Raw genomic sequence first — 223838 nt, forward strand, 5'->3', positions numbered from 1 at the left:
TACAGTAACACATTGCTTAAGCTGAAGATTACAATCATGACACCTTCAAAGCGACATAGGATTGAGCAAGAACGTAATGACTTCTATTTCACTGTTCCACCAAACAGGAAGTAATACTCTATAGACTATAACACTCTCATGAAAAAAGTTCCATGGCAATATTATCTACCTATTTACAAACGCCATTGTCATGATTGATATGGACTATATAAAACTGCTGTTTGGTGTGAACCAAGCTTTGCGTTGAAGACCAAACTACAACCTTGAATAGTTTACTTTTATAAATTGTGACTTGGATAGACAGTTGTCTTGAGTACTTACATGTATATGAGATCCAGTAATATCTATCTACAAGATTGAGAACACATTTTTTTGTAATAAATTTAAAACATATTTAATTCTGTAATATCTGATAATATGTATCAGTTATTTGTGATTTTTCATTTGATGTGTACTCTCTGGTAATGTCAGTATCAGCATGATCAGTTGATTGGTTGTGATAAGAAAAATGGGGCAGTTTGCAATTGTCATGTGAGGTACACCACATGTGATGCTATTTTTCATAGAAAATCAAGTGGATTTTGTGCAAATATAGAGGACAAGCTACTAAAAAACAATATTAAGTTTTGTTTGAGTGTACAGGTTTAAATTATTAATATAGAGGACAAGCTACTAAAAAGCAATATAAAGTTTTATTTGAGTGTACAAGTTTAAATTATTAATAATTCACCAGATGGAAAATACGACGATACTGGTCCACATTTCAATAGTAAAGTGAGTACCTTTTTACAATCTGTTGCTAGTGAAATACCTCACGAGTTGAATAAAGGATTCAAAAAAAAGTATTCATTTCTTTCGAATGGGTTCTCAGAAGCTTTCAGACATACCTTCAGACAAGATAAAATGAACAAACATTTTGGTCATTGCAGTTCCCCTGTCAATTGCCTTCAAACGGAATTCCTAGACTAATTTTGGTGCTATAAGGCCACTTGCTATATTGACCAACCCACGAGGATGTTGTTAAATATATAATGGGTTCACTATTGACTCCTGCAAATGACTGATTAAGTTGTTGACATGATGTTCATCCCGATTGATAGTTGCAGGTCTACTTTCATCATGTGTGTTTTTATCAACAGTAACCAAGCTTCATCTCTTTTGCATTGCTGCACTGAACTGGCCTACTGTGTGTCTGATTTTTGGCGTTAATTAGACAACTGACCAGAGCAGACGCGTCCTCTGTCACTGGAAGGGAACGTACTTGGCTACGTATGATCTTCATATTATTCAATATGCTTCATTGCAATTGGTAGGAGACAAAGACTGAACCTGAAACACCGCCATAGCCATTACATGGAACGTATCTTTACCATCTGGAGACAGTTTCACAAAAAATACTTAAGACTAATATTGATCGTAAGTCATGAACAATTCAGTATACTTATGATCAATCTTAATCGTAAGTTTTTTTGTGAAATCGACTCCTGTTGTTTCCGTATGAATTTAAACATTGCCTGCTCTGCCTTGAATGAGGCTAACTTCCCCAGGACACGAGATAATACATTGAGGAACATATGTTCCATCTTGTCAATATCATGAGCTGCTACGCTAGTAAGAAATCATCTCAGCTCGTTGTTAGTAACATAGAGCTCATGACAATCAACCGAATCATGTAAAGCTAACATATTGTTATTGTTGGCATTTGTTTATGTATAGACCAATGCATGTAGGTTCTAAATACTAAGTATTAAAGACTTGGACTCTTTGAAAGGCCACTAGTCTTATTACCACATGTTAAGATAGTCGGAAATATAAATTCGTTACATAGTGTGCTACTGACCTAATACAATCTACATGGGGTCATTCAATTCCATATGGGGATTCTAGCTTCGTTATCACTCCATATTGAATTAACTGACCCCATATATATATCGTATTAAATCACAAGCATACTATGTAACTAAAAGTATGACGAGATCGCCAGTTTAATTATGTAAAATACCGACAGCTTTATGTAGTACGAGATCTTCATCACAATCAGGTGTTGACACAGTGCTCAGATCACCAGTTCTGACATGTTTTATCATTTGGATCCTATCAATTGATGCTTCCTCGATCTTTTTATATATTCATGAATACGCCTTATATAAACTTCATTCTTTCGCTGAGTCAAAGTTCAAAGAGAAGTTGCTTTTCCCTTTACAGCTTTAAAACTTAACCGCTCTTCTATAAATACTTGATAAACGATATAACGTTAGAGTTTCTGTCCTTTTAAGTGGCAGGGGTGGGAGAGGGTAGTTTGACAGAACAATATATCCAGTTAGACTTTGTCCGGAAAAATCCTTGAGTCATTCCCGTAAAGATTTTTGTATCTATGGATCCCATTTATTTTTCAAAATAATACTTCTTAAAATATCATTATAAAATGCTATATTTTTTATTGAATGCAATTAGTAAGGCAATATCAATCTTCGAAACAATTTTAGCGAAAGTATAGTTCAACTGTGCATGTGAATCATGCATATTTATGATAAATTGACATTATCATAAACAGGTAAAGAAGTGATTACAGCGAAAATGAATTCCGTAATTGCGTTGGAATATTCATGAGTGCGTAAAAATGCAAAAAATCCAGAATAATTCAGTAATAACAATATGTTTTTATTGCGTTATGAACTTGAAAAAACTAGATATGATTTTGATTTGAAAAAACCATCAAATCAGATACTCAAAAACATCTAACAGATGTTGCAAAAAATGGGTCATGTTTTGAAGTAAGGATAAAACTGTTACAAAAATGTTGTTTTCTCTATAAAAAAAAAAAAAAAAAAAACACACAATATTACTCGTCAGAATTGAAAATATTTCTTAACTCTGATATAATTTTTAAAAAAATTGCCCCGCACGATATTTTCACGACCGGGCAAAAAATGAAGTTCAGATATTCAACTATCGCTTGTAAAATAGTCAGCTGTGTGAAAGGTGGTTGCATTACAACGAAATGTTTTCTGAAAATGTAAGAAATAGTTATTTACGCAAAAATAAATAGATCAAAGAGGTATGGTCTGTATTTGTTTTGAACAAATAATCAGATTTATAAAGTTGTCAAATCCTGTTTGAAAATGAGTATTGAAAAGTATATATCATACGATTAAAATATGGTTTGAAAAATTTACACGTATCCAGTGCTACATATTAATGTGGAAGGCATCTGGATACACATTTGTAAATCACACATGTTTTTGTCAAATTTTACATCAATGGACGTTTCTAACTTTCCAAAAGAATTTTGGTTCGGTAAACGATGTCTTTCTCATACATTTTGGGTGAGATATAAATAGATTTCCCAAACCTGGCCAAAATAGAGCTCTATTTAGGCGTTTACTGTGGGAAAACTGATGACGCAAGAGCAATTGAAAAGTATCACAAAAAATACTTAAGACTAAGATTGATCGTAAGTCATGAACAATTCAGTATACTTATGATCAATCTTAATCGTAAGTTTTTTTGTGAAATCGACTCCTGTTGTTTCCGTATGAATTTAAACATTGCCTGCTCTGCCTTGAATGAGGCTAACTTCCCCAGGACACGAGATAATACATTGAGGAACATATGTTCCATCTTGTCAATATCATGAGCTGCTACGCTAGTAAGAAATCATCTCAGCTCGTTGTTAGTAACATAGAGCTCATGACAATCAACCGAATCATGTAAAGCTAACATATTGTTATTGTTGGCATTTGTTTATGTATAGACCAATGCATGTAGGTTCTAAATACTAAGTATTAAAGACTTGGACTCTTTGAAAGGCCACTAGTCTTATTACCACATGTTAAGATAGTCGGAAATATAAATTCGTTACATAGTGTGCTACTGACCTAATACAATCTACATGGGGTCATTCAATTCCATATGGGGATTCTAGCTTCGTTATCACTCCATATTGAATTAACTGACCCCATATATATATCGTATTAAATCACAAGCATACTATGTAACTAAAAGTATGACGAGATCGCCAGTTTAATTATGTAAAATACCGACAGCTTTATGTAGTACGAGATCTTCATCACAATCAGGTGTTGACACAGTGCTCAGATCACCAGTTCTGACATGTTTTATCATTTGGATCCTATCAATTGATGCTTCCTCGATCTTTTTATATATTCATGAATACGCCTTATATAAACTTCATTCTTTCGCTGAGTCAAAGTTCAAAGAGAAGTTGCTTTTCCCTTTACAGCTTTAAAACTTAACCGCTCTTCTATAAATACTTGATAAACGATATAACGTTAGAGTTTCTGTCCTTTTAAGTGGCAGGGGTGGGAGAGGGTAGTTTGACAGAACAATATATCCAGTTAGACTTTGTCCGGAAAAATCCTTGAGTCATTCCCGTAAAGATTTTTGTATCTATGGATCCCATTTATTTTTCAAAATAATACTTCTTAAAATATCATTATAAAATGCTATATTTTTTATTGAATGCAATTAGTAAGGCAATATCAATCTTCGAAACAATTTTAGCGAAAGTATAGTTCAACTGTGCATGTGAATCATGCATATTTATGATAAATTGACATTATCATAAACAGGTAAAGAAGTGATTACAGCGAAAATGAATTCCGTAATTGCGTTGGAATATTCATGAGTGCGTAAAAATGCAAAAAATCCAGAATAATTCAGTAATAACAATATGTTTTTATTGCGTTATGAACTTGAAAAAACTAGATATGATTTTGATTTGAAAAAACCATCAAATCAGATACTCAAAAACATCTAACAGATGTTGCAAAAAATGGGTCATGTTTTGAAGTAAGGATAAAACTGTTACAAAAATGTTGTTTTCTCTATAAAAAAAAAAAAAAAAAAACACACACAATATTACTCGTCAGAATTGAAAATATTTCTTAACTCTGATATAATTTTTAAAAAAATTGCCCCGCACGATATTTTTACGACCGGGCAAAAAATGAAGTTCAGATATTCAACTATCGCTTGTAAAATAGTCAGCTGTGTGAAAGGTGGTTGCATTACAACGAAATGTTTTCTGAAAATGTAAGAAATAGTTATTTACGCAAAAATAAATAGATCAAAGAGGTATGGTCTGTATTTGTTTTGAACAAATAATCAGATTTATAAAGTTGTCAAATCCTGTTTGAAAATGAGTATTGAAAAGTATATATCATACGATTAAAATATGGTTTGAAAAATTTACACGTATCCAGTGCTACATATTAATGTGGAAGGCATCTGGATACACATTTGTAAATCACACATGTTTTGTCAAATTTTACATCAATGGACGTTTCTAACTTTCCAAAAGAATTTTGGTTCGGTAAACGATGTCTTTCTCATACATTTTGGGTGAGATATAAATAGATTTCCCAAACCTGGCCAAAATAGAGCTCTATTTAGGCGTTTACTGTGGGAAAACTGATGACGCAAGAGCAATTGAAAAGTATCTACACTTCTAAAATAACGAGGCCCAATTTGTTAGCCGGTATAACGTTAAAACGACGAATCAAATAATTCAACTTTATATATAACTTATATAGGACAATGGTGTTGTTAAAAATTACACCATTCCAGGCCTTTTTGTTTTCTACATAATCAATTATACCAATAATTAACAAGTTCCGGGTCGAATCCGATACCGATACCATTAGTATATGTCGCATGTAGTTTCCGTTACCTGTTGTCTTCTGTAAACCCTTTCTATCAGCTGGAGAACCTGGAATTCTTCTAGCAGTTGTTTGAATTTATATTATTAAACTCTAGGACACTATTTAATAAGTCTGTTTTCTTCCACCTTTATCAGATGACAATACTAAAAATCAAGGCCAAAAATAAGGCATGGGTACTTTAATTCAGTCAGGGACCCGCGGGTGTGTTCTATAGTCTCTTATAAAAAAAAGTTGACATAAGCAATAGCACAACAATGCCGATGACCATACTGCTTAAAAGTTATTTCTAAACAACAATCGTACGTATACATTTTAAAGAAAGTATTTGTTAAACTGTGATATTTGAAATATACAAACAAATGCACAATGTTTTAATTTCATTATTTATCTTGATATATGCATTAGAAGCTTGTTTTTTTTAACTGTTAACCTTTGCAGCATATTAATAAAAAAAAAATGGAAAAAAATCATGTACTTACAAAATCTAAAGCTCTTTCAAGTCAACAATTTTCGGAGTGTTCCACATAATCTTTAGCATGTAACAATTTCCAAAAATATACCCATTTTACACATCTACGTTTTAGAATACGCCAATCCGCTCATTGTTACCGCGTGAACTGCAATATAGTAATATTGTCTTTTCGTAAATACAAGATTTAAAAATGTGTCTGTGCAGATTAACATAAAAAAAGAAAATATCTTTACAAAATAGGTTATCTGTGTAATCTTACTTCATTTGACAATATTGAGAATAAGTGATCTCGTTTTTTTACATGTATTTCACAGTAGGTTTAGTCTCCATTTGGGGTGGTTTTTATTTTCAGTCATTTTCTCTTTTTTTCGAGTGAGTATGATCAAAAATGTAAACAAACAGACTTCCTTTCTTGTAAAACGTTAAAAAGATGTTAGAAATAAAGGCAACAGTAGTATACCGCTGTTCAAAACTCATAAATCCATGGACAAAAAACAAAATCGGGGTAACAAACTAAAAACTGATGGAAACGCATTAAATATAAGAGGAGAACAACGACACAAAATTAGAACCTTATATACATGAGCATAGAAGATAACATTGTATTTGTGATAAAAATATATTATCAACCCTCAATTATTTTATTTTATAAACGTTTAATTTAGTCTTGTGTGCTTTATTCCAAAATATAGGTTACAGCCATTTTTACTCACATACCAATGCAAATGTCAACGGAAATGCTTACACTGAATCTTTACATACTAAGATTACAGACACTTTACAAAAATATCTTGTTTTTTTTCATAGAAAAAGACATTTTGCATAGTAAATTCATTTTTATATGTCCGTGTTTTTTCTAGTGCGTCCGTGTTTTATCGAGTGAAAAACAAAATTCCTATGGCTTAAACTTTAATATATCACTGCATTCACGTTTAAAAAACAATGAAAAAGGTTAAAATAAAGTTCTTTGCAAAGCACAAAAAATTCATTAAATCAGTTTGATAATGCTATATTAACACGTTCATTTCGTTAAAAGGCATCGTTTATTTGTATTCAGAGATCTTCATGTTAGCGTACAGATATGGATTCATACAGTAAATATTTCGTGATGTAAAACAAACACTTCAATTCTCGATTTTAAACTTTGTGCGAGTTCAGACATGTTGGATTGAGACGTACGTACACATATTGTGTAACGCGGGTAAATGTGTGTTTTTTAACAGAAAGTACATCATAAGTGTTTCATTTACTATTTATCTTGATGGTAACATGTTTAATCGTTCTAGAAATTGAAATCTAGAATAATGTTCAAATGCTCCTACGCGAAGAGGTCACACAGAAATAAAGCACCACCGTACTTCATTTTCATAATAAACACAAAGAATAAAATTTACAATGTATATTTCATGTATTTAATAGGTGTACTCATATTATATACACATTTTATTTTTTTATCATTTCTAAAAGATAGTTTTAAAGCTTACAGATTGTATATTTCGTTGTTTTTTTTTAAATACATTGGATAAGTCCCCGCGTTTAACATCAGCTCAGTAGTCAGTAATTTAGTGCTGGCATGATTTATAAAAAACCTTTTCAAAATTGTTTACCTCCAATGGGGACTGGGGAATAGAAATATGGTCATTTAGGTCCTCTTCCGACCGGTAGTAAAACTCTTGCTTCAAGTACGCAGCCACCTCTGATCAGAATGGGGCGTGTAGATAGAATGTCACGCTCACTACACCACTACACGTTAAAAACCATTGCAACAGTACTTTGAGGGTTCCGTAAGGGGGCCTGTTGCAAGGCAACATTTCTGTCAATATCCAATATACCCTCGTTTTCAGTGACAGTCTAAATTTCCCAACCTTCATCCCGAACGTCCTCTGTTACGGGACCTACCCATTGGATTTATTGTTGATTTGTTCTCGTCATGAAAATGCATGAAATATTTTTCACTGCACGAAACCAACAATCAATAATTCGACATTGTCGGTTTACAAATTTAAAAATTATAAAGAGCCTAAGGTTTCAAGAAAAGTTGAACTTAGATTAATTTGGCTATTTATTAGGTGCTTTTGGTCATATGTCTGCAAATATTTCGGTTCTTACACATCCTTGGTTTTCAAATATTTGACTTTGAGCGTTACGTGTGAAGGTAATCCAGAAAAGCGCTTCGGACGAATGAAGTGTTGCTTTCATTTTTCATTAAATATTCCATTCAATTCAAATAATATTCTTTTATTTTTCAATTTATTATTTTGTTTGGGAAAGGGGGTGCTCTTTTAATAGAATATTTGGGTTAACATTTAGTTTTTGAAAATATTTACTGTTTTTTCTTAGTTTTCTTGCTCCTATGTCACGGTCATATATATCATTCATAAAATATTCTTGACTGTAAAAACAAAGGTAGCATGAAATGAAGTGGAAAAGATTATGAGTCCCTGTACTCGGTTCTATAGACCGTTTTAAAAAGGACACAGTGATTTCTTATATATCTTAAAACTGCAAGGTTAATATGGCAAAATGTTTTCAGAATAGTTAAGAATAGTGATTATCATTAAATTGAAATGAGTAAAATTTGATCAACAAAGTAATATGCTTTTGTAACTTATTAAGAATATATAACGTTGTCCTTTGCAATTTTATATACATTTACAAACTCTAGAATAAGTAGTTTTTTAAGCCCAAGAATGTCTTTTTTCTTATCACATTTTCATTAAAAAAAAAAGAAACCGGAGCATTTGTTGAAAAACCCGGATATTATAAACATGTTAAATAAATGTTGCTCTCGAAAAAAAAAACCACGGAAAATATAAAACACTGAATTGTAAGTAAACTACATGGAAATTGTGCGTCGTTCGTGCTCAAAACATATATAGCATTCAGCCAGTAAAAAAATTAATTTAGGTTGATACGCGAGCAATTTATTCGCATATCAATATTAAAATCAAATTCACATAAAAGTTCTATAGTCTGCTTTTCTCATTGACGAGATCCAGTTTTCAGTTTTCAAGGGAGGTAATGTTTTGTCACTAGATTACCCACTGAAAAAATAATAAGCAAGACAACATGTACAAATAAGTATTCTTTAGCTTTGTAAAAAAAAAACATACTCTATTATCCAATACAATTAGTTTTCACAAGCGTATATTGACTACGGCAGAACAATGAATTTTATTAAATTGGTATGCATTTAATGTATTTCAGTCTTTCATCAACTTTACAGGGTGTAGCTACCGCAAGTATAGTCCAAATAATTATGACGTCTGGCAAGGCTATTTTATTTTTTTTCTGGGACGCCACAAGGCTATTTTAATTTTTTTCTGGAACTCAACAATGCTATTTTATTTTTTTTCTGGGACGCCGTCTTAGGAAGGCGTCCCAGAAAAAAAATTAAGATAGCCTTGCCAGACGTCGTAAGTATAAATGAATCTCTGTCAAAGGGCCCCTCCTGCCAAGTCTCGAATGTCAGCACAACTTTATCAAGGAATCCTCTATCAGATATGAACATATTTACCAATGCTACCATAACCGGCGGAACATTTACGATTAATTTAGGAACTATAGACCTACCGATTCTCCTTGTGCGTCCACCGCTATTGACAACTGACTTGAAAATGTGCGTGTCAGAAATTGACTTCAAACGAAAGACAGTTGAATTATAACTTTTCTGTTATATTGTGACACAAATATCGTTTTAGTTAATAAATTTGTTAATTTCTGTTTCAATTATGAATTTTAGAAAAACAACTATGCGAAATTAAACTGGTTTGAACTAGTTGGATACAAATCGACAGGGAGGTTGATGGAAGAGCCTACACAAATACTGTACACTTATACACAGCGAACATAGAAATTACCGTAAATGACCTAATCATAATCGAAATAATTGATTATCACTCTGGCAAAAATAATCACGAATATAATGCCTACCCATGTTAAAACTACAATAAAGTATAGCTGGCATCAATTATTTCTTAAATAAAGTACAATTCTTAAATAGGTACTGGAGTTTGAATTACGATTTTTACCCATGTCTGTGTTGTTGGGGTAAAAAGCATGATAAAAAGAGAAACTATCAACAATAACAAAAGAAAAAAAAGGGAAACAAAATCAGCAGCAGTAAAAGATCAATCAACTGAAATTCTAGTCATGAATATATTCTAGCGTAATACATTGGAGCTTGGCTTTCTAATTTCCATAAAAACATACTGCATTCTATTTCAAAAATGAAATGCCGACTAGCGGTATTTTTAAAATACATTGTACTTATTCAAGACGAGAAAAAAAATGAATAAATAATAATACAATGTATAATAGTGCACAAATATAACATTCATTTCCTTTTCCTGTTCTGCTACTTCAAGATATATTTGGTTGAAATGCACTAGAAATTACCAATTGAGGGTAACTAACTCCGTAATTTGCTATCATTCTAACCAAAAGTTATCTGGAGATTACTCGAATTACCAGACACACAGAAACGAAAAAGCTACCATTCCTACCTTAAGATGAACGTTACTTCAAATTGGATGATTAAGTTGGTTTGGTTTTTTTCGGTCAAATTTGAAATTCTTCTAAATTGCCTGACGTTTACAAAGAATTAAATATATATAACACAGTTCACACAGATTATAAAGATGAATAAAACAAATTTTCATTTTTGGAAAACTGCATGGAATTTTTCAATTTCAAACAATATTCTCAAGCTTAAACTTATTAAAAATTTTCGTTTTGCCTTATTCTACATGTGTAACTTCCAAAATTATTTTTCGAATAAAAAGAAGCAATACACTATTCAAATTCAACATGCGTCGGTGTAAGTTATCACATCGGTGAAATATAATTGTATTTAGTACAATTAAAACATGTGTTACGTAGCCAAAACAAGGAGATGCAATATTCGGAAATAATGATAATTTCAGATATATGAGAAGGTATATTAGACATGTAATTACAATGTTTAAAGGACAATAGTATCATTTTAATATAGATAGCCTAGCTATAACCTATTAGAAGATACAATCAACAACTCATGTTACTTCATTTAATTTACTGATGATTATGTATAACATATCAAAAAAATATACATACAAGTTTTTTTATTTTTTTTTATTTTGATACAATCATCAATCTTTAAGTGTAATTATTGTAAATTTTTTAATATATCTTGGTGCGTAAACAACACAACCTGTTTCGCCAATTCTTTTAAAACCTTTTTTTCAAATTGGAAGAATAATATTAAATTTACTTCGATTGACAAATACGTACCCGAATTCGTCAATATATCTGATCAATACGTGGGTTTATGATGCACGACTGGGAGTTTTCATTTTCTTGCTTGTGACAGTCCTACAGACAGTAGTTGGTAAGTTGAAATTTTAAAGATGTTATGTAAATATTATCTGTATGTAGATATCCGAAAGGTTTGTTAGTTTTTCTTCCTTTTTAAAATTAAATACTTTTGAAAATTTGTGCCTTTGCACTCAATGATCATATAATTATAAAATCAAAATTATTGTTAAAATAAAGGTCAAATTAGAATAGAGGAGGTATAAAATTTAAACATCGGTTATGTACTATTCCATAGATCGATTTTTGCTGAGTTCTAATTATTATTTGTTTTTATTCTTCACTTTGATTGTTTTATAGTTTTATTTTTGTTGGGAAAAGGGGTTAGTGTTGGGGTCGTTGTTCCAAGTAAAAAAATATTGGTTTACAGACTAGCAGAATATGTTTCATACAAAAAATAATACATAATTTACGCAGGGTTTTTAGAGAAATATGATAAATATTAAAGTCCAGCTCTCAGCTTACAGAGGATATAATGTTATGTGCAAAACAAAGTGTATCATGTTGCTATTACAAACAAAACTCTAACTTTCTATTCATATTTTTCTTTTCCTACTGACTGTATATTTTTGTCAAAATATATTAAAATTGTTCACAATTATCATTTTATTTTCGGAAATCAATTTTCTTTTATCTTTTACATATCAACACACACTACTTAAAACTTTTTAAGGGGTTACATGGAATAATATATGTGTTGTTAATCAATGTGTCGGATGTTTTTCAAAACAAAATGGCATATAGACAAAGCAAACAATCATATATGATTCCATACATGCGCATTGCTTTCGGTTTTATATTTATTAAATGCTTTTTGCGAGTTTAAGGTTCATTATAACAAATGGACAAAAATTGCTGTGTTTAGAGTACAAAAAACTACTCCGAGTACGGACTACATTCATCTTTCTTTGATGGTACATGCATACTCTATTAATAAAAAATATACCGAACATTTATCTCATTTACGGATTAGTATTAAAAGTATTGCATTTCATTGAAGAAAACAAATAACAATAACTTCTACTTTTTTCCGCCCTACAGACTTGACGAAGTCTAATGGCAATTGGTCACGAAGTCTTGTGGCAAGTGGTCACTTTGTCTAATGGCAAATGGTCAGTGGATCTAATTGCAAATGGTCACAAAGTCTAATTGCAAATGACCAGTGAATGTAAGTAGACATGGTAACCATTTGCCATTAGATTCACTGGCAATTCGCCATTAGACATAGTGATCATTTTCCATTAGATTTACTGACCAATTGCCATTATACATGGTGACTATTTGCCATTCTAACATGACGTCCTCCAAACGCTTTGAGTACACACCCGTGGTAAAATATGAATATATTGCCAGTGCTGTTCCGATTGTACTCCCACGTTATATGCTTTTTTATGAATGAGATACCCGACGTCATAGAACAATGACGTTAGAATGTAAGCATTTTACGGGAAAATACACGCTTGTGAATCCGAAAATCATCACAAGGAAACATACACAAATGATGCTAAAATGTGGCAAAAGCCCTTTATTGTACATCATACAAGACATATAAATAAATTATCATTCAAATTCATCCAAAACTGTCTAATACATTATTTTAAATAGTTTAAGCATGTCACTAATGCAGTTTGCTCCGTTCTTTTACGCTAGTTTATTAGTGCGTTTATTTATGGGAACGGCAAATATTTGCCTACACCTAGAGCGCTTCGATCCAAAAGACATACACGATATACATGGTGACTATTTGCCATTAGATTCACTGACCATTAGACATAGTGACCATTTGCCATCAGATTCACGGGCCATTTGCCATTGGACATAGGGACCATTTGCCATTAGCGACATAGTGACCATTTGCCATTAGACATAGTGACCATTCGCCATTAGATTCACTGGTCAAAAAAGCAAAAGTGTCGGACAAAAAGCAAAATAATCGGACAAAAAGCAAAACGGACAAAAAGCAACGGACAAAAAGCAAAAGTGTCGGACAAAAAAGCAAAATAATCGGACAAAAAGCAAAACGGACAAAAAGCAACGGACAAAAAGAAAAGGTTTCGGACAAAAAGCAAAATAATCGGACAAAAAGCAAAAACGGACAAAAAGCGAATTGCGGACAAAAAGCACCGTTGACGGGCCATAATATCAAGTTGGCATTGGATAAGAGGGAGTATTTCCATTCCATATAGCAATATGCGGGGAATAACATAGCTCTGATATATCTTGTATGATGTCTGTGGGTTTAGTCCATTTGTTCCATGTAAACCAGTATTCATCAGAGAGTAAAGAGTTCTTCTCGCAATGCTGATGCGTGCATCAATATTTAGATTGTTTTCCTTCAATTCTGCTACTGTATATAATTTGTACATTTATAACCAGTTTCCGATTTTGATTCAATAAGAATATAGTACGTAAATACTGTCTTCAGTATAAATTTAAATAGAAATGTGTAAACTTATTAGTTTGCAATGGAGAGTTGTCTCATTAGCAATCTTCTTATTTTTATATAAATAAAGGCAACAGTAGTATACCGCTGTTCAAAACTCATAAATCCATGGACAAAAAACAAAATCGGGATAACAAACTAAAACCGAGGGAAACGCATTAAATATAAGAGGAGAACAACGACATAACACTAAAATGTAACACACATAGACAAAATCCCACGAGAATAACAAATATAACATATATATATAACATTAAAACCAAATCCATGAATTTGGGATAGACAAGTACCGTGACACGTCTTATCGCAATGTGAATTTACACTCAAAAATAAGAGAAAACAAACGACACAACGTTATCATGTAATACACACAGAAACGAACTATAATATAACAATGACCATATTCCTGACTTGGTACAGGGCATTTTTAAAGGAAAAAATGGTGGGTTGAACCTGGTTTTGTGGCATGCCAAACCTCGCACTTTTATGGCCATATGAAATATAACATCAAAATGACAACACAGGACTACAATATAAATAAACCGGAGAACACAATTGACAAAGAATCACACGAACAACAGCCAACAAAAGGCAACAAGTTCAAAATTTTTATACGCCAGAAGTGTATTTTGTCCACACAAGACCTATGTGTGACGCACAGATACAAAAGTTTGAAAGCCGAAACGAGTACAAAGTTGAACAGCATCGAGGACCAAAAGATCAAAAAGGTTGTGCCAAAAACGGCAAGGGTTTTCTGTTAAGTTACCAGAAAATCCCTATAATTTAGAGTAATTTATACTTTTGCAAACAGTAAATTTAATAAAATGAATATACAAAAGATGTACATGATAAAGCTGAAGTATTAACTAATTACAGGAAACAACTAAAATACATTTACATAACCAGACATTTGAAACACAAAAGTAGACACATCCGAATACGTTTAAACCTCTACGCCAAGTGACGTCCTATTTGAAACTGAAAAATGACGAAAAAATGACGTCATTTGAATTAGTAAAACAGAGCATCAAAAAATGAAAAATGACGTCACATAAGAATGAATAAGATAGAATTAGGATTAATTTAAGATTATATATTTGAACTAAATACTGATATTGCATTAAATAACAAAGCACATTTTAATTCTTATTAATATAAAACTGAGGTAGCAATTAACTATATTATAAAACTATGTCAGGTTTGTTATGAATCTAACTTCAAACGTAAAATATCGTACTGATTACTTTGAACGAAATCAAATCTGATAAATGAAGGCGGTGATTAATTTTCTTTACCATAACACATAAATATAATAGAAAAGACGTCAACACATTTGACAAAATCCGATGAGAATTACAAATATAACATTAAACATTTAAAGTAAATACATGAATTTGGGATGGATAAGTACCGTACCACGTCTTATAGTAATGCGAGTTCACACTCGGCAAAACAGTATAAAAGCGTCCCCAATAAAAAAAAAAATGGGACAAAGGTCGGTATTCTATATATATATAAGATTGATTTTATAATATTTCTGTATTATAGAATGATCTATACTTTCGTTTTCTATTTGATCTTCTATATAAAGTAAACGGACAAATGTTAACATTTATATAAAATATAAGATGTGTAATCGATTGATTCACTGTGTATATATATAGCCTTTATCATGTTTATTGCTTGAAGCAAACAAAAATAAGAAAAATTAATATCGGGACAAAAATCAGTCTCCTTACTAGGCTAAAACATATTTTGATACACTTTTTTTTGGGGGGGGGGGGGGGGGATGTGATCTCTCCTGGATCGCTTTTTAAAAACCAGAGGCATCATTGGTTCCAGGCAATGGCGCTTCCGTGTGGGGTGTAGATGTCGTACATCGTCCCCGGTTTATATCCAAAAATATTTAATATACATAAATATCATCCCACATCTTCGAACATCTAGTAACACATGTTACAGTAAAGGACTGAACTTTCTGAAAGTAAAATGCAGGTGTTTCTGGAATATTAAGACACATTAAATGACGTAACAAGAAATGTGCATGCGTAAACCCTTCCGTGCGTCTTAGTTCAACCTAGTCTTTGCTCGAGTTCAAATTCTTTTTTTTATTTGTGTTTTGTTTGTATAGTTTTTGTCAGTTTCAACGTAATTTTCTTTTGGTATTGTGTTGTCTTTTCCTACTACAAATCATTTTTATGTCAACTTCGGTGACATATAGCTATAAACTACTTTGTTATCTTGGGTTTCTTAGGGTGGTTGTCTCATTGGCAACCATAATACATTTTTTTTAATTTTTATATCAGCCTCTGTGGTGGTCCTGTATATATCTATTGCATAATATTCTGGATTTTGCATTATTTACTTAAATTTAACACATACAAGTTAACAAAATCCATATAGTTATTTGTGTTTATAAATATTAAAACAAATCTGTCCCTATTTATTAACTGAAGTATGATATTCTATGTTTTGAAATATGGATCCAACCTCATTTACAAGGAGCTTTTCCTCATCCCTGTGTGACAGTATCGAAAGCTCTGAAAATAAACACTACATAAATTTTATTGAAGGGTGGTATCTATATATTTCAGATAATGATGGAAGGCTCACGACCTCAAGTGTACATCAGTCGTACAGAATCGTTCAGCGCGTGTCACAGACTTCACAGTAACTTACTTAGTGATGAGGAAAATAAGAAACTATTCACGAAGTGTAATAATCCGAATGGACACGGACACAACTACAAGGTCCAGGTCACAGTTCGAGGTGGCGTCGACCCAGTCAGTGGTATGGTCATGCATCTCGACACTTTGAAAGACTACATAGATCAACGTATAAGGAAGCTGGTAGACCATAAAAATTTAGACAAGGATGTTTTATATTTCAAAGACATTCTTAGTACCGCAGAAAATTTTGTAGTGTTTATATGGAAACAGTTAGAAGAAGTAATACCTAAAGATTTGTTGTATGAAGTTAAGTTACATGAAACGGATAAAAACGTGGTCTATTACAGAGGAGAAATGTTTAAACAGGACGGTTCTACCTAAATTGAAGATTTTAAAATATAATAAAGCATGCTTGCATCCAATTTGATTGTTATATTTTTCAATTATGAGACTGACTTTATACACCATTGAGACGAAAATTCAGTACCGTCAATAAAAAATATCAATAAACTTAAATGAGACCATCGAACACCTGCCGCCATTGTATAAACTCTTTCAATAGGGTCTGATATTTTACATGAAATACTTCATACACACAACCAGAAATATACACATATGTCTCTGGCAAAACTATCACTTTGACTTTGTTATCAATAAATATTGGCGTTAATTTTGTAGCAAGCTTCAGGGCTAAGGATCACTGTAGAACCTTTGTGGAAAGTTTTTTTTGAGTAATAAAAAATACACATGAAACTGAAATAGAAAGGCATATTGCCTGTTGCTGAGATCAGAAGTTTGTACTAATAAACCTCTAAAAGCGAATGCGATCTGAAATGGAAGCTAAAATGTTCAGCATATTATAATTGGTCAAAAAGGTAAAGCTTTGATTCTTCTGTAACAATATATGATACAATGTTAAGTCAGCAGCTTCGTCAATCGGAACTACTCGGAATTTCTGGTTGCACGAAGAAATAACTGCGAGAATGGCCGAGTAGTTACGATTGCAGCTTCGTAAGTCTTTACCAACATTGACGTTTTCTTGACTTCCCTTAAAAATACTTGTTGACCATATTAACCATTGCTCTATTGCTTTTTATATTAAATTCTGCAGTGCAATTTCGTTCATTCAAAAACAAAATACGTGGAATTATTGCCAATGAGGCGACTCTGCACCATACCAAATGACATAGAAATAACTACTACAGGTCACCGTACGGCATTCAACACTGAGTAAAACCAATAGCTATTAAAGGCAACGAAATGACAAAATTACGAAGCTCCTGGCTTTGTATAGACACAAGTACTTATAGCGGTATAAAACTGTTTGTTAGAGATAAATCCTCACAATATCCAAATGTATATAGAAGAATTTGCACAAAAATTCAATACAGAAATAAACCTTCACTGAAGACATAATACTATAATAATGGACTTTGTGTGTGGGTAACTTGTAACATATCCGAATATAAAAAAGAAGATGTGGTATGATTGCCAATGAGACAAATCTCCACAAGAGACCAAATGACCAAAATTAACAACTATAGGTCACCGTACGGCCTTCAACAATGTCAAAGCCCATACCGCATAGTTAAAACATATTTATTTATAGTGGGCTTTGCAACTTATTGATCTTTGTGGGTGCGACTGCTGCCTTGTAGCGGAATAGGCCTGCTCTTTTTCGAAATCTACAAGGGTGTCTTTTACGTGTAAGATATATGGCTCTCTTTTGACACGGGTCAGCCATTTATCGTCCCCTTCCGACGCAAATAGTGTCAAGAGAAAGCCGAAAAGTCAGTCCCGGAAATTTTCATCCCGGAGCGGGAATCGAACCAGGAACCTTTGTGTTATAATTAGTACTCCGATGCACTAACCCCTACACATGTTCTCGTTTTTTTTACTTCGGAAAAGATAAGCGAAAGATACTCTAGGAATATTTAAAGTCATTAATTCAAGCATACAAACTTTCATACAATAAATGTTTTACATTTACCTCTGCCTGTTTTCTTAAAGAAAGAAAAAAAACGTCTTTCAACATTAAAAGTACTGAGCACGTCAATGTGCGTAACCGCAGTACCGTGGCCGTAATCAGTTTATTGATTAAGCAATTAATGATTAATTAATAGGAATTGTTTAAGATGCTGTTTCGGATAATATTGGGTTTTGTTATTAGATCATGTGCCAATCTGACACAGACTGAATAAACTGAAACTGGTGGATAATCTGAAGAATGCTATAGCTAGCAACAATCGCCAGCTAATTCGGAAAATCTCCACACGATGTTGCTAGTTTTTTAAGTTTAACGCATCAGTTTGGAAACATTTTCAAGGCCGAGGAAGCCAGCAGTTTTTCTTTTGATTAATTGCTGCAAGTTTTGATTCCAGATGATGTAGATATAAACCTGATAGCATTCAAAACAATTGGAAATAGTAATATTATTGTTTGCCCAATGCCATATTCTTAGGTTTGCAGGTAAGCGATATATGTAATGATTTCACTCGTTGTTTTTTTTTTTAAAATAAAACCTCCACAAGTCAAGTTCAAATTCAGTTGATTGATTGTGTCATGATTTTCTTAACGTACAGTTGCAAATATTTCAAACATAATGTCAATTGAAATCGGAGGTGAGGTTTTTTTTTTATAATATAAGATACCATATTGCAAAAGGGGATATCCCCTTTCTCGGGACTCCGGTATTGTTCATTAAAAGTCGGGATTGGTTATGTTCGGGACTTCGTAAGACCTCTAAGGCTTCATACCCCTTTCTGCACTGTGCCTTTCTTTGAGTGCCCTTCCGTAACATAAACCCCGAAAACATAAATCACCATTATTTCACATATCTATACTTAACCGGGAGGCGGTTTTCGTTAGACCACCGATGTACTCTTTCCATTGTTTATTACAATAATTTAGAAAAGCTGTAGGAATTGTGTAGAATTTATGTAGAAAGTGCATTGTATTTTTAAAAAAGAATCGCGATCAAGGGAGAAAAGACAAACCAGAGAACAAATAAGACACACAAGGACAAACAACACCATTCAACATTGAAAACTAAAATCAAATTAAAAACACGGACCCCTAAAAAAAAACTGGTGCGAATTAAGGTGCTCCAGTAGCGTAAGCAGGTCCTTCTTGCAAGACAACCGTTTACAAAACTAAACCAAACTTGGCCACAATCATCATTGGGGTATCTAGTTTAAAAAATGTGTCCGGTGACCCGGCCAACCATCCAAGATGGCCGCCATGGCTAAAAATAGAACATAGGGGTAAAATGCAGTTTTTGGCTTATAACTCAAAAACCAAAGCATTTAAAGCAAATCTGACATGGTGTATAATTGTTAAACAGGTGAAGATCTATCTGCCCTGAAATTTTCAGATGAATCGGATAACCCGTAGTTGGGTTGCTGCCCCTGAATTAGTAATTTTAAGGAAATTTTACTGTTTTTGGTTATTATCTTGAATATTATTATAGATTGAGATAAACAGTAAACAGCAATAATGTTCACTAAAGTAAGATTTACAAATAAGTCAAATGACTGAAATGGTCAGTTGACACCTTTAATAGTTATTGCCCTTTATAGTCAATTTTTAACCATTTTTCGTAAATCTTAGTAATATTTTACAAAAATCTTCTTCTCTGAAACTACTGAGCCAAATTAATCCAAACTTGGCCACAATCATCTTTTGGGTTAGTAATTTAAAAAATGTGTCCGGTGACCCGGCCATCAAACCAAGATGGCCGCCATGGCTAAAAATAGAACATGGGGTAAAATGCAGTATTTGGCTTATAACTCAAAACCCAAAGCATTTAGAGCAAATCTGACATGGGGTAAAATTGTTTATCAGTTCAAGATCTATATGCCCTGACATTTTCAGATGAATCGGACAACCCGTTGTTGGGTTGCTGGCCCTGAATTAGTAATTTTAAGGAAATTTTGCTCTTTTTGGTTATTATCTTGAATATTATTATAGATAGAGATTAACTTCACCAAAGTAAGATTTACAAATAAGTCAACATGACTGAAATGATCAGTTGACCCCTTTAGGAGTTATCGCCCTTTATAGTCAATTTTTAACAATTTTTCGTAAATCTTAGTAATCTTTTACAAAAATCTTCTCCTCTGAAACTACTGGGCCAAATCAAATTAAACTTGGCCACAATCATCATTTGGGTATCTAGTTTTAAAAATGTGTGGCGTGACCCGGTCAACCAACCAAGATGGCCGCCACGGCTAAAAATAGAACATAGGGGTAAAATGCAGTTTTTGGCTTATAACTCAAAAACCAAAGCATTTAGAGCAAATCTGACACGGTGTATAATTGTTAAACAGGTGAAGATCTATCTGCCCTGAAATTTTCAGATGAATCGGATAACCCGTAGTTGGGTTGCTGCCCCTGAATTAGTAATTTTAAGGAAATTTTACTGTTTTTGGTTATTATCTTGAATATTATTATAGATTGAGATAAACAGTAAACAGCAATAAAAAGTAAAAACACAAAAATACTGAACTCCGAGGAAAATTCAAAAAGGAAAATCAAAAATCAAAAGGCAAAATCAAAAGTCCAAACACATCAAACGAATGGATAACAACTGTCATATTCCTGACTTGGTACAGGCATTTTCTAATGTAGAAAATGGTGGATTGAACCTGGTTTTATAGCTAGCTAAACCTCTCACTTGTATGACAGTCGCATCAAATTCCATTACATTGTCAACGATGCATGAACAAAACAAACATACTCAAAGAGTAAAAATGTCAAAAATAGGGGTACAACAGTCAATATTGTGTTATCATCTTAATATCACTACATAAACAACAAATGTAACAAAGTAGCACAAAAAGGCATACATCAAATTTAACATTCTCATTTTGCTTTTCTTATACGGCTGAATTTATCTATGTAAAGTCTACCCATAAATGAAAGAAGGTTTTCATTACTGGTGTAAAATTGCGCGTTTGAAATTCGCACAGGTAGACATAAAAATAATTTTGTCGTATGACGGCATACATAAATGCAGACTCACGTAAAGTAGATATAACAAAAAACAGACTTACAGTAAAAATAATAAATAAAATAATGGTGTGGTTCAAAGTATGACGGGACACATAATAAGTACAGTTTCACGTCAAATACGGCTGAATTTATCTATGTAAAGTCTACCCATAAATGATAGAAGGTTTAATGTTCACTAAATAGTTATCAAAGGTACCAGGATTATATTTTAGTACGCCAGACGCGCGTTTCGTCTACATAAGACTCATCAGTGACGCTCATATCAAAATATTTATAAAGCCAAACTAAAGTAAGATTTACAAATAAGTCAAAATGACTGAAATGGTCAGTTGACACCTTTAATAGTTATTGCCCTTTATAGTCAATTTTTAACCATTTTTTTATCTTGAATATTATTATAGATAGAGATAAACTATAAACAGCAATAATGTTCACCAAAGTAAGATTTACAAATAAGTCAACATGACTGAAATGATCAGTTGACCCCTTTAGGAGTTATCGCCCTTTATAGTCAATTTTTAACAATTTTTCGTAAATCTTAGTAATCTTTTACAAAAATTTTCTCCTCTGAAACTACTTGGCCAAATTAATCCAAACTTGGCCACAATCATATTTTGGGTTAGTAGTTTGAAAAATGTGTCCGGTGACCAGGCCATCAAACCAAGATGGCCGCCATGGCTAAAAATAGAACATGGGGTAAAATGCAGTTTTTGGCTTATAACTCAAAACCCAAAGCATTTAGAGCAAATCTGACATGGGGTAAAATTGTTTATCAGGTCAACATTTATCTGCTCTGAAATTTTTAGATGAATCGGACAACCCGTTGTTGGGTTGCTGACCCTGAATTTTTAGTTTTAAGGAAATTTTGCTGTTTTTGGTCATTATCTTGAATATTATTATTGATAGAGATAAACTGTAAACAACAATAATGTTCAGCCAAGTAAGATTTACAAATAAGTCAACATGACCGAAATGGTCAATTGACCCCCTTAGGAGTTATTGTTCTTTATAGTCAATTTTTAACAATTTTCATAAAATTTGTAAATTTTTACTAACATTTTCCACTGAAACTAATGGGCCAAGTTCATTATAGTTAGAGATAATTTTAAGCAGCAAGAATGTTCAGTAAAGTAAGATGTACAAACACATCACCATCACCAAAACACAATTTTGTCATGAATCCATCTGCTTCCTTTAATATTCACATAGACCAAGGTGAGCGACACAGGCTCTTTAGAGCCTCTAGTTTCTTTATATCATAGCGTCCTGTACCCATGCATTTTTTTCATTTTTTTTCTCTCTTTATCATAATTGAACATATAATTGTTTGCCCATTGTAACATATTCTGTAAAATCCATTGAAAGCCTTATTAAATAATATCAATTTAGTATTCCGGGACTATATGTTTTTATAACCTCATTCATTTTCACCTGACAATTGAATCTTGTGCTTATGAAGTGTCTGTGTGGCTATGTGAGATGCGTGTATAGATTGCATGTCCAGTGACAAATATTTCGATCATATTCATGATTGGAGATATATTAGAACCCTGAATATAAGTCATCAAAAGTTGGTGATATTTGACTAGATTAATTGCGTCACTCATTGTGCATGCTTTCCAATTCCAATAAATATACTAAATTTATTTATCCAGTGTCCATGGTGTCTTCTGTCCAATTTCAGGGTTTATGATTAAGGGGACACAACTGCAACATTCATGACATTTAAAATCGTATGTTCTTGTTCCGGTTATTGATTGTTCGGCTTACGACGATATGACAATTAATGAAATTGCTGCTTGAACTACACACACACACACACACGTAAGTGTTACAGGTTCCTTAATGTGTATTCATTGGTTTATTTATATAAGTAATAACTATGTGCAACAAACATTCACATATCAAGTTTATATTTAACCTACTTGACCTGCTATTGTATATAATTTGTACATTTATAACCAGTTTCCGATTTTGATTCAATAAGAATGTAGTACGTAAATACTGTCTTCAGTATAAATTTAAATAGAAATGTGTAAACTTGTTGGTTTCAATTTGCAATGGAGAGTTGTCTCATTAGCAATCTTCTTATTTTTATATAAAAGTGTCCCCAATAAAAAAAAAAAAAAACGGGACAAAGGTCGGTATTCTATATATATAAGATTGATTTAATTTTTCTGTAATATAGAATGATCTTTACTTTCGTTTTCTATTTGATTTTCTCGGAAAAATGTTAACATTTAATATATAAAATATCAAATATAAAATGTGTAATCGATTGATTCACTGTGTAATTAGCCTTATTGCTTGAAGCAAACAAAAATAAGAAAATTTAATATCGTGACAAAAATCAGTCTCCTTACTAGGCTAATTCATATTTTGATACATTTTTTTTGGGGGGAGGGGGGGGGGAGTTGATGTGATCTCTCCTGAATCGCTTTTTAAAACCCAGAGGCATCATTGGTTCCAGGCAATGGCGCTTCTGTATGCATGGTATGGGGTGTAGATGTCGTACATCGTCCCCGGTTTATATCCAAAAATATTTAATATACATAAATATCATCCCACATCTTCGAACATCTAGTAACACATGTTACAGTAAAGGACTGAAGTTCCTGAAAGTAAAATGCAGGTGTTTCTGGAATATTAAGACACATTAAATGACGTAACAAGAAATGTGCATGCTTACCCTTTCGTGCGCCTTAGTTCAACCTAGTCTTTGCTTGAGTTCAAATTATTTTTTTTTTTGTGTTTTGTTTGTTTAGGTTTGTTTTTGTCAGTTTCAACGTTTTTCTTTTGGTATTGTGTTGTCTTTTCTTCCTACAAATAATTTGTATGTCAACTTCGGTGACCTTTCGTTATAAACTACTTTGTTACCTTGGTTTCTTAGGGTGGTTGTCATTGGCAACCATACCACATTTTTTTTATTTTTATATCAGCCTCTGTTGTGGGCCTGTATATATCTATTGTGTAATATTCTGGATTTTTCATTATTTACTTAAATTTAACACACACAAGTTAACAAAATCCATATAGTTATTTGTGTTTATAATATAACTATTAAAACAAATTAGGACTAACATTATCACCCTTTCGACCCCCCAAGTAGATTATTTTTTTTAGAAATCTGTCCCTATTTAATCGATTTAACTGAAGTTTGATATTCTATGTTTTGAAATATGGATCCAACCTCATTTACAAGGAGCTTTTTCTCATCCCTGTGTGACAGTATCGAAAGCTCTGAAAATAAACACTGCATAAATTTTATTGAAGGGTGGTATCTATATATTTCAGACAATGATTTAAAACTACAATGGAAGGCTCACGACCTCAAGTGTACATCAGTCGTACAGAATCGTTCAGCGCGTGTCACAGACTACACAGTAAGGTACTTAGTGATGAGGAAAATAAGAAACTATTCGGGAAGTGTAATAATCCGAATGGACACGGACACAACTACAAGGTCGAGGTCACTGTCCGAGGTGGCGTCGACCCAGTCAATGGTATGGTCATGAATCTTGTCACTTTGAAAGACTACATAGATCAACGTATAATGAAGGTGCTAGACCATAAAAATATAGACAAAGATGTTTTATATTTCAAAGACATTGTTAGTACGGCAGAAAATATTGTAGTGTTTATATGGAAACAGTTAGAGGAAGTAATACCTAAAGATTTGTTGTATGAAGTTAAGTTACATGAAACGGATAAAAACGTGGTCTATTACAGAGGAGAAATGTTTAAACAGGACGGTTCTACCTAAATTGAAGATTTTAAAATATAATAAAGCATGCTTGCAGCCAATTTGATTGTTATATTTTTCAATTATGAGACTGACTTTATACACCATTGAGACGAACATTCAGTACCGTCAAGAAAAAATATTAAAAACTTAAATGAGACCATCAAACTTCTGACTCTATTGTGTAAACTCTTTCAATCGGTCTGATAAAAAAAAGACCATACAAGAAAGTACATATTTTACATGAAATCCTTCATACTTACAACCAGAAATATACACATATGTCTCTGGCAAAACTGTTACTTTGACTTTGTTATCAATAAATATTGGCGTTAATTTTGTAGCAAGCTTCAGGGCTAAGGATCACTGTAGAACCCTTGTGGAAAGTTTTTTTTTAGTAATAAAAAATACACATGAAACTGAAATAGAAATTAGGGCATATGCATACCTGCCAACTTTTCAAAATGCCCATGGGGGTTTTGCGTGCAAGATGGCTGCCATAGTCCTTAAAAACCTTCAAGGGGGCCTTCAAATACATTTTTATGTTGTTTTTTGGCTTCTTCATAGTTTTTCAAGCCTAGAGTCTTTGTAAAATTAATTGTTTTGTTTAAAATTATGGACAAAATTGCTCTTTCAAAATTTCAATTTTGGAGCCTCCATGGGGGAAATCCCCCGCAAATAGTGACAGTTGGCAGGTATGCATATTGCCTGTTGCTGAGATCAGAAGTTTGTACTAACAAACCTCTAAAAGCGAATGCGATCTGATATGGAAGTTAAAATGTTCAGCACAATTATAATTGGTCAAAAAGGTAAAGCTTTGATTCTTCTGTAACAACGGGACAAGGAAATTAGACTTCTTCAGATATTGTCTCATATCTATACTTAACCGGGAGGCGGTTTTCGTGAGACCGCCGATTTACTCTTTCCATTGATTTATTACAATAATTTAGAAAAACTGTAGGAATTGTGTAGAATTTGTGTAGAAAGTGCATTGTATTTTTAAAAAAGAATCGCCATCAAGGACAAAAGACAAACAAGAGAACAAATAAGACACACAAGGTCAAACAACACCATTCAACATTGAAAACTAAAATCAAATTAGAAACACGGAACCTAAAAAAACTGGTGCGACTAAAGGTGCTCCAGAAGCGTAAGCAGGTCCTTCTTGCAAGACAACAGTTGTCCAAAAAAATCACGGTAATTGCTACAGGCTCTCTAGTAAATGTGCATATGACAAAATCGTACAAAATACATATAAACAAGATACAAGTTATCAAGAACACAGTGGTTTATTTCAGTTCTTCATCTTGACAGTCGCTGCATGATCATTTCAAATATTTATATCCTACCAGGTCAAGATGACCCCCTATTGTCGACTTTTAAGCGATTGTCTTGAACGTTCACCTTGAAACATTTAACATGTTAACCCTGTCGCAATTTTGCGCCTGTCCCAAGTCAGGAACCTCTGGCCTTTGTTTTTTCTTGTATTGTTTTCAATTTTAGTTCTTCTGTGTTGTTGGGTCTAGAAAGGTGTGCATTCGCAAAAACACGTTGTTTCTGGGCCGGCAGTCTTATAATAAAAGACTTCTGAGGTTCATATCATTTACACTCAACGTTTTTTTTTTCATGTATTTTTTTACTATCAATGTATAACCCGAGTTGGGGTGCAACATTGATAATAAAAAAAAATCCGATACTATCCGAATTCGGGTTCAACATTGATAGTAAAAAACATATCCGGTAAAAAAACGTTGAGTGTAAATTATATTTTTACACATTCCCGATCCTCGTTCATTTTTCTATTCACTTTAAATCAATAGTTGCTAGCCGCACTTTGATTTAAAAAATAATGATATTAAGATCTTATAATAAATAAACTGACAGAAATCACTTGTAAATCATGAAATTTGCGCAATGATTTGTCTTGAGGTATACTAGTAGTATGACAGTATTGTTCTCATTCACCAATTTTGCTATGTAAATGCCACAAAAATAGAAAACAAACTACAAAACCTGCAAGACACAGAAATGCTGCTGTTCAAAAACATTTTTTAGTGCCAGGAAACACTCAGATTTTAACTCTATAAACCCCAGAGCTTTTGGGGGCGTTGGGTGGCCCCCATACCCCCTGCCGTGTTCCATGTCTAATTTGCCGAAACCGTACCATTATTTTTTGGCATGCTACGCCTATTATAATGGTTTGTCTGTTTTTCCAACTTCAGATACTTCATTTCACTAATAGTTGTTAACAAAGCCCCTGAATGTTACAACAATGGCACTAAGGTAATAATGGTATAATGGTTTGTCAACAGTGTCGTTAATTTCTGGTTAGCAAGTTTATATTGTAGTATGTTGGTCCTGGGTGTACAAGTACAAAGCCACATCTTGTCTAACAAATGTCGTCGAATATAATTTCTATGAGGTGACTTAATCTTTAAAAAAAATATTTTCCCCTCGTGTCTTAGTAAATGTAGTAGTTATGTCTTATCCTTGCTATAGTTATTTAGTTTGAATACAGTGATATTTTACTATATGTCCTATATAGTATATCACTTTATATTACGGTAAGCTGCTTTTTGTTATTAGTTAATTGGTCTACATCCTACAACTGGTGAGCATCACTGTCGTTAATCTGTATTATGTATGAGTCTTGACAATTATCCTGTTTTATGAAGACAATCGAAATATCTATATAAATAAGGCAGTATTTATCTATGTTCCAGCAGAATCTCAAGGTCAGATCACAGAAACTATCGTTAACTGTTGATATGATCAATGTTTTCGTTTTCGTTTTCGTGAGGGTGATAGTGGTAAAGGATGCTGAAGTTGGACAGAAACTAAAAATTGAAAGTTTGTTGGATAGAGACAGAAATTGTGCCTTCCAATAAACACCTAGACACGTACCCATCAGACAATTGTTGCAAGGGTTTAAAATAGTAAAAAGAAATATGACCTCTTAAACTACACTAAAAACGTTACTTATTTAATATTGATTATTCTGAAAAGGAAAGAACGATTAATCAACAGACTCTATCACGTGACATACTCTTGTACATCCAAGACCAGGGGCGGATCCAGGACAAAAGGGGGGGGGGGGGGGTTCCAACTATATGTCCCCATTCAAATGCATTGATCGGCCAAAAAAAGGGGGGTTCCAACCCCGGAACCCCCTTCCCCCCACTGGATCCGCTAATGCAACTTATTCAAGATTCCATAACAAAATATCTATGAACAAATAAAATAACCTGCAATCTACATTAAATAAAGCCGTCAAGAAATTTATCAGGAGGACCTATTGAAATATCAAATGTAATATTAAAAGAAAGTAGTGTAATTATAACGTAAATGATCACTGGTCGAAAGTAGTACTGGTCAAACTGACTTAACAAAAACCTATAAAAAGAGGATGTGGTATTCCCTATTTCTGATTTTATCCCTATAAATCAACCTTTGTCAATGCAGCTAGATAGTAATCTGCCTTCTTTCTCCACACAGTAGATGTACTGTATACCAATGTTCGTGGCAAATTCTACAAAATATCACCACTCCGGGATCTATGATATCATTATCAATATATTTAAATGGATAAAGATTCTCTGGTTCTTATAGTGTCTCTATCTTTCTTCTCAATTCAATATGAGATGAATAAAGATTCTCTGGTTCTTACGGTGTCTCTCTCTTTCTTCTCAATTCAATATGAGATAGATAAACAGTATTTGGTTTTACTGGTGTCTCTATCTACCTTCTCAATATGTGATGGATAAAGATTCTCTGGTTCTTTTGGTGTGTCTCTCTCTCTGATCTTTCTGGTTTTAATGGTGTCTCCATGAGATTCTGAGATGGATAAAGACTCTTACATGACTTACATGGATCATTACACATCACATGAAAACCAATAGTTTAAAGTTTAGATACTGAGAATGAGTCAAAATGGTTAATATTCGGATAATGGGTAGGCTAAAACAAACCCCCTATTATTTAAATAGTGCCCCCCCCCCTTTTCCGGAGATCTGATGAGTGAGGGTTTGGATGGGGTTAGATGATTAAAGAATAACGCCGTTAAAAAATGAAGATTAGAGAAAAAAGGGGTTAATTTTTTGAAGATTAGAGAAAAAGGGGTGAAAATTAAATGTTTACAGAAAAACAGACCCCCCCCCCCCCCCCCCCTTATTCATAATCAGGAGATAGGACTCCGTGCAAAAATTAAATTTTGAGAAGAGTCTTTTTCATTTTTGGGCGTAAAATGATATAAAATAGATGATCATGGATGAGGTCATGGATTTGACAAAGTTGATTTAGACAAAGTCGTTTCGCCGACTACGAGGTCTTTTTTATTAGACCGATATGCAAACGTGGGGAATCAGAAATGAAACTTGAACGTTGAAATTAGCACACGATATTTCTTCAAGACTTCCACAACTTTTTCTAAGGTCTCCCGACTAAGGGAGATAACTTGAGATTACGTGCACCGGAAAACGTTCTTGACGTCATCTCCTCTGAATAGCACTTCCGGTTTCCAGCGTAACGTCATTTTTAACAAACCATAATCCTAAAATGAATCTTTGATGTTTTTTAGAGAATAGAAAATGAAGCAATGCATTTCCTCATTGTTGCTTCAAGATTATTTGTCCTGTTATTGCTAAGTCAAGAGGGAGCGTTGTTTTCCGATATAACGAAAAAGAAAAATACAATATGTAAGCTTTCTGCTGTGTTTATGTAAGGTCTGCGTATATTCAGATTCATATAAATTTCAGATACTGTACGTATACTATTTAAATTGCAGTAACAAATCCATCGTTACTGTCCCCCCGATGACAGAGTTCCTAAACATAGGCATAGGCATAGACCGCTTGCAAACTGTTGGGTAATCAAATCAAATATGAAATTGTATTGTTGTAAAATCCAAATATTTAAAAGATTTAAGCAACATATTCTGTAGCTTAGCACACGATGCAATAATTAATCTGTGGGTCACTGATGTGGCTCTTGACATTATATTATATTTGAGAATAAATACATATATAATGTAATTTTATTATTCTTTTATTCACAAGATATATATGTGTTTTTTTAGCTTGAATTATGACCAATGCTTATATTCCAAATATATATATGTATATAATACTATATGCCTCCATTATTATTGTTGTTGTTACCAATTATGTAAATCAATTGTATCTGATTTTTATGCCCTTTATGGGCCCTGTTAATTTGGGAAATAAAAATATTCTATTGTATTTATAGAATGTTTCCTATCATTTTTAAAAATGCCAAACCATTAAGCCACGTAAAATCTAAATACACAAATGCAAACTGACAAAAAATTAAAAGGAAATAGATAAAATATATCAAAATATCATGCATAAAAAGATAGTGGAGAATTCTTGAAGAACACACTTTGGTTAAGATTTAAAAACTCATTAAATAATAGGGAGTTCACAATGAGTAAGGGAGCTACCATTTGATTTTTATGGGGGGGGGGGGGGGGGGGGGGGGGGTAAAAATCAAATGATAGCTCCCTTACTCATTGTGAACATATATCATAGAAAAGGTAAGAAAATGATGAAAAACAGCAAAAATTGATTTTGACATATGAAAAAGTACAAGAAATAAACTGTAATATCACAGATCCAGTCTGAGAGATAAATGTCTCATTTTTTTGAAATTTCAAAAATTCAAATGTTGAAATTAAAATAGCAACACTTTAACATGTAATTAAGTTTTACAAATGTTTAAAGTCAATGAACCATGACTGAAGGTACATGGCTAAATAATCTCCATGGAAATGAAATGTGCCATGCTAATACAACTGCATACCAATTTTTCCAATAACATTGACTTATTATACGTAGTTCCTCAAATTAAACAAACCTAAATACTTAATGAATGGTTATTATTTATTTTGAATTTATTGAACCATAAAATTAATTTTTGACTCGTCACATTAAATAATCCGCGAAGCGGATTATGTAAAATGTAAAGAGTCAAAAATTAATTTTATGGGTCAATAAATTCAAAATAAATTATTGCCATTCATTATAAATAAATTTCTATCAAAATAAGGCTCAAAGAACTTTTTATATTATTTATATTAACAATAACAACGTACACACATGTTGGCGTATGAATACACAGGGTCAAAGTGGGCGTGTCGCCATAAAAATTGACAACATTGAAAATAAAACTAATACTTTTAACCAATCAGAAGACAGTAAATACACCAAATTTATTTATAAACTAATACGTGTAAACTATAAAGTCAATAAATCTCCTGAAGGGGGCAGGTCAAATTATCTCCATGGTAATGAGTTGTGCCAATGCTAACACAACTGCATACCTAATATCATTGACTTACCACTAGTGGTTCAGTGGCGGATCTAGAAATATTCATAAGTGGGGGCCCACTGGCTGCCTAAGAGTGGGGCCCGCTCCTGTCACGCTTCAGTGAATTCCTATATTAACAACCAATTTTTTTTTTTTAAAGGGGGGGTCCAGGCCCCCTGCCCCCCCCCCCCCCCCCCTAAATGATAAATCTGCCTCTGTGGTTCTCCATAAACCTATCTAATCACAAACTAATACTCAAACTAAGCAAAAGTTTCAAAATCAATAGACCATGACTGAGGGGCGGGACCAAATATTCTCCATGGAAACGAGATGTGCTAATGCTTATACAACTGTATACCATATATCATTAACTTACCACTAGCGGTTCCCTATAAACTGACCTAATCAGAAACTAATACATGAAAACTATTCAAAAATTTTAAAGGCAATAGACCATGGAAGGAGATCTCCCAATGCTTATACAACTGAATACCCATTATCATTAACTTACCACTAGTGGTTACCCATAATCTGACCTAATCATAAACTTCTACATGAAAACTAAGCAAAAGTTTCAAAGTCATTAGAACATACATGACATAACTGAGGGGGAGGGGCCAAATAATCTCCATGGTAATGAGATGTGCCAATACTTATACAACTGTATACCAAATATCTTTGACTTACCACTAGTGTTTCACCATTAACTAGACCTAATCCCAAACTTATACATTGCTGCCGCTGCCACTGACGGAAGCTGCATACCTATGTCTCGCTTTTTGACTCCATCAAGTGAGACAAAAATATCAAAAGTACAAATTGAAAGGCAAAGGGAAAATAGACCAACTCAAAAAATTAAAACATGAAATACAAAAAGTTAAACAACAAAGAACATCTTATTTGAATTATATTAAAAATATGATATGTGGTTGATGACAACCCTACAACTATATCTGTTTAAAATCTAGACTTCAAGAGGACTGGAAAAACAGGAAATTTGTTTTGATAGGCATGAAAATTTAGGGTAGATCAGAAGGTATGAAAAAGATGTATAGAACAGAACAGAATATTTTCATTTACCAAATTAGGGGCTGTGGAGGGCATATAGCATACAAACAATATTATCCTGATTATTATAAACAATAACATATGCAATACTCAGACAATAGACATGTAATAAAAAAAGAACAACAGGAATCAAACATACTTCATGCATTTTAAGCCTTTTTAGTTTTTAGATAAGCTATATAAAATGTATATGGAAAGTGCAAAAAAGTTTTTGTCTTTTTAATTAAATATATTATCATGATTATATAATCCATATTTGGACTTCATTTTAGTGATTGATAAAACACAATTTATAACTGTGTTAATTAATAATAATATGAATAATCAATTGTGCAAAAAAGCTGTGCTTCCATTTCCATCCTTTGCTTAAAATTGTACATTCATCAATTTTGAACATAACTCCTTTGAATTCCACATGCAGTGAAGGTATATAAATAGTCACCAACTTCTATTTTTTAGGAAGTTATAAAAGTTCAGTATCTCTATCAACATACTCGATATGTTACTAAATTTTATACTTTGTTAACTTCCCCAAATATAAATCTTGAAATTAAAAATTCTGGTATTATAATGTTGTAACACATACAACTCAGGTTTGAATGATACATAGAATGTTAACCCTCCTGTTAACAGACAGTAATTTCCGCTGACAGTTATCTCCTCTTACAGTCTCCCCTGACAGTAACCTCTCCTGACACTGTTATCTCATTTTAAAAGAATTGTTTTATTTTCAGGTAATCAACACGTAGGCTGCTTTACAGTAACAGTAAAAAGTCCAGCATGTCACTCTGGTAAACTTGCTCAGAGAGGGAACTATTATGTACTTGCTCTAGGGGTAACAGATTGTGATGGACAGGATTATGACCCGGGAACTATTCACTGGCAGTTTGTTAAGCCACATAATCTTACACTTCCACACTGCAGGTAACCTTCTAGCACTAACATTGACTCATGTAATATTATAAATCAGTTTCAAATCTATTTATAATTCTTGTCTTGATTATAATTATAAACATATGTTTATAGATACCATGCTTAAACTCGCTTGTTCTAATATAGCCTCTTGTTGCTGATGCAGTGTAAAACAACTTCCCCTATCAATCTTAAATTCTTATACGTATACATTTCAAAGGTAAAAATTCATCCATCAATCTCCATAATATTTTTGCTGAAGGGAATCTGACATATTCTGTTTTTATAAAAAAAAAAATGCACCAGAATGGCAATTAGATGCCTCAATACTTTCACTACATCAGTAAATTAATTTGCATTCTATAAGTTCAAGTTTTACTTTCTTTTCAGTTTTTCTATATTTTCTGATTTATTGTTCGAGAATAAGGACCAATAATTTTAAATGGTCACAATATTTCTATTTATAGAACTACATAGATATTAGATTTCGAAGATGTGGTATTATTCAGTGCCAATGAGACAACTCTCTATCCAAAAAAAAGTAAAATCTCAAAATTACTGAACTCCGAGGAAAATTCAAATTTTAAAGTCTAATCAAATGGCAAAATCAAAAGCACAAACACATCAAACAAATGGACCACAACTGTCATATTCCTGACTTGATACAGGTATTTTCTAATGTAGAAAATGGTGGATTGAACCTGGTTTTATAGCGCTCAACCTCTCACTTGTATGACAGTTTATATATTCATTATTAAATGTTTGTTTTTCTTTTCCAGTAATAAAAAGAAATGTGTAGTGAACAGGAACAAGTTGAAATTAGGTGAGACCTACCATGTACAGGTGGCAGTATGGATTGGCAGAATTCAGGAAAAACTTAAACTAACCATTGTATTATCTTCAGGTATAATTCAGGAAAAACTTAAATTGACCATTGTATATAATCTTCAGGTATAATTCAGGAAAAACTCAAACTGACCATTGTATTATATTCAGGTATAATCAGGAAAAACTTAAACTGACCATTTTATTTTCTTCAGGGAAAGCTGCAGGATTGTGAAATAAATATCTGTGTCAGGAAATATAAAAAAGTGTGGTATGATTGCCAATGAGACATCTTTCCACAAGAGACCAAATGACACAGAAATTAACAGCTATAGGTCACCATATAGCCTTAAACAATGATCAATACCCATACAGCATAGTCAGCTATAAACGGCCATGAGATGAGAAAACTAACTAATTTATGTACAAAAAAATGAATTAAAAACAAATATGTAACACAACAACAATCGACAAACACTGAATTACAGCTGGCTCCTGACTTGAGACAAGCACATACATACAGAATGTGGCTGGTTTAAACATTTTTGAGGGATGCTAACCCTCCCCTAACCTGGGACAGTGGTGTAACAGTACATCATAAGAATGAACTATAAAAATCAGTTGAAAAAAGCTTAACACATCAGATGAATACAAATAGAATACAAATAGCAAAAACACAGAGTGGAATGTTGTCGGGTACTTGTATGTTTCCCAACAACAAAAAGACACTGAGTACAGATCTGATAGTAAATGTACTTGCAATTACTGACTGCTAGTTTGAAGCCACTAACAACTAAAAAAAGTCATGCATCCAAGACCAACCTATCAATAAGGATACATCCAATGGATTTAGTGTAAAGATGTCATAAACAGTAAGAGAAAAACATGAACTTGTGCAATGCCAAGATATAGATATGGAGAGGTTGCAGATCCATATTTTGCTATTAATTTACTAATAACAAAATCAATATTAATACCAATAAAACAATATTCAATGATCTACACAGTTAGATTAGTAACCTTTTAACATGTATATCGCTTTGTAATTGGTCATTCATTGGTCTGTTCCAAAACATGTTCTATGCCACCTCCTATTTATTGCCTTGTTATATAGCTGTTCTATATAAGGTTCCTTGGGGCTGTTCCAAAAGATGCTATGTCCCGCCCAGGGATGGCAACAAAAGAAATCTAAAAAAATTAGAACATTACTCCCTTTGCTTTTTGGTTTTTCAAATACAACCAGTCACACATATGATGATGAATTTAGCAAGTAGAAAAAAAATGTCAATAAAATTTGCTGAAAATTAGAAGTCAAACTCAAATTTTCTTTTATATGAATACATGACAAGGAAAAAAAGTTTACTAATTTATATAACAGCATCAAAATGATCAATATCTATGAATAAGATTCTTGAAGATAAAAAATAGAAACATTTTGCTTTCTTAAACTTGTGTTATATTTAAGTGTTCAACCCTACCCTTGTATCTAAATAATTTTTTTTTAAGCAGAACAGTATTTTCATTCAAAATAATTACCTAATATTGTCAGATAAAACAATCGTGAATGTCCCACAAAACAAGTTTAGACCCTCCACATCTTAGCTCCTGTCCGGTACCTTTATATTGCTAGCCTTTCTTGGTCTGGTTATTATTTTTTATTTTGGTTCATTTGTATGTTTTTGGAGTTTAATGTGGCTTTCATTTGTTTGAAATAGTATACATTATTCAATTATTGTGTATTCTAATGCAACAACGTTTGTTACGTTCATTTTGATTGGATAACATCACTTATTTACATGGCATCAATTGACAATTGATGCTATGGGACATACGCGCAAGCGTAGACGGCATATAACAGATTTTAAAGCCATTTTAAATACCTGTTTACTGTCTCTGCTAACGCATCGCCAGTAGACTTAATTTGCGACCATCAAATCCCCAATTGATGCCATTGGAGCTTAAAATACAATACAGTATCTACTAAGTGGCAAGCTTAAGCACACATCTCCTTGACTGCAGACCAATTGGTGACCTTTGGTTGTTTTTGGTCTTTCCAGAAGTTTTACTTAAAATTATTTTTCTTTAAAAAAAAAACCCAACAGTTGTCTTGTATGACACATTTCAAATGTATGTTACATAAAGCACTCTCTTTGCCATATTTGTCAGGGGTTCACAACAGGATAACCTTTATTTAGTTATATCTAAACCTCTTTTTTCTAAATGACATATAATTATTTTAAATGTTTTGTTTTGCATTATTTTTTTCTGGGATGTGATATATATTGTAAAATATATTCCATTAAGTGGTTGTATAATTAAATTCTTCCAAAATAATGTATTATAAAATGTTATTAAAATTCAAAATTGTTTAAAAATCAGGAAATTAATCTTTAAAACTATTTTTGGGGTGATTTTAGGGAGAAGCAGTCATTCCCATGGAAGCATTGTGGCTAGAAAGGGTGTTGATGAAGGCTTTGTTGGACATGTCCAGAAGTCAGAGAAGCTTGTCAATTATCACAAAACCATCAGAACAAAGAACAACAACACGGTTATATCAATAGTTCATCAACGAGAAGCTCTAGAAACATTGACAGAAAATAGACGACACAGAAGACATCCTAGAGACATAGATCAGACATCCCCATATCATTATGGTTATGTACAACGAGATTCTCAACATAACACTCAAAACACTCAATCTATTAACCATCAGTCTGAATATCAACAAAGACCAAAATTAAGGCAACATGAAACTAGCTCGAGGATAGAAGCTCATAAGGTTCCAATTAATCATAATTCTGAATATCTCCATAGACAACATACAAGTAGCAAGCAGAATGTAGGTCACAGTGGTCCAATTAAACATAATACTGAGTACCAACAGAGGCCACATTTAAGACAACATACAAGTAACAGGCAGAATGTAGGTCATGGTGGTCCAATTAAACATAATACTGAGTACCAACAGAGGCCACATTTAAGACAACATACAAGTAACAGGCAGAATATAGGTCACGGTGGTCCAATTAAACATAATACTGAGTACAGACAGAGGCCACATTTAAGACAACATACAAGTAACAGGCAGAATGTAGGTCACGGTGGTCCAATTGAACATAATACTGTGTACCAACAGAGGCCACATTTAAGACAACATACAAGTAACAGGCAGAATGTAGGTCATGGTGATCCAATTGAACGCAAAACTGAGTACCAACAGAGGCCACATTTAAGACAACGTACAAGTAGCTTGCAGAATTTAGGTCACAGTGCTCCAATTGATCATAATTCTGAGAACCAACAGAGACCAAAATTGAGAAAGATATCTAATGATATATATGAGCATATGTCTGATGGCACTGATGAACATATGTCTGAAGGCACTGGTGGACATATGTTTGATGGCACAGATGAACATTTGCCTGATGGCACAGATGGACATATGTTTGATGGCATAGATGAAAATTTGCCTGATGACTCAGATGAACATATATCTGATGGCACAAATGAACATATGCTTAATGGGATAGATGGCACAGATGAACATATGCTTAATGGGATAGATGAAAATTTGCCTGATGACTCAGATGAACATATATCTGGTGGCATGGATGAACATATGCTTAATGGCTCAGATGAACATATGTTTGAGAACATGGGTGAATATATGTCCATTGACAAATATAAGAACATGAAGAGTCCTGAACATAAATTCATTGAAAAGTTCTTGGCATCACCTAGAAATAAAACCAGTCAAGTTTTGATTCAACTGGGCAATAAGATGGAAAACTATACAAGGAATTTAACCAACTCTAAGGAATATATAATGGTCATGTTGAGAAAAGATGTAGTGAAGTTATTGAGTTTGTTTAATCTGTCCAAATCTGAAATTCAGAATTTAGAGAATATGGTAAAAGCAAGAGCTGAATTAATAAAAAGTAAAAATACTGGTTCAGAAAATGTAAATGTTCAAACTGGACATGCCATGGCGAATGTCTTTCAGAAATTTTATAATCTATCTTATCATGCTTCAAGAGCTGCCATACTCGAAGAATTAAAAGTCATCAAGCAGCACTTTGATAGTATAGATGCCTGGGGACCATGGTCAGAGTGGACAGCGTGTCCTAAGTCTTGTAAAGGTCAAAGTTTTAGAATGAAGGAGAGGAAATGTCTGCATGGTAAATCCTGTATTGGTAAAAGTATGGAATTTGCTCCTTGTCCAGCTGATTGCTCTTGTAAGTTTTGGCTCATATTTTATTTAAGAAATAATTCTATCATGCCATGCTCTATGCACATTTTAACATCATGAACATGGGTAGGCATTATATTTGTCAATATATTAAAACCAAGCGTCAGTGAGGTATTAAATATTGACAAATATAATGCCTACCCATGTTACAATGAGCATAGAGCATGGCATGATAGAATTGATTTTATTCTAAGAGGATTATTTTGAAATTTTGTTCATTGAAACGGACCTTTAATACATGCTCGAAATGTAAAAATCGACAGTTTAACAATAAAAAAAGGACAGACACATCTAATCTTACTTTTCTAATGTTTTTATTTAATCTCTAGAGAGCAACACCAACAAAATGTCCATGTAGATCTACGGCGTTTTTAAAATTCATCTGACTTTGCAATATCAATTGTGAGGTCAATCACATGTTTTATTGGAACTGGAACAGGGCTTTGTATCCAAAGCTAAAGAGGAATGTCATTTTAGAATGTCAAATAATTAAATTATTGATCATGTAATGAAAATTGGAAACAGCTTACCACTTAAAAGATAAATTAGAATTAGATATAATAAAACTGATCACACATGTACATATGTACATGTATGCAAACAAAAAGTTTTGGGTATGTGTCTAAAAAGTGATCAAGCTATACCAGTATGAAGAACATTACATATCACTAATCTAAAAATAGAAAACCTACAGGGAAAAGGCCAAACAAATAAAGAATACATTTACATAAATATTTAAAGTGCCTAGAAAATCAACCTAACAATGTAAGGGTAAATCTGCTTCGTAACTTCCTCCTCGAGCCAGAATGGAACCTGTACATAAATATATATAGAAAATTCATACACATATATATAGCTTTGTCCTGAACCTGCATGAAATATTTGCCACTGGACATGAAGCAACTAACCAACCAACAATTAATCAATCATAGTCTTTACATTTTACATGAACATGAAGAAAATGAGATTTTTCTTTGAAATAAAAGTGGAATGTTTATAATTGCTGTTAGGACATATTTATGGTTATTATTTTCACAGCATAAAATGTCTATCATATTAAAAGCTACTAATCTATGTTATTATTTTCACAGCATATCAGCGATGGACTTCTTGGTCTGGATGGAGTAAGTGTAGTGTGTCATGTGGAACAGGTATATCTATAAGGAGAAGAGACTGTAAAATGGCTGACGAAGGATGTGAAGGTCAGGACTCACAATTGGATTCTTGTGGAAGGTCACCCTGTCCAATCCCAGTCACAACCTCAACCATGACCTCAACCACAACCTCAACTACAACCTCAACTACCACATCAACCACCACTACCCATGCTCCAATAATCATTGAATCACAATGGGGTCAGTGGTCTGAATGCTCTGTCACCTGTGGTATGGGAGTTATATTTAGACAGAAGTTCTGTCATGATCAAGGATGGAAGCACTGTAAAGGGCCAGTAACACGGGAGAATAAACGATGCATAACAGATTCTTGTAACCAGCTAGGTAATCAAAACTTTTATTCATTGTCCCTTTAAGTTTGTCTTCACACCGCATTTTTAAATGAAAAAATGTTGTTTGGTCTGTGTGTCTGTTCCTTCATCCATCCGTCCTTTTGTCTGTCTGTCTGTCTGTCTGTCTGCTTCAGGTTAAAGTTTTTGGTCAAGGTAGATTTTGATGAAGTTGAAATTTAACCAACTTGAAACTTAGTACACATGTTCTCAATCATGCTATGATCTTTCTAACTGTAATGCCAAATTCAAGTTTTGACCACAATTTCATGGTCCACTGAACATAGAAATTGATAGAGTGACTTTGACATCAAGTTAATTGTACTGTGGACACATTCTTGGTGAAAATTAATTTAATTTCTTTCTTGCCCTTTAAAGTTGTTGAAAATGCATTTAGAGAACTAAGGACCTAGACTATTTATCAGGTTGAGATTTGCATTGTTCACATAATATTATTAATTTCATTGCATGGTGACTGAATTTCTCGAACACATTTACTTTTTTTTTAGTGGAACGACAACAGATGCAGATTTTAGAAGGTAATGATGCTGTTTTACAATGTGGAATACATGGAATAAAAAAGAATCAACAGAATAATGTATACTGGATTACACCTAAAGGAAAGAAAATAGATCAACACACTGTCATTAAAAGGTTTGAAGGTTTTACTATATGTTTAAAGGTTAAAGATTTTACTGTAAACTTATAATATATGTTCAAAGGTTAAAATTTTTACTGTAAACTTATAATAATAATAATAATAATAATGATTTATTTTATTATAGTGTCACATATTTGATCAGACATATATATACACAATATCATAAACAACACAAAATAAAAAGATCAAATACCCAGCCTTATGTAGACTTACGAGACACTTATGTACAAACATTTCTAAAATCAAAAAGTTAAAAGGTTTCATTAAACAAGTCATTGTAGTCTAAATGTTCAAAAATTCAAATTCTAAAAATTTTAAAAAGATTTAAAAAGATAAACTTATCTTCATACTGAGCTTTAAAAATAAGAAATAACAATAGAAAAATATTAATTATCACAGATAAACTTACAAAAAAGTAAAAGTTTTTCCAAAATGACTAAATAATTTGAGTTAAAATCACTGTTTATAAATATAAATAGAAAAACATTAAATATTTTTGCTTGATAAATTCTCATGTGCTAAATAGTTTTCGTCTCTGAAAAGATTTAAAAATTGCATATGACAAAGAAGTTTGTATATCTTCACAAGACATTATTTCGATAAATTTACTGTCCATATCCAAAGTATCGAAGCTATCAATTAAAGTTCTAGCTTTAGCAAACAATTCAAATCTAATATCGTCATATAATGGGCAAAACAACAAAAAATGTTTTTCACTTTCAACATCGTTGCTATTACATAGTCGGCATAGTCTTTCATCTACTGGTGTTCGCGGTCGGGCAAAGGTTAAAGATTTTACTGTAAACTTATAATATATGTTTAAAGGTTAAAGATTTTACTGTAAACTTATAATATATGTTTAAAGGTTAAAGATTTTACTGTAAACTTATGTGTTCAAAGGTTCTTGATTTTACTAAAATGTAAATGCACACATAGTTAATTCAGAGCTAATAAGCGTTTCAATCTTTAAAATGATAAGTCTAGATTTTGTAAAATTCAAATTTATCATATGATGTGACAGAATTAAACAGTCTCAATTTAGCTTTTTCAACTTTAACGAAATATTAAGCAAATAATGCATTATATATAACTTTGTTTTTTCTTAAAATTATTCAACAAGTACCATACTTAATTGGTAAAAACCCTTCCTTAGTCATCATTATTTTATTTTATTTGATATTTGGTTGATATAAATATAAATTATCATTAAAAAAAATTGATGTAAAATAATCAAATGCACCTTTACACATGGGAAAATTGGTGAAACATGTTAATCTGTCCTCTAACTTAGGCTGCCTCAAACAAATGTTAGAAAACTTATACACAATAGTTATTACCAGATTAAATACAAATGTTTGTAGCGTCACTTTTACCTTTATTCAGTTATGTCCCTTTATATGATATGCAAGCAGGAGCATGATCTGTGTCCCATGGACACATTCCCCATTTATTGAAAGTTGAAGTTTCATATGACTTTAATAAAAAAAATAAAAAAATTCCAGTATGATTATCACTACTTAAGTTTATGGAAAAATTGTGAACATCACTACTCCATGACCCTTATATATATAATTGATGTTTTCATCTGTGATCATAACTAATCCATGACCTGCAAATGATGAACCATTAGTTTTTTTTTGAAGAAAAAATAAGCCACTAAAACAGACTACTTATATAACCCACAAAATGAATAATAAAGTAATCATCAATGAAAATGGTCCAAAGTAGCTTATCACATCTCCTCTATTTTAAAGTTAAACATAACAATTTTCGATTTCACTTTTTGTACCAATGTTTTTCAGAGTTTTTGTTGTTGATGATAAATTACTACTTAGAGAAACACAAAGAGGAGAACATGGAGTTTACCATTGTGTGTCATCTGATGGACGAACGTCTGATGTAGAAATAGGTATGATTTACAGATAATTGGTTGTCAATCAAAAAAGCTTTAAAAAAAATCCACATTTAATTTAAATTGGAAATAATTTTACACAACCCAGTGAGGAAATTCAAATACAACTACACTGTTATTAACTTATGGTATAACGCCTTCTTGGATTGTACCATGGCAGTACACAATTGATCTTGTTCTTTGACTAAATCTGCACACTTGGAGACAGTGTTGCAACTTATTCCTTAGACTGTTTGTTTGTGTACAGAAAAATAAGTGATTTATTGCATTATCATATATTTGTGTTTTTTTTGCCCATCCGTAGTGCCATAATTGGTTTCTGGTCTTGAACTTCTTTTGCCTCAACCAAATATTATGAAACTTATACATGATGCTTATTACCACAAAACAGTACAGATCAAGATAGAATTTTTGTTAATCGTTCTAGAGTTATGTCCCATTTATTTTAATCTGGTTTTCAACTCAGCAATTTAAGGGAATATAACTCTAAAAGTATAAAGATTATACTGGAATTATAGGGAAATTTCAATGTTTTACTTGTAGCAAGAAAACAAGTTTGATGACACCATTTATAGCTCACTAAGTGAGCCATCTTTCATCATCTGACGTCCGTCATTTACTTTTACAAAAATCTTTTCTTCTGAAACTACTGGGCTAGATTAAACCAAACTATTAAAATCACAATCATCATTAAGATATTCAGTTTTTAAAAAAAGTGTTTGATACTCAACATGTTGAACATTAACTAACCTATTTGAATGAAACTTTGGTGAATTGTTTATAACTATTAGTGTGAGCTCCCTCTTGTTTTTATACGCCTGTCAAAATTTTGACGGGACGTATTATGGTATACAAATGTCCGGTGTCCGTCTGGCGTAAACATGTCGCACTGTAACTTGAGAACGACTTATCCAAATTTCATGAAACTTAATATAGTTGTTTCTTATGATGGTCAACTGATCTGTATACTTTTTGGTGAAAATAAGATTTAAACTTTTTGAGTTATGGCACTTTGTAACTAAAACAGGGGTGTGTTTTTTCTTCTTAGTTATATTAATCTTAATATCTGTATACTTTTTGGTGATGATTCAAAATTTCATTTTTGAGTATTTTGTAAAAAAGGGGGATGTTTTTTTTACATGTCGCTCTGTATCTCAAAAACGATTTATGATTATTGCTTAAAACTTTACACACTTTTTTGTTATATTAATCTAAAGATCTGTATACTTTTTGGTGATGATTCAAAATTTCATTTTTGAGTTATTGAGTATTTTGTAAAAAAGGGGGAGGGTTTTTTTACATGTCGTGCCGTATCTCAAAAACGATTTATGATTATTGCTTAAAGGGGCACTAGCTACGATATATATAAAAAAATAAAGTATGATTTTTTTTAGATCAATCATTAATCAAATTGGAATAATGAAATAATAATTTGCTTTTAGCAATCTATTTCCTTTAATTTTGTTGAAATAAGCGATTAAACATAATTTTTGACTGATTCACTTGCAAGTGAAAACGTCATCATCATTCTAACCGGTATTCATGTGAACTTCAAGTTAACCCCTAGCTAGAGATTGACAACGCATGCATTGTACGTGTACTGGTTATTTAAAGAAAAAGAATGTCAACAATGAAAGTGAAACAACGGTAAATCATTTGATTACTAATTCGATGCACATAAAATCATTCTTATATGATTAAAAACAATGAGAAACATCTATTTTTAATCTATAAAATAAAATCAAACAGACCTATAAAAATGCAATTGCACGTGTTGGTTTAATCTATTCGTATCTTTATTTTTGTTTACATTGCTTATATGGTCATCTGAGGTCAAATCGATAGTTAATTAGATGGCGTCTGGACTAAAATACACACGAAACGAACCTATATATTATCTACCCCATGCTCTGTAAACTGTTTATTTTAGACTTTTGATAGTTTGGATAAATGTTTTACATTGTTATAAACCAAATATGAGAATTTGAGTCAAATCGGTTACAATGAATTTGATAGCTAGTGCCCCTTTAAAACTTTACACACTTTTTTTTGTAATTTATTTTTATTTCATCTGAATATACACCAAGTATATATTGTGATACAAATGATATTAAATTTTTCAATAACAGTCTAAAATTAAAAAGTTAGTTATGCTAATTGTTCTAAATTTTCTACTGGATCATACACATCCTTTATCACTCTGGATTAGAATACCTGAATATGCTGATAAGGTTAATGATTGCATCAGCCTTCTCCTATAGCCACATGCATCACTGCCTATACAGTGATGTAAAACATGAGAGGTACCAGGAGAGGCCACCAGAGATCATTAACAGATAACATGTTGGACAACATGTTGGACAGAGTCACATAATAAATGTCAACCTAAGTCAAGGGGAGATAATTCAAATACGATCAAACAAAAACTAGTATATCAATATATATATATAACAATAGCAATAAACATAGATAGTACTTTTAAGATGCACACAAATCACTGTCCAGTTGTGATGTGCATCAACATATTATTAATTCTACATGAACTAATATAAAGCCTTAAGTAAGTACATAAATAGAAAGATCTCTCCTCACATGTGAACTAAGTTTTTAATTAATTCCCATTTACTATCAAATTTCTCTCTTGCTCTAGGGGATCTGTAAAAGGATGTAGATATTTTTTCTATTTGGTAGGAATTTTTAATCATAGCTATGACACCTTTAAGAGTCGGTAATGAAGTATTAAAGCGACATGTATAAATATAATATTTAACCAGAATAGTGAATAAGTTTAGGGAAATATCCCAAGATTCTGACCCAAGAACAATATTTTCCACATTAAGAATTAAAGTTAAATTATTTTCAACTAGAAAAAGTGCTGCAATTTCTAACCACAAATTTCTAACTAGCATGCATTCCCAGAAAAGGTGACTTATAGTTTCTTTAGTTTCATTACAGAAACTACATAAGTTAGTTTCTTTTAACCCGTATTTCTGCAATAATGCATTTGTAGCGAGAGTTCTATGTAAAATCTTAAACTGGAACATACTAAATTTGTTGTTTTTAGAGCAACAAAAGGGTAAACTATAAATGAAATCCCAATTTTCTATATGAGTGCCTAGTTCCTTACACATTTTGTCTTCTTGTTTTGTAGGACGTTCTGTGTACATTGACAAGAATTTTTTATAAAAGAACTGACATGACTTTTTATTGTTTTTTATAAATTCAAATTTATCGTTAGATATGTGAGTAATTTTCTCTGAAGTAGTGATTAAATTTTTCCAGTCTTTTGGTATCATATGCAGCAAAGAATGGTATTCCAAGAAATTAATATTAAGATTATATTTTTCGCAGAATTCTTTTAAGGTAAAAAAATTACTGTTTTCATCAAGTAAATCAACTATAAAGAAAACTCTTGATTCAACCCACCTCTGGTAAAAGACAGTTTTATTATTAATTTTCAAACTCTTGTTTAGCCATATGGATTGTTTCATGATCCCTTCAGCAGTGCAATTAGTGACAGTGTTTAGGATATTCCAGTTTAGTAAAATATCTTTCCAGAAATTATTAAAATTTGAAGAAATCTTTTGGATACCATCAGGGGTCATCAACCATATTTTGTCTGCTCCTAATCTGTTGTATTGATCTATTAACAATGTTTTCCATGGGGATATATTCAAGGGGTCTAAAAGTTTTTAAAACTTTACACACTTCTTTGTTATATTAATCTAAAGATCTGTATACTTTTTGGTGATGACTCAAAATTTTATTTTTGAGTTATTGAGTATTTTGTAAAAAAGGGGAGGTTTTTTTTTTACATGTCACGCCATATCTCAAAAACAATTTATGATTATTGCTTGAAACTGTACACACTTCTTTGTTATACTAATTTAAAGATCTGTATACTTTTTGGTTTGATTCAAAATTTTATTTTAGTGATATTTGTAAAAAAAAACCAGGGTGGGGGGGTTTCACATGTCCCGCAGTGTCTCAAAAACAAGAAGGTTATTGCTTAAAACTTCCTCAGAAACTATTTATGATTATTGCATGAAACTTCCACACAAGACGTCGGGCGTATCATGCGCTCATGGCGCAGCTGTTTATTTATAAATTTTAGATTTTACATTTCCTAGTTTTATACAAAAAGGGTGATTTTCCAGGTTTAAACAATAACTCAAAAAGCCTTTCAACAATTTTCAAGAAACTTTGGTGAACTATTTATGTATTTTAGATTTTACGTTTTCATGTAATGGGGTTTGATTTATTACAAAAAGGAGGATTTTCCAGTTTTCAGACAAAAACTAAAAATTGCTTTGAAAAGTTTGCCTGAAATTTTGGTGAATTGTTTATTTATATTGATGTAAGTTACCTTTCCATATTTATGAGGTTCAGATTTTAAGTTTACTGGTTATGGGGTTTAATTCATTTAAAAAAATACTTCATAGTTTTCATGAAACTTTGGTAAATTGTTAGTATCTATTGTTGTAAGCTACAATTTGATTTTTATAAATTTTATATTGTTTTTTCCGAGTTATTGAATTTTATTCATAAAAAGGGGTGATTTTCAAGTTTTGGGTCGAAATCCTTATTAAAGTGCTTTTTGAGCTGTTTTCATTAGACTTTGGTGACTGATTTATATCTTTTAAGATAACCTCCCATTAATTTTTACAAATTTCTGATATAACATTGAGAAGTAATTGATCTTTTTCTTTGAAAATATGACAGATGTATCTGTAACAGTTGTATCTTTGTTTCCGCCAGGGTACGATCTTTATCCAGAGGATAAAAATCCCTATTGTAAATCTTTTAAAAAATAACATTCCAAAAAATAAGTTATAAGTAAAATTTTATAATCTTAAACTCTGGATTGGATAGATTCCATTAGAACATGGCATGATAAATGTCAATACATGTATAAATGATTGATTATATGTTTATGATGAAATTAATTATTATTGTAAACTATTAAACTCCTTTTGAAAATATGCAGATAGATAACATTTATTGTCATAGTTTCTTTTGAGATTTAATGAGAATACCATCATGTTAAAATTTGTTAGTTTAAAAGCCACTGAGATCAGTACTAGTTTCTTATTATAGATTTTTACCTGTAAGCTATAAATAGAACAAACTAGTGATAACGACCTACCTATGTTTATAACAAGCTAAGGACGACAACTATTATCTACTTTTCACCAAAGTGCTCTCTTTTATTTGCAATATTGATTGAACAAGGCCAGTAAATAAAACTTCATTAATACCAAAAAAGAAAAAGAATGTAATGTTATGAATTTAGAAATATAAAGATGGCTATTCCTTCATACAAGATAATAATTTTGCATCGAAAGCATGTCGACATATTTTACATTCAATACCTCTCCTTATGAAAATATTTATTTGATTGAGGTCCCAGAGAATTTGTGAAACTGGTATCGCTTCTCGGCCTTTTGGCTAAGATCAAAGTGTAGTATCTGTTCTTATCAGCTTAATATCTGATACGTACCCCATGTGGGTACTTCGATATTAAACTGATTTTTGGTACTCGATGAGATGTCAGGGGCTTGCTCCGCTCTCGTCACGGGTTGGCCTGGTATTGCAGTACCTCCAGGATCGGCCCACTCCCCCCAGGGGGAGAACAAATAAAGTAATAAAAGTTCCCTGAATTAATATCTGGCCTAAATGTTCGATTTTTGTATTCTATTATGACTTAAAACATCATAAAAAAGATCTCTATGATATATATAGTTCTTTTTAGTAAGAATATTAAAATAACCAAAGACATTTTGTTACAGATGTTCTATGGTGTGGATTAGAATTGTGCCAGCATGGAGCCAGTTGTGTGAGGACACCAGCAAGACTAGAACATGGTCACAAAAGATTTAAGTGTGTGTGTCCATCAGGATATATGGGCATGTTCTGTGAGCAAAGTAAGTCACCATTAACAAATGTGTGTGTCCATCTGGGTATATGGGCATGTTCTGTGAGCAAAGTAAGTCACCATTAACAAATGTGTGTGTCCATCAGGGTATATGGGCATGTTCTGTGAGCAAAGTTAGTCACCATTAGTATATTACAAAGGCATCTTCTTCAATATTAGTTCTACTTTCTGGAAAAGCAACATCCAATTGATGTCACAGCAGAATCTATATGAATCAGTAAAAGTCAGGTGAAGGGTGTAGATATGTTACTCAGAGACAGCACTGTACTTGGAAAATAAAATAATCATTAGATATAAAAGGGGGAATGGAATAACAATATGCAATGTTTAGAATATAAAATTATAAACCATTACATGTACCAACATTATTATAACAAATACTGGTAGGTCAAATTTGCAATTTTTATGAGGTGTCAAAAAATGAGGGACAATAAATATGCAAAATTGAAAGAAACCAAAAGGTTTGCCTAAAAAGTACCAATTTAATCACTTGTGTTTATATTTTATGTTACAGAAATGCCACTGCCCTATTATCTGATTCTAGTGATTATCCTGATGTCTAGCCTGGTTTTTGTCATCATTCTAGCCATGTAATCACTTGTGTTTATATTTTATGTTACAGAAATGCCACTGCCCTATTATCTGATTCTAGTGATTATCCTGATGTCTAGCCTGGTTTTTGTCATCATTCTAGCCATGTAATCACTTGTGTTATATTTTATGTTACAGAGATGCCACTGCCCTATTATCTGATTCTAGTGATTATCCTGATGTCTAGCCTGGTTTTTGTCATCATTCTAGCCATGTAATCACTTGTGTTTATATTTTATGTTACAGAAATGCCACTGCCCTATTATCTGATTCTAGTGATTATCCTGATGTCTAGCCTGGTTTTTGTCATCATTCTAGCCATGTAATCACTTGTGTTATATTTTATGTTACAGAGATGCCACTGCCCTATTATCTGATTCTAGTGATTATCCTGATGTCTAGCCTGGTTTTTGTCATCATTCTAGCCATGTAATCACTTGTGTTTATATTTTATGTTACAGAGATGCCACTGCCCTATTATCTGATTCTAGTGATTATCCTGATGTCTAGCCTGGTTTTTGTCATCATTCTAGCCATGTAATCACTTGTGTTTATATTTTATGTTACAGAAATGCCACTGCCCTATTATCTGATTCTAGTGATTATCCTGATGTCTAGCCTGGTTTTTGTCATCATTCTAGCCATGTAATCACTTGTGTTATATTTTATGTTACAGAGATGCCACTGCCCTATTATCTGATTCTAGTGATTATCCTGATGTCTAGCCTGGTTTTTGTCATCATTCTAGCCATGTAATCACTTGTGTTTATATTTTATGTTACAGAAATGCCACTGCCCTATTATCTGATTCTAGTGATTATCCTGATGTCTAGCCTGGTTTTTGTCATCATTCTAGCCATGTAATCACTTGTGTTATATTTTATGTTACAGAGATGCCACTGCCCTATTATCTGATTCTAGTGATTATCCTGATGTCTAGCCTGGTTTTTGTCATCATTCTAGCCATGTAATCACTTGTGTTTATATTTTATGTTACAGAGATGCCACTTCCCTATTATCTGATTCTAGTGATTATCCTGATGTCTAGCCTGGTTTTTGTCATCATTCTAGCCATGTAATCACTTGTGTTATATTTTATGTTACAGAGATGCCACTGCCCTATTATCTGATTCTAGTGATTATCCTGATGTCTAGCCTGGTTTTTGTCATCATTCTAGCCATGTAATCACTTGTGTTTATATTTTATGTTACAGAGATGCCACTGCCCTATTATCTGATTCTAGTGATTATCCTGATGAGTGGCCTGCTTTTTGTCATCATTCTAGCCATGCAATCACTTGTGTTTATATTTTATGTTACAGAAATGCCACTGCCCTATTATCTGATTCTAGTGATTATCCTGATGTCTAGCCTGGTTTTTGTCATCATTCTAGCCATGTAATCACTTGTGTTTATATTTTATGTTACAGAGATGCCACTGCCCTATTATCTGATTCTAGTGATTATCCTGATGTCTAGCCTGGTTTTTTGTCATCATTCTAGCCATGTAATCACTTGTGTTTATATTTTATGTTACAGAGATGCCACTGCCCTATTATCTGATTCTAGTTATTATCCTGATGAGTGGCCTGCTTTTTGTCATCATTCTAGCCATGTAATCACTTGTGTTTATATTTTATGTTACAGAGATGCCACTGCCCTATTATCTGATTCTAGTTATTATCCTGATGAGTGGCCTGGTTTTTGTCATCATTCTAGCCATGTAATCACTTGTGTTTATATTTTATGTTACAGAAATGCCACTTCCCTATTATCTGATTCTAGTGATTATCCTGATGTCTAGCCTGGTTTTTGTCATCATTCTAGCCATGTAATCACTTGTGTTTATATTTTATGTTACAGAGATGCCACTGCCCTATTATCTGATTCTAGTGATTATCCTGATGAGTGGCCTGCTTTTTGTCATCATTCTGGCCATGTAATCACTTGTGTTATATTTTATGTTACAGAGATGCCACTTCCCTATTATCTGATTCTAGTGATTATCCTGATGTCTAGCCTGGTTTTTGTCATCATTCTAGCCATGTAATCACTTGTGTTTATATTTTATGTTACAGAAATGCCACTGCCCTATTATCTGATTCTAGTGATTATCCTGATGTCTAGCCTGGTTTTTGTCATCATTCTAGCCATGTAATCACTTGTGTTTATATTTTATGTTACAGAGATGCCACTTCCCTATTATCTGATTCTAGTGATTATCCTGATGTCTAGCCTGGTTTTTGTCATCATTCTAGCCATGTAATCACTTGTGTTATATTTTATGTTACAGAGATGCCACTTCCCTATTATCTGATTCTAGTGATTATCCTGATGTCTAGCCTGGTTTTTGTCATCATTCTGGCCATGTAATCACTTGTGTTTATATTTTATGTTACAGAGATGCCACTGCCCTATTATCTGATTCTAGTGATTATCCTGATGTCTAGCCTGGTTTTTGTCATCATTCTGGCCATGTAATCACTTGTGTTTATATTTTATGTTACAGAAATGCCACTGCCCTATTATCTGATTCTAGTGATTATCCTGATGAGTGGCCTGGTTTTTGTCATCATTCTAGCCATGTAATCACTTGTTTTTATATTTTATGTTACAGAAATGCCACTGCCCTATTATCTGATTCTAGTGATTATCCTGATGTCTAGCCTGGTTTTTGTCATCATTCTAGCCATGTAATCACTTGTGTTATATTTTATGTTACAGAAATGCCACTTCCCTATTATCTGATTCTAGTGATTATCCTGATGTCTAGCCTGGTTTTTGTCATCATTCTAGCCATGTAATCACTTGTGTTTATATTTTATGTTACAGAAATGCCACTGCCCTATTATCTGATTCTAGTGATTATCCTGATGTCTAGCCTGGTTTTTGTCATTATTCTAGCCATGTAATCACTTGTGTTTATATTTTATGTTACAGAGATGCCACTTCCCTATTATCTGATTCTAGTGATTATCCTGATGTCTAGCCTGGTTTTTGTCATCATTCTAGCCATGCAATCACTTGTGTTTATATTTTATGTTACAGAGATGCCACTTCCCTATTATCTGATTCTAGTGATTATCCTGATGTCTAGCCTGGTTTTTGTCATCATTCTAGCCATGTAATCACTTGTGTTATATTTTATGTTACAGAGATGCCACTTCCCTATTATCTGATTCTAGTGATTATCCTGATGTCTAGCCTGGTTTTTGTCATCATTCTAGCCATGTAATCACTTGTGTTTATATTTTATGTTACAGAAATGCCACTGCCCTATTATCTGATTCTAGTGATTATCCTGATGTCTAGCCTGGTTTTTGTCATCATTCTAGCCATGTAATCACTTGTGTTTATATTTTATGTTACAGAGATGCCACTGCCCTATTATCTGATTCTAGTGATTATCCTGATGTCTAGCCTGGTTTTTGTCATCATTCTAGCCATGTAATCACTTGTGTTTATATTTTATGTTACAGAAATGCCACTGCCCTATTATCTGATTCTAGTGATTATCCTGATGAGTGGCCTGCTTTTTGTCATCATTCTGGCCATGTAATCACTTGTGTTTATATTTTATGTTACAGAAATGCCACTTCCCTATTATCTGATTCTAGTGATTATCCTGATGTCTAGCCTGGTTTTTGTCATCATTCTAGCCATGTAATCACTTGTGTTTATATTTTATGTTACAGAAATGCCACTGCCCTATTATCTGATTCTAGTGATTATCCTGATGTCTAGCCTGGTTTTTGTCATCATTCTAGCCATGTAATCACTTGTGTTTATATTTTATGTTACAGAAATGCCACTGCCCTATTATCTGATTCTAGTGATTATCCTGATGTCTAGCCTGGTTTTTGTCATCATTCTAGCCATGTAATCACTTGTGTTTATATTTTATGTTACAGAAATGCCACTGCCCTATTATCTGATTCTAGTGATTATCCTGATGTCTAGCCTGGTTTTTGTCATCATTCTAGCCATGTAATCACTTGTGTTTATATTTTATGTTACAGAGATGCCACTTCCCTATTATCTGATTCTAGTGATTATCCTGATGTCTAGCCTGGTTTTTATCATCATTCTAGCCATGTAATCACTTGTGTTATATTTTATGTTACAGAGATGCCACTTCCCTATTATCTGATTCTAGTGATTATCCTGATGTCTAGCCTGGTTTTTGTCATCATTCTAGCCATGTAATCACTTGTGTTTATATTTTATGTTACAGAAATGCCACTGCCCTATTATCTGATTCTAGTGATTATCCTGATGTCTAGCCTGGTTTTTGTCATCATTCTAGCCATGTAATCACTTGTGTTTATATTTTATGTTACAGAGATGCCACTTCCCTATTATCTGATTCTAGTGATTATCCTGATGTCTAGCCTGGTTTTTGTCATCATTCTAGCCATGTAATCACTTGTGTTATATTTTATGTTACAGAGATGCCACTTCCCTATTATCTGATTCTAGTGATTATCCTGATGTCTAGCCTGGTTTTTGTCATCATTCTAGCCATGTAATCACTTGTGTTTATATTTTATGTTACAGAGATGCCACTGCCCTATTATCTGATTCTAGTGATTATCCTGATGTCTAGCCTGGTTTTTGTCATCATTCTGGCCATGTAATCACTTGTGTTTATATTTTATGTTACAGAAATGCCACTGCCCTATTATCTGATTCTAGTGATTATCCTGATGAGAGGCCTGGTTTTTGTCATCATTCTAGCCATGTAATCACTTGTGTTTATATTTTATGTTACAGAAATGCCACTGCCCTATTATCTGATTCTAGTGATTATCCTGATGTCTAGCCTGGTTTTTGTCATCATTCTAGCCATGTAATCACTTGTGTTATATTTTATGTTACAGAGATGCCACTTCCCTATTATCTGATTCTAGTGATTATCCTGATGTCTAGCCTGGTTTTTGTCATCATTCTAGCCATGTAATCACTTGTGTTTATATTTTATGTTACAGAGATGCCACTGCCCTATTATCTGATTCTAGTGATTATCCTGATGTCTAGCCTGGTTTTTGTCATCATTCTAGCCATGTAATCACTTGTGTTTATATTTTATGTTACAGAGATGCCACTGCCCTATTATCTGATTCTAGTTATTATCCTGATGAGTGGCCTGGTTTTTGTCATTATTCTGGCCATGTAATCACTTGTGTTTATATTTTATGTTACAGAAATGCCACTGCCCTATTATCTGATTCTAGTGATTATCCTGATGTCTAGCCTGGTTTTTGTCATCATTCTAGCCATGTAATCACTTGTGTTTATATTTTATGTTACAGAGATGCCACTTCCCTATTATCTGATTCTAGTGATTATCCTGATGTCTAGCCTGGTTTTTGTCATCATTCTAGCCATGCAATCACTTGTGTTTATATTTTATGTAACAGAGATGCCACTTCCCTATTATCTGATTCTAGTGATTATCCTGATGTCTAGCCTGGTTTTTGTCATCATTCTAGCCATGTAATCACTTGTGTTATATTTTATGTTACAGAGATGCCACTTCCCTATTATCTGATTCTAGTGATTATCCTGATGTCTAGCCTGGTTTTTGTCATCATTCTAGCCATGTAATCACTTGTGTTTATATTTTATGTTACAGAAATGCCACTGCCCTATTATCTGATTCTAGTGATTATCCTGATGTCTAGCCTGGTTTTTGTCATCATTCTAGCCATGTAATCGCTTGTGTTTATATTTTATGTTACAGAGATGCCACTGCCCTATTATCTGATTCTAGTGATTATCCTGATGAGTGGCCTGGTTTTTGTCATCATTCTAGCCATGTAATCACTTGTGTTTATATTTTATGTTACAGAAATGCCACTGCCCTATTATCTGATTCTAGTGATTATCCTGATGTCTAGCCTGGTTTTTGTCATCATTCTAGCCATGTAATCACTTGTGTTTATATTTTATGTTACAGAGATGCCACTGCCCTATTATCTGATTCTAGTGATTATCCTGATGTCTAGCCTGGTTTTTGTCATCATTCTAGCCATGTAATCACTTGTGTTTATATTTTATGTTACAGAAATGCCACTGCCCTATTATCTGATTCTAGTGATTATCCTGATGTCTAGCCTGGTTTTTGTCATCATTCTAGCCATGTAATCACTTGTGTTATATTTTATGTTACAGAGATGCCACTTCCCTATTATCTGATTCTAGTGATTATCCTGATGTCTAGCCTGGTTTTTGTCATCATTCTAGCCATGTAATCACTTGTGTTATATTTTATGTTACAGAGATGCCACTCCCAATATTATCTGATTCTAGTGATTATCCTGATGTCTAGCCTGGTTTTTGTCATCATTCTAGCCATGTAATCACTTGTGTTTATATTTTATGTTACAGAAATGCCACTGCCCTATTATCTGATTCTAGTGATTATCCTGATGTCTAGCCTGGTTTTTGTCATCATTCTGGTGTTAGTTATAACCTGCATCTGTCACAGGTAACACGTCAACAAATATCCTTACTTTCAGTCAAATATAACCTAGGAAACATAAGACCATAGTTTTCAACAAACAAGATATATAAGTCAGACATAGCAATTGTTATTACAAACATGTTACAAGATCTAATTTTGTAAACCAATGTGCTATATGTATTGGATTCCAGAAAGCCAATGTAAATTGGCCTGTTTTGGGGAATAAAGTGGCAAGTTGAAACTGATGATCATCACAAAAACAAATCTGAGATGGAGATGGAAATTTTCAAAACTAGAAAAAAATATTTGTATGGGTACCAATGAAAAAGTTGCACATTAATGAAGTCGTTACCCTTGAATTTTACTTTATAAAAATAATAGAAATGGGTTTATCATGCTCTTATTGCATAGTTACTAGTCCAGTCAATCTAGCATAATTAATTTGACCCTTACCTTGAATTAATTGCAACAGAAGAATTTTAAAATTAATCTTTACCATTATACCCCAAATATACACAAAAAGAAGTCCTATAAAATCTAACTTGAGGAAAACTAAAAAAATCATGATTTTAAAATTCTGATGGAGATTTGCATTGATATGGGAGATAACTCTGCAAAAAAGGCAGAAATATTAATAAAAATTAATACAAAATTATAAATTTACCACTTCTATTCAACAGAATGTATTAATTCTTGATATTTTAGCTGTCTTTAGAGTATGACACTAAACTTTAAAGGTGTTTTCATACCTTTTATCAAGCTACAACCTAGATTTCATAATTCATTAGTTGACCATTTATTAGATTTTTCAGCACGTCAAGGTAAAGAATCTGAAATTGAATAAAACAAATTAAGCATATATATTCTTCTTTTTGTGGTTTAAAGTTTTTTTAAACAAGGTAGATGCTGAACAAATATAATTTACCGATATAAACAATACCAAATATTCACATTATTTTTTATAAATGGTCAAAAAGCCATAAATTTGCAATTTCTTTCAATAAAAAATTCCCATAGCACTTTGGTTTTTATACATTTCATGAGCAGAAGATTATATTATAAAGTTAAATACGAACTTATAACTCCATCAAAGTCTCATATTTTACATGAATTTTAAGATAATCAACCAAAAACTGACAAAAAAAGACTCATTGTTGCAGAGTTGTCTCCAATGTTAATTTCCATAAGAAAATAAAAATGCCAAATTTGAGTTTTCCTCAAGAGAGATTTTATTGGACTTTTTTCTGTAAATATTTTGGGCTTATTGATTACATAGATTACTTTAAAACGAAAACATTTTATGTTGCAATTATTTTCAAGTTCAAACTTAATTTAAAAAAGAAGATGTGGTATGATTGCCAATGAGACAACTATCCACAAAAGACCAAAATGACACAGACATTAACAACTATAGGTCACCGTACGGCCTTCAACAATGAGCAAAGCCCATACTGCATAGTCAGCTATAAAAGGCCCTGATAAGACAATGTAAAACAACTCAAACGAGAAAACTAACAGCCTTATATATGTAAAAAAATGAACAAAAAACAAATATGTAACACATAGACAAACGACAACCACTGAATTGCAGGCTCCTGACTTGGGACAGGCACATACATAATGTGGCGGGGTTAAACATGTTAGCGGGATCCCAACCCTTTGACTGGGCTATAGCTGTTTTCATACTATAGCTTATTTTATATTTTATTTAAATGTGTGGTATTATGCACAATAATGTACTCTATGTGTGCCATAGTCCTAATATTGATTTTCTATTAAATTGATTTCAGGAACAAGAAAAAGCTGTTAATAACAGATGAAAAAGGTATTTTTATGCCCCTGGTGTAGCGGTGGGGGCATTAAGTTTTACCCTTATCCTTCTGTCTGTCCTTCTGTCCTTACATCCCAAAGTTGATTTCTGTTCTCTAACTTTAATAAAATTGAGAACGGAAATGGGGAATGTGTCAAAGAGACAACAACCCGACCAAATAAAAAACAACAGCAGAGGGTCACCAACAGGTCTTCAATGTAGCGAGAGATTCCCGCACCCGGAGGCGTCCTTCAGCTGGCCCCTAAACAAATATATACTAGTCCAGTGATAATGAACGCCATACTAATTTCCAAATTGTACACAAGAAACTAAAATTAAAATAATACAAGACTAACAAAGGCCAGAGGCTCCTGACTTGGAACAGGCGCAAAAATGCGGCGGGGTTAAACAGTTAGTTTGACTCAACCAAATGTTATGAAACTTATACGCCATGCTTACTACTATAAAAATTACAGATAAAGTTAAATTTTGATGGCGTTTCTTATACTGTTCTAAAGTTATGCCCCTTTACAAATAGAAAAATTGCTGAATTTAAAACGTGTACACAAGACTTATTACAACAAAACTCAGAACAAGTACACATTCGTATAGCTTCACTTTAACAGTTCTACAGTTATGTCCCTTATATGAGCAGGGGGCACCATCTGTGTCTTATGGACACATTTCTCATTTACTGTCTTCAAATCTTTTATTTAAGGAATGACTGTAATTTTTTTTCTGTCTCTGAAGAAATTACATAAAAAAAATTGGTGCACACTGAATAACGCGCATAGCGGGTTATTTCACAGTGTGCACCACATTTTTTATGTTATTTCGAGTAGACAGAAAAAATACAGTCATTTATTATAATTTAATTCTAAATTCCGTTATAAACCGTAGAAAACCATGAAAAAACGTTGATGACGTCACGGTCACATGACTAAATTATGTCTATGGGCTCATAACAAAATAACGTCAGCCAATCAGAAGACGTGTTACATCCAAAATTAAATTATAAAATAATAACTAAACTTGGTAAATTGTGATGTGAGCTTCATCAAATATGTTTTATAATTAATGATTGATAGGTGTTTAACACCACTGTCAGCACTATTGTTCTATTTTGTGGTGGTCGGTTTTTATTGGTGTAGAAAGCCTGGTTGGGTGGAGAGACCCAACAACCTTTAGTAGGGTTAGAAATAATGGTTGTAGCTGCCACATCATACATTGGTCAAAATTTAATACAGTGGTCCTGTTATGTCAACTCAATTGTTAATTTTAAATAAAAAAAACATTTTGTCCATCTGATCCATAGACCAATTCATGATTGATATCTAACTAAACATGATTTACATTCTGAAATGAAATTTATTTAAAGAGGAGAAAAAAATTGTGTTACCTTAATTTTATAAAACATGATTTTGTAAGTTATAGTGAACATGTAATTACCTCCCTTGTATGAATTATTTGCAGTTTATAGAATGCCTTATTTATAAAGATTGGTGTTTGAGATTCTGCAACAATAAATATCTTCCTTTCTTTTAAGTGGAGATTTTTTATTCTGTCAATGTAGGAAGATAATTGATATATGAGTTTTCATCAATTTTATTTTACTAATAAATTCAAAAATATTTTTTTTTGAAAGTTATTTTGAATGAAAGCTTTATCAACTAATTTAAGAAAAAATGTAGCTATGATTAGCATCAATTAATAAATCTGTATTGTCTATGGTAGCTTAGAACTGGCTGTCACAATTTTTCATACAAAATTTCATCTGGAGTGATGGAAATATCTGTTGAAACACAGATGAGGCCACAACACAAGCAGAAACTGCTTTTTCAAAATTATGAAGAGTTGTGAATCTTTAAATTACATTCATGTTTTTAATTTATTTGCATTTTGCTACTAATGTGTGTGTCTCATAATTTCATTTTATTTTTTTGTAAATGTTAAAAATGTTTGTGTCTTGTAAAAAAAGTTTTTTTTGTAAATGAAACATTCACTAGTTTATTTTGTTTAATTTCATACATATTTCTATTTTAGGAGGTGGTGATGATAAAGATGGATATGAAATAGTTGCCACTGGAGAGAATGATGACACAGTAGAATCCACCAATGAAGAGACAGATACTCATAACCTTAGTGTGGTCAGTAACGATAACGAACTCATGGAAATTAGAGAGAATGATTTCAAAGATTTTAAAAAACAGAATTCCTTTAACATGTTTAGGTCAGCCTCTAGTCAAGAATTAATAAAGAAGAACTTAGAATCGGGAAGTAAACAAGGATCCAGGACAAATTTACGTCATGCTCGTAGAATGTCAGAACCATCTATGTCCATAGATCTTCAGGAAGAAATGGTCCAACCTCCTTCAGCTAAATATGAAGAGAATTACCCTGATACTGAATTGTATTATGTCGAGGACAGATCTAATTTTACTTTCCCCGATCCTCCAGATGAATCGGAACTTCATAAGATCTTCAATTCAGTTGAGAAGGAGGAACGATTTTATGCACGCTATATGAGAAATAATACAGGCAAAGCTGCCACAGTGGATGGTATGTGGCAAGAGGATAGTCCAGAGCCACAGCATGAGGACATGGTGATAACTGAACGTAACAATAACAAGATTGACTTTAACATCAGTTTTGAAAATGTTCAACAACAGAGCAATCGTAGGTTACCATCAGTGGACGACTCATCTAAACATGCAGTCGAACTGTCAGAAAGTTATCACAGACCTGGACATGAAATGACAAAAACATATGAACTCAAGAACTTCCTTGACAAGTTCAGCCCTCAACCCAGCAAAGAGAATTTACAGTCTCGATCACAAAACAAACAACCATACCATTGGAGTGAATCACAGGAGGACCAGTCTAGAAGTCATGACAATTTACACAATGTTTCCAGAAGGTTATCTTTTGAGGGAAATGTCAAGCAGAATGAAAGTGAGGCTGAGGAACGTAATACACCACAACCTCAATTCATTAGAGGCAGCAGAGAGAATAGATCCAGCGATGGTCAGACAGATGAAATAAAACCTCAGGATATTAAACCTAGTGAGAATGTAGTATCACAGCAAAGAATAGAGGAACCAAACCCACATTATGATGAAGATGATGATGGTCAAATACGTATGGTTCATCGAAAAACTTTCTTGTCTCCACAAAAAAGATTATTACGTGGTTCACCAGGTGGAATGTCTAACCAAAGTGGTGGTACACCAGGAAACATATCAATCCAAAGTCCTCAGACCCCAGGTAACATATCCAGCCAAAGTCATGGTACACCAGGTCATATGTCCAGCCAGAGTCCCCAGAAATCAGGTCACATATACAGCCAAAGTCATGATACATCAGATTACATGTCTAGTCAAAGTCCTCAGAAACAGGCTTACATATCTAGTCAAAACATTGGTACACAACCTAATATGTCTAGCCAAAGTCCTCAGACATCAAACATGTCTAGCCAAAGTCATGGGACACCAGGTTACCTATCTAATGAAAGCCATGTTACCCCTTCTAATGTGTCTAGCCAAGGTTTCATATCGAACCAAAGCCGTGATACACCAGATCAAATATCGAACCAAAGCAGTATTACACGAGATCAAATATTTAACCAAAGTCGTGGTACACCAGATGAAATACCTGCCCAAAGTCGTGGTACACCAGATGAAATATTCAACCAAAGTCCTCACAAAACAAGTTACATGAACAACCAATATCGTAGTGTACCATTTAACATCACAACTCAAACTCCTGCAATATCAGGTTACACTTCTATTGAAAGTCATAGTACACCTGATAACATGTCTAGCCAACCTCCTGCATCACCTGATTACATGCCTGGTAAAAGACCTGCTACACTAGGTCAGATAATCGGCCAAAGTTCTGCCACACTAGGTCGCATGTTTGGCCAAAGTCCTGAGACACAAGTTCCAGTATCTAGATACAGTAATAGCACATACAGTAATAGCACACTTGATGACATCAATCAAAGTCATGAAACACTAGGTCGCATGTTTGGCACACTTGATGACATCAATAATGAAAAAACCTGGATGACTGAAAGTGCACAACGTCATCTGAATAATCAAAGTCAAAGTGAACCTAATCAAATGATTGACCAAAGCCATGGTTTAACAAGTTTGAGATCAATCCAAAACCGTGGTTCACTAGGCACCAGTAGAAACAAAGGGACGACAGATACGTATCAGTTTGGAGAATATTCTGATGACATGGTTTATAGGTCCCCAAACAAAATAAGACAACGTCCAGGACAAGAGTTAGAACCTATAGAGATAGAAGTTGAGATAAAACGGAACTATACAAACAATGTTGGCGACACACCAGGATTACCACCAATGTACTTAACATCAACACCAAACAAAACAGAGAATTATGAACATGTGGTGACTGAGGAGGAAGAGGGTGTTTTCCATCAAAGAGAGACGTATGATACAGATAACAAGTCAAACAATGAAAGAAATGAGTTCTTGAAGGAGATTCATGATGATATATTTCAGTGTATCATTCAGACAAATGATTCTGGTAAATTGGACATCAATGCTGGGCGAGTGGAGGATGATGATAATTGTCAACCCGGGCACCAGTTGTCACCTATCAGTGAAGAAAGTATGGAACAAAGAAGCTCAGGAGGTTAGAAATTAACAATAACCATAGTAACATTTACAATTCTTTTCAGAATTTATATGAATTTTACTTCAAACTCAAAGGTGTCACTGTCTCAGACAATTTTGAAAAACATTGCCAGTCAAATAATTTTAAGTAGTAATGCCCCCTGGAATATGAATAATATGGAAAATACCGTTGTAAGCTCTGTCTATCTAGATTTCTTCTGGGATTTTTATAAAACCAAATCTACTGATTATATCAGCAAATGTTCAAGACAAGTTCAAATCAGTGCTGATCAATCAGTTTTACCTTCATTTTGAAATTATAAGAACATTGCACTGTAAGCAGTCTCACACCTACATAGAAGTTTTGTTCTTTGAAAGAGAAATTTTACTAAAATTTACATTGTAAGCTCTCACATGCACGCTTTCATTTCTTGTATGATTTTTCTGTAAAAGTTTGAAAGAACAAAATGATATATATTGAAGTTATTGCCCTTCCACACATATTATTGAGCTGAGATCTAAATTAATAATGATATTTTTTTTTAAATAATTTGCCAAAATGTTGTTTATGTCATGCTTTTTCAAAAATAAAAGTAAAAGTTACGGGTGAGGGAGCTTTTTATTCAAGCAACATGTTGTGCAAAATTATCAGATTTTGTATATCTAAGCTCATACATTGTATAGAAAAACTAATTTTATGAGATAGAAAGTAAATGATAGAACTTTAAGATAAAATATAAGAAGATAATTCTTATAATGTGCTTTTAGAATATAAATATAAAATAAGAAACATTGGATCACATGACTTGTTTCTTTCTTTCAAAACAGTATAAGTGAATTCCAGACCTGTTCCTTTTTAAAAGTATTGTTACCTCCCCTTATAATTTTGGCAAATTTGAAGAAAGAAAAAAATGATACAAAAAAGTGCGTTATTGTTTTAATGCAGTGAATAAAATACTACAAAACACACACTTTTCTTCATTTAGCTTCCATAACCAATGAATTAGAATCTTCTCTCAAAATTTGTATATTTTATTAAAGTCCTAAACAGATTGTGGTATAAAAGATGTCCCAGTAGACAGCTGATCTTAACATTAAATAAAATACAATATTATGTCCTGGTGGAAGTGACAACTGTCACAAAAATTAAGTTACTGTCCTAAAACATTCAAAAGTAAATTTTTAAATACATATTCCTCAGAAAATATCTGATTAACAATGTCAACTGCTCTTTTATTTCAGAATTTGCACAGACATTATCTAGGCAGTCTTCAGAAGAAATTATAGTCCCAAGACTTGTACTAGACGACGAAGAGAATGAGATAAGTCTTGACCAGTTGTCAATCCAGGGCAATGACCAGGACTCAACAATCCAATACAATAGCAGTAGATCTATATCATCTCAAGCCTCTGCATCAGATAGTGCCTCATCTTCAGTGGCAGAAGACATAGACTCATCGCACTCATATTTCCAAACTCCAGAACAATGACTGAATTTGGGTTACAAATGATTTCTTAAACTTAAAAAGTTAAACACCATCAGCATCTATGTCACAATGTACAAATAATTTCTCCTCAAAAGAAGAGAGCATGACATTAAAAATTAATATATTGTAGTATAAACATTACCTTTAAGTGCTCTAGGATTTACTTTAGTCCTCACAAGTCATAGAAAATTGACTTTTAGTTCAAACTTAAATTATGAGTCAACAAATTAGAGTTCATTGTATATATATATTTATGTCTATCAATAGTATCACCATGGTATTAGTTTTTGTTATATTTGTGCTCCATATGATCCTACATTGTTCCTGTCAGTGATCCTTACATTTCCACCCATATTGACAAGATATCAAAGATGTATTTACATAAAACAAAACGTTTATATTCAACTGCAAATGAATGGAACAAATTTTGTTTTTCTCTGAAATAAAAGATTTAGATTTTGTGGAATGATCAGTTGACAGTCTGTCAGGATTGGATTGACCCCCATACATCTGAAAAATTATATTTTTTTTTGAAAAATGAAAAGTTTTATTGTTAATTTTGAGGGCCTCAAAAGAAGAAGGAATCTTCATGATGATAAAGATTTTTATAGTTCAGTTTTGGGGGATTCCTAATTGACATATCAAGGTCACATACTTTTTAAGTAAGAATTCAAGGAAAATTTAAAATTCAATTATAAAAAAGAAAAGCTGATTACTCATATTTTAATGTATAAATGCCAATTACTTATAATTTGACGTAATTTTTTAAATATCTTATATATATATATTTGTTGTAACTGTAAAATATATTATGTTTGTTAGTTTTATTTATGAAATATGTTAATAAATTTTAATTGATCTCCTCTTGATATTTGCTCACTTTTTCTCCCAACAACGATTGCTTTAAATGATTGAACCATCTTTGAACAATAGCAGTTCAATCTATCTTTTATCAAATTTAACAAGAATAAGAGAAAAGATTTGCTTCACAATATAAAATATCGTCCTTCTATCCAAACAGAATTATCAAAAGATGAGTTCTGCCACGTGTATCTCTTCTAAATAAGGAACAAAGAATAAGAGTAGCACATGCAGACACAAGCTTCTTTACAAGAATAAGCCATGCCTAAATTATATGTAAACTAACAATAGCTGACCAATTGCTTATGGTAATTGAAAAACAGACCAAAATACAAAATAAGGTCAAGGTCAGATGAACTGGACAGACTGATATGTACCGGTTAATATCATTCCATACACCACATACAATCGACTTCTGAAATTGAGATGTTGCAATGAGGCCATCAGAGTATATTCATTTCAAATATGTGAGCTTCACTTTGTAAAACTACTCTGCACAGCACATCTCATGAAATATGAACATAATTAATTGTATCTAGTGACTCATTTGTCATTCAAGATGGCTGCCAGAACCACAAATTTTTCACATATCAGACAATTATGTTTGTAAACAAGTGTAAGTCATTATGTGTTTCTTTATTCTACATTGGCTAGAGGTATAGTGGAAGGGTTGACATCTCAAAAACATATTTTACCCTGCTGCACTTTTGGGCCTGTCCCAAGTCAGGAGCCTCTGGCCTTTGTTAGTCTTGTATGTTTTTAATTTTAGTTCATTTATGTTTTGGAGTTTAGTGTGATGTCCATTTTCACTGAACTAGTACACAATTTTATTTAGACCAGCTGAGGACCACCTCTGGGTGCATGATTTTCTCACTGCTTTTAAGACCCATTGGTGGCATTCAGCTGTTTATCTTCTCTATGGTCAGATTGTTGTCTCTTTGACATATTCCCCATTTCAATTCTCAATTTTATTAGCCTTTCAGGAGATGTGTATTTATTTCTGATGAATACTCATAAAATATGTTCACCTCCTCAGAAATGATTGATGAACATCTTTAAGTCTAACTTTCTCAAAATATTTATGTCAACCAATAAAATGAAAGTGGTCTTTCTTATTCAGTCGTTGAACCATGAAAGTCATGAGTCTGTCTTCCAGTGGTTGTTTGTTGTTGTATATCATGGTTTTCATGTGTTGTTTTGTGCATCATTCAGGTTTGTTGTTTTGTTATGTCCGAACCTTTTGAGCTTGCTGTAGGATGATGGTTTTGTTCATTGTTGAAGGTCGATGCCACTACTGGTGGACATTTTGTCCCCGAGGATGTCACCAGCCCAGTAGTCAATGAATATAAATAATGTGGTCATTTTTACAAATTTCCTGTTACAAAACTTTGAATTTAAAAAAAAACTAAGGTCTCTGTTGGTTATTTGTTTCAATAGTATTCATCTTCATATTTAACAAGGATGACACAAGAAATTTATTATGCCCCACCTACGATAGTAGAGGGGCATTATGTTTTCTGGTCTGTGTGTCCGTTCGTCCGTCCTTTCGTCCGTTCGTTCGTCCGTCTGTCCCGCTTCAGGTTAAAGTTTTTGGTCAAGGTAGTTTTTGATTAAGTTGAAGTCCAATCAACTTGAAACTTAGTACACATGTTCCTTATGATATGATCTTTCTAATTTTAAAGCCAAATTAAACTTTTGACCCCAATTTCACGGTCCACTGAACATAGAAAATGAAAGTGCATGTTTCAGGTTAAAGTTTTTGGTCAAGGTAGTTTTTGATGAAGTTGAAGTCAAATCAACTTGAAACTTAGTACAAATGTTCCCTATGATATTATCTTTCTAATTTTAATGCCTAATTATATTTTTTATCCAATTTCGTGGTCCATTGAACATGGAAAATGATAGTGTGAGTGGGGCATCCGTGTACTTTGGACACATTCTTGTTTTTAAAGTTACTTTGAAAAAATTTTGAATGGTGAAAAAGCAATTATTCAAGGTAAAATATTTGGGTAAATAAGATAAATGAAATTTTTTGGCAAATTTGAAGTAACATTCAAACAAATTTTATATCATGTTTAATAATTCACTTTAAATCTAGTACACAAAATATAAAAATAACTATTCTGACATATAAAAATGCATGTGTATAAAAGTGAACACAACTTTAGCACAGAAATATTCAATAGTCAAAACTAAGACTGCAATTTATTCATTTTATCTAACTAAAGGATTTAAAAATAAAATGACATCCAAAAGTTTGGTAAAAGGTGAGAATTATAAATGATGCATTACAGTTATGTTTTTATCATATTAAGTTATCTCCCCTTAATTTTGGATAGGACTTGAATTTTTTTGTACTTGTATGAAAACTGCAGTCTAAGTTTTGTCTGTTGAGGAATGTTATCACAGATATAAGTATTCACTACCATGTATATCCAATATTTAACACACAAAATACACACATATTGCATTCTAATGCATATTTCATTCTAATGAAAATAGTAACTAAATAAATACTGGCTTGTAAGGTCATCTTCTATATTAATATCCTACTTAAAAAGTTTATGTCATTCTCTTAGTAATAATATTTGTGAAATTAAAATGATCTCCTGGTAGATCAATATGTTCTGATACCTTACGGCTTGCTTTTGAGAGAATTTCAGTTAAATTTGTATCTGAAACTAGATTAGGACTTACAAAGTATGAGTTTTAAAGATTGTATTAAAATTAAATAATTTTTTTTATTCCAAAAATAGTTTTAAAACAGCCATGGAACTAGTGATTTCCATTTTAAGGAAAGAAGAACTGATGCATAAAAGTATGTATGCAAAATTGAAACATATTTTCATCTGAAGGATATATGCTGTCTAACAATCTAAAATAAATTGACTGCAAAATTTAAGATTCTTTTTATAAAATGCTTCTTGAAAAAAATAATTCCGTCTTATCAAAATTGATCACTACAAGCATACATATCACTCACATAACAGTTTAATATCAGACTTATGTTTTTGATTCAAAACAATTTCAAGTTTAATAATCCTTCAACAATGAAATCATCAACCAGTTATACAAATTAGCAACCAATACCAGTAAAAAAAAAATAGGCACATATGGTATTCATGTTGAAATGTGATATTTCTCAAGACAATAAAATTCATTCAATAAATCTATGGATAGTATCTAGCGTATGAAGGAATACATGATCACAGGCCAATCTTGGAGGTATATAGATCTCTGATCATTCACTGTCTTGTCAGAAATCTTAGACATGTGTCATTTCTTCTAATGAGGTCTGGGGATCTATATAATATACAGGACTACATTTAGGTGAGTTTTATACACTCTTCATTAAGATAAATATAAAATGATCAGTATAATAATTGTCTGGCAGGTGCATCTTATGGCAGCTGTTTTATAAACCAAATTGATTCAATGATACTAACATTCATTAAATTCTGAAACAGATTCCTTTAAAAGTCAAAATGTTTGCAGTAAAAATAAATCCTGTTCATTTATTTGAATTCTCAAAGTAATACAAATCCCTTAAGTTTTCATTATATAAATCTCTGTTATGATGATAATGTACACAATTATTAACTGAGGTCAAAGTTCATCAATCAACCTGATTTTCAACCAATAGTATTAAAGCACTATGTTAGTAGTCCAGTAGAATGCATTGATTCTGAATATCACTGATTAAATTCTTTAAGTAAACATTCCATTTGGCGAACACTGGCTTCCTGAAAATGACAAAAAGAAATTTACGCATTAGCAGTCCAGTAGAATGCATGCATTCACAATATCACTGATTAAATTCTTTGAGTTGATATTCATTTTGTTGAACTTTTGATTCTCGAAAAAGAAAAAGAATGAAAAAAGGTGAAGAATATATCCGGCATAGATGAAGATTTAAGAACAGTTGAACTCTTTGACTATGTAAATTTTTAGATTTCCTGTTTGCTACATGAACCATGAATATTTATTAGTTAAAAAGAAAACTAACTACTTTTAAAAAAAATCGTTTTTTCTGTAATATTTATGCAACTTGTTCTCGTGAGATTATTGGTTACAGGTATTTGATATGTTATTGTAGTTTCTGGACCTTTAACTTATATTCAGCCTTTATCCTTCTCTCTTTGTAATTGTTGTAGTTCCTTGACCTTTGACTTATGTTCAGCACATGTTTTAAAAGATACTTACTTTATAAGCTCCATGTTTCATCTCTAGATATTTATTATGGTCCTTCTCTTTCTGTAATTGTTGTTGTAGTTTCTGCAGCTGGTGTTTGGTCTCATTGTCGGCCACATTAGCATAGTCAGCAAGACGACTTATACTCTCTCGACTATTCTGTTACAAATAAAATTCAAAATTTTCATCACAAATTAGTTTTCTTCTAAGTCAATAAATGTAATCCTTTAAATTTTGATTATTTAATAATGATATTAGTATAATTCCATAGGCCTTAGTGGCTGTGTGGTCTAAGTCCAACTTATGTATCATTAGACTGTCAACAAGGAGAGTGTGAGTTATCCTACACATGGTAGGTGCGTTCAACTCCATTCTTTTCTGACATAGGTTGTGGTTCTCTCTAGGCTATCTTGCCTTCACAACAAATAAATAAGACTAACGAAATAGGGCAATAGTGCTAAAAGTGTTAAACACCAATCAATAGCATGATTTGGATATTGATGTATGTACTTTCCCTAATTTATTGAAATTGTTGCACCCGTCCCAAGTCAGGAACCTCTGGCCTTTGTTAGTTTTGTATGTTTTTGTTAAGTCTAACTCATTTATATGTTTTGGAGTTAAGTGTGACTTTCATTTTTGCTGGATTGATGTACATTTTTATTTAGGGGCCAGCTGAGGCCCACCTACGGGTCAGGGATTTTCTCGCTGCGTTGAAGACCCTTTGGCTGTTAACTGCCCTTTGATCGGGTTGTTGTCTCCTCAACATATTCCCCATTTCCATTCTAAATTGTATGCAGGTACTAAAATGATGCAGAATAGAAAGAACAATAAAAGAAATATCATACATAGAATTTATGATGAAAAATTACATCAGAGTGAAACATAATAGTAATATATTCTCTACAAAAATACAGTTCCTAGAGACAAAACTAAAAAAACAACTAAACTACATCTTGTACAGTAACTAAATAACTCTACTGGTGGGGTTTCTACTGTTCTAGTAATCATACCAGAATCAAGGATTTTTGAAGAAAAATTAAATTCGCTTTTTTGAAATTACAACTGAATCTACTAGCATGAAGCCTCGTCATTACTATGCAATAATATATTCACAACACAGATAAATATAGAGAGAAATAAGCAACATCTTGTCGTTATTGTTATATAACTTTTTGGTATAATGTATGGTCTTATGACCATTTTAATGTATAGATCATATGAAGTTGTTTTTATCTTTACATCTACTGAACAAATGTATCACAACAACAAACACACCGTAAAATACAACACACTACCTTAAAATACAACACACTACTGCAAAAGAACCACCACAGAACTGTTTCAGAAAAATCTGTGACAGAGATTTAAGATATTTAAAAACAAGAATGTGTCCACAGAACACGGATGCCCCACTCAAACTATCATTTTCTATGTTTAGTGGACCGTGAAATTGAAATAAATTCTCTAATTTGGCATTAAAATTAGAATGATCTTATCAAAGGGAACATGTATACTAAGTTTCAAGTTGATTGGACTTCTACTTTATCAAAAACTACCTTGACCAAAAACTTTAACCTGAAATTTGCACAATCATTTTCTATGTTCAGTGAACCGTAAAATTGGGGTCAAAACTATAATTTGGCATTTAAATTAGAAAGATCATATCATAGGGCACATGTATACTAAGTTTCAAGTTGATTGGACTTCAACTTCATCAAAAACTACCTTGACCAAAAACTTTAACCTGAAATTTGCACTATCATTTTCTATGTTCAGTGAACCGTAAAATTGGGGTCAAAACTATAATTTGGCATTTAAATTAGAAAGATCATATCATAGGGCACATGTATACTAAGTTTCAAGTTGATTGGACTTCAACTTCATCAAAAACTACCTTGACCAAAAACTTTAACCTGAAGCGGGACAGACGGACGAACGAACAGACGGACGAACGGACGCACAGACCAGAAAACATAATGCCCCTCTACTATCGTAGGTGGGGCATAAAAATATTCTTCATAATTAAACTCAATTATCTCAGAAACACTGAACACCAAGATCACTATCAATTGGGATTGTTAACCATATTATTCGAATAGGATCAGTAATTAATGTTTCCCTAAAGTTTGGTAAAATTTTCCTCCTTAACAGAATTTCTTCAGCATTATTTAATTCACTATTGAGATTGTCTATTCTAGCAGAGATGCCTGCCATATTTGATAGCAGTTAGTGTTTCAAAGTTATTTCTATGTGTTTTTAATATGAGTGAACCAGACCACATTTGACAATTTTTATTTTTTTTCATAATTTTTTAAAGTTAAAAGTGCAATGTTGTGCAAACAAAAAGGTATAAGCGCATAAAGGGAGGTAATAGATTGTGAAAAAAAATGGTACAAAAAATTATAAAAATACAGCAAACAGGCAACAAGAATGTAAAGAGAAGTGAGTTATGAAAATTGACATGATGAATTAACCGGAACTCCTGTATAATAATAATCATGTGACTTCAATCCATTGATTGTGAAATAAACTAAATTCTTTGCAAGTTACATCAAAACACTAAGCCTATCATCTTGCAACTAATCCTTTAATATGTAGCACAATAGAGAACTATGTGAACTAGCTGACAATTAAAGCTATTTACATGAACATTGATTTGTGATGACAACTAAGAATGGTGCTAGGTTAGTACAGTGCAGTGTAGATAGGAAAATATAAAAATATACCATATTATTTCTCCTTTTGTCAACCTCCTTCAAAACAAATATTTTGGATTTAAGTTGATACATAAAATACTAAAGTATTGTTTAAATTATCCAAAAATGAATTGGTGTGTACAATAAAAGACTCATCTTTACATAGTTTAACTATAAATTGTATATCTTTAGGAAAATTAAACTTAAGTGATTCATCAATATATCTGAATTAATATGTCGTCAAATTCTATGATTCTATTGAATGCTTCCTTGTATTGCCATTTTCTATTTATTTTATACATATAAAAACATTGTTCAATAGAAAACTGAATTTGATTACACTACTCAGGAAGTAAACCCAGTTATCATATAATGAGTACCTCTAATTCTTGTATAACGATTATATCGAATTATCTTATAATCATGATAATAAATACATCTTATCATTGTAGGAGTAGTTATCAAATAACTAGTAAACCTAATTATCATAAAATGAGTACATCTTAATATCGTATAATGAGTAAATATAATTATTGTACAAAGAGTACATCCATTTATCGTTTGGTGAGTATATCTTATTATCCTAATACAAGTACATTCATTTATCATATGGTGAGTACATCTAATTATGGTATAATAAGTACTTCCATTTATCGTATGGTGAGTACATCTAATTATGGTATAATGAGTACTTCTTTATATCGATTAATGAGTACATCAATTTAAAGTATAATGAGCAAAATCCCAATATTGTAAAACGATTTAATATCATTTTGTAAGTTTTTATTACTAAGACATCAGCCTCACCCTGATCATTGCTTTAGCCTTTTCTACAGCAGCATGAGCCTTTAACTTCTCTTCGTCTGCTTTTCTTTTCTGGTCTTCTGTATCTTGTACTAAATCTTCCTGCTTTCTTCTGTTCAATTAACATAGTTTTCAAAAATTCAATTTTTAAGACATTGAAATCATAAATAGTTTTTAATCATTTTCATATTTTGTATGTGTATGATGCTTTGTTTTTTTTTTTTTTTTTTTTTTATTTATATCCATTCTTAGATTCGTGAAAATCTTATCAGAGCTGATGTTTAGATATTTATACCATGTTGAATTCAAAATTCAAATAAAATTTTCTATCTAGATATCAACAGTTTAAAGGTAGAAAAAACAAATGAATCTCTTTTCTGATGAACAGTTAACAAAATAAGCATATATGAAAAATTTGGAAGTATTATGATTTGCTGCATTTTTACAGAATGTTAACTCTGTGTACTATCATATTTTTTTGCCACAATATCATTAAAAAAATAATTTCAAAAAGAAATAATTCTGATTTATTTTGATAAACCAACTCCCTGTTGAAGACGTTATGTTGACCTATAATGGTTTACTTTAATATTTTGTGACTTGGATATAGAGTTGTCTCATTGGCACTCATGCCACATCTTCCTATATCTATGTGACTTCAAAACAATTGTGTTTTCGAAAAAAAGTCATTTTTATATAAAATATATATAACATAATATGAATTGTTCTCTTTGTTTTTTGCTAGAATAGTCAATGTCTGGTTTCAAATCGTCCCTCTTATTGAACAACAAAGAATATTTGTACATACTTAGAAGTGACCAACTCATTCTGTAGTTTTTCAAACTTGTTTCTAAACCAGTCGTGGGCATCTTGTAAATGTACAGAGATCTAAAAACAAAAACATATGTATAACAAGCAATAAAGTCATTGTCTTTTTTTTATCGTACTATTTTTTCAATTTATCAACCATGCAAAAAAAAAAGAACTGACTTTTACTCCTAATTGAGTGAAGAAGATGATTTTAAAGTCTGTGTCGAACGGGAAATAAATATTTATGAGCCTGTCGTTAGATAGGACAGGGTTTTAGTTGGAAATCCCTTTGAAAACAAATAAACATTATTTATGCAGACTTGTATGACTTTTAAAGTTGCTATCTTGTTTGTCAGAGTCGATGTAACCCGGCCTGCATATGTACTCTTAATAGCAATATATTCATTTAGATTCATAAAATTAACTTTTGTAAGTAGTAATTTAACATGAATATATTCTGTTTTAAAATATGTAAACTTTCATCTCCCTTTACATAATTTCATCAGGAAAATTAAACATTAAGTAAAAAAATAATTTGCATAGTTTGCTGAAAGGACTACTAAAAATATAGTATCCATGAAAATAAAACAATTATGATTTTCTCATTCCCTAAGTTACCTCTGACGATTACGATTTTCTCATTCCCTAAGTTACCTCTGACGATTACGATTTTCTCATTCCCTAAGTTACCTCTGACGATTACGATTTTCTCATTCCCTAAGTTACCTCTGACGATTACGATTTTCTCATTCCCTAAGTTACCTCTAACGATTACGATTTTCTCATTCCCTAAGTTACCTCTGACGATTACGATTTTCTCATTCCCTAAGTTACCTCTGACGATTACGATTTTCTCATTCCCTAAGTTACCTCTGACGATTACGATTTTCTCATTCCCTAAGTTACCTCTGACGATTCTCTCATTCCCTAAGTTACCTCTGACGATTCTCTCATTCCCTAAGTTACCTCTGACGATTCTCTCATTCCCTAAGTTACCTCTGACGATTCTCTCATTCCCTAAGTTACCTCTGACGATTCTCTCATTCCCTAAGTTACCTCTGACGATTTTCTCATTCCCTAAGTTACCTCTGACGATTACGATTTTCTAATTCCCTAAGTTACCTCTGACGATTACGATTTTCTAATTCCCTAAGTTACCTCTGACGATTCATCCTGAGCTTCCTTTAATCTATTTTCTGTCTCTCGCCTCATTCTGTCGATATCGTCTTTCTGTTTTACTGTATGCTGTAATATAAAGAAAATCTTAAATAATCTAAAGCAGTTTGTTCAGTTTTCTATGTTGTGTTTCGGTGTACTGTTTGTCTGTCAGTCTTCTTCCTTTTATGACGGATGTTGTCAGTTTATTTTTAACTTATGAGTTTGAATGTTCCTTTGGTATCTGGCGCCTCATTTTTCTGGATCAATTTAAACTATATCTTACATAATTATTATACGGTGCAATGGTGCAAATACGTTTTTATGGACGTGATGTTATAAATGAAGAACAGTTAATATATTGAGCAGGCTTGTCAAAACATGGAATATAATACTTAGTTAGTAAAAAGTTAAATACATGATAAACTCTCCATGTTTGGAGAAACTCTCACACCTTTTTAAATTTCCTTCTTACGTGTAGATTTTGCATTTTAATCAAATAACCAGAAGCAGCACTTCTAAGTCTCACATCAATATGTCAAAGCTGTTTTAACTATACATGTATATGAAAGAAAAATTCCATGTTATGTGAAAATTATCATGTAAAAAAACCAAAAAACTGCGCCCATTTGGAAATGGGGGATAGGTTGATTTTGTGAAAATATCAGTTTAATAGCCCTTAGACTACATGTCTTAATAGAGATTCAGTAAAATCAAGTATCCCATCAAATGTCAACAGGAGTCTAGATTTTTTTCTCTGACCAGTGAATCTTGCCAGAATTTTTATGAAACCAATATAAAATAATTATATATTTTTCATAAATTGATTTTTAAAAGTTATCTCAAAGCATTTTTCATGCATTCTATATAAAAGCCTACATACTGGCATTTCAGACATTTTATGATAAGAGCTTTAACTCAAAATAAATAAATTTGGTGTATTTACTGTCTTCTGATTGGTTAAAAGTATTACTTTTATTTTCAATGTTGTCAATTTTTATGGAGACACGCCGACTCTGACGTTGTGTATTCATACACCAAGTCACCAACATGTGTTTACGTTGTTATTGTTAATAGAAATAATATGAAAAGTTCTTTTAGCTGTATTTTTTATAGAAATTTATTTATAATGATTGGCAATAATTTATTTTGAATTTATTGAACCATAAAATTTATTTTTCACTCTTTACATTTTACAGAATCTGCTTCACGGGTTATTCAATGTTAAGAGTCAAAAATTAGTTTTATGGTTCAATAAATTCAAAATAAATAATAACTATTCATTAAATGATTTCAAAGCAAACATTTTTCAAACCTTTTAAATCTTTTAAGATTCATAAATTCCATTTCAGTTGTATTTTAAATGTGTTAATGAATTTCACATATATAAGAAGATGTGGTATGAGTGCCAATGAGACAACTCTCCATCCAAATCACAATTTATAAAAGTAAACCATTATAGGTCAAATTCTCCTACTTCATATTTGCGTTTATTTTCGTGAGATACTGTCCGTTCTTTCTCCAGTTCCACCTCTCGTTGTTGAATCAATAAATTAGTCTCGGCCTGATTTTGTGCCAGTTGTCTAAGTTCCACCTGAAGAGAGGCAATCTGGTTCATAAAAGTGTTTATCATTTCACCCTGAAAAGCAATGAAATGGGTGTTAGTAAAAACAGCAAGCAAACCAAGATTATTGATTTTGAATATATTGAAAACAAACCAAAAAAACAACAAGTAATACAAAATATGTCTATATATTTGTGGGGAAATAAAACCTGTATATTTAGTGAGCATCACTCTATTAGTAAATTTAAAAGACTTTCAAAAATATGTAAATATGTATTTAAATAATGACAATACTAAACACATTTATTCTAAAAACAGTTGTTGGCATGACACGGGTTATGTTCTTCTCATATATGTTATGATGGTATGATACTAAACCCCTAACGGGAAGGATTGTGCCTGATGTTCATATGATGAAATCATAATCTTTCAGTCAGTTTAGTTGAAGTCTGGAGCTGGCATGTCAGTTAACTGCTAGTAGTCTGTTGTTATTTATGTATTATTGTCATTTTGTTTATTTTCTTTGGTTACATCTTCTGACATTAGACTCGGATTTCTCTTGAACTGAATTTTAATGTGCGTATTGTTATGCGTTTACTTTACTACATTGGTTAGAGGTATAGGGGGAGGGTTGAGATCTCACAAACATGTTTAACCCCGCCGCATTTTTGCGCCTGTCCCAAGTCAGGAGCCTCTGGCCTTTGTTAGTCTTGTATTATTTTAATTTTAGTTTCTTGTGTACAATTTGGAAATAAGTATGGCGTTCATTATCACTGGACTAGTATATATTTGTATTTGTTTAGGGGCCAGCTGAAGGACGCCTCCGGGTGCGGGAGTTTCTCGCTACATTGAAGACCTGTTGGTGACCCTCTGCTGTTGTTTTTTATTTGGGCGGGTTGTTGTCTCTTTGACACATTCCCCATTTCCATTCTCAATTTTTTGTAAATACTATAGGGTTAAAGGTGAGTTTTTGACAATCCAGGAAATATTGTGTTTTAACAGAGTTCAGGACCAGAATTATACAAGCTGCTGTCCCAAAAAGTTCTGCAATTTGCCAATGAGCAAAGGGGCAATGTCTCACTTTATTTTTTTACTAATTGTGGCGCTATTTCAATCAAAGTTGACATCTACCACAACTAATATATTAGTGATAAGTTTTTGAAGAAATCATCATAAAAATGACAAACAATCAAAACCAGTTTAGGTCAGAATATCCTTTATTTATTTTACCTGATAAGACACAAATTAAAAAGAGTTACATTTCTTTTTTTTTTTACAATTTTCTAATATAAATCACAAAGAAAAAATATCTATTTTAAAATCATTTCCCGCCAAAAAAAAACCAAACAAACCTGATCAGTATTTCTTTTAACATATTCATCTCTAAGGTTTTCTAAGTCCTCTATTTCACATTTTAATTCCTGAAATGTAGATGAAACTTATTTTATTTTTTGATAAACTGTCATTCTTTGGTATACAAAATATCAATGATCTATCACAAGTTGTTCTTATAAAACTTTTTGAAAAGCAATCCCTATGTCTCATTTTCTGCTACTTTCATCACAAAGGCGAGACAAAAATATCTCATTATTTAAATCTAAATCAGTATGCAGAATTAAAACGGGATATTTAATTCACCACTATTATATAAAGCCTCACAAACAGGGTTTTGCCCTTAAAATAAGGACCTTTTAATTCTGTTAAAATTAGCCAATTCTACAGTATTATTTTACACTATTTTAACACTAGTCTAGCTTTACTGTTTTTACCCGGACTTTATCAGAATTTTCTTCCAAGTCCTTTTTTGATTTGTGTAGATATTCCAGCCTTTTTTTCTGGTCCCTGATTTTGTCTTTGAGGTCCTTAGTCTGACTCTCGTTCTCTGTCATCTTATGTCGTAGTTCTGTGTTAGCTTTTACTAGTTCCATATTCCGTGTAGATAAATTATCATTCTGTTTCCGTACCTGTAAAAAAATATCGGTATATTTCTTAAACATACTCTGATGAAATTATTCAAGTAGCCAAAGTCTCTTTTATTTCTTTATAAGAGAAGTTTTCATATGTTTTAATTCTATTTTACATTCCTTTACCAAATACATGTATATCAAGCTTTGTTTTACACTTAAAATAAAATAGCATGCAAGCCAAGAGTTTAAATGCCTTGCTTGCAAATTTTGTTTGATCAGACATTGTAATTAAGATTGACACCTGGATTCAATGGGTGGGCAGAGTAACAGTCTACAAATAATTGGCCTACCTGTTGAATTTAGGTGTCAATCTTAATTACAATGTCTGATCAAATAACCAAACCAAGTTGGCAAGCAAGGCATATGAATTCTTGTTGTACATGCTTTATTATTTTAACTGTAAAGAGTTTACCATTTATTCCTTATTTAAATATGTCTAATTTGAACAATAAATTCAGTTTTAAATAAGTTCAATCAGATTTCTACCTCAGCAATATCTCGACTGTTTTTCTTCAATGATTTATCCCGTTCTTTTTTCAGTTCGCCCCTTAAATTCTCCATTCTCTCCTCAAACTGCTTCATTTCAAACTTCCATTCCTGTTGAGCTGAAGATTTCTGATTTTTAATGGCAGTGATAGTCGAATCTTTTTTGCCGAGTTCCGTCTGTAGTTCTTCTACAACCGTTTGTAAATGTGAATGCGATGACATCACAGCTTCTAGTGTAGAGGCTATTTCTTTGTTCACAGCTTTAGCATCTTCTAAATTTCTTTGCAAACCATTGATCTATAAAGTTTGAAATATCAACTCATAACAAAACTGATCAAACGACAGTCTTAAAAAAAAAGATAAATAAATTAAATCAAATAAAGCAAACTTATTTTGGTAATTTTATATGACAAAATATATCTAAAAATTGATAAAACTTGTATTTATTTACGATTAGAGTTATGTAGTTTATTTGTTGAGCAGTTCTGATAGTTTTTCAGTCAGACGCTACCAAAATCTGTAAATCTCAGAAAGTCTCGGGGAGTCCAAGATTTGATCAATTTTAAACTGAAAAGCGTATCAGATTAATTTCTCGTTAGATATACTGTTCCCAGTTTGACCCTTGGGGCCGGGTGAGCTAAAAATCCAACTGAAAAGGAAAAAACTCGAAACAAAATTATTTCATTTGCAGTTTTGATGAAGCTATTTTGTATTATGGCATATTTTTTTTCAAATACAGCATTAGTGATATAACAAGCATATGACTCCCTAAATTTTTTTTACAGGGATCTATTCTGTGTAATAGGGATCCAAAACAAATTTTTAACAAGAATGTGTCCTCAGTACACGAATGCCCCACTCGCACTATCATTTTCTATGTTCATTGGACCGTGAAATTGGAGTAAAATCTCTAATTTGGCATTAAAATTAGAAAGATCATATCACAGGGAACATGTGTACCAAGTTTGAAGTCGATTGGACTTCAAATTCATCAAAAACTACCTTGACCAAAAACTTTAACCTGAGGCGGGACAGACGGATGGACGAACGAACGGACGCACAGACCAGAAAACATAATGCCCCTCTACTATCGTAGGTGGGGCATAAAAAGTTTTCTTTCAGTTCCTTCTTCATCTTTTTGTACTGCAATTAAGTTAATAATTGGGAATTCAATAGTCATTGACAGTAATAAATCAGTTTATCTTGGAAAATTTCTCTCACTGACTAAAATAGAAAAATCTTTAGTGTTTTATAAAGCTCTGTGGAGGTTTAAATTAACTATGGGACATCTTGGAAATCAAAATGGTTGGTATAGATTTTTTTTTTAATATAAAAGCTAATTACAGTTAACAAAAGCAATCCATTGCCAAAAAATCCTTTTGTTAAATAAGGCATACCAATTAATCCTCTATGGACAAAGACAGTGTTTTGTTCATTAAAATTTTTAATCACTTCATTATTGTCAGATATATTCTATGTTAAGAAAACAATCATTCAAGATAACAAATTGTATTAGGCACAACAACTTCTCACTTAAATATTAGTATGTTTTTATCTGCGTTTAAATCAATTTTAACATTAGATTTCCCGATCCACCAGCACTTACTTTGGACATATCAAGCCATTCCATTACATATTCCTAAAATCATAACATTAACTTAAGTCATTTCCATCTTAAAACTATTATCATATATAACTCTAGAGATGACAATTTGAAAAGTCCTTGCTAGGATATATATTTATACTATAATTACACCTTATGTAAGAATCCTGGATTTTGATTGGTCGATAGCCAGTGTATTTTCACCAATTTACTGTTATCAAATGAATATCGTTCATTTTTTAACGCCACCAGGGTATTTGCCAAAAGGATATGCCTTTTTTACCCTCTCTGCCGTGGTATTTGCCAAAAAATACTCTATCCGACTGGACGCTTGTAATGTCACCAATGCGTTTTTGAACGTTAACATTCGGTGTAATTAAACAGATATATCATGTTCTTGAGGGGTATTTGCGAAAAGTACCAGTCTTGAGAATGAATTTCACTTGCCTTACGGATTGCAAAATTTAACATTCTCTCGACTGGTATTTTTCGCAAATACCCCTCCTTAACATGATATATCTGTTTAATAACACATATTACTTTGTTTAATCATATGGAAAAAAAAAAATTTCAACTTTTCATTTCCTGGCATTATCAAATTATACATGCATACAAAACAGCTTTGCCTTGGACATTTTAACATCTGAATTAATACCTCACAAGTTTAACTTCACCCTTATCCATTAAAATAATCTTTAATTCAAATTCAGATTCAACAAGTAATGAAACAATCTATGATACTGTATTTAAAAATATTCAGTTTTAAATAAAGGAAAAAAAAATTACGTGTTTTCATTTCTTAATCTGTTAACCCTTTCCTCCATAATGACGCCTTTTGAAGGCTGTGTAGTACTGTATTGATAAGTCTCACCTATGAAAAAACTTTATCAGACTTAGTAAAATTTGTATCTAATATAAAAAGGATATTCATGAGAATATCTGACATGAATTTCATTGATTAAATATTGGTTTTCGCAATGCATTAATACTTTAAACCTGATGATTTTTTTTTTATTGAAAATATCCTATGCGAATTCAGTATTTAAAAAAAAAGTATCCATGGAGGAAAGATACACATTGTATAAAAATGTTACATAATTTAACAAATCAAGGGAGATTACTTAACAAATGTCAAAAATCAAATTTCTTGTTTACCCTGGTTAATCCTGATTTATTACATGTATTACACTGTGGTAAATGTCATTGTGATCAGCCTGCATGCAAAAAAAATTCAGTTAATTAAAAATGTGATTTTAAGACCATTTACATTAAACAACCAATACCTTGGAGTGATCTTTATCCTCCATATCTTGTATCTGTAGTATTAAAGTATCTCTCTCCTTTACAGCCTCGTCTCTCTGTTTCTGTAACTCATTATAATCCTTTTCTTTGGTCTCGTAACTTCCATGTTTCTGTCGTAACTGACTATCGAGTCGCTGAACCTTTATTTTTAAATCACTCATCTCTTTTTGTGTCTAAAATACAAGTTTTTCTACATGTTAATAATCTTTGAGAGTAGAATGGAAGAAATTCTATTCCACTAAAGCAATTTTTTTTTTAATCATTTGTAAAAAAAAATATATCTCAAACCAAAGTATATGTAAATTAACAATCAATTTCTCATGATCATTTGGGAAGTTTTTTCTTTGATAGATTATCTAAGATAAGTAACTAAAAGGCCAAAAAGGCTGCTTGCTGGCTTCCTTCTTATGAGATCATAATTTTAAAGGTAAAATCATGGAAAATTGTTGAGGTCAGCTTCACATGCTGAAGGTGTAAACCTAGCCTAGACACTGAAATACCAAATTCCCAGTAATATTTTCTAATTTAATTCCAAACCAAGATCTCATTAATTGGTACATGTCAATACAATATGACTCCTACTATTAATACAATTCTAATGATATAACTATCCTACTCTGTTCTTACTTTTCCAACTAACAACAATTTTTGTTAATTTTTTTCATGACGAGTTACGAATGAACGAATTCACTCTAATTAGCAAAAAAGTCATAATTACAATTCTGTCAACTAATTATACTCATGCTCATGAGAATTTCCTACTAATTAGATAAAATAAACTCAACTTGAGCTTGTAATTTGATAATTTGATAAAAAAAACTGCAAATAATTATGGAAAAGAATAACTTGTTAACAATGTATTAACTTCTTCACAGAAAAAGTTTGGCATTTTTCCTCCAAGGATTTTTACACATACCTTATCATATCTATTCTGTAGACCATCATTGATATGTTTAAGTTTTGTTGCCTCATTCTGAGCATTTTTAAGTTTATCAACCTCTGCTGTGAGATGTGTGACCTGCGTCTGTAAACTCCCATTGTCGTAGGCTAATTTGTTCTTCTGGTCCATCATTTCCATCATCGTCTTCTCTACTTTACTCTGGGTTTCCTACGAAGATAACATTGATTGATTAGTTTTTCGGTGTTTAATGCTCTTTTGGCTATTTCATGACTGCAAGTTTTCAATTGTTGAGGAAGAGCCTAGATAGAACCAGAACTTTTTACTGAAATACTGACAATCCTAGTCTGACAATTAAGATTAGAGTTGAACACACCTGCAACGTAATTAAGATGAAAGTCTTGAAATGGATTCATAAAAATTGGAAAAAGACCAATTTCATTATGACCCGAAATTATTAATTGGTTGAATTTGAAGCAGTTGCAGAAGAAAAGAATTTATGTACTTTAAAAAAAATTCAACATTTTTTAAAAGTTCAAAAAATGAGCAATGTGTATTTTTCAATCTTGATGTCTTCTTCACAATCCTTATCCAAATAATATCTTTCCATTGGTGAACCCATTTGTTGACCTCTAGATGTTATTGGGCTATTTTTTAATGGTTGCTGTACATGACTCATATAAATTTAGCAATAAATAGCTTGAGTGTTTGACATTTTGTATGAATACCTTCCTATTGATGATAGACATGTAGACATTACAAGGATCCCATATACCAAACATAAGTATCCTAATATTTTAGTAAGTGGTAAATTCACATTACAAAAACATTTTTTTTAAATATTCACTGAACCAATAAACAAATATAACAAATGGAAACTTTGTAACAAATGTCATCTACATACAAGTGATGAAGCATGCATGTCTTCCACCTTCTGAAATATAAAGCTTTACACACATAGTGGATGCTACTACCACTGCCCCCTAAATTAGCATCCCTCTGTCTAGAATTAAGTGCCAATCCATTAGTGAGTATTTACCTGTTGACCTTCAAACCCTGATACCCTTTCCATGAGTGTGGCATTTTCATGTTCCAGAGACTTCCTTAGTTTTTTCTGTGAGTCTAGTTCTATTTTTAGTTGTTGTGCTTCCCCCTGAAGTTTTGACCGTTCTTCTATCATAGAATCTACAGTCTGGTTCACCTATATAAATATAAATAATATGGTCATTAAAAAAATCAAAATTCTTTTCCCTGGGGATCAATCCTATAATATCATTCAAAAAGTTTAAGTATCCTACAAATAAATCAAACAATATCATCAAATAGTTCACAGGTCTTTTTTCTAAAGATAAATCATATTTTATTTTATCATTTTAAAAAGTCACAGTTCTTTTTCCCAAGTTCGATTGATGGTCTGCTAACATCAAGTGACTTATAAATTTGTATTTTCAGTTTGACCAAATATTCATGTTGCACAGTGTGGATGAATCCTGTTTTGTACCAAAGCAGGCATTGCAATCATAAATATTTTGTATATGATTGTTGTTTTTGTGTGTCATGATCAATGACTTGTGATTTTTGTTTGTCTTTCTAATTTTGGCAATAATTTTTTTCTGAAATATCTTTCTAATTTTGGCAATAGTTTTTTTCTGAAATATCTTCTAATTTCAGCCATAGTTTTCACTGTCTTTCTAATATTGGCCATTGTGTTTCCTGTCCTTCTAATTTTTGCTATAGTTTTTTTTCTGTCTTTCTAATTTTGGTCATAGTAATTTCTGTTTTAATTTTGGCCAGGTGTTTTTTTCTGTCTTTTAAAATTTGGCCATAGTTTTTTGTATTTCTAATTTTGGCCATATTTTTCTCTTTCTAATTTTGGCTATGTTTTTCCTGTCCTCATTTTGGTCATGTTTTTTTTTCTGTCTTTTTAATTTTGGCCAAAGTTTACTGTCTTTCTTAATTTGGCCATACTTTTTCCTCTTAATTTTGATATTAGTTTTTGTCTATCTAAATTTGACCAAAGTTTTTTCTGTCAATCTATTTTTGGTTATACTTTTTCTGTCTTTTTAATTTTGGTTATACTTTAACCTCCTAATTTTGATCTTATTTTTATCTGTTTGTTTAGAATTGCTCTCTTTGTATTATCTAATACTCTAAACAAAACAACCATCACAGGAAATTAAATATTTGCCCCATATATATACCTCATCTAATAAGTGATCTTTATCTTTAACAGCCCTCTCTTTCTCTTTCTTTACGACCTGTAGCTGATGTCTGAGTGAGTTCAACTCTTTTTCTAGTCCTGAAGCAGCTTGACAATACTCGTCGTCCTTGGCAACAAACTTTTTATTTAGACTTGTATACTCCTGCTCAACATGTCGTCTGTAACAGAATTTGTATTATTCAATCTAGGGATAACAAATAATCAAGACAATGTTTTTTATACATGTATATAAGAATATGTGGTATGAGTGGCAATGAGATAACTCTCCATTCAAGTCACAATTTATAAAAGTAAACCATTATAAGTCAAAGTATGGTCTTCAACACAGAGCTTTAGCTCACACCAAACAGCAAGCTATATAGGGACCTGAAAATGACTAGTGTAAAACCATTGTTTTTTTATGGAATTGCACAAATCTTAATCATTCAAACCAGTGTCATGCATGTTGTTCTGGTGTGTTCATGAAATCATCACTCTTTATGTCAGTGCTCTATTTTTTAACAGACATGTACATATATATATAGGTGTATTATCACAACTGTTCCAAAGTTAAAAATATTGGAGACAATTTTTTATACCTTAATCATCCAAAATATGAAATTTACATTTTACATAAATCCTTACAAAATTCAATGGAATATACAACCATTACCTCCCATCCAAATCTTCAATTAAAAATAAAAATCAACATGGATGGAGAGTTGTCTCATTGGCACTCATATCACATCTTCTTATATCTATCTATATAAGGCAAATTAAATTCAATACATCTGACAAATGTTGGTTGCCATTTTCTGGTTGAAAAATCTCTATGCAAAATCTGTAACTGTTTGAAAAATAAGTTCATATAAGAATCCCTACAATACAGACCAAAAATTGATTGATTTCTTATTTCAATGTTCCAAAATCAATCAAAGTCTTCCACATGTACATAAAATTGAGAATGAAAATGAGGAATGTGTCAAAGAGATGTTTACATTTGCACTTGCGACTTTATCCAACAGCTCTTATATCTTATGATAAAAATCATATTTAATTGGATTTTTTTTGTTGGTCAGCATTAATAATTTCCAAAGCAGTTTTCCACTTATAATCATGCTTACAATCTTTTTTCCAATGATTCCCGTTCAGATGTTAGTTCCTTTGTTTTGATCTTATATTGCAATGCCTCTTCTTCAATTCTTTCTTTCTCTCCAACTCTGCTTCTCTCTGCCTATTAAAGAAAAACGATGCAAGTGACATTATTATATACAAAATACATAAATATAAGACAACATATTCTTTGAAGTAAGGAAATACATATTAGTAAAATTATCCTTTTTCTTAATTACATGTTTTACTGTACAGTTAGAAATCTTTGTGTAGGGGTAAACTTCTCTTATTTCGCCATAAAATTACAATATCAAATTGTCAATGTTTTTGGACAATAAAATATGTTTAAACTATAAATTATACTGCATTTTGGTAAAACAAGATTTCAAACAATGTAGTCTATATTTTCTTTTGACTTGAATGCAGAATTTGGTAAAGCCAAGATAACTAATATCCACGAAAAATAACTAGCATGTATAAATTGACAATAGACATGTGGAGGTTGAAATTTTGATTTAATTGGCAAATTTAATGACCACTCTCCAAGCCAACTTACCTTTGTTCTTACTACCAAATACTGCATATGTGATAAATAAGTTATCCTACTTTCCCTTAACTTATATTGATAAGCCTGCATGTTTAGTGAGCATTGGATTACCCATAATGACCACCCCTGTGATTAGTTGACAAACTTCTACAACCCCTGTGTGGCAGCTCATATATTATGTATTATAGATTCTACTGTAAAAGGTCATTAATCTTCATCAAAAATGTTTTTTGTTAATCTTGTCTGCACTTTTTCTTGTTAATCTTTAAGAATTACAAAAAATATGTTCAGTGTGAAGTTGGATCAGCATCCTTAAGGGTGCAATGTTCACTTTTTAAACCGGGGATTTTCTTGAATTAAAAATAAATGTACTACATAGACTATTGCATACCTCTAGTTCTTTTTTATGTAATGATTTAATGTGTTCTGTTTCACTCTGAACACACGTCGTAAGCTTGGTTAGATGTTCATTCTGTTCCTTTAAGTCTTTGTTAGTTGTCTGGTAAATAAGATGTTAAATCACATACATGTACATACAATGTTAGGTAGACAATTATAGTACTATCACACATTTTATCAAATCATTCATTAATATTAAATTTGATTTTATCATATAAAATCCATGAACCAGTTAGTTAGACTTCATGCCAAAATTAATAGTTAATGGTCAGTTGTACATGCAATATCAAAAAAACGTAACAACAAATCGTTCATTAAATGTGTGTCAGTTAGTCTCTTGGTGGATACATTGGCAATCATACCACATCTCCTTATGTTTTATCACTTTGGATTCATTCATTTTCATGGGTACCAATTTTTGGTAGATTTAGAAAAACCTTCAAATTCCTGGATATTTTATTTCGTGGATTTAGCAAAGTCTGCAAACATTCCTCCTTTACCTCCTTTAGAAAATTTTTGTTGAACATTTAAATTCCTGGTTTTAGCAAAGTCTGAATTCAATTCTTTCGAAAATGTGTCCTTGGTTGAACATTTAATGTCATGGTTTCCTTGTACACACAAAAATTAGTATCCAGTGAATATTTATGAATCCACAGTAATTTAATAACTGATCTGTTTGTATCTATTTTTGTTTATGGTTAATGAAATCAATTTATACTGCAACTAGCAGTCTTTATTTCCTAAATATAGTAACATAGCTATATTTTGTATAATGTCAATTTCATCATGGAACGCTTTCTCCACAATCAGGGGTCCATTAAGGGATGAAAATAAGTTTGACATTTGTGTTACAAATGTATAATTCAAAAAGCTATCAATGTATTAATTTTAGTTGCAGTATAAATACAATATAAGGTGAATGTCATAAAAATGTAACTTTCTTTTTTGCACTCAGCGCAAACTGGGTGAGGGCTCAATAGAACCTCGCCTTTCCCCCTTTTCTCAGCCTCATACAAAAAAGTTTATATTTTCCTGATAGTGACCTAATATTGTATATTTTTTATGCATGCTATCGACCTTCTTACAATCCTGTTTTAGAAGCATTCAAATATTAAAAGCAAAAACTAATGGACATACACCATTTCCCTTATAACCAATCATACCTTCAATTCATTATTCTGATTGGCTAATGTGACTTTGTCAATCAACAACATTTCCTGTTAAAATGTAAGAGTCAAAACCTCTTTCTTTTTAAAAACAAATACGTAATACAAATATGTTGGCATATACAGTCTGTACTATTTCCCAATAACTTTTAAATATTTTAAATTAAAAAAAGTCAATCCATCTGATCAGAAATTCATGGTTGATTTCAATTCATGCCATTTTATTTTGTTTTAACTTACAGCAGGAAAAATATATAGTGGTTTATTTATTAATAACTCTTTTTGATGTTGAATCAATCACAGTAATTCAGGGAGATTGTGTGTAATTTCGATTCATAATACTTTTTACAACCCTACCATATAACATCTATTTAAAATATGGAGATGTTTCATAGTAAATAACTACTGTAAATTCAGAAACTATCATCAGGTTTTATTCATGCAAATAATTTGTGACTATGTGAGTATCGCAATATAATAAGAACTCTTGTTTTGATAAATGCAACATAGATCTGAATGAAGATTGTTCTGAAATCCATTTTTGAAAGATCGCAATTGTAAATGCACGCAATATTTCTTAAATTACAGTATGAACAAGAATGTGTCCCTAGTACACAGATACCCAATCTGCAATATCATTTTCTATGTTCAGTGGACCATGAAAATAGAGTAAAAACGCTTAATTGGCATTAAAATTAGAAAGATCCTATTATAGGGAATATGTGTACTAAGTTTCAAGTTGATTGGACTTCAACTTCATCAAAAACTACCTCAACCAAAAACATTGACCTGAAGTGGGCAGGACGGATGAATGAACGAATCACCACCAAGAATGATTCTCAACTGAACCACTACCTCTCTACAGTACTACAATCCTCCTTACCTTCTGCTGGTCTACAATAACTTGAGTTTGTTCTAGTTGTTTAATGAGGTCATCATACTGTTTCCGTAATCTATCCAGTTCTTTCATTAAAACTTGTCGATCGGAATCCATTGTCTCAAAATTTCTTTTCATTCTCTCTAAAAAATAAATGTGTGTAATATTATGTATAATATAAGAACTATAATAGATGAATTTTACAAATTATGTAAGGTCATGTTTATACAGACTTTCAGACCACATATATGCCGTTTGTTTTGTAGAAGAATCTAGTGTTGTTGGTAGGTGTCTTTATATTTATTTCCTATTATCCTTTTTATGTTTAACACCAAGCATTTTCATTTATGTATATTTTCAGTTGTAATCTGACTGTATGATTGTCAGGATACAATACTAAATAACTACTTTTTCTGTTGAAGTCTGTACAAATCAGTAATCTGAAAATGACAGATCCACAATATACATGAAGGCCTGTATTTTAAAAGAACCATCTATACCTTTGAATTTCAAAAACTTTGTATAGTCCAATTGCAAGCTTGGTTATTTCAAGTATGAAAATTTCTATTACCCATTTCTTCATAAGATTCATTATAATCTCTTTCTATAGAATCTCTTTGAGCCTGGGTCAGTTTTAGCTCCTCTCTTACATTCAATGCATCGTTACGTAAACTTTGGCAGTCCATGGATAAAGATTTAACCTAAAACAATCAAGAGAAAAACTGAATGTTTGATCAATGTAACCTGACAATAAATTATTTTTATTTTAGTGCCAAATTCCAACCAGTTAGATTGTCCTACAAAAAACTTTTTTCTTTTTAATTTTTTTTGAAAAATTACGGGTAAATCAAATCTTACTGTACATACCTGTAAACCATGTACAACAAATTTTACCAAAAACATGTTTAAATATTGGTTGGTTTTCTAAGCATAACAGATTTCAAATCGTACATCAAATTCAATTGAAAAAATCTATTAGTCAATAAAAGTTTTTAATTCAAAGTCAGAGATATTCAGATGAAACGTATAAGTATATGAGAGTATAAGTATATATGACAGATCTGAGTAACAATGAACCAAATCTTCATCAAACTTAGAACAAATCGAGATATTTAGCCAAGGAGTCTGGACTAATAGGTATATATGACAGATCTGAGTAACAATGAACCAAATCTTCATCAAACTTAGAACAAATCTAGATATTTAGCCAAGGAGTCTGGACTAACGCTTGAAGATTTATAAAATCAACAGGTAATAATTATAATACTCTTAGGCAAAGTCAATTAAAAGATTTTTTTGTCTCTACAAATAAAACAATTTGTAAACAAAATAAAACAATTTGTAAACAATTAAGCCTGTTCAAAATTTTAAGAAATCTCAACCAAGTAAAATTTTAAAAGTTCAAGAAAACTTGAAATGTTTATTTGAAACTGTCTCTTAGTCTATACTATATATGCAATGCAGGGTTTAACCATTCCACAAACCAGGCCATTGATTTATTTGTGACGTATAATATTGCCATCATATCTATGGTTTAATCCAAACTGTTAATAATATAATTATCACACCCTTAAATAGAGAACTTATTTGAGAGGTATTCCATAATTCAATGGAAAATTATTTAATGCCGTAATGGTATGCTGCAAAGACCACCAAGCTTATCAATGGTGCACCCATTTAATTCTCATTATAATCTGAAGTTAAATGTCTATCTAAAAAACATATCAACCAAAATTACAGGTGGCATGCATATTCTGCATAGAGCTCAAAGCTTATCAATGGTGCACCCATTTAATTTGTATCATAATCTGTAGATAAATACATATAACTCAATGAAAATCACTGTAGGATTGTATGGTCTGGGAATTATCATAAATCTATGACATATACACAGAACTAACTATTTGTACAGGTATCCATCTTATAAAACTACTGTATTTATTCTATTTAAAGCCCCCTTCTAATAAACGCCCCCCTACAGAAAATCGTGTGTTCAGAACTTTTGACTTCTAATAAACGCCCCCATTTTGTAGTTAAAAAAAATAAAATTGAAACTTAACCATTACAATATTGCAAAGACATCGACCCGGTCACTCAGAAACATGAAACGAAAAATCAATAATGCCGATGTTTTAATCCACTTTGATATTCCAACAGGGTGTGTACAAGTTCCAAAAATAGATCTGTCAGTTACACAGTACGCTGTTGAAATTCTGTTCCATCGATGTGCATGCTTGTTCATTCGAAAATTTTAACAAATTATTTGATGAGGTCACATTACCGATAAACGCTATTTATAGATTATGGAGACAATAAGAAACATGTGTATGTTACTATAGTCTGTTTCAACAAAATTCAGGTAAAGGTCAATGAAGTAAGGTACAAAATTCGTTTCTCTAATTGACGCCCCCCTTTCGGAAATTGTCTTCGCCCCCGGGGCGTTTATTAGAATAAATACGGTAGTTTAACCTTGCCACATGCTGAATTGCACAATTGCCTGTCTGAAATCAAGTACCTTGTCAGTCAGTGATTGTATTTTTATGATAGCTTAACTCATCAGCCTTATTAGTTTCAAGTACAGCATTAAAATTTTTTCTCTATTCTAAAAATAAACTTAGTTTTCCCCACCTCCTTTCTTTCTGACTCGACTAGAGTCTCCATGTCTCTAACTCGTTCCATTAATGTATTATGTGACTCCTCTAGACTTTTCCTGAGGCTCTTTTCTCTGTCACACTCCTCTTTTAATTCATTTATCCTCCTCTGCATTTTCTGTTTGGTTAAAGACAATTCATCTGCTGTAACAGTCGCTTCTGCCTATAACAAAATATAATCAAGAAAGATAACTCCCCTGTCTATAGGTTAAACAAAATATAATCAAGAAAGATAACTCCCCTGTCTATAGGTTAAACAAAATATAATCAAGAAAGATAACTCCTATATAATATTGTAACAGTTGCTTCTGCCTAAAACAAAACATAATCAAGAAAGCTTACTCCCCTGTCTATAGGTGTAACAAAATATATTCAAGAAAGATAACTCATATGTAATATTGTAACAGTTAATGATGCTTAAATCAAAATAAATTAGCCCTAATGCTAATATATTCTGCCTGCTAAATTGAATATTATTGAATTTGTTTTGATTTTTTTTGTAGATCCATGTCTTACTGATAACCTCACCACTGTGTAGGGAGTAAAAAACTTATAATCTAGACTATAGTGATTCATACATGTCACCCAATGAACTATGTGAGAAGCCAAACTAACAAGTGTAGTGCAAATCAAAGAGTAAATATGGTCATACATGTACATGATATATTACATTGCGTTCATTTCAACATGTATCTGTGCATGTAATGGCTTTTCTTTCTTTTGTTTGCCAGATTCTGGTTGTTTTATCAATCAAAATAATGAACTAGATAATCTTGCAATTACACATTTCAATGAATATCTTTTTTTCAAAGGAGATACTACAGAAAAATGTACCTATCTTATCAAAACATGGTGAGAAGTTCCAACTGGGAACAATCTTACCAAAGTAAGCATGCTAATTTGATATTGACCATGTAACATTGTTAAGGAGGCTCGAGGGTATAAAAATTTCAGAAAAAAATTAAACATTTGTTTTTCATTACAAATTTTATTTATTACCTTTTGTAGTTGTTACTTTATCATATGGTACAAAAAACATTCAAAACAATAAATTCGTGTTGGCCCCAGATGACTTTTAAAATGTAAACATCATTGAAAAAGTTCCAAATTATCTCCCTTTGGTGGAAAAATGCCATTTTTTGGCTTTAACATTAAAATATCTCTTTTAACTCATCGGTGACCTATATTTTTTTAATATAATTTTGATATATGCTGTACTTAAACTAAATTATTGTAAAATTTGAGCGATTTCTGTAATAAATTTCTTTTTTATTTCGATATCACCTTTATTTCTCCTAATAGTTCAACAGAAAAAAAAACTTTTATGCTTCTTTCGAAGGCAGATTGTGAGCGCAAATGAACGGTGACCCCATTTTTTTATTTTATTTTTCTAATAACTATAAAATAAAGTTCATTTATAGAAAAATATAGAGAAATCCTATATAAATGATTTAGACCCGTGAACCCCCTTAAGTCAAAAGTAAATGATTGATAAGTTGAGATAATGATAGTAAATTGGATTATATTTACAGAATTATCTCCCCTGTGATTATAAGAATTCCATATAGTTTATATATATATCTCCTGATAAAAATATGAAAGAAAATTAACATTGTTTTATTTAACATTTTAGTAATTTATATTCACATAGAACATATTCTTTTGATTTGTTTCAATTGTGTTTTTACTACTACCAGCCAATGCTTCTCTTTTACAAACTGCATTTAAAGTACACAAATAATGTAACAATTGAAAAAATTATATTTATATCCAACATGTCCAATTGCATTTGATTTATGAAAAACGAAAAACATATATATACTCACCATTTTTTTCTGTTTAAATATATCCCAAAAATAAGAGGATAATATTTTTATATAATAATCGGTATTGCTCTCACTTCCTATGTATTAACTTTCCTTCAATAGTCAAATTTCACCTGATGTTTCAGCTTTATTTAAAATTCAATTTTGAAACATAAATTTCTGTTTGTCACTAACTAGAGCCAGGAAAACACTGTTTTTTGAAATGATGAATGCACTTTTTGCTACTTTCCCTGCCTTGTCTTATTATATACAAAATATATATAATTAAGACTATTTGTTAACATGCACATAAGCATGTCATGTCTTAGAAAAGAAATTCAGTACTGCAACATGTGCATGTTGCAATGAATTTAATGAGTGTGCCTTTCCTAATCTTGATGAAATTGTATAGCAACATTATATTTATTAAGAGGAAACTTCAGGTGTTATTGATCCAGCCAATTTATTTTATCATTTATTTCAAACTTTTAATAACATACGGCTTACAAAGTAAAACAAGACTAAATTCACAGCTAAACAAAGGGATTAAATTATCAAAAGAAAATAAATGACTCTGTTAGTTACTGCAAAATTTCATTAAAATCAGATGTGATATTTTAAGAAAATGAAAACATAGGCACAATGTAGAGTGGTATGTTGAAGTTTACTAACTTTTAGCATGTTTAGCAAACATTGTAAATTGCTTTTTGAAGAAACACTCTAAACCATTTCAGATGTCTTACGACAACTTAAATTTCCAGTTTACACAGCAGCGTGATCAGAATGTGATAAATCGTAGTATTGATTTTTCTCTAGTGTTAATTTTAAGTAAATGAAGTACAAATGTATGCTACAATGTATAATGATGATTAGCAAAGCCTATCCCAAATATTAAGTTAATATTCACATGAAGCTGAAAGGACAAAATCTGTTCTACTATATTTAGTACATGTATATAATATATCGTGATTTGTCATAAAAAAATCCATTTACTTACTAAAATGTATGTTTTAGTACATGTATACACATACATGTAGTACATGTACATGTTAAATTAAGTATGTTGTTTAAGCATTTGCAATAACAATAAACATGATTTAGTTTCAATTAACATGATTAAGCTCCAAATTTTGAAAACCTGTATTTTTTGTAGGTAAGAACTAATTTCACAAGTCTTTAATTTTACATTGTACTGATTTCAGAATTAATTTGAGTTATAAAAAATTATTTTATTACTTTTAAACAATTCTATAGACAATTTCATTTATGAAAACAATGAAATTTTGGATACCGGTACGGTAAATATGGATAATCAATTAAACTGTGTGGTCTGTTAGATACATTTGTATATAAACTATAGTAAGAAAGTTAAGTATAATATATAATGTATACTTTAAACTTTTATTGGTAAATTTCAAACTCATACATATTCGTCTTGCTTCACTTTTGAAATGATTTGGTTTCTTAATGTTCAGTGTCTTCACTTTTGGACAGACATGACAGACAACATTAATAGTTTAAGTTGTAATAATGAAAATGTAACTCATGATATATATCAATGTCCATGTAGTACTACTTGGTACTAACATGACTAAGGTTGTTAGACCTACCCTTGTCGTTGAAGAATCTTCTAAAGCTGACTTTAGATCTTTAATATTGCTTTTTAATTTATTTTTCTCCTCATTTTCCTGTAATAAATCTTCCTTCATTTGCTCCATTTCTCTTTTGTATTTTGAAATTGTCTGTTCGTAAGTTTGTTTTAAGACATTCATTCTATATTCAAATTCATCATTCGACTTTCCTTTTAAATGATTTTCCCCCTGAATGTTTAGCAAGTTTAACTTCATAGTCTGCACTGTACTTTCCATTTTACACACCCTAGACACCAGTGCTTCATAATTATCTTTCAGAACATCATTACTGGCCATCCTGACCTTGTAAGGGGACACAGGAACTTTCATATTTGATGAATTAATATCTGCTGAAGTTTTACTAAATCCAAGTCCATTTAATTGTTCAAGTAAAATACTGGTTTCATCCTCAGCGGCAGTGAGTCGATTTTCTAATACCTCAGCAGTTTGCTGGGGTGCCGTCCCCGTGGGGTGACCCGCTGGTGGTAAAACTTGTCGTGACATTGAAAATATTTCCTGTACTCCTGTTGAACTCTATTTCAGAATCATTTCACTAAATTAAGATACTCATCACCTATGTACAATGATGTACATGTACAAATCTTGTAAATGAAATATGACCATTTGATCTCATATTAATCTCCACTAGTTTTGGGTGATTTGGCAGTTTTTATGATCTGAAATGAATAAACAACATCTTAACACTTGGATACTCCAAAACTGATTCTTTGTTTAAGTGACGACAATCGGATCGTAATTTGATAAGTCAACAAGATAAGTCCTTCCTAAGCAAACTGCTTACAGTATGTGTATACTAATATTGGTTTGATGTTGATAAAAGAATTGTAACTGTCAAATATTTCTTGAGTGTTAACAAAATAAATTATTTAAATAACTTATCATGCTGACATTGTGTGGACAAATATAAAGGTATTCAATATTAAATTACAAAACTGTTTGATGGGAATCTTGTAACCCTAATTGTTTACCACTATCATGCATATGTATTTTAATGTTACATCTCTAAAACCGTGAATAAACAAAGATTATTTCACTCAATGGGCTCAATATATTTCTTTTGAATCTTTTGAAACATTATCAGGTTGGTCATACCTCAGCATTTAACACTTGTATCAATATCCATAATCACAAAATTTAGCTAAATAGCATGCATTTGAGGATTTTAATATATAAAAGGTAATTTAAATTTCTCTACAAGCTTGTTTGGACATGAAATGGTATACTACTTCAATATTAAATCTCTGATCGTACATATAATATAGGAGATTGGTTTAAGTGTTTACTTTTCTGTATCAATGACATTTTTGTGGTTCTATAAATCTAAGAGAAGAGAAACCATTACCTGTTACTCATAACATTGCAGCATATGGCATGACATTTTCAAAAGTAAACATTATAAAAAAAAAGTAATTTCTCTTCAAATGTTAACATCTGCAAACGCATTTATAATTTTATATAATGCAATTTCCAACCATGCATGTTTATAGTTGCTTTAAATACTTTAAAAGAAGATTCAGTCTGTTTGCCTTTGCAAAACAATTTTGAATTATTCATGATTGTTCAAAATCACATTTTGTTTCGAGGACGCCATTTTTGTAAACATTCCGAGAAGTTCCGAAAATATAACTAGAGTGGACCGAAAAGTATAAAAAGCGGGAATTTCAAAAAAAGTGTCTCTACGTTCAAAAATATAGACTTTTTGATTTAAACGGATTTTTTTTAACCACACGTCTCACAGTGACTTCTTCAAATACAGTTCATTTGAATCCTTAACTCTTACGGTTTCTCTCTTATTTTTTTTACAAAAATTACAGTGGCAAGAGGCGTCCAGTGACAAATATTTCATGCATGTTCTGCCAACACTAGATTGATGATTGATAGTTGTTTGCTTACCGTCCAGTGACAATGATGATTGATTGTTGATTGCTTACCGTCCAGTGACAAATATTTCATCCATGTTCTGGACAACACTAGATTGATGCTTGATTGTTTGTTGGTTACATTTCATTGGCAATCGCGATTGATTTTTGGTTGCTTACGGTTCAGTGACAATGATGATTGATTGTTGATTGCTTACCGTCCAAATGACAAATAGTTCATGCATGTTCAAGATAACACTTGATTTTTATTTGATCATTGGTTGCTTACCGCCCAGTGGCAATGGTGATCGATTGTTTTTGGTTACATTTCAGTGGAAAGGTGATTGCTCATCGTCCATTGACAAATAGTTCACGCATGTTCAGGACGACATTTGTTTGTTGATTGATTGTTGGTTGCTTACCGTCGAGTGGCAATGATGATTGATTGTAGATTTCTTGTTGCCAGTGACAAATAGTTCATGCATGTTCAGGACGGCAGTAAATTGTAATCAGGGGTGTAGCTTACGTTGAGGCTCGGTAAAAAATAATATTTTCCTTCACTGTATTTTCTTTTAAATGATTATTGCAGCAAACTGGCTTCTAAAAAATAATTTAGCAACTTTTTATATCTTGTTGGCGCGGTTATTGATTCATACCCTTTACGAATTATCCAAGACTTAAATGGGAACATTTTAATTAATTTTCCCTCCTCTACTTGGAAATAGCCTTTACGGTAGTTTTCTGTAATTCAAGTTTGTCAGAGTAAAAGGAAATCGACAACAGATTTATTTTGTCCTACCCCATTGCAAGCGAACACAGTGAGTAGGATAGATGAGGATGCAACTCACGAGTCACCCGATCAAATCACTTTACCATTGAATTAGGTCAATTAGTTAATTGTGTGTCAGAATAATTTCTAGTAGCCTATATGAGGGCCTGGGTGAGGTTTTAAGAAAACAGAAAAATCGGCCCTGAAATTAATTTAAATTTAAAAGAATATGGATTTAAAATGGTGCTAAATTATAAAATAAAGGAAAATCATATTATGGGTGACAATGATTAAGAAATAAATATTTGATAATCCCATTCTAAGCATTCAAACCCTCATTTATAAGCGTTGACATGTTCCCCTACGACTATGTTCATTGACTTTGGTACTAAACAAAACAAAATATGCATATATATATATATATTATAGTGCACAGAAAATAATTTATATGTTGGGGTTCTCGAGTTTTATTCTCGCTCTTTTAAATTCATAATACGTTTTCACAAGCAGGGAATTTAAAATATTTAAAGGAATCACTACTGATTCTAGAGAACTTGATATGTCTGTTAGTTAATACATAATGTCAGCTTATATATATATAAGAAAAATCAACCAAATACTGTTCATTTATAATGAAGACTTAAGAATAAAATAAAAGTAAATGTTAGTTATTCGCCGGTTGTCATGTTCATCGTGAATGAAAAAAAGTTAAAAATCATTCAATATGTAATTTCAAGACCTTCGAAGGAATACACCACTAAAACATGTGCCGTGCTACACTTTACATGTAGCATATGTTTTTCTCCTAGTTTATCCTGAAATTCGTTTGTTCAATCCAGCTGTCATTATGTGGTGATTATCTATAATTCGTCGATTCGTGACCTACGACCAAATAAATGATCATCACAAAACTTATTACAAATAAACCTTAATATTTGAGATTGTTTTTTCTTTTCTGTATTGAACATTTTGTACAGGTTTCTTCCATCCACCGAGCAAGTTCGTGATTTCTTGTGATGTGACGTGTGAGGTACAGCCAACTATATTAGAGTGTACCACGGCCTGGAAATATATATTGGGAGCCATTAGGCATTTGAGCTGGCTTTCTGCTGGGAACAGTATGTCAATATATATACTATGTTCCTGCTTTCTGTAACTGCTAGCAAGTCAGGAAACCGACTTTTCATTGGTTGTCTTATATGATACCTTCACGTATTTTGTTATTTTTTTTTTATAGCTTTGAGTATAGATAGTAAGGCATATAATTAACATTATTATGATGAAATAACATTGAACAGCAACTATTCTTAACGATTTTTTCTTGTTCAAATTATATATAAAAACCTCTATAGCTTCAGGGGGCTGCGCGTCCCCCAGACCCCATGACTCGGTATAAATAGAAGGTAAACTACGCCACTGTTGTTGATTGATTGTTGGTTGCTGACCGGCCAGTGGCATTGGTGATTGGATACAAACCGTCCAGTGACAAATAGTTCATGAATGTTTAGAGCGACATTAGATTGTTGATGGACTGTTGGTTGCTTATCGTCGAGTGGCGAATAAGGATTGATTGTTGGTTGCTTACCGTTCAGTGGCAAATATTTCATGTATGTTCAGGACGACACTAGATTGTTGTTTGGTTGTTGGATGCTTACCGTCCAGTAGGAATGGTAATTGATTGTTGTTTGCTCACCGTTCAGTAGCTCTGATGAATGAGTGTTGGTTGTTTATTCTTCAGTGACAAATAGTTCATACATGGTCAGGACATTAGATTCATAATTAATTGTTGTTTGTTAACTGCCCAGTGGTAATGGTGATTGATTGTTGGCTGTTTATCTCAAATGACAATGACTATGGATGATTGGTTGCTTACCTTCCTGTGTCAAAATTTCAAACATGTTCAGGACGACAATAGATTGATGATTAATTGTTGGTTGTTTACCGTCCAGTGGCATTGGTGATTGATTAAATTGTTGGTTGTTATTCGTTCAGTGGCAATGTTGGTGGATGATTGGTTGCAGACCGTCCAGTATTAAATATTTCATGTACGGTCAGGACGACACTATATTTATGTTTTATTGTTGGGTCTAATCTTCAAGTTGGTAATGATGATTAATTAAAATGGTTGCTTACCGTACAGTGGCAAACATCATAATGTTCAGGACAACACTAGATTGGTGATTGGTTGTTGTTTGCCTACCTTCCAGTGGTATCGATGATTGATTGTTAATATTCTTATCCATAACTACAACCGTAATCATAACCGTAATCATAACCGTAATTATAACCGTAATCATAACCGTAATCACAACCGTAATCATAAACGTAATCATAACCGTAATCACGACCGTAATCATAACCGTAATCATAACCATCACGATAGCCGAATCAATAACCAAAGCAATAGCCATATCCATAATCATAACTATTGCGATAACCATACCCATTATGACCATAACCAAAGCCATGGTAATAGTCAAAATCATAACCATAACCGTAACCCTATCAATAACCATAACCTTAACCGTAACCCTATCAATAACCATAACTATATTAACAACCTTAGCCATAGCCCTCACCATACTCATAACAAAACAATATTCATAACCATAGCCATAACAATATCAAAAGCCATAACAATATCAATAGCCTTAGTCATAGTCATAGCCATAGCAATCTATAAATATATATATATATATATATCGTTAACCGTAGTCATAACCAAAGCCATAATCATAACCAAAGCCATTACTGTACCATATCCATAGCCATATCAAATACCCATAACAATAGCCTTTATCATATATCAATATATTTAGCAATAACCATAATCAAAACCAAACGTAACAATAACCATTAACATAGCCATATAGAACCATAACCATTCACATAAACATAAACATAACAATAACCATGTAAGTTCATAACCATAGCTATTATCGTTAAATATCAATAACCTTATCCATATCAAAAGTCATATTTATAACCATACTTATAACCCTATCCATAGCAGTTTCGATATCCATATTCATACATAGGCATAACCCTATCCATAACCATATATCGTATCCATAAACCATATCCACATCAAAACCTAAAAAAATCACTATAACCATAACCATTATCATATCCATAACCAAAGCCAAATCCATATCCATAGCCATAGCCATAACCATAGCCATAACCATTGTCATAGTCATAACCATATCCATATCCATTACATTATCCATATTCATTACCATAACCATGACCATAACCATTAGATAGGCATAGTCATAACAATAACCATAACCATAACTATATCCATATCATAACCATAAGCATAACCATTGTCTTATCCATAGCCATAACAATAACCTCAACCATAAAAATAACCATATGCATTACCATAACCATAACCATAACCATGACCATGACCATGACCATAACCATAACCATAACCATAACCATAACCATAACCATGACCATGACCATAGCCATGACCATAACCATAACCATAACCATAACCATGACCATGACCATGACCATGACCATAACCATAAACATAACCATAACCATAATCATAACCATAACCATCTCACCATAACCATTGTCATAACCATAACCATAACCATAACCATAACCATAATCATAACCATAACCATCTCACCATAACCATTGTCATAACCATAATCATGACCATAACCATATCCATAACCATAACCATATCCATAACCATTACCATAACCATAACCATAATCATAATCATTACCATAAAATCAATCAATCATGAATTCGACAGTGAGGGTTGGTTTCACTGCTAATAGATATTTACCCTGTTTACTTTGTTGTAAAAAACAGGAATGATGATACCAAAGGGATATTATAAAAAAAACCAAAAAAACTGACAAAGCTATCACACGAACAAACAGACAAACAGACAAACAACAGTATAATTTAATATATAGTGAACACAAAACCTGGGACTATGTTACTAACAGCATAAAAGTCCTAGACAAAACACAAAATGGTCAGTCAAACTGAGTCAATACTTAAATTTTATAGTTTTATGTAGACGAAACGTGCTTCTGGCGTACTGAGGGAGCTACCATTTGATTTTTATGGGGGGGGGGGGGGGGGGGGGGGGGCTAGGATGAAAAATGTTGTCCTGCATTTTTTTTTAGTTGTAATTTCTGTCCTGCCTTTTTATTTTTCACTCTATTCGGTCCTGCCTTTTTTTTTTTATTAGTTTGTCCTGACTTTTTTTCATAAATTGTCATCCTGACTTTTTTTTTGCAAAGTGTCTCATCCTGCCTTTTTTTTTACTCAGAACTCCTGTCCTGCCTATTTTTTTCAAATTTCATCGTAGAGTGTAGGTTTTTAAGTATTTATTGTTTTTCTAAAATAGTGTTAAATAGTGTTTATACATGTAATATCATATGGTCATGAAATTCTACTTCTGACACTTCTACTATTCAGTTTTGAGTTTTTTTCCGGATAAAATACGGATCTATCTCCACGTGTAAATTTGGTTCTTTAATTATATAACCGGAAATCGTTGTACTTACTCAAGTTATAGGTACGTTTTCAGTTAGGAACTGGCATTATTTTTAAATTGCTAAGCTTGGTAACAACACTGATTATGACAGCAACCGAATCCGCAATCTGACGGATTATTCTCGCACTCACAATATGTAGTATTTCAGTAGAAATACTTTAAGGTATCGAATTTGTCAGGTATTCCACTAGCCAAACTATTCAACTTATTTTCGAACGGGTATTTAAAACCGTAAATCAATAACTAAATCATGAAATAAAAGTCTGATAGAATCATGGTAAAAAAAAGTGAAGTGATAAACATGACACTGTCAACAAGAAAGATATATCCATTTACCAAAAAAAACCCTGATCATTAAACTAAAGTTCAATGGGGTCCAGTATTACTCCTAATGTGTCACATTAAAAAAATTCTGAGATCCTAAGGTGAGGGGGGATAGGACCTTTATCGGGACTCCGGGATCAGGTGTTTTTAAGCTCGGGATTTCGGGATTGACCCTTTATTGCTTTATTTAAATTCGGGACCTCAGGATTTCGTTTTTTCAAGTCCGGGATTTCGGGATCAAGACCCCTCCTGTCCCCCCTCTAAGGTCACTACGACACTACACACTAGCAAACTATACAATTCTAACTGATCTTGTTCTTTGAAATTGAAAGGTCAAAGGAGTTGTCAGGCCGCATGTTGGATTTAACAATGTTTGGACACAGTTGGTGATAAATGCTCAAAAAAAAGAGAAAAGGAATTGGTTTTATTTTCAAGCATTGATTGCCAAACCTTTTTCTGGTAATTAGACACTTTGGCGCTAAGACATTCCGTCAATATTTGAAAAAAACAATTCAGCACAGCTATTATATAATTAAAATGTACTGTGAAATATGCAAATAACTACTAGCATCGTAGATCAGAGATACAAAACTAAGTTTATTGTTGGGTGGTAGCTATAGGTTACAAGAGCGCAATTATTCGTAATGCATTATCCATAGGGTACCACTAGTGTTCCGTATTTTTTTTCTCAAAGACTACACAAACTAGGTAAAAATGGGTAGCAGTTCCTGTTACTAGAAATGCCAGTGTTGCATTACAACCCAAAAAATATATAGGGTCATGCGGCTCAAATTGACTTAAAATGCAGTTGAAAAAGATAGTCTACTTTTTTCGCTTAATGAAAAAGGTAGATTTTTATTGGCCCCGACGTGCAGAAATAGAAGATATTTTCTATAATTCGTAAAATGTGAATATGATTTTCGGCAATTTTTAAACCTAATTGGATAAGCTTTCAATTAAATGTAAGTCCAATCCTATATCATCCAATCAGAAGCCGTATAGGATTCTATTCTGAGTACCATCTTGGGGTAAAAAACTTGCCAGTAAAATGTAAACAAATAATTGCGCTCTTGTAACCTTTATCATGTTTATACTGGCTGCGTAGAAATCAGTTAAAATCAAAAGAGATGAGTCCCCTTAGTATGGAAAGTCCCTGGCACAGCTGTAAGCAATGGGTGCATATAAAGCATGTTTAATGATACCCTTGACCATCTATCTTTCTGTATTTCTAATGGTCCTGATGGTATGTCCCATTTTTGTTTCCGCACTCTTAACCCTTTCGCCGATGAGTCCCGGTTTACCGGGATTCACGCTTCAGACAGCTGACGATGAGTCCCGTTTTACCGGGATCAGAATACATCTTTTATATTTCCCGCTCAAAACAGTGCAAACATGAGTTATCTTTCTTTGATGAATACCCGGATGAAAGTGTAAACATGGCGCTTCCGTTTGTTGAAAACCTTGTCAAAATCGAAGGAAATTTACGGAATTTACGAGAATTTGAAATGAGGGAACATTTTTTTTGAAAGAATATGGAAGAATTGAAGCGAAACTAGTATACTTTTTTACATAAAATGTCGTTTTATGTACAAAACACTTGGAATGGACATTGTTCAGTGTGAGGAATTTGTACAGCCTCTTAAATTTTTCAAAATTTTGCCGTTTTGGGTTAAAAAATTACGATTTGGGGTCAAAAAGCAGAATTTTGAGAATTTCACATAAATAATGCCGAAAATTTGAAAATTTGAATATTTTATGAAGAAAAAATTATCAAAACATAAACAAAACTGTGAACATTGTGTTAGTGAATGAAATAAATGCACAAATAACTACAAACAAGTTTTTATTGACATTTATTATGAAGATCTCCCACTTGAGTAAAAGTAGCCAGGGAAGCTATCGTCTCAGAGTAGCTTCTCTCTGGGCAGCAATCGGTGAAAGGGTTAAGGTAGCACTCCACAGTTAGAAAATCAAATTAAAAATGAGCCACAAAATGTTTTATCATCTCCTATTCCTGGATTTCTAATACATTAACCTAACTGTTTGAGTTGTACATGTGCATATGTATGTAATCAGTATATTCCATAGATTTGATTTTCAAAAGTTAAAAGAGTGAAAATTAATTCCTTTTATGTGTATCCATGGCAACATTCTGCATTTATTTACCATAAAATATTGCAAAAAGGGGGGTGGACATGTCACATATCCCCCAAAAATTTTGATCAAACTAGAATTTCAATGCCTTTGAGTGATACCTTTTTAGAAACTGTTTTCATAAATCTTCCTAATGATCAAATAAAAAATGGGTGTCTTTCGCCTCATTTTTTGTAAAATCCAATCACAAAGTTCGTGCGATAAAAAGTTGGAAAAAAACATTGCAATAATTGCCGGACCAATGTATGGTAGGGAGTCTGGGACATGCAAATACTGACTGTCATACAGAAAACAGCCTATATTACATACATTACATAATCTTGATGTTCATATAAACCCAATACAAAGGCTATTTTAATACTCAGCTATCAAAAAATGAATTTTATTGCACACTAGCTCTCATATTTGAAAAATCCACAGGGGCCAAAATGCGAAACTACACACCTAACTGTGGAGTGCTACCTTAAGGTGAAATTTTCCCCTTCCTGCCTCAATTTTTATTATATTTTCTGTGTTCTACTAGCTGTTACGATGAAAATGGTACCTTAGGTTTTAAAATTGGTTCAGTAATAAAGATTTTATGAAGGTTAGCAGTTGATGTTGAAACGCGACAAAAAGTGATTTAATAATAAATGCTGGATCATAGTGAAAAACTTCAAGTCTGTCTCATTTTTGGGGTAAATTTCTAAAACTTTTCCCATTATCTTATTTAAAATCATAAAATTACCTTCAAAGAGGACAAATTGTACAATTTTTAGGTTTTTGAAAGCACTTATAGGTCAATTTTGCTGTAAATAGCATACCTAACCTTGGTTTAGAAGCTCTCAAGCAGGGTATAAATTTCTAGCAGTACTGGCATCATTAAATTTAATTAATGCCAAAATATTATATAAAATCCTGCTAAAAATGTTTATTTGACTTATTCGCATTCAAAATTATAAAGCGATACATTCTGAGGATATCATACATGTCATATAAAGCGCAATCTTTGGTTACAATGGTGAAGCTAATTGAGTACAAATTTAAGACCGCAACATGTCTAAGTGTCAAAATGTGTAAATTTGGTTGCTAAGGACAGTAAACAATAAAATAAACGTAAATTGCATTCCTAGCAGATTTTTTACCTTCAGAACTAAAACAAGAACATAAAACACTTAAGATTTGTGGTAAATTTTATCTTAAAAAGTGCATTTCTGTGCTTTCTGATGTGCCATAAGGTAGCACTCCACAGTTAGAAAATAAAATCAAAAATGAGCCACAAAATGTTTTATCATCTCCTATTCCTGGATTTCTAATACATTAACCTAACTGTTTGTGTTGTACATGTGCATATGTATGTAATCAGTATATTCCATAGATTTGATTTTCAAAAGTAAAAAGAGTGAAAATTAATTCGTTTTATGTGTATCCATGGCAACATTCTGCATTTATTTACCATAAAATATTGCAAAAAGGGGGGTGGACATGTCACATATCCCCCCAAAATTTTGATCAAACTAGAATTTCAATGCCTTTGAGTGATACCTTTTTAGAAACTGTTTTCATAAATCTTCCTAATGATCAAATAAAAAATGGGTGTCTTTCGCCTCATTTTTTCGTAAAATCCAATCACAAAGTTCGTGCGATAAAAAGTTGGAAAAAAAACATTGCAATAATTGCCGGACCAATGTATGGTAGGGACATGCAAATACGGACTGTCATACAGAAAACAGCCTATATTACATACATTACATAATCTTGATGTTCATATAAACCCAATACAAAGGCTATTTTAATACTCAGCTATCCAAAAATGAATTTTATTGCACACTAGCTCTCATATTTGAAAAATCCACAGGGGCCAAAATGATGCGAAACTACACACCTAACTGTGGAGTGCTACCTAATAAAGTTTTCAAATTGCACCATTCATATATTTGATTTTACCTTTTTTGGTTGCTCGTAATTGACCAAGTACCAGGATGTCCTACCACAGAGTAGGTATCCTGTTGAATAATTGTAGAACCTTGAGTTAAAAGTTGATAATATGAAAGTGGTCAATTGTACCACGAATTTGCAGGCTTCTTCTAGCTAGTGATCATGGTGATCTACAATGTACAATATAAGACAACCTCTTAGGGTTCTGACTTGGGACAGGCATGCACCTATATAATTGAACTACTTTACCAATTGACAGAATGTGTTTTTCACTAGGGAACAACAAAGTAAAAAAAATAAAGTGTTTTTATTTTTTTTTCAGTTACACAAAAATTGAAGGCAGCTTTATCATATGAGGTAAATGTGGAGATGAAATATGAGTGAAATCAAACTTATTAAAGATGCAGAGTCCTTGCCCACATCCACTGATTTGAATATGTATTTAGAGAACTCAATGGATGCAGTACGAACGAACATTGGGACCAAACACATTGTCAAAAAACAGGACGATGATGAGAAGTTAGGCCTGTTAAATGTGCGGGCATTCTTCTTCCTTATTCTCTGGTATATATTCAGTGCCTTCACATTGTTCTTAAACAAGTATATTCTAACATCACTGAAAGGAGATCCAGCAGTCCTAGGTATGAATATTATAATTTAAGTCCCCCCCCCCCTCAAAAAAAGAAAAAGTAAACAAGGGACATAACTCTTCAAAATCAAAGGAATGCTAGTGATTTTCATAGTTGTATTTTTGACAGATAATCATGAAAGTAATTTGTCTAATATGAATATTTTAAAAGCATATATGTATGAAACATGTGAGACTTGTCCTGAAATATCTTCCACTGGATTTTAAACAAGCAAATGTCAATATTGTAGAGATACAAATTTTATACATTTGTGAGTTATTACCTCCCTTGACATTATTTGTAGAGGCTACTAATATTTAGTGCATAGATTTGACAGAGACTAAACATATTCAGAGATGATTCTTTTTAGTCTTTGAGTAATTTATAATCTATTAGAAATCTATTAAAATAAAAATTAAGGTGATGAGGTATGATTGCTAAACAGATTTATTAAATGACAGAGATTAAAGCCATAAGAAATTGTCGAAATTAGAATTTTAATATTTATATTAATATGCCATACTGATAAATGATTTGACAATTTAGGTGCCATGCAGATGGTGATGACCACAATATTTGGGTTTCTACAGATGTATTTACCATTGGGGTTTTATAAACCTGTCGTGAGAGAGGGGAAACCTTCTAATTTCTGGAAAAACATGATATTAGTTGGTTGTATGAGGTAACTAATATAGAAAATTGTAAAGAGAAAAAGTTTGTTATTTATATACATTTTATAAGTTTTATTTAAGATAGGAACAGATTCAGATCACATTTTCAAGAAATGTATAGTATAATATAAAAAAGAAGATATGGTATGATTGCCAATGAGCCAACTCTCCACAAGAGACCAAAATAACAAAGAAATTAACAACTATAGGTCACTGTACAGCCTTCAGCAATGAGCAAAGCCCATACCGCATAGTCAGCTATAAAAGGCCCCAAAATGACAATGTAAAACAGTTCAAACGAGAAAACTAGCGGCCTAATCTAAGTATAAAAAATAATCCACTGGACAGCATGGAATAAGAACAAATATACAAAGAGTCTATGAAACTACCATGAGCCAAAGACTTAAGTCTAAGTATGAAACATATCCAGGTCACCATATGGTCTTTAAAATGAGCAAAAGCCATACCGAACACAATATATTGAGCTACATGTATATCAGGCCCCTGGATAACAAAACGTAAAACAAGTCAAAAGAGAATACCAATAGCAAATTTACATTCAAGAAAAACAATTTTAGCAGATAGCAAAAAATAAAACACAAGCTCATACAGTTTACATTCTCCTGGCTTTGGACATACACTTGACAAATTTGGTAGGATTAAAAATTCTTTACCTCCAACAGTTGTGTAACAGCACAAAATTACAACGAACTGTGAAAATCATTTGAATAGGGCTTGAGTTTTGGATCAGCACAAATTAGTTGACTTGTATTTATATTTCAGATTTTCAACAGTAGTTCTAGGGCTGATAGCATTAAAGTTTGTAGCAGTATCATTTACAGAGACAGTCAAGAGTTCAGCGCCATTATTTACGTGTTTTATTTCCTATGCTTTGATTGGAGAGTACACAGGAATGTACACGTTTATGTCGCTGATTCCAATAATGAGTGGATTGGCCCTGTGTTCTGCATATGAACTTAGTTTTAATATTAAAGGCTTTATTGCAGCCTTAGCTACCAATTTAACTGAATGGTATGTATATACAGTCTTCATAATTAAACTTTTGAACACAATGGCAAGAACATATAAGATTAGTTATATTAGTATTTTATTTCATTGGAAAGTAAAGAAATAACTGTTGCAACATATTTTCTATGTGATTGGCATGCAGATCACTGGTAAAGTGGATATAACTAGGAAATATCAAGATAAAAAAGTAGAAAATTTTCTTGTGAAAAAATAGTTAAAAAAAATTGTGTGCTGCATTCTTTTCTTGATTTACTTAAACTTATTAACTGAATATATGAGGAAATTTAAAAATTTGAATATAATTGCCAACTTTACAACTGCTATTATTTTTTATGAACATACATGGAAATGTGTATCATTTGTAACTTGAATTCATAAGTCGTCTCCTCTTGTTTTAGAACCATTTTGTTAATTGTAATACATTGGTATATATTACTTGCACTCAAATCAGATTTATCTAATTATTATAAAAAAGAAGATGTGGTACGATTGTCAATGTGATATCTCTCCACAAGAGACCAAAACTACACAGAAATTAACAAATTAACATGCATGCTGCTTTCTCACTCAAAATTTATAATACTAGTAATATTCTAGGTTCTTGAAATGTTTATCAATTTTTTTTCCAGTTTACAGAATGTTTATTCTAAAGTGCTAATTAGTGGTGATAAATATAGATATACGTAAGTAGAATTAATTTCCATTTAACAAAGAAACATTGTTGAGCCCATTATTTTGTATACAGTACACCAAAGTGCTTCATCAGAATCTGAAGAACTAAGAGTAATTTAATTGCTTGTTTCTCAAAATGAAAAAATCAGGCTTTTAGTAAATTTTCCATGTTATTAGCATTTTAACCAATCAGAATGTTTAATTGTGTGTTAAAAAAATACCTACAATTTCTCAAATTCTGAAATGAAAATCTTCAATAAACAAGTTTACCAAGAGGAGATAATTAACATTAAAAGAAAAATCCAGGCGAGACAACAAAATTAATCTATTTTTATCACAAACAGTTAATGCATTTATCACAGCCTTTGACATTGTGTCTTCTGAATTTTCCGCCTATTTAAGAGGGTAGACCTTGATTCAGGGAGACAACTCTTTAACCCTTTCACCGATTGCTGCCCAGACAGAAGCTACTCTGAGACGATGGCTTCCCTGGCTACTATTACTCAAGTGGGAGATCTTCATAATAAATGTCAATAAAAACTTGTTTGTAGTTATTTGTGTATTTATTTCATTCACTAACACCATGTTCACAGTTTTGTTCATGTTTTGATAATTTTTTCCTCATATTATATTCGAATTTTCAAATTTTCGGCATTATCTTGGTGAAATTCTCAAAATTCTGCTCTTAGACCCCAAATTGTAATTTTTTAACCCAAAACGGCACGAGGCTGTACAAATTCCTCACACTGAACGATGTCCATTCCAAGTGTTTTGTACATAAAACGACATTTTATGTCAAAAAAGTATACCAGTTTCGCTTCAATTCTTCCATATTCTTTCAAAAAAAATGTTCCCTCATTTCAAATTCTCGTAAATTTCGTAAATTTCGTCTGATTTTGACACGGTTTTCAACAAACGGAAGCACCATGTTTACACTTTCATCCGGGTATTCATCAAAGAAAGATAACTCATGTTTGCACTGTTTTGAGCGGGAAATATAAAAGAGGTATTTCGATCCTGGTAAAACGGGACTCATCGTCAGCTGTCTGAAGCGTGAATCCCGGTAAACCGGGACTCATCGGCGAAAGGGTTAATTCAGTGATGCGTTTGTAAAAGTCAAGATTCATCAATGTATTTTAAGCATTTACCTGAAACAGATCGGAAATAGTCTATGTATCCTAGAAGCTTAGAACATATTTATGAAAATGGCTGACACAAACGTACTGATGATTTTAAGAGTTATTTCCCTTAACCTAGGTCTACCTCCTTAAGACCAGCAGAACTACAATTTACACAAGTTTATCATGGATAGTGATACAATTTTCAGCATCATGTAAAATTCTCTATTTTCAGACCGGCAGAATTACAATTTTACACCAGTTTATCATCAATAGCAGTACAAATTCCAGCGTGTTACTTCATGATAGATATGGGTTCTGCTAGTAAAACATTTGATATTACTATGATCTCAGCGTACATTATTAATGGAATTTGTTTTCACTTTCAAAGTATATCAGCTTATGTTTTAATGAGCTACATATCTCCTGTAACACACAGGTAAGAAAGAGTAAATTTTATTTTTTATTAAAATTCTCCATTTAATGTTATATTCATGTTCTAATGCCTGTTTTTATGGCCAATTTATGGGCATTATGTTTTCTGGTCTGTGTGTCCGTTCCTTTGTTTGTTTGTTAATCCCTTCATTCGTCCGTCCGTTTGTCCATCTGTCCTGCTTCAATTTAAAGTTTTTGGTCGAGGTAGTTTTTGATGAAATTGAAGTCCAATCAACTTGATACTTAAATATGTTCCCTATGATATGATCTTTCTAATTTTAATGCCAAATTAGAGATTTATCCCATTTTCACGGTCAACTGAACATAGAAAATGATAGTGCGGATGGGGAATTAGTACGGATGGGGAATCCGTGTACTTGGGACACATTCTTGTTTGATGCTGTGGTAAGGGCTGTTCAATTTAAACATACATGGTACCCAGGGACGGCACTTTTGAAATAGGGGGTAACCACCAATAGAGGTAAATTTAGAATTTAATGTACTATTTCTCCATATTTGTCACACACCCATATTTGCATTAAGAAACTAATAGAGTTTGTATCTAGAGATTTATAAAGTCAGGAGACACACAATCAAAACCCACTCCTATATAGAGTGCATATATTTATCTATGTATCATTGGTGCATCATGTCTGTAATCCTACAATTTTCCTGCCAAAAGTTGGTTGTCCTCTCAGGGCACTCTGTTCCTCCACCATATAGAAACTGGCCACCACCAAAATAGCCAAGAGTGATGAAATTGGTGAACACTTCAACTATAAAAAAACAACTAATTTATTTCAACATATAAGGTACTAGCCTACTAGGCAGTGAATATGAAAAAAATGGGCTATACATTCAAAACTTAAAAAAAACAATTCTCAAGTCTTAACTTTAAAGCTCTCTTATTTTCCTTGTAATTACTGTAATAGAAAAACAAAGGATGTGGAATATATCCATGACACAAAATAAGTACATGCACAACAACAACAAACACACACAAAAAGTAATAGCACTTTTATTGCTGATCTTCATCGCTGAGTCACAGTGAGGCCTCATACTGAGTAGAAAAACTCTCACCTCACTGCAAGTTTGAGACAGCCTCTAGCACTGGCATGAGCAAAATTCTTTGCAAAAATAATTTAGATAGACTGTATATATAAAGAATATTTTCCTCTCTGTTTCAGTGTTGCTAACACAGTTAAACGAGCATTCCTTATTTGGATATCAGTAATATTATTTGGTAATCCGGTAACATTCTTAAGTGGATTAGGGACTGTAATTGTTACCATTGGTGTTCTGTTGTATACCAAGGCTAAGGAGGTGGACCACAATAGGAGGGAACTTATACAGAGTTATCCAAGGCTGGGAGAAACTAAAGATGTTTGATTGTAAATTTTACTTAGTAGTTATTTTTCAAATGAAGACATTTATTCCTTGTACTAATTTTTACTGATGTATACAAAATGAATGTAAAAACTTTGGCAAACTTTGTATGATTTTTTGACAAAAAAATTGCTCTGACATTGGTCATTGAAAGAATTGCTTAAATTTTACTTGGAATAATCCCAAGAACACATGGACACATTCATATCTATATCTTTTCTGACAATTACCAAACATATTAAATTTGTCAAAAAAATTGTTGGAAATAAAAAAAAAGAGGCAAGATTAAAGCAATTTAACTTTTGATTATGTTCTTGCTCAGCTTGCTTCAGTTCTGTGCATCACTAAAATTTGATCACATGACTACTTCCTCTTCTGGTCCTGGTAACAGGGAGCACAGATTGGACTAGGATCTCAACCTTGAATTAAACTGACAAGAAAATTTGTACAAGGAATGGTCTTAAAAATACATTACATATTGTTGAAATAATTGAGTTGTATGATTGAGGGTAGAAATTTAATTAAATTAACATTTTTTAGTCTGCTTCAAAAAAATTGTATCAAATAGGGAGATGTGAATTATTACTTACTAATTTCATTAACTTGCATAGAATTATTTCATAATGATCATATTTTATATACATTTTATGTTTAATAGAGGCATTTAATTAAGCAATGCAACGTGGCAACTAACAGACGACTAATAATATGTATTTATAAATGACGATTTTTATAACAGCCATGTAATGTTGAATTTATGACGTGTTTTGTTTGAAATATTTTGACTCCTTGTTCCACGAAAAGGTTTTATTTATAGGATCATGTCACTAAAAAGGAAAACTGAATGCTGACAGACAATATCTGCATTTGGTTGTGTAGTCAAAGATTTTCATTGATTATTAGGAAGGATGTAATGTAGTATTAAGTGACTGCCTTGGGACCCTCATCTTCAGGGGATAAAACATCCTTATAATTCTAGTGAAAATATTTTATCATTTGAATTTTACTCTATATCTACTGATTATAGAAATGATTTAAAGTTATACCACAAAAAAAAACCAAACACATCACGAAACAAATGGTCCAATATAAATGTCTGAATTGATTTAAGGCTACAGCAATTGATACATACACATTTGACTTTAGCCCAAAAGAAGAAATATGGGCATTGTAATTTTCTGAAAGAGAGGCATGAGAAATTTAAAAAAAATACTTGTGAAATTTGTGCATCAGATGATAAAATGAATGTTTTTTAACGTCCAGTGGTGTGTACTGTAAACAAGTATACCAAAGGTCAATGTTTGTGCAAGTAACCTGAAATTTTTCATAGAATCTGAAAAGATACCACAACCTGCTAACCAGGATCAGAAATTGTCAACATTGATTCAAAAAATTTATTTTTACTTGATATTAAGCTACATCATGCATAGATTCTGAAATAAAATAAGAGAAGATACATGTATCTCTCAAAAAATAAAATATAATGCCAAAATTTTCAAATTTAAACAAAAAGCCAAACAATTAAATATTTTTTCATGGTTTACTTATTACTATTTTATATTGTTCAGTTGCTGCCCAGAATGACAAGATATTTCCATATCTATACATCTTCAAACAACCTTTTTTGTTGACGAGGGAAGTTTTTACAACCTTTACTACCCATGAGGGTCTTGAATGATCAGTTTGCTTTTTTGTAATAGCTTGTGGTTGTATTTTTACCATTCTAATGAAACAATTGTTTGTTACATTCATTGTGATTGGGTAATGCAGCATTGTGTGTAATGTTCATTGTTATTGGATAATGTTTCAAATTGTTTTTAACATTCATTTTGATTGGATAATGTCACAATTTTTTGATAGATTCATGAATTTATACCTCTGATCACACTATATTTGGTTGTACTAACTCAGTAAAATATATTTGCATTCCAATTTACAATACATTTATCTATATTAGGCTAACAATCAAATATTAAATGTTATAGTTTCTCATGACTTTGTTTATTTCATATGATTTTATATTGTTTGTTTGTAAGTTATATATTTTTGATTTACTGTAAATTTAAAATTATTGCAATGTTTTTATTTATGCGAAAAATGCAACTGGGTTATAATGGCAATAACTTAAAGTCGCATTTTGAAATTATTATATGAATTAAACAGATATTTGGCAATCTCAAAACAAAATTAAATTTTCTTTTAGTCTTAAATGATAAAATAGCAATAATTAATGCATGTCATAATTTCATAATTTACAGTACTTCAGGATGCAATGCCATTAACTTCATTGAGGTCCAATGCAAATCATAGTCCCTTGCAGCAACTTGGTGAAGGTTATAGATATACCCAGTCTCCTTCCATCTATCAGTTTGACATGTCTTCTAAGAGATCTCACACAAATGATTCCTGCTAGAGTTTTATGAAATTTATACCAAAGGTTTATATTGGCAATGTCTTGCACAAAATTTCAAATGCAGAATTGATAAATTATTGTTGCTTTAAATATATCCCTAATGCATTTTGATTGCTCCCAAGTCTACATTCTTGCTAGATTTTTATGGAGCCTTCGACTTTTGTCGAAAAAGCGAGACCTAGCGATCCTACATTCCGGCAGCAGCACCGTTCACAAATATTCAATCGATGGTTAAAGTTTTTGAAATTTTGATAACTTTCTAAAACTATCCTAGATTTCTACTAAACTTGGACAGAAGCTTGCTTATGATCATAAGATAGTATCCAGAAGTAAATTTTGTTAAAAAGAATCCTATTTTTCCATATTTTATTTTATTTATAAATGGACTTATCTCTGTGGTTAAAAGTTTTTAAAACATTTATTAAATTTATAAACTATCCAGGATTTTTACCAAACTTGGACAGAAGCTTCTTACAATCAAAAGATAGTATCTAGATGAACATTTCATCCTCATTTTTGTTGAGCCTGCGACTAACAGCAGAAGTAGTCAAGACACTGGGTTCCGCTGAACCCTTACAAATTTTTATGAAATTGACACAGAAACTTTATATCAGTTATGTCTTTAATGAGATGAAAATCTTTGCTGATCAACTTTTTTTACAGGAATTATGTCACTTTGAATTTTATTGTATATATAAATCCTAACAATGATTTTGAATTAACAGTAATTGAGTCCCTGTGAAGTAGTATTGGATAGTTGTGGTGGTTGTTAACTTTTCAAGTATATTTGATACAATTATTGTCTTCATGACATGGAAATCATTTATACTGTTATAATCCTGGGAGTGATTGTATACAGAGTAATTCTAATAGGAAAATCATGGTCATTTAATTTGTTATACTTTTCGGTGTGATGTAATAATGTAAAATGAGTAATTGATATTACACCTCAAAGGTGATGTAACATTGATAATAGGAAACTCATTGAGTGTGTCAGTGACATTGTCATAGTATTATATGTGTTATATCATTGACATTGTCATAGTATTATATGTGTTTTATCATTGACATTGTCATGGTGTGTCAGTGACATTGTCATAGTATTATATGTGTTATATCATTGACATTGTCATGGTGTGATGTGACATTGTAATATTAATGACATTGTTATACTTATGGGTGTGATTGTCATAGAATAAGAATTTTATTAGTATAAAATCCAAACAATAGGATTGTTACTAAAATACAAAAAAATGTGACATTGTAATATTAATAATTGTGTTTGTTAGTATAAATACAGTAATTATTGTATTTAACCTTTGACATTGTAGGTTACATGTATGAATGTGATAGAAATGACAATGTTATTGTTATGAATGAGTGTAGGGCAACAGATATTTTTTGTTGGAAGCATATTTTGTTGGCGTAAGCAATCATTTTTTTTATGGTATCTTGTTATGAATGATTTGGTGTGATTGTTATGATATTCTGTGATAGATCTATGAACTTTAGGGGCAGAATATTAAATGTGGGATCCTTCTGACGTAATTAAATATTTGTCTGACTTAATAAAAATATTTATTTATATAAAGATGTGTCTATTTCAGTTCCTTCAGAATTATTAAGTGACGGTATGGTAGTCATTTTCAGTATTATTAATTGACGGTATGGTAGTCATTTTCAGTATTATTAATTGACGGTATGGTAGTCATTTTCAGTATTATTAATTGACGGTATGGTAGTCATTTTCAGTTTTATTAATTGACGGTATGGTAGTCATTTTCAGTATTATTAATTGACGGTATGGTAGTCATTTTCAGTATTATTAATTGACGGTATGGTAGTCATTTTCAGTATTATTAATTGATTTCAGTATTATTAATTGACGGTATGGTAGTCATTTTCAGTATTATAAATTGACAGTATGGATGTCAGTTTCAGTATTATTAATTGACGGTATGGTAGTCATTTTCAGTATTATTAATTGACGGTATGGTAGTCATTTTCAGTATTATTAATTGACGGTATGGTAGTCATTTTCAGTATTATTAATTGACGGTATGGTAGTCATTTTCAGTATTATAAAGTGACGGTATGGTAGTCATTTTCAGTATTATTAATTGATGGTATGGTAGTCATTTTCAGTATTATTAAGTGACGGTATGGTTGTCATTTTCAGTATTATTAATTGACGGTATGGTAGTCATTTTCAGTATTATTAATTGACGGTATGGTAGTCATTTTCAGTATTAATAATGGACGTTATGGTAGTCATTTTCAGTATTAATAATGGACGGTATGATAGTCACTTTTAGTATTAATAATTGACGGTATGGTAGTCAATTTCAGTATTATTAATTGACGGTATGGTAGTCATTTTCAGTATTATTAATTGACGGTATGGTAGTCATTTTCAGTATTAATAATTGACGGTATGGTAGTCATTTTCAGTATTATTAATTGACGGTATGGTAGTCATTTTCAGTATTATTAATTGACGGTATGGTAGTCATTTTCAGTATTATTAATTGACGGTATGGTAGTCATTTTCAGTATTATTAATTGACGGTATGGATGTCATTTTTAGTATTAATAATTGACGGTATGGTAGTCATTTTCAGTATTATTAATTGACGGTTTGGTAGTCAGTTTCAGTATTATTTATTTACGGTATGGATGTCAGTTTCAGTATTATTAGTTGATAGTATTGGCCTTCTAAAGTTCCATGTCAAATATCACAGTCCTGAATAACTGGGTATAGATTATGACAACAGTACTTACTTGAAATGTTTTGCCTCCTTTTCTGATCATGATTTAATTTATGTTTAAAGACTCAAACAGATTGGGTTTATGTAAATGACAAGGTAAGATCAGATGAAACCCTGCCAGACATGTGAACAATTCAATCATTTCATGGGACCTCAGTGGTCAAGTGGTCTAAATTGTTACCACAGTAATCACTAGCCAGTCAACTCTAATGTGAGTTTGAACCTTGCTCGTGCAGGTGGACTTGACTCCAATCTTAATTGACAAGAATTGCAGTTTTCCTATCCAAAGTCTGTGGATTTCTATGCTTCATCCACCAATAAAAACTGACCACCACCAAATAGCCCAAAAGAAATGTGTTAAAACACCAAAATCAATATCAATCAATCATTTCATACATTAAATAAAGTCAGCCTAGGTATATTAGTTATATGTAGTATCTAAAAAAACAGACAACCAGAAAAAACTTATCATTGATCTATCATGGGTGATGAAAATTAGAAATATGTCAGATGAACCCTGCCGAACAGCTTTTATACCATGCAATAAAAAAATAGCTGACGTACTGCATAAACTATCTAATATTCAAAACACAATAAAAGAGGGACGAAAGATACCAGAGAGACATTCAAACCCATAAATCAAAATTATACTTCACAATTCCATGGCTAAAAAGAAAAAGATATACAGACAAACACAATGGTACATAAAACACACAACATAGAAAATTAAAGACTTAAGCAACATGAACCCCACCAAAAACTGATGTAATCTCAGGTGTTCTGGAAGGGTAACAGTATTTACTTTTCGGTTTTGTTGATCACAAATTGTACAGCACCTGCACTTGATGACACAGCATCAGCGTGATGCTATTTTTCCGTTGCTGATTAACGAAAGAAGAAGCAGATCCTGCTCCACATGTGTCGCCCATTGTGTCGTTCATGTTAGTACAAACCCTGTAACAAGTCCTACTTGTTAGGAAAATTTTGTGAAAAAGGGAAAAGATTGTAGTTACGACATATGGGACACATCTGCAATCATACATCTGTGAAACTTATATTCCATAAAGGTCAACCAACTCCTGATGGCATCCGTAAATTTAAGAATGGAATGATTTCGTCTTAAAGTAAAATAGTAAAAAAAAATTGAATGTGCATATTTTGGTTGTTACTATTCATTGTGTTCAAATGAAGTAAATAGCACCCATCATCATAATTATTGTCTGATTTAACGGTCGTAATAGTCAAAGCTTATTATAGTCCGATTGTATGGGTTGGGCCGAATTTGTTATAGGCCGAGTTTGTTATGGCCCGAGATAGCAGAAATATTAAGTTATCTCCCCTTAGTATACAATGGCTGGAGAAGTTGTTGTCGATGCCTTACCTTATTTTGACCAAGGATATGACGAACCAGGTGTTCGAGAAGCCGTAAGTTTAATCAAAGATAATACAAATTAAATACAAATTACTGTTTATTCATTCATGACCCACTTATAATGGCCTCTCAAGTTAAAACTTCATACACGTGAGAAGTCGCAATTATTTATGCAGTAAAAAAAATATATATATAATTATATAAATATATTTTGCTAAGGAAGTAATTTAATTCTATAGCTTACTCGGTATATGCTCTGCCTGGAACTGATACAGTTGAACTGCCTTGTATTTGTAACACAGATGTCCCAGTGGGAGTCGAGACGAGCAATTTTGTAATGAATTGTATACTCTCTAGATCTGCACACAGGCACTCGTCTCAGAAATTTTTTTTCGGAGATGAGTGCCTGTGTCTCTGCAGACCGAGTTACATTAGCGCCCAACTAAAAAAACCCACAGTGGTAAGAGAAGAATTCTATCTAGGGTACATTTGTATATGTGTTAGAGTTATAATGGTATTATGACTAGACTTTCTGGAGGTGGGGGAAGGGTGATATGGTAGATCCTTAGTCAGCCGTAAGCAGTTGAACTAAGAAAGTACTTCATTAGCTCAGTCAATATACATGCTGTCTGGTAACATAAAGTGTGACATGTGAAAGTCAAATTATTGTGCTTTGAAAACGGGAAATGAATTCTAGTGGGTCACAGGAAATAACCAAAAAATAAGAATTGCTTACGTACATAGTGTATTAAAGCGGGATACGGGAATCTGACTAATACAGCCCCCGTTAAAGGCTACTTTCTTTATTTTGTTTTGACGCCTTTTTATATTTGATGATTTGATACTTAAAATCGATAAAGGAATAATTTAAAAGATAACAGAAAAACAAACTTCCTTGATTAGAATCCTTGGACATTTCAATATAAAAATCACAATTTTTCTTAAGGAATTAAGTCTAGGCTTAAATTTTGTGCCTCATTTTTATGTGTTGTATAATTTAATTTTAGGCTCTTGCTTTGGTTGATGAAGAAACCAGAAGATACAGACCTACAAAGAATTATCTAGAATACTTACCTGCTCCTAACTATCTACAGTTCGAGGTAATTACAAAAATATATTTAGAAATTTTACCTGCTCTAAAAATGTATTTAGTTTGAGGTATGAATTGGGGGGGGGGGGGGGGGGAGTAAATAATATAATTTAAATCCTGACATCCTGAAACACCCGATCCCGGAGTCCCGATTAAGGTCCTATCCCCCTTCATGAATGAATACATTATTTGCATTAAATATTCATGCTGTGGCAAATAATGATGTATACAGTAGACATGGTAGATTAAACTTAAATTTTTTTATTTGGTAATTTTTCATTTAAAGCTACATGACTGAAAAAAAATTTGAAGTTGAGTAGAATGAAAACCCTCTGGTACCATAAGCATGTGTCAATGACATTGCCTATGAAAATACAGATTATCAGATTTATAGCTTACAACGCAGTATTTGCTTTACTCATTGTTGAAGTCCGTAAGCTGACCCATAGTTGTAAATTTCTGTGTCATTTAGTCTTTTGTGGAGAGTTGTCTCATTGGCAATCATAGTCATACCACATCTTTTTTTATATCTATATAGCTATGGTCCTCCAACTCAAAGGAAGTCTTTTTAGCCATTCTTTGAGATTGTAGCCGAGAAGCATCCTATTTATTTTTAAAATTTAGATAATCTATTGTAAAGTCTAAAGAACATTGCAAACAAACATATACAAAAATGAACAGAAGTAATATGTTATACAATACTATTTCAAGAATATATATGATACAATTTTCTAAGCGGCTTTTAAATAAATACATAGTTTTACTGTCAGATTAACAATGCGAGTGGCTCAGTGCAATGAATCAACATAATTTTACTTTGGCCATGAATAGTAATATTTAGGTAAATTTTTTATTAGAAAAGATCTATTTCATTGTATTTGGTGGACAAGGTAAAACACGATGATATTCATCTCCAACATTCATATTGCAATAAATGTTCAAAGAAATAAAAGCCACTCTTACAGCCTACATGAGTGCAGTATTTGTGAAAGGAACATGACATAGAGATACAATGGTTATTTTTGATAGGCAGTTACGTTGTAAATCATTCATGTTTTTTCAAGCGAAAATTTTGTTTTCAGTCACTTTATAAAAATGCTTTATTTGTTGTTTTTTCAGACAGAGATAATGAAAACAGAGTATGAAAGAATGCAGTCACGGTTACCTATGGATATGTTGAACATGAAAAGGTTTACATTTTGTTTTAATCAAAATTACATTTAATGTATATTAAAAAAGAAATATTTAGAATATCCACAAGAAATGTTGATGTCTTTCAGACTTTGTAAATGTTATGAGTTAAATTGACACTAGCGGTTCAATACACACACTACAGACTCAAATGATTAGGTTTAAACCAACATCTTCATGCAGTATTCTTTTAAACCCCTTTTATATTTTGACAGGTTCAGTTCAGTTTCTTGTATATTCCTCCATTAATTGTGGAGCACTACCCAAAGGGTATAGTTTTAGCAACTACATTGTATGTACACCTTAAAACATAAGGAAACAATTAATTATATACAGATGACTGAATTTGGTTATAATAATCACTAAATGATAAATATCATAATTAATTCATAGGATTGTCATCATAAAGTTTTAAAAGATATATAAGATATATAATAATTCAAATGTGCTGGGTTGTAAGAAAATATTAAGAAACAACTGCATATATTTACAAATAAAAATTAAAATGGTCTCAAATTAAAATTACTTATAATTATTAGTTGAAAGTGCTATACATACATCGGGAACTATAATGAAAATTTTATTTTATAAGACTTATGTAAAATGGTTGGGGTTTGGAAAAAATTAAGCTATAATATATACATAACTTTTCTTCACAGTTTAATTTACTATACATCTATATGGAGATCTTGTCATTATTCTTTAAATTATAACTGATATCTTACAATTTTAAAAAGAGAAGATTTATTTTTGAATACTTATAAGTCATAAAATAATACTTATAAGTCATAAAATAGTAAGATGATATACTATTAGTAATGAACTATTGACAGGTGACAATTCAGGCTCTTTGTTTTATTTTTTTCCACATTATTCTTTGTTGATTAAACCCAATCTAAAGCCTCATATATTAGCTTATAAATGCAAAGCAATTATAGTAGCACTGGATTTATTTTCAATAGACAAAACTTATAAACCAGATAATTATTTGTTCTCAGATATGAACTACCTCCACCTCCTGCAGGAAAGATGACAGATATATCTGCCTGGAATGAGGCTGTAGAGAACTCACAAGCACAGTTAGAACACCAATCTCTCAGGTATAACAAAGAACTGACTAAATACCAGACGTAAAACAAGGCACTTACATGATATAATTCTTATTAGTACTCTCTATTTAACATCTGAATAATGAAATAGAAGTACACTATTCAAGTCAATAGAATTCTCTGTGTATAATACAAAAATAACTGTTGTAAATTTTGACAATGTTAAAAGGTGCATGCAGGCTTTTAAAGAGATGTTATTTTTATTGAGATTTTGGAGTGTTTTCAAGGTGTGTTTTTCGTCTTTCTGTTTGGTATATGCTTCTGTCATAAGCCACTGCAATGTCTTATTTTACAGTTGAACTGTTTTTTTGGTGGGTTCTTATTTTACAGTTGAATTGTGTGGGTTTTTTTTTTGGGGGGGGGGGGGGGGGGGGCTTTGAACTGTCAACCAGTTTGATAAAAGTTGAAACATCAAAATTTGTATTCTATAAATCACAAATATGTAATTTGACATCAAAGATTTATAACAACTTTCTGACCTTGGGATTGAAGGTCATTTAGGGAAGTGTAAGAATAATTTCACAATTAATATCCATTTAATAAATATGTCTGGTAAAAGTAATCTGATCAATATTTGAAAATACATTTGTAGAATTCTTGAAACTTCACAAGTATGATTAATTGTTATTGTATCAATTATTTTGATTTTCAGAATATTGAATTTAGAACTACTGTCAGAATATGGTTCGAATGCTTGGAAATCTTACAATACAGTGTTATCCCAGATGGTGGAACAAGCAACGAAGCAGTTACAAGAACTCAGGTTTGTATAAACGTATTTACACTTGTCAGCCATTATGTAAGATTACACAAGTTACTGTAAACTTTGACATCACAATTTAAAAAAATTGATGTCACAATTAAAAGTGATTGTTGCTTGATGTCAGAAAATTATTTGGAGTAGGTCTAAGGTCATTTGGAGACAAAATTAAGCTAATTACCAACAGTGTAAAACATAAGGTGATGTGGTATGATTGCCATTGAGTCATCTATCCACCAAAGTTCAAATGATGTTATCAATTATTGGCAACTGTACAGTCTTCAACTATGAGAAAAAAACTATACAGTATATTCTACTATAAAAGGCCCTGACATGAAAAGTATGAAAAAATTCACAATTCAATTGAGAAAACTAATGGCCTAATTCATTACAAAACAGTTGAATTTATGAAAAACAAATATAATGGACAAGAACCAACAACAACGACTGAGCTACAGACCCCTGACCTTGGACAGATACATATAGAATTTGGCAGGATAAACAAGTAAATTAGCCCATGACCCTCCCCTAACATTGAACAATTATGTTTGGTTGACATCAATATAGAAAGGTTTGTGTAAAAAACAGAAAGAATTTACAAATGGGACAATAAAAAAAAAACAATATGTTAAAAACAGACTTAATCAATGTGAAAGAAAAAAGATGAAAATACAGGAATGAGTAAAAATATCCTTTTCAAAGTTACCTAACCTGTAAGGGGAACAACCCAGGAGATGTGTGAGTAAGTATATTTCAAGAGTTATCTTCCCATAGAATGATAAGTATCATATGTTTTTAAATGGGATAAATATTCTTTTTTGTATAATACAGGAAGAAGATACAGGAAATTAATTGGCAGAGAAAGAATGAACAAACTCAAGCTGGTGGGAAATTGAAAGAACTAGAAGAAAGGTACTTTAACTAACAAATATTTACATTGCAATAGATAAGTAATAAAATCCGTTTGTAGAAGCTTTGAAAACAGGAAGAAAAAAGCTGGTGGTTTTCAAGGTAAAATGTATTGTCAAGATGAAAAACATCAGGGGAAAGTAGTATATTTTGTAGATGTAGTTTTACATGAGCATTTCCTTTTACAAATTTTGCTCATATGATTTCAAATATTCTGCTTGATGAAAGATCAATACCAGAAAAAGTCAAACTTTGTAGTAGTAGGTCTTTAAAGTTCTTTACTCTGGACTCAACATGCAGTTATTCCATGAAAAACTGTTTTAAAGACGATTGAATAGTTAATGAATAACAATGAATGAAAATCAATTAGATGAGATGTTAACACATAAAGTATCAATTGTTCTGTTTCAGTTGGGTAGGACTTGTCAGTAAAAATTATGAGATAGAAAGAGCCTGTGTAGAAATTGAAAGAGAGATAGAAGAAATGGAACAGAAAAGAGCAAAAAAGGTGAGAAAAAAATAAAAGCAACTCGCATTCTGGAAGATGATTCCAAAACTGTCTTAATCTTAATTTGAGTTAAAATTAGAATATATTTTATAGACATGTTCTTGATGTTACTTTACTTGTCAGTATCCTTGGTATCAGAATTTTTAAATAATGAAAGCAAGAATTTATTTTTATCTTTTTAATAGAAATACAATTCCCTAAATAGTAAAGCATATCATTTTACTTATGTTTTATTATGAAAATACACCAGATAACTAGACAAATAAAATGTGCAATTCAGGGGAGATAATTTGACTAACTATTGTAGGAAATCTAAAACAAAGTTTTTCTGTAACCAGTGATATCTTTAGCTACTACCCTTGCATGAACATTAATCTTTTACTTCTGTGAAACAATGCAATGTGAAATACTAGATATGGTTCTGATTTATTGTTATCTTGTCTTGAAATTTTAACAGAAACAAACATAACCTATATGCATGTTTCTAATCACATTCAGTTTTAAGGTGGAGAACCTCTCTTTTAAAGACTGTGTTCCTGAAAATGTTTTATAATTTTTAACCAGATTTTTGTGAGACAAAAATGTCGGTTATTGATTTGGGGATGTACGGCGAGCAGTCATGCGGGCGGCAACCAAATGTTGTCCGTGCATTTTCTCATGAACCGTGCATCCAAAGCTTTTAAAATTTTAATATGTTGATACTGACAACAAAATGAAGGTCAAGTTCAAGAATGACGATTTTGACTTTTACCGTTCAGGAGTTATGGTTCTTGAAAGATTGAAAAATGGCGTTTCCAGTCTTGTCCATGCATTTACGCATGAACTGTTCAACCAAAGCTTCCAAAATTTTCATATGTTGTTACTGATGAAAAAATGGAGGTCATGTTAAAGAATGACGATTTTGACTTTTACCGTTCAGGAGTTATGGTTCTTGAAAGATTGAAAAATGGCGTTTCCAGTCGTGTCCGTGCATTTACTCATGAACTGTTCAACCAAAGCTTTTCAAATTTTAATATGTTGTTACTGATGACAAAATGGAGGTCAAGTTCAATAATGTCATTTTGATTTTTACCGTTCAGGAGTTATGGTTCTTGAAAAATCAAAAAATGGCGTTTCCATTCATGTTGTTGCATTTACTCATGAACCATTCAACCTAAGCTCTTTCAAATTTTAATATGTTGATACTGATGACAAAATGCAGGTCAAATTTGATATTGACGATTTTCACTTTCACCGTTCATCAGTTATGGTTCTTGTGATATTGCCAGGACACAAATAAATGTTAATAAATCTGGTTTGCTGTCGTTGTGACAGCCTCTTGTTTAGAATAAAATTCATGTATTCGTTCCTATTGTTATTTCAGGCAAAAAGATAGAGAAAAGCTAGAAAATGGAGTGACGTCCTATGGAAAACAGATTTGATTATTGTATCTCAGTAAATCATGACATTTACTGCTTAGCAGTGAAAACTTCTGAAAAGTTACACAGACATTTTGTGAAAATACCATGGTTTTTAAATATGCAGAAATTTGAGATGATTGTTGAACTGGAAGTTCAATGAAGAGTTGTAATACTATTGTAGAAACATGAACATGAATATACAATTTACATGATCAGAATAAATGGACATGATAAAACTGGACATGATAAAACTGGACATCTAATGTCAGTAAATGATAGTGATGTGAATGTGTATATAAGATAACGTATGTGAACATGGAAGTTGAGTAAATGAAATTTTTTCATTCAGAAGTATTTTGTGATTGTCATTCATCATATCATACATTTCCATTAATAAATTGTACATGAGAATATCTTACATTTATAGTTATAAATTGATTTGTGTCAAAGTTGCTATATAATTACTATATCTACATATAAACAGTCATTCCATATTTCAAACAATGGACTATAACTTCATTTGCTCTCATATTCAAACACATTGTTTTCCAATGCCATATCTATAAATAGTCCTAGATAATACATATACCTTAATCTGGTCGTATATTCAAACAGGTAGTTTACAAAGAACATTTCTATAGTGGGCTCAAGGTAATACTTATACCTGAATCTGCACTCATATTCAAACACAGTTTTTTTTTTTATGCCATATGTAAATATTCCTATTTCAACCTATTATGGTTTAGTTTTACAAATTATGTCTTGAATGGAGATTTGTCTCATTTGCACTCATACACCATTTTCTTATACCTATCTACATGTAGATAATACATATAACTTAATAGGTTCTTATATTCAAACGGATAGTTTACAGAAGACAATATATAGTGAGCTCAAGAAAGTACTTATACCTGAATGTGCTGTCATATTCAAACGCAGATAGTTTTTCAATGCCATATCTACAAATTACACTAGATAATGAGTATACTGGTTTTATATTCAAACAGATAGTCTTCAGAGGACTCATTCATAATGAGTTCTAGACAATACTATACTTGAATGTTCTCTCATATTTAAACACTGATAATTTTCTGATTTTATATCTATAAATAGTCCTAGATAAAGAATAAACCTTAACATGGTCTTTTATTCAAACAGATTATAGTTTACTGAGATCTAGACACTAATTATACCTATCGGTGGTCCCATACCCAAACTCAAGATAGTTTAATTATGACTTATCTTCTAAAAGGTAAAATGCTAACAAAAATATCCAACTCCCGAGGAAAATTCTAAACGAAAAAAAAAAAGCAAATATTAAAATCAAAAGCTAAAATGCATCAAACGAATGGGTTACACCTGTCATACTCCTGACTTGGTACAGGTATTTTCTTAGGTAAAAAAGGGTGGATTGAACCTTGTATTATAGCTATCTAAACCTCTCACTGGTAGGACAGTCTCATAAAATTCCATTATATTGACAAGGATGTGTGACCAAAACAAACAGACATAATAGGTTAAAAGGATACAGCTTTCGACATTGTGTTATATTCTTAATCACTATAAAAGCAAACAATTATTATACCCCCGCTTTAAAAAAGGGGGGGTATACTGTTTTACCTCTGTCTGTCAGTCCGTCAGTCCGTCCGTCAGTCCGTCCATCAGTCCGTCCGTCAGTCAGTCCGTCCGTCCCATGAAACTTTCGTCACATTTTTCTCAGGAACTACACATCCACCCTTTCTGTAATTTGGTATCAACATTTATATATGTCAGCCATACCGTGTGATGCGTTTTCAGATTCATCACTTGACAACTTCCTGTTTACCGAACACTTGTTTGATTTTACACATGATAGCCAAGTTGAAAATTTTCGTCACATTTTTCTCAGGAACTACAATACAAGGATTTCTGAAATTTGGTTTCAGGATTTATATAAGTCAGCTATACCGTGTGATGCGTTTTCAGATTCATCACTCGACAACTTCCTGTTTACCGAACACTTGCATATTTTTACACTATTAATATTATCCACTTGTGGCGGGGGTATCATCAGTGAGCAGTAGCTCGCAGTTTCACTTGTTTCAACAAAGAAAATCAAAAAGGACATACTTTGGATCAGTTCTAAAACTATCATAAAGTGGGTGATAGAAATAAAAGACGTCTTGACTATTTGATAGATGTATTAGAAAAGCATAGTAACACATCAAGGTGACGTGACGTTACATAAAGCGCGGTACATAGTAAACGTCCAGTGTGCGGTATTTACGATATACTGGGGGCCGCACAAAAGTGAAATTAGCAAAAAAATACTAAATTACATTGAATTTAGCCATTAAGAAAATAAAATAACTGAAAACTTTAAGCATTTCTCAAATGAATTAATGTCCATGAAAAACTAAATTGAATCTCGCTATTAACACATTTAAAGTCTTTGTATAATTCACTTAGTCCATTTCTTTATCTTCTCCATGGCCACCATTTTAGCTTTGCAACATGTTTTAGTTGCACAGTCTGTATTGTCATCATCGCTATTCAAACTTCAAGTGGCTACAGTTTTGTGCGCGATGTTAGTCCATTTTTGGTCCGTATGACGGCAGATCTTGCTAGTCCGTCTCCTCCTACATTGAGTTTTTCGACAATGGCTAGTGTCCATTTTATCCTCGGCGAATCTTCATAGATTTGTACCACGTCTCCAATGCTGATCAGCTGTTTATTGTTCCCTGTATTGCGATGATATTCTCGTAGAGCTGTTAAATACTCATGTTTCCATTTATACCAAAAACTTTGAATAATCTGTGATTTCATCTTAAACAGTTTATTTGTAGATTCATGTGTCATATCATTTTGTGAATGTTCCAATTCCTGATTCGTAGGGTAAGGTAGTGATGTTATTCTACGTCCGTAAAGTAAGTGGGACGGGGTGAGCGGTTCATCTAATGGGGTCGGATGATACGTATGTTAAAGGTCTGACGTTGAGTATAGCTTCAAATTCCGTAACAATGGTTCTTAATAGTTCAATCTGAATCAATGAACGCACTAATATCTTTTTGATAGAGTCCTTCGTTAGTCCTATAAGCCTCTCCCAAAAGCCACCATACCACGGTGCTCTTTTTGGTATAAACTTCCATGTAGTGCCGAAGTTGTTCAGTTTTTCTATAACGGATGATGATCTTGTTAATTGCTTGGCGGCTGCAATGAATGTTGTACCGTTGTCTGAAATCTTAATTTTTGGTAATGATTTTCTACTGGCAAATCTTCGAAACGCTAATATGAATGTCTCTTCAGATAAATTCATCACTACTTCCAAATGTACAGCACGAGTGTTTGCGCAAGTAAATAGACAAATGTATACTTTACTGGTAAGTCCATCTATGGTTTTAACATTCAAGGCGCCTGTAAAATCTACCCCGGTTACTGTAAAAGGGGGTGCTTCTGTTAGTCGGTCTTTAGGTAAAGGAGGTGAATCTGGAGCGGAATACGGTCGACCAGCAACTTTCTTGCAGATCACGCATTTATGTATAATGCTCTTGATAACTTGTCATATCGATGGTATCCAATAGGTTTGGCGTAGTAATGTTACGGTACTCGATAATCCTGAATAAAAATGAGTTGCATGTGCGTCCATTATGATAAGTTGTGTCAATTTGTCCTTTGCGGGTAGCAATATCGGGAATTCTGTACATTCTTCAAGAGGTGCATTATGAATGCGTCCGTCGCAGCGAATTAATTTGTCTTTAGCTATGTATAATTTGAGTTGTTTGACAAGGTTGTATTTTTTCCCCTCTCCTGTTTGCAAATCTTGAATGATTTCTGAATAATGCTTTTTCTGTGTGTATTGTATCCACGTTATAGATGCGTTTTGTATTTCGATCGTGTTTAACATACCTATTTTTATAGCTCGTGTTCTACAGTTTGTAATAAATCTTCTCAAGTAAGCGGTAATTCGAAGAAGTTTCTTGAATGAGTTGAATCTATTCAAATCGATGACATTTCCGATCCCTTGTATCATGTGTATAGAAAATTTGTTCTGTGTAGCTTGTACGGTATCTACTACGACTTCTTGCTGTGCAATAGTGGATAAAATTATTGCTTCATCTGTGTGCCATTCTGGCTAATTATCTTCTACTGTGAGCCAATCTGGGCCATGCATCCAAAGTCGGTTGTCTTTGAATTTGTCTATGGTTATCCCTCTTGACAGTAAATCAGCCGGATTTGACTCACTTGGACAGTATCGCCAAGTCAACTCTTCTGTTAGCTCTGTAATTTCTTTAACGCGGTTTGAAATAAATGGTTTTAAAGTTTTCTTTGAACTTAACCAGGTCAAAACTATCTGGCTATCACTCCATAAAACTGCACGGGTTATCTGCAAAGTGTTCCTAATGTGTGCTAAAAGTCTGCTTCCAATTACGGCAGCCATCAATTCTAATCTGGGTATTGTCAGTTGTTTCAGAGGTGCTACTCTGTTCTTTGCCATTATTAAAGAACTTTTTCCGTTTGCGACAATGTACGCGCATGCGCCGTAGGCTTTCATACTAGAGTCCGTGAATACATGTATAATGTTGTCGTTGTTTTTGTCTGAACTTTCATCAAAGTAAGGGAGCTACCATTTGATTTTTATGGGGGGGGGGGGGGGGGGGGGGGGGGCGTGGATGAAATTTGAAAAAAATAGGCAGGACAGGAGTTTTGAGTAAAAAAAAGGCAGGATGAGACACTTTGCAAAAAAAAAAGGCAGGATGACAATTTAGGTAAAAAAAAGGCAGGACCGAATAGAGTGAAAAATAAAAAGGCAGGACAGAGATTACAACTAAAAAAAAATGCAGGACAAAATTTTTCATCCTAGCCCCCCCATAAAAATCAAATGGTAGCTCCCTAATGTCGGGGTATAACTGTCTTTGTGGCTTCCTGTATATCCTTTCTGATATTCACCCATTCTGTGATCGTTGAGTCAGGTAGTAATTCGTCCCAGTTGAAGTTTTTCTCCCATATGTTTTGCATTAACATTTTACTGCGGACGGTTATAGGGCTTAATATTCCTAGCGGGTCATAAATCCTTGATGATTGTCTTAGTACTTCGCGTTTTGTTATTAATTCTGATATATCCAGATTAGGCGTAACGAATCCTAATGTGTCACTGGTTGTATCCCATCGTAATCCTAAGATTTTAATTAGTTGATCTTTGTCCATAACGTTTTGGGTTCTTGCTAATACTTGTAATAGTTGACTGTTCGAGGCCCATGGGCGCAAATTAAATCCTCCATCTGCAAATGAACTACGAACGAGTTTAAAGTATTTCAACAGTTCTTCTTCTGATTCAAAGCTTGATACAATGTTATCTACATATAAATCTTTGGTAAGTTTTTCCGTGAAATCAAATGGATGGTTATTCAAGTGCTTTGATAATACGGCGTTTAATATAAATGGTGAGCATGTAGCACCAAATAGTACGGACTTGAATCTGTATGTTGTTAAATCGCTGTTTGGGTCTGTTGGTTTACTCAACCAGAAAAACCTAGTTACGTCCCGGTCCTCAATGTCCAGTCCAACATTTAGAAACGCCTTTTCGATGTCTGTAGATACTGCATACTTATTCAAGCGGAATCTGAGTAGTATGGCGGTGACTTCATTTAATTTAGGCGGTACATTCAGTAAGCAGTCATTCAAGCTAGTACTATCTGGTGTCTGTTTGCAACTACAATCATATACGATCCTGATTGGCGTCGTGACTGAATCCTTCTTTACTGGGTGATGTGGTATGTAATGCAGCTTGATATTTTGTTTGATTTCTTCGTTATCAACTCTCTCAATGAACCCTCGCTTTTCCTGCTTTCTCCGTATTTTAAAAATAATTTTGGTTCCTTCCGTAAACGTTTAATTACACTCTCAGTCCTTCTGAAAGCAACAGCTTTGTTTGTTGGTAGCGGTGGATGTTCTGCTTTCCACGGAAGTTTGGCTATATACCTGTTGTTATTGTAAGATATTGCTGTTTCTTCGTACATTTTCTGAAATTCGTCGTTTTCAGTATTTGCGGTCTTATCTTCAACTCCAAGCAATTCAATCTCCCAGAATTTCTCTAGGTTTAATTCCTCCGTCTTGTGTGATACGATAACATTAAGAATAGAGCTCCTACTTGTGGTACATGTACTTGTCATTGTGGGTCCCGAAACCGGAAAGGTGCACTACTTCGTTTCCGCTTGAAACTAAATCCAACTTCTCTGCAAGTGTCTCTGTTATGAAGGACCTCTGCGCACCTTCATCTTACAAAATATTGGCTTCTGTACTTTGTTTTCTCGAGCTAACAGTAGCGACGGCTGTCTTTAACAGTACATTTGTAGTTCTTTGTGTTAGGGACGAATGTAATACCGTATTTTCGGTTTCATTGGCTGGCGGATTGCTCGATTCCTCAGATTTCTCATCTTTACTACATATGTTAGTGTGATGACGTTTGTTACAATTTCGACAGTTACATTTTGATTTTCAATCAGCTAGTTTGTGGTGACCTAGGCAGTTGAAACACAGTCGTTCACTCTTGACTATATTCATCCGCGCGTTAGCGGTTGTGACTTTAGTGCAGTTGACGGGTGTGTGTCCAATTTCGTGACAAAATGCGCATTGCTTTGTGTTTATCTTTTTATCCGAATACGACCTTTCGTTCTTGTTGAATGATGATTTTGTACGTGATTTTGCGTTGGTCAAGAATGTAGCGGTAGCGAGTGGGCTTTCTACTTTTTCCGGTAATTTTCCGGCTTCCATAATATTAAGTTCTTCGAGAAGCGCTTTGCGTAAATCATGTAGGGTCCAGTTTGTGGATCTGTGTTCTCGTGCTAAATGTTGACGTATCTCTGCGGGTAATTTATTTAGAATTACAGGGACTAGTAGTGATCCATACGTATCGTCTGTCTGTCCGAGTGACTCGAGACCTCTTACATACGTTTCTGTCTTATCATAGTAGTTACGGAGACTAGTAATTGTATTAATTGGAGCCTGTAAATCAAGTAAGGCCTGCATGTAGGTTTGGACGATTTTATGAGTTTGTCCGTATCTTTCCTGGAGTAATGAAATTGCTTTGTCGTAATTTGTGTTCGTCATGGAAAAACCTGCTATAGTTTGTAACGCTTCGCTTTGTAGAAGGGACTTTAGGTAGTTGAATTTTTGTGCATCACTCAGTGTAGGATTAGTGTGGATCGCGGTTTCATAGGAGTCCCAAAACGATTGCCAGTCTAGTATATCTCCGGTAAATATAGGTAAGTTTAACTTTGGTAGCGTGTGATACTCGCTGTTTGCGCTAGACGATGAGCGTGAATTTGAGCTATGCGTATATTGTTGGTTTGTTGATGTTGAAGGTTGACTAATAAATGTAGATGGAACTGATTGTATAAAACTATCGGCATGAGGGTTCAAATTCAATGAAATTGGTTCATTTGTGGTTAAACTCTGATTTTGAACTGACTTTGACAATTTTGTAATTTGCCGTAATTTATATTCTAAATTGAACATGTACTCATCTGATTCCTGTATTTCCACTGCTACATCTTCATCCGAAGTTTGCTCCAAGATCTTCTCGTTGATGTTCTCCAAAGTTCTTTTCTTCTGAGTGACTACTTCTAATAATGTTGAAATTTCCTCGTAATCCGCTTCGGAACTTTGTTGAATTTCTTCAAATTTCTTCAGGAGTTTCGTTACTGCACCTTTGTGTCCCGCTCGTACGGCTTTCATCTTCGTATCCATTTTCCCTTTTGGTCACGGCACCATAATATCATAAAGTGGGTGATAGAAATAAAAGACGTCTTGACTATTTGATAGATGTATTAGAAAAGCATAGTAACACGTCAAGGTGACGTGACGTTACATAAAGCGCGGTACATAGTAAACGTCCAGTGTGCGGTATTTACGATAAAAACATACTTATTCTTGTATGTGATCTAATATTTCAACACCCATATCTATAATAAGTCCTAAACAATCACTTTACCTGAAAGCATATTTATACACCAACACATATAGTTTAAAGATGACATCATAGACAATATGCTGTTTTACTCAATTACAAATAACTTCAAATGCATTGTTTTAAAAAGTGTTTATTTGTATGAAAAAAAACTGAATATATATATAAAATTATTATTCATTTTTACGTAATTGGCACAGGCAAAGATTTGAATTAAACAATTGATATTTTAAGAATATATAGAGTAAACAACAGTGTAATGCTATGCTTCAGATTTATCGAATCCGATGTTAAAGTCCGTTTACAGTGGTTTTTATTTTGTCCCACACAAGAGGCATATGCCATAACATGAGGGATATAACTCTGCTCGTGTGTACCAGTCAACAAGTGAGCCATTGGACCCCTGGCATAAACTGGAATGTCCTCTCCGGCATGGGTCTCTGAAGACATATACACAGCACTCGTCTGTTTGTAGTTGTAATGTGCTGTAATTGATAATTATAATTATTGGTAAACAGTATCTAATTATACAAATTACAAAGAGTGTCAATAACTTTCCACAATCTTTATTCAAAGATTCATTAAATTCGACAAATATTTCTATTTCATTAATGCAGTCAAAATACAGAACTCTTGTTTTTTTTTTCTCTCGGAAAGTTTCAATATTCCTATTACACAAACGAGGTATGGGGTATATGTCTCCCAGTTGATACGGTATTCCCGTGCTTGCATTTCCTATCATGATTTTCTTGCTAGAGGGTTGCTGCTCACAAAGAAGCTATTTAACCAAGAGTTCCAAATGGTGAAGTTGAAATCATCCCTTCGTAAATTTTACGGACGCCATCACGAGTTGGTTGACCGTTATGGAATAACCGTTTCACAAATGATATCGGATATGTTCCTTACGTCGTAACTACAATCCCCTTCCTTTTCATGAATGTGACCTACCGAATTAGACTATTTACAGGATTTGTTATCACATAAGCAACACGACGGGTGCCACATGTGCAGCCGGATCTGCTTACCCTTCCGGAGCACCTGAGATCACCCCTAGTTTTTTTGGTGGGGTTCGTGTTGTTTATTCTTTAGTTTTCTATGTTGTGTCATGTGTGCTGTTGTTTGTTTGTCTTTTTAATTTTTAACCATGGCGTTGTCAGTCTGTTTTAGATTTATGAGTTTGACTGTCCCTTTGGTATCTTTCGTCCCTCTTTGATATATATAAAGTATATGAAAAATTCTGTGTGGCATATCATGGAAATATTTATTCCCCCTTTAAATTGTTACAAACATATATTTAATCAATTGTTTTTGTCAATCTAAATTGTAGTGAGGGTAGAGTTAATGGGATTAAATGGGAAGCAATCTAAAGACCCGTATTATTGGCTACTGCTCGAAACACGTCCGTCAACCGTTTCCTTCTTGACATTAATGAACAACTCATGATTCTTCAGATTGTTTTGTTTTAATGAGTAAAATTGAGTTTGACTGTCCGTTTGGTATCTTTCGCCCCTCCTTTAGTTTAAACAATCATCCCTCCAGTTTCTTATCAAAATCCTCATTGTTTGATATCTACCTTTTTATAAACAGTTATTTTACCAAATGTAACCAATTCACTTTGTCTTATTAAACTTACTTGTATTCACTCCTGTGAGATTTTCCCTCTGAACCTGCCCATTTCCATAAACAAGAGATGTATAAGGCATGCCATCATCTGCTATGTCGTTTTCCACCAGACCTGTGAACATTAATTAAAAATGACCAAGAAAATCTTTTTACTACACAATTCAATAGAGGATGGTATTCCACAACAATAATACAAAGTAATACAAAACCATTCAACACATGATTGAAATCAAAAAAGCAAAAACCCTCAAAAACTATATACTGTGGATTCATTTCTTTTCGTGGGTATCAATTTTCGTCGATTACTGAAAACTTGTATTTTCGTTGATATTTGATTTCGTGGTTTTGTCAATCTCTGTTTAAAAAAACCTATTGAAAATATGTTATTCTTTGAACATTTGAATTCGTGGTTCACCTGTATTCACGGAACACACGAAAACTGGTATCCAATCAATAATAATGAATCCACAGTAGACCATTTTTGTCTCCCTCGGAACTTATACTTTCATCAGAGTTTTAAGTAAATCAATGTTAGCACAAATTAAGTCCTATGTTTCCTGACACTCTTGCACATATATAAAAAAATGTTTAAAATCTCTTTGGTTTGAAAAAATATGTTATTTTGAAGCGCAATTCTTTAGATTTGAAACTGCTTTACATTACAATAGTAAAATGTGTTGGTCAGTCTTTTCAACTCCCAATTTTCTCTTAAATTGTCCTGCACCAGGTCAGCAATATGGAAGTTGTTATCAAATAGTTTGTTTCCATGTATTTTGGCGTTTGTTTTTGTTGCACTTCAGTGTTCCTGTTGTTTCTTAGTTATCTTATAACTGATGTGTTTCCCTCGGTTTTAGTTTGTAACCGAGATTTGTTTTCTCGAGCTGAATCAATTTCTGACTTTTGTATTATTATTAATTTTACTGTTATACTGTTTTTGATCATATCCATTTGACGTGACACTGTACTGGTACATCCCGACATTGTGTGATTGTGCTATAATAATATTTTTGTATTCTTGTCTTTCATTTTTCTTTTGTTTTGTCTGTATTCTTTTTTGTGTTTCTTTGTTACCTATTTGTCTTTTTTTTTATATTGATTTAGATTTTAAATCAATGTCGACTGTTGTACCCCTTTTTAAACATTTTTTACCTATTATGTCGGTTTGTTCTATTCACACATGGTTGTCATTATAATGGAAATTAATGCCATTTTTATACAAGTGAGATATTTAGCTAGTATAAAACCAGGTTTAATCCTCCATTCTTTACATGTGAAAGTGCCGGTACCAATTAGAGAATATGCCAATTGTTATCCATACGTTTGGTGTGTTTGAGCTTTTGCTTTTACCGTTTTATTACGGACTTTCTGTCTTGAATTTTCCTTGGCGGTTTTTTGTGTTTTTTTTTACTTCTGGAACTGTTGCCTTTATCAAGCTTACACAAAGGAAGCTATTCTAAAACCCTCACATCAGAAGTATAGTTTTTGAATATACTGGTAAAATGGAAATATACAACAAAAACATTAAAATGCAGATGATCTCCAACCTGATACCGGATAAGTAATTTTTTTAAGAAAATGAGACAGAAATGTGTAACGAACAGTTGAATGAAGACAAGACGGACATATGTGAAAAAATGTAACGATCGATTGAACCACAAACGTCAAAATCATTCAATCGCGTAGTGGAATTAACTATTTTTGGATTCTTATAAATTCTATATATAACTTTTGGACTAGTTTAAATCTCGGTCTATTTCTTAAATTTATTCTTACATACTTTTGATTTTTTAACCCTGTATGTTAACATTCCCATGAAAATTTTAAAATTGTTTGTACGTACATTGAACGACAAATTTATGTGACGTATAAAATTTTCTGACGTCAGACACTCAAATCAATAAATGTGTTCGTAGATAGTAGATGTTTTTGTGTTCTGTTAAATTGTCCCTTTTAAAATTGTTAAACGATGATGACTGATGTACCCATATTTTGACTATTATATTTATTGTGTCTGTTTATTTAACTCATCAATGTAAAAATATCGGAAATTGATGAGACTGTCATTAAAGTGAGAGGGTTAGGGACGACATCAAAAGATCGATGTAGGATAAAAAACTTAAATCAAATAGTTTGGGGGTGGGGGGGTCAACATTGCTGCAAGTCTTGTTAATAAAAAATCGATTTTACTTATATCCATATAGGTAAATCAATTTTTCTCAAATTAAGTTAAGATGGGGGGTGGGGGGGTCAGTGAAAAAACTATGTGAATTAAGTTTTTTATCCTACATTGAACTTTTGATGTCGTCCCTTAGCGCTATAGAACCAGGTTTAATCCACCATTTTCTACATTTGAAAATGCCTGTACCAAGTCAGGAATATGACAGTTTTTGTCCATTCGTTTTTGATGCGTTTTGTTATTTGATTTTGCCATGTGATTATGGACTTTCCCAATTGATCTTCCTCTAAGTTCAGTATTTTTGTGATTTTACTTTTTGAATCAAGAAATGACGGACACAGGCAAAGTATAACGATCAGTTGATACAAGACAAGACGTTTATCAAGACGGACACACGTAAACCAGTGTATCCTCTCCTTTGGAAGAAAAAAAATCACTCATAAATTAAACCAAGAGGGATAACTCTAATCGAGTTGATGTACACTTTATCGTGATTTTATACCTAGTATATCATTTCCTCTAGCTGGATAACCTCCCATGGCAAATACATGCGAATGGTCAGCAGTCACTACTATTAATGTTTCCCGTTCTGCCGTCATATCAATAGCCGATGAAACAGCCTTATCAAACATAACAGTTTCTTCCAAAGCCCGTCGACCATATGTACCGTGATGGCCATGGTCTATTCTCCCACCTGTAAACAAACAATTCATAGGAACTTAATGCTTTTCTTGCAGAACCCTCTGCAGGTTTGCACGTGACTTAACGTTAAAATGTTTGAAGTGACTAACATATAAAAGTGCTTTTGACAAATCAACCAAATATGTATTCAAATTTTACAATACAGATGCAGTGATATAATCCTTGAATATTAAAACTATTCTTGTTACGTAACATGTTGTAACTTTGTGTACCTGTATAAAGAAATATAGCCCTGTATTTATTTCACTAGGTAGATTAAAAAAAATGTTATTACTGATTATAAACAGTCTTACTTATTTATGCTCTGACTGTATCATAACATATATTTCAGAACAGTGAATTTGATTGTAAATGTATAAAGCTGCATAGAATATGTTATGTTATGTTTAAAATGTAGAGGAAAACATTGCATATTTAAGTTAAAAAAAAATTTCTTCTGAAGTTATCTTTGAATTAGAAGCATTGTATCAAACTATAAATCTGTTTTGATAAATATAAATAAAAAACAACAACATATGACTGTACGGGTTGTTAAAAGTTGTGAAAGTTATACTCATAAGAATTCAAACGATTGTCTATTTTAAAACTTTCATTTTAACTTTCTATACAGTTAATTGTTGTAAAACGTTGTAAAATCCTAACCGTATATATTTCTTAAATATCTAAAATTCTGTAGAATTCACAAAATGTCGATAGTCTTTGAAAGTAAAGACTAGTAAATACGAGGGGAAATTATTAAGTCTTTACAACTTACCTTCAACTAGTAGAAAATATCCATAATTTGTGTTTCTCCTAAGAATCTCTATAGCTTTTATTGTCATGTCTTGTAAAGATGGTTCTCCATTGGAAGTTTGATCACGTGCATACTCATACTGCATATGGGATGATTCAAACAGACCTATACAATATAACATACGCAAAATATTTATATTTATGGTACTAATTTTCCTGTAAAATTGTCATTGTCGAATTATCAATCTTATTTTATAAGGTTATTTTCGTAAAATTTTTGTATCTCTACATAATTATACATTATATATTAGTTGCTGTGCGTATACCAATTTAATTTGGGTTGTTGATAAAAAATAAAGATAATTTATAATTGCATACATGGAAACAAAAAAAAAGAAGAAAAATGTCTACTTTATCAAAACGATAAGAGATCATAAGATAGAAAGAAATGACAATGAGAAATCTTTCTATCCAAGTCCACTGTGTCTAAACCACACCGGCAAAATTTGTTCGGACTCGATGGTATCTAACATCGGGCACAATGACGGAACATCACTAGACAGAAGAAAGATAGATTTCTCCTTATTTTCTTATTTTTTTCATGATATCAAAGAATATAATATACATATACAACTATTTTCTATTGTGATATGCAATATTTTCTACAACTGTTCTATATTAACGGAGAAATGAGTAAAAATGCATGTCAAAATGACGAATTGAGTGAACCTTGCCTCGAAATTGTTTAATTTCTCGTTAAATTGTTCACATTGTTCGAAAAGAAAGGTACGGGAAGATAGATACTGACACGAAGATTACAAATTTGTTTATTATGAGCATCTCAATACTTGTATTTCTGTGTATGGAACGAAAGAAAAGGGTCATGTCAAATTAAAATAAACCGGTTTCGTCAATGTTGTTTTACTACACAATCACCCGGTTTCGTCTACAGATATCACCCGTTTTTTTTGTTTTTTTTTTAAACAAACAAATTAATAAAAAGCAACGTTGACACGGATCTGAAGATTGGCTTTCGAGAATTTAAATATATATTTATTGTAAAGTAAACTTGGCGTGTTAAAATCTAAGACTATTTTAAACGGGCACGTCTGGACATAGGTAATTATGGTAACACACATTTTCCTAATGAAAGGTGTATCCCTTATTTCATTTAACTTCAAACTAATTTTAAATTTGTCAAAGAGGGGAATTTTGTACAATAATTGGCAATAAACAGCTGCGCCATGACCGCATGATACGCCCGTCGTCTTGTGAGTGAAGTTGTATGCAATAACCAGGAATAGTTTCTGAGATAGGGCGCACCATGTGAAAACCTCTATTCTTTTTTATAAAAAACTCAATAACTCTAAAATAAAAGTTTGAATCATCACCTAAAAGTATAGGGATCTTAAGATTAATATTAATAAGAAGTGAGTAAAATTTAAAGAATAATCATAAATAGGTTTTGAGATACATCGCATTAAGTGACCCCCCCCCTTTTTGTTTTACCAAAAAAAAAATCAATCACTCTAAACCAAAATTTTAAACATCACCAAAAAGTAAACAGAAGTTTAAAGGATTTAAATACCTAAGAAGTATGTAAAGTTTGATGCAGTTATAATACTTCGTTTTTGAGATATGGCGCGACATGTTAAAAAAAACCATTCCTGTTTCACTTACATTTCCTGTAACTCAAAAAGATTTAATTTGATTTTCACTAAAAGGTTTACAGATCGTTTGACCATTGTAAGAAATAACTATGTTAAATTTTAAGATATAGATCAGCTGTCCTCAAGTTATGGTGCGACATGTTTATGCTGGACAGACGGATAGACGGATAGATAGACGGACAGACGGACCGAATGACTGATAGATGGAGGAACGGACGGATGAAAGGACGGACGGACGGACAGGTGGGCGGACAGACGGACAGACGGATGTATACAATTATACGTCCTGTCAAAATTGTGACGCGCGTGTAAAAACGCAAAGAAATGAAAACAAAACTCGTAATTAAAGGTCAATAAGTTTTATTAGGATGTCGGCCAAGTCGACTTATTTGTATATTTTGTCTTCCTTATCATTTTTGCTATATAACTTTTATATATATTTGAAAAAAATGCATAGAAATCGATAAAAAGAACTTGAAATTCGTCACTTATCTTTTAAAGTGTATACCGAATTAAAATATTGTAAGAAATAAGAAAACAGGGACATCCGAAAAATCGGATTATGTGAGTTGGATTATGTTTATTATAAACAAGAAAGAAATCGTTAGATCTGTGTACCATACATGTATATGTTCCAGTCAAACCTGCTAACTTTTGACATATGCAGCTTTATACAATAGTTCAAAACGCTATGAATTCGAATCACTATGTCTCGCTTGTTTAAAAATATCAAAGAGAATGTTTATAATAAACATAATCCAACTCACATAATCCGATTTCCCGGGTGTCCCTGTTTTCTCATTTCTTACAATATTTTAATTCGGTATACACTTTATATGATAAGTGGCGAATCTGGAAGACGTATAGGTTGCACGCCCCCGACCCCACCTTTGGTTGCCAAAACTATATTGATTCATGTATTTAACGATTTTGTAAAGCAAAAAATAATCAAAATATTGTTCAACTCGGCGGTATGTATCTGAGACTCATATAAATAATAAGCCGCTGTCCGGTGAAAGAAGTTGTTTTCCAACGACCCACAAAACTCATTTTCAACGCTGAAGTTAAATAATCAATTATAATGTAATGCGATTATGATTTTTTTTTATTTGACCAAACCGGGTTATGCATTGTGAAATCTATGACGAAACCGGGTGGTAAACATTGACGAAACCGGCCAGTTCCATTTTGACATGAACCATTTCTTTCGTTCCATACACAGAGATACAAGTATTGAGATGCTCATAATGACTAGTTTTGCAATCTCCGTGTCAGTATCTATCTTCCCGTACTTTTCTTTTCGTACAATGTGAACAATTTAACGAGAAATTAAACAATTTCGAGGCAAGGTTCACTCAATTCGTCATTTTGACATGCATTTTTACTTATTTCTCTGTTAATATAGAACAGTTGTAGAAAATATTGCATATCTCAAAAGAAAATAGTTGTATATGTATATATATTCTTTGATATCATGAAAAAAATAAGAAAATAAGGAGAAATCTATCTTTCTTCTGTCTAGTGATGTTCCGTCATTGTTCCCGATGTTAGATACCATCGAGTCCGAACAAATTTTGCCGGTGTGTTTTAGACACAGTGAAGTCACAATATGTAAAAGGTAAACAATTATTGGTTTACTGCCTTCAACACGGAGCATTTGTTCACATTGAACAGCAAGTTATAAAGGACACCAGAATGAATAGTGTGAAATAAATCAAACAGAACATAAACGGTATAATTCGCATAAAAAACGAGAAACGAGGACACATATGACATCATCAAACGACAACTTCTGAACAACAGATTCCCGACTAAGAATTTGTGCAAACAAATAATGTATGTTTAAACGTTTCAACAGGCACCAACCTTCGCCCTAACAGGACACAGTAGTGCAACAGATGCATGTTAACCTATAAAGATAAGAATGACAAATCAATCATGCCTTTATGTATTCTGACGATTATGTTAAATGTAAAATTGTAAAATATTGGTAATGAAATAAACTATACCAGAGGTGAACCCAGGACATATACATTTTCACTTATCTATTGTATAGTGTCCTTATTTCTATACTATAGCTGTCAACATCTTTTTCCTTTGATCTTTGAATAATTACATTAGATGTATGTTTCATTATAATATTTTATTCTGATTGGCTAACTGCACATCACGTGTTATTCCGTAAGCAGTTGCATTGCTCAATACAACTTTTCATTCATGATAACACGTGCTCCAACAATAAAGTGCACAGGTGAATTAAATAATAAAATATATAAAATTCGTGTTTTCATGATCATAGCTAAAAAAATGTAATTATAAGTATTGAATGCTTCTTTTTGTAACTTTATAGGGTTGTAAAAGCGTTGACCGTGCGTACATTTTTAGAATGAAGCGCTTCCGCGCTTCATACAAAATGTACTTCGGTCAACGCTTTTACACCCCAATAAATTTACAAAAAGAAGCATTCAATTCTTAAATGATATCTGTCTCATAGAACAAAGGTAAAATAGACAATGAAAACAAACTTATAAGTACGACCAATAAATAATATCAATAGTGGCAATGGGACAGCAATCCAAATACAGTATCACACAAAGACATCACAATGCCAACCTCTTTTTATTGGTCAAATTCAGAGTTTACACACCAAAAAATACCTTTGAGACAACCTTAATTGATATCATGAAACATACCCAAGACAAAGTCTGTATTATCTGGGTTAATAGCATCAAATTCCTTTTTTCTCCAAGCGTAGGCATGGGTCTTATTTCTGTATTGTTTATCTTGTATCCATTCCTGAAAATGACACTATGTATTACTTGATTTATTTTACTTGACTGGGCAGGGTTTAACCGGTTTGCTTTAATATTAAAGACCAGTCCATCTATGGACAGGAGTTTTGGAATAAACTCATCAATGAAGTGTTCATGTATTCGTCCCAAATCGTACACTCAGTTCTTTCGTATATCCGTTCGGTGACACTCATAGGTGATTTAAATCAATCATTATTATAACGGCAATCATCCTTATCACACACATCTTCAAATAGACTGTCCTTTTGCAAATTAAAACGTAAGCTCCGCCCGATCAGTTGAAATGATATTGGTAATATCTCTACTAAACAAATACTTATGTAAGAACTTGATACAAAGTCAACGCATTTCAATCGCTGCACCGATAATCAAACAAGACACACCTTCTTGATTGTTATTACCCTGAGAATGATGGACATTTTTTGCCTCTGATTACGGTTACCTTAGCCATATACTTTATATCCTGTAATTTCATAGATTTTAAAAACAAATTAATATTTAGAGTTGACAAAGCTGACGAGCAGGGATTTACTTTCTGGGGTTGAAGTCATAAAACTTTGCTCAGTGCTCGAAGCACAAAAATCATGCTCGAAACACAAAATCCAGTATTTTGATTGGTTGATTGTTGAGTCTGAGTACAAAAATCGTGCTCGAAAGTTTTATGACCGCAAGGCCTGATATGAGGCAAACGATAACGTTACTTAAGGATGTCTGCTGGTCATGTTTTTGAATTCTTGTCATATTTTCGATTTTCTCAGGTTTTATCCATCCAAATGTATTAAATTTTTTTTTCCACGACACCCCACTTTTGTCTTCATAAATCTGTTCAATAGATCATTTAAGATTTAGTGATCCGGCGGCATGAAATCCTTGTTATTTTTTCTTGGTTTAAAGGGTAAAAAACAAATTCCAATGTTAACAAATAGTAAAGTCTGAAGAAAACCCTTTTCCCGCCATTTTCTAAATGTCTCTTATTTTGAAAACTACACACGAGACTAATGATTTTATTACTTTATTTTGTTTAAGTATCAAAGTTGTTTTCATTTTAAGCAACCACATGAAATCCTTGTTATTTTAAGTTAGAGCAGCAGACATCCTTAAATTAACCTAACCTACAATGAATATATTTTTGGAGTTTGATGCTTTAACTATTAGCGACATATGCGTACATTGAGTAATAATATTATCACGTAATACCTTTATGTTTACCCCCACCAACAAAAAAGTTCTGTTCACATCCTTTAAATAATGAACCGTTTTTACTTTTTATTGAAAAAAAACTGAGTTCTTGTATGCATAGCATGACGATTATACTAAAACAAAAGATACAATCGAAAAACATATAGAAGAACGGCACTTTTAATGATGTTAACACAATGAAGTGTAGTGAAAATAAAAGTAAAATCTAACGCAAGCAAATGTCTCTAGAAAAATACCTTTCTATACATAAATATAATACGTGTAATTTTTTTTCAGGAACAAGTGCTTGTGGAATTTGCCCTGTTAGAAATAAAAGTTTATCAATGAAGATACATATATTATTTTTTTTTATATGTTTCTTGTGATCACATTTATTAAACGGAAAATGAACTACTTTTGTTCTTGCTAAATGTTTTTCATATAATTTGAAAGTTCTAGTCATTGGAAATTGAAATTAGCGATTATACTAGATAAGTGAGGTCATAAAGATTGGTATTCACACTTAAAAAATTGCGAATATCGAGTGGAAGAATATGTCTTTGTTCCAAAACCACAATAAAGTATATGAATAACCGTACCATTATATTCAAATTAAAAAAAAATAAAATAAAAATCACTTTTTACCTGCACAAGGCTGGTATCCCATCTTTGGTAGCTAGAGACATCTCCTCTTTCGGGGTCTGTTTCATTTTTTGATAGAAAGAAGCGCCTTCCACCACCTAATATTACCTAAAATGGCGATAACAGTGCGATTAAGGTTGCACAGGTTTGTCTGTATTCAGAGTAAATTTTAAGGTGAAAATACGGCCATTTTAGGCATAGGGTCCACATGAACCTTAAATCGTGGAAGCTTTGGTACAGCATCGTGAGTGAAGCTTACCCTTCCGGAGCACCTGAGATCACTCCAAGTTTTTTGGTGGGGTTCGTGTTGTTTATTCTTTAGTTTTGTATGTTGTGTCATGTGTGCTGTTGTTTGTCTTTTTCATTTTTAGCCATGGCGTTGCCAGTTTGTTTTAGATTTATGAGTTTGACTGACCCTTCGGTATCTTTCGTCCCTCTTTTACAATCGATTTAATGAATTATACATTAAATTTACCAAAAAAACTGTCTGTCAAAATGGTTTATCATTATTATCAGTATCCGGGAAAAATCAAGATTTAAGAGTACACCGTTTTTACAAAACAACAAAAGACAGATGCCTCCTCGACATTTCAATTGAATATGTAAACACACAAGATTTGTTTAATAATTGGAATGATTTATTTATATAAAAATGTCATTCCATTTTAATGATTCAAATGGGTCTTAAAGTTAACGTATGCTAGCATAATCAGATATTTTGCAAAAATTTAAATAAGGGGAATGTAGTTTCCAATTTTAAATCCACTTATATATTACATAGATTTGTGTTGCGCCTTCTGTGTTTCTCATAAAGTACTGCATATTTTCTTAAAAGTATTATTGAGTTGAAAGACATACTTTTTTTCCCGAATATGTTCGACGTTCTGAATAAACTCATCATAGACACAAGGACTAAATTTTGTATATACGCCATACGCGCGATTCGTCAACAAAAGACTCATCAGTGAAAAGCACAGGATATTTTTCACAGATTTTGAAGAAAATTACAATTAATTACATTAACGATCCGGTCGAAATGCCGTTAGGTATCCATTTACGATTATTTTTCTCGACAAACCGAATAACAGACGTTTTGTTATCAATATGACCTTTAGGAATGAATGTTCAAAAGTGTCACAGGAAGCAGAAAGAACATTTCATGTTTAATTTTGCAGGGGTGGTGATTGATAAAAGTATGAAGAAGAAGATGTTTTAAATGTGAATGACTTGTAACATGTTTAAATATCTTTTAATTGCACTTTGAAAATTAAGATGAATAACATTTATATAAAGATGAATAGCAGACTGAGATTTGAGGTATAAGTCAATTAGACAGCAATCAAATGACATTTACAATTGTTATTTAATGAAATAAAAAACAATAAAAGATATGATAACAAGACTTAATTCGCCGAATAATCAAATACATAACAATGGCAACTGAAGCTCATGTAATATTACCAACACGCGACAACGTGTAAATCGATCTTATGATTGTCTTTGGTAACATGCTGCTTTTCATAACTTTTCTGAAGTGTCAGTGTAGACCCCCAAAAAATAGCATTTGAAAAGAACTACTCGATTGTCTTATAAAAGACATAACTATACTCAGATAACAGTCTTTTCGTTATTTATTTTTTAATTTCACAATGGAATTTTCGAACCTTTTTCATAAACTATTTTATCATCTTACAGTTTTGCCTACTATATCATGAATATTCATTGATACATATGGAACGAAGTCTAATAAATCTTATTTTCAAAAACAACGATAAATGAATATCTATTTTATACAATAAAATTTAAAAATTTAAAACCTGAATATCTGGATTGTCTTTTATCAACTGATAAGCAATATCACTGCAACCTTTTTGGGAACTATCTAGGTTGGTATCCCCTTCCCAGGAACGCCTTGGTGCGTGTGCATATGCAGCTGCAGGAGTCGCATGGGTAACTCTTGTTGTAGTTACTAATCCAACTGATTTCCCTTCAGCCAGAGACCAGTCTAAGATCGACGTCACTTCCGCTCCTTGAACTGTCGAACAGTTTGAATATTGAACTTTATCGTCTACTCCTACTGTACCAGCCTTTGATTTAACACCACAGAGGAATGCAGTTGCAGTTCCAGCAGAATCTGGTACCTGTTGGTCTGTATTGTACGTCTGTACAAACCAAGAATACAACAACATTGTAACATGTATTAGTTTTAACAGATGATAAACATCGATAAACTATATAAATTTATATTTGTAACATTTTTTGACTGTTGATATTCATTCGTTTGATGTTTTTACGCATTTGATTTGACATTTAATTAAAGACTTTTCGTTTTGATTTTACCTCGGAGTTCGGTATTTTTGAGATTTTTACTTTTTACAGATAGTCAACTGCTCTGTAATTTTCCCGATTGTGCCCTATTCAGGACACAAAATGATTCCGTATTGTCATATTTTGATTGAGTGAAAGGGAGCAACTATTTAACTGCAAAATGGGTGGTATGGTTTTTTTTGTCTGAGTCAGATTTTTGTTTGTTTTTCGACACCATCAATCAAAATTACTTTTTTTGTCATCTGCTTGACCGCAATATTTTTCTTCTCCATCCAACTGGCGACGAGAATACTTTTCAGGGAGAAAAAAACACATTCCCCCTTGGAGTTTAATGGTCGTTCCCTAATGGGATATACTTGCCCTGTCGATGTATTAGTGTTCGCTCCTTTTTGGGTTCATGCGCTTCCCTTAATTTTGCTTGTTGCTCTTCATGTTTCTTTTGAATCGATTTACGAGTTTTGAACATTGATAAAAGAGGGACAAAAAATACCAGAGGGGACAGACAAACTCATAAATCGAAAATAAACTGACAACGCCATGGCTAAAAATGAAAAGACAAACAGACAAACAATAGTACACAAGATAAAACATAGAAAATTAAAGAATAAGCAACACGAACCCCACCAAAAACTAGGGGTGATCTCAGGTGCTCCGAAAGGGTAAGCAGATCCTGCTCCACATGTGGCACCCGTCGTGTTGCTTAGGTAGCACTCCACAGTTAGAAAATAAAATGAAAAATGAGCCACAAAATGTTTTATCATCTCCTATTCCTGGATTTCTAATACATTAACCTAACTGTTTGTGTTGTACTATAAGTTATATGGTTCGCTACTGACCCCGTACGGATCCATAGAGGGTTAGTGAAATCCATAGGGGGTGAGGCCGGAGGCCGAGTCCCTTATGAATTTTATTCACCCTCTATGGATCCGTAGGGGGTCAGTAGTTAACCGTATAACGAATTTATCGGACGCTGGACTTTTTTTGCGGCGTTTTGTTGAAAAATAATCAATGAAACACAACAAAAGTAGCACTCCACAGTTAGAAAATAAAATTAAAAATGAGCCACAAAATGTTTTATCATCTCCTATTCCTGGATTTCTAATACATTAACCTGACTGTTTGTGTTGTACATGTGCATATGTATGTAATCAGTATATTCCATAGATTTGATTTTCAAAAGTTAAAAGAGTGAAAATTAATTCCTTTTATGTGTATCCATGGCAACATTCTGCATTTATTTACCATAAAATATTGCAAAAAGGGGGGTGGACATGTCACATATCCCCCCAAAATTTTGATCAAACTAGAATTTCAATGCCTTTGAGTGATACCTTTTTAGAAACTGTTTTCATAAATCTTCCTAATGATCAAATAAAAAATGGGTGTCTTTCGCCTCATTTTTTCGTAAAATCCAATCACAAAGTTCGTGCGATAAAAAGTTGGGAAAAAACATTGCAATAATTGCCGGACCAATGTATGGTAGGGACATGCAAATACGGACTGTCATACAGAAAACAGCCTATATTACATACATTACATAATCTTGATGTTCATATAAACCCAATACAAAGGCTATTTTAATACTCAGCTATCCAAAAATGAATTTTATTGCACACTAGCTCTCATATTTGAAAAATCCACAGGGGCCAAAAATGCGAAACTTCACACCTAACTGTGGAGTGCTACCTTAATAGATGACGTCGCCATTAACGCGTCATGAACCCCATATGAAACTTACTAACCCCATACGGTCTCATAGGGGGTCACCACGTGACGGCATTTAACCAATCACAACGTGATAATTCATCTGTGGTCCGATAAATGTGCATATGTATGTAATCAGTATATTATATAGATTTGATTTTCAAAAGTTAAAAGAGTGAAAAGCAATTCCTTTTATGTGTATTCATGGTAACATTCTGCATTTATTTACCATAAAATATTGCAAAAAGGGGATGGACATGTCACATATCCCCCCAAAATTTGGATCAAACTAGAATTTCAATGTCGTTGAGTGATACCTTTTTAGAAAATGTTTTCATCAATCTTCCTAATGATCAAATAAAAAATGGGTGTCTTTCGCCTCATTTTTTCGTAAAATCCAATCACAAAGTTCGTGCGATAAAAAGTTGGAAAAAAACATTACAATAATTGCCGGACCAATGTATGGGAGTGACATGCAAATACGGACTGTCATACAGAAAACAGCCTATATTACATACATTACATAATCTTGATGTTCATATAAACTCAATGCAAAGGCTATTTTAATACTCAGCTATTTAAAAATGAATTTTATTGTACACTAGCTCTCATATTTGAAAAATCCACAAGGGGCAAAACGCGAAACTACACACCTAACTGTGGAGTGCTACCTTATGAGATAACAAATCCGGTAAATAGTATAATTCGGTAGTTCACATACATGAAAGGGAAGGTGATTGTAGTTACGACGTAAGGAAGATATCCAATATCATTTGTAAAACCGTTATTCCATAACGGTCAACCAACTCGTGATGGCGTCCGTAAAATTTACGAAGGGATGATTTCAATTTCACCATTTGGAACTCTTGTTTTAATAACTTCCTTGTGTGCAGCAACCCTCTATCAAGAAAATCATGATAGGAATGGCAAGCACGGGATATCGTATCAATTGGGAGATATATACTCCGTATGCAGGCGCTGCTGGAACTACTGTCTTTATTTACATGTAACTTCATTGATTTTAGAATACATTTTTGAATTGAGATCACGTGAGATAGGATGAGATGTTAAAAGAAATGGTTCCTACCTTTATGAACCCTGTGTATGGGAATTTTTCAAACGTCATTTCCGCTTCCTCTCCTGTCTGTCCATTCAACTGTCCTTTGTAAATCCGCGCAGCCGTAACAGTAGATATTCCCATACCATCTCCCAAGAACATTATCACATTTTTGGCAGCGTTTGTGTTCCGTAGATAAGAAAGTCGTTGATTTAAATCATCTTGAGCTTGATTTCTCCAATAATTCGCATCTTTACAGTAAAAAATAAGGATAATGTTTCTTTAAAAATTCCATATAAATAAGTGGGTATTTTTTTTATCTTCGACTGAGAATGACATACGCATGGCGGGTGGTGTGTAGGGAGCAGGAGACATTGCCCTGTCAAAGCATCCGGTCTGCCTCCATTTTGATGCTCATATTATTGTTTGTTTTTCTTTTTAATTGTATAATCTAGAAGGACCTGAGAGATTTAAACATCAATAAACTATTTTGCTTCTGATTCATTCACAATTATCGTGAAGCATTAATTTTTGAATACTGTTGGTTTGTTTGACTGAAGAAATTGTATAACTAAAACTTCATCAGACATAACTTTGCTAGAGAATGGATTTACCAAACGCGTTTTCTCTGCAGTAACGTCATACTACACGTTTGTGAATTATTTTTTCACAAATTGCGTTTGCGGTAAAAAAGTTAAATCAAATAAATATGAATATATTGATAGAAAAATATTGTACTGTATTGGGACCTGATTTAGATATTAACATACCTTCAACTGTTTTTGTTACGGGATTTCCGAAAGTTACAGACAACAGTGAAATCTACAATTATGAAACAGAAACCTATTAAATAATTCTAGTGCGCTTTGTGCGCTTTTCCTCTAAAAGTCTTTTCAGTGGCGCTAGAATCAAAGCAGTCATTTAAATTGCTATGTTAACCGAAGTCGTACAGCTCCTAAGGTATGCATACATCTTTAGAGGTTTTTGATTTGATTGTACCTATACATAAGGTAAATCCAGAAAAGTGCATCGGACGCAATAAATTTATAATATACTAATAAAGGCAACGGTAGTATACCGCTGTTCGAAAGTCATAAATTGATTCTTTTTAAGAGCATTCAAGTAAATGAAATTTCCAAATATAGTGGTACACAACTCTGCTTGAGGTTTCCTAGACCATTAGGTAATTATTAATCACACAAAAATTTCACAGCTAAGGTATGATTGAAAGAAAAAAACTAACAATGATAAAAAGACAAAACTAACCAGATAAAGGTACAGTCGATCATATCTGACACCGCATGCCATATCATATGTGAACCTATTAACAAATTCTAAATCATGTTCATGTTTCTTCTCTATACATGTAACACAGGTTTAATGTCAAGTACAAGGTATTTTCAAATCTTTTTGTGTTAACTTGAAAATCTACATATATTTTACTATGTATTGAATATTAAAGAACATTTTATCTATTACGCATTTACTGTTTTGGTTTGAAAATAAATTAATTCGTGTATTTAAAGTGTAGTCCACACATTAAAGTGTGATACTATTTACATTCATAAATTTGAGATTTATTGTCAGTTCATAAACGTCTTGAATAAATATTGGTTCGTTGATGGTTTATTTGTAAGATGCATTTATTATTGAATACAGTATAGAACAAAACGCCTGGAATTTGTATGACGTAACCATTTGTATAGTTTGGGAACAACAAATGTACCTTTAAAACTTAGAGTCTATTTAAAAAATGCATTTGTATAAGTTCGGTTATTCTGACATCAGTGATCAGTTTCATTGTGAATTTGCTAAATAATTTCTTTTATAAAGCAAATGTGTTTTTGCGCGTTCAAAAATGAAAAAGGAGAGAATCTGGGTATTGCGACGAAAGACCTAGACAATCTTCATTGTTTATTGATTGGACAAGAACATTGTGTTATATATAACATTTATAAAGGCAACAGTAGTATTTCGTGATCAAAAATCATAAATCCATTGAGAATAAAACAAATCAAAGTTACAAACCGAAACCGATAAGTTTATCTATGACTCATCTGCACATAACTCTTATCTATTTTTTTAGAGCTTTAATTAAACTATTAGTACTCTAATGTATCGGTAATATATGTCTAATTTTTCTTGTGAGTTGGTTTTATGCTAGGTACCAATATGATGGTTCGAACAAGCCATTTTTAATTGATGTATGTAGTTTATTAACTCGTTAATGGTTTCGTTGTAAAAAGATGCGAATAATATCAAGGGGACAAGTACAGTGTGCTATATATAAAGGCAATAATAGTGTACCGGTGATCGAAAGTCTTAAATCCTTTGAGAGAAAACAAATCCGGGCTACAAACAAAAAACGATAATTTAACCTATGACTTATCTGCACAAAATCTTAGTTTTTTTTTGTTTTTTTTTGAAAGAGCCGTAATTAAACTGTGAGTACTCTTATATCGTTACTACATGTCTAATTTCTGTCTTTGTGTTTTGGTACCGAACTGATGGTTTGAACAAACTATTTTCAATTGATTTAGGCACTTTATTACTTCGTTGTTTGGTTTCGTTGTAAAAAGATGCGGATAATATCAAGGGGTCAATGTCACATTCAAGACTCGTAAGTCTATAAGATAAGGATCAACTTAAGAAATAAACTTAAATCTAAGTTATTCACATTAAAACAAAAGTCCTTTCAAAAACTATTTGATTAAACTTTGTCACGGAGAAACTTTTATTTCAGAAAAATACAAATATCATGTTCCCCATTTTAATAAATAATTAAGAATATTTGAAAATCCCGATATTATCAATACTTACAAGCAAAAACGGGAACATTGTACTGTGTGAGAAATCGTCCAAAGTATTGATAAACTATTGTTGGGGGTATTTATTACTATAAGATTTGATTTATTGCACATTATTATATTCACAATATAGGTCGGTAACACTTCAGTATTAGTCGGTTACAAATGTATCTTGTATTTATACGTTGTTTGAAATACGTACACCACAAGTCAAGGACAACACACAGAATACCACATGATCTTAAGATTCAAATAATAGCTTCACTGATGACAATCATTAGGGGGAGGGTTGAGATCTCACAAACATGTTTAACCCCGCCGCATTTTTGCGCCTGTCCCAAGTCAGGAGCCTCTGGCCTTTGTTAGTCTTGTATTATTTTAATTTTAGTTTCTTGTGTACAATTTGGAAATTAGTATGGCGTTCATTATCACTGAACTAGTATATATTTGTTTAGGGGACAGTTGAAGGACGCCTCCGGATGCGGGAATTTCTCGCTACATTGAAGACCTGTTGGTGACCTTCTGCTGTTGTTTTTTTCTATGGTCGGGTTGTTGTCTCTTTGGCACATTCCCCATTTCCATTCTCAATTTTATTAATCTTAAAATATGACAAATCATACCAAAATAGGAACAAACATACTTCTTCAATCTTGACGTCAAATGATTGATTCAAATACTTATTGAAATGAAATAAATTGTCTTCAATTTTAAACATTTTACCGTATGTTATAATTAAACGTTATCATAGTGACCATCTTGCAGCATGCTTTGCAAATTAACATAGAATTATAAGACATATATAACAAATGTGTCATTTGAATCAATATTTCCCTCTGCAACAGATGATGTTGATCTGCATTATTATATAACAGTTGCCTATACCAGGATCACAGTCGCCGATATTAGAACGTATGATCACAGTCGCAGATATTTGACCGTAAGATCACAATCATCGATATAAGACCATAAGGATCACAGTCGCCGATAAAAGAATGCAGGATCACAGTCGCATATGATCATAGTCGGATAAATGTCGTCAATTTTAGAGTACAGGAACACAGTCGTTGGTACATGAACGTTGAATAAAGTCACCGACTTTAGAATGTAGAATCAGAGTCACATATATTAGAACGTAGGATATCAGTCGTCGGTTTTCGACTACAGGAACACTGTCATTGATATCAGAATGTAGTTTCATAGTTGTTGTCGTTATTAGAATGTAGGATCAGAGTCGCCTATTTAAGACTGCATGAACATAGTAGATGATATACGAACGTAGGATAACAGTCGCCGATATAAGAATGTAGAATCACAGTTGCCTATGATAAAACGTAGAACAACAGCCGCCGATATATGAACGTAGAGGACAACATTCGCCGATATTAAAACATAGGATCACAGTCACAGATATTTGACCGTATGAACACAATCACCGATAAAAGACTCATACCACATCTTCCTATATCTATAAGGATCACAGTCGCCGATAAAACAATGTAGAATCACAGTCTCCTATAATCATGATAATTAGATAGGATGACCATACTTCAATGTCGCAGTTAACCAGTTGGGTACATTAGGGAATTCAAATGAGTACGTTTATCATCATACATTCTTTAAGAAAAGGAGTAGGTCTGGTAAGGACCGATTTTGTCCTCAAATTTCAAGTTCATCTGACAAAAGATTTTGGACACTTTTTAAACACTTGGGTGTCTATTTCAGTTGATTCAATTAGTCTAGATGTGAAAAATTTAACTGATTTAGTCATTAAAAAAGGTCCTAATCAAGCTTAAATATGAAAAATCGATAAAAAAATGACAAAAACTGTAACTTTTTAGATAGTTTCTGTCAAAAATGAAAGTGGCCGCATCCGTGTTCATCCTCAAACTTTATATATGTTATGTATTATCATCAAATACAACTTACGTTTAAATATTAAGAATGCACACAAATGCGGCCACTTTCATTTAAGGTGGACACCGTCTGAAATTTAACTAAAATGCTAAAATTGTGAAGATTTCAGTAATTTACAAAATTAACAAATTTTAAATTTTTTGAAATAAGAAGGCTTTTCTACCTCAGGCATATATTACCTTAGCTGTATTTGGCAACACTTTTAGAAATTTTGGATCTCAATGCTCTTCAACTTTGTACTTTATTTGGCTTTTTTAACTCTTTTGGATTCAAATTTAGTCCTGGTATCTAGCCGTCCTGGTATTTAGCCTAGTAGTCAACACTTCGGTGTTGACATGAATATCAATAATGTGGTCATTTTTATAAATTTCCTGTTTACAAAACTTTTGAATTTTTCGAAAAACTAAGGATTTTTTTTTAGCCATATTTGGCACAACTTTTCGGAATTTTGGGTTCTCAATGTTCTTCAACTTTGTACTTGTTTGGCTTTATAAATATTTTGACATGAGCGTCACTGATGAGTCTTGTGTAGACGAAACGCGCGTCTGGCGTACTAAATTATAATCCTGGTACCTTTGATAACTATTTACACCACTGGGTCGACGCCACTGCTGGTGGACGTTTCGTCCCCGAGGGTATCACCAGCCCAGTAGTCAACACTTCGGTGTTGACATGAATATCAATAATGTGGTCATTTTTATAAATTTCCTGTTTACAAAACTTTTGAATTTTCGGAAAACTAAGAATTTTCTTATCCCAGGCATAGATTACCTTAGCCATATTTGGCACAACTTTTTGGAATTTTGGACCCTCAATGCTCTTCAACTTTGTACTTGTTTGGCTTTATAAATATTTTGACATGAGCGTCACTGATGAGTCTTATGTAGACGAAACGCGCGTCTGGCGTACTAAATTATAATCCTGGTACCTTTGATAACTATCTATGATGACTTTATTTAGCATGACTTAATGTTGCTAGTACCCGATATATGTGCATTGTATTGTCAAAAACAGCCTATATTTATTTAGCAGAAGTCTTCTACTTTCCAATAAATAACTAAAAGTTTATATTTTATCAATTTTGTAAAACAGCTATATTTTGGCAAAAAATGGCTTTGAGACCTCTATAATCAAAGAAATTTAACTGCAATAATTATAATCTACGATGCGAAGTCTATAAGTCCTTGTAAAAAACGACTTGTTACTTATTTAATCAAATCCAACACATTGATTTAAACATTTCTAACTGACCCATTGATATGTTTGTGCAAAACTAACGTGAGCACTTCCAAGAAACTTTTTTGGATATTGATTAAAAAAAAAACACGATGGTTAATATTCAAAGTTTTCGAAACGGTTACGGAATTTGATGCAACTGTCATACAACTGGCTATAAAACCAGGTTAAATTCACAATTTTCCACATAAGAAAATGCCTGTACCAAGTTAGGAATATGACAATTGTTATTCATTCGTTGGGTGAGTTTGAGCTTTTGATTTTTCCAATTGATTGGGGACTTTTCTTTTTCAATGTTCTACGAGTTCAGTATTTTTGTGATTTAAATTTTCGTCATAAAAGCGATAAAAGGACGATCCCAAAGAATACATAACTTTTTTATGGTATTTAATAACGCGGCACGTATGAAAAGATTATCAGATATCAACGATGAACAAAATGACAGCTCTACATAAACAATCGAAAAAAATAAGACATTATAAAATATCTAATATTCTTAGCTTTAATATTTTTATAATCTCTTGGTACTTGGTAAAAGAAGATAAAAAAAATGTTGACTCCGAGAAAATTTAAAACGTAAATTCCCCAATGGAATGGCAGAATCAAAAGCTCAAACGGATCAAACGTATGTTTAACAACTGTCATAATCCTGAATTGGTACAGACATTTTCTTAGAAAAAGAAATCTTCATATTAATGACTAGACATCTAAAACATTACAAGGAGCTTCATTGTTGTGTCCTTTTTTTTTAATTGAGCTCTTTAGATAATTAATGAAAAATATTCATGAGTCTATTCAAATTTTAAGATCAACTGGTTTAAGATTGTAGTTATGTCTTTGAATAATGCCTTTATAAGTATAAAAAAATGGAAACAACACGTTATAAATTTCCATGAGTCTTAATGTCTTTTCTGAAATTATATAGGACTTCGTAGTCCTTAGTCCTGGTATCTATGATGAGTTTATTTACAACAACTGGGTCGATGCCACTTCTGGTGGAGATTTACTTCCCCGAGGGTATCACCAGCACAGTAGTCAGCACTTTTTGTGCTGACATGAATTATCATTGATATGGTTATAATAAAAAATAAACTGTTTACAAAAATTTGAAATTTTGAAATACTAAGGCTTTTCTACCTTAGGCGTAGCTTGCCTGAGCTGTATTTGGCAAAACTTTTAGTTATTTTGGTCCTCAATGCTCTTCAACTTCGTAGTTTATTTGGTCTTTTTAACATTTGGGATTCGAGCGTCACTGATGAGTCTTTTGTAGACGAAACGCGCGTCTGGCGTATATACAAAATTTAGTCCTGGTATCTATGATGAGTTGATTTACAACCACTGGGTCGATGCCACTGCTGGTGGAGATTTATTTCCCCGAGGGTATCACCAGCACAGTAGTCAGCACTTTTTGTGCTGACATGAATTATCATTGATATGGTTATAATTAAAAATAAACTGTTTACAAAAATTTGAAATTTTGAAATACTAAGGCTTCTCTACCTTAGGCATAGCTTGCCTGAGCTGTATTTGGCAAAACATTTAGTTATTTTGGTCCTCAATGCTCTTCAACTTCGTAGTTTATTTGGTCTTTTTAACATTTGGGATTCGAGCGTCACTGATGAGTCTTTTGTAGACGAAACGCGCATCTGGCGTATATACAAAATTTAGTCCTGGTATCTATGATGAGTTTATTTACAACCACTGGGTCGATGCCACTGCTGGTGGAGATTTTTTTCCCCGAGGGTATCACCAGCACAGTAGTCAGCACTTTTTCTGCTTACATGAATTATCATTGATATGGTTATAATTATAAATAAACTGTTTACAAAATTTAGAATTTTTGAAATACTAAGGCTTTTCTACCTCAGGCATAGCTTACCTTAGCTGTATTTGGCAAAACTTTTAGTTATTTTGGTCCTCAATGCTCTTCAACTTCGTAGTTTATTTGGGCTTTTAAATAACTTTTTGGATTCGAGCGTCACTGATGAGTCTTTTGTAGACGAAACGCGCGTCTGGCGTATATACAAAATTTAGTCCTGGTATCTATGATGAGTTTATTATAGACATTTTTATTTCTGATCATATGGTATGGATTCCGTCCATTGTTGAAAGTAGTTCCATACGTCATTTTCTTTAGGTGCTTGGTGAATAGATGTCTCATGGGCAATAATATCGCATCTCATAATTCTCATAAAAGAAAACGTTTATAAATCAAAATATTATAGATAATTTAAAGTGATAAGTTACAACTTTATCCAATTTAAACTAAAATTCATTTAATTTGCAGAAATACGTGTATATGCCCTCATTCTAATATATCTAATATTAGACATTGATTTTGATATCTAAAAATATATTTCAAAGGTTACAAGTCTACAGTCTTGAAATGACAGTTAATAAAAATAAATCGGCCATATAATTTGATGATTATAGTTATAGCAATTTGATATAAACATGATCATAAATATAATATAGTGAAATATATAGTGTGATCAACTACTTGACAATGTATAATGAGAGACGGTTGGTGTCATAACACATTTTAACCAAATACCAATAAAACTAAAAATGGAAACGGGAAATATATCGATGATTCAACAACCCGACCAAAGAGTAGAAAATTGCGACAAGTTTATATAATCGCAATAATTTAAACTCGCATTTTGAAATTTGTTATATGAATTCACCAGGATTATTCTAAGTATTGCAAAAAAATAAATTGCAATAACAATAAATGCACGCAATAATTAACAGTATTGTTTTAAGTTAAATTCTTATGCTTTGCTTTTAATACACTACCAAATGCCAAGAGAGGGACAGACGCCCTCACTCATATTTAACCTTGCCATTATGTATGTGTCTGTCCCAACCGATGAAGCCTGCCATTTTGAGGGTGTCGTTTTACAGATAAACGCATATCATTCTTATTAAAAAACATGTAAAATTTCAGATTTAATGTCAAAATATGTTTAAAAGAAAACACATTGCGTCGTAAGTTCATAGAATTATATGAAAATGTCTCTGAAGTACACGATAACGACTCGTCAATATTCAAATTCATGTAGACATCTTTAGGAATTAGCCCATGTTATTGAAATTGTGGCTTCAGTTACGATATTCGCCTCGGTTTTGATTTTGATTTCGGCTAATGATGAAGATATCTGTTGTGAAGATCATAATGTCAAATATTGTTGTGAAATATCGATGTAAGCTAGCTTGTGGTTTTCGTCTTTAGTCTAGATTGTGGATTATTTCCCATTTTTAAATATTGTGCTTGGCAAATCAAGCTTTCAACAGTTATTCTATCCTATCTCGATTTGTTTTATATATTATACAATTCCCGCATTTCGTGTAATAAAATTGATTAACTAAGACCTTGGTATTTATACATCCCCCGGATTTCAAATTTTGGCTTTAAGCGTTCCAGATGAAGGTAAATTCAGAAAAACGCTTCGGACGCATGAAATTATTAAACGTGTTGTTTTCAATTTTTACTGCTTGCACTTAGTTCAAAGTTACTTGTATGTAGCAAGTAATAATTAAGTCGATAATTTAATGATGAAGAATGCACCAGTCTTGATAGGACGTCTATAGTACTTGTTTTACTTCTATTTATCTTGCTGTCTATTCCGTGGTCTATTCATAAATAACATTCTAATAACTAATTTAATTTTCTTGCACTTATAAAATCAGCAAGATTTAATCGTACATCATTGGCCAATTTACAAAATTATTGAATCTAATCTGCTGATTATTTCAGTTTTTGGATTATTTTCAAAATGTTTATCAAAGAATAAAGATAAATTCAATATCTTCGACATGTCATGACCATTTATTTGATTATATTTACCATGTTAACGGTACCACTTTTACCATACCTGACATTTCCACAATAAATATCTCTCTATATAACGGAACAAGGAAACACTAATTGAATAAGAAAGTATTACGCAAGTCTATATAATTTCACTAACTTTACACAAAGCTTTGCGATTATAAGAAGATTTATAAATAAAAAACAATTAAGTTAAAGCTTTGGATATATAATGCAAACTTATCGATTGACACGTCATCATACCGTATATTTTCGGGTTATTTTCGCAGGGTACACATTTTCGTTTATTTTCGCGGAAAGAACAAAATCGTCAAAATAAATTCCGCCAATTTAAAACGGCACATGCAAAGGTATTGATAAAATTTTTGAATCCGTTAAAATAATAACCGCCAAAATATTTCGTATTCCTTATTCAATGAAAATTGCAAAATTTTACACCCGCAAGAATATCCCTCAATACGGTATCATTGTATTTGTATTTTTCATCAGCAGCAAGTTACACAGGATTTGCCCACCCTTGTGAAAAAAATTTGATGGTACTCCAAGTGCTCAGCCTGTAGTATTCTATTTTGTATATTGCTGACTTGGTGGTCTTTCGTCCGTTTTCATCTTATGTCTTTCATTGTCAGTTTCTCTTCGACTTATGGGTTTTTAGGTGTCACTTGTTATCATTCATATCTTCTTTTAATCTTTTGCGTATTAAGCTAAATGTACACAAAACAAAACTTAGAACACTAAATTGTTATCAAAGGTATCAGCATTATAATTTAGTACGTCACACGTGCGTTTCGTCTACATATAATGCATCAGTGACGCTCTGAATCAAAATAGTTATAAAAACAAACAAGTACAAAGTTGTAGAGCATTGAGGACCAAAAATTCCAAAAAGTTGTGCCAAATACGGCTAAGGTTATGGCTACGGCTAGAATAAGAAAATCTTTAGAGACTTACTAACACAAACCCCACAAATAACTAGGGGAGATCTCAGGTTTTCCAGAATGGTAAGCATATCCTGCATCACATGTGGCACCCGTGGTGTTGCCCGTGTTATGACTAAGCAAGGAATACGTCAAAAGGGAACGACATTGCGGTTACGACATAAGGAACTATCATCTGTGAAATGAATATTTCATAACTCGTGATTGCGTCTTTAACTATTAGTGGTACTTTTGCTTTGCTCCCTCTAAATAAAATATTATTAGAAACATCTATTCGTTTGTGTCATGACTTGCATATTTGTATTAGGGGACACACTTGGATTAAAACAAGAGGTGAAGGATGGCAAAGTGACATGCAATGGTCATTCAAAGGGAAATTCAGAAGGATTGTCGTTTCAAATATAGGTATCAAAAACAAATAGACTAACAATAATATAATGTAGTAGTGGTCGCCTACTAACATTGTACGACACACTCATAAACGACTCAGGTCTACAAACTAGGTTAGATATCTTTTAGTAATTAGTTAAATCACTCCATAGAACTGGTAGAAGAATATGTCGTTCTCAATAAATCAAGAACGTTTTTGAATGTTTATTTCCTAGATATAATTCAAATGGTTCCTACCATAACACAGATTTAGGATATAAATTTTCTTGGGTATAACTGTCAAGTTCAGTTATGGTTTTAATCTGTACCAAACTGTTTGATAAAATTTTCTGGAGAAATGGAATTGTATATTGAAAACATTTATCATTATTTTACAACAAAAACAGGAAAAGTGTTATTCGATTGAAAATTAGAAAACTGGGTTATATGAGAGAAGAACAATTGGAGGCAACAATTGTTTACCGATGTTAGCTATATCATATTATTCATTATTCAAATAACTCAGATGACTCTAAATATATATATATATATATAACGTTCAATCCACCATTTTCTACATAAGGAAATGCCTGTAACAAGTCAGGAATATGACAGTTGTTATTCATTCCTTTGATGTATTTGACATCAAACATGTCAAAGGAACTTTCATCTTTAATTTTCCTCGGAGATCAATATTTTTGTGAATTTACTTTTTAACGAATAAAATGCGAATACAATTTGTATTGTGACAACAGTAACTGATTACTACGACCCCAATTTTGAAATTATTCAAATTTCAGAAACCAAATTCAAAGAAAAATAAAACGTTTCTATTCTAAGTGAAATCACAAAAATACTGAACTCCGAGGAAAAGTCCATATCAAATGGCAAAATCAAATGATAACGCGCATCAAACGAATGGACAACGGTAAGCATATTCCTGACTTGATACAGGCATTTTCAATTGCAGAAATTGGTGGATTGAACCTTGTTTTATAGCGCTAAACCTTTCACTTGTATTACAGTCGCATGAAATTCCTGTCGTTTACTTGACTATTTTAACAAGAGTGCATTCCTTCATGTGGTATCATTACATTATACTGACAGACAGCTAATCGTTTCAGAATATTTTCAAAAGTGTTCGCCAAAGTATCCTTATTGGTAATAAACACCATAAACAATTGAAATTCTACCCATGACATATAAACTTTAGATAACTTTACTGTTGATACAATTTTGAATAATTGAATTATTTAAAAGATTTCTACCCTAGGCATAGAATTCTTCTGTCATCTTTAACGAAATTTTTTCGGAAGTTTTGGTTTGTAATATTCTTGAGTATTGTTTTTTAGGTTTGACTTCCAACTGTTTTAATTTGAGTACCATTGACGAGTCTCATGTAAACGGGACGTGCATCTGGTGTTCCATCACGGTCAATTAAATGTGATTTAGAAGAAGGATATGATCGCAATCTTATCAAAAAAATTTAAGAAAATTATTTCAAAGATACACGCCTTTTTCCCAATGTTTTTTGTATTTTTCATAAATTAAGCTGTCATGGAAAATGAAATCAACCGTGAAATATTGGATTTTGACTTATGAAGACGTTCACCTTTTAATCATCTCCCGATCCACCACAAACATTTTATTATTGTACAGTTTAATTATTTGAATTATGGACGTTTTATTAATAAGCAAAGGATTCCTCTTAGGATTAATATGCTATTCGTATGGTATGAGATTTATTCATAAATATTTTTATTTTTTGTTTATGGGAAGGGTAAGGTAATACTGTTATATTCCAAAATTGTAAAGGCAATGTCTTCTATAAGATTTATATAACATTTGTTAATAGAAATAGTATAATGTTGTTAATGACTGTAGTTTTTTAAATCTTTTTTTAGAAATATCCGCCAAACTTTTGAGGGGGCCATTTAGTCCTTCTGTCATGCATTTTGCCTATATTCTAAACAAAATAAAAAGGAATAGTGTGTAAAATAAATAATTGATCAGTAAAGGTACTTTTTGCAAAATGAATTGAAATAGGTTTTCATGTCTATACAATTCACTCATGATAAAAAAAAACTTCGAAAAGCACACAGAACAAGTACTAAAAATACGTCCTTAAACTGGTGTGGCTTTGTTTGATATTCACAAAGCATGTCAGCATAATCAATCATTATCAAGCATTTTATAGCATTTCAAAGCATGGTCAAGCCGTTTCATTTTTAGATGATGAATTGTAGTGAACTCGATTTTGCCTTAAGTGTATTATATTCCTAGTCACTTGGGGTAACCGTCGTATTGTAGAAAGCAATTGGTCATAAGTGTAATTCAGTAATGGTAAAAAAACTCTGAACCATGAAAACGTTTTAAGATACATGGTGTGCATTTTCTTCATCTGGGATTAGAGGTCAAAATCGAAAGTTGATGAAGATTCTTGTTTTGTACTCAAAATTTCGAGTTTTTTTAGTTTCGTTGAGTATATTGTTATTCAGTTCTAAGCTATCATCTCTCTATATATATCAATGAAATACTACAATTTACAAAAAGAAATTGATAGGACAGAAACAAATTGCCATGAAACATAAATGTATTGAAATCTTCCTGAATTTTTGTAATAAACATTACTTTGCAAAACTCTATGTTACCTATCTTTCAGTAGTAAGTAACAAAATCACAGAAGTGTGGCGAAATGTGGCCGTTTATGACGATCAAGATTTTACAGTTTATACTCTGAGGACATTCCCAGGGGAAAGTGCTGCAGTATGTGGAAATATGTGCACAAAGGATAGCAGGTGTCTCTCATTTACTTGGAATAAATTGAAATTGATGTGTAAAATGTTCTCTAAAATATTTTATACTATTGCGCAATCCAAATCAATTGGTAACAGGTATTTCAAACGGAAAGGTAAATATGCTTTTTTTCTGCAAGTTTGATACCAAATATGTCCTTTGATGATGTAAAACGAGTGTATTCATATGTATTTTAGAAAGATTTTTAATTATGTTCGTTCTTCTGTTTAAAAATAAAAAGATGAACCGCAAATATGTGTTCTTTTCAGCAAAAATCAATTCGTTTTAATACATAGATTGAACAAATTGTCAAAAAGACAAACTAGATAATGGACCATTACGGCTCTTAATTATATATTTTTTAATTAAACAAATTAATACGTTCGATTAAGAGCAAGACATATGGTATGCTCAATATTTATCACTGGGTATGCTTGATTTCTTTATTCATACTTTTTGGTTGTTTTGTTAAAGTAAAATAACAAAGAAAAATGAAATCCGAGGAAAATTCTTAACACAAAGTCTCTAGGCAAATGTCAAAATCAAAAGATCATACACATCAAACGAATGAATATTCCAGATATTTTTTCATTTAGAAAATGGTGGATTAAAGCTAGTTTTATAGCTAGCTATTAATGATATATAATTAATTGCAATATTTCTGTTTTAATTTGATACACACAGACAAAAAGTCTGTGTATTTTCTGTTTTCTGTACAATTTCAGAGACATAAGAAACTGAGTGTACCAAGTCAGGAATATGACAGTTGTTGTCCATTTGTTGATGTGTTTGGACTTTTGACTTTGCCTTTTGATTAGGGACTTTCCGTTTTGAATTTTCCTTGGAGTTCAGTATTTTTGTGATTTTACTTTTTTTTGTCATGTGAACTGAACTTAGTATCTTATAATGTTCGTTACAGTTGTTGCTGTATCATTAGACTTGTAGTTAGTATTTTAGCACTGAGAAGAAATACAAATATTTCCTTCATTGTTCTATCATATATTGAAGTTATTTATTTCAGAGCTTGACTATACTTTTAGTTCTTTTGGGGTTTGTTTAGCCGTTTATATAATATGTTATGAGCTCGGTTGTGTAAGGTTTTGTCTTACTAGCTCGTTTGTATAACATACTGTCGGCATTCCAATGGGAACCAATTGTGCCCCTCTTCTTGCCGACTTGTTTCTTTATTATTATAGGGCTGACTTCAAACAGGAACTTCTTAGGAAGAAAGATAAGAAGTTAGCAATATCCTGTATCTCTTCTTTCCGCTACATAGATGATTTTCTCTCACTAAATAATTCAAAATGTTGTGACTATGTGAACGCATCTATCCCGTCGAACAAGAGATACAGGATACAACAGATACAGTCGGCCTCATATCTTGACGGACATCTAGAAATTGACAATACAGGCAAGTGTGAAAACAAAATTTTACGACAAAAGAGTTGATTCCAGCTTCCCAACTGTGAACTGTCTATTTCTAAGTAGCAACATTCCAGCAGCGCCTGTATACAAAGTATATATCTCCCAATTGGTACGATATTCTCGTGCTTATATTTCCTATCAGAATTTCCTTGAAAGAGTGTTGCTGCTCACAAGGAAGCTATTAACCTATTATTCGTATTTCTTTATTCAAATTTGCACTCTTCATAATTTCTTTGTACATTGTAGATTACTGCATATCTAACGGATATATCCAAACACCAACGTTACCGGTATTTCCCGTTTGCTTCCAGTTTTTTCAATCAACACCTTTGGATTCGATCTCCGCATCTAGTGAATGTGAGAAATCTAAAGCAACCTTGTTACGGATTATAAATGTTGACACAATCTTGTATATCGCAGCATACCTAAGGAGTATAAACGGTAAGTTTGTGTTTTATTGTATTATGTTCAATTTATACAATTTTAAACTGTTTTCTTCAAACAGATGCAAATGAACATATGTATTAAGTAGAAATTATTACTGTACGAACACACAACCATTTTGTTCTGTTATTTTGTCATCTTTTCATGTGATGATACATTCTGGCTTTACTCCATCATAAAATTTACAAAAATAAAAGATTTGATAATAGTTACAAAAGAGGGTCGAAAGATACCAGAGTATAGTCAAACTTATAGATAAAAAACAAACTGACATTTGAACGCCATGGCTAAAAGACAAACAGACAAATAAAATGTAAAATCACAAAAATATTGAACTTAGAGGAAAATCAATTCGGAAAGTCCATAATCACATGGCAAAATCAAATAACAAAACGCATCAAAAACGAATGGACAAGAACTGTCATATTCCTGACTTGGTACAGGCATTTTCAAATGTAGAAAATGGTGGATTAAACCTGGTTTTATAGCGCTAACCCTCTCACTTTCATGACAGTCTCATCAAATTTCGTTATATTTACATTGATGCGTTAACTAAACAGACACAATAAATAAAATAGTGAAAATATGGGTACATCAGTCTTCATCGTATAACAATTTAAAAAGGAACAATTTAACAGAACACAAAATACATCATTCATTGATTTGTGTGTCTGACGTCAGAAAATTTTATCCGTCACATAGATTTGTCGTTAAATGTGCATACAAACAATTTTAAAATTTACATAGGCAATGTTAGCATATAGGGTTAAAAAATAATAGAACACACTTCACAACATAGAAAATCTAAAGACTAAGTAACACGAACCCCATCAAAAACTTACTGTTAAATGTTTTTTGGGAATTTGATGCTCAAATAAAATTAATATTATGTAAATTCACAACACTTTCTACAATAAAATAACTTTATCTTATTTATCTTCTCTACTTTCTGAGTTATCTCCCCTTATTTGGCAAAGTTGAAAAATTTAGTCAATCACAAATATGTTTGTTTTTATAGAAGACTATAGACTATCTTAAATATTATCGAACACATAATTTTCTATATTTACATTTAAAGTCTTACACACGAATAAAGACAGACGTAGTATACCTCTGTTCAAAAGTGATAAATCGATTGAGAGAAAAAAAATCCGCGTTACATACTACGCTCAAAATTGGAGATGGAGGAAAACACCCGAGCCACCTTAATGACCTTATGTTGTACCATTCCTACAACATCGTGAGTCAACAAAAATCTACTCCTTTTGGATAATGATTCAGATGTCAAGACGAAAACATATGATATAAAAGGGAAATTTAAAACTTATAAGTCGAAGATCAACCAATGACATAAAGTCAAATAACAAAAATACCAAAGCACTCAGCTATTGATTTTCAAATTGCCGCTTGTGTAAATACATATGGCGATAGTTAAACAGGAACTCACACTTGCGCTCTCTGTTTCAATCTTGGAATCTGTGATGAATTTATCTCTATGTTATGTTTAGTGTTCTATTGTTTGTCTATTGTTCTTTTTCTTTTTTATCCATGGGATTGTCTGTTTATTTTTGTATTTGAATTTGTATATTATTTAATATTTATACAATTAGTAAATATATGCTTGATAGCTATACTTGAACATTTAACTATAAATGGACGATTTCCACAAAATTTTGCTTTCTTTGGAAGTTTGTGTTAATATAACAATTCTATCCTTCGTATCCTGGGTTATACTGTTTTTATTGGTTTGATTCGATAGGATAGTTTGATATCTTTCACCTGTAATTCACCGTTTCAAAATAACAAAAAATTTAAAAAAAAAAAATACTGAACTCCGAGAAAAATTCAAGATGTTCTCTAATCAAATGGCAAAATCAAATGATAAAACACATCAATGGAATGGAAACAACTGTCATATTCCTGAATTAGTACAGGCATTTTCAAATGTAGACAAAGCATTATGTTGAATTGAACCTGTTTCAAATTGTTGTTATTGATTTGATTTGTTTAGACAGTTTGATATCTTTCACCTGTAATTCGCCGTTTCAGAATCAAAATAATCGTGGGTATTTTTTTTTTTTTATCTAAAACTTAAATGAAAATAACAAAATGTGGTTCAATTTCATCTCTTCAAAACGTTCTTATCAAATCAAAACGTTTTTGTGTATGCTTTTGAAAATATTATCAAGAATGCATTAAATTCTGAAACGACGAGGACAGCGACAGTGATCATCTATTGTTAACGGATAGTTTTAACTTTCAGTTGGTACGGATGTTTTCATTGATGGAAATGACACGGCTGTAGAGTTCACATGGAAATACTCAGATGGATCGGATGTTAATTATTTAAAATGGGCGCCATATGAGCCATCATCCTTCATCTGTAATTATTGTGTTGAGCGCTGCCTTACACTACAGGATTATCCAGGTGTTGACTTTGAAGGAATGAATAACATGAAATGTGGTGACCGAAGACCTTATATTTGTCAATTACATATCTTTGCTTGAATTACTTATATGTTATATTTATTGTGGATTCATCTAATGTGGTGACCCAAGGTCTTATATATGCCAGTTATATGTCTTTGCCTGAAATACTAATATGTAATATTTATTGTGAATTCATCTAATGTGATGACCCAAGACCTTATATTTGTAGGTTTCATATCTTTGCCTGAATTACTTTTATGTTAGATTAATTTACTTTCGTGGGGATCAATATTCGTAAATTGGATAAAAAAAAGTATTTCGTGGATATTTTTTATCGTTGTTTTGCAAAAAGCTGCATACAAGCCAATAGAGAATTAATTTTGTGTTGCACATATAACGTTTGTTGTTTATCAAAACCCACCACGAAATCAACGAAATTCAGTATCCCACGAATATTAATTAATCCACAGCTGTAAAATTTTCAATACTGTTAAATACTTACATCTTTAAAAACCTGTATGTCAATAGACTATTTTCATATTACCGACTTTTTACTCCGGATTATATAATTTGTCGACTGGTTACCTTGTACATCATGGTACTCGGTCAAGTAAGAGCAACCAAAATATGTAAAATTAAACATGTAATCGGTGTATTTTGAGGGAAAAGTTTACTGTTTTCCGATGATTTTATAGTGAAAAACAAAATGTAAAGCAGAAAATTTCCCCCAAAAATGGTACCGATTGAAAGCTTGGTTTTACTTCTTTAGATTGCTCTTACCTGACTTGGTACCATGATGTCAAAGGTAACCAGTCGACAAATTATATAATCCAGAGTCAAAAGTCGAAAATAGACTAATGCGGTATGACATTTATACTATGTATACTTCATAAGAATGTATACATGTGCAGACAATTGGTACCGTTAATTTTATTAATAACGGCGGTTCAATATACCTCCTCTGTCTGACTGCTACTTTCAGAGGCTATAATAAATAGTTATCAAAGATACCAGGATCTTAATTTAGCACGCCAGACGCGTGTTTCGTCTACATAAGACTCATCAGTGACGCTCATATCAAAATATTATAAAGCCAAACAAGTACAAAGTTGACGAGCATTGAGGATCCAAAATTCCAAAAGGTTGTGCCAAATACGGCTCAGGTAATCTATACCTGGGATAAGAAACCCCTTAGTATTTCGAAAAATACAAAGTTTTGTAAACAGGAAATTTATAAAATTGACCACATTATTGATACTCATGTCAACACCGAATGAATTACTGGGCTGGTGATACCCTCGGGGATGAAACGTCCACCAGCAGTGGCATCTACCCAGTGGTGTAAATAGTTATCAAAGGTACCAGGGACCTGGGAGTCCGGTATTTGGTATTTGAAGGGAAATACGGTTAGTAAACAAAGTTTTATGTAAACAAAAATAGTTTTGTTTTCTCAATTCATCTTCATGTATTGTTTCATCGACCTTCACTGAAAAGACTTTTATTGTCGAGAAGGCAATCTTGGGTAGAAAATAAACTCATTCAGTATTCAAGATATTGCAGCTGCTACTCACAAAAAAATAAGACGTCGCTAGTGTCTGATCAGAAATTAGATGAACCTTGGTTATATAAAAAAAAAAGTCTTATCATTTCAAAACAAGAGTGCACAGGCTGAAATGTCTCGCCTTCGTTAATAACAATTGATATTATGTTAATAACTACAACTATCGCATGAACTTAACATAATCCCCAAAAAGTATGCATTGACCAATGAACCATTAACCATGGAATTAAGGTCAAGGTCAGATGCCAAACAGACATGAACAGCTATTACCAATGTTATTTCAACTGATCGGGCGGAGCTTACGTTTTAATTTGCATAAGGACAGTCTACTTGAAGATGTGTGTGATTAGGATGATTGCCGTTATAATTATTACTGATTTCTAATCACCTATCAGTGTCATCAAAGAAATTTACAAAAGAATTACTGGACACTTCATAGATGAGTGTATCCTAAAACACCTATCTATAGATGGACTGGTTTATTATGAGCGAACCGGTTAAACTCCGCTCAGTCAAGTGAAATAAATCGAGTAATAACAATCCTTCCATACAAAAAATATAATTGACCTATTGCTTCAAGTTTAAGAAAAACAGACCAAAACACCAAAAATTAACACTGTGCAATGAACCGTGAAAATGAGGTAAAGGCCAAATAAAACCTGCGAGACTAACATGTAAATAATAAAATATTTCAAAACACCAAATATAGTTAACCTATTGCATATAGTATTAGAAAAAAAACCTCGAAAACTTAACTTTGACCCCTGATCCATGAAAATGAGGTCAATGTCACATGACATATGTCAATTAGACATGTACACCTTACCATCATTCCGTACACCAAATACAGTAGACCTATTGCATAAAGAATAATAAAATCAGACCAAAACACATAACTTAACTATTACCACTGAACCATGAAGATGAGATTAAGGTCAGATGACACATGCCAGTTGGACATGTACACCTTACAATCCTTTCATACACCAAATATACTAGACCTATTGCTTATAGTATCTGAGATATGGACTTGACACCAAAATGTAAGCTTATTCACTGATCCATAAAATGATTTCGAGGTCAAGTGAAAACTGTCTTAGGGGCATGCAGACCTTGGAAGGTATGGACATACAAAATATAGTTATCATTTTACTCCGAATAACAGAGAAATTAACATTACAAAAAATCATGGTCATGTGACAGACGGAAACTTCGAAACATAAGATAAAAGCACAATGTTATACACGAATTTATACAAATACAGGTTACAAATTAAAACTGAGGGAAACACAACAATTATCAGAGGAAAACAACGGAACAACAGAAACACTGAACTGCAACACAAAGTAAAATCACAATTATACTGAACTCTATGGAAAATTCAAAACGGAAAGTTCCTAATGAAATGTCAAAATCTAAAGCTCAAACACATCAAACGAATTGACAACAACTGTCATATTCCTGATTTGGCACAGGCATTTTCTCACGTAGAAAATGGTGGATTAAACCTGGTCAATAGAGACAATGTAGTATACTGCTATTCGAAAGTCATAAATCGATTGAGAGAAAACGAGCCGGGTAAGAAACTAAAACCGCGGGAAACATATCATTGAGGAAAACAACAAAGCAACACAAACACTAAAGTGCAATAAGAAACTAAACGACGCTGTAACACACATAGAAACGACATATCAGAGAAAAAAATGCCATTTTCCGGACTTGGTACATGACATTTTAAGAAAAAATAGTGGGTAGAACCTTGATTTGTGGATAGCCAAACCTCGCGCTTTTATGGTATTGTTAAATGTTTCACTAAAATGACAACATTACATGACAGTACAAATAAATGCAAGAACATTCCGGACAGAGATATACACAAATAAACATTACAGTAATACATTTCGACATTTCGACATGCTTATTGTTATTGGTACCAGGCCAGACGCGCGTGTCATCTACATAAGACTAATCAGTGACGCTCAGATCAAAATAGCAAGAAAGCCAAACAGGTATAAAGATGTCATATCCTATGATAATGTTTGTATTCCTGTCTTTCATTTTTGCAATGGGATTTGTCTTAATGCCTTTTTGTACTCTTTGTAAAACCGGGTTCAATTTTCTATATTTGAAGATGCCTGTACCAGTCAAAAACATGGCAGTTGTTGCCCATTCGTTTGATGTGTTTTATCATTTGACTTTGTCATTTGATTAGGGACTTTCCGTTTTGAATTTGACTCGGAGACCAGTATTTTTGTGATTTTAATTTTTGATACAATAACATTAAAAATATATAATACTACAAGATGAACTTTATGGGGTAAGTGAAATACCCTTTTAATGAGTGTGTGCGTTATCTATATAAAAAAGAAGATGTGGTATGATTGCCAATGAGACAACTATCCACAAGAGACCAAAATGACACAGACATTAACAACTATAGGTCACCGTACGGCCTTCAACAATGAGCAAAGCCCATACCGCATAGTCAGCTATAAAAGGCCCCGGTAAGACAATGTAAAACAATCAAACGAGAAAACTAACGGCCTTATTTATATAAAAAAATGATTACTAGGATATGTTCCTTACGTCGTAACTACAATACCCTTCCCTTTCATGAATGTGACCTACCGAATTAGACTATTTACCGAATTTGTTATCACATTAGCAACACGACGGGTGCCACATGTGGAGCAGGATCTGCTTACCCTTCCGGAGCACCTGAGATCACCCCTAGTTTTTGGTGAGGTTTGTGTTGTTTATTTTTTAGTTTGCTATGTTGTGTCATGTGTACTATTGTTTGTCTGTTTGTCTTTTTCATTTTTAGCCATGGCGTTGTCAGTTTATTTTAGATTTATGAGTTTTACTGTCCCTGTGGTATCTTTCGTCCCTCTTTTACTTGGTCTACTTTTTTTATTCTGCCCTTCATTGAAATATTTAACTGATTAGTTTGAATATATTTGACCTTGAAAATCACCCTTGACAATCGATAGTTTTGATTGATCAAATGCATAAAAGTACATTAAATGATGCTCAATAGCTAGTAGAATCTTTGTCTTTTAAAATAAAACTGGCATATAAGGATCATAATAATACTATGTAGATAAATTTATTGGTTTTCAAGACCTAAATTGACAGCGCGTCATCCTCACAATGGCTTCAATTTTTACGGTTATAGACATTAGTTGGCGTAATGGGGAGATAAGTTTGACTAAGTAGAATCCTGACTGATTTAACTTCATCAGGAATACTCAAAACCCAATTAATGACAAAAATGTGAAGGTTGAGCAATATGACTAGAGGAAATTACAAAATGAATCCAAATTCATTTAAAATTAACATTCCCTGACTGAAATGTATTATTTAAAACTTTACTTTCGTTAAACATACGATGTCCTCTCCCATAATTGCAGCTTTCCAATTGTGAACTTTCAATTTAAGTTCAACTCATTAAGTTTTGTGTTTTCACTTTGTTCTTCACTTTAAACCAATCCAATATACTAGGAAGTTTGATATAACTAAAATTGAAATCATTGGAATTCAGAATATTCCAAATCATACAGTGTGGTCTTTCACTTTGTTTTTCACTATGAACAGATCCAAAACTTAGATAATCCATTATGACCGCAAGGAATATCACTAGAATCCAGAATATTTCAACTCATAAAGTTTTGCCTTTGCAGTGTCTGGACTTCTGTCTGCACTAACACATCCTACATAGATAGTTCCTGATGTAGACAGAGCAAGGGCGTGTGGACCTAAGATCCCTATGTCATGGAGATTGTAGTAGGTAATAACTTGTCCTTGGTCACTCAGTATATGTAATAAATGATTGTCCACATCAGTAACAACGATATTATCTGATGGTGTTGTTCGTATTCCTACAGGTTTAAATGGTTTCTTCTCAGTGTTGACATCAGGGTGACCAATGTAAATCCCTAAAATGTCTCCTCCTGGTGATAACACTATCACTCTACCTCTGTGATCAATATCTAAATGATCTACTACACAGATATTACCATTACTGGTAATTGATATACATCTAGGGTAGGTGAATAGCCGTTTGTTATGTTTGTCATTTTCATATTCCTGTAGTTGTTTTCCTTCCTGATCCATTACCACCACTACACGTCTTCCTGAGGCAGGAAATGTCTTACCGCCAGACCAGGCTCCTATGAAGACTCTGTGATCACTGGTCACATAGATACTGATTGGTTTCAAAGGGTTTATATCATTAATGGAATCTGTTATTTCCCCTGTCATGGCGTTAACTAGTTTTAATTTAGTCTCACCTTTTGTTTTAACAAGAATGTTATTTGAATGAGTTGCTATTCCATAAATCTTAGTGTTTAAACTTGTTATTATTTCAGTTCTACTCTTCTGAAGTTCGACATGTTGTAACTTTGATCTTGCATTATCCCCCATCCATTTAGAACCATCAGAACATACTGCTATGAGGTGAATTTGTTTAAGATATTTTGTCTAACTTTTGAATATTTCTATCTTTACACTTTTCTGTTTTGGCTTCAACTCTACTTTGTCTTTATTAAAGTCTTCTTCTTCAATTAACTCATGTCCATTATGAACTTTAATGATACACATTGGACAGATAAGCTGATTACAAGTTTTACAAAATAGACAGCAAGCCTGTTCTAAATGTTTGTTACACTTGAAATAACTAAATATAATTGTTTCCGCCTGTTTTCCTATGTCCTTTATTATATGGTCTTTAGCAATCCACATATGTACTCCATCCTTACACTTGTCACACATGAGCGATTCACATGTAATACATTTCCAATGAATCTTATTTCCATCTTCACATAACTGACACCCAACTGGAATCTGTCCTTTTTGTATTGAACTTGCAAACGCCATTTTAAAATTTAAAGATGTCTGACTTTATTACTTCCTTGCCCGAAAGTTGTATCTACATAAAAATCTTCCGCTTTTTAAAAATACTGTATTGACATGCTTAAGTTGACCTCATTACCGGTACTTAAATTTTATCTACTTAGGGTAAATACACGCTTTCAGATCTTTTTAAGCTTGAATTGAATTATTTCCTTTACCGATTTATAAATCAATGAAAAATAGTTCCTCATGCAAACATATATGGTGTAATGAATCAAAAGCAATTGCTGTCTAGTTCATATTTTTATGACTGTTTTTAACAATATGTATAAGAATTAAACCTTACTGGAGTTGTTATTGTCTGTTAGAAGTTACATTATATCAATAAAAGACTTAACAATTGTTAATGTCTGTGTCATTTGGTCTTTTATGGAAAGTTGTCTCATTGGCAATCATACCCCATCTTCTTTTTTATAATCATCACTATTTTTTACAATTTTTTACATTTTCCAAGGGGGGACAATACGTTTACCCAGCTCACGTTGAAGGTAAATATATGTGTGGAAACTCCCGAAGCAATAGACCACTATCGAGTACATCCGTCACCGGAAAAAAACTCGTCTATCAGGCGAGCCTTTGTGACGTCATTTACTAGATAGAGGGGTTCACCTGTATCCCTGCACTATTTAAGTTCATCAAGCGTCTTAGCGATCGTCATTGTGGAGGATAAACTAGAAATAGTTTTTGTTTTGTAAGTTCTTAATCACAATTCCCTAATGACAGCAATGCCGATTGTCAATTGTGAGAATTTGGTTTGCCGAATAAATTGTACAGTATTATTTTCCAACCACTCGCTCAACATTAGAATGGAAGTGCCGATGCCCCTAACGTTCAAGAAACATGGTCAATCCTGCACTAGAAAGACGAGGTTGTCGGTTTTATCATTTGTGATACATTTCCCGTTTTTATATGCAAATAAACGAGCTTTTTTAATCTATGAAAGAAGAAAATTCACAATTTTGTATCAATATCTTTTACTCTTAACATGGCGTCTTTTACGTTTGGACAGATCCATTTCATCTCAAAAATGATAAATGATAAGAGACTTTCCGTTTTAAATTTCCCTTAGAGTTTGGATTTTTGTTATTTTACTTCTTGTAAAGGATGTTACTGTTGTAATATTACGAGGATATCGGTTTCATCATTTGTCATACATTTCCTTTTTTATAGGAAAAAGCATTTTTTCAATCAATGAAACAAGAGTATTTCAAATTTTTTATCAATATGGCTTACTCTTAACTCGGCGTCTTTCACGTCTGGACGGATACATTTCGTCTAAAAAAATAATAAATCAAAAAGGACCTTCTGTTTTGAATTTTCCCTGGATCTTGGATTTTTGTTATTTCACTTTTGGTAAAGGACGTAACTGTTGTAATATATCTTGGTTTTGACTGATTAAGAAGCCTTTACATTTTATAAAACAGTCAATACCGAGTGACATTCAAGTGTCCTCGCATTGTTGTAAATAAAACGGAATGTGATGCAACTGTCATACAAGTGAGAGGTTTAGCGCTTTAAAACCATGTTCAATCCACCATTTTCTACTTTTAAAAATGCCTGTACCAAGTCATAAATATGACAGTTGTTGTCTATTCGTTTGGTGTGTTTTATCATTTGATTCTGGCATTTGATTAGGGAAATAAACTCATTATAGATACATGGATTCAAATTTTATATATACGCCAGACGCGAGTTTCGTCTACAAAAGACTCATCAGTGACGCTCGAATCAAAAATGTTTAAAAGGCAGTAAAGTACGAAGTTGAAGGGCATTGAGGACCGAAAATTCCTAAAAGTTTTGCCAAATACAGCTAAGGTAATCTAATCCTGAGGTAGGACTTTTCGTTTTTAATTTTCCTCGGAGTTCAATATTTTTGTGATTTTACTTTTTAAACAGTAAAGTCCTTTAAAAAACAATCAAAACAACTTCTAAAAGGGGATGTTCATACCCATTTGCAACTTGATTAATTTGTTGGATTTTTTTTCTTTTTTCTTATCTTAAATATATTTTTTTTATGCTTAATTAGGATTGTTTTGCATTAATAAAGATAATAACTGTATTTTTCTTTGCTTATTATTGACAGCCGCATGGTGCATGGTCAAATCCTTTTGTGTTTTTGTGGATAGCTGTTTCAAAAATAATTGTAGATTATCGGTGATCATCTCAACGAGATTGATTTTCTCGCTTGAGCCGGGACGGCAAATGCGAGAAATGCAATCAAGCTGAGATGAACAATGATAATCTTTTTATCGCTATTTTACCTATGACGACGTTGTCAATTTCTTGTTAAATTCATGAAAATTTCGTTAGCAACGCCACGTGCATGCTTAGGTTCTAGCGATAATTTTCCACCTCAAGCGAGTAGCATGATATGATAATTATCACCAAAAAAGATCAAAGGAAAAATGCACAAAATAGCGATAATATCAGATTATTACATGGCATTTTTCATATTGCATGTATTATCAGCCCTAGGTTCAATATCAGCCCAAGAGCCGCATGGCTCGAGGGCTGATATTGACAGAGGGCTGATAATACATGCGATATGAAAAATGACATGTTATGATCTTTTTATCATATACTTCAACAATGGAGAAAAATAACAGATTTATATATTGATCACGGACGTAGGACCCCAAACTTAGTACATTCGAGATGAAATCTTTCTATCACATGCCTCAACAGAGAAGAAACATATTTTAATATGGAAGAATCGAAAAAAAACGTACATGAACACTGTTTGGAAAAGTCAACTCTTTTAAAGTAACTGTCTAAATTATGTTTGAAACTTTTAAAAATGCATTTATTTAATAATTTGTTTGTTATTTTTTTTTGTTTTTTTGTTTTTTTTTATTATTTTACACAATATACTTTCCAGTATCCAAATAATTGTTTTGTACACTACTTTGTAACGTTTTTCATAGAAAACGTAGCATTGAGGTGTATTTTCCGGAATTTGCCGAGCATCACCGGAATGCCATGCGATAACGTTACGGAAAGGAATGTGATAACAATCGAAGCATGTGATAAACTTTTCATATCAGCCCGCTAAGCACCAATTCGAAAAAATATGGAATTTACATTAATTTAATGCTATTATCATACAGTAAAAATCATATGTTATTTAGTCTAAGTATATGATAATCAATAATATCATATCTACATGTAGAGTGGTACCCGAGCGTTATTTGACTGGTTCAACATTTGCATATTACGTTGGCATACTGAATATGTTACGGAAGGAATCAACTTATCTACTCGTTACAATACTTTTTAACACCAGTGTGCAAACCAAGTAGAGTCAACGTACAATGTGATAAATGGGAGAAAAAACTCAAAATCTTCTTCGATGAAAAGAGACAACATAATGGCCAAGATAATTGCGACGTAAATCCTGATATCATTCATAAAACTCTGCACACGAAAACAATATTTATCAATAAAAACTACACCAAAACACGAGACGAACTTAGGTGTTGTGCAAGCGTCAGCAACTCCTATCCCCTTAATTACACCATCGTCCTACTTTTGTTATTGTTCATTGAGAAGTCATATTCAGTGATAAGGTGCCAGCTGAAGGGTGCCTCCGGTGCGGGAGTTTCTAGCTGCATTGAAGACCTTTTGGTTACCTTCTGCTGTTGTCTGTTCTATGGTCGGGTTATTGTCTCTTTGACACATTCCCCATTTTCATTCTCAATTTTATAAGACATCTTAAAATAATGGACGGATAAATTATAAATCTTAGAAAACTAAAGATTGAGCATCTTGAACCCCACCAAATACCGCTGGAGATAAAAAGTTTTTCTGATGGGTAAACAGATCCAGTCACACATGTGACATCTGTCGTGAAGGCGATGTAATTGATAAAGTCAACAGTACTGTAGCATACCACTGATCGAAAGTCATCGACTGAGAGAAAACAAATCTGGATTTCAAACTAAAACTGAGGGAAACACATCAAATATCAGGGGATAACAACGAAAGAACAGATACACAAAAGTACCAAAAAAAATCAACAATGCAACACACAGAAACGAACTATAAGATAACAATTGCCATTTTCCCGTGATGGCCTCTGTAAAATTTGACTTCAACGCTAGAAATATTGGTTTTAACGCTTTCTTGTAAGATGCAACCCTCTTTCAAGGAAATTATTTCCGGAAATGTAAAATCTGCAATTATCATGGACATTGCTAACCATAGACTATTCAAACCCGTATCGACTACACCCGTAGTTTATGCTTGTCTAATATTTTCATGCGTGTTGAACAAGATGCCATCTCCATAGATTATTTTTGAATCATTGAGATGATCACCAATAGTTATATGCTTATTTGCAGTTATTTGACTTTTCTATTTTATCATTCCCGCATGACCTTTGAGATATTATCACTACTAGCTTAAACTTTTGGAAAATATTTTTATTTAGCGGATTTCTTAGAAATTTACAATCCAAAACTTTTTTCAGATGAATGTCCTTGATCATATGTTGTATTATAAACAATCATTCGTTCCGACGTTTGTTTGTTTTTTGTTTTTGTTTTTTAACTAACGTTAAGAACACAGAGAACTCAATGTAGGCAGATCAGTTAAACATCTATGGTTCTTTACTATGCAGACTGGTTCTCGATCGCAATATTCAGTATGTTACACATATACCAATATAACGTGAGAAAGTATAGCTATTAGCTAATACCTGGAACTTAGTACCGAGAACCAGGATATTTACTATGTGAAGTTGATCGTTTCGTGATATGACCGTGCAAGAGTTGTATAGCCAGTCAAGATGGTTAAAAAATTTCCATCATCAACACCATAATAGTTATTAAAGGTACCAGGATTATACTAATACACCAGATGCCTGTTTCGTCGACATAAGACTCACCAGTGACGCACAGGACAAAATAGTTGTAAAACAAAACAAGTACAAGGCTGAAAATTATTGAGGACCCGAAATTCCAACAAAAATGCCATATACGGCCAAGGTAAGCTATTCCTGGGATAAGAAAATCTTTATTTTATCAAAATATTCAAAGTTTTGTAAACAGGAAATTTATAAAAAGATTACCATACAATATAATAAACTTTTCTATAGCTTTTATGTTTCAAAAACAAACTACACTGTCTTTGTAGAATATATTCAGTTAGCATGGATTATATACAATTCTAAACCCTTCTGAAAGTATTGTGTGTTTTGTCAATGTTGTTATTGTCATTATAAGACAACCCAATGTGGTTGTCTTGTTGATATATGGTGTATTATCTTACAACTGTCGTCATTATACTTATGGTAAAAACTTTTAAAATTCTCCTGAATGACACTTTGTTACTGAACCGTTGTCTTTTGTCATCTGTTCACATCTGATTTCTACGACCGTACTAAACATTACCATATGTTCTATCAGCTTTAATTACGAAATGACCCCGAGGATACAACCACCCAAATAGTTAGCACTCCTATCCCGAAATGACATATCATCGATACGTCATCTTACTGTTAAAAACTTTTAAAATCATTCGAAATACTCATTTTTGTTGTACACTATGTGATATGAGCGTCACTGATGAGTCTTATGTAGAGGAAACGCGCGTCTGGCGTATTAAATTAAGATGACCTTGGCAAATTGTGTTACTACTTTTTCTAATTTTTGGTTTTCAATACTTTACAACTTCTAATGAATTTGACAAGCATAATGTTTTGATTCGAGCGCTAATGATAAGTCTAGTGTTAACGTAACGCACGTCTCACGTACAAAATTGTTAACCTTTTTTATATTTGCTTGTTCTTGTTAGAAGTATATGAAAAATATCGAACTCGATTCAAAATTCAAAAGAGGGAAAGTCCATAAAATCTGACAAATTCAAATGTTAGACTATATGAACCAACGATACGAATGGAAAACAACTGTCATATTCCTGACTTGGTACAGGATTTTTTTTGGAGAGAAAATGGTGGGTTAAACCTGGTTTTATTATTTGAGAAGAAGACAGTCGCAACATAAAGTCCCAAAAATTGAATAGTCGGATCCAACTCTCTTTATTTTTGTTGTTCGCTCTTAAACGGAAGGGGACCAAAATATATAAATATATACGGTCATCGTGTCACATGCTGGACCCGGATACACTACAGACTAAATAGTTGTTGATTTCTGTGTCATTTTTGTCTCTCGTGGAGAGTTATATCAAAGGCAATTATACTACATCTTCTTATCCTTAGAAAGTATGAAATATCTACAAACTCAAAATTCTGCTTTCGTCATTCTTCTCATCTACATATCAACAAGAGTTTTCGGACAAAAGCCAGCTCCATTATGTACATTTACAAACCATAAAACGTCACAATATGAGATGCACAAGAGGCTACAACCATTGCTTGGAAAAGTGTATGTATACATTTTTTTACTATTTGACCTGAATGACGTTGTTGAAAATGACTGAAGGGCCTTTACCATCGCAGGAAACAAGTACCTGTAGCTAACTAGCCCTCGAGCATTTCTAGGTTGCACCATTTTGTCTGCACAAAGAGTTAATTTTATAGTGAACTTTTGACAGGTCGTTAAATTTGCTATATGTATTGACATTCTTTATTTAAAGTATTTCATCTTGTATACAAATTCGTAATTATTTCTATCACTATTTACACAAATTTTGAAAAATGTGGAAACTAAAATTTCTTTTGAAACGTGTCAATGAAATATTTTGTATATCATTCGAGCTAATAAAACTTTAATTGTAGATGTACTGAACAGGATATAGACCAAGCTTTACCTGTACAAACGGTATAAATAGCCAAAGTCATATGAAACGAGTTTCTTTAAATGTTAATGTTATCGAAATTATTGAACCGATGCATACATATATACTAAAAAGTAAAATCACAAAAAACACTGAACTCCGAGGAAAATTCAAAACGGAAAGTCCCTTATCAAATGACAAAATCAAATGATAAAACACACCAAACGAATGGACAACACTGCCACATTCCTTACTTGATACAGGCATTTTTAAATGTAGAAAACGGTTGATTGAACCTGTTTTTTTTGCGCTAAACCTCTTACTTGTACGATAGTCGCATCAAATTTCATTATATTGACAATGACGCGTGAATAAAGTGTCACAAATAGGGATACAACAACAACACGAACCCTATCAAAAACTGGCAGCGAATTCGGGTGCTTCGGAAGGGTAGGCTAATCCTACACCACGTGCTGCACCTGTCGTGTTGCTCTTATTATTACAAAGCTAGTAAATATTTTAATTCGTTAGGTCACATTCGTGGAAATGCAACGGGACTGTATTAACGGCATAAAGAAAATATTCGATATCATATGTATTACGGATATTCCATAACGGTCAACAAACTCATGATGGCGTCTGTTAAATTATGAAGTAATGATTTCAACTACACCATTTGGAACTCTTGGTTTAAAAATGAAAAGGATTCAATTGGGAAGTTGAAATCATCTCTTTGTAGTAAAGTTTTGTTTTCAACCGACCCTCTAAGATTTTTATTATTATGAGGCTGAGTTCATACATGAAATTCTAAAGAAGAAAGATAAGAAGTTAGCAATATCCTTTAACTTTACTTTCCGCTATATAGAAGATGTTCTCTCACTAAATAATTAAAAATTTGGTGAATATGTTGAACGCATCTATTCAATCGAACTAGAGATAAAGGATACTACAGATACAGTTAAGTCGGCCTCATATCTTGACTTACATCTAGAAATTGATAATGAGGGTCGATTGAAAACAAAACTTTACGACAAAAGAGATGATTTCAGCTTTCCTATTGTGAAGTTTCCATTTCTGAATAGCAACATTCCAGTAGCACCTGCATACGGTGTATATATCTCCCAATTGATACGATATTCCCGTGCTTGTATTTTCTATCATGATTTTCTTGATAGAGGGTTGCTGCTCACAAAGAAACTATCAAATCAAGAGTTCCAAATGGTGACGTTGAAATCATCCCTTCGTAAATTTTACGGACGCCGTTACGAGTTGGTTAACCGTTATGGAATAACCTTTTCACAGATGATATCGGATATGTTTCTATTTACCGAATTTATTATAACATGTTGTTTATTCTTTGGTTTTATATGTTGTGTCCTGTGTACTATTGTTTGTCTATTTGTCTTTATCATTTTTAGCCATGGCGTTGTCATTTATTTTTGATTTATGAGTTTGACTGTCCCTCTAGTATATTTTGTTCCTCTTTCAGTATGCAAGTTTTTGTTATATTTACTACAACTATTTTTCGTATTATCGTCAAATAATATTTCATTCAGTGATTGTAGATATGGAGCTAATTAACATTCGAGTTACTGGATAGTGACATTGATAATCAATTCAGGCAGAGGACGTAGAACCCGTTATAAATAAGTGAAGTGATAGACCCATGATATTTGTTGTTATTTTTTAACGCAATGTCATTTGTTGCATTTGTTACTCTAACTTTTCCTGAAATGTTGTTAAATGATTTGTTCTTTTATATTAGTTCTTTCATAGTCAGTTATTACTAGTTACCCTTCAGTCCACGTTTGTTCAAAATCTTTTATCACGTCCCCCCCCCCCTTTTGCACTTGCGCTTTGTGATGGTCGAAGTTCTAACGAGTGGTTATGAAGTTAACGTCACTGCATACGGGAAAATATCAGCGAATCAGTGAACTGGAAGACAAGAACTCAATATTTATAGATTATCGTTTATTATCTCAACGAGATTAGTTTTCTCGCTTGAGTCGGTACGGTGAAAGCGAGAAAAGCAACCGAGTTGAGATGACCAATGATAATATGGTTATTGCTATTTTACCTATGACGAAGTTGTCAATTCCATGTCAATATCAGTAGCAATGCCACGTGCGTCTTTAATTTCTAGCGATAATTTTCCATTGCAAGCGAAATAATTTCGTATTACCGCTTATGAACATTCCAATAACTTCTTCATTGTGTTTATCTGAATGTCAAATTTTAAACTGGGATCAATTTCCTGTAAATAATTATTAAGTTTTCGTTTTCGTCATTTTAATGAACCGTGTGATTACCACACAACTATGATTTCTTTAAATCTTATTCATTCAGATTTCAGACAAAAGACAACAAAGAAAATGTGTACAGTTATGATATTGGAATATGTGTGAATGCTGATCCACAAAAAAAGTTTGGTGAAAATGTTGGAGTTGTACTAAAAGATAAATATCATAGACATTGGATCATTGGTTATTACAATAACTCCCAGCTTATAGAAGGAAGTATGTTATACTAAATATAAAAAATAGTTTACTGAGATCCTAGAAATTGGGTCATTTTCAGTTACAATAATTCCCAGCCTATAGAAGGAAGTATGGAATACTACATATAGGAATTATCGCACTATATGAATAAGACAGCAATCCTACACTAAACCGCTATTCAAAATAAGTGTCAATTCAGAAATTCAATTTCCCTTCTCTTTACTTTTTTTTTCTCTCTACCTCTTCATAAATAAAGTCTTGACAAAGTAGAACATCAAATATTCATGATAAGAGAACATAGGATATACTTACAATCTGTCAACCTCATAAATTAATATAATATGTACACATACAATGCAAGTGGCAACACATCTTCAGCCACAGATTATATACTCTTTCAAGAAAAATTTAGAGGTTGTATACTTAAGGATGTTCACTTGTGAAGTTTTGGATATTTTGTCCGATTTTCGGAATCTTCTGGATTTATTCATTTGAATGCTTTAAACAAGTTTGCCCACTGATCCCCATTAATTTTTACAAATCTTTAACGGACGCCATTATGAGTTGGTATACCGTTATGGAATACCCTTTTCACAGATTATATCAGATATGTTTCTGACGACGTAACTACAATACCCTTCCCTTTACCGTGTTTGGAAATAACATGAACAACACGACGGGTGCCACATGTGGAACAGGATCTGATTACCCTTCCGGAACACCTAATATCACCCCCAGTTTATGGTTGGGTTCGTGTTGATCAGTCTATAGTTTTTTATGTAGTTTCTTGTGTACTATTATTTGTCTCTAAGTCTTTTTACCCTTGTCCTATGGGGCAAAACTTTATGGAACTTTTGGTCCTCAACGCCTTTCAAATTTGTTCTTTAAGCGTCACTGGTTAGTCTTGTTTGGACAAAACGTGCGTCTGGCATATTAAATTTAAACCTGATACCTTTTGTTAGCTATTATTTGTGTGTCTGTCCTATATGTTCTCCTATTTATTTGTATTGTAGTTTTGTCATGTAATGTTTTCATTTAAATGTTATATTTAACATTGCCATAACAGCGGGAGGTTTGGTTTGCCACAAAACCAGGTTTAACCCACCATTGTTTTTTTCTTAAAATGTCCTGTACCAAGACAGGAAAATGGCCATTGTTATATTATTGTTCGTTTCTGTGTGTGTTACATTTTAATGTTGTTTCTCTCCTATATGATTGTTGTGTTTTCCTCAGTTTAAGTTTGTAGCCCGGATTTGGTTTTTTTCTCAGTCGATTTATGAATTCCGAACAACGGTATACTACTGTTGTCTTTATTATTTTTAATAAGCCATGGCGTTGTCAGTTTGTTTTCGATTTTTGAATTTGACTGTTACTCTGATATCTTTCGGCCCTCTTTTACAGGTATATTTATAAGCCATCTGTTAAAGTCTTGTAAAATCTTTGTTATTTTTAAAGGTATTTGAAAACTTCAACTTGTCAATGATAAAGTTATGAAAGATCAAGATAGAATATTTTTTCAGTCAAAATTTGAATGGCTAATATCTTGAAAACAAGCACATGACATTTATGTTTTTTTTTTTTATCTATTAGTGTCGTCATTATTTCCCTATCAATATATATCAGTGTTAAGAAAGTCTTGTTAATTTGAAACTGAGTAGCGAACCTCCTTAACACTGAAAAGCTGACACTATCACAAACGTACGAGATAATTTTCCAGTTTTACCTAAATTCAAATAAGTAACACTTCAAAATAACTCTCTCAGTCATTAACTCACATTTAACTAAATTAAAAAAAGACATAAAACTGCAGAAATCGAGGATGGTAATACCTTATTAAAAGAGACCCACCCAATGAACATATTTGAACTTGATTCGGCATTCGTGACTTTCAATCAAACAATAATTAAAGCTACACTAACAGTTGTCCCCAAAAAAGGAACAGACACAACAAATCATGACAGAGAACATTGTTCAGGCATCATCAGGAAATAAATATGAAATGGAAACAAAATGGTCGACCATCTGATCATCATAACCCTTACTCTCTTGAATGGTTTGTTTGTATCCCGATTCACTTGATAACAATACAGAATAGAAAGTGCACTCCATTGAATCCAAGAATGTCAGAAAATCGAGGGTGCAAGACAAATAAACTCAAAACTTTTTACAGCCTTTTAAAAAATCAAAGGAGAAAACATGTTTTATTGAAGAATTGACTGTCGAAAAAGAGCTGCCAATCTAAAGAGAACATAATGACGGGTTGGTATAAACATCTTCGAGATCTTGCCCTAATATCTAGCAATACTACTTTTGACACTGAATACTTTGAAAAAATCTGTTGAAGAGGAATGCTCATATTATCCAGGTTTGCATGGATAAGTATAATCACCAGGACGTTTCAATTGAAGAAATAAAAGTATGTTTCACAACTGAATATATAAGGCTGAAAACTACTAGAAAATATTATTCATGGTATCGAATATCTACTATTATACTGCTAACAATTGGTAGATATTTGCTTAAAATTCGGTTATAGACCAGATTTACTGAAAATTGGAATTTTATTTCCGGTCTACACAATAAAGGGGAATAAAACAAATGCCGAAAGATAAAGAGTGGTATATTTAATTATTTACTCAAAAATAATAGAAAAAAAATAAAGGAAAAGAAAATTCTATATTTCTAAATTCTCAAAATCCACTTAAAAAAAGCTTCACCGAGGACTCTTCGCCACTGAACTGCGAACTATTAATTAAGGAATTTGGAAGAGGAATCAAAATCCTTAAACTTCCAGTACTAATAGATGTATTAAACTAACTTATACAAGATTTACATTAATCCACTGCTTAATATTTTTGGTACATCATCGGCAGAGTCGGAAACCTCAACTGTTGTGCAAATACCTGTGACAATACCTGTGCGGATGATGATGCACTTGTCTCTTCTTATAACCCTCTAGACTGACTACAAAAATTAAATCACAAAAATATTGAACTCCGAGCAAAATACAAAACGGAATGTCCCTAATCAAAAGGCAAAATCAAAAGCTCACATCAAACAACTGTCATATTCCTGACTTGGTACATCTGTTTTCTTATGTAAAAAATTGTGGATTGAACTTGGTTTTATAGCTAGTTAAACCTCTCACATGTATGACAATGGCATAAAATTCCATTTTATTGATAACGATGTGTGAACAAAACAAACTTACATAATAGGTAAAAATGTTTAAAAAAAAACAGCAGTCAACAGTGTGTTATAATCTTAATCCCTAAATAACCCTACAGATATGTAACAAAGAAGCACAAAATGGCATATACAACAATCATATGAGCAAAAATTAAAGACAAAAATACACAAATTTACCAAAGTACAGTAATACAATGACGGGATGTATAAGTACAAACATAAAAGGCATATAGACAAAGCACATAGCAAAAATGAAAGACAAGCAACAAACAAGTTTCGAAGTAACACTAGTCACCAAAAGCCATATAGACAAAGCACATTAATTTAGCAAAAATGGAAGACAAAAATACGAGAATATCATAAACAATAATGACAAGACGTACAAGTACCACAAGTGTCATAATAACAATAAAAACAAAAAAATATTTAACAAAGAAGCACAAAAAAGGCATATATCAGACATAACAACCTCAGTTATTACTTTCTTATAACCCTCTAGACTGACTCACAAATCACTTGTTATAACACTCTTGACTTACAAACCATGATTGGCATAGCCGTAGTCGTCAGCAAAAGGGAAGGTAATTAATTGAAATCTACAAAAAGTATACTAAATAAAATTGAGAATGGAAATGGGGAATGTGTCAAAGAGACAACAACCCGACCAAATAAAAAACAACAGCAGAGGGTCACCAACAGGTCTTCAATGTAGCGAGAAATTCCCGCACCCGGAGGCGTCCGTAGTCGTCATCCCGGTATAAGATTTACCGGATTTTTTTTATTATTGAAATTGACGATAGGTTTTGGAAAATAAACAGAAATATTCTAAAACATGGCAATTGTCCCTAACACCTCTTATATAGAAATTAAAAAATCAAATAAAGACTCTGCAGTCATTACTGTAAATGAAATCATAAAGAAAGCACGAGAGCAATGTATTGCCCAAGGATTCCAGGCCTAAATAGAAAATGGTGTATGCTGTGAAACATCAATTTCTCTAATAAGAACCTATAATTGCCAATTTTAACTTATGGTTTGAAATTTAATTTCCGACAGGTAAGAATACTGAACAATATCCTATTGAATACAATACAATTGATTTAACAAATTTTGTCCTTGAATACTAATGTAGATTGCAGATATATTTTGTGTGGACTACTTCCTGTTAAAGCTGAAATCCACGTTAAAGCTGTCAATTTATTTTGATATATAACGGGAACCATTGGTGCATTGATTGTTTGGCGGCTGCAGACAACTACATTATATAAAATATCACAATAGCCATAGCTGGTTTATTGAAATTAAAGAAATTTGTACATTTTTAATTTTAGTTTCTTGTGTATAATTCGGAGTTTAGTATGACGTTCATTATCACTGTACTAGTATAGATATTTGTTAAGGGGCCAGCTGAAGGACGCCTACGGGTGCGGGAGTTTCTCGCTACATAGACGACCTATTAGAGGACTTCGGCTGTTGTCTGCTCTATGGTCGGGTTGTTGTCGCTTTGACACATTCCACATTTCCTTTATTAATTTTATTAAAACATGGCATTGCGGACATAATGGGAAAAGTTAGTTAAGTCGCAAATTTATACTTATTGGAAACTAAATATTATTGATGACTCCAAATAATATTTAACCTTTTAAAAATACATGGACTATAAATATAGGATTGGATCTGTACATCCCTCTACGTTCCTGATGAAGGTAAATCAAGAAAAGCGCTTCGGACGCATGAAATTATGAAACGTGTTGTTTTCAATTTTTTAGCAATTTCGGTCATTGCAAATCTAAATGATATGAGAAAAGTTCAAGTACGTCTCAAGATTGCAACTGGGATCTTTATCCACTATTTACAAAGAATTTTTTTAGCTCAAGTTGTAAATTGGGTTACTTAGCAGATGAATCAATTGAATATTTTAATTATGTGAAAAGTAATAAGAAATCAGCCAAAACACTGCTTTCAAAAATTGTAAGAATTGGAAGTCAAATTCTAACAAGAGACAATACATCCCAATGGATTGATCTTTTACAGTTAATTAACAATCCGTTCTGTTAGGTGGAGATATATGTAAACAGAAATGTTTTTGAGAGCACCTGTTACTTATGTAAACAGTTACTCTATAAACCGCATAATAAGCAATATGCAACAATTGAAAATGGAAGTGGGGAATGTGTCAAAGAGACAACAACTCGACCATAGAGAAGACAAGTCTTGATAACTTGGACAGAAGAAAAGGCTAATTTCGGAATGTTAATAAGTTTTGTTTTTATTAAAAGCTTACATAGACACACAGGGTTATACAATCTTGTTTTCAAAGAACTTTGAGGTCCTTTTCTGCTGATCGATTTTTTTCATTTTAGATATTTTTTGTGGTGGTATTTATCCTTATGGTAGTGGACACATTTATGTATAGGGAGAACTCACATTACCAGCACTGTACATAAAAAAAATATGTAAACATTGATAAACTTGCTTGTAGGTTAAATAGCTAATTAACTATTTTAATTAATAAATATAAAAATATGAGATGTGTGGTATGCTTGTGAATGAGACCCATAAAGACTAAAGGGCTGAAATATGAAGAAATACAGGGCACTGTACAGCCTGTGACAATGGGGGAAATCATACAGAAAGCTATAACATACTCAAGGATAACAACATGCACGTAATAAAAAAAAAACAATGGCCTGACTTAATCTACAAAAAAAAAGAAACTATATGACAATTAACAATCATCAACAGCCACTGGATTGGAAGCTTCCTCGATCATTGTGACAGGCACGAAAAGATGATATCGGAAATAAATATGTTTGTGAATGCTCAGCTCTCTTCCTAACCCAAGAAACGGGTGTATCAACACAATATGAACTAACTGTAACATTCAGTTGGCAAGGCATTGAATCGTTAGATGGTACTAAGCACAAAACAATTAAAAACGTTTTTACAGTTATTGATAGCAAACTTCATGTTGTTAGTTAAGACAAGATATCTAGATGTCTGACCGATAAAAGTATTTTATATGCCTTTTAAAGTTAGCGCAGTTAACTGTAGATTTTAAAGTAAGTTCAGATAACTAGATTTTAACTGCATTTTTTTTTAAGTCTGGTATAAGGTAAGCAAAATATATTGCAATCTAAAATTCTTAAAGTTACGATAATCACTGTGATTCAAAGCCACTCATATCTTTTATTTCAGCTGACTGGTTAATATTAGAATATTTAGATGGAGAGCCATATAGAACCCATTGTGCACAAGAATCAAGGAAAGCAAAGATAATGATCAAATGTGATAGAAATGTCAAACCTGGAGTAAGTTATCTTGCTTAGCTTTAATAATGTTTGTATTAACTATCTGTTTGGGTTCGGGCTTGATTTATGTTTTATTGCTCAAACAACTATTTATAAAAATGGCAAATAAGGTCAAATTCATTGTACAACAATTTTAACAGGTTTATGACACCATAGTGACGTTACAAGTAGATCGTCTGTACTAACGTGTCCAGGTTACATAAACCTAAGTATTTTTCAAGAAATGTTTCATAATTTTTACGTGTCACGGTACTTTTCTATCCCAAATTCATGTATTTGGTTTTGATGTTACTATAATTGTTATTCTCGTCGGATTTTGTCTAATGCTAAGTCCGTTTCTGTGTGTGTTACATTTTAATGTTGTGTCGTTGTTCTCCTCTTATATTTAATGGGTTTCACTCAGTTTTAGTTTGTTACCCCGATTTTGATTTTTGTCCATCGATTTACGAGTTTGAACAGCGGTATACTACTGTTGCCTTTATTTAAAGGCTTGAATATTATTTTTTTAATTTTTATGAGCTGTCATCGTAGCTTATATCTGTCTTTCCTTATTATCTTGAAGAAAAAAACATGAATACATTATTGTTAAAAGAAATTTTTAATAGCAAAAGTTTTCAAGTGTTTTGTAAACAGTTAACTTATAAATATGACCAAATCAATGATAATTCATGACAGCATAGAAGTGCTGACTACTTGGCCGGTTATACCCTTGGGGAAATTAAAACTCCACCAGCAGTGGCATCGACCCAGTGGTTGTAAATACACTCATCATAGATACCAGGATTAAATTTTGTATTTACGCTAAAGTAAAAGACTTATGTTATTGCGAAAAAATGTAACAATAAATACAAAATTATCATAGTTTTTATTAGATGATATACATAGGCGCTAAAAAAGAACTAATTTTCTAACTCAAGTTTTTTTTAATTTTATATTTTAAGGAAGAAACAGTTAAAATCATCCGAGAAGAAACTGACAGAACACAGGATTGTTATTACCTGTTTGAGATACCAACTCCTTACATTTGTATTAAAGAACCATATTACCATGTGTTCTCTGGTTCACAAAGTGTGCATATACCACAATGTTTAATGTCCGTTATACTTGTTTTCGTTTATATTTTGTATTATAAATGATGCCGTTGGTTTTCAAGTTTGAGTTGTTTCCCATTTTTTTCGGGGGGGGGGGGGGGGAGGCTTTGCTCATTGTTGAAGTCCTTTATAGTTTCTAACATTCACGTTATGTGGTCATATATTTGACTAATTGAAAATCATACCACATCTCCTTATTCTTATATCAATGTGTTGTTAGCCTATTCTTTACACTTGTATTACTACATTAATTTACAAAAAAAGAAAAAAAAAAGAATGTATATATATATATTCCTCCCGCTCTTGAATTATATTGGTTTTTTTTTATAGAATACTTATTATTTTATCATTTTCTATATTGATGATGTAAAAAAGATCTTTATTATTTCATATTACAATTGGTGTTTCTATTAATTTTTTTATTCTTATAAAGATTTTCTTCATAATACTTATTTCAAAAGGGGACGAAAGATACCAGAGGTACAGTAAAACTCATAAATCGAAAATAAACTGACAACGCCATGGCTAAAAATAAAAAAGACAAACAGACAAACAATAGAACACATGACACAACCAAGAAAACTTAAGACTGAGCAACATGAACCCCACCAAAAACTGGGGATGATCTCAGGTGCTCCGGAAGGGTAAGCAGATCATGCTCCTGACATGTGGCACCCGTCGTGTTGTTCGTGTTATAAATTACACTCCATCATATTTGGTGTTTCTATTCAAATAAAGATATTTTTTGTATGAAATGGTAGTGATGTAATAGAATGTTTATATATTAAACTTTTTTCAAATGTTATAAGTATTTTGTTGTTGTTTTTTGCTTTAATTACCCATAGAATGTATCCATCGGATAATCAGTTGTTTCCTAATCATAAAGTATCATTCCTCACTTACTCGACATGCTTGATTACACATCGCAGGGGCGGATCCAGAACCTTGATGTCTGGGGGGCACCATGAAACCAAAATTATTTTTTTTTGGAAATGTTTAAATGCGAGTGTGAGTGGGGTTATTTTCGGGGGGGGGGGGGGGGGGGGGGGTTAGATCATAGTTTCTATATTTCTATACTACACTATTTCACTTTATACTTAATTTTCCTACCAATTGATCTTTATTATATTCGTCATAAGCTTGCATCAAATATCTGCTACTGGACGTTAAACAACCAACAACATCACCTCTATATTTTTTATCTATATTTTTTGGCCTCGCTTCCAGGCTTACCTTTTTGCACATAATTCTAATATCTGTAAAGCATCTTCATATCCTTATAAATGGTGACGTATTTTTAACCTCATACATGTACATATAGTAATTGAAACAAGAAAAATACAAAAAAAATATAACTGTATATATACTTGGACTTTTAGAAAAATGTGAAAGTCCCAGATTATGTTACAAAGTACATCTTATGAAAATAAAATAGCATTTTATTAATGATGAATTGTAAGAAAATGTCAAATCACTTCTCCTGGAACGATGGAAAAAAAAAGGGGGGGGGGGGGGGTAAACACATTGCACATTGTCTATTTCCCTTAATTGAAACAGAGACATATAATATTGTATGGTATTGAAATATGAATAGTTTAATTTGTTGCTAAATAAATTCACAAAAAGACAGTTTTGAAGAGGAGAGGAAAAAAACACATAAATTCACAAGAAATTTTATTGTAAGTACTGTATTTTGGAATGAAGAGTACACAAATATAGATGTATATCAACATTATCGACATTACACATATATTTGTACCTATTCTTTAAAAACACAGATCAGAAGTTTCACCTGGTAATCGATCTTTGTGATAAAATATATATTTTTGTGTTCTCGTTTCAAATATATATGTAGGACTCGGAGGTGCGATGGGGACGCTGAAGTGCGATGGTCCAGGCCGAAGTACGATGGTCCTTTCGCTGAAGTGCGATGGTTTTGTGTATGACGTTTGCATAATATGACGTTTTCAAAATACAACATGGATTCGCAGGCAGGAGAATAGGGTTTTATATATGAAGGTTTCATGTTAACAAAGAAAAGTAAGGAAATAAGAAAGAAACAAACAATTCAAGTCCCGAACAGTTTTAAGCATTACATGTTGAGGTTAAAAAAATATGTTACAACATTTTAGGCAGCAAAGCGGCTAAAAGATGAACTTGGTCACCAAATTGGCTAACCAGTATTCTGATTTATGCCGCAGACTTTTTGTACGATAAATACAGTATACTAATCTAAATATTAATCTTAATTTATCTTACGGTAAACGTCACATGATTTTATGTGGGCAATTTAAAAATTAAAAAAAAATATGATAGTATTAGCAATGTTTTTATGATTTTGCTATATCAAGTTCATAAAATGTTGTTTTATTCTCGAGATATTTTTCTTTTGTTTTGAAAGAACACCGTCGCTCTTGGATTTTTTTTTATGGTTTCAGTCTAAAACATGTCACACAGAAATATAAATTTTGCACCTCATGTTTGTGGTATAACATCTTTGCCACAAGTTAATTGCTTTCTGTTTGGTATTAAAATTGATTATAAGATCCATTTTGTTACATCTTGTGATCAATTTATTTGGCAATCGTAAATGGCAATCAGCAGGGTTTAAGAACATCAGTTGTTCAAAAAGAGGGACGAAAGATACCAAAGGGACAGTCAACCTCATAAATCTAAAACAAACTGACAACAACCTGTTAGTCAAATGCGTTTTGTTAAAATATACTTTTTCACTTTTTTGTTATTTTGGAAAATGTTGTTTGTGCTGTATTGAGACCCCTCTAGAACGAAATTTGTTTTACCTCCACATGTATAAAAATTGCGGTTTTTATTCAACGCAATCATAGGTTTGAACGTTGTTTTCAATTTTGACTTGGTTTTATTTTTTCGTTTGGGCTTGCATTATATTCCCCCTACCGGACAATATAATCCGTTCATTCTATCTCGACTCTTTAAAAATTCAAAGGTCTATCCTAAATTGAGGTAAATTATATGGCCTTCCAAAAACCGTTTTGATCCCTAAAATCACTCAAGAGACATTAATTGTCGAAATCCGGAAATGGTGTACGAAATTTTGCACCTCATGTTTGTGGTATAACATAGATCTACTAGTTTAGAGATTTCACAAGAAAAAAGTAAAATCACAAAAATACTGAACTCCAATGAAAAGCCTCTAATCAAATGGCAAAATTAAAAGTTCAAACAGATCAAACGAACGGATAACAACTGTCATATTCCTGACTCGGTACAGGCAGTTTCTTATGTAGAACCTGCTAGACCTCTCACTTGTATGACAGTCGCATCAAAATCTACAATACTGACAACGATTTGTGAACAAAACAAACACTGTAATACATAATAGGTAAATAAAGGCAACAGTAGTATACCGCTGTTCAAAATTCATAAATCGATAAAAAAAAAATCCGAGTTACAAACTAAAACTGTGGGAAACGCATCAAAATAAGAGGAGAACTACGACACAACGGAAACACAACATTTAAATGTAACACACACAGAAACGAACTATAATATAACAATGGCAATTTTCCTGACTTTGTACAGGACATTTTAAGAAAAAAAATGGTGGGTTGAACCTGGTTTTGTGGGTATGCCAAACCTCCCGCTTTTATGACAATGTTAAATATAACATTAAAAAGACAATATTACATGACAGGACTAAAAATGTCAGAAATACAACAGTCACTATTGTGTTATAATATTAATCACAAAAAAAAAACAATTATGTAACAAAGAAACACTAAAATGGATGACAATATCTATATTGGCCACTGATTCTCTGATTGCCTCCTGATATTTCTTCTGATAGCATCTTGCCCATTTTAGCCTTTTAATATTTTTTATTTTACCAGGACTTCTGTATGTGTCTTTTATTATCCCAGGTATAATGCATATTAAAAGCGTATGATCGGACACATTCAAAGGATTTCGATCTTCTGTCTTAACTGTATACTTAATGTTGACACCACAATCTATGTGTATGATATAATCAATCTTTGAAGACATGATTCCTTTATGCTGATAGAATGTTGGTACTTTAGAATATTGTCTGTGAAACATTAGTCACTATTTCTCTACAAATCTCTTTAAGTGTGTTCTCTTAGTCTATCGTCCCTAAAGAGGTGAGCGTTCATGTCACCACACAATATGACTTGGAGCCCTGTGAGATTAGTGTGACGTCCGTACACATTTTTTTTAGGGTCCAGCTGAAGCCCGCCTTCGGGCGCGTAATTTTCTCGCGTGTGCGGATGACCAATTGGTAGTACGTTCCCCATCTCCATTCTCAATTTCATTCTCTATCTTTTAGTACAGTAGTGGTTCATGTATCTAAGTTGCCAGTCTGCAGTTTAGCCTTTTCAAATATTGGCGACTTGCCAACAATATCTTGTCGTACTTAAGATATGCTTCTTTTATGTCCCTTGTGATTCTGTTCATGTTTCTGATTGCTTAGTGTATGATGCCTTTTTCAAAAATGTAAGTTTGTTGTGTGTGGTTGCTGACAATCGCTGATTTTGATTGATTCCAGTCTGATTTGCTTGCTGATGACTACTTTGTTGACTGTATGAATATAAGTTTCGAATTTCCTGTGGTTGGAAAAAAACATTTCCATATTGTTGACTTTTCACATTGGCCAATGTTTGATAATTTCCTGCTAATATGTGTATTGGTTGCGACACATCATGACGATGCACCATATAGTCAAATTGTGATGTAGTTTAATGGCGTAGTCTCGGTGTTGACGCTGTAAATGGCTGATGATAAACAGGAGGTACTGTTGTTAATGGCTGGTGAAAAACAGGTGGTGCCGTTCTTATTGCATGGTGAAAAAAAGGTTGTACCGTTGTTAATGGATGGTAAAAAGCAGGTGGTGCTGTTAAAAATGGCTGGTGAAAAACAGCTGATGCTGTTGTTAATGGCTGGTGAACAACAGCTAGTACTGTTGTTAATGGCTGGTAAAAAAAACAGGTCGTACTGTTGTTATGGGCTGGTGGAAAACAGTTGGTACTGTTATCGATGGCTGGTTAAAAACAGATGGTACTGGTGTCACTGGTTGGAGAAAAACAGGTGGTGAAAAACAGGTTGTACCGTTAATGGATGGTAAAAAACAGGTGGTGCTGTTAAATATGGCTGGTGAAAAACAGCTGGTGCTGTTGTTATTGGCTGGCGAACAACAGCTGGTACTGTTGTTAATGGCTGGTAAAAAACAGGTCGTACTGTTGTTATGGGCTGGTGGAAAACAGTTGGTACTGTTATCGATGGCTGGTTAAAAACAGGTTGTATCGTTGTTAATGACTGGTGAAAAACAGATAGTACTGTTGTTAATGGCTGGTAAAAAATAGGTGATGCTGTTGTTAATGGCTGGTAAAAAACAGGTGGTACCGTTGTTATTGACTGGTGAAAAATAGATGGTGCTGTTGTTAATGGCTAGTGAAAAACAGGTGATACTGTTGTTAATGGCTGATGAAAAACAGGTGGTATTGTTGTTGGCTGGTGAAAACAGTTGGTACTGTTGTTATTGACTGGTGAAAAACAGGTGGTACCGTTGTTATTGACTGGTGAAAAATAGATGGTGCTGTTGTTAATGGCTAGAGAAAAAACAGGTGGTGCTGTTGTTAATGGCTAGTGAAAAACAGGTGGTGCTGTTGTTAATGGCTAGTGAAAAACAGGTGGTGTTGTTGTGAATTACTAGTGAAAAACAGCTGGTTCCGTTGTACATAGCAGATAAAAAAAAACAGGTGATGTTGTTGTTATTGGCTGGTGAAAAACAGGTGGTGCTGACGTTTAGTCTAGACATCATCTAATAAACCATCTATGTGACATCCGAAGACTTGCCGACGGTATTATAACCCGATATAAACATCTATATAGATTCAATTAAATAGATAGCGAAGTCGTGCGTTTCTAGGTCTAGTTTGATTTTCTAGTATAGGTTAAAAGTATTATGTTAATCATCGTTTTTTATCTGAACAAGAATGGGTTATTGTGGTCAATCAAATGTTTTACCTTTATTTCCCTTCACTGATGTTGATATTCTTTTCCTTTTGGTAACTAAACACGCCTAATTCATGCATATTATCTCTAGCTAAGGTTTTTAATCGGAGGTTACATGCATACAGATTCAATAAGGTCAAATAATTCATCAGCGATGTTACTTAGCTTATTTTGACAAAATTTAACCAAACAGCTGAAACTGGCTCTTAAAAGCGAATTATTATTTCACTTTATCACTTTAATTAATGATTGAACAAAACAATCAATTTAGTTTTTGTCGAGACTGCGACATTTGTAGCAGAAAGCTCGACATAGGGATAGTGATCCGGCGGCGGCGGCGTTAGCTAACTTCTTAAAAGCTTTATATTTTAGAAGTATGAAGACCTGGATGATTCATGATTTCGTATATAGATGCCTCATGTTACGATATTTTCTGCTGACATTTTTATATGCTAAAACTATAAAATATAAGAAATTCTGCCTTGCTTTCTTCATTACACCATAGCTGGTCAAAAATTGTCAAAAATTGTCAAAACAAAACAAAACAAAACAAAACAAACAAATATTTTATTTGTCAATCAGGGCGCCCAAAAAGAGCAGAACAATTACATTATTATTTTAAACATAATATAAAAGTATATAAAAAGATAAGTTAAACAAAGTACATATCAATTAATTATGACCGGATCCAACGCTCTTTATTTTTGTTGTTCACTGGTTTCCCAATTCGCCCAGGGAACCAGAAATATATCCTGTCACCGTGTCACATGAAGGACCCGGAAAACAATACAAGCTAAAGCATGAAATATCTACAACCTCAAAATTCTTTGTTCATCTTTCTATTCACTTTCATATTAAAAATAGTAAACGGTCAAAAATCGGCCCCATTATGTACATTCATAAACCATAAAACAGCACAATCTGAGATGCACAAGAGGCTTCAACCATTGCTGGGAAAAGTGTATGTTAAAATCCATTACTTGTTTATGATTTCATATACATAATTATTTTTGTAACTGCATTTTACATTAATTTGTAATATCCTCCCGACCAGGGAAGCACAAACATTGTTGGTTAGTCATTTATCAAATAATTCAGCTGATCTGTTACAATTGGGGCCGTAGTGATAGTCCGACAGTTTTGATGGTCTGACAGTTTGATAGTCCGACAGTTTAATGGTATTTCTACTATGTATGTGAGTCGGGAGTCATGTACCGGATTTGAGTACTGCATGCATATATATATGATGAAAGTATCATGAACTGATTTAAAAGTAAAAAGATCGTACCTAACAACTAGCATGACTAGTGGAAAAGCTGAACATGACTTCCGGTCACTTGTGAGGTTTTTTAGGCCTCTATAAGTCAGTTCTGGTCACACATGGTTTTCACGTATTCACAGTACTCATTTGACTGACTAGTGCTGCACTATTTCATTTTTAAGATGGTTGTTTCTTAGATGTTCAAGACATCATTTTAAGGCAGAGTTAAAATTGGCTCTTTGATTTCAGACGACAAAATCTTTAAGTTATTTCCTAAAGGGTCCAATATTACTAAGTTCACTGTGGCAGCCCTCTTGGACTCATTTCAACAGGACCAACCAAGGACCATTGCTGCCAAGTATATGGTTCCATATTTTGCTAAGTTTTTATACAACAGAAATCTATCTTCCAATCATGTCCTTTTCCAATGCCCATGGATAGAAACTTCGTCATTATCATGAGGTACTGTGGGTACATGTATGTAAGCTAGTTAAATATAGGATCAACTACAGTGAAGGAGAATGCCTATAAAACATTGGTACGTCCAATAGTAGAATATGCTAGTCCAGTATAGGATCCATACCTTCAGACAGAGACTGACAGAATTGAGATAGTACAAAGAAGAGGAGTGTCTAACAAACACCATAACCACTCCAGCGTTAACCTGATGCTACAACTTCTCAAATGGACATCCTTAGAACAAAGTAGGAAAGAAGCGAGACTCACAATGTTTTACAAAATAGAAAACAACAAAGTGACCATATCAAAGGAAGGTCAACTAATACCACAGAAAAGACTGACACGAAACATGCATGATAAATCCATCCAAGTACCATCAGCATCCTGTGATTATTGAAAACACTCATTCTTCCCAAGAACCATCCGGGATTGTAACGCTCTTCCTCCTGGGGTCGTATCAGCACCGTCAGTGGAGGCCTTTAAAACCTCTATGATAAAGCTGAATTTTTCTAAATTTTGGGAGGAGGGGGTGGTCTTATATGCGCACCAAACCATGGCAGTATAATCAGTTCGTTGATTTTACTCATTATCTTGCAGAAGCAGACGTAGTCGAGTGCGTGTCACTATGGAACTAACTCTGAAATTCAGGAATATGTTTTCGATCTCCGCCTCTTGTGCCACATTTCTAGAAAAGTTGTTATATACCCGCTTTATTGGGACGCTTGGGTCTTGTTGAATTGCACTCCGCAAAGTTTCTAATGTTGTATCATTTCCAATAACCAGATCGTCTTCTTCACGTGTATGTGGACAAGCCTGCAAAATAGCAATATTAGGTGCTTGACCATCTATGTTGAATACATTTGTTTGTAGATTGGCCCTGCACTTTTTCCTCCAACATCGCCAGAATATAGCATGAATTCTCTGTCGGTTTTTCTGGTATTTGAAACCGGTGTATATTAAAACTTTTCCTCTGCATTTTCCAGCAATGACCCTAGCAGCCATTCTAGAGATATTATAGAAAAGGGCAGTATAGTCCTTTTAATGGAAACTTTCAACTTACTCAAGGATGTCAATTATAAAACAACATTGACATTGTTGACACTTCCTGTGCTTGCATCATCACCTTGGTAATGCACACCACGCACCGTTCAAGTACTGCATGTGAAAAGTGTGAAATTCTAAAGTAGCTTAAAATATAGACTGAAATATGAAAGAATATGTTATTATGAAAATTAAAAAAAACAATATCTGATCCCAGAGTCCCAATTAAGGTCATATCCCCCCTCAAACATGAAAGATACACGAATATTAAAAATGCAGGTTAAAAGATAAAATTATACTGAATTTGAATAAATAAGTGTTATCTTTCACATTTCATTCCCGATCATCATGATCATATGACAATTTATTATAAAATCAGTTGATGGTACGCGAAGCCAAATTGGCCTTTGTCATGAGGCTACACGTACCTGGCACCAATTTTATAATGAAAGATCATCATGACACAAAAATTATCAGTTATTTCCAGATTTGTGAATTCATTGACCATATGATCATCTACATGTAGCACATGACTGTAATTGTTTTAATCTTGTTCTTCAGATTTAAGACAACAGACAATGGAGGCCAGTACAGCTATAATATTGGAATATGTGTAAATGCTGACCCTGAAAAAAAGTTTGGGGAAAATGTTGGAGTTGTACAAAATGAAATAAAAGATAAAGATCCTAGACATTGGGTCATTGGCTGTTATAATAACTCCCAGCTTATTGAAGGAAGTATGTTATACTACATGTATGAACTATTTTACTATAAATTAGACAGCAGCCCTACAATGTGCTACATAGAATGTTGATTCAGAAATTCAACTTCGCTTCTCATTAATTATTTTTCACATTCTCTGCCTAATCATAATCTCCATGATAATTAAACACCAGTGTTGTTCCGATGATCGGAATAAGTAGGAAATCAGTTGGTTGGGCCTGGCAATGTCGATAATCAATTGCGATTTTGTTTAATCGATTGTCGTTAAAGTTTCTGAACTTTTAGCTTATCAATTTCCGGTCTGTTTGTGATTTGCATTTAATATGCGCAGTCAAACAAATAATTACAAAAATTATCAGGATCGGTGACAATAGTCAAACATCCTATAATTAAAGACATAACCAATTTCCTTCTTTATAAACGTGACAAATGCATTGACTATAAACATTTGCAGATTGATGGAATGTTATTTAAAATTAATAACTTTGTATGAAATACTTTCTTTCAATACCGGTACTTGTTATTTGAAAGTGTACATAAAATCATTATGATTTTAGGCAAAATAATTTCTTTGCTTCATTAGAACGTGTTGCAAATTGCCTTTTATTAATGTTTTATCCATTTGTAGCATCAAAAACGTCATATTCCTTTCCAAATTGCTTGCCAAACATCGTTTATTTTTGTAAATTTTCCGAAATTTGTCCGCCATATTGAAAAATATAAGAATCACAAATCGGATACGGTTCAACTATGTAATAATTCCGCATTCTTGCAATTATAAGTTCAGACGCACGAATTACACAATTGAAAGAAAATTTAATGATCACTAAAATGAAAAAAAAGCATTCTACATGAATTAACAGACATTGGCTTAATCCCCTTTGTTTACTGTATATACATGTATTATAATGCAAATGTATTGTTTTATTTTTTTCTGTTAATCTCAAATTTCTTAAAGTTAAAAACTTTATATATCTTTTCTTATTTAGAAGCATTCAAATATTTATACAGCTATTTTATTGAAATTGTTTTGTGAGTTACACCATTGAAATTTAGAAATGTTAGTGTCACTGTTGGTAATTAATGTTGTAACTATGAGATAAAATATGTTCAATATGAATCTTGATTCTTATCAATTCATTGTTTTAATTGCTAAATAAATAGTTATCAAAGGTACTAGGATTATAATTTAGTACGCCAGAATATGAAAAGGAAGCAAAAGATCAAATATGAATATATAAACTCTGCAATAAGATGGAATATACACATTAGACATGTACAATGAGACTAAATGCATGATTTCATTAAAAAAAAATGGGCAAGGTACGATACGATTATAACCGATAGTCGGTTGCTATCAACCGATTGTAATAGATAATCGGTTGAAATTACCAACCGATTATCCAACACTATTAAACACCATTTCTGATTGGTCAATTTGAATTATATTTGTAAGCAAAATTATTATCCTATTTGACCAATGAAATCTATCAAAGGGAGGTAAGCTGGTATTACGTATATGTGGCATCTTTAAAGTAAGAACACGCACGACTCACACTGTTCATTTTAAGAATAGATAAACAATTATAAACCAGGAGTTAGTTTAAATGATTATTTAACTATTTTTATTAAAAATAATCAGATTTATGGTATTATAAAAACCATTAGAGAGTAAAATTCAAAATATAAACAAATCAAGGCTACTATACAGCTTAAGACATTGGGAAAACCCATACATCCCTAATTCCTGAGAAAAAAAATGTTTTCACACAAGATATTTAATGATTGTTAATGTTTTATTTCAGCTGACTGGGTTATATTAGAATATTTAGATGGAAAGCCATATAGTACCCATTGTGGGAAAGAACCAAGGAAAGCCAGGATAATGATCACTTGTGATAGTAGTGTCAAATCTGGAGTAAGTTGTCTCCCCTCTTTAATAATGTCAAATCTGGATTAGTTGTCTCCCCTCTTTAATATAATGTCAAATCTGGAGTAAGTTGTCTCCCCTCTTAAATAATGTCAAATCTTGAGTAAGTTATCTCCCCTCTTTAATAATGTCAAATCAGGAGTAAGTTATCTCCCCTCTTTAATAATGTCAAATCTGGATTAGTTGTCTCCCCTCTTTAATATAATGTCAAATCTGGAGTAAGTTGTCTCCCCTCTTAAATAATGTCAAATCTTGAGTAAGTTATCTCCCCTCTTTAGTAATGTCAAATTTGGAGTAAGTTATCTCCCCTCTTTAATAATGTTTTATGATGTCAAATCTAGAGTAAGTTATCTTCCCTCATTAATACTGTCAAATCTGGAGTAAGTTGTCCACTTTAATGATGTCAAATCTGGAGTAAGTTGTCCACTTTTATGATGTCAAATCTGGAGTTAGTTGTCTACCCTCTTTAATAATGTCAAATCTGGAGTAAGTTGTCTCCCCTCTTAAATGATGTCAAATCTGGAGTAGTTATCTCCCCTCTTTAATAATGTCAAATTTGGAGTTAGTTATCTCCCCTCTTTAATGATGTCAAATCTGGAGTAGTTATCTCCCCTCTTTAATGATGTCAAACTTGAGTAAGTTATCTCCCCTCTTTAATGATGTCAAATCTGGAGTAGCTATCTCCCCTCTTTAATAATGTCAAATCTGGAGGAAGTTGTCTCCCCTTTTTAATGATGTCAAATCTGGAGTAGTTATCTCCCCTCTTTAATACAGTCAAATCTGGAGTAAGGTGTCTCCCCTCTTAGATAATGTCAAACTTGAGTAAGTTATCTCCCCTCTTTAATGATGTCAAATCTGGAGTAAGTTATCTCCCCTCTTTAATAATGTCAAATCTGTTTTAACATGAGTATGATAATGGCGTCACAAGTAGCTCTTCTGTACTGTGTCTATGTTATATAAACCTGTTTATTTATCAAAATCTGTATCATAATTTTTAAAGTAAAATTTTTGAGTTTTATAGAATTTAATAATTACCACGTGGATCACTGTTTACATATTACAAAGAAGAAATTAGAAGTGTATTCCTTATTTTGATAGGTTAGCAAATTACCTGGACAAAGGATGCTCATATATATTTCTTTGTTTTTGGGATTCACTGCACATTTGAAGTTTTTTGTGGAAATTATTACTCCTTAAAGTATAATAGATAGACAAAGATTAGTACTATGAACACAATAATGATCAGCAGTACAAGGTCTTCAAAAAGAACATATTGTCTTAAACATCAGTTGACTCATGTCGGGAGTTATTGCCTTTGAACTATTTGTAGTTTCATTTTGTTACTTTATATTTTAAGGAAGAAACTGTTAAAATCTTTGAAGAAGAGACTGACAAATCACAGGATTGTTATTACTTGTTTGAGATATCCACACCTGACATTTGTATAAAAGAACCACCAATAACTATTAGTCTCAGTGTTGGCTCCATATTAGTTATCATGTAAGTACCAGTTATATACCAGTAAATTGAGAACAACCAATAACAATAGGTCTCACTGTTGGCCAAGGTTTAAGCTAGGATTTTGGGGGCTTTAGTCACGTTTGCGCATTATTAAAATCAACCTTGTTTTGTGTAACAGTAAGGATGTATATTACTAGCTTCATCTTTGACTTTGTCAGATTTTAAAGGACTTAGGCATGATTGGCAGTCAGTATTGTATGATTTGACTGTATTGACCCTTATTTTGAAAGATTCTGACATGGGATCCAGAAACTTAATTCAGAATTTCTCTTCAGTTTGTTCCAGGGGACATTCCTGATCAACAAAAGTTGGATTCATTTAAAAAAAAAATAAAAAATTAAGGAATCACAGCAGAAATTAACTTGCAACGATTATATCACTGCATAATCATTATCCTTACATGCCTTATAAAACGTCTAAATAGATATTTGGAAATCATTTCTATTAAGTTGGAACTGTATAAAATCCTTTTTGGAACAATTTTAATAACTGAAAGGAGGCTGTAAACAAACAAGAATAGATCACATTAACTACTTTCGATTCTAAAATGAAACGAAAACGGGAAGTGACACGACACGTAAATAATAAATGAAAAACGAGTCAGGATTCATCATGAAATTATCAGTTTTTGACTAAATTCCTTTAGTAAGAGATATATATTTGTCTTTCTCGTTTAATTGATTCTGAACGATTTCATTTTAACGTTTTTAATGTCTATAAATAGTCATAGAAATGCTTTAAATGCGAACTGTCCGGGGGGGGTGTTACAATTTTGAACACATGACGAACTATACTCCGACTGATTGATTGATTTTCCTGGGGAAATAATTATGATGGTCAATTGTGAGGTTTATTAATAATTAACAGATTAGTAACCCATCGGATGGCAATAAGCAGATTAGTTGTAATCACAACTTGTAACACCTGTTGAAAATGTTAATTACCTTTGGGTCATAAACTTGTCAAAATCATAAAGACAGGTAGATTTATAGTATTTTAATGCGAAAATATTTTTACACTTTGAAAATTTAATTGACGAAATTGATTTAAAATACTTTCGTCAATGCGAAAAACCCTTTCGTAAATTACGAAAATGACGAGCACTAGCAAAATCACTGGTGTTGGCTCCATATTAGTTATGTAGGTAACAGTTTATATAAAACAGTAGATTTACCTATTAGTTGATATTTACATGCAAAAAAATATAGTTAGATCTATTATCTCATCATGGTTTGTGAATACTTTAAATTTTTCAATATATGAGCTGTTTGGATAGAAATCTACCTTGTACAACTGAATATTAAAACATCTGTTGACCTATTTGTGATTGACAAATCTGTACAGAAAGTGGTTGTGTGTCTGTACATCCTCTTAGGACTTCTGTATAACAGACTGGTACGTTAAACTCTTTGTTTACATAATTATTTTGTGGTCGTGTTCCTGCACTAGGAGACAAGGATCTGGAAATTTTTTCACCTAATTTTGAGATTTCTTAAAAGTTGGTGCACTTTTTCAAAAAAGATGGTCAAAATCACATTACTGAGTATGCTCACACTCGTAGCCTCAATGAGCTTGTTTTACTTTTGCTTTCGTCGCATTTACTTCATGACTTTTTCTACCATTTTCCTAAAATCCTTCAAGAGCAGTTAAGGGAAGGCAACAGTGTATATCCTCTTAGGATTTCTGTATAACAGAATTGTACTATAAACTCATTGTTTACATAATCATTTTGTGGTGGTGTTCCTGCACTTGGAGATATATTTTTATTTACAGATTCATTGTTGTTGTGTGCCTGTACATCCTCTTAGGATTTCTGTATAACAGACTTGTTCTTGGAGCTAAAGGAAAGGAACAGATACCTAACTACAGTTTCTGGCAGGACTTTGGCAACTTACAAGCTGTATGTAGTTTTGTTAATATCTCTACAAACAATAGAACATTCAAAAAATGTTATCTTCAGAGGCATTTTAATATGACCGCAAAACATTTTTAGACAATTTTTAAAGAAGTGTAAGGGAGGTAATCCAAACACATTCAAAGTAAAATGTGTATGTTTAGATTTACCCTCCTTACACTACTTGTAAATAATGGTATAAAAATGTTGTATTGTCTTCAGACAATTAGCTGTCAATTTATTTTTATAAGTAACAGTTACTAAATTCACAACAGCATAGTGTTTTGCACAAAAGCAAAACATTGAATATAAATTCAAATCATATTAACCAATTCTAAATTCTTACAGAAACCTATTATGTGTCAAATAGTAAATTATAATCCAAATTCAGACCTGTATCAAGCGTGAATATTGTGTCCATTTTAGCCCAAACTGTTCAGGGTTGGACCTATGTGGTTGTATTCAGATGCGCTCAGCGAAGCAATTTATTTGAAATGTTTTGGGGGTAAGGAGGCTTTTTTCAAACTATTCTCATTTTCAAAAAAAGAAACAACAGTTTTACTATCAGAAATTGTCTAGTGCATTTTACATCAGAAACTAAAAAAAATCAGTTAGCAGGAAGTATCATCTTCTTTCAGTAATGATTTTGATGTTTAACATTTAAATAATTTGTAACTCTTTAACCACACAATCTGTGTAAATTGGTATCCCACTAATGATAATGACTCCAGATCTAGAACAGACAGTTATTATTTAAACTCCCTGGCTACTGTGGCCCTGACACAGAAGTGTCAACTCAATAATAATTTCTTTCTTATTTGGTCTCTTGTGGAGAGTTGGCAATCATACCACATCTTCTTTTTTATATAATATAGGTTTTTAAAATATGAACCCAGTATGTGAAAACAATCTTTTGAAATGCATGGTATGTGTAAATAGTTTTCTGATTGTTTTCTCCTTTTAATTTACAGGATGGTTGTAATTATTTATGTCGTACTGGAATCAGATCAGAATCTAAACCATACAAAGGTTTAGGTGATGACCAACTACAGGAAGAAGATGACCGGGATGACCATTTACTGCCGATGTAAAATGCAGTTGTTTTCTTTGATTGTGAAACTACATTTAAATTGAGAGTTGTCTGCCATGGAAAGTATTTATAGACCTGTTAACAGATCAGCTCAGGAAAAGATTCGTTAAAGATACAGCTAATGACCCATACTGGATCCAAGTTAACTTCAGCAATTCTAGCTATGGAAGGGAACCAGTGTTTGGGCCAATTGCTGAGCCTGGTATATAGGAAATGTTATATACTGTGATAAAATATGTGTTTTGGTGATTGAACATTCCAAAGTAAATAAATGTTTAATTTTAAATCTAAAATGGGTGTAAATAGCTACAAAAACAGTCATCAGATCTCATACAAAATTTTCTGTCCTAGTTATTTTTTGAGGTGGTCCTTTAAGAAAGTTTGCTGGTCCTCACAATTATTTCTATGGCAAAATACCACAATTATGTCTGTTCTTTGCCAAGTTTGGTGGTTTAAACATTCTAACAAACCACTTTTCAAGATCTCTGTTCTTTAATCATCATAGATCCTAAGATATCAGATGTATTTTAGTAATTTCTAGAAACAGGATGGTATTTCAACCATGTATGTTTGTGAACTTGTGGGGAGAGCAGTAATGATATTCAAATGTTTCACAGATTTTGAAATACCATCCTGTTTCAAGAAATTACAGGATCATGTTCAGAACTTGAAAGTAAATCATTTCATATATTATCACCTTTAGGCAATATAGAATCCACATTACCATGACATACATGAAGCTTTTAAAGAACAGGGGGTGGGGAGAAAGTCATTGTATATCATATCATGTACTCTGGATTCATTTATTTAAGGGTTTCCAATTTTCTTGGATTGAGGAAAAGTTGTATTTTCTATTTATATGATTTGATCATAGTTTTGCCAGAGTCTGCATACAAGCATATTGTAAATTTGTATGTGTACTTGGTTCTTTTACATCCTCAAAGTCCACGAAAAATTGTACCCATGAAAAATAATGAATCTACGGAATCAAACATGATACTGTTGTATCCGTTCTAATTTAGGTATGTTTTTTTTTTCAATGTTGAGAATATTATGAATGAATGTTATGAGATGATATGTATGACAGAAATATTCATTAATGAACAAATACACATTGTATAGATATTGTAATAAATTGTTTTAAGTGTTAGTGGGGACAATACAAATTTATATCTCTATAAAGGTTTATTTACTACTGTGTTATTATTGATTGTTATTTCTGTTGTGACATTGTGTGACAATGAATAGTTTACGTGACTATGAATATTTTCATTCTTTTTTATCTTCTCCATATCTATAACCATGTCAAGTAACAATCATATTTACAGAGTTTTTGATATGACCTTTTGACCTTTACCTATTGACCCGGCTTATACTTCTTCAACTGTAAATACACAAATTTTTGCAAATCTTTTTTCATGTGATTTTTTACCAAATGGACAAAATATATATTGAGATTGATAATTGAGATTCAGTTAATCTGTGTAAAAGTAATGATAATACATTTACAAAACAAGTTATAAATTTTGTAAAACGTATCCTGTTGCAAAAAACAAACACCACAGAATTTTTCTGAATATTTAATATCAATCGGGAAAACATTTAAAAATTAAAGACTTTTATTTTAAAAAGTGTCTTTATATATTATTTAGAATAAACAATTTAACAAGCAAACCATTTAACTATGATTTTCATTAGGGTTATGGTGCATTGAACAAGTTTATTTTTAAATGGTGTGCGAAATATATAACTCTGAATTGATTGATTATTCTGTATAATAATGTACAGTAAGATTGGTATTAACCATTTTAAGAATTTCTACACTATTTGATAAATGGCTGAATAATTCTTAGTCCTGGTAATAATAAATAATTTTTATTCCCAGTGTTAAGAATTCAAATTGAATTTTAAATTTTCATCTTTATTTTTTAATTCAATTGATATAAAAAAAGTAATGTTGTGCTTTCTATCAATGTTTTAATGCTTTATTATCGTATTTTATGGTTTGCAAAAAGTTTACATTTTAGGTGTAATTGAAATCCATTTTTCCATTATTATTTATACCTTTCCAAAGTTTATTTTTTATTATAAGATGTGGGAAAGGGTTTTGAAGTATTCCTATACATTTTATTTCTGTGCACTGTACAGAGGGATCACATGGTTGACAGAAATTTTACTTTCCACATACACAAAAGTTTGGAATACATTTATTTATTGTGTAATACTCATTTGTCATTATATAGTGCTGTTTCGTGTATTATTGCGAATCCTATCATAGTTTTCCACAGATTCACCTGCAAGTTACCTGTCCATTTAAACTTTTGTAAGTCCTATTGTCCCATCTAACAAATACAACAGGTATTGTTCTCTGTTTAGTTTATTAAATGGGACCTTTAAATTTCTTGTAAGAGAAATCTATCACTCACTGATTAATTTACCTGAACAAAAAATTGAACTGTCAATGATGGAAATACATGTACAAATAAGTAATTATGAAACTGCATATGATGTTGTATTTATTCAATCAATAACACATTTTCAATTTGTTTGATATAAACACTGATTTAAAAATTAAAAGTAGATTTCAACATTTTACCTATTAAAATTTGCTTTTTTTAGTCTGTTCATAAGTAAAAACTTGAAATGATAATGTTTAAGTAAAGGTCTTCATAAATGTATTCTTTATAACTGAACAACCACAAAAAACATGCAAATTCTTTGAAACATAAATGCATGCAGTAGTTAAAAAAAATCAGAAATAAACTTTTTATAGTTAAATCAGTGCTTATATTGAACAGATTGAAAATATATTATTGATAATGAATAAATACTGCATCACAGGCAGTTTATGTGAGTTTATATACATGTATTTCAGTGAACAAAGAAGATATTTTTTTGGTCTGGCAAATTAATCAATGAGTGATAGATTTCTCTTGGAAGAAATTTAAAGGTCCCATCAAATAAACTATACAGAGAACAATACCTGTTGTATTTGTTCAATGGGACAATAGAACTTACAAAAGTTTAAATGGACAGGTAACTTGCAGGTGAATCTATGGAAAACTATGATAGGGTTCGCAATAAATGTTGTGATTTATTTGTGCACATTTCTATGTATTTAAAGAAAAACAATTGCTGACTGTGAAATTTATATCTTTTGTTTATACCTGAAATACAGATCTCGAAGTGGGTTTAAGATTTGATAACCATTAACTAAATTTAGTGATCCAATATTTTTATTTTTTAAAGTGCCAATCTGCCCAAGAATCAGGCAGAGGTGAAAACATGACAAACAAACCCACTCAACTTGACCCTCAATTAATTTCAGAATGTATAATGGTGCATGAATATAACATTCTTTTCCTTTCCCTGTTCTGGTAATTCAAGATAAAATTTGGTTAAAGTGGTCTGGAAATTAACAATTAAGGGGAGGTAACTCATCATTCTATCAAAATTTATCTTGATATTTTTTAATTACCGGACACACAGAAAAAAGACCTACCTACTATTTCAAACTGAGGATGAGGGTACATTCAAAATATGAAAGTTAGGGTGGTGGTTTGTTTTTTTTCTAAATTGCCTGATTCTTACAAAGTCTGGCACTTTGTTGCCGGCTTAACTCCAAGTGGCAAACACTCTGAAGCTTCTATATTTTTTTTTTCAGATTTCAGGTACTGGTTATTAAGAGACACATTCAATGTACTGAAATGACAGCTTTAAATTAATTTCTTATATATGTTTGCTTTACAAGTACTGTGTATTCAGTTATTTTTGTGTATACCAGTTTTTTGTGGATTGTGAAAAAATTGTAGTTTTCATGGATATTTGATAAAGTGGTTTTGACTGATTCTGCATTCAAACCTTCAGTAAATTTACATTTCGTTGAACATTTAAATTCTTGATTTATATATTCAAAGAAATCTATGAAAATTAGTATCACAGTAATAACAATGAATCCACAGTATTCCATATTTCCTGTCATCTGTTTTCTCCTTGTTATTTCTTGTATTTTCATTCAGATTTTGGTGTTGATTATTTTTATGATAATAAATTATAAGAAAATTAATAGTTTTAAGTTTCTGTTACCTGTACAAGACACTGATTTAGATCTGAAACCATCATTCTGAACTGAACAGCTCTTAAAAGTCTGAACAATAAATTATAAAGGCATTTCCTGTCTTTCAGTCAATTTTCAGACACATACACTGCAGAAAATTCAGTACTGTTCATACAATTTACTTGCAAATAATTAAGATTGATTGATTGTTGGTTGTTCAACGTCCAGTGGCATAGGCAATATGCTGTTCCTTTAGTCATCATGGTTTAATGACTGAATATTTTAGATAATTTACATGTGAAAGTATTGCTATTCTAATTTTAACATTTGCATTCTACTATAATTGGTATTGTGATTTGAGAAACACATTGGAAAGGGATTGAGTGATCTCCAGGTTTTCACTGTAACCTTTTGGTATGCCAGTATTGGAATTATTGACTTTCATTCCCCTTCTGACACAGTTGTTTGCACTCCGTCCATCTGTCTGTCCATCCATCAGTCTTGCAAATCAGTTTTCTTCATGCTTGAAGATTTTGATTTAATAATTGGTACAGTGTTCTTGATAAATTACCGACCAAGTTTGTTCTAGTCTGATGATTTTGTGCAGAGTTACTAATGGTTCTTGGAAAATTAACTCAAATAATCAGTTTACCACACTTTTTATCGTCATGCTTGAAGATATTGACTTGATAATTGTTATAAAGTTTACACCATGACAAGTTATAGATCAAGTTAGCAGTTTGTTCCAGTTCAATTTATTTTTAACAGGTAGGGGACAATGTATTGCCATGCAATACTCTCAGAATACTAACCCTTTATAGAACAAGTCTTCTTTGACATTTAGGTTACAAGAGCGCAATTATTCATAATGCATTTTCCATAGGGTACCACTGGTGTTGTTTTCTCTCGAAGACTACACAAACAAGGGAAAAATGGGTAGCAGTTCCTGTTACTAGAAATGCCAGTGTTGCATTACAACCAAAATATATATAGGGTCATGCGGCTCAAATTGACTTAAAAATGCAGTTGAAAAAATCATCTATTTTTTTTGCTTAATGAAAAAGGCACATTTTTAATGGCTCTGACGTGCAGAAATGGAAGATATTTTCTATACTTCGTAAAATGTGGATATGATTTTCGTCAATTTTTACACCAAATTGAATAAGCTTTCGATTAAATGTAATTCCTATCATGTATCATCCAATCAGAAACCGTATACGATTCTATTCTGAGTACCATCTTGGGGTAAAAAACTTGCCAGTAAAATGTAAACAAATAATTGCACTCTTGTAACCTATAGGGGCATTTTATAGCTTACTATATGCAGTAATGGTTTTGCTCATTGTCAAAGGCTGTACTGTGACCAAAAGTCTCTGCTTCTTCATCATTTTATCTCTCTTGGATACATGTCTGTTTGGCAATCATACCTTAATGATTCATATCTCAATAAAAAAAAGACTGCTCATCTCCCTGTCAAAAGCCATGTTTTGTGTAGGAATTAAGACAAAAAACCCTGCAGATATCAAGTTATACAGAAAGTTTCTTTTAAACAGACCACAAGAAACATTGCTATGCTAAAACCACATTTTCAACAACATGCAAATCCTCATGATGGTGAAAGTCATGGATAAAGAAGGTAGTGAATACTTGGTCCTGATACCAAACAGATAAAATGCAGAGTGACCAATCCCATCCTAACATGGCAGGTAAGTTACATACATGTTAGAGAAAACAAGAATGTGTCCATATTACACGGATGCCCCACTCGCACTATCATTTTCTATGTTCAGTGGACCGTGAAATTGGGGTCATAATTATAATTTGGAATTATAATTAGAAAGATCATATCATAGGGAACATGTGTACTAAGTTTCAAGTTGATGTAACTTTAACTTCATCAAAAACTACCTTGACCAAAACTTTAACCTGAACTTCGCACTATCATTTTCTATGTTCAGTGGACCATGAAATTGGGGTCAAAACTATAATTTGGCATTAAAATTAGAAAGATCATATCATGGGGAACATGTGTACTAAGTTTCAAGTTGATTGGACTTCAACTTCTTCAAAAACTACCTTGACCAAAAACTTTAACCTGAAGCGAAAGGACGGACGCACAGATGGACGAACGGAGGCACAGACCAGAAAACATAATGCCCCTCTACTATCGTAGGTGGGGCATAAAAATCTACATACTAGTGAGGCCATTTGTACATATATAGATTTTACCGTCAAAAAGTATACTAATAGCAGTTGTCAATATTTACATTTTAATAATAAACATAACATTTATGACATGGTATTATGAATGTAATGACATGAATCCACGACTGCTTTACCATACAGGCCTATTCTAAGAAAAAGGTGCACTTTTTAAAGGACCCTTTTTCAATCTTTTTTTTTTAGATCTAAATGTTTGAGTGCAGCTCAGAGTGAAAAATAAACAACATTTACTCAGATTTTTCAGACACTTCCCTATAATCAAAAATAAAATGGTCACAAAATTAAACAGATGCAATTTATTTTAAATTTTTGACCATAGTGCTGAATATTAATTGGAGTTCTTTATGTATCTTCATGGTTCAGCAATCTGAATATATTTGTTCAAGTTTTTCAAACTGAGTAATTGACGATAGTCAAGTCTTAATCAGTTTGAGTTTTTTCAGAGGAAAATATTTTTTCCTTTTTTTTTCGAAACACCACATAAAGGTCAATATTATCCCGCTATACCCAGATTTTACAATATTAACTACATATTGTCCAATAAGTCATAATCAGATCGTATTTCAACCCTATAACTTCCATCACAACATGTTCTATCTGAAATTTCAGTTTCTTGGAGGTGGTGGTGGTCCTCTCATACCGGGTGGTGGTGGACCTCTCATACCTCTGGGGGGTGGTGGTCCACGTGGTCCAGGCCCTGGTGGACCTCTTGGTGGACCTCCCATGCCTGGTGGTGGGGGTCCTCTCATCCCTGGGGGTGGGGGTCTGCCACCAGCTGAAAACAATAATCAATATGTTATCTTATAACCTATCAAATGTGTTGTAACTTGAGGAAGACAAATAAAAATACAGTTTAATCTTCTGTAAATTAATTGGGATATTTTTATTATCGGGAAAAATGCAAAAGGGTTAAAATTGCAATAATGTAATTATGCATTTTGAAATTTTTGATATGAATTAAACAGGATTTTTCTCACTATAGTAAAACCAGATGCTTCGCAGGGCGCAGCTTTATACGACCGCAAAGGTTGAACCCTGAATGGTTGGGGCAAGTATGGACACAACATTCAAGCTGGATTCAGCTTTAAATTTGGATTGTGATTAAATAGTTGACACAGCATAGGTTTCTGACACAGAATGAATGTGGTCTAATGAACTTAAAAATTTTTTTTTGCCTTTGAGCAATTCACTATGCTGTTGAATATTAATCCTCTCAAAAAAATGTTTGAAGAAATTTTCTTTTTATTTATGAAATCTGAAATGAGAAAAAATTAACAAAGTTTAATTTTGGACCCTTTTGGCCCTTAATTCGTTGGGACCAAAACTCCCAAAATCAATCCAAACCTTCCTTTTGTGGTCATAACCCTTGTGTTAAAATTTCATAGATTTCTATTAACTTATAAATACTAAAGTTGTTGTGCAAAACCCAAGAAAAATGCTTATTTGGGACCTGTTTTTGGCCCCTTATTCTTAAACTGTTGGGACTAAAACTCCCAAAATCAATCTCAACCTTCCTTTTGTGGTCATAGACCTTATGTTTAAATTTCATAGATTTCTAAAATTGAGAATGGAAATGGGGAATGTGTCAAAGAGACAACAACCCGACCATAGAAAAAAACAACATCAGAAGGTCACGAACAGGTCTGTTTTCTTATACTAAAGTTATTGTGCAAAAACCAAGAAAAATGCTTATTTGGACCCTTTTTGGCCCCTTATTCCTAAACTGTTCGGACCAAAACACCCCAAATCAATCCCAACCTTCCTTTTATGGTCATAAACCTTGTGTTTAAATTTCATAGATTTCTATTTACATTTACTAAAGTTAGAGTGCGAAAACCAAATGTCTTCTGATGACGACGACGCCAACGTGATACCAATATATATGACCACAAAATTTTCAATTTTTGCTGTCTTATAAAAATAAAATCACATTTTAGTCTAAAATGACAAAATGGCAATAATATATTCAAGCAATTAGTTCTGAATTTACAGTATTCCAGGTAAAATATTTCAATGAAACTAGCTGATGTTCTAGAATTGAGTCTGAAATAAGATTTAGACCCTAAAAAGCATGTGTAATATTAAAGTCTCCCTCTGTATGGCAACAGTTCAATCATAAAGTTTTATAGTATCTGTCAAGACATTCAAATGATTTATGCTATACACATGATACATATCTTTTTACAATCAGACATTTCAAGACAGAATATATCCAATACTATGCATTCATTTGTTTTCGTGAATTGAGGAAAAAATATTTTTGGGGGACATTTGATTTTGAGGATGACAAAGTCTAAAAAAAAAAAGAGCATTTTTAAGCCTTACTTGAAGGATGACTTTGACCTATGATTGTTTACATTTTACACAATATGAAATTCCATGAGAGTTTTCTCATTGGCATTCGAACCACATCCTCTTATTTCTATTTTGAAATTTTGTTCTTCACTGAAAGTTGAAGGGCGTACAGTGACCTATAGTTGTTAATGTCTGTGTCATTTTGGTCTCTTGTGGATAGTTGTCTCATTGGCAATCATACCACATCTTCTTTTTTGTATTCATTAAAAATCCTGGATAATCTTTAGCCCAAGAAATTAATGAAAATTTGAACCCACAATTTATAATGAATCCTCACCATACTCCTACAGTGATAATAAAATAACATTCTGATTTACTTACGGAAGGGTGGTGGTCTCATTCCTGGTGGTGGTGGACCGTTCCATCCAGGAGGGGGAGGGGGTCTCATCCCTGGTGGAGGAGGGGGTGGGGGTCCTCCTTGTCCTGGGTATGGAGGTCTCTGCTGGTTATTCCATCCTGGAGGGGGAGGTCCTGAAATTAGTGAAAAACAAATCAATTTATTCTTTTTTTTTAAAATTATGACATTCATTCATGAAGCTGTGTGGGTGGACTAAAATGTATGAATGCTCTAACAGTATACATTTTGCTGTTATAGATTAGGGAGTATTTTTGTCTGCAAGTATTTTTTGGTTTATAATTCAACTGAATTAAAGTTGTGTTTAAATAACTTCTACCAAAGTCTCCAATCTACCAAAGTCTCCAATCTATTTTCCAATCAAGCGCAGATTTTTGGTCTCTTTTGCAGTTGATGATAAAGTATTATAAAACAAGCAACAAATGATATAGTCATTCTAACTTATTTCTGAATTTACCAACATATTCAATAAAACAGGAAAAGGTATGCAAGTGAATGTACACTTATTTTTCCTTGTATTTCATATTTAATGAATACTTATACTTTGAATGCAATCCTTACACTAATTTCTGCACTTAATGCACGACAACTCTATATAAGATTTAATTAACCAATCATGGTGCCCAAAATTTGAGATAAACAATCAAATGAATTACAAAACGAGCACAGAGAATGATTAGAATGAGTAAAAGGATTAAAGTACATTGAAACTAAAAAAAAACATGAATATATATTAATCTGACTTTTGCTTCAAAGAAACATAAACAGGGTAACATACTTTTATCTGTGTCTAAGGGTTTGTGTTTAGCATTTCTTTCTCAAATAAAAAAATTCAAACTTATAAGAAAAAGTCAACTAGACAAGGGAGATAATTAAACTGCATAAATATTTGTATCATTTCTGAAAACATCTCATCTGAATGCAATATATTTAAAATAACAATTATAATGTGACAACAGCTAGAAATGTTACTAAGTTAAATGAGATAAATGTTACAACAATCTGCATGGATGATTTCCAAGAAAAATATCAGCAGAAAATATATTTCTTTCATTAACTATAAGGAAGAATATTTATTTAAGGACTAACTGTAAACAATACCCAAAACTCTATTTTTAAAACCAAATTTATTGGCAGCCTAAATGCACACTAGAAGCATTGAAATTGAATCTCAAATGTCAAAGAGTTATTGTTCTTTCTGGGCTACACCTAGCAATTATGGAATTCCCATTCATAGAGATAAAATGTAGCCGATAAACATCTTGCAGTAAACCTATATTTGCAACCCTCAAATCACCAATTGATAGTAACAATTCTTCAATTACTGTACTGTTATTTCTTTAGCTATAATTCTATTGTTATACAAACCTGGATATCTTGGGGGTCCTGGCTGTGAGTAATGTGGAGGGGGTGGGGCATGTGATGCCTGTGCCCCTGTTGTTCCTGGCATCGATGAAGGGGGAGGGGGTCTCTGCATGGGTGGATGCATGAATGGCATCTGTCCTAAAATTAAATCATAATTGTTCAATATAAACAGTAAATCTGTACTTGATAGGATCACTATCAAATAAGCTGATTATCACTTTTTTCTTAAATTTCCCTTAATCTTTTTTGTGATAATTTTTCATTTCATGTTTCAATTCAGAGAATTGTTTTCTTAGTTGGGTAGAGTGAAAATACAATAACTTCATAAGCCAAAGTCATTGACATCATCTTGGAAACTGATTATCAATGATGTTCCTCAGCTTTATCTAATCTCAGAGCTGTCACCCTTTCTATGAGATAAAGCTGATAAACACAAAGCGTATTGGCAGAAATACAATCAATAATCTAATGTCATATATGTTTTCAGTGGAGCAACGTTAACTGCTCATATATAAAATAAATAACTTATATGTTACCACAACAACATATTTACCAAACTTATCTCACTAATACATACCTGGATGTCCTGGTGGAAATGGTGGCATCCCCATGGGTGGCACAGGTGGTGGTGGCAGATGTTGTGATGAGGGGGGTGGCACTGGAGGAGGAGGAATATTTGACATCGATGTTGGAGGACCTGAAATAGAAATTTTATCAAACTTTTTGGATTTCAGTTAGATCCTAGTTGTTCAGGACAATAATTGTTTTTTAGACTAATAGATTGTTTGATTACAGGTCTTTTTCATCAGGTCATGTTTGCTTGACCATCAGTTAATTACATAGTCATAAGTGTATTCCTATTTCTTTTGTTCTGTCATTCTGTGAGATTAGTTTTGTACAATTATCTTTACACATATTGGGTACTTTGAGAAAATCTTTCTTTTTTTGCATTATTTTTTACATGGTTTTTTAGGCATACATGTATATTTGAAATAATGCCTCTTGCCTTTAATTCACTCTGGTTAAACAGTTGAAAAAAAATTTCTTTTTCCTGGGTGAAATTCCTTTCTAAGACATCTAGAATTTGTTGTTTAATGTAGGAGATCTTATGAAACCTTTGTAGCCTTTAAATTTGTTCACTTCTAGTAGTCCCTTGGTAAAATCTAGTACCACTTTTCAACTCATTGTGTAACTTTCAAGTTAGGGCTCCTGATTTATTTTGTGTTGTCTATTAAATGTCTATTTATAATGTTTGTAAAAATTTAAGCTCAAAATATATCTTTTCTACAAAATAAAATCTATCCTTTTTTTGACAAACCTGCTTGTCCTGATGACATCATTCCTCCCATTGGTGGAGGAGGTGGAGGGGCCATGGATGATGAAGGTCCTGGACCTGGGGGTTGCTGTGGAGGGGGTGGGGCATCTGCAAACAACTGATGGGGTCTGTCTGTTAATGATAAGGGATTCTTGGCAGCCAATAGTCTCTCTGAAATAAAAATAACAAGAAAATACAGTATAAAGTAAAAAAAAACCATTCTGTCCAGAGAAATATTACAAAAGTCTTTTTTCTAAAAATTCTTTGCATCAAATTGATCAAAAAACTTAGATCAACATTAGAGAAATCATTTTTGAAATTAAATAAGGGTAAATCATACCGAATATGAAATTTTCCTGAATTGACATCAGGGCTTCCAAAAAATATTTGAGCCAGTCGGACATTTCATATCTGATCCCGATTTTAATCCCTTAAGACTTAGTCACAAAAGGCAATTAGGGTAATCAGATGGCCATTCCAATGATTGACATTACATTAAAAAAAATAAACGATCTTAAGGTAGATGGGGTGTCTAAATTATAATCCATAGATCTTTATAATAATTTGCCAAAATGTAGCTTTTGTCATGCTTTTTTAAAAGAAATTATAAAAAGAATGGGTTACCGGGCTTATTTTCACACTACACGGTGTTCAAAATTGACAAATTTTGTATAGATTATGCATGGAAAACCAAATTTTCTGCAACAAAGTATAAACCACACCATAGAATTTTGAGATATAATATGAGAAGATGGCTTTAATAGTATGCTTTCAGTTAAGAAAAAGAAAAAATGGGGTCACCGGACCTGTTTTCATGCTACGCTATAAAATAAGTAAATTCCTAACACATTCTATTGTAAATGTACCTTAATCTGAATTATCTGCCCTTGCATTTGAGTTGCCTCCCCTTATGTGACAGAGTTGAAAAAAAATTGACCGAACAAAAGTTTTCTGTTTTTTTGTAAAATACAACCATAAATATGATAAAACATGTCATTTTCTATATCAAAGTGGATGTTCTTACATATAAAGTACCTACTACTCTAAAAATTTGCACATTCTATAAAAGATCTAGACCTTGTTTTCTGGTATTTCCAAATCCAAGATGGAGGAAGACACCCTATCTACCTTAAACTTTACTTTTATATGATATGAATTTGATGTTAGGATGTTACTGTTAAATTGGCAGTGCATCATTCAAAGTGTGCACATCAGCGTGCTCCTATCTGCTGTAGACTTTTTATTTGTGCAAAATGACATTGTCAAAACTTTACTTTCGTTTTCAACCGGAAGTTGACTTGACAATGGTAAAACATGGACCATAAACGGATACGTAAAATCCGTGTACGTTTACAAAGCACGACTGAGAGAAGAAGCTCTTTCCACGTTATTTCTTCAACAAAATACTTGAATTGAACGTTAGATACAGGTCTCATTGATAATTTTAGCATTTTTAAAGAAATGTAGGATGCATTATTAAATTTCCCACCTGTGCACATGCGCACACGTGTTCTAGTTCTTACGACATAGTTCTGACGATTTTTTTATTTAAAACCTTTTTAAATTTTTCATCAAATCATATTAATAAACTAATTTCTAATAATTTTAATCTTTTGGACTAAATCAATTAGATAAAAACCTCTGAAATGTTAGAAAATAATTGTGAATAAACCAATCAATTTATACGATGTGTCAACTGAACAGGTAGATTTCAGCTGTCCAACTACTAATTAGCCTTGATTAAAATTAGAAAGTATTGAAGTAGGTGTTGTTTTGATAGTAATTAATCATCATGTCACATTTATGACCGGAAATGTGTTGATGTTAAAGGCAAAAGGTTGGGTCAAAAAGATCGTGAATTATGTAAAAATGACCGAAAAAGCCTTGAAAACTACAAAGTTTATGACCGTTTCATGCTTTGCCCAGCCGGACTTTTACCGGACAATATAAAAATGACCGGAATATATGACCGTTTTGGAAGCCCTGATTGACATATATAACTGATGTCCACTTCATTTGAACTCTGGTGGATAGCGGTCTCATTGGCAATAATACCACATCTCATTGTTGTTATATAAAACATGTTCCCTGTTTTGAAACAAGTGAAATATTCCACCTCACTCTGAGTATAACTTTTGATTATTATCACTCTTTCATTTCCTTTTATCAATCAGAATAGTTAGAATGTTTAAAATATCTGATTTATTCTACCCTTACTGGAGTTTCAAAAAGGGTAAGATTAAGTACTAGGACGAGAGATCAGAAGTTTCATCAAAATTGACAAAATTTCAACATGACTACTAAGAGTCTAAATATGAACTCCTGTACCCGTTTTGTGATAAGTTTCTCAGTTAAATCAAAGAATTAGAATCATTAAATTAAAGTGTTATGAACTGGCTGTTTCTGTATTAGCTCTGTTATAGACTCTCGATCATCTGGATTGGCAATTGGCTGTTCGATTCTAAGGAGGTAATATACCTATTAACCTCCAATCTATAACAGGGCCAATACAGAAATACAGTTATTACAACTAGTATAAGGTAGAAAAGTACCTCTAACAGACTGGTAAGGTGTCAGTTAACATTAAAGATAATGAACCAATACAAATCTGAAAGTTTTACCATAAATCAAAGATTACCCCCCCCCCCCCCCCCTTTTCTGAACCCAAGTATTGATACCTGCTGCTGATCCATGTCTTTCTCCTTTTGAATCTTTTTTAAATGCATATGAGATCGTTATAGCTCTATTGCACAAATATTGTCCGTTCATAGCTTCTATGGCTGCATCAGAGGCTTCAAAACTGGCAAAGTTTATAAAGGCATATCCTTTAGAGTTTCCTGAATCTGGATCTCGCATAATCTATAATAAAAACAAGCATTCTATCAGTTAAAAATAAATTGTACTGAAACAAAATGCTAATTTGATCTATCATCTATAACTGATCATGGTTTTAACTATAGATACATAACAAATATCGAGTGCAGAAAGCTGTTTATTTGAATGAATTTTCTAAGTTTAAGGACCATAACTATGCATAAAATCTTCTGCATGGGATATATAAGTTTCGTACCTTTGGTGTTTGTAATATGACTCCAAAAGCACTAAATGTATCATATAAGAGTTTCTCGTCAACTTCAGGGTCTAAGTTACCGATAAATATGTTGGCTCCTACGTCTAGGTTCTTCTGATGTGCAGAGGCCTACAAATAGTCAAAGTGAATTTTGTATAATAAATTTTAATCAACTTAAGTTTGATTCAGACTTGCAGTGTTATCCCCCAGGGGTGTTTAGAATCATGGTAATGTGATACCTCCTGTACTATATCTCTTGAATGTGATGCTATAATTTCATTGAAGGCTGTGAGGTAAATTAAGTGGTTAACTTCAATGACAATTGGTCTCTTGTGGAGAGTTGTCTCATTTGCAATCATACCACATTTTCCTATTATTTTATAAGACTAATCTGCCCCAACCGTACATCTTTCATGAAGATCACTAGCTAAAGTTCACTTTATTAACCCAGACAGATTTACAATATTAAAGTAGAAGAAACACTCATATGGCATATCAAATTATAAGTCTGGTATCTTTAATAACTATTTGCTTGTTGTAATGTTCTATTGTATTGTTTATTTGTGTGTTTCTCTGTCCTGTGTGTTCTCCCATTTATTTGTATTGTAGTCTTGTCATGTTATGTTGTCATTAAAGTGGGAGGTTTGGCTAGTCACAAAACCAGGTTCAACCCAGAGATGGGTCTGATTACTTTCAATGTAATTGATTAAATTACAATTACTTTGTCATTTGTACGATTAAATTAAATTAATGATTACATCATTTCTGAAAGTATCTGATTAAATTAATGATAACATTGGCAAAGTAATCATGATTACATCTGATTACAATGAATTTGAAAATAATCAGATTTTGGGCTGATTAATGATTACAATGATTACTTGAACAATTGTAATCAATTACAGCTGATTAACGATTACAACTACAATTACCCCAACTCTGGTTCAACCCACCATGTAACAAGTCAGGAAAGTAGCCTATGTTATATTATACTATTCTTTTCTGTGTGTATTGCATTTTAGTGTTGCTATTGTGTTGTTGTTCTCCTCTCATGTTTGATGTGCTTCCCTCAGTTTTAGTTTGTAACCCAGATTTGTTTTTTCTCATTTAATTTATGAATTTGAAAGGTGGTATACTACTGTTTCATTTATTTACCTTATTAACCCGGACAGGTTTACCATATAATTTTATCATGTTCATAATTTTTATAGCGTAATCTGCATCTTCTTCTCCCATGAATTCCACAAAACCATATCCCTGATGACTCTGTGTTACACGGTCCTTGGGCATGTGGACATTCACTGAAAAATAATAAAATAAAGAGGTAAGAATATTACATCTTCTATCCCCTAACCCAAGAAGAAAATGAATCTTGTATACTCGATCAACCAGCCATTCTGGGTTTTTTTCTTCACATACTTGCGATATTCCATTAATCACAAAAAGATAAGAAAGTTTAAGTTGTCCAGAGAAACTGCTTGAAAACAGAGTACCTGATGTGTAAAAACTTATTTCAGGAGCCTGTAATTCAGTGGTTGTCGTTGTTTATATGTTACATATTTGTTTTTAGTTCATTTTTT

At 32.5% G+C, this 223838-nt stretch overlaps 11 protein-coding genes, 1 long non-coding RNA gene, 1 other non-coding gene and 1 pseudogene across 25 annotated transcripts; 7 read left to right on the forward strand and 7 right to left on the reverse strand.

Moving 5' to 3' along the window:
* The first annotated feature begins 11494 nt into the window (after positions 1 to 11494).
* On the forward strand, positions 11495 to 25437 carry LOC139501659 (uncharacterized). Its single transcript, XR_011658625.1, has 4 exons — positions 11495 to 11524; positions 16546 to 19089; positions 23318 to 23457; positions 24928 to 25437. It is a non-coding gene; the product is annotated as an uncharacterized lncRNA (long non-coding RNA).
* A 4426-nt stretch (positions 25438 to 29863) lies between these two features.
* Positions 29864 to 64629, forward strand: LOC139501660 (uncharacterized). Its single transcript, XM_071290801.1, has 12 exons — positions 29864 to 30069; positions 33502 to 33691; positions 34459 to 34583; positions 36922 to 38739; positions 39845 to 40252; positions 40767 to 40911; positions 42721 to 42827; positions 48620 to 48754; positions 55747 to 55846; positions 57613 to 57647; positions 59676 to 62294; positions 63518 to 64629. The coding sequence occupies exons 1-12, from the start codon at positions 29970 to 29972 to the stop codon at positions 63763 to 63765; spliced, it is 6030 nt and encodes a 2009-aa protein (XP_071146902.1). The 5' UTR covers positions 29864 to 29969; the 3' UTR covers positions 63766 to 64629.
* On the forward strand, positions 48259 to 48451 carry LOC139502381 (U2 spliceosomal RNA). Its single transcript, XR_011658820.1, has one exon. It is a non-coding gene; the product is annotated as a U2 spliceosomal RNA (small nuclear RNA).
* A 2052-nt stretch (positions 64630 to 66681) lies between the features above and the next one.
* LOC139501606 (coiled-coil domain-containing protein 150-like) lies at positions 66682 to 96142 on the reverse strand. Of its 9 annotated transcripts, none has more exons than XM_071290720.1 (23): positions 95852 to 96110; positions 94468 to 95165; positions 91030 to 91215; positions 88973 to 89102; positions 88408 to 88544; positions 87522 to 87575; positions 86351 to 86458; positions 85424 to 85533; positions 84301 to 84478; positions 83139 to 83300; positions 82118 to 82309; positions 81183 to 81374; positions 79903 to 79935; positions 78297 to 78593; positions 77613 to 77807; positions 77196 to 77264; positions 75757 to 75873; positions 74283 to 74369; positions 73123 to 73202; positions 72318 to 72426; positions 71541 to 71567; positions 68827 to 68973; positions 66682 to 68366 (listed from the first exon to the last, which is right to left on the reverse strand). In XM_071290720.1, exons 2-23 carry the CDS (start codon positions 94990 to 94992, stop codon positions 68316 to 68318), a joined length of 3186 nt encoding a protein of 1061 aa, XP_071146821.1. In that variant the 5' UTR covers positions 94993 to 95165; positions 95852 to 96110; the 3' UTR covers positions 66682 to 68315. The 9 variants fall into 9 exon arrangements, with proteins under 9 accessions (XP_071146821.1, XP_071146817.1, XP_071146822.1 ...); XM_071290716.1 differs by having other exon boundaries at positions 75757 to 75918; XM_071290721.1 differs by lacking the exon at positions 87522 to 87575 and having other exon boundaries at positions 75757 to 75918.
* Positions 96143 to 100224: 4082 nt separating this feature from the next.
* Positions 100225 to 100892, reverse strand: LOC139500534 (uncharacterized; annotated as a pseudogene).
* A 794-nt stretch (positions 100893 to 101686) lies between these two features.
* Positions 101687 to 115815, forward strand: LOC139501661 (solute carrier family 35 member E2A-like). 2 transcript variants are annotated; one of them, XM_071290804.1, is made up of 7 exons: positions 101687 to 101837; positions 106392 to 106710; positions 107245 to 107380; positions 108153 to 108401; positions 109028 to 109081; positions 110424 to 110627; positions 111811 to 114201. In XM_071290804.1, exons 2-7 carry the CDS (start codon positions 106446 to 106448, stop codon positions 112010 to 112012), a joined length of 1110 nt encoding a protein of 369 aa, XP_071146905.1. In that variant the 5' UTR covers positions 101687 to 101837; positions 106392 to 106445; the 3' UTR covers positions 112013 to 114201. The 2 variants fall into 2 exon arrangements, with proteins under 2 accessions (XP_071146905.1, XP_071146904.1); XM_071290803.1 differs by having other exon boundaries at positions 101745 to 101853; positions 111811 to 115815.
* A 2661-nt stretch (positions 115816 to 118476) lies between these two features.
* On the forward strand, positions 118477 to 125940 carry LOC139501662 (pre-mRNA-splicing factor SPF27-like). 2 transcript variants are annotated; one of them, XM_071290806.1, is made up of 8 exons: positions 118477 to 118615; positions 119570 to 119662; positions 120772 to 120842; positions 121842 to 121943; positions 122605 to 122715; positions 123544 to 123624; positions 124033 to 124129; positions 125493 to 125940. In XM_071290806.1, the coding sequence occupies exons 1-8, from the start codon at positions 118541 to 118543 to the stop codon at positions 125502 to 125504; spliced, it is 642 nt and encodes a 213-aa protein (XP_071146907.1). In that variant the 5' UTR covers positions 118477 to 118540; the 3' UTR covers positions 125505 to 125940. The 2 variants fall into 2 exon arrangements, with proteins under 2 accessions (XP_071146907.1, XP_071146906.1); XM_071290805.1 differs by lacking the exon at positions 125493 to 125940 and having other exon boundaries at positions 124033 to 124144.
* Positions 125941 to 128458: 2518 nt separating this feature from the next.
* On the reverse strand, positions 128459 to 128824 carry LOC139500535 (uncharacterized). Its single transcript, XM_071289283.1, has one exon. It carries the CDS (start codon positions 128822 to 128824, stop codon positions 128459 to 128461), a length of 366 nt encoding a protein of 121 aa, XP_071145384.1.
* Positions 128825 to 129640: 816 nt separating this feature from the next.
* Positions 129641 to 130003, reverse strand: LOC139500536 (uncharacterized). The gene has a single exon (XM_071289284.1). The coding sequence runs from the start codon at positions 130001 to 130003 to the stop codon at positions 129641 to 129643; it is 363 nt and encodes a 120-aa protein (XP_071145385.1).
* A 3597-nt stretch (positions 130004 to 133600) lies between these two features.
* Positions 133601 to 153045, reverse strand: LOC139501607 (alkaline phosphatase-like). 2 transcript variants are annotated; one of them, XM_071290727.1, is made up of 10 exons: positions 152921 to 153045; positions 150871 to 150922; positions 150131 to 150351; positions 146829 to 147173; positions 145015 to 145119; positions 143071 to 143173; positions 138730 to 138873; positions 137776 to 137967; positions 135108 to 135209; positions 133601 to 133959 (listed from the first exon to the last, which is right to left on the reverse strand). In XM_071290727.1, exons 1-10 carry the CDS (start codon positions 152936 to 152938, stop codon positions 133688 to 133690), a joined length of 1554 nt encoding a protein of 517 aa, XP_071146828.1. In that variant the 5' UTR covers positions 152939 to 153045; the 3' UTR covers positions 133601 to 133687. The 2 variants fall into 2 exon arrangements, with proteins under 2 accessions (XP_071146828.1, XP_071146827.1); XM_071290726.1 differs by lacking the exon at positions 152921 to 153045 and adding an exon at positions 151367 to 151503.
* Positions 153046 to 173491: 20446 nt separating this feature from the next.
* LOC139500537 (tripartite motif-containing protein 3-like) lies at positions 173492 to 174277 on the reverse strand. Its single transcript, XM_071289285.1, has one exon. The coding sequence runs from the start codon at positions 174275 to 174277 to the stop codon at positions 173492 to 173494; it is 786 nt and encodes a 261-aa protein (XP_071145386.1).
* A 6556-nt stretch (positions 174278 to 180833) lies between these two features.
* Positions 180834 to 192398, forward strand: LOC139501608 (cation-dependent mannose-6-phosphate receptor-like). 2 transcript variants are annotated; one of them, XR_011658617.1, is made up of 5 exons: positions 180834 to 181149; positions 183848 to 184017; positions 189552 to 189666; positions 190387 to 190499; positions 191441 to 192398. XR_011658617.1 is itself a non-coding variant. In XM_071290728.1 (4 exons), the coding sequence occupies exons 1-4, from the start codon at positions 180989 to 180991 to the stop codon at positions 191633 to 191635; spliced, it is 639 nt and encodes a 212-aa protein (XP_071146829.1). In that variant the 5' UTR covers positions 180834 to 180988; the 3' UTR covers positions 191636 to 192398. The 2 variants fall into 2 exon arrangements, 1 of the variants encoding a protein (XP_071146829.1); XM_071290728.1 differs by lacking the exon at positions 189552 to 189666.
* Positions 192399 to 198305: 5907 nt separating this feature from the next.
* On the forward strand, positions 198306 to 211584 carry LOC139501610 (cation-dependent mannose-6-phosphate receptor-like). Its single transcript, XM_071290729.1, has 7 exons — positions 198306 to 198560; positions 200922 to 201097; positions 202889 to 203001; positions 204371 to 204513; positions 206308 to 206434; positions 207400 to 209772; positions 210591 to 211584. The coding sequence occupies exons 1-6, from the start codon at positions 198400 to 198402 to the stop codon at positions 207517 to 207519; spliced, it is 840 nt and encodes a 279-aa protein (XP_071146830.1). The 5' UTR covers positions 198306 to 198399; the 3' UTR covers positions 207520 to 209772; positions 210591 to 211584.
* Positions 211585 to 213828: 2244 nt separating this feature from the next.
* Positions 213829 to 223559, reverse strand: LOC139501663 (splicing factor 3B subunit 4-like; the record flags this gene model as incomplete). Its single annotated transcript, XM_071290807.1, is given in 8 exon segments — positions 213829 to 214573; positions 216475 to 216624; positions 217877 to 218011; positions 218451 to 218570; positions 219192 to 219359; positions 221867 to 222047; positions 222259 to 222387; positions 223414 to 223559. Coding segments are annotated over 8 exon segments (1199 nt in total), but the record flags the coding sequence as incomplete, so codon positions are not given.
* Positions 223560 to 223838: the final 279 nt, after the last annotated feature.

The sequence above is a fragment of the Mytilus edulis genome, chromosome 13 (assembly GCF_963676685.1).
Source record: "Mytilus edulis chromosome 13, xbMytEdul2.2, whole genome shotgun sequence".
Taxonomy (NCBI): Eukaryota; Metazoa; Mollusca; class Bivalvia; order Mytilida; family Mytilidae; genus Mytilus; species Mytilus edulis.

Bases quoted from the DNA above. Each gene is read 5' to 3' on its own strand.
- LOC139501660 (XM_071290801.1), top strand. From the start codon at position 29,970: ATGCATTTCCTCATTGTTGCTTCAAGATTATTTGTCCTGTTATTGCTA. The intron at 34,584-36,921 runs GTATAATTCAGG...GGGTGATTTTAG, and splicing joins AACCATTGTATTATCTTCAG to GGAGAAGCAGTCATTCCCAT. The intron at 55,847-57,612 runs GTAACACGTCAA...AATTGATTTCAG, and splicing joins ATAACCTGCATCTGTCACAG to GAACAAGAAAAAGCTGTTAA.
- LOC139501606 (XM_071290716.1), bottom strand. From the start codon at position 94,992: ATGTCACGACAAGTTTTACCACCAGCGGGTCACCCCACGGGGACGGCA. The intron at 86,459-87,521 runs GTATGATTGGTT...CTTATTTACCAG, and splicing joins ATCAGAATAATGAATTGAAG to ACAACTAACAAAGACTTAAA. The intron at 85,534-86,350 runs GTATGCAATAGT...TTTCTTTAATAG, and splicing joins TACATAAAAAAGAACTAGAG to GCAGAGAGAAGCAGAGTTGG.
- LOC139501661 (XM_071290804.1), top strand. From the start codon at position 106,446: ATGAGTGAAATCAAACTTATTAAAGATGCAGAGTCCTTGCCCACATCC. The intron at 106,711-107,244 runs GTATGAATATTA...TTGACAATTTAG, and splicing joins AGGAGATCCAGCAGTCCTAG to GTGCCATGCAGATGGTGATG. The intron at 107,381-108,152 runs GTAACTAATATA...TTTATATTTCAG, and splicing joins ATATTAGTTGGTTGTATGAG to ATTTTCAACAGTAGTTCTAG.
- LOC139501662 (XM_071290805.1), top strand. From the start codon at position 118,541: ATGGCTGGAGAAGTTGTTGTCGATGCCTTACCTTATTTTGACCAAGGA. The intron at 118,616-119,569 runs GTAAGTTTAATC...ATTTAATTTTAG, and splicing joins AACCAGGTGTTCGAGAAGCC to GCTCTTGCTTTGGTTGATGA. The intron at 120,843-121,841 runs GTTTACATTTTG...ATTTGTTCTCAG, and splicing joins GATATGTTGAACATGAAAAG to ATATGAACTACCTCCACCTC.
- LOC139500535 (XM_071289283.1), bottom strand. From the start codon at position 128,824: ATGAATTTATCTGAAGAGACATTCATATTAGCGTTTCGAAGATTTGCC.
- LOC139500536 (XM_071289284.1), bottom strand. From the start codon at position 130,003: ATGGCAAAGAACAGAGTAGCACCTCTGAAACAACTGACAATACCCAGA.
- LOC139501607 (XM_071290726.1), bottom strand. From the start codon at position 151,408: ATGGCATGCGGTGTCAGATATGATCGACTGTACCTTTATCTG. The intron at 150,923-151,366 runs GTTAGTTTTGTC...TCATAATTGTAG, and splicing joins ATCGACTGTACCTTTATCTG to ATTTCACTGTTGTCTGTAAC. The intron at 150,352-150,870 runs GTATGTTAATAT...TTTACTGTAAAG, and splicing joins CGTAACAAAAACAGTTGAAG to ATGCGAATTATTGGAGAAAT.
- LOC139500537 (XM_071289285.1), bottom strand. From the start codon at position 174,277: ATGGGGGATAATGCAAGATCAAAGTTACAACATGTCGAACTTCAGAAG.
- LOC139501608 (XM_071290728.1), top strand. From the start codon at position 180,989: ATGAAATATCTACAAACTCAAAATTCTGCTTTCGTCATTCTTCTCATC. The intron at 181,150-183,847 runs GTATGTATACAT...TTATTCATTCAG, and splicing joins CAACCATTGCTTGGAAAAGT to ATTTCAGACAAAAGACAACA. The intron at 190,500-191,440 runs GTAAGTTATCTT...TTATATTTTAAG, and splicing joins ATAGAAATGTCAAACCTGGA to GAAGAAACAGTTAAAATCAT.
- LOC139501610 (XM_071290729.1), top strand. From the start codon at position 198,400: ATGAAATATCTACAACCTCAAAATTCTTTGTTCATCTTTCTATTCACT. The intron at 203,002-204,370 runs GTAAGTTGTCTC...TTATATTTTAAG, and splicing joins ATAGTAGTGTCAAATCTGGA to GAAGAAACTGTTAAAATCTT. The intron at 206,435-207,399 runs GTATGTAGTTTT...TTTAATTTACAG, and splicing joins ACTTTGGCAACTTACAAGCT to GATGGTTGTAATTATTTATG.